The 265,878-nt window shown below is 40.2% G+C and overlaps 5 protein-coding genes across 15 annotated transcripts in view; 2 read left to right on the forward strand and 3 right to left on the reverse strand.

Moving 5' to 3' along the window:
* The window catches only part of tigara (TP53 induced glycolysis regulatory phosphatase a), a 27,790-nt gene extending 7,247 nt beyond the window's left edge, over positions 1 to 20,543 (forward strand). For 2 of the 3 annotated variants that reach the window (XM_072562531.1, XM_072562530.1), the window contains exons 3-6: positions 1,528 to 1,649; positions 4,174 to 4,251; positions 16,167 to 16,277; positions 18,937 to 20,543. In XM_072562531.1, coding sequence (XP_072418632.1) covers positions 1,528 to 1,649; positions 4,174 to 4,251; positions 16,167 to 16,277; positions 18,937 to 19,380 — 755 coding nt within the window. In that variant the 3' untranslated portion in view covers positions 19,381 to 20,543. The remainder of the gene's footprint in view (positions 1 to 1,527; positions 1,650 to 4,173; positions 4,252 to 16,166; positions 16,278 to 18,936) is intronic. The other variant, XM_072562532.1, reaches the window with a different exon arrangement.
* Positions 20,544 to 37,156: 16,613 nt separating this feature from the next.
* Positions 37,157 to 39,163, reverse strand: LOC140466604 (SCAN domain-containing protein 3-like). Its single transcript, XM_072562053.1, has 2 exons — positions 38,079 to 39,163; positions 37,157 to 37,370 (listed from the first exon to the last, which is right to left on the reverse strand). Exons 1-2 carry the CDS (start codon positions 39,161 to 39,163, stop codon positions 37,157 to 37,159), a joined length of 1,299 nt encoding a protein of 432 aa, XP_072418154.1.
* Positions 39,164 to 67,396: 28,233 nt separating this feature from the next.
* LOC140466635 (fibroblast growth factor 19-like) lies at positions 67,397 to 71,401 on the reverse strand. Its single transcript, XM_072562076.1, has 3 exons — positions 70,981 to 71,401; positions 70,176 to 70,279; positions 67,397 to 69,213 (listed from the first exon to the last, which is right to left on the reverse strand). Exons 1-3 carry the CDS (start codon positions 71,312 to 71,314, stop codon positions 68,920 to 68,922), a joined length of 732 nt encoding a protein of 243 aa, XP_072418177.1. The 5' UTR covers positions 71,315 to 71,401; the 3' UTR covers positions 67,397 to 68,919.
* A 28,091-nt stretch (positions 71,402 to 99,492) lies between these two features.
* On the reverse strand, positions 99,493 to 167,265 carry ferry3 (FERRY endosomal RAB5 effector complex subunit 3). Of its 8 annotated transcripts, none has more exons than XM_072562538.1 (15): positions 167,204 to 167,250; positions 164,449 to 164,587; positions 154,696 to 154,901; positions 151,845 to 151,990; positions 150,990 to 151,171; positions 148,437 to 148,536; positions 147,862 to 147,983; positions 142,868 to 142,965; positions 142,556 to 142,753; positions 141,761 to 141,889; positions 141,121 to 141,195; positions 133,918 to 134,120; positions 131,776 to 131,833; positions 129,333 to 129,400; positions 109,951 to 111,775 (listed from the first exon to the last, which is right to left on the reverse strand). In XM_072562538.1, exons 3-15 carry the CDS (start codon positions 154,889 to 154,891, stop codon positions 111,530 to 111,532), a joined length of 1,821 nt encoding a protein of 606 aa, XP_072418639.1. In that variant the 5' UTR covers positions 154,892 to 154,901; positions 164,449 to 164,587; positions 167,204 to 167,250; the 3' UTR covers positions 109,951 to 111,529. The 8 variants fall into 8 exon arrangements, with proteins under 8 accessions (XP_072418640.1, XP_072418639.1, XP_072418637.1 ...); XM_072562541.1 differs by lacking the exons at positions 109,951 to 111,775; positions 164,449 to 164,587; positions 167,204 to 167,250 and adding exons at positions 113,746 to 113,909; positions 117,020 to 117,145; positions 156,360 to 159,014; XM_072562540.1 differs by lacking the exons at positions 109,951 to 111,775; positions 164,449 to 164,587; positions 167,204 to 167,250 and adding exons at positions 113,746 to 114,484; positions 117,020 to 117,145; positions 156,360 to 159,012.
* A 193-nt stretch (positions 167,266 to 167,458) lies between these two features.
* rad51ap1 (RAD51 associated protein 1) lies at positions 167,459 to 228,120 on the forward strand. Of its 2 annotated transcripts, XM_072562533.1 has the most exons (8): positions 167,459 to 167,571; positions 175,552 to 175,598; positions 176,399 to 176,540; positions 177,255 to 177,334; positions 181,509 to 181,679; positions 221,728 to 221,877; positions 223,187 to 223,321; positions 226,899 to 228,120. In XM_072562533.1, exons 1-8 carry the CDS (start codon positions 167,555 to 167,557, stop codon positions 227,024 to 227,026), a joined length of 870 nt encoding a protein of 289 aa, XP_072418634.1. In that variant the 5' UTR covers positions 167,459 to 167,554; the 3' UTR covers positions 227,027 to 228,120. The 2 variants fall into 2 exon arrangements, with proteins under 2 accessions (XP_072418634.1, XP_072418635.1); XM_072562534.1 differs by lacking the exon at positions 223,187 to 223,321.
* Positions 228,121 to 265,878: the final 37,758 nt, after the last annotated feature.

The following is a 265,878-nucleotide window of genomic DNA, read 5'->3' on the forward strand; positions in this document are numbered from 1 at the left end:
TGAAGTATGAAAATAGGGAGATTTTGCTGGAGTTATACAAGGCTCTAGTCAGATTATTAGGAGAAAGTGAGGACTGGAGATCAGAGCTGAAAAAAGTGTTGCTGGAAAAGCGCAGCAGGTCAGGCAGCTTCCAAGGAGTGGAGAATCGATGTTTCGGGCATCAGCCCTTCTTCAGGAAGTGGCTGAACACTAACTCCTCCTCCCACTCTGCCAAGGACATGCAAATCCTTGGCCTCCTCCATCGCCAGACTATGGCAACACGACGCCTGGAGGAAGAACGCCTCATCTTCTGCCTAGGAACCCTCCAACCACAAGGGATGAATGCAGATTTCTCCAGCTTCCTCATTTCCACTCTTTTCCCCCACCCCCCCACCTTATCTCAGTCCCAACCCTCTGACTCAGCACTGCCTTCTTGACCTGCAATCTTCTTCTCGACCTCTCCGCCCCCACCCCCTCTCTGGCCTATCACCCTCACCTTCACCTCCTTCCACCTATCACATTCCCAACTCTCCTCCTCCCTACTTTTTATCTTGGCCTGCTTGGCATACCTCCCTCATTCCTGAAAAAGGGCTTATGCCCGAAACGTCGATTCTCCTGCTCCTTGAATGCTGCCTGACCTGCTGCGTTTTTCCAGCAACACATTTTTCAGCACTAGTCAGATTATTGTGAACATTCTTTTTCTTTTATCTGAGGTGAGATATACTGACATTGCAAGCAGTTCAGAGAAGGTTCACTAGGCTGATAGCAGTAGGGAGGGACCTAGGAGCGGTTGAGTGGGCCTGTAGTCATTGGAATTTAGAAGAGTGAGTGTTTATTGAAATATATGATACTTTGGCATTCAATGTGTGGATGCTAAGAAATTGTTTCCTCTGGTGGGGGGAGTCCAAACCAAAGGACAATCTTGAATGAGGGCTTGCACACTTAAGACTAAGCTGAGGAGGAACCTCTGAGGATAGTGGATCTGTGGAATTATTTACTGGTTAGGGCTGTCAAGGCTGAGTCAGTAAACTTATTCAGGGCAGAGGCAGACAGATTTTTAACCAGTAAGAGAATCCAGGGCTATAGGAAAAAGGCAGGAAAGTAGAGTTGAGGATTATCAGGTCAACCATGATCTCGTTAAGTGGCAGAACAGACTTGATTAAGCTGAGTGATCTACTTCTGCTATTGCAGCTGATGGATTAAGCCATTGTCTGCAATTGTATGACTTGCTTTTAAATATTATACGATGTAAATTACTGTTGCTGACACAAGCTATTGTCATGGTCTTTGTAAGAGAGATTGTCAAGTTAGAAATATAGAAAACTTTAAAACTGTACTGTGCACATCAATTTGAGTTATATTTTAGAGAAGAATGTTAAGTCATCTTGTCTCTCAAGAAAGCAAAACTTGTTGTAAATGAGTGCCAATCCATGCAGGCATCAGCTGACCCTTTCATATTTTTAAAATTTAAACATTTTTACAGATGTATATCTTTAGTGTACAATATTTTAAAAAAAGTAACTCTAACATCTTTCTGTTCCTTATTAGGGCAGGGTGTGGATGAACCGTTGTCGGAGTTTGGCTCCAAGCAGGCTAAGGCAGCAGGCCAGGCTCTCAGCAAAATCAAATTCTCTCACGTGTTTTCAAGTGACTTACAGCGTGCTAAACAGGTGTGTTTTACTTTCTTTCCCTTCAGTGCTGATTCTGTGTCAAGAAGTTATTAATTTTACAGCCATTACTGTATTATAAATTAGATTAAAGTGCAATATGTTAGGAAATTAGCTAATTCCATAAGTTATTGAACTTTTAAATGTTAAAACTGCAGCTACTGTAAAAGCAGAGTTCCTTCAGCATCTGGAAATGGATGTGGAACCTTTTTCAGAACTTGAGAACAAGAAAAACTGTCATCAGCACAGAAGAAGCCTTTGGGCCCATAGAGTCTGTGCTGACCTATCTATGCTAATCCCACTTTTTGGCACTTGGCCCCCTGTCCTTGAATGATGTGGCATTTCACGTGCTCATCCTCATACTTTTTCCAGGTTTCCATACCCTCTGGGTGAACAAAATTTCCTCAAATTTCCAATAAACTTCCTGCCCTTCACCCTAAAATTATGCCCTTCGATATTGATTCTTCATCTAAAGAGAAGAGCAGCTACTTATCCACTTTGTCCATGCCCCCTCATAATCTTCTACCTCAATTCCGGTTCTTCCTCCGCCTTTTCTTCTCTCTTTAAAAAAAAACAGCCTGCATCAATTCAAAGTCTCATCAGTTAAAATCCCACACAAATTCCTGATGAATCTCCTCTGCATCCCCTTCAGTGCAATCATATGCTTCCTATAGCATGGTGATCAGAACTATATACAATGCTCCAGCTCGAACCAAAGGTTTGTACAGCTCCAACATAACCTCTCTCTTCCTATAATCTATGCCTTTTAAAAGGCAAGCATCCTGTATGCCTTCTTAACCACCCTATTTACCTGTTTGTTGTCTTCAGCACCCTACGATCCCTCTTCCTCTGAGTTTCTTAGTGTCCTTCTATTCATTGAGTACTCTCTTGTCTAGATACTTCTTCCAAAATACAAGCCTCATGTATTTCTGGGTTCAATTCTGTTTGCCACTGCCCACCTGACTAACCTATCCACCTCTTCCTATAACCTAAAATCATCTTCCTCACTGTTAAATCTTCATGTCATCCTCAGACTTAATTATCCTACACATACCACCCCAAAGCACATTCTTAACTGTTATATGTATGTTCATATCGTTTATATGTATATCTATCATAGGAGACCCAGCAGTGATCCCTTTGATACATCTCTGGATACCAGTCTCCAGTCACACGTGGCTTCTACCACCACCCTTTTGTCTCCTATCACTAAGCTAATTTTGGATCCATCTTGCTAAGATACCCCGAATCTTATGTGCTTTTGTCTTTATTACGTACTTGTCAAAGGTTTTGCTGAAATCCATAAAAACTACATCAACTGCGCCACACTTGCTGAAATTCATATAAACTACTGAACTGTTCCAAATAGTGATTTCTATTACGACATTGGGTAAACCCTCCTGCTTAATTTAGAACCAGCAACACAGAAAAGATTTATCCCATGCAGTAACCTGTAAAAATCGAGTGGCCAAGCACTACTTGAAGTAAAAATTAACAACTTTATTTCTTAAAGTATAACACTATTCTCTAGCCTATCTTTTACCTTCCCTTCTATAATGTTAATCCGATAAAATGCCCAATTAAGATTTATGAAACAACATTTCTTATCTCAAAGCCAGGTAGCTCTAGGTTCTTGTCTTCGTATCTTCCTGTGTCGTCTTTTCTCCTTGTTAGTAATTTCTGCATCACAAGTTACTGATCGAAAAGGTGCCTTTTTCAGGCAGTCTGTTTGCGCTGGGCTTGTCAGTTCTCCCCTTAACTGTTCAATTTCCCCCTGGTCTTATACCCCAGAGCATTGGATTGTGTAATTGGCTTTTAAGATTGTCAAGATACTCAATTCAAACTTGATTGGAAATGGATATTTTTATTGGGGTATAACTTAAACTGATTGGCCAAATTCAAATTTGTTTTTATCTCCAGGCAATGAACTACTCGAATTGTTCAACCCAGTGTTATACACACGGTTGCCTTATTGAGAACACTTGGTGCTGTCTCTGGTAGTTCTGCTTTTAACTCTCTTAAAGCTACACCCACTTCTTCATAACACTTTTTAAAGGCCAAATTTCATTCTGAAGTTGGGAAAATAGCTGTATTGTAGGGTTTCAGAATTGGAGAAGGTAGCAGAGAACCCACATCTTGTGGGCAGTTTAGATGCTAACAATGAATTCTGGTTTTGTCAAGCCCAAAATCTTGGGAGTTGAATAAAGTGCTGTTAATGCTTGTTGTACAAGTTCGAAAGCATATGGTTCAGAAGCCATTCATTGCTAATAGTAACACAAAGTAAATACTAGATAAGAACAGCTCCTGATGTTCATCGCCAGTTTTTGGAAAACTGAACGTGCCATCAAAAAGGAATTAGTTGTATTTTTATTTCTGGCAAAGCAATAGTTTTACTATATATAAAAACAAACTATTTTGAATACTCTTATATCAACATCAACAATGTAGTCTATGTACAAGTTGGTTTTACTTGCTAATAATCCATTGCATTTTTTATTGTTTGCAAACTTGATCCCATATGTTTCAGACTGCATCTGCTATTGTGTCAGAAAACATTTCGGGGCATAAACTTGAAATAATTTGTGATCCAAAGCTTCGAGAAAGAGTAAGTATTAAACATAAATACATATAAAATATTACTGTCTATCATTAACAATAAGTTTAAATATGTTGACAAGTGATCTCAAAAACATGGGATTATTTCAGTTTCACAAAGTATGCAATCTATTGAGTTATGTCCTGCTTAAGCTAAATGTATTTATGTAGCTGGCAGGTAAAGACACAACAAAGTGAAATAGTCCTGAGACACAAAAACAAAAGTTAAAACCTGCTTTGCAGCAGGACACAGTCTGCTGAAACTCTTATGACCTTGCTTTTTCTGTTTACTATTGCAATTCCCTTCCCTGTAACTTGATATTATTCCTTGGCATGTCATGCATCAAGGTGTGGAATCTATTCAATTGCTATGATATTTAGTTAGCTATTATGTGAGTCGTGAATCAACTTATGAAATAAAACTGCAGGAAATTCCTGCCAGGCCAGGTAGTATTGGTAAAAACAGGGAGAGTTAATATTTCAGATTGATGAATTTTTATCACAACTGGAAGAAATTGAAGATTTAACAGTTTATATAAGTGTTGGGTAAAGAGATAGAGGAAAGAACAAAAGGAAAGAATTATATTGAGTTGAAGGCAGGATTTATTAAATTACAAAGGCTTAATGCAAGTTGAAAAGGTTTAATAATGCAACAAAAACTAAAGGATAGCTGTAATTAATATAACCAAATGTTGAAAAGAATGGCAGCATTGCTTATAACTTGAAGTTATTGAAATCTGGATGTAAAATGCCCAATCCAAAAAATACGCTGCTCGAGGTTCTGATGAGTCTATTTGGAATGGAATGTGAGGCCAAGACCAGAATGCGAGAGAGATGGAGAAATCTAATGGTAAATGGCTGGACTGTATTTGAAGTTATTTATGTGACTCAGCTATGTTTAACTTTTCAAAGTATAAACTACAAAGAACAATACGCACAGGAAGAGGCTCTTCGACCCTCCAGGTTTGCACTAACACATTTTGCCCTTCCATACTAAAACTGTCTTCACTCACAGGGTCCTTATCCCTCTATTCCCTTCCTATTCATGTTTGAATGTTGCTATTGTGTCTGCTTCCACTACCACCTCTAGCAATGCATTCCAACCACTCGCCATCCTTTGTGGGAAAAACTTGCCTCACACATTGCTTTTAAACTTCCCTTCTTGCACCTTGAACCTGTAATTGATCCCTCCACCATGGGAAAAAGCTTCAGACTTTCCGTCTATCCATGCCATTCACAATCTCTTAAATTTCTATTGGGTTACCCCTCAACATCCTGTGTTCCAGTGGAAACAAACCCAGTCTATTCAACCTTTCTTCATAGCTAAAATTCTCCATACCAGGCAGCATACTGGTGAACTTTTCTGCACTCTCTCCAAAGCATCCACATGCTTCTGGTAGTGTGGTGACCAGAACTGTATGCAGTATTCCAAGTGTGGTCTAATTGCAGTTTTATAAAGCTGCAGCATAATTTATCTATCCTTTTTATAAGGTGTCTTGCAGAAGTTGCTGTGGCAGGGTTGTGTTGTTGTGGTCGATGTTGTGCTGGAGGCTGGGTAATTTGCTGCAAATGATGGTGTGTTTAAGGTTTGGTGGGTGCTTGAAGGCAAGAAGTGGAGGCATGGATGACCTTAGTGAGATGTTCATTGTCATCGATGACATGATGAATGCTGTGAAGAACGTGGTGTAGTTTCTGCACTACAGGGAAGTGCTGGATGACAAAGGGTACTGGATCAATCGTATCCTGTATCTGTCTTCTGAGGAGCTTGCAGTTTTTCGCTGTGACACATTGGAACTGGAAATCAATGAGTTGAACAGTGTATTCCATTCTCATGAGGGTGTCTTTCAGTGTCTGTTACATTCCTCCTCTGTGAGCAGATCCTGTGTACACATGTTTAGGGTAGAATCTAGAGAAGTGCAGCATTGTTAGGTTATCTGTGGGCTTACAGTAGAGTGAGGTACTGAGGTTCTGTCTGTGATGGAGATGTGTGTCCTTCACTTTTCAGTTGCTAACACTCCACTCAGACCTTCTGACACCCCTGATCACCCACACCACCTTCACCATCCCCTAATCTCCATGCCTGTGACCATGTGCTTCCCTCCACCTACCCAACAAAAGAGCAGTGCCCCAAAAGCTTCCAATTTCAAACAAACCTGTTGGACTACATCCTGATGTCATGTGACTTCTGACTGTATTCACCCCACTCCAACACCAGCTCCTCCGCATCATACTTTAAAGACCTTGATTCTTCACTGTTCTAAATTCTACAGAAAACAGTCCTAATTTGTCATCACCTTTCCCTTTGCGGCAATTACCTGTTTAAATTTAATTGTCTGATTGCAACAACTCTCCTCAACTTTTCTCCTGAAGTCTAGGTATCATTCTTGTAAACCTAGGTTGTACTCCCTCCAAGGTCAGTATATCCTTCCTAATGTAAGTAGATCTGCTCCTGAAGTACTCCAAGTGATGTCGAACTAAAATTTTGTATAGCTGCAGCATAAGTACTTTGAGGCTAATAACACCTCAGGTTATTGAGAACATAAGGAAATTATATTGAATTTTAAAAGCAAATGCCTTTAGGAAAATCTCCATTCCATGTATGTTATTGGTAGATTTGGGGTTTCAATTTGTAACTGAGTTAGAGGGAAGGTAGCAGAAGGAACCCTTATAGAGTGCTAGGTATCATTAGAAAGTATTTAATAAGGTGCTGCACCCTTTTGGTTCTGGGATATCAAAGTGCAATTTAAATGAACTCAATCAAGATACCTAAGTTGTGATGGTGGGGCCTATGGACTCTGAGAACATTGCCAATACTTTACAAGGATCAGTAAAGTTTAATTTAAGTTGATCAGTGAAAAATGAAGTTCAGATAGACAGATATTTGTATCTAAAGTAAAAAATGGAATGTATGTGAACTTCATGAGTGAGGTTGACCTAATTAGGACAGCAAATTAAAAATAGACATTGATTCCTATCACAGAATAACAACTATTGGCTAGCAGAGTTGTTGCAATCAGACAATTGCATTTAAACAGGTAATTGCTGCAAAGGGAAAGGTGATGCATTTTTCAAGTTTGACATTGGTTGGTCTGGAAAGCTCTCTCTCTTTGATCCTATCTTGTAATCTTTAAATTATCCGATTGTAAATTGGGCTATTTTGGAACTTAGCAAAATTTGTCAGAAGCTGTCGGTCTTATGACCTTAGTTCTTTAATGCCACTTCTCCACCCCTCTCCCAAACCCTTGTTCAAATTTTAATTTGAATGAAAGTCACTGTGTTCTACATTTCTTATTACTTAATGAAATCTGAGTCAGAATATAATTATTGTACAGGCTAGTTTTAAAGTTAGAAGGTTATAACCATTCATTGTTATAAACCAAGTCTACCTCTGTCATGGCCTACTTCTACTCTTGCATCAGTGTATCTGCTTCTGGAATTCTCATCTGTGCTTTTTATTACCATTTTAAACTCAACTATTTTAATGGTTTATGGATTGTTCCTCTCATCCTCTACCCTCTAAACTATGGCTCAATTGAAGCTCTGCAGTTTACATCACAATCACTTCTTATCCCCTCCCAGTTGAGCTACATCTCAAATTTAGAATTCTCATCTTTGTATTCAAATTCCTCCACAAACCTGCCCCTCTCTATCTGTGTTAACTTCCTCCACCTTTCAATCAGCCAAAACACTGCATTAGGTTAGTTCTGGCATGGTACATTCATAATTTTCATTGCATCCCCCTTGGTTGTCATATCTTTAGTTATCGCGTCTTTAGTTATTTAAGTCCTAAACTCTGGAATTCTCCCTCTAAACCTTTCCACATTTATATTAGAAACATGGAAAATAGGTGCAGGAGTGGACATTTGGCCCTTTGAGCATGCAGCACCATTCAATATGATCATGGCTGATCATGTATTCTCAGTATCCCATTCCTGCTTTCTCTCCTTTCCCCTTGAGTCCTTTAGCTGCAAAGCCCAGCTTCCTCGTGAATATATTTAATGAACTGGTGCCAACAGCTTCCTGTGCTAGAGAATTGCACAAGTTCACAACTTTGAGTGAAGAAATGCTGCGTCATCTCAGTCCTGACTGACTTACCCCTATTCTCAAATTGTGACACCTTTTTCTGGCCATCCTGACATTGGGAACAGACTTTCCACATCTCGCCTGTCCAGTCTCATTGGATTTTATGTTTCTGAGATTTGTCCTCATTCTTCTAAATTCCAGTGGATACAAGCCCAGTCAACCCAATCTTTCCTCATATGTCAGTCCTGCCATGCCAGGTATCCGTCTGGTGAACCTTCGCTGGACTCCCTCAATGGAAAGAATATACTTTTTCAGACTAGGAGACCAAAACTATACACACTACTCAAGGTGTGGCCTCACCAAGGCCAAGTATAACTGCAGCAAGACATCCTTACTCAGTTACTCGAACTCTCTCTCGCTATGAAAGCCAGCAAGCCATTAGGTTTCCTCATTGCATGGTGCACGTGGATGCCAACCTTCAGTGACTGTTCCACATGACACCCAGGTCTCTCTGCACCTCACCTTTTTCTAAACTGCCATTCTTGTTTTTGTGACCAAAGTGGATAACCTCCCATTTATCCACATTATACTACATTTGCTGAGTATTGCGCACTCAGCCAGTGTGTCTAAGTCACACTGCAGCCTGTGAGCATCCTGCTCACAGCACATACTGTCACCTGCAAATTTGTAGATATGACATTCAGTTCCTTCATCCAAATCTTTAATGTATATTGTGTACAGCTGGGGTCACAGCTCTCAACCCTGCAGCATCCCCCTTGTCACTGCCTGCCACTCTGAAAACGACTCATTTATTCCAACTCTCTGCTTCCTGTCTGCCCACCAGTTCTCTACCCATGTCAATACGTTACCTTTGATACTGTGAGCTTTAATTTTGCTTACTAATCTCTTGTGTGGAACCTTGTCAAAAGCCTTTTGAAAGTGCAGATGCACAACGTGTACTGATTCACCCTTGTTCACTGTACTGGTCGCATCCTCAAAACACTCCAGAAAATTTGCTGAGCATGATTTTCCTTTAGTGAATCCATGCTGATTTGAACTGATTTTCGTCACTGCTTTCTGAATGCTCTGTTATTACATCCTTAATGATTGACTCCTGCATTTTCCTTACCACTGGCATTTTTTTAAAGATTAGTGTTAGATTATCTACCCTCCAGTCCACTGGAACTGTTCCAGCATTTACAGAGTGCTGGAAAATGATCACCAACGCGTCCACTATTTCTAGAACCACTTCCTTAAGTACTCTGGAATGCAGAACATCAGGCCCTGGGGACTTATCTGATTTTAATCTCATCAATTTCTCCAATACCATTTCCTCAGTTCCTCCTTCATGCTTGAGCCTCTGTTCCATTGTATTTCCGGAAGATGATTATTTTTGTCCTCCATAGTGAAGACAGATCAAAAATATTTGTGCAGCTGGTCTGCAGTCTTTGTTGTCCAGTATGAATTTATCTGATTCTGGTGTAGGGGACCTACATTTATCATCGCCAGATTTTTTTTTTCTCCTCACACATCTATAGATGTTTTTGCAATCAGTTTTTATGCTTTCTGCTAGCTTACTTTCCAAACTAAACACTTTGTCTTCCTCTGAATGTTAAAATTTTCCCAGTCCTCGTGTTTGCTGCTTTTTCTGGTAATTTCATATGCCGCCTCCTTTAGCTTTAACGCTGTTCCTGATTGCCCTTGTTAGTCATAGTCAAGTCACCTTCCCAGTTTGTTTCTTACACCAGACAGGGGTGTACAGTTTTAAAGTTCATCCATGTGTTCTTTTAAATGTCTGCCATTGCCCCCTCAACCCCTTTAAGTATGCTTGGCCAGTTTATCCTAGCCAATGCATGCCTCATACTATCAAAGTCCGCTTTCTTTAAGTTCAGGAACCTAGTTTCTGTTTTAATAGTGTTACACTCCATCTTGAAGAATTCTACCATAAATGGGATAACAAGAGTCCAGAGACAGTATGTTCCTGTTAGGGTGAAAGGCAAGACTGGTAGGTGTAGGGAATGCTGGATGACGAGAGAAATTGAGGTTTTGATCAAGGGGAGAAAAGGAAGCATATGCCAAGTATAGACAGCAGAGATAGAGTGAATCCTTGCAGTATAAATGCAATAGGAGGAAAATCAGGAGGGCAAAAAGGAGACGTGAGATAGCTTTGGCAAATAGGGTTAGGAAGAATCCTAAGGGATTATATAGATAAGTTAAGGGAAACTAGGGAGAGAGGTTGCCTTGCTGATCTTTGGCCCTATGTGTGGAACGTCAGGAGATGGAGATACTATACAAGTGCTTACTGTGGAGAAGAATGTGGAAGATATAGAACGTGGGAAAGTAGATGGTGGCACCTTGACAAAATGTCCACATTGCAGAGGAAGAGATGCTGGATGTCTTAAAATGCATAAAAGTGGATAAATCCACATGACCTGATTAAGTGTACCATAGAGCTCTATGGGAAGCTAGGGAAGTGATGGCTGGGCCCCTTGCTGAGATATTTCTCTCATCGATAGAGGTTGGCTTACGTGGTGCCACTATTTAAGAAAGGTAGTAGGGAAAAGCCAGGGAACTATAGATTGGTGAACCTGACATCGCTGGTGGGCAAGTTGGTGGAGGGCATTCTGAGGGACAGGATTTAGATGCATTTTGGAAAGGCATGGACTGATTTAGGGATAGGCAGTATGGCTTTGTGTGTGGGAAATCATGTCTCTCCAACTTGATTGAATTTTTTTGAAGAAGTAACAAAGAGGATTGGTGAGGGCAGAGCGCTGGACATGATCTATATGGACTTTGGTAATGTGTTTGACAAGGTTCCTCATGGTAGACTGGTTAGCAAGTTTAGATCACATGGAATACAGGGAGAACAAGCCATTTGGATACAGAACTGGCTCGAAGGTAGAAGACGGAGTGATGGTGGAGGGTTGCTTTTCAGACTGGAGGCCTGTGATTAGTGGAATGCCACAAGGATTGGTGCTGGGTTCACTGCTTTTCATTGTTTTTATAAATGATTGGGACGTGAACATAGGAGGTATAGTTAGTAAGTTTACAGATGACACCAAAATTGGAGACATAGTGGACAGTGAAGAAGGTTACAATGGGATCTTGATCAGGTGGGCCAGTGGACCAAGGAGTGGCAGATGAAGTTTAATTTAGATAAATGTGAGGTGTTGCATTTTGGAAAAGCAAATCTTAGCAGGATGTATACACGTAATGGTAAGATTCTGGGAATGTTACTGAACAAAGAGCCTTGGAGTGCAAGTTCATAGTTCTTTTGAAAGTGGAGTCGTAGGTAGATAGGATAGTGAAGAAAGCATTTTGTATGCTATCCTGTATTGATCCGAGCATTGAGTACAGAAGTTGGGACGTCATGTACAGAATATTGGTTAGCCCACTTTTGAAATATTGCATGCAATTCTGGTCTATAGGAAGGGTGTTCTGAAATTTGAAACAGTTCAGAAAAGATTTACAAAGCTGTTGCCAGGATTGGAGGGTTTGAGTTATGCGGAGAGGTTGAACAGGCTGGGGTGTTTTCCCTGGAGCATCGGAGGCTGAGGGGTGACCTTTATCGAGGTTTATAAAATCATGAGGCATGGATAGTGTAAGTAGACAGTCTTTTCCCTAGGTTGGGGAAAGTCCAGAACTAGAAGGCATAGGTTTCAGGTGAGAGGGGAAAAATTTAATAAGGACCTAAGGGCCAACATTTTTCACAAGGTGGTGCGCGTGTATGGAATGAGCTGCCAGAGGAAGTGGCGGAGGCTATTACAATGACAACATTTAAAAGGCATCTGGATGGGTATATGAATAGGAAGGCTTTAAGGGATATGGGCCAAGTGCTGACAAATGGGGCTAGATTAATGTAGGATAAAGGATGGCACAGTGGTTAGCACTGCTGCCTCACAGCGCCAGGGTCCCAGATTTGATTCCAGCCTTGGGTGACTGCCAGTGTGGGAGTTTGCACATTCTCCTCGTGGCTGCTCTGGTTTCCTCCCACAGTCCAAAGATGTATAGGTCAGGTGAATTGGCCATGTTAAATTGCCCATAGTGTTAGGTGCATTAGTCAGAGGGAAATGAGTGGGTGGGTTACTCTTTGGAGGGTTGGTGTGGACTGGTTGGGCCGAAGGGCCTGTTTCCACACTGTAGGAAATCTAATCTAATCTAAAATCTGCTCAGCATGGACAAGTTGGAACAAAGAGTCCATTTCTAAGCTGTATATCTCTATGACTCTGACTCTATTATCGTCACTCTTCCTTAAAGGATCTCACACCACAATGTTGCTAATTAATCCTCTAATTATCCAATACCCTTGCTCGCTAGTTGGTTTCTCAACATATTTGTTAAGGAAACCATCCCTCAAACATTCCAGGAAATCCTCCTCCATTGCATTGCTACCAGTTCAGTTCGTCCAGTCAGTATGTAGATTTGAAGTCACCCATAATAACTGCTGTAACCTTTACTGCATGCAACTCTGTTTGATATACTCCCTAACATCACAACTACTGTTTGGTGGTCTGTACACAACTCACACTAACTGCAGCTCCATTCATACTGATTCTACATCGTCCAGTCTAATGTCCTCCTTATCCACCTCCCTTTACTTTCTGTCTGTCTTTCCTAAAAATTGAATAACCCATTGAGTTCCCATCCTTGGTCACCCTGGAGCCAGGTCTGTGTGATTGCAATTACATCATATCCATTAATCACGGTTTGCACAGGTAATTCATCCACCTTATTACAAATGTTCCTCACATTGAAATAGTCTTCAGGCTCTTTTGTTTTGACATTTATTGCCTTTCTAGAATCCTAACTCCCTAAATTCAGCTTGACCTCATCCCATTTTTACCTATACCGTTGGTGTATATGCAGCATGAAAGCTGGCTGTTCGCCAACACTGTCTTCCTACTCTTTCTCTGCCTGTTGGTCACCCATTCCCTATCTTCCTCAGTAATTTTAATTTGTGGTGTGGCCAACTTACTGAATGTGCTAACCACGAATCCCTCAGCCTCTTGGATGCTGCAAAGTGTTTTCAAATGCAACTCCAGAGCTGTCAACTGGATTGTCAGGAGCTGTAGCTGGCCAGCATGTGAAGAGTCAGGGACTTGGGAATAGTCCCTGAATTCCCACATCTCACAGGAAGAACATGACTCTGGTCTGGTATCTCCTGCCATAACATAACCCTCAAGTCAATAACAGTTAACAAGAGAAAATAAGAGAAGAGAAACGACTTATAAGTCACTCACTCACCTGCTGCCTGTGATTTCATAATTGAGCTTTCTTCTACTTCTCCATTATCGTCATGTCTTCCACAGCTGCAGTAGTTTGCTCCTCCTCTGACTGCCTCACCTTGTTGCTGCTTGACCTTCTCACTTAAGCCCTTAAACCTCCAGGAGCACTTCCTCGATAAAGTTTCCCTCCTCAAATGGCCTTGCCTTGTCTTTTATTTGCTCCTGGGTAGTGACTGAGACAACTCCTTCTAATATCCTTCTCAGCAATGCCTCGGTTGAATGCCTTGTTTGGATGCCCTCGCACAGTTCACTGACATCAGTTCTGTGTTCCCCAACTCGGTCGCAGTGATTGTGATAACTCCCAGATTCTGTCTCAGTAGCGCCCTTAGTTCTTCTCTTTTGAGGTTCTTTTAAAACCTAGTTCTTTAACCAAGCTTTTGGTTATTTGACCTCCTCCTCTTCCATGGCTCATTGTTAAAATGAGTCTTTTACTATACTCTGAAATGTCTTGGGATGTTTTTCTCCATCAAAGTTTATAAAATAAAATGAAATTGGTTGTTCTTAACCCTTGATGGGATGAAGTAGGGCAGTTCGGAAGACTTTGAAGGGTATTTTCTGTTTAGGTGATATTTTATATAATGAAATCATATTGATTTTATCTACAATATTTCTGAGCTATGAAATGCAGTTTTCAATAAATAAACATCTGTTGTTTGATCCATTTTAAACTGAGTTTATATTTGCTGATATTAATACGTTTAACAAAGAGCACACTCCTTTTGCTGCAAGTAAAAAAACGCAAAGCCTGAAACTAATTTCAAATTGGAAGAAGTCTTTTACTTTGTAGTTGCCTTTTAATTGCACTGCAATATAATAATGTAGTTTTCGAATGATTCATAATGTTATGTAGTCTGCTGCAATCTATTAAAATATACAGAAGCTTAAAAGCTCTTTGGAGTTTTTCAACAGTAATGTGTGATTTTCGTGCTGAAAATCAAAATGTAGTAGCCATTTAAGTTTACACTTAACCAGGTGAAAATCTGCTCAACTTTGTTTCTGACAGTGTATTGTACATTGCACTTTGTAAATTTATTTTAAACAAATGCAATTGGCATTCCTAACATTGTACAACAGATAAGTAACTTTTGAGAAACCCTGATGAGGTATCTATTGAATATATTTCTATTAATTCAGTTTTTGATCATGAGTCCATGAGTATTTCTTTTACTGGTTTTGTTTGTGATTGGCACACCTGCCTCTATACCATTGACAATAGGCCACAGAATAGTAATTTAAACACTTGACTTTAATTTGCTGACTAAATTATTTTTTAACAATAGTAAAACTATATATAGCAAAGTTTTTTTTGATCATACAGACAACAGCTTGTATAGAATTGCAGTGAGTTTATGCAGATTTTCTGTGGTAAGACTGGGTTTTTCTTTGAATGCTCAGGAACTTGCAGTTTATGGGTAGTGTATTTTTGTTTATTGAATGCCATTTAATCTCCATGGTATTGCACAAAAAATTAACTGAGTATAATGTTTGAGTAAAGTGAGAGCAATGTTAGGGTATGGGAGGCCATTGAGACCTATAGACATTGTTCAGTCCCTATTTTAAAGTCCTAGATTCTGTCCTTTTTTTAAAATATGATGTGCAAAGCTTAATACACTTGGGAAGTAATTAAGTAGAGTTGGTTCCAGTATAGGTGTATATTGTCAATACAGCCTGAAGATTGAGGAGGTTGAAAGTGAAGCACTGGAGAGCTATTAGAATCATGGCATGTTAACAGCAGAGAAGGAGCTGTTTTTGTCTGTGCTGGCTCTCCACAAGAGCAACTTAGTGAGTCTCACTGTGCCACCAGTCACCCATCAAAGTTAGTTTTTTTGAGGGACATACTGAATCTGCCTGGACCACACTCTGGCACTGATTTCTAGATTCTTAATACCAAATTTCTAAAAGGGGTCCGATAAGGTAGTTTGAGTGGTGCTGAATAAGATGAGTGCATAGTGTAGATCTAGTACACTAGCATGGATAGAGGATTGGCTATCTAATAGAGAGTTGGGATAAGGGAGTTATTTTGATGATGGCAAGCTGTAACTAGTGGAAAGATGACACAAAAATGATGAAAGGCAAGTGATGAGGATGACACAATGTCAACATAGAAATATATACAGGTTAAGTGAGTGGGCAAAAATTTGGCTGAATTCATTTTTAATATGTATTAATTGATTTAGTATTCATTTATGGTATAATACAACTTGAATAGCTTACCAGTATTTCCTAATGTGATTTTGTTCTGCAATGCCACTTTTCAATATTTCCCTGCCTCTTGCTGGTTCTGCAATTGTCATTAGTTCCTACACTGGATTTAAAGGTGGTACTCTCCCACAGTGCTTTGTTGCTCAGTTGGGAGGATGTGATTTTAGGATATTAGTGTACGTAGTAGTTCACATTACTGTGGACAAATTAATTAATAATGGGAAAGACCTAATTGAAAAAAATGAGGCTACGTACTTACAAAAGCGAACGTGTGAAAAGAAGTAATTAATTTAGATATCCTGTTTCTTCAAAAAAAAGTGCAACATTCAATTGTTGATAGAATAGTGCATTCTAAGTTTTTCAATTTTACATTACAGCAACATATTTGAAACTTTAATTTTATTCTTGTTCCTAGAAGTATGGAATTGTTGAAGGAAAACCACTAAGTGAATTAAAAACATTGGCAAAAGCTGCAGGGCAGAGATGCCCTGCTTTTACTCCTCCAGGAGCAGAGACTGTGGACGAAGTAAGTCATTGAATGATGGACGGATGTGACGGATCCCTAATCCCCACAGATTCAGATTAGAATTTTGATCAAATTCAAGTAGGCTTTGCACCTAAAATTTATTCAAAATTATTTTAAGTTTGTTTACCCATTACCCATTCATTGAAACTTTAACCGTCTTCTTGTGTAAATGTAAAAAAAATTCTAAGGCAGTTATTAAGAGGAACAATGACTTCTCAATTTCCTGGCTGATATACGTTCCCTTAACTTACATCAGAAAAATGGATTTTATGGTCATATCTCATTGCAATATTCCTTGAACAGCAGTGCAAATTGTTTTGTTTCTCTATGGTTTATGGCAGTAATTACATTTCAATGTTGCAAAAACTTTGAGAAATCCGGTGGTCCTAACATTATTATACAATTTAAGTTCTAGATGTATGTACGCCTCAGCCTGAATTTCAGTTTCATAAGAAATGAGAGAGGTTTTGGCTTTTCATATAAGATTGCAAATTAACAAAATCTCCAGTGGGAGACTTACTGGTATTACGTTTGTTGATTTTCATATGACTTCAAACCTAGCACTTTATGCTGTGCTTGTGAGAAAATTTAAAGCTATTGGATTGCATGGTCTTTCTCATGTAGCAAAATTATTTTTTTATAAACACATTTTACAAAAGTGGCTGAAAGATTATGGATGATGTCAATGTATTTCAGCCCTGGTCAGGGTGGATTGTACGAATGAGCAATGAGCACAATGGGTAAGGCTTCTTATTCTGATTTTATAGGTCATAGTGAGCAGGATTAAATGACAGTGTTGAATTTCAATAGCCGTTCTTGAAAACTGATACCTCAAATCAGAGGGTTCTCCATTCCTTTTACAACATTTGCATGTTATGTTTTTGCAGGGCTCAATAATTGGAAATCAGTGTTACATTACATAGGATTTTCTACCTTTTAAATATGCTAGCATTCTGTTTTTCAAACTGATATGAAAAAAATCCCAATTCTGCTAACCAGTAACCCAAGCTACTGAGTTGAATATATGTTCACAGATGTGTGTAGTTCAAATTTAACTTGATAGACTGCTATCAATATAGTTATATGCCTGATATCCTCTTGAAATAAATAACCGAAAAATTGAAAGACATATATATAGACTTAGAGATGTACAGCACGGAACAGAGCCTTTGGTCTAACTCGTCCATGCCAACCAGATGATAATAATTAATCTAGTGGCATTTCCCAGCAGTTGGCCCATATCTGTCTTAAACCATTCCTATTCATATACCCATCCAGATGCTTTTTCAATGTTGTAATTGTACCAACCTCGACCACTTCCTCTGGCAGCTCAATCCATACGTGCATCAGTCTCTGCATGAAAAAGTTGCCCCTTATGTCCCTTTTAAATCTTTCCACTCTGATCTTAAACCTATACCCTTCGGTTTTGGACTCCCTTACCATGGGGAAAAGACCTTGGTGTTCACACTATCTATGCCCCTCATGATTTATTAAACCTCTAAGGTCACACCTCAGTCTCTGACGCTCCAGGGAAAATAGCAGCAGCCTATTTGTCCTCTCCCCATAGCTCAAACCCTTCAACCTTGGCAACATCCTTGCAAATCTTTTCTTTAACCCTTTCAAGTTTCACAACATCTTGCCTATATCAGGGAGACCAGGATTGAATGCAGTATTCCAAAAGTGGTCTAACCAATGTCCTACAGCCGCAATATGACCTTCCACCTCCTATATTTGATGCACTGACCAATAAAGGCAAGCATACCAAACACCACCTTCACTACCCTGTCTACTTCACAGCATCCTTGTTTTACAACACTCCCCAGGACTTTACCATTAAGTGTATAACTCCTGCTATGATTTGCCTTTCCAAAATGCAGTACGTCACATTTATCTAAATTAAATTCCATCTGACACTCCTCAGCCAATCTGATCAAGGTCCCATTGTATTCTGAGGTAACCTTTGCTGCCTGCTACCCCCCCAATTTTGGTGTCATTTGCCAACTTAGTAACTATACCTCCTATACTCCAATCCAAATCATTTTATATAAATGACAAAGAGCCATGGATCCAGCAACAATCCTTGTGGTACATTGCTGGTCACAGGCCTCCGATCTGAAAAGCATCCCTCAACCAGCATCCTCGGTGTCCTACTTGCAAGCCAGTTCTGTATCCAAATGGCTAGTTCTCAGTGTATTCCATGTGATCTCATCTTGTTAATCAGTGTACCACACAGAAGCTTGTGGAATACCTTACTGAAGTCATGTAGACAATGTCCACCACTCTACCTTCATCAGTCCTCTTCACCATTTCTTCAAAAACTCAATCAAGTTAGTGAGAGACAATTTCCCATGCACAAAGCCATGTTGACAATCCCAAATAGTCCTAGTCTTTCCACATATGTATAAATCCTGTGTCTCAGAATCCCCTCAAAGAACTTGACCACCACTGATATCAGGCTCACCGGTCTTTGGTTCCCTGGCTGTTCCTTACCACCAAAATATATTTTGATTATTGCCTCACTGCTGCAATTGTTAACAGACATAGCCTCCATTTTTGGATTTACCAAAGCAGTAATGGTGAGTTTTTCTTTCGCAGGTGACGACCAATAGTAGGAAATGTTTCTCCCTATATATTGAATGATGTTCTGTTTGTTTTGCAGGTTCAGGTTCGGGCAAAGGAATTCTTCAATTATTTATGTAACCGCGTTGTGCAACATGCAAAAAAAGCTAACACTGTACCAGATCATATTGAAACCATAGCTGAATATTCTGGAGACGTGCACAGTTCACTCAAAGATCTCAACAGTGTGGACTCCAGCAGCTGTGATATAAATAATAGCATTTCAGATAAGGTTGAAGATCTGATCACCACTGTACTCGTAGTGAGTCATGGTGGATTTATGCTACAGTGGGTTGGCTATTTTATCAAGGATCTGAGATGTCCTTTGCCACCATCCTTTGACCAATCCAAGGCCTTTTCAGTCTGTCCAAATGCAGGAATAAGCAGTTTTGTTGTTACTTTTGATCAGATTGCTGACTGTTCTCCTCAGATAGTTTGTGATTATCTGTATGACTGTAGCCACCTTGTTGACATTGGTGTTTGACAGGATGTATTTTTAGTCTGAGCCCACAGTGATGATTGATTTTTTTTGTCAGGCATTTTAGTTGTGAAAATATTTGCCAATATACAGATTCGGTTGGATTAAATCCATATTAACTTGTTTAGGACAAATGCAAAATAGTGCAGATGCTGGAAATCTGAAATAAAAGCACAATGCTGGCCACAGTCAACAGGTCAGGCAGCACCGTGAACAGTGAACAAAGATCTTCCAGACTGAATTATCTTTTTATCCTCAGACCCAGAACTTTTTAAAAAAAAAAGCAGATTCTAAGCAAGTACATAGACAGAAATTTGAGTGTAGAGAAGAACAAAGCTAAGCGTTTTGAGAGGGCGGATGGTAGGAAAAGTTAAATGCCTTAAGGCATCATTGTGCAAGACAAAAGGAGGTGGTATGGGTCAAGTAAAGAAACAAGAAGCTAGCAGTAATGTAACTGTGAGTCACAGAATTGTTATTAGCTGCAATTCGAAAGTAAGCTTGCATTTCCAATTTCTCCAGTTCTGGTAAAAGGTTGTCGGGATAAAATGTTAACTTTTCCAGTCTGCACAGATGCTTCCTGCCCTGCTTAATATTTTCAGTATTTCTCTTATTTTAGTTTTTTTATAGATTTTTACTCTAGTATATTAAAATAGTGCAAAGAACTTTTTAATTTATTTTAGAAAATAAACTTTTGATATTTTCTTTCTTATTGCATGGATAAAAAATTCTCCATCTCATTTAGTGATTATAAATATTGTATCATCATATTGTCCCTTAATTTCCTGACTGGGGGAGTGTATCCTATAATTGTTTAAAGACTACGGCTATTGGTTAACTCTTGTGATAAATTCCTCACAGTGGATGAGTCCTATACGCAAACACTGTAGTTATTGTGTGCAATGTTTAAAAACTAGTTGTATGTAAGACTGTATGCTGGTGACATTACAAAGTATATTATTAATAGATTTTAAGCACCTTGAGAAGGGCTGTCAGCACTGATTGATGCAGCTATATGTTCACATTTTCAATCTATTTACCTTGTGCTATGTTAAATTAAAATGAATATGTTCGTTTTACATGAATGATTAAACTGAGATTGATCGATAAAATTTCAGACAATTATGTATGTTACAATTGAGAGAAGAATAAAATACAATGTCATGTCACAATTTCATTTTCTTTTACCTTGTGTATCTAAGTTGGAAACTTGCAGGGAAGTGGAACTAATTCTGTCCACATGGATTTAAATTAATTTGACAGAGGCGAGTACTAGCAGGAAATATTAAGAATAAACCTCTGTGCACAGAGGGCTAGGAGAGATAAATAGGAATGTAATAGTGTAGTTCAGAAATAGGGATGAAACCGATCAAATGCTAAGGAGTCTAAGATAAGTTTGGAACATTATATGTTCATATTTGTAGTCTGATAAATTTGGGTTTCTGAGCTGCAGTCACAATTACTACATGGAGCTTTGATATAGGGACAGTAACAGAAGACCTGACTCAAAGATGTAGAGGATTAGGTGCTTGTGATTCAGATGTCTAATAATTTCAACACCGTTCTGCAATTGTTTTATAACTGAATAATTACAACAGTTTTAAGTGGGAGATCTGAACCAGGCACCTTTTAAACATTTGGACTGGAGTCAAGCAAGGCTTGATAGCTCCAACACTGTTTACAATTCACTTGACAATGGATATTTGCTTCATCAAACATCAAAAGCCTTTTGGGGTCCCTATAAAACACTGCCTTGCTAGAAGGGCTTTCACCTCTGTGCCAAAACTAAACTGACCACCTTACCAATAATTGACTGACAGTTTGCAGATGGCAGCAGTGTTGTTGACAACACTGCTTCATACTTGCAAACACTCTCAATTTCTTCAGTTCTGTATAAAATAAACCTGGCTTGGACTTTAATGTTACTAAAACAAAAGTCATATACCCCACATCACATAATATATTGAAGGGGACACTCTGGAATATGTTGAAGACTTCACATACCTTTAAAAACACTACGGTTTGTGAGGAAATCTAAGATCAGATTGGCTATACCAGCTCAACATTCTATAAACTACTGCAGTATGTGTTTAACAATAAAGACTTTCTCAAGTTGAATTTGTTCGTTGCATCCAGAAGGGATTCTTGAAACAGTATATAAAATAGTCCAATTTGGGAAGTGGCCATTTTAGACCTTGTACTTGGAAATGAGCCTGGCCGGATGATCAAAATTTCAATGGGGGGATCATTTTGGGAACAGTGATCATAATTCTGCAAGTTTTAAGATATTTATGGAAAAAGATCCTTGGGTGATAGTACTAAATTGGGAGAGGGCTAATTACAATAGTATTAGGTAGGAACAAGAAAAATTGAAGTGGGGCAGTTGTTTGACAGTAAATTCACATCTGACATATGGGCGACTTCTAAAAGCCAGTTGACTAGAAATCGGCCAGTGATCCTATAAGGGTGAAAGATAAGGATAGCAAGATTTGCGAGCCTTTGATGATAGATGTTATAAGTTCAGTTAAAAATAATGAAGCATATGTAAATTTTAGGAAACAAAAATCAAACAGGACTCTAGTATGAAGGAAGCAGAAAATAACTCAAATTAATTAAGCTGCCGAGAAAATGCCATTACATATCCTTGGTAACTAGGATTAAAGAGAATGCCATGGCATTTTACGTGTAAACTAACAGCAAGAGGGTAACTAGGAAAAGGGTAAGTCCAAGTAAGACATAGGTGGGAATTTTGTGTGGAGACAGAGGAAGTGGGGGACATCTTTAATGAGTACTTCGCATCAGTATTCATTAAGAAGAAAGCCATGGATGATGATAAATTTAGTGAGAGGTTTGTTGATATGTTGACGTTCAGAGGTGGGTAGAGCTGGGTGGCTTGAAATCATTAAGGTAGATAAGTACTCCTGGCCTGATTGGATCTATTCCAGAATACTGAAGGAGGCACAGGAAGCGATTGAAGTGTCTTTGACAGAGATCATTATATCCTCTTTAACTTATTGGCAAGGTCCCTTTGTTCAAGAAGTGCAGCCGGGATAATCCAGGAAATTTTAGGCTGTTGAGCCTTACATCATTGGTAGGGAAATTTTTGGAAATTATTCTTAGGGACAGGATCTACTTGCATTTGGAGAAGGATAGGCTTATTAAGGATAGTCTGTATGGCTTTATGCAAGTGAAGTCTTGTCTCATAAACTTGGACTTCTTTGAGGAAGTGATAATGATGATTGATGAGGGTAAAACAGTGAATGTTGCCTACTTGTTGGATTTTACTAATGCATTTGACATAGGCTGGTCCAGAAGATCAATTGCATAGAATCCATGGTTAGTTGGCAAGATGGATACAAAATTGGTTTGGCCATAGAAGATAGAGAGTAGTTGGGAGGGTGCTTTTCTGACTAGAGACCTGAGCGCAGTGGTGTTCTGCACTGGGACCTCTGTAAAATATAAATGACTTGGATAAAAATGTCAGTGGTCTTATTAGTCACTTTGCAGTTGACACAACAAATTAAGCTGTAGTTAGTAAGGAAGGATATCAAAAGATGCAGCTGGGCATACATCAGGTGGAAAGTTGGGTGGAGAAATGGCAGATGAAATTTAATTGAGACAAATGTGAGGTGATGCATTTTGGGAGGTCAAATGCAAGAGGAATGTATAGTATAAATGGCAGGACCCTTAGCAGCATTGATATACAGACGGATCCTGGAGTCCAAGTCAGGTTAACAAGTGGATAAAGTGGTAAAGAAGGTATATGGCATGTTTGTCTTCATTGGTTGAGGCATTGTGTATAAAAGTTGACAATTGGGAAAAATGTGAGGTGCATTTTGAGAGGTTAAGTGCAACAGGAACGTATAGTGTTACATTTGTATAAGACCTTTTGGTCAGGACATATTTGGAATACTGTGTGTGGTCCTGGTCATCACATTATAGGAAGGATGTGAAGGCTTTGGAGAGGATGCAGAAGGGGTTTACCAGGAAGTTGCCCAGACTGGAGTGTATTCTTTAAAAGGAGGGGTTGGACAAACTTGATTGTTTTCACTAGAGTGTCGGTGGCTAAGGGGTAACCTGATAGGAATTAAAATTATGAAAGGCATGGATAAGGTGGATAGTCATCATCTTTTTACCCAAAGTGAAAATATCAAAGAGAAAGTAAGCTCTTCTTTTTCACTTTCTAATAAGAGAAGTACCAGGAATGGCAGTGCAGGGAGAGGAATGTTCCTCCTACATGATATTTGAGGTGAAGGACAACATTAGTGTCCCGTCCAAGTACATCTGCAGGAAGTGCACCCAACTCTTGCTCCTCTAAGACTGCGTTAGGGAACTGGAGTGGGAGCTAGATGAATTTCAGATCATTCAGGAGGCAGAATCTGTGATAGATAAGAATTACATGGAAGTAGTTACTCTTGGGCACGAAGAAAGCTAGATAACTGTTAGAAGGGGGTAAAAACAGTCAGTGCAGGGATCCCTGTGGCTGTTCCCCTGAAAAACAAGTATACCATTTTGGATACTGTTGGAGGAGATGACTTACTAGGGGCGTGAATTGGGATGCAGGTCTGTGGCACAGCATCTGTCCCTGTTGCACAGAAGGGAAGGGGGAAAGACGCAGAGTGTTAGTCATTGGAGACTCAATGGTTAGAGGGTCAGATAGAAGGTTTGTTGGGAACGAAAGAGACTCGCAGTTGGTGTGTTGCCTCCCAGGTGCCAGGGTCCGTGATGTCTCAGATCGTGTCTTTGGGGTCCTGAAGGGAGAGGGTGACCAGCTCCAAGTCGTGGTCCACAAAGGTACCAACGGCATAGGTAGAAAGAGGGATAGGGATGTAAGGTAGGAGTTCAGGGAGCTATTGTGGAAGCTGAGAACTAGAACAAAGAGCTGTTATTTCTGGTTTGTTACCCATGCCACGTGGTAGCGAGGCAAGGAACAGGGAGAGATATTAGCTAAACACATGGCTGCAAAGGCGGTGTGGGGAAGGTTGGTTTTAGGTATATCGATAATTGGGGCTCATTCTGGGGAAGGTGGGATCTTGACAAACAGGACGGTCTTCACTTGAACTAGAGGGGTACTAATATCCTGGGTGGGAAATTTGCTAATGCTATTTGGGTGGGTTTAAAATAGCTCACAGAGGGATGGGAGTCTATGGTGTAGTTCCGATGCACAGGATGATGTGAGTAGGGAGGACATGGACAGGGTTTCATGGTCACAGGAGTGTGCTGGCAGACAGCAAGCTGGTTTGAAGTGTGTCTACTTCAATGCCAGGAGTATTTAGAGTAAAGTAGGTGAGCTTGCAGCATGGATAGGTACCTGGGACTTTGATGTTGTGGCCATTTTGGAGATATGGATAGAGCAGGATCAGGAATGGATGTTGCAGGTTCCAGGGTTTAGATCTTTCATTAAGATCAGGGAAGGTGGTAAAAGAGGAAGAGGTGTGGCTTTGTTTTGTCATGGACAACATAACGATGGCTGAAAGAATTTCTGACGAGGACTTGCCTGTTACGGTGGTATGGGTTGAGGTTAGAAACAGCAGAAGAGAGGTCACACTGCTGGGAGTTTTTTCTAGGCCTCCGCAAAGTTCCAGGGATGTGGAGGAAAGGATTGGCAAAACTATTCTGGGTAGGAGTTAAAGGAACAGGGTAGTCATTATGGGGGACTTTAACTTCCCCAACATTGACTGGACAAGTCTAGTCCATCAGATGGATCAGCTTTTGTCCAATGTGTGCCGGAAGGGAGCTTTTGTCCAATGTGTGTCAAAGGCCCGACAAGAGGGGATGCCACACTGGATCTGGTGCTCGGTAATGAGCGAGGCCAGGTGTTTAATTTAGTGGTAGGTGAGCACTTTGGAGAGAGTGACCATAATTTGGTTACGTTTAGTTTAGCAATGGAAAGGGATAGGTACATGCCACAGGGCAAGAGTCATAGATGGGGGAAGGACAAACATAATGTGATTAGGCAAGGCTTAGGCGGAATAGAATGGGGTGGCAAAATGCAGGTGATAGTGACAATTGAAATGTGGAGCTGGTTTAAGGAGGTAAAAAGGAACAGCTACTGTGTGTCCTTGATAGATATTCATGAATTGGAGACGGCGGTGTTGGACTGGGGTGTTCAAAGTTAAAAATCACACAACACCAGATTATAGCCCAACAGGTTTATCTGGAAGCACTGGCTTTCAGAGTGCTGCTCCTTCATCAGGTGATGGTGGAGAATAAGATTGTAAGACACACAATTTATAGCAAAAGTTTACAGTGTGATGTAACTGAAATTATGCAACAAACAATCCGGGTCTTTTTCAATATATAATTTCAGTTCAAAGTCTGTGAGACGATTTCTAGCTTGGGTGCTTGTTGTTGTGGTTCTGTTCGCCGAACTGGGAATTTGTGTTGCAGACGTTTCGTCCCCTGTCTAGGTGACATCCTCAGTGCTTGGGAGCCTCCTGTGAAGCGCTTCTGTGATGTTTCCTCCTGTATCTATAGTGGTTTGAATCTGCCGCTTCCGGTTGTCAGTTCCAGCTGTCCGCTGCAGTGATCGGTATATTGGCTCCAGGTCGATGTGCTTATTGATTGAATCTGTGGATGAGTGCCATGCCTCTAGGAATTCCCTGGCTGTTCTCTGTTTGGCTTGTCCTATAATAGTAGTGTTGTCCCAGTCGAATTCATGTTGCTTGTCATCTACGTGTGTGGCTACTAAGGATAGCTGGTCATGTCGTTTCGTGGCAAGTTGGTGTTCATGGATGCGGATCGTTAGCTGTCTTCCTGTTTGTCCTATGTAGTGTTTTGTGCAGTCCTTGCATGGGACTTTGTACACTACATTGGTTTTGCTCATGCTGGGTATTGGGTTCTTCGTTCTGATGAGTTGTTGTCTGAGAGTGGCTGTTGGTTTGTGTGCTGCTATGAGTCCTAGTGGTCGCAGTAGTCTGGCTGTCAGTTCAGAAATGTTTTTGATGTATGGTAGTGTGGCTAGTCCTTTGGGTTGCAGCATGTCCTCATTCCGTTGTCTTTCCCTTAGGCATCTGTTGATGAAATTGCGCGGGTATCCGTTTTTGGCGAATACATTGTATAGGTGTTCTTCTTCCTCTTTTTATAGTTCTGGTGTACTGCAGTGTGTTGTGGCCCTTTTGGTTAGTGTCTTGATGCAACTTCTTTTGTGTGTATTGGGGTGGTTGCTTTCGTAGTTTAGGACTTGGTCTGTGTGTGTGGCTTTCCTGTAAACCTTTGTGGTGAATTCTCCGTTCGGTGTTCTCTGTACCATCACGTCTAGGAATGGGAGTTGGTTGTCCTTTTCTTCCTCTCTAGTGAATCGGATTCCTGTGAGTGTGGCGTTGATGATCTGGTGTGTGTTCTCTATTTCTGTGTTTTTAATGATTACAAAGGTGTCATCCACATATCTGACCCAGAGTTTGGGTTGAATTTGCGGTAAGACTGTTTGTTCTAATCTTAGCGTTACCGCTTCTGCTATGAGTCCAGAGATGGGTGAGCCCATGGGTGTGCTGTTGATTCGTTCATATATTTGGTTGCTGAATGTGAAGCGTGTTGTGAGGCACAGATCCAGTAGTTTGAGTATGCCGTCTTTGTTGAGGGAGGAAGTGATAAGCTAAAGGACCCGTGTTTTATGAGGTACTAAGTGAATATTTCTCATCTGTTTTCACTCAGGAAAAGGAGAATATTGTAGTGAAGACTACAGTTAGTAAGGAAGAGGTGTTATCAATTCTAGAAGGTGTGAAAGTAGATATATCCACTGGGCCAGATGGGATTTAACCAGAGGATTCTCTGGGAAGCTAGGGAGTAGATGACAGAGCCATTGGCCTTGTTCTTTGAGTCGTCATTGTCTACAGGTTTGGTACCACAGGACTGGAGGATTGCAAGTGTTACGCCCTTGTTCAAGAAGGGCAGTAGAGATGACCCAGGTAATTATAGACCAGTAAGCCTTACATCTGTTGTACTAAAACTTTTGGAAAGGATTATAGGAGATAAGATTTATAACCATCTAACAAGCAACAATTTGATTGAAGATAATCAACATGGTTTCATCAAGGACAGATTGTGTCTCACAAACCTCATAGATTTTTTTGAGCAAGGATGTGGATGAGAGTAGGGCAATTGACGTTGTATACATGGACTTCAGTAAAGCCTTTGACAAGGTTCCATATAGTAGGCTTTTGGAGAAAATGCAGAGGCATGGGATTGAGGGTGATTTAGCAAACTGGCTTTCTGTAAGAAGGCACCGAGTGGTGGTTGATGGAAAATACTAAGCCTGAAGTCCAGTTATAGTGGTGTGCCACAAGGATCTGTTTGGGACCACTGCTGTTGTCATTTTTATAAATGACTTGGAATTAGGCATAGGTGGATGGGTTAATAAGTTTGCAGATGACACAAAAGTAAGTGGAGTGGTGAACAGTGTGGAAGAATATTGCAGGTTGCAGGGGGACTTGGATAAACTGCAGAATTGGGCTGAGAGGTGGCAAATGGAGTTCAATGCAGATAAACGTGAGGTGTTTCACTTTGGGAAGAATAACAGGAAGGCGGGATATTGGGTCAATAGAAAGTTTCTTGGTAGTATGGATGTGCAGAGGGATTTTGATGTCCATGTACATAGATCCCTGAAAATTGCCATCCAGGTTGATAGTGCTGTTAAGAAGGCATATAGTGTGTTCGACTTTATTTATAGAAGGATTGAGTTCCAGAGCTGTGATGTCATGCTGCAACTGTACAAACTCTTATGCGGCCTCACTTGGAATATTATGTGCAGTTCTGGTCGCCCCATTACAGGAAGGATGTGGAAGCATTGGAAAAGGTGCAGAGGACATTTACCAGGATGTTGCCTGGTCTGGAGGGAAGGTCTTATGAGGAAAGGCTGAGAGACTTGGGTCGGTTCTCACTGGAGAGAAGAAGGCTAAGAGGGGATTGAATAGAGACATTAAATGATGATCAGAGGATTAGATAGGGTGGACATTGAGAGTCTTTTTCCTAGAATGATGATGACGGCTTCTACAAGGGGGCATAGCTGCAAATTGAGAGGTGATAGTTTTAAGACAGACGTCAGAGGCAGGTTCTTTACTCAGAGAGTGGTAATGGCATGGAATGCCCTGTCTGCCCATGTAGTTAACTCAGCCACATTAGGGGCATTTAAACAGTCCTTGGATAAGCATATGGATGATGATGGGATAGCGTAAGAAGATGGGCTTAGATTAGTTCACAGGTGAGCACAACATTGCTGTATTGTTCTATGTTCTAATACTGGGAGGGCATAGGTTTAAGGTGAGGGGGAAGTGTTTAAGCAAATGTGTGAAGAAAGTTTATTTTTATGGAGAATGTAGTAGATATCTGGGATGTGCTGCTGGGGAGGTAGTAGAAGCAGATCTGATAGCAAACTTTAAGAGGCATTTAGACAGACATATGAACATGCAGTGAATAGAGGGATATGGGCCATGTGGAGGCAGATGGGATTAGTTAGAATAGTGTCATTTTTGGCACAGACATGATGAGCCAAAGGGCCTGCTGTACAGTTCTATTTTCTAACTCAACAAAAATGATTGGGTACAGAGCAATTTTCATTATAACACTCCTCTGGTGCCGTAAGACCTGGTCTGTGTATCAGGGACACAGGGAGGTGGAGAAATTCCACCAGCAACATTTTCTGCTACATTTTCTGGGTTCAGTGGGAGGACTGAGTGTGAGTATAAACTATTGTCCTTCTTGAAGCCAGTTGTTGCAAGTCAGGCAGGACTGTTGGAAAGCATTTCCAATGGATTGGACTCTGCTCCCAATTCTCAATTCCCTAAAGTTCAGGATAAGATTTTAAAAAATCCTTCAGAGATATTCTGAAGCTCTCCTTGAAGTGCAGCAGCATTGACATTAATGACTGGGAGGAACTTTCTACCCGTTGTTTAAATTGCCAACGACTCACCCATCAAGCTGCATCATGCTTTCAAGTGCAAATGCTCTAATATTGAAAGAGAGTGGCAGCAGAGAAGGAAAGAAAGGGAAGCAAATGTTGCGCTTCAGGCACCATGTACCCAAAGACCTACAGGTCGAGAATCAACCCGTTCAGTCACATGAAAACCCATAGATAAAACTGGTGACTCTGATTAGAATTCATCCTTGAATTGAGGGACAGTCACAGTAAATTTAGTGAGAGCTGAACTGTCCATCTGTATAATAGATTAGATTACTTACAGTGTGGAAACAGGCCCTTTGGCCCAACAAGTCCACACCAACCCGCCGATGCACACCCACCCAGACGCATTCCCCTACATTTATTCCTGCACCTAACACTACAGGCAATTTAGCACGGCCAATTCATCTAACCTACACATTTTTGGACTGTGGGAAGAAACTGGAGCACTTGGAGGAAACCCACGCAAACACTGGGAGAACATGCAAACTCCACACAGTCAGTCGCCTGGGGTGGGAATTGGACCCAGTTCTCTGGCGTTGTGAGGCAGCAGTGCTAACCACCGTGCTGCCCATAAATAAGAGCAATAAAAGAACTCCATTAGCAATACTTTACTCACATACTCTGTTTTCAGTGGGAGGACCGTCAAGCAAATGCTAATGTCCTTCTGAAAGCCAGCATTCTACAGGTGTCCAGGCAAAATCAACTTTGATCAATTGGATGCTGTGTCCATCAAAGCAAAATGCAGTTCCCCTGCTATACCCTCTTTTCTCAACTCTCCAAATAAGGAACATCCCAAGGACAAAGGAAACTATTGAAAGATTCTTTGAAGCTTTCTGTAAAGTAGTAAAGCCCTGACATTAATGATTGCAAGGAGCTTGACACCAATCGTTCTTTTGAAAGTTGTAGTGATTTATTGACTTTAGAGGATGTATGAATAGATGGTGCAAAGTCTATTGATCTGTGTAACTGGTAGCAGTTGAGTTCTGTTCAGTTGCCTAAATGTTTGGAAGTTCTAACTTCCTATTAGAAAAGGCCTAGTCTTCATTCGTCTTGAGAAGGCAGCTGCCTTGTGGTCTGCTTCCCTGCCTCCAAGCATTCATTATTATACTTTATTTCCAAGAGCTGGTAGGTGACCCAGTGGCAATGGCTTGGCTTAATGATTCTAACCTGGTTTCCAAGATGTCAGGATGATCACCTCTCTCTATTGTCACTTTAGCTGAAAGTTACCTTTTAGCTACCACATGCTGAGATCCAATTGCTCGCCATCACCAGATACTTGAATAGAAGAGAGAATATATAGGGCACAGCAGACTCTGTGCTACTCATCAGGAATGTGAAAATCACCTTAGTCCCTGATTTTTAAGAATGTCTTTTCTGTAGAAATGACAAAAACAGAAAGCACACAACTGTGTCTCAGGCAATATTGTTCCTGCTAATTCTACAATATGCTATAATATTATGCCTGCTAATTTGATAATATTCAATAATATTCTATAATATTATACCTCCTAATTCAATAACATTTGACAATATTCTGTAATATTATACCTGCTAATTCAATAATATTCTATATATTATGCCTGCCAATTCTATAATATTCTTAAAAGCCCTATTTCTTATAGTTCATATTTTTATTCTGCATAAGAATATGAACTTTTCTTCTCCATTTGTATTCTTCCTTGCATTTTATTGATTTATAAATGTATACATTATTATAAAATTTTAAACATTCTTTACTACTTGCTGGTATTTTCCATGCCAGTCTTTTTCACAGTCTCTGATAACTTTTTGAACCCTTTTTGCCTTCTCTCTCTAAAGGCTCTGTATGCTACTAATTTGCTTTTATGTTAATAAACCTAAATTTTACAATATAACTGGACTTTAAGCAATCCATACACAAGCAGTCACCTTTAAAGTCTGTGACTTATTGGTTGCTTACATTGAACTGGAGGCACTCAGGCTGCTCTGAAATAGCTGTGTTCTTCTCTACAATCTAAATATATCCTTCTACCTGTCTCAGTTTACCATTTATAACCATTAATTGTGTTGATGTCTCATAAGGCATGAGTGGCAGGAAAATTAAAATCAGCTAAATTTATATTGTAGAACAATAATTCCATTCATTGTTTGATAAAATGTTTCCTTTGTATTTTGTTTACAGTATGTTATACATAATGTAAAATAAAGCTAAAAGTTTGTTCAGTAGTTTCATTTCTACAGGTGATTTGGTCTTGATTTTAATCTTAACTGATTTACATGTTTTTGTTCACTATATAGAACATAGAACAGTGCAGCACAGTACAGGCCCTTTGGCACTTGATGTTGTGCCAACCTTTTATCCTACTCTAAGATCAAATTAATCTGCATACTCTTCATGTATGAACAACTTAGTAGAGCAGAGGCTATATTCTGAAGAGCAGATTTTATATTGTCTCTCAGTTATAATTTCTGTTGAAGGGTTACAATTGAAGCATTTATTTATTTTCCCTTTCCAGATCCTTTCTAGCATTCTGTAGTGTTTTTTTTAAAACATGCCTTGTTTTAAGTTAATAAACTGAGTTTTATTGCCATTATTTAGGGAATCAGTGTTGACTGTTTTTGCAATGCATTTAATACTCAACATTTGTTCACAGTAGAAATGATATTGTTGCTAACAATAATTAGGCATTTTGCATGGCACAGTGGGAATGTGAACACTAGATGGTAGCACAGTCCAGCAACTGACAACTCCAGCCAGAATAAAATTTTGTGGTCCTCTTGTAACCATCTTCTTTTATAAAGATGAGGAAGGGGCATTAGAGTTCATTTTCAATTCCAGTATCTACCGTTAAACAATTTCCCCAATTCTTCTATCACAAATATAGCAGAGCAGATTTGGTGGTTCCAATGACAACAATATTTTCAGTCACTGGATTTTGTGATCTGACTTGCAACTTGTAATTTGTTTTCAGGTCTGCAGCAAAAGTTATTGCTATTCCACTGACAGCAAACTCCAAGCCACTATATTGCTTCTTGACATCCACATCGACAAGCTTCCTAAATTAGTAAAAGTATCCCTTCTAATTTCTTAATTTTCAACCAATGTCCTTTCGAGTTCCTTCACAGTAATGAACCAAAATAAACCTGCATCAGTTTTGACAATCCCCTTCATAATCTTGAAAAGTTCAGCTAGGAACACAGTAGGCCATTCAGCCCCTTGAACTTCCTCCAATGTTCTAGATCATGATTGATTATCTACCTCACTGCCATATTCCTGTGCTATTTCCATATTCCTTGATGTCGTTTAGTGTTTGAAATCTAATAATTTCTGTTTTGAACTTACTCAAACACAGAAATGAAATTTTTCCTCAGGAGTGAGTCCAGAGCCTCACAGCACCAGAGACTTGGGTTCAATTCCCCCCTCAGGCAACTGTCTGTGTGGAGTTTGCACATTCTCCCTGTGTCTGCGTGGGTTTCCTCCAGGTGCTCCAGTTTCCTCCCACAATCCAAAAATGTGCAGGTTAGGTGAATTGGCCATGCTAAATTGCCCGTAGTGTTAGGTGAAGGGGTAAATGTAGGGTAATGAGTCTGGGTGGGTTGCACTTCGGAGGGTTGATGTGGGCTTGTTGGGCCAAAGGGCCTGTTTCCACACTGTAAATAGTCTTTATGGCAATGATACAATATCTTTAGGTTCATCATCCATCTCTTGGCAAACTGGGATCTATTAAGGCAACTATGCAGCTGCCAACAGATTTGTATTGTAAATATTATAACAATGATAATTGCAGATTGATGACAGTCATAGGATTGTTCAGACATTCCAAATTCTTCATGGATAATTAGTCATTTTTTGAACAACAGTCACTTTTGTTGTGTAGGTATGCGCAACTGCCAATTTGTGCACTGCAAACTCTCATAGTTAGCAAGTGAAATAAATCACTGGTAAACTTGTGACATTGGATCAGGAGGCATGTCAGCCAGTAAACTTCTAGAAAATTTCCTGGTCTTCTTTGACTAGCATCATGGGCTCTTTAAAATCCACCTCATCTGGGCAGACTGGGCCTTGTGTTAATATCTGATTCAAATAACAGCATTTCCACAAATGGAGAATTCTCTTGGAAATGCCTAGACAATATGGTGAAGCTCCAATGTGGGGCTTGTAAGTTAAAACTGTCAATATCTAATCTATCTTTCAGACAAAATGTGCTGAAAGATAAAAAGAGAACCTGCAGAGAATACCCAAGAACAAAGACCTGGCATATACCAATGTGACTTTTTTTTGACTGGCCGTTGATGGTTTGTTCAACATTTATTGCCCAACCTACTTGTTCTTGAGGACATGGTGGTTACCCTTTCATGTCAAGTCTATTAGGTTCGATTAATGATAAACAAGCAGCAGGTTTACCTTCATCACAGATTTCAGAGAAAGGGCTTCACCAATGGTTTAGTGATGTTTTGCAGCCAGTTAACAACGAAATTGTTGCTAATGCTTCATTTTGAACTTGCAGTCTCAACTTCCTCAGGTGTGTTAATAATCTAATGCTGGTACAGATTGCACAATGCACTGAGGAGATGTAGAAATCAAAGCTTCAGAATGAGCATATTCCACAAGAATGCTAGGAAACTACTTTGTTTATCAAATTATCAATTCTATTTTCTGTATTGTTATTTATAACCTAAATGAAAAGCTGACATAGGTCATCTCCAACAGTTGCCAGGGACAACTATTTATCTAAATCTCTGTATCAAACTATTTCAATGTTCTTGTGCATTTCTGTATTTAATTTAAATGTCTCTATCCGGATCCATATAAATTTAGGCAGTCAAGTCGACCTTAATCTATATATGTGGAAGGTTTTCTACGTATCTCTATCTCTCTTCTTTGTACAGTATTTAAAAATTGCATACCTTCTCTTACGGAGACCTGTTTGCTCTGTTATTAGAGAGGCTATGGCCGCGTGGTATTGTCACTAGGTTATTAATCCAGCAGGGTAAAAACAATAACTGCAGATGCTGAAAACCAAATACTGGATTAGTGGTGCTGGAAGAGCACAGCAGTTCAGGCAGCATCCAACGAGCAGCGAAATCGACGTTTCGGGCAAAAGCCCTTCATCAGGAATAAAGGCAGTGAGCCTGAAGCGTGGAGAGATAAGCTAGAGGAGGGTGGGGGTGGGGAGAGAGTAGCATAGAGTACAATGGGTGAGTGGGGGAGGAGATGAAGGTGATAGGTCAAGGAGGAGAGGGTGGAGTGGATAGGTCGAAAAGGAGATAGGCAGGTCGGACAAGTCCGGACAAGTCAAGGAGATAGTGCTGAGCTGGAAGTTTGAAACTAGGATGAGGTGGGGGAAGGGGAAATGAGGAAGCTGTTGAAGTCCACATTGATGCCCTGGGGTTGAAGTATTCCAAGGCGGAAGATGAGGCGTTTTTCCTCCAGGCGTCTGGTGGTGAGGGAGCGGCGGTGAAGGAGGCCCAGGACCTCCATGTCCTCGGCAGAGTGGGAGGGGGAGTTGAAATGTTGGGCCACGGGGCGGTGTGGTTGATTGGTGCGGGTGTCCCAGAGATGTTCCCTAAAGCGCTCTGCTAGGAGGCGCCCAGTCTCCCTAATGTAGAGGAGACCATATCGGGAGCAACGGATACAATAAATGATATTAATCCAGCAGCTCATTTAAAAGTCTGGAGGCCCAGATTCAAAATGCACCATGACACATGATGGAATTTAAATTCAGTAAAGAATCTGGAATTAAGGATTTAGTGATGACCATTGTCAATTATTAGGAAAAACCACCCATCTAGTTCACTAATGTCTTTTAGAGAAGGAAATCTGTTATCCTCACCTGGTATGGCCGAAATGTGACTCCAGAACCACAGCAATGTGGTTGACTCTTAATTGTCCTCTGGACAATTAGGGATGGGCAATAAAAGCTGGTTCAGCCAGAGAAGTCCATATTGCATGATTGAATAAAACAAAATCAAACAGAGCAATCATTTTCCTATGGCCTATGAGGAAGTCACAAGTATCCACATTAGTACTAATAGACAATATTCAATAGTATTTCCTTTCCCCATCAGATCTTCCTGTGGTACAGTAGGCAAATGCAACTTTAGTTGCACTATTAATTGTCTATGGTTAGGGTACTACATTCAATTGATGGGTATTAATCGGGACTATCATATAATATGGGACTGACTATCTGTCTGTATATGATGGGAGGTAGACTATATGCAATACGTGTCTCTAAAAAAACTGTAAAGCAACTTCTTTTATTCATTCATACGATGAGGATGTCACTGGTGAGACCAGCATTCATTGTCCATCCTCAATTACCCAGAGCACAGTTTAATAGTCAACCATTGACCAGGAACTGATAAGGACTGCCCTGACCCAGATGGTAATCTTGGTCCAGGGTGGCTTGTGGTTCTGAGAATAGCAGATGTGAGCTGGGGCTGGAGGCAGTCCTGAAAGATGCCATGGGGTGAGGTAGATTATTAATGCAGCAGGTTTGATAAGATACCATGAGAGAACTTGTTCAGCCTCACAGCAAAAAGCCCTCCAGAAATCTCAATGCAACTCTGGATTTAGCTAAAAATGTAAGACTCAGTCTCACATATTGTTAAGTTTGAAGGGCTCGATTCGAAATTGAACTTAATTGTTTGGGCATATCCATAAACAAGTGAGAAAATTTTATTTACAGCCACTGTGATTTAAAAAACTTACATTTGCCATTTAGGATTTTAATTAAGCTGCTCCTTCTACTGTATCTCAACGAGAACATGTACTGTAATGTGAATATGTTGATCATAATTTAGTATTTTAAGATCAGCTGGAAAAGTCTTCCACCATGTGGTTATAAATGGTACTGCCAATGGTGAGTCAGAAATCGTGCAAAGTTACAGTAACTGTCTGGGAAGTAACAGTGATTATGTACAGATATCATAAGATTAAATTGAATAAGTTGGTGATAGTGCAGTAAAAATAACAAATGCAACTGAAACAGCATTAGCTAAGAAGATCTTGGTGCAACCTTAGAACACCAGTTTCATTAATGGGACACAACAGTGTACAGTATTTAGTTTTACAAGATCAGTATAAATTGAAGTGGTACTGGGTAACTGCAACTTTGGTGAATTTATATACATATGGGCATTAGAATTTTAAATGAAATAAAATGCAAGAATTTAGTTTGAACAAACTGGGTTTGTTCCACTTAAGCAGCAAAGGGTGTGAGTTATTAGTTCAAAGCAACACAAAAGGGGGCCATTCAACCCTTGCAAACTCATAGAAAGAGCTATCCAATTAGTACCTCACCTATGAATCCTAGCTTTTATTTAAATACTTACACAATTTCCTTTTGAATGTTATTAATGTGTCTGGTTCCATCACTCTTTCAGGCTGTATGCTCTTGACCATAATAACTTGCTTTTTCTCTCATCTCACCTCTTATTCTTATGCCCTAGAGCAGTGTTTCTCAATCTTTCCGTATTCAACGCCCCCTTCTTATCCTTGAAATCATGCAATGCCCCCAAATCACCAAAGTCTATTTTTGCACATATAACTGCAAGACACTGCAATGCTGAAAACGGAAAACCTTTGTGAAATATGTTTTATATGCAACAAAAACTAAATGTTATCATTTATTACTGTGCTTATTGTCCACCTATTTTTGGCTCACTCTGTATAAAATTTCGTCTGTGATAGCAAAATAGTCAATATGATCCTTGTGGTTCATGTTGTCTTGCTAAATCATATACATCTGGTTCAATTTTTGTCAAAAGCAATCTCAGGGTCACCGCACTGAACAACATCCATGCGATTGCGGGTCTTATCTTGTATTCTAGTGACGGCACTGAATCCTTTCTCAACCAAAAAAGAGGTAGGAAATGGTCGTGCAAACTACTTCGCCTCTTCGCTTAATAGCGGGAAATGACATCGGGTGGCATCTTGAATCCAAAAAAAGAGCCCACCCATTTGCGAAAACCGAATTTCATTGCAGTGTCATTTTGGAGCTCGATCATTTCTTCCTGAAGGTGAATGTCCATATCTTCTGTACATGAGATAAAGGGGTCAGTCAGCCACAGAGATCTCCACCTCGATAAGATCAGCAAATCATAGGTTCGTATCATGCTGCAGTACATGAACGTGAGTGGAGTAGATAAGTAATTGATCATCAGTACCATCCTCCGCGATATGGTTTAAACTCGGGAACTAGTAAAACTCACAATGACTGACATTCCGATGAAAGAGATTAAGTTGTACAATAAAAGATGTAACAGCATTCCTTGCTTTTATGAAACTCACATTATCTCCTTGTATCTGCATGATCAGCGAATTACACTTATCGAAAATAGTCGTGTTTTACGGTTTCGGCTTTCATACAAAGGTTTTCATTATTTCTGTGTAGGAATTCATAGAACATAGAACATAGAAGAATACAGCGCAGTACAGGCCCTTCGGCCCTCGATGTTGCGCTGACCCAAGCCCACCTAACCTACACTAACCCACTATCCTCCATATACCTATCCAATGCCCGCTTAAATACCCATAAAGAAGGAGAGTCCACCACTGCTACTGGCAGGGCATTCTATGAACTTACGACTCGCTGAGTGAAGAACCTACCCCTAACATCAGTCCTATATCTACCCCCCCTTAATTTAAAGCTATGCCCCCTTGTAATAGCTGACTCCATACATGGAAAAAGGTTCTCACTGTCAACCCTATCTAACCCCCTAATCATCTTTTACACCTCTATCAAGTCACCCCTAAACCTTCTTTTCTCCAATGAAAACAACCCCAAGTGCCTCAGCCTTTCCTCATAGGATCTTCCTACCATACCAGGCAACATCCTTGTTAAATTCAATGATAGAATCAAACAGTTCATGGAAACGATTGAGGCATTTTCCTTTCAAGAGCCATCTCACTTCTGTGTGTATCAGCGATTGCAGAAATTCATCTTCATTGTCTTTACAGAGTTGGCAGAGAAGTCGTTCATTCAGAGCATGTCTCTTTATATAATTTACGCCATGTATCACCACTTGTAGAGAATGGTTGAGGGCTTCACTAAGTTTCTTTGCAACCAGATGCTGCCGATAGATAATGCAGTGTACTGTGAAAACATGTGGCACTTCTCTCTTTAATAATGCGTCAAATCCCCGATGTTGGCCAGTTATAGCACACGCGCCATCTGTAGCACAAGCAACAATGTTTTTGAGGGTAACAGACTTTTTATCAAAATAATCCTTGACACAGTCGAAGATAGTCTTACCTTTGGTATCTGTCGGTAGATCCAGAGCAAAAAGTAGTTCTTCTCGTATTTCATTTTTGTCGATGAAACGTACATACCTCAAAAGTAAAGCTTGATTTCTGCATATAGTACTTTCATAAATTTGTAAGACGATTTCTTTCAATATCAAAAGGAAACATAATTTATCCTCAACATTTGAAGCCATTTCATCGATGCGCCTTCTCATGGAATTGTTGCTAAGAGGAATACGCTTGATAGTCATTGATGGTTCCTGATGTAGCACAGTTGATAATACTTCGGCAATAGCTGGAGGCACCAACGATTCACCCACGGAATGAGGTTTACCACATTTTGCAATTAGCTTCGCTATGTTGTATGATGCCACAAGGCCATCCACATTTGTGGCTCCCATCTTTGAAAAAACTGTGGAAATCATTGGTCGTTGATTGAATTTATTCTTTAGTGTTTGAAAATATGCCAAATCTTTGTCCTTTTTGTCACTGTGTTTTTTTTCCAAATGTTTAATAAGATGGGAAGGCTTCATGGCCTCATTGGAAAAACTTTGTTCACAAAGCAAGCACAGTGGTAACTGCTTATTAGATGGAGATTGAATAAAGCCATATCTCAAATAGTCCATGCTATGCTGCCTGCACTTTTTCTTACTCGTTGAGGCCATTTTTACACTGTCGTTCAAATACCCTGATGGAATCATGGGTATTACCTTATCACGATAATTTTAAGACGCTCAGACAAGCGGCAAAATTTGATTGGCTAATTAGCTGTAATGTGCATTCATTCTGCCACCCGGTAGAACAGTTGAAAAGCTGGTGTTTCGTCTTCCTAGAAACGACACGAGTTAGGTGATATTGATCTCGGCAGTAGAATCAGTGCCAACTGCGAACAAGTTCAAATGGTTCGCCATTCACAGAGAAGACGATCAATAATAACACAGCAACCAATCAGACTGCACGCCTCCATGGGTGCAGGGAAAATAACAGACTCGTGTTATGCAATTATCCGTCTGCACACAGCGATGTCCTTCAAGGACACAGCAGTCTTCCAAGTGATTGGTAAGCTCTCTACAAAGTCGTTCAGTGCCCCCTTTGACTTCAATGCCCACCGACGGAAGGCAAACGCACCTCAGGGGGCGTTTCTGCCCCCGTGGAGAAACCCTGCCCTAGAGTAACCAATCATGAATTTGAACACTTCTATCAAAACATCCCTTAACATTCTCTGTTTTAATGAGAACGACCTCACTTCCTGTAGATTTTTAACATACACATAGTCTTCCTTCCTTGATGACAATCTAGTTGATTTGCCTTCTATTCATTCGAAAACCATGACATTTTTCTTAAAGGGAAATGTTTTAAGCTGGCCAGAATATTCCAGCTGAGACCTAACCAGTGCTTTATAATGTCCTTGCTTTCATATTCTATTCCTTGAAGCATAAGATCAAGGACTCTCCTCAAGTAGTCCTGTCACCTTCAAAGATTTGTGCATGTATACCATGAGATCTTCTTGCAATTGCATACATTGTATTGCCTCTCCTTGACCTTCCAACCAAAATTCATTGCTTCACACCTCTTCATGTTAAATTTAAACTGCCAATTTCCTACCTGGGTCTGTAGGTGAGAACATTGTAGATATCCTAACTTCAACCTACTCAATATTCCTTTAGATTAGAAAATTGTACTTCTCACTCTGCTATTTAGGGGAGGGAATGAATGAAATACAGATCAGTTTGCTATCATTTGTCATCAGGAAATTGCAAGAACCTCTACTTAAAGGAAGGGTGACTGAGCATCTCAACAGCTGATCAAAGATAGACAACAAAGGTCTACAAACATTCAATTATTCTTGAAGAACCTGATTGATTTTTTGACACAGTGACTAAAGTAGTGGACAGAGGATTATTTATAGGTATTTTTACATGGACTTTAAAATGGCATTTGACGCAGCCCCTCATTGGGCAAATGCTGTCAGGACATTGGCTAACTGAAAGGGAAGAAGATGTAAATTGATAATTATCTGTTCTTTTATTCATCCACAGGATGAGGGCATCGCTGGCTAGGCTAGCTTTTATTGTCCACCCCAGAGGGCAATTAAGAATTGACCAAATTGCTGTGAGTCTGCAGTTGCATATAGTCCAAACCAGGAAAGAATGGCAGTTTCCTTCCCTAAAGAATACTAGTGAACAAAATGGCTTTGTTTTCCTGACAATCAAGAATTGTTTCATGGTCACCATCAGACTCTTAATTCCAGATTTTTAAAAATGGAATAAAAATGCTGTCGTCTATCATGGCAGGATTCAAACCCAGGTCTCCTGTGTTTCTGGATTAGCAATCCAGTAATAATACCACTAGGCCATCACCCCTTCATGACCTCTATCTGGCAGTTTGTGTCTCGTGTCCGTCAAGTTTTTGTGTTGAAGTCTCAACTATACACTCAATGATGGAATAGGGAGCTGCGTGCCCACATTTGCTGTTGAAACAATGTTAAATGATATTGTCAGCAATGTCGATGGAAGCAAGAAATTATAGTGAATGGATAAAGCTGTGGGAGATGGATTTTAACATAGACAGTTGTGAGGTTTTCCACTTTGTACCTATAAAGCACTTTCTAGTTAGTTAAAATGTAGAAACAGTGAAAGTCAATAGCGACTTGAGGATTCAGGTACACAGATCATTAAGATATCATGACCAAGTGAGAAAAGATTAGCAAAAAGGCTCCTGGAATGCTGGCCTTTAGTTGAGAAGAAAAAGTGATGGTCAAGCTCTAGTTAGGTCACATTCGATATATATGAGCAGTTCTGAGTACTGCACTTTATGTAGGATATATTGGCCTTGGAGGGGATGTAGTTCGGATTTACTTTTGACAGAAAGGGGTAATTTGTAATTTTTAAGATGTTAGGAGGAAGAGATAGACCATCGGAAATAGAATTAGGGGTAGGCTGTTCACCCCCTTGAGCCTGATCCATTCAATAGGACCATGGCTAACCCAATACTCATCACACCTGCTTTCCTGTCTTCCACATGTAAACCTTGATTCCCCTACTTGTCAGGAATCTACCTCCACCATAACAATACACAAGGACTCTCCCACCACAGTTCTCTGCAGCAATGCGTTGCAAAACTTTCACCACCATCAGAGAAGTAATTCCTTCTCATCTCAGTCTTAAATTGGCACTCAATTGTTCTGAGACTTTGCCCTATGGTTCAAGACTCTCCCACTAGGGGAAAAAATCCTTTCAGCATTTACCTTGTCAAACCCCTTAAGAATCCAATATGTCTCAGTGAGATCACCTCTCATTCTTCTAAACTGCAATGATTAGAGTCCTAACCTCTTCAGGCTTTGCTCATAAGACAATCCCTCCATACCAAAGGTCAGCCTAGTGAACTTTCACTCCACTGCCTCCACTGAAATGATATCTTCCCTTAAATAAGGGAACCAAAGCAGACAGTAGATATGGCTGTATCGTACCTTATACAGTTGCAGTAACACTTTCCCACACTTATGCTCTCACCCCCTTGAAATAAGAGCCAATCTTCCATTAGCCTTCCTGATTACCTGCTCCACCTGTGTGCTTTGTGTTTCCTGTACAAATACCCTCAAGTCCCTTTGTGTTGTAGCTTTCTGCAGTTTTTCTTTCATTTAAATAATACCGTTCTTTTGTTCTCCTTTCCAAGATTAACAACTTCCAATTTTCCTACATTATAATCCATTTGCCAAAGTTTTGTCCATAACCAATCAATGTGGGCGGCACGGTGGCACAGTGGTTAGCACTGCTGCCTCACAGCGCCACAGACCCGGGTTCAATTCCCGCCTTGGGCAACTGTCTGTGTGGAGTTTGCACATTCTCCCCGTGTCTGCGTGGGTTTCCTCCGGGTGCTCCGGTTTCCTCCCACACTCCAAAGATGTGCAGGTCAGGTGAATTGGCCATGCTAAATTGCCCGGAGTGTTAGGTAAAGGGGTAGATGTAGGGGTATGGGTGGGTTACGCTTCGGCGGGGCGGTGTGGACTTGTTGGGCAGAAGGGCCTGTTTCCACACTGTAAGTAATCTAATCTAATCTAAACCTCTCTGTAAACTGTTACCATCCTCCTCACAATTTGCCTTTCCACTGAGATAGAATAAATAAAAATAAATTATTTATGGAACAAAGGAAAATACAGCACAGGAACAGGCCTTTTGGCCCTCCAAGCCCACGGTACCATATTTTTGTCCTTCCATGCTAAAATTACAGGATCCGTATCCCTCTATTCCCTTCCTATTCATGTATTTGTCTGGGTGCATCTTGAATGTTGCTATTGTATTTGCTTCTGCCACCTCCTCTGACTCACCATCCTTTGTGTAAAAAACCTGTCTGTCACATCTCTTAAACTCTTCCTTACTATTCCAAAAAGCATCCTTCCACCACTACCTTCTGTCTCCTATGACTGAGCCAGTTCTATTTCCATTTTGCCAGCTCACTCCCGATGCCATGTGATTTAATCTTTTGTACAAGTCTGCCATGAAGGACCTTGTCAAAGGCTTTACTGAAGTCCATGTAGACAAAATCAACTGCTTTTCCCTCATCAATCATCTTCGTCACCTCCTCAAAGAACTTTGATCAAATTAGTGAGGCATGATCTCCCCCAACACAAAACCATGCTGTCTATCACTAATAAGTCCATTTGCTTCGAAATGCGAATGGAACTTTTCCCTGAGAATCTTTTCCAATAGTTTCTCTACCACCGATGTGAGACTCAGAGCCCTGTAATTTCCCAGTTTATCCCTGCTAACCTTCTTGAGCAGTGGGACAACACTGGCTGTTCTCTTGTCCTCTGGGACCTCACCCATGGTCAAAGAGGATACTAAGATGTTTGTCAATGTTCCAGCAATCTGTTCCCTTGCCTTGATCAATATTCTGGGATAGATCCCATCAGGACCCAGGGAATTATCTACCTTAATACTTTTTAACACGGACAACACCTCTTCCTTTTTAATAACAACTTGGCTTAGAAACTCGACACTCCCTTTTCTGAGATCATCCTCCACCAATTCCATCTCTTTGGCAAATACTGACAAAAATTATTCATTTAGAATCTCACCTATTTTTTCTGGCTCCACACATAGATTCCCTCCTTTGTCCTTGAGTGGGCTAACTCTTTCCCTGTCTACCCTCTTGCTTTTTATACATGTATAAAAAGCTTTGGGATTCTCCTTAATCCTGTTTGCTAATGATTTTTCATGACCCCTTTTAGAAGTTCTTTCTTACTTTCCTTATATGCGTCAAGGGCTTCATCAGTTCCCACACTCTGAGACCTTATGGATGTTTCCTTTTTCTTTCTGACCAAGGTCATAACATCCTTGGTCATCCAAGGTTCACGTAACTTGCCATACCTATCCTTCATTCTCGCAGGAAAGTGCCACTCCTGAACGCTTTTCAATTGTTGTTTGAAATACTCCAGCGTGTCCAATTTATCCTCAAACAGCTGCCTCCAATCAAAATTCCCCAGTTCCTGTCAAATATTATTGTAGTTCGCCTTCCCTCAATTTAACTCCTTCACCCGAAGACTGCTATTAACCCTTTCCATGACTATCTTAAAACTCATCGTATTATGGTCACTATTCCTGAAAAGCTCCCCCACCCAAACTTCACTACCCTGGCCAGGCAGACTTCCCAAAACCAGCTCCAGTATAGCCCCTTCCCTGATTGGACTGTAGATATTTTGTGTCAAGAGTCCCTCCTGAATGGTCCTTACAAATTCTGCCCCATCTAAGCCCCTAGCACGTAGTGAGTCCCAGTCAATATGAGAGAAGTTAAAATCACTCACCACAACAACCCTGCTGTTTTTACATCTTCCCAAAATATGTCTATATATTCTCTCCTCTATCTCCCACTGGCTGTTGGGAGGTCTGTAGTACACCCCCAGCATTGTGATTTCATCTTTCCTACTCCTGAGTTGTACCCATATTGCCTCACTGCACGAGTCCTCTGATGTTCCTCCCTCAGTACAAATGTGAGAAACTCCTTTACCAGTAACACAACTTGCCCCACCCCTTTTATCTCCCTGTATATCACACCAGAAGCATCTAAATCCAGGGACATTCAGCTGCCAGTCCTGTCTCTCTTTCAGTCAAGTTATACTGCTGTAAGGTTCATACCTTCTTTTTCTGTATTTTTCATTGTGAATGAAATGGGAAAAGAGCTGGTTTAAAAGCCAATGATTGTTGAAGGATTACTGTACTGTTCAAAAGCAAGTTACCTGACACTCATAAGTGCCCTTTACACAGCTATTGGTTTAAGAAGTGGAGAAATTTTAGATACAGACATGTTAGATCCAGTGCCTATGAACAAGTGGAGCTTTGGTCAGGAACACACAGCTGATTGGTCTGTGAACTAATGATCAGTTATTGATGTCAAAAAGATACCTGCATCTCAATACTGTATATATGTGATTGATTCCCAGATAGCTGAGCAAATTAACGCAGGAATGTTCAGGCCGAAGCCAGCAGACCATTGCTCTGCAGCAAAAAATCATTTAAAGACTGAAGATAGCCAATTTAATTCCTCTCACCCTGTTGCTGTTTGCAGTAATTTCTAATCAAGAGGACAAGAACCAGTCACCCTGTGCTCCTGCAAAGCAGCATTCTAGTCAGCAAAAGGATCATCTCAGCAAACCCTGTGAACAGGGACCACTGATTTGCCTTCTTAATCTTTTCCTCCACCCATAACATCCACTTCTTTTGTGTCTGTCTGTATATGTGTGAAAAAGGAATGTTTATAATGGGTTAGAGTTGTTAACTAGTAGATTTGTATGTTGGACTGTTAATAATTGTTTTTCTGTAGTTTGAATCTATTTATTTGTAATGAATAGTAATTCTTGATAAATGCAGAAACCTGATCCATGCTTTCTATTAACCTGAGGCTAAAAAGACATGCAAATTGGGTGTTCTGTGTATTTTTATAAAACCTTTAACTTCTGTGACATCACCAGGAATAGTGGAGCTTAATTTCCAATACACTCCCCAATGAGGCATTATGTTACTTACAGAGTCTCAAAATAGGGCAAAAAAACTAAAAGTTAGAACCAAACTTTCCAGGGTGAAACCAGAAACACAGTTAATGCAAGGGATAATCGAATTTTAAAACTCCCTTTTGGATGTAGGTTTGCTCGCTGAGCTTGAAGGTTCATTTCTAGATGTTTCGTCACCATACTAGGTAATATCTTCAGTGGGCATCGGGCAAAGAACTGCTGAAAATTCCTGCTTTCTACTTACATGTTTGGGTTTAAAACTCTCTCTTTCGCAAAAAGAAATTGATGCTAGGTCATTTGTTAATTGTGAAACTGAAATTGATAGGTTTTGTTAACCAACAGCATGAAGGGTCATGGGGCAAAGACAGATATACAGAATCCATTTTTGGATCAGTCACAATTTTTGTGAATGGCACAATTGGTTTGAGGATTCACTGGCCTGCTCCTATTCCCATGTCCCTTGAGACTGCTCTTACATCTAACAATGTTTAGAAGACTTTGGTCAGAACATTCACAATTTTTACCCTTACTTCCCTCAGCATCTTAGAATGGGTCTCAAATAGATGGGGTAACATCCAATGCTTGCTGACCCATTAAGTACTTCAACCACTACTGCCTTTACAGTGATGCTGGCAGCAACCTCCACTTCATTGAAACTAGATCTAGGTATTCATTTAGAAATTCGGCTTTGTCCTCTATTCCATCCTTTATTTGGCTACTTTTTTAGAAACATAGGAACATAGGTTGGCTATTTAGACCCAAGAGCCTGTTCTGCCATACAAAGAGATATGGGTTAACTGTGACCTAACTCCATTTACTTGCCTTTGGCACATATCCCTTCATACTTTACTCAATAAAAGTTTATTTATAGTAGCTTTAGAAGATCTAGCATCAACTAGCCATTTGTGAAAGGGAGTTCTAAACTTTTTATCATTTTGTGTAGAAATGCTTCCTAATATCTCACCTAAATGGTCTGACTCTAATTTTCAAACTATGTCCCCTAATTCTAGAATTCTCAACCAGTGAAAATAGTTTGTCTTTATCTGCCCTGTCTTTTCGTGTGAATATCATGAAGACTTTGATCGGATCACCCCTTAACTTCCTAAAATTTTATTGAATTTAATTTATTATCAGGTGTTTCGAGACACAGCGAAAAGCTTTGCCTTGTGAGCAATACCGGTAGATCTCATAGTTAACTAGCATTGATAAGTAAATAATAGGTAAACAGAGGCAAAAACAAAAACATAGGTACAAGCAAATCTTAAGGGTTTATGAGTCCATTCAGTAATCTAGCAACAGTAGGATAGAAACTGTTTCAAAACCGGCGTGTGTTCAGGCTTCTGTACCTTCTCTCTGATGGTAGAGGTTGTAGATTGATATTGCCAAGGTGGGATGGAGCTTTGAGAATGCTGGTGGCCTTTCATTGAGTCATAGAGTCATAGAGATGTACAACATGGAAACAAATCCTTCAGTCCAACCCGTCCATGCTGACCAGATATCCCAAACCAATCTAGTCCCACCTGCCAGCACCCGGCCCATATCCCTCCCAAATCCTTCCTATTCATATACCCATCTAAATGCCTCTTAAATGTTGCAATTGTACCAGCCTCCATCACTTCCTCTGGCAGCTCATTCCATACATGTACCACCCTCTGTGTGAAAACGTTGCCCCTTAGGTCTCTTTTATATCTTTCCCCTCTCATCCTAAACCTATGCCCTCTAGTTCTGAACTCCCCCACCCCAGGGAAAGACTTTGCCTATTTACCCTATCCATGCCCCTCATAATTTTGTAAACCTCTATAAGGTCACCCCTCAGCTTCTGACGCTCCAGGGAAAACAGCCCCAGCCTGTTCAGCCTCTCCCTGGTAGCTCAAATCCTCCAGTCCTGGCAACATCCTTGTAAATCTTTTCTGAACCCTTTCAAGTTTCACAACATCTTTCCGATAGGAAGGAGACCAGAATTGCATGCAATATTCCAACAGTGGCCTAACCAATGTCCTGTACAGCCACAACATGACCTCCCAATTCCCGTACTCAACACTCTGACCAATAAAGGAAAACATACCAAATACCTTCTTCACTCTCCTATCTACCTCGGGCCTGGTAGATGGATTCCATAGATGGGAGGTTGGCCTTTGTGATTGTCCAGGCCAAGTTCACCACTCTCTGTAACCGTCTCCGATCTTGAATGGTACAGTTGCCATACCAAGTAGTGATACATCCAAACAGAATGCTCTTGATGGTGCACCTATAAAAATTGGCAAGGGTATTCGCCGTCATGCCAAATTTCCTCAACTGCCCGAGGAAGAAGAGACGTTATTGGGCCTTTGTAACCAGTGCGTCCACACAGAGAATCCAAGAAAGCTTATTGTGGATGACCATTTCCTGGAGCTTGACACTCTCCACTTATTTCACCTCTGTGCTGGTAATGTGCTATTAATGTTAAGGGGGAATGAGTAACATCCCGCCGAAAGTCATTAATGAGTTCATTGATTTTGCCAACATTGAGAGCTGGGTTGTTCTCAGTGCACCATTTTACCAAGTCTTCCACCTCCCATCTGTAGTCTGTTTCATTGCCATCTGAGATTCAACCGATTGTGGTGATGTCATCAGTGAATTTGTAAATGGCATTAGTCAGGTATTTGGCGATGCGGTCATGGGTATACAGTGAATACAGTAGGCGGCTGAATGTGCATCCCCAGGGAGCTCCAGTGCTGCGTGTTAGTGAGGATGAAATATTGTCCCCAGTCTTCACTGATAGTGACCTGTGGGTCAGGAAGCTGAGGATCTAGTTGCAGAGAGTGGGGCTTAGTCCGAGATCATTAAGTTTAGTAATCAGTCACGAGGGGATAATAGTGTTGAAGACTGAACTGTAGTCAATGAGTAGGATTCTTACGTAGCTCTTCTTGGTGTCAAGATGTTCTAAGGAGGAGTGAAGGGCAAATGATATGGTATCTGACATGGATTAGAGAGAACAGTCCTAATTTGTAATCTCTCTTTATAACTTAATCCCCTAAATCCAGATATAAATCTTGTAAACCTATGTTGTACTTCCTCCAAGGCCAGTGTATCCTTCCTAGTATTTGCATTTGTAAAAGTATTTGAATTTTATTTTATGTTACTTGCTAATTCATTCTCAAATACTCTCTTTGGCCCACCAGATAGCCTCCTATTTCAAGGACTACAATCTCCCTTGTACTTTGATTTAGCTGGTTCCTTACTATGTTATGAACCTGATATTTGTCATTTTCTCCTTCCATTTTAACCTTTACATCTTCAGTCATTTGGGGAGCTATAGTTTTGGCTGCCCTTCCTTTACCTTCCTTCATGACGCTATAAAGACTGAGAGAAAGTGAGGATTACAGATGCTGGAGTTCAGTGTCAAAACATGTGGTGCTGGAAAAGCACAGCAAGTCAGGCAGCATCCGAGGAGCAGGAGAGTCGATGTTTCAGGCATAAGCCCTTCATCAGGAATGTGAGGTGGGAGAGGGCTGAGAAATAATTGGGGAGTGGGGGAAGGTGGCTGGGAAGGCGATAGGTAGACGCAGGAGGGCAGGTGATAGTGATAGGTCAGAGAGGACAGTTCATCAACTTCACGCACACCTTCCCCTCTGACCTTAAGTTCACCTGGACCATCTCGGACACTTTCCTCCCCTTCCCAGACCTCTCCATCTCCATGTCTGGTGACCGACTCAACACAGATATCTACTTCAAACTCACTAACTCCTACAGCTACCTGGACTACACCTCCTCCCAGCAAACTCCCTCACCTACTCCTGTAACAACACTATCCCTTACTCCCACTTCCTTCACCTCCACTGTATCTGCTCCCAGGAGGAGCAATTCCACTCCAGGACATCCCAGATAGCCTCCTATTTCAAGGACTACAATCTCCCCTCCCACATGATCAGCAATGCCCTCCAGTGCATCACCTCCACTTCTGGCAACTCCGCCCATGAACCCTGCCCCACCAACCGCAACAACAACAGGACCCCCAGTCCTCACCTTCTACTCCACTAATCTCCGGATACAGCGCCTCATCCTCAGCCATTTTCACAACCTACAACGAGACCCTACCACCAGAGATATATTTCCCTCCCCAACCCTTTCAGCATTCTGCAGAGACCATTCATAGAGGCAGAGATGTACATTACGGAAACAGACCCTTCAGTTCAACTCGTCCATGCCGACCAAATATCCTAACCTAATCTAGTCCCATTTGCCAGCACTTGGTCCATATCCCTCTAAACCCTTCCTATTCATATACCCTTTTAAATGCTGCAATTGTACCAGCTTCCACCACTTCCTCTGGCAACTCATTCCATACACACACCACCTTCTGAGTGAAAATGTTGCCCCTTAGGTCTCTTTTATATCTTTCACATAAATCCCTAAACCTATGCCCCCTAGTTCTGGACTCTCCCACCCCAGGGAAAAGACCTTGTCTATTTACCCTATCCATGCCCCTCATGATTTTGTAAATCTCTCCTCACTTATGTGAGGAATAAGAGAATGGTCAAAGAAAGAGTAGGCTTGATCAGGGATAGCATATGGAATTTGTGTGTGGAGTCTGAGGAGGTAGGGGAAGCCCTAAATGAGTTTTTTGCTTCTGTCTTTACAAAAGAATCGAACTTTGTAGTGAATGAAACCTTTGAAGAGCAGGTGTGCATGCTGGAATGGATAGAGATAGAGGAAGCTGATGTGCTGGAAATTTTGTCAAACATTAAGATTGACAAGTCGCCAGGCCCGGACCAGATTTGTCCTCGGCTGCTTTGGGAAACGAGAAATGTGATTGCTTTGCCACTTGCGAAGATCTTTGCATCCTCGCTCTCCACTGGAGTCGTACCTGAGGACTGGAGAGAGGCAAATGTAATTCCTCTCTTCAAGAAAGGAAATAGGGAAATCCACAGCAATTACAGACCAGTAAGTCTCATGTCTGTCGTCTGCAAGGTGTTAGAAAGGATTCTGAGGGATAGGATTTATGACCATCTGGAAGAGCATGGCTTGATTAAATGCGGTCAACACGGCTTTGTGAGAGGCAGGTTATGCCTCACAAACCTTATCGAGTTCTTTGAGGATGTGACTAGAAAAGTTGATGAGGGTCGAGCTGTGGATGTGGTGTATATGGACTTCAGCAAGGCATTTAATAAGGTTCCCCATGGTAGGCTCATTCAGAAGGTCAGGAGGAATGGGATTCAGGGGAACATAGCTGTCTGGATACTGAATTGGCTGGCCAACAGAAGACAGCGAGTGGTAATAGAAAGAAAATATTCTGCTTGGAAGTCTGTGGTGAGTGGTGTTCCACAGGGCTCTGTCATTGGGCCTCTATTGTTTGTAATTTTTATTAATGACTTGGATGAGGGGATTGAAGGATGGGTCAGCAAGTTTGCAGATGACACAAAGGTTGGAGGTATCGTTGACAGTATAGAGGGCTGTTGTAGGCTGCAGCGGGACATTGACAGGATGCAGAGGTGGGGGCTGAGAGGTGGCAGATGGAGTTCAACCTGGATAAATGTGAGGTGATGCATTTTGGAAGCTCGAATTTGAAAGCCGAGTACAGGATTAAGGATAGGATTCTTGGCAGTGTGGAGGAACAGAGGGATCTTGGGGTGCAGGTACATTGATCCCTTAAATTGGCCACCCAAGTGGACAGCGTTGTTAAGAAAGCATATGGTGTTTTGGCTTTCATTAACAGGGGGATTGAGTTTAAGAGTCGTGAGATCTTGTTGCAGCTCTATAAAACTTTGGTTAGACTGCACTTGGAGTACTGTGTCCAGTTCTGGTCGCCCTATTATAAGAAAGATGTGGATGCTTTGGAGTGGGTTCAGAGGAGGTTTACCAGGATGCTGCCTGGACTGGAGGGCTTGTCTTATGAGGAGAGATTGACTGAGCTCGGACATTTTTCATTGGAGAAGACGAGGAGAAGAAGGGACCTGGTTGAGGTATACAAGGTAGTGAGAGGCATAGATAGAGTCGATAGCCAGAGACTATTTCCCAGGGCAGAAATGACTAACACGAGGAGTCATAGTTTTAAGCTGGTTGGAGGAAAGTATAGAGGGGATGTCAGAGGCGGGTTCTTTACACAGAGAGTTGTGAGAGCATGGAATGCATTGCCAGCAGCAGTTTTGGAGGCAGGGTCATTGGGGACATTTAAGACACTCCTCGACATGCATATGGTCACAGAAATTTGAGGGTGCATACATGAGCATCAGTGGTCGGCACAACATCGTGGGCTGAAGGGCCTGTTCTGTGCTGTACTGTTCCATGTTCTATGTTCTAGGTCACCTCTCAGCCTCCGATGGTCCAGGGAAAACAGCCCCAGCCTGTTCAGCCTCTCCCTGTAGCTCAAATCCTCCAACCCTGGCAACATCCTTGTAAATCTTTTCGGAACCCTTTCAAGTTTCGCAACATTCTTCCAATAGGAAGGAGACCAGAATTGCATGCAATATTCCAAAAGTGGCCTAACCAATGTCCTGTATAGCAGCACATGACCTCCCAATTCCCCCCACCAACCCACCCCGTCTCCTGGCACCTTCCCTTGATGCCACAACAGGTAGAAAACCTACACACTCATATGTCCTCCCTCAACTTCGTCCAAGACCCCAAAGGATCCTTCCACATCCAGCAGAGATTTTCTTCCACCTCCAAACACCTCATCTACTGTGTCTGTTGCTCTTGATGTGGTCTCCTCTACATTGGGGAGACAGGACGCCAACTCATGGAATGTTTCAGGGAACATCTCTGGGACACACGCACCAAACAACCTCATCACTCTGTGGCTGATCACTTCAACTCCCCTACCACTCCGCCAAGGACATGCAAGTCCTGGGCCTCCTCCACCGACAAATCCAAGCCACCTGACAACTGGAGGAAGAACACATCAACTTCTACCTTGGGACCCACCAAACACCTGGAATCAATGTCAATTTCACCAGTTTTCTCATCTCCCCTAACCCCAGGTAAAAACAGTGACTGCAGATGCTGGAAACCAGATTCTGGATTAGAATGGTGCTGGAAAAGCACAGTAGTTCAGCCTGCATCCGAGGAGCAGGAAAATCGACATTTCAGGCAAAAGCCCTTCGTCAGGAATACAGGCAGAGTGCCTGAAGGGTGGAGAGATAAATGAGAGGAGGGTGGGGGTGGGAAGAAAGTAGCATAGAGTACAATTGGTGAATGGGGGTGGGGATGAAGGTGATAGGTGTGGGAGGAGGGTGGGGGGAGTTAGCAAAGAGTACAATGGGTGGATGGATGTGGGATGAAGGTGATAGGTTAGAGAGGAGGGTGGAGTGGATAGGTGGAAAGGAAGATAGGCAGGTAGGACGAGTCATGTGAATAGTGCTGAGCTGGAAGGTTGGAACTGGGGTGAGGTGGGGGAAGGGAAAATGAGGAAACTGGTGAAGTCCACACTGATGCCCTGGGGTTGAAGTGTCAGCAATGCGCCGCACCTAACCACTCTACAGTCTGCCTTGACTCATCTGAGAACCACACTCTCTCAGAATTGCAAAGTACCCCTTCTGTACTATATCCTCAGGAGAATTCATACTCTCAACAAACAGTGTTTCAACTCCGTCTCAAACATCAAAAACTGTAAGTACAACAAACTTTTATCCTTTGCTCCCGATTTAGTCTCCTCTATATTGGGGAGACTGGACTCCTCCTAGCAGAGCGCGTTAGGGAACATCTCTGGGACACCCGCACCAATCAAACACACCGCCCTGTGGCCCAACATTTCAACTCCCCCTCCCACTCTGCCGAGGACGTGGAGGTCCTGGGCCTCCTTCACCGCCATTCCCTCACCACCCGATGCCTGGAGGAAGAACGCCTCATCTTCTGCCTCAGAATACTTCAACCCCAGGGCATCAATGTGGACTTCACCAGTTTCCTCATTTCCCCTTCCCCCACCTCACCCCAGTTCCAAACTTCCAGCTCAGCACTATTCCCATGACTCGTCCTACCTACCTATCTTCCTTTCCACCTATCCACTCCATCCTCCTCTCTAACCTATCACCTTCATCCCACCCCATCCACCCATTGTACTCTTTGCTACCTTCCCCCACCCTCCTCCCACACCTATCACCTTCATCCCCACCCCCCTTCACCTATTGTACTCTATGATACTTTCTCCCCACCCCCACCCTCCTCTCATTTATCTCTCCACCCTTCAGGCACTCTGCCTGTATTCCTGACGAAGGGCTTTTGCCTGAAATGTCGATTTTCCTGCTCCTCGGATGCTGCCTGAACTACTGTGCTTTCCCAGCCCCATTCTAATCCAGAATCCCCTAACCCCACCTTATTCCAGATATAACCCTCCAACTGGGCACCACCCTCTTAAACTGTCCTTCTTGTCCATCTTCCTTTCCACCTATCCACTGAACCCTTCCTTCCGACCTATCACTATCATCCCCTCCTGCATCTACCTATCGCTTTCCCAGCTCCCCCCCACCCTATGTAGGCTTATGCCTGAAATGTCAACTCTCTTGATCCTCGGATGCTGCTTGGCCTGCTGTGCTTTTCCAGTGCCAAACATTTTGACATTATAATTCAGTTATCCCCTATTTGAAGGCATTCTATTAGTTGAAAGAAGTAATTAAAATATCTATGTTATTATCCTCATTTTGTCTTAGCATTTAAACTGCTCCTCATTCTTTTCTCAGTTCCCTTCTTTTCTGTGTTGTTATTGAGATTTATTTTCTTGATTTGAGATCTCTTGATTTCAGACTTCTCTCTGTCCTTTTGATTGTACTTTTAACTTTTACCTGTTTCTGTGTGTTATCACGTAAAGGGCCCTGGTTTCTCATACTTAGCTTTCATTTTCATTTGTAGAACCTGCTTTCATTTCTTATTTCATTGGTGCATTGATGCTTATCTAGATGATTCTTCTTAAATATTTCTTATGCATATCCATAAAATTGATCTAGTGAAGTGTGGAAAAATCCATCCTTGTCAATTTGCTAAGGCTCTCATTTTCTAGAATTTGGCCATATGCCAGATATTTATGTGGACTTGGATCCGCAATGTTGCAGAATCTGACTTTTTTTTTCAGATTTGATCATTCTGCACTTTCAGCCAACATCCCTGTGTGTTATCTGGGGTATTCATAATGCTGCAATGTTTTGTCACTCTTGGCCCATTTTGCATAGACTCACATGCATACTGTTGCACATCATTTTACTTTTGTTTATCTCTGTATTTATTCAAGGCTGTGACTTTTACATGATTCTGACTTTTGGCACTTAGACTATTACAATCAATATGTTCTATTGTCAGAATGGCTGATATCTCTAATTTTGTTTCATGTTTCTTTTGGTTACATTTTTTCCACCATTTTACTTGGTCACCCGTTAGCAATGTCTTTGTTGTATAACTGTTACCTAGTTCTGTATTCCTTACTTTTGATTGGCAATATTTTTAAATTGTTGATTCTGCAAGAAGGTTGTCTATGACTTATAGTTCAAGTAAATATTCCACTCTGTCATTCATTGATCCCAATTGGGTAAACAGCTGCTCCAGATTTTGTTCCAAAGCTGATCAAATAAAGGCTCCTGGTGTTCATGGTCCAAAGACGAGGAGAAAGAAGCAACTAAAGCAACCTAACAAAATAAAACAAATCAGACATAAGTCTATGATTAGAATCAAGGTGAAAGAAATCACTTTGAACCTTCAATATTAGGATGCAAATAGTAACAAAGATAAAACAAATGTCTGTACCTGTAGCACTCGTATTGGGTGTTTCTTTGATTCACTCATGGGACTTGGGTATTGCTGGCTGGACAGCATTTACGACTCTGCCCTAGTTGCCCTTGTGAAGGTGGTGATGAGCTATCTTTTTGAACTGCCATCCATATGTTGTTGATTGACCCACAATGCCCTGAAGGAGGCAATTCCAGGATGTTGACCCAACAACACCAAAGGAACAGCAATATATTGTTGAGTCAGGATGGTGAGTGGCTTAGAGGGCAACTTGCAGGTGGTGGTGTTCCCATGTATCTGCTGTCCTTATCCTTCTAGACGGGTGGTCGTGAGTTTGGATCTAAGGATGTCTGGTGAATTTCTGCAGTGTATCTTGTAGACAGTACGCATAGCTGCTATTGAGCATTGGTGGTGATGGGAATGGATATGCGTGGATGTGGTGCCAATCAAATAGGCTGTTTTCTCCAGGATGGTCTCAAGTTTCTTGATTGATGTTGGAGTTGCACTCAGCCAGACAAGTAGGAAGAATAATCCATTACATTCCTGACTTGTGTCTTCAAGATTATGGGCAGGCTTTGGGGAGTCAGGAAGTGAGTTCTCACTGCAGTATTTCCAAGCCTCTGATCTGCTGTTGTAGCTACTGTATTATATGGCTAGTCCAGTTGAGCTTCTGGCCAATGATAACTCCCAGGATTCAGGGATGTTAACACCACTGAATGTCAAGGAGTGGACTTTAGATTGCTTGTTATTAGAAATGGTCATTGGTTGGCATTTGTGTGGCGTAAATGTTACTTTCCAGTTTTCATCCCAAGCCTGGGTATTGCACAGGTCCTGCTGCATTTGGACACGAACTGCTTCAGCATGAAGAGTCATGAATATTGCTGAACATTGTGTAATCATCAGTGAACGTCCCCACTTATTAATAATCAATAATCGATTAATCAAAATTAAATCCAGAATTGATGAAAAGTCAGTTTGGGAGTGATGAACTGGAACCACATGTAACGGTACTACAATTGAGTGACAAAAACTGCAAAGACATGTGGGAAAAGTTGGCCAGAACTGATTGAAGGGGAGCCAAGCAAACAAGATGGTGGAGCAGCAACAGCCGGGCCTTTTGGGGGTAACTTGGGAAACACAGCGCAGAAGAGGAAATACACTGAGAGGAGGATGAGGCAACCATGGCTTACAAAATAAAAACAAAAGAAGAAGCATACAATGAGGTGAAGATTAGTGGGAAGCCAGAGAATTGGGAAGTCATTAAAAAAAGAAGATAACTAAAAAAACAATAAAGGGGGGGAAGATGAAATATGAGAGGAAATCAGCTGGTGATATACAAGAAGAGTTTTTTTTCAGAAATATGCAAGGTACAAGAGAGGCAAGAATGGACATTGGACAACTGAAAACGAGGCTGGAGAAGTAGTACTGGGGAACAATGAAATGGTGGAGGAACTGAATGAGTATTTTGCATCAGTTTTTACAGTGGAAGTCACCAGCAGCATACCAGAACTTTAAAAGAGTCAGGGGGCAAAGCTGATGGCAATCACAAAGAAGAATGTACTCAGGAAGGTGGAAAGTCTGAAGGTGGAGAAATCACAGGATCAGATGGACCACAACACAGGGCTCTGAAGAGGGTAGTTGAGGAAATTGTGGAGGCATTGTTGTTGACCTTTGAGAAGTCAGGGAGGGTCCCATATTAAGGATGAGATTGCGGAGTATTTGGAAACGCAGGGTAGAGTAGGGTTGAGTCAACACGGCCTTGTTAAGGGAACGTCATGCCTGACAAATCTGTTAGAATTCCTTCAGGGGTTAATGTGCAAGTTACACAAGGAGACCCAGTGCATGCAATCTATTTCGATTTCCAAAAAGCCTTTGACAAGGTGTTGCACAGGAGGCTGCTAAATGAGATAAGAGCCCATGATGTCAGGGGCAAGGTAATGACATGGATAGAGGATTGGCTGAATGGCAGAAGTCTGAGTGTAGGGATAAAGGGTCTTTTTCAGGATAGCAGCCAGTGACGCGGGAACCACAACAGTTCACATTAAACATTAAAGAACTGGATGGAGGAATTGAGGGTATTGTTGCTAAGTTTTCAGATGACACAAATATAGGTGGAGGTTCTGGTAGTGTAAAGGAAGCAGGGAGGCTGCAGAAGGACTTGAACAGGCTAGGAGTGTAGGCAAAGAAGTGGCAGCTGGAATACAACGCGGAAAGGTTTGAGGTTATGCACTTGGTGGAAAGAGTAGAGGCATAGACAATTTTCTAAATGGGGATTTTCTAAATCTGAAACACAAAATTTGGGATTCGTTTAAGGTTAACATGCAAGTTTAGTGTTTCAGTTAGGAAGACATATGCAATGTTAGCATCCATTTTGAGACGGCCAGAACACAAGAGCAGGGATGTACTGCTAAGGCTCTGGTCAGACCACATTTGGAATATTGTGTGCAGTTCTGGGTCCTGTATGTAAGGAAGGAAGTGCTGGTGTTGGAGGGAGTCCAGAGGAGGTTTACAAGAATGATCCTGGGAATGAAGGGTTTGTCATGTGAGGAGCAGTTGAGGACTCTGGGTCTGTACTTCGAGTTTAGAAGGCTAAAAGGGATCTGATTGAAATTGACAGAATCCTGAGAAGTTTGGATAGAGTGGATGTGAAGAAGATATTTCTACCTGTAGGAGAGACTAGGACCTGAGGGCACAGCCTTAGAATGAAGGCACGACCCTTTAGAACTGAAATGAGCAGAATTTCTTTAGTCAGAGAGTGATTAATCTGTGGAACTTATTGTCATAGCAGGCTGTGGAGGCCACGTCACTGAGCGTATTTAAGACAGAGATAAGTTCTTGATTAGAAAGGGATCAAGGGTTAAGGAGAGAAGGCAGGAGAATGGGGTTGAGGAACATATCAGCCATGATTGAATTGAATGGCAGAGCAGATTCGATGGCCCGAATGGTCTAATTCTGCTGCAATACCTTATGGTCTTATGGTCACTTCTGACCCTAAGATGGAAGGAAAGTCTTGGATGAAGCATCTGAAGTTGGGCCTAAGAGACTACCCTAAGGAACTGCAGAGCTCAGCAAGTCTGGCAGCAGCTGAAACCATCCTGTTAGGTATGGATTCCTGGCACCCATTTTTCCAATTGATCCAACAACAATCAAGCTAGTCTAAGGTATTGTCACCTTGAATTGTTGCACCGTTATAAAGCAAAGTCCATCTGTCTGACACATTTCCTGCACCAGGTCATTTTAATTATTCATTCATGGGACAAAGGTGTCGTTGGCTGGACAAGAATCCCGAGTTGCCCTTGAGAAGGTGTTGGTTAATTGCACTAGATAACTATTTGACTAGATTGGAAGTGCTGACCTTAGGCATTTGTACTGCAAGTGCTGAGGAGACAAGTCATGGTTTGGTCAGCAGATGCATTCAATTTCTGGATTAGTGGTGCTGGAAGAGCACAGCAGTTCAGGGCAGCATTCAATTTCAAAGTTCTAGTTGCTGAGCTGTCTTAGACTCTCATGACTAACCAATGCCTTTAGCAGCAAGAAGGGCTGCTCGCAAGAATGTTTCCTCATGTTAGTTTGTGATTTCCAAGGGCAGCTGCTATGTATCTGGTGGTGTGTTCTCTCACTGTAAATCAGTGAAGTCTACAGGATGGGCTCTGGCATGCGGTTTGGAATTCAAAGGGATCTATGCAGGTCACTTGCTGTAGTTTCTGTCTTCTTTGGTCTGCTGCATGACAGGAAGAATGTGCAAAGTTGACACAGAGGAGGATAAGCTGCTTAAAGTAACATGAGGAGAAGTGGCAGGAGGTCAGGTCCAACTAATATTTTCAGGGAATAATTTTATAACCTTAACCTCAGTGAAGATGAGACACGAGATGTCTCCATTTCACTCATGAGGTGCTCACTTACATTTTTCCCACTATTTCATATCAGGTTAACAGGGTCATCGCTCCCAGTTTTATTTGTCCCTCCATCTTTAAGTTTTACATTCAAGGCATCCTCTATCTCTGTAACCACTGATTTAAAGAAAACTCTAAGATATTGACTGTAAAGGCAAGTGGAATTGTTTGCTTTTGATACTTTATTTATTTGGTATTACTTCTTTATTAATATTAATTTGCTTATTTCATCAATATCACTAGACTTCTCATTAGACAATAGACAATAGACAATAGGTGTAGGAGTAGGCCATTCTGCCCTTGGAGCCATTCAATATGATCATGGCTGATCACCTTAATCAGTATCCTGTTCCTGCCTTATCTCCATAACCCTTGATTCCACCATCCTTGAGAGCTCTATCCAACTCTTTCTTAAATGAATCCAGAGACTGGGCCTCCACTGCCCTCTGGGGCAGAGCATTCCACACAGCCACCACTCTCTGGGTGAAGAAGTTTCTCCTCATTTCTGTCCTAAATGGTCTACCCTGTATTTTTAAGCTGTGTCCTCTAGTTTGACACTCACCCATTAGCAGAAACATGTTTCCTGCCTCCAGAGCATCCAATCCTTTAATAATCTGATATGTCTCAATCAGATCCCCTCTCAGTCTTCTAAAGTCAAGGGTATATAAGCCCGGACGCTCCAGTCTTTCAGCGTAAGGTAGTCCCGCCATTCCAGGAATTGACCTCGTGAACCTACGCTACACTCCCTCAATAGCCAGAATGTCTTTCCTCAAATTTGGAGACCAGAACTGCACACAGTACTCTAGGTGTGGTCTCACCAGGCCCCTGTACAGCTGCAGAAGAACCTGTTTGCTTCTATACTCAATCCCTCTTGTCATGAAGGCCAGCATGCTATTAGCCTTCTTCACTACCTGCTGTACCTGCATGCTTACCTTCATTAACTGGTGTACAAGAACCCCCAGATCTCTTTGTACTGCCCCTTTACCTAAATTGATTCCATTTAGGTAGCAATCATTCTTATTTCCAGGATGTTTTGGGGCTTCTTTTGTGAAGACAGATGGCACAGTGGCACAGTGGTTAGCACTGCTGCCTCACAGCGCTGGAGACCCGGGTTCAATTCCCGCCTCAGGCGACTGACTGTGTCTCCCCGTGTCTGCGTGGGTTTTCTCCGGGTGCTCCGGTTTCCTCCCACAGTCCAAAGATGTGCAGGTCAGGTGAATTGGCCATGCTAAATTGCCTGTAGTGTTAGGTAAGGGGTAGATGTAGATGTAGGGGTATGGGTGGGTTACGCTTCGGCGGGGCGGTGTGGACTTGTTGGGCCAAAGGGCCTGTTTCCACACTGTAAGTAATCTAATCAAGTCAACAAGATCAGGACTGATCTTTGACCTCAATTTCACATTCTAGCACTATCCCCATTTTTAAAATTCCTCCAATATTAATAAACTATCAATTTATGTCTGGATTATGCACAACAAGTGATTAACACAGCTCTCTGGGGAGGAGAAATGCAAAGGTTTCTAATTCTTTGAGAATTGGCATTTGTCTTTTGACATTTTTCCTTCTTACATGAACCTCTTTCATTTAAAATTTGTCTTCTGTCGAATACAACATGGGAATATATAAACTACACCCACGGAGGCTTTCTGTTTCTTATTGATTATTAGCTCCACTCAAACTTATTCTACATTTTAATTTTTTTTGTTTAAAGGTCCTTTCTCTCTACTGCTTTTCTTTCATCTTTTATTGTCAAGGCTACATTTGTCCCACCCAACCCTTTTCCATTAACAGAAATTGCTGGAAAATCTCAGCAGGTCTGGCAGCAACTGTGGAGAGAAATCAGAGTTAACATTTCGGATCCAGTGACCCTTGCACAGAGGCTCTTCAGAACCACCTTTTTTCCATTTTGCTTACCTTTTCTCAAAGTATTGTGGAACACTTAGTTCCTGGGCTTGGTCACTCTGTAATCAGGTCTTTATAATGCCTAATAGATCAATCCTATTTTTAATATCTGCACTATTAGTTAATTTATTTTGCAACAAATACTTTGCACATTCAGATATTATGCCTTTAGCTTTAACTTATTTTCAATTCTCTCCGATGTCACCTTCATCATTAATGCCTTGTTACTTTTAGTAACTTCTTGGTCATTTCCTAATCCACTCTGCTTATTTTTACTGATATTACTACACCACCCCACAACTTTCTCATTTCTCATCTGCTTTCATGCTTGCTCTCTCCTGAATCCTGCAACCTCTGTACGACTTTATTTGTTTGAAACCCCATCAACAATTCTAATACTAGAATATGCTATTCTAGTCAGCTACTACTACTAAATTGAAAGAACTACTACAGGAGTAGAAGTCATTTGACTACAACAAGGTAGCCCATACAATGTGGTGCAAACGCATTTATCCAACATTTCCCTTTTTATAATAAAGTAACATCCTCTAACATTTGCTGAATAAGTATCCAATATATACATTGGCTGTAAAGAGACAGTATCATTCATCAACAAAACTGATATTTCTACTCTGTCCCATCTTCATTAGTCACCACACATGCATTTTGCCAACTTTAATCTCTAAAATATTCAGGTATTTTAAGGTTATGCATTCCGAGTTGTTGTTGCCATCTGCTATCTGCCCATACCTGAGGTGTTTCTCCTTCCCCTTGGGAATGCTCATATCATGGCAAGTGCCTGGTCAGAGCAAGATTCCTACTTTTCAGATTCAATGTCTCTGCCGAGTTGCCGAATTCCATAGCATGTTGAGCTGTTGTTGCTTGTTTTTTTGATTCTAGTGAAAACTACTTCTTGCTCTCTGCCACAATGCCACTGCACATCCGCAGCAGTGAATTTACATAGCTCACACTGTGATGACAAATTAAATAAGAATTTTGCTAGGTAGTGCACAAATCTAACAAATCATTACACTGTTTTTAGAACAGTTGGATGCTGTATTTCTGCTGCAGCTCTCCCCTTGTCAGGATCCATGCAGAGTCCTTTTGCTGTCAGTACATGTCCTAAGTACTTGACCTCAAGTATCATTAATTGCATCTTTTCCTTTCTGCTTTTTCTCCTTTGTCAGAAGATGTGCTTTCATAACAGGATCTTTTCTGCCTAAAATAGTAGTATTTTTAATGAGATTACCTTTCACTTGCCAACATCTCAGGATTCATTCAGATGAATGAGTGCTGTCACTTAATAACCTTCTCAGGGGGTCTTCCTCACTCCCTGAGATCTAACATTAACACACACCATCCAGAGGTAACATTACCATTATTTTAACATTTTTTATTCAAAGCCTTCAAGATTCTTCTATCAAAGTTTTCTGCTCCTCAGCAGGGTTTAATACAGGTCAATGCAGCTTGTAACACTTCTGCCCTAACACAAATAATAGGGTTTCTACTCATAATTGTTCTGGTTTTTTATTCATTTCTGTAGGGATTTCATACTTCTGTTACTGAGAGTTGGAAAATCTAATTCTGTCTCAAATCTTCTTCATTCCCAGAGCAGCATGGAGTAGAAAATTCAGACATTCAGACTTCGAAGTTGCAGTCTGTGGTTTAATTCTTCCTTTTCCTTTGCAATAGCTGGTTCTTGCACAGCTCAGGAAATTCAATCTCATATTAGTGACATCATGCTTTAATGTGTTTAATGGCTATGCCTCTAAAGTGAAAGCAGAGTTCAGAGTTAGAAGTCACATGACCACAGCATGGCAGCCTGTATACTATGTACAAATCCATTTCTCCAAACAAGCCCTGGATAACTGCACAAAAACCAAAGGAACTGCAGATGCTGTAAATCGGAAACAAAAACGAAGGTGTTGGAAAAGCTCAGCAGGGTTGGCAGCATCTGTGAAGAGTTAATGTTTCAGGTCTGGTGACCCTTCCTATTTTTTATTTACCAAATCGATTCAACTTCAAGTATGTAATATAATTACCGTTTTAAACTTTTTAAACTATTTGATCCAGTTTGCATTATGGCAATTTAAAGCAAATATTGACATACATCTTATCCATATCTACAATACTACTCTGTGTTCTTATTCCCATTACACTTCACAGACCATTGTTTTCTCCAACTCTGCTCTTCACTTCACCCATTTCAGTGCTCCACTCTGAAACTAACTCTTCCCCATTTCAGCATTTGTACATTTGGTATTTTCTGGTCTCTTTCCATAATTACCTTAAACTGAGTAATATATTGTGATCATGATTAGTTAGATTACTTCTTACTATAATATACTAGACTTTATTTTCCAGAAGCAGACATTTTCATTCCTGAACTGGAGACACATTGATTCAAAACATTTTTCTGTACCCATATCAGAATGTTTTCTTCCTGCTCTTTAGCATAATTTGTTCCAGTTTATTAGGAGATAACAAGTGTATTGTTGATGGGAATATAAGAAAACATGTTCTTTTCCCTGGGGTGGGGGAGTCCAAAACTCAAGGGCATACACTTAAGGTGAGAGGGGAAAGATTCAAAAGGGATCTGACAGACAACTTTTTCAGGCACAAGAGTGGTGTGTGTATAGAATGAGCTGCCAGAGGAGGTGGTGGAGGCTGGCACAATTACAACATATAAAAGACATCTGGATGGGTATATGAACAGGAGGGGGTTAGAGGGAAATGGGCCAGATGCTGACAATTAAGTCAGAATATCTGTTCGGCATGGACAAATTGCCCGAAGCATCTGTTTCTATGCTGCACATCTCTATGACTCGATAACTCGATAACTCTTTTCTTTTCCCCTCTAAGGATCCTTCAGGATGTTACAAGTCCTCAATAAAGTGTCAGCTATGCTTCATTTGTAGCACTTTAATCTCTCAGGTTGTTTGTGTCTCACTCCAGAGACCTGAGCATACAATGCAGGTTGTCAGTCAATTGCTGCATTGAGGGAGTGCTGGATTGTTAGGAATGTCAACTTCTGGATGAGGTAGTACACCAATATTCCACCTATTCTCTAAAGTTGTAAAAAATCCCAGGGTACCATTTTGAAAAAAAAGGAGTTCACTTTAGTGTTTATTAATACCTGACTCAACATCACTATCAATACATTTTATCTGATCATTAACACATTGCTCTTGTTGCGTCTTGATGTTAGGATATTGATTGTTGTAATTCTTACATTACAAAAGTAGTTGCACTTCAAAAGTACTTAAGTTGGTTCAGTAGATGGGAATCTTTTGCATTTCCCTGAAAAAAGTTTGGGAAAATTGATTAAATTAGACAGCAAAGGCTCTTAGAGGATTGGGCATATTTCCAATTAAAACTTTTGAGTTACCAAGCCAATAGTTCACATAAGTTAAAAGGAAGCCCTGGTACGTTATCATTCCAGGGTCTGGTCTTTTTAATTTAAATACTGCATTTTTCAACAGGGCCATGTGACCATAAGGATTAATTATTCAGGTGGCTAAGGTGCCCAGACCAAATGCTCAATATTCCAGACAAGATAGATAGCTCCAAGTTGAAGCTGTTTGGAGTCAGAGAGACGTGTTCGGAGAGTGCATGGATAATTGTACAGAAAAAACCCTCACTGAATCAAATCTGTCAGCACAATTTGTGTTGACTGTGCCTTATAGAAGAAGAGGACTGATCATGTTTTTCTCATGGCAAAATATTTATGTTTTCATGCATTACCTATATTGTCACAAAGAATTATGTTTTGTAATGCATTGTTGGTGACATTTAAGTTTAAGTAAGTTAATAAACTATCATGATTTAGTCCAGTGACCAAATTCTTTATTTAGCTGAAATGAAAGTTAAATAAGGTTAAGCCACCTTTAGTGGAATGCTTTCTGAGGTCTTAAAAGGTTCTATACAAATGCAAATCTTCCTTTAATAAGACTGATAATATAACAATCATTATGTGCTTCAGTTATTGAGTAGTATGTAAAAAGATGTATTTGTTTACATTTGGGCATTCTATCTCCCAAATTGCTTAACCTTTGGAGTTCTGTTCACCTGGACACCAATTTGTGGTAATTTATTCACTTTTTCTTCCTCCTGCATTTGATGCTTTAATGCTTTGCAGAATACCTCCTTTTCATGCTATTTCCCGGTCTTTGTTCTCTCAACTCAGAATGATGCAAACTTGAGTGGATCATCATTCGGATGTTACATTATACTGAAGCTACCTCAGCCCTTTCAATTAGAATATTCTCAAAACAGATCCTCATCAGCAATTCAAGTCAAAGACGTTCATATGCTTTGAACGGCAAAGGCACATGAAGGGTGCAGCAGTGGGGAGAGCCCCAGTTGTCAAGGTTGCTTTACCACTGGAACTTGATCTACCTTCTGTCAAGGGCAATGTGTCTGCTGATTTGAACAGCAATCCCACAGAGATCCCACACAAGGCTTCTACTAAAAGGAATTCAACATTCGCAGCTAGATAGGATAGTGAGGAAGATGTTTGGTATGCTTTCCTTTATTGAGTACAGGAGTTGGGAGGTCATGTTGCAGCTGTACAGGACTTTGGTTAGGTCACTTATGGAATGTTGCATGCAATTCTGGTCTCCTGCCTATTGGAAGGATGCTGTGATACTTGAAAGGGATCAGAAAAGATTTACAAGGATGTTGCCAGGGTTGGAGGATTTGAGATTTGGGAGAGGTTAAAGAGGCTAGGGCTGTTTTCCCTGGAGCATCAGAGGCAGAGGGGTGACCTTATAGAGGTCTATAAAGTCATGAGGGGCATGGATAAGGTAAATAGAAAAGGTCTTTTCCCTATGATAGGTGAGTCCAGAGCTTGAGGGCATAGGTTTAGGGTGAGAGGGAGAAGATATAAAAGAGACCTAAGGGGCAACTTTTTCACACAAAGGGTGGTACGTGTATGGAATGAGCTGCCAGAGGAAGTGGTGGAGGCTAGTACAATTGGAACATTTAAAAGGCATCTGGATGGGTATATGAATAGGAAGGGTTTAGAGGGATATGGGCCGGATGCTGGCAGGTGGGACCAGATTGGGTTGGGATATCTGGTCGGCATGGACAAGTTGGATCGAAGGGTCTGTTTCTGTGTGTACATCTCTATGACTATGACCCACACACACAATTTCCTGGGTGGACAACCTATACCTTAGCGAGTGATTGCCAATTTGGAGATCGTTATGAAAGATCCCACAGTGCTATTCACAGAGCAAGGAGTTCTCCTAATGTGCTGGTTAGCTATCAACCAACATTTACAACTGCATTGGCAAGTTCAAAATCAATATAGGCACAGTGCGCATGGTCTCTCACCAGCCTATATGTGACAGTAAAGGCTTTCTTTCTTCAATAACAATATCTCTTTTCATATAAAAAATAAATACAAGAAAACTGACTCCAGTAGCTGGTCAAACTATATTATGAACTGAAGCTACTAATTTTGCCAAGTGTGAGTGTAAAATAACAATAACCATTTCCATTGTCAAAAATGACAGAAGACACATCACAATTCATTACATCAGTTTTGGAAATACAATTTATAACCTTGAACAGAACCAATCAAAGATTAGCAACTAAATGAAAGTGGAAAGATATCTTTATCCTGACTCCAAAGCACTCTAGCCTTCCCGCTTATCTCAACTATGCCACTTATGGTAAGAAAATTGTGACACCATCCTTGTTTATTTTGGCATGATGATTAGCAAACAGATCTTTGCGAAATATACCAGTAAAAATCCAGTCACTGGCACCAAAGATTTAGTAAATATAATGTTACATTTAAAGGAATTTTAAAAGGAAATTTACTGTAAAAATCTGCTTCAGCTTATATACCTCAAGTTTTGCTAACGTCATTCCTCAGTAATGCTGGACAGTTCCAACTTGACAAACATACAAAATAAGTTATATCCCTTCCAACCCTTTCCTGTAAAATTTACAACATCCTTAACATCAGGAGATTAGAACTGAATGATACTCTGTATGATGTAATAAATTACCCCACAAAATTACACACCCATTAATTATACCAAGTTAAGTGAATTACACTGCAAGCTGCCAGTCTTGATTCTCTTGGTCTCAAACTGCAACTGTGTACGTATCAAACCTATCTGTTGCACACTAATTATATTAGGACAGAGGGACATTTAGAATTTTTGTCTCAAGGAAATCAATGACAACATGGAAACTTACGGAACTTGATGAGGATATACTTAATTGATATTTATCCAAGTACAGTAATCAAATTGTAAAAATGATAATCTGACCAATTAATCATCTCTCAGAATAGGAAATCATAAATGATTATTAAATAATTATTCAAATAAATCCAAAACATCATCAAGGAACAAAGTGCCATTTATTTTCTACTTCTGTTATATTATCTAAGTTGTACAAATTGCCACTAGAAAACATATTTATAAAATGTATTGGCATATAAATATAAATATTGGGAGCAATAATTTAAATAAATAGATAATTCAGAGCAGGCAGTACAATTTCACAGACAAGATTAATTTCATGTATATGGCCAAGGAGTGATTCAAGTTTTTTACATAAAAGTGAAATAGAAAGCATTTACACTGCCTTCTGCTCTTTATATATAAAGTTTGTGTGTGTGATTTCCTTTCCAAGGAAATGAGCACTGAGAAGTATCATTCATGGAGTTTACAACACAGAAAGGGGCTATTCATCATGTCTGGATTTAGAAGAGAAAGCTCTGGCTTCATCAGTCTCCTTAACCTCTTTAAAGGTAATGACAATTCAAGTGGACTGCAGTAGGTCCTAAATATGGTGAACGTAAACTCCAGAATGGTGTTTGACAAAAGCAATACACAAAAGACAACTAGTTAAATTCGAATTTTAAGTTTTGGAAGTGGGCAAGGAACTGGTTAAAGAGTAACAAAGTAACCAGGAATGGTTAGGGGTGTTACATCAGGGTGTGTGAAATACTAAACTCATTGCTCCAGGCTTCAAAGTTGGGAGCGATACTATTTCTAATTTATATTAATGGCCTGGAATCAGGCAAAGTAACCAAATGTGAGGCTAATTCCAAAATTTGTAGGTTGGAGTAATCACTGGAATGAAGTATATAAATAAGCAATGGAAAGCCAAATGAGCTTTAATGCAGAGAATGCCTTTGGGATGTGGCAGACAAGAATAGGTGAAACTCATAATCCATAAATGGTGTTAAAATAAATCTAAAAATGGCTAGGGGTCTTCGTGGACTGCACTGGATGTTCACCATGCTCATCCAATACAGAGAAACCATCAGAAAAACTGGCAGAATGCAAAACCAGTAGGATGCATGTCAGAGAATGTATTGGTTATATTGTCCCATGCTTCAGTACTGCATTCTGCACTGATTGTTGAGATATGTAAAAGGCAAAGCAATAGAGAAGGTGCACATTCAAATACTGGGTTAGAGATAAAAGTACAGAAAGCTTTTGTCATGAAAAGAAATCATCTCATGGTAAAGGAATTGGAAGGATATGTCTAGAATATCAACTAAAATAAAGTAGCCAGTATAAATTATGGTCATGGAGTACTGGTTCAACCTGGAGAAGGCAAACTCAGAACTGATGCCAGGGTTATTTTCTTTATATTAGAAGTGGTGATTATGGAATAGACTCCAAAGAAGAATAATGAAAGTTAGATGTCTCTGGATCTAACCATTGCAAAACAAAACGTTCGAGTCATTTAGGTTGAATGAGCTGAGTGACCCTTACATCATGACCATGTGACTAGTCCCATCAGTGGATCATCAACTGGTTTATCTGCTCTAACTCCCTTTGTTGGACTACACAGTTATGAATAGATAGGTTGAATCTGATCCTGGTGAGAGTACTTTTGGGCCAATGTTGTTGATCACAGTCATTGGATTCTAAAGTCAGTATAACATGAGTCTGCAGCATTATCCTCGGCCAACTCTAGAGAGTTTGGGACTCGCTAGTTGTCCGGCTCTCATCCCGAAGGGGTCTGTGTCATTGGTCTCTCGTTCGGGGTTCCTCCGGCTGTGTGTCGTGGTTGGCAACTCATTTTCCCGTGGCAAGAACATTGAGAGCGGAGGCAGCTCTCTGTTCGGAATGAATGGACGCTTGTCTAGGCTCAGGCTTAACACCTTCTTGTGCCTTGGGGAGTGGTACACATTGTAAAATGTCTGTAACTGTTCCTCTTTGAAATTGCAATCATCTTCACGGTAGGTTGTCTATCGAAAAAAGGAAAAGAGTTTCGAATCAAAAATCTTACACACACGTTTAACCCGAGCGAGATCATTACCTCTATTCACCTCGCCTTAAATTCAGGATCAATAGGCAATGCTGTTTAGGAATGAAGTCAGAGATTCATCCAGCATAGAAACATACAGCTAACCAACAAACACCCAACTACAATAATCCTATTCACCTGCACTTGGCCCATAGCTTTCCATGCCTTGGCATTTTAAATACTGACTCAGATGTTTCTTAAATGTTGGGTCAGTAACTGCCTCCATGTCTACACTGACCAACAAACACCAAACTACAGCAATCCTATTTTTTCTGCACTTGATCCTTAGACTTCTATGCCCTGGCATTTTAAGTACTCATCCAAATGGTAAAGTCCAATGATATGCAGGTTAAGTGGATCAGCCATGCTGAATTGCCCACTGTGTCCAGGGATGTGCAGGTTAGGTTGATTAGCTATGAGAAATACAGCGGTACAGGGATAGAGTAGAGGGATAGGTCTGAATGGGAAGCTCTTTGGAGGATCAGGATGACTCTGTGGGCCAAATGGCTTGCTTCTGCTCTGTAGGAATTCTATGAAATGTTGATAGGTGTTTGGGGATGAAGTCATAGAGTCGTACAGCATAGAAACAGGCCTTCAGCCCAGTATACCTACGCTGACCAACAAACACCAAGCTACACTCTACTGACCCATAGCTTTCCAGTGCTCATCCAGATGTTTCTTAAAGGTTGGGACAGTGTCTGCCTCCAGCGCCTTCCATGTTTCTAGCACTGAGTGATCTTTTTTCCCTTTGTTCTGCTCTAAACCGCTTGCTTCCCACTTTAAACTTATAACCTCTGGTGTTAGACACGTCTGCCACAAGGTAGAGAGATGTTTCTGTTTTGAAGAAACGTGTTCAGTAGAGCAGCCTTGCTACTTTTGAGTAACCAGATATGCAATACTCACTGATCCGAAAATGCTGCCTTCAGTGTCCATGCAGAGGTACCGTCCAGTCCTCACTCCCCGGATCACCACGTGTCCTGGTTCCACTGCTTTGATCTCCAGCAGAGCTGTAACCCACAAACACACAGCGCCCACCCCCCCAAAAAGGTTAGACAGTGTCACCAACCCGCCACACATTCCCCAGGCCGCTGGTTGGTTTCGCAAAAACACACGAAGGGAGGTAAACTCTTGAAACGGGACTGGGCTCAGGGAAAGGGGGGTCTGATTGGTAAGCTCCTTCAAAGAGCTTGCACGCTCACGATGGGCCGAACTGCCTCTTTCTGCGCTGCGTGGTGAAAGCACAAAGGGAGCCCAGTAACAGAGTGGCCAGGACCCAACTTTGGTCCGGTAACATTCCTGCAAGAGAGTCCACGCCACGCTATCATCCACCAGCGATTCATCGCTTTTCTGGGTCAGAGGTTCAAAAAGGAATCGGTCGAACGATCCGTTCAAACCGTTTGCGGTTGTTAGAATCGTTCGGTAGAGTGACAGAACTGGGATAACGCAGATTCACCTTTAACATGCTTTGGGCTAAATGACATCATTGAAAGTTAGGAGCTGAAATTGAACTAACGTTTGGAAATGCCATCGGTTTTTTTAAAGAGAGACCAGAAATTTGATGGTGTCCTGCTGTTATAACCATCAAATAATTCCAAACACCATGATATTGCATCATCATGTGATGAAAATAGAGTGAAAGTTAGGAAAAAGAGAGAATTTTTTTCTGTCAGGGTTTGCTGCATGCAGATTTGAGAGCAGTGAGACTTACTGTAAAAGTTCTGGGAGTTGGAGCTGTCAATGTGTCCATCAGGGTTGATCTGTAAGTGCCTGCTGTTCCCCTCCATGTACAGGTGCTTCAGTCGGATCTGCTGACCCCAGTCCCGCTCCAGCTGAGCTCCTGAATCCGTCCTCACCAGAGGAGTTGACCTGACCAGTGAAGCCCCGAGGGAGACGGCGAGGTAGACGGCGATGCAGTTGATAATGTTGGTGCCCATTCCTACCCCGGGGGCTGGAGCTGGGAGCTTCTCCTGAAAACCAGCGGGATCGCTCTTCCGTTTCTGAACCCATTGCGCTGCTTTTAAACTCAATGGAGCAAATGACATCAGAATCACCTTAAAGCGCCGGCAGGGAGCCAGTGGTGTGACAGCTCCTGGATTTCTGCACTAGATCCCGAGGAAAACTGGTGTGGGGAGGGGGAGGGGGAGGGGGCATATACAGTTGGAATCAATGATGGAGATACGTGCAGTGCCTTTTACACACACACATACACACACACACCAAACAGGATAGACGGCAGAGTTCGAAATGCGAACTTTACTCCAACTATTTCACAGCACGAGACTGATTTCCCTCGTTAACTCGCTTCACTGGAAAGTGATTTGTCATCCTCAACCTGAGGAGATGTCCTTTATTCACCACACTCCCTCTCCATTTCTGTTCCCTTGCTTTTTATTATTAACATGATGGCCTCTGTGTGTCCGTGTGTATCTCCCCATCATACCTTTGCGATCATTTTCATCTCAGTCAGAACTTAAACATTGCTCCTTACAAATATGAGATCTTCTCTCCCCTACCCACCCAGCAGACCCCCTTCCCCAGTTACAATCACATTCGCTGTTTCTACCGAGATTGCAATCATTTTCACAAGTCCCCGGGGCGGCAAGATTTGCGGTTGTTCATAGAATAACAGAAACTATTGTAAAAAAAAAACTGCTGAATTTGATCAACGGGCAGCACTTGGGCATGAAGGGTTTTTATTTTGAAAAGATGACGAAAGCCGAGTGCAAATTAATTTTTCAAAGTTCAGTTGATGACCTGAACTGTGGTCACCTGTGGTCAGGCGCTGTACAGTTGGTTGATGTTCAGTTAAGGGTCTGATTAGGGTTGTTTGTCAAGGTTTCCGGAGCAAAATTCGCGTCCTCAATTTCCTGTTAAATTTACGCTTCGTAAAAATCGAAACCAAAGGAATTATTGCCACACCAAGGGCGCGCTTCATATTTCCCTTCAGCTCCCAACACGTGTTCAGATCCTTCCCAACTCTCCCATCTCTTGCCTGACATTCTACACGTGAATCCCAAGTAATATCCGGTCATTTCCAGAAACCTGATAAGAGGGGCAGAGATTCCGAGAAAGTAGCTGGACCAACAGTTTAATGAGGTCTTCAGCCGTGAAATTGACATTGACCCGAATGCATTCCCGCCCACGTAACTCGCATAGAATTGGCATTGTCCTCATTCACACCGTTGATAATTGAGCATTTTGTCAGCTTCTCAGGGTGCCTTCTGGTGGTCACATGCGTTTTGCTGCGCATTATTTGAGATGGTTGTCACATTAAAATCCAGGAAACTAAGCAGATCGTCGTGTTTCGTGACCGGGTCAAACCTTCCCAGACACAATCCCAAACCGATTCACCCAGCGTCTTTTATTTCAAGTTTGTGAGTCAAGATTCACAATTAACACTGTTCGCGGTACGTTTGGTTTTAGCCCAGCTATAGCAGGACATCACCTTTTAGCAGGACTATCGCCAATTACTCGAGCGTTTTGAAAACTGAGCAAGCCTCGCTGTTGCTCTGAGAGGCAATCTGCCCCTAAATCAAGTGGTTACTGTACAATTCCAGGGACACACATCTGTCAAAACTCCACAAGGGGGCAGGCATCGACCTTTGTATTGGACAACTCCACTAGCCTTCCGAGAAGCTCAAATCCTCCACATTTTCTGTGAAATACCTACATTTCTATTCCACAACTCACCCCAACCGATATTGGTATGAGGATTTTAAAATAAATGTTATTGCACAGAAATCTATTTAGGTAAATTAGAGTGGCGGGACTGTACTTGCAAATAGCCTTACGGGAACACGATGTTGTGGGAATAGCAGAGAGCTGGCTCAGACGAGGACAGGTCCGGGCAAGAAGTATCACTAATGCAATATGCCTAATCCTAACGAGAGAAATGAGGTGGGGTGGAAATATTGGTTAAGGAGAATATTACAGTATTGGAGAGAAATTATTTCCCAGAGGAATCAAGCACATTTGGTTAAAGTGAATGAACCATTGAGGTACCCTTAGAGTTTGCCTGGTGTTCTACAGGTCACTAATTAGGAGGAAAGATACAAAGAGCAAAACAAGCCAGGAAATTACGAAGAGGTACAAGAACTGCAGGGTACTTTAGTAATAGAAGAACATTCAATCATCTTAACACGGATTGGGACTTTGAGGGGGAACAAGGGGAAAATGTATTTGGAAAGTGTCCCGGAGAATTTTCTTGATTGAACAGTTTCGAAGAAGGAGATTTCTGAGGAGTAATAGTGACCAGTGGATCAGGTTTCAGCAAAAAAACAAAATATTGTAGGGTTTAAAATAGTTACACAAAAAATCAAAGTGCAACTTAGAGTAGAAATCCTTAATATTGAAGATGACGGCCTAGTAATATTATTGTTAGACTACTAATTCAGAGACCCAGGGAATGTTCTGGTGTCCGGGGTCTGAATTCCACCGTGACAGATGGTGGATATAACAATAAAAATCTGGAATTAAGGATCTAATGATGACTATGAATCTATTGTTAATTGTTGGAAAACCCCATCTGGTTCACTGTTCTCATTTAGGGCTGAAAACTGCCATCCTTGCCTGGTCTGGCTGAAATGTGACTTCAGATCCACAGCAATGTGTTGACTCATAACTGCCTTCAGGGCAATTAGAGATGGGCAATAAATGCTGGCCAGGCCAGAGATGCCCACAACTTGTGAATGATTAAAAAAAAAGAATCAATTTAAATGGATAAAGAACTGATTTGTCCCAGGCAAACTGGAAACAAAGATCAGCAGACCAAACAGGACTACTTGTGTGCCAGATAGCATTGGGAGCAAGAGATAGACAGAGCTAAGTGATTCCACAAGCAATGGATCAGATCTAAACTCTGCAATCCTGCCACATCCAGTCACGAATGGTGATGGATGATTAAACAACTCACTGGAGGAAGAGGATCCACAATTATCCCCATCTTCAATGATGGAAGAGCCCAGCACATCAGTGCAAACGGTAAGGCACTTTCTCAGCAATCTTCAGCCAGAAGCGCTGAGTGGATGCTCCATCCTGGCCTCCTCCAGTGGTCCCAGCAATACAGGTACCAGTCTTCAGCCAATTCAATTGACTCCATGTTATATCAAGAAACAGTTGGAGACACTAGATATTGTAAAGGCCATAGGCCCTGACAACATTCCAGTAATAATACAGAAGACTTGTGCTCTAGAACTTGCTGCTCCCCTAACCAAGTGTTCCAGTACAGTTAAAACACTGGTATCTACCTGACAATGTGGAAAATTGCCCAAGTGTGTCCTGTACATAAAATGCAGGATAAATCCAACCCAGTCAAGTACTACCCCATCAGTCTACTCTCGATCATCAGTAAAGTGATGGAAGGTGTCATCACCAGTGCTATCAAGCAGCTCCTGCTCAGCAATAACCTGAGCCCAGTTTGGGTTCCACCAGAGTCATTCAGCTCCAAATCTCATTGCAGCCAAACGTGGTCCAAACATGAACAAAAGAGATTAATTCAAATGATGAGGTGAGAGATAATTGTGAGGTGCTGCACTTTGGGAACGCAAATCTTAGCAGGACTTATGCACTTAATGGTAAGGTCCTAGGGAGTATTGCTGAACAAAGAGACCGTGGAGTGTAGGTTCATAGCTCCTTGAAAGTGAGTCGCAGGTAGATAGGAAAATGAAGGTGCATTTGGTATGCTTTCCTCTATTGGTCAGTATTGAGTACAGGAGCTGGAAGGTCATGTTGTGGCTGTACAGGACATTGGTTCAGCCACTGTTGGAATATTGCGTGCAATTCTGGTCTCCTTCCTATCGGAAGGATGCTGTGAAACTTGAAAGAGTTCAGAAAAGATTTACAAGGATCTTGCCAGGGTTGGAGTATATGAGCTATAAGGACAGGTTGTATTGACTGGAGCTGTTTTCCCTGGAGTATAGGAAGCTGAGGAGTGACATTATAGAGGTTTATAAAATCATGAGGGACATGGACAAGGTCTTTTCCCTGGGGTCGGGGAGTCCAGAACTAGAGGGCATAGGTTTAGAGTGAGAGGGGAAAAATATAAAAGAGACCTAAGGGGCAACATTTTCATGCAGAGGGTGGTACGTGTATGGAATGAGATGCCAGAGGAGGTGGTGGAGGCTAGTACAATTGCAACATTTAAAAGCATCTAGATGGGTAAATGAATAGGAAGGGTTTAGAGGGATATGGGCCAGATGCTGGCAGGTGGGACTGGATTGGTTGGAATGTCTGGTCGGCATGGACAAGTTGGACTGAAAGGTCTGTTTCCATACTCTACATCTCAATGACTCTGGCTCTGAAAGACAGTTACTGACATCAAAGCTGCATTCGACTGAGTGTGGCTTCAAGAATCCCTGGCAAAACTGGAATTAGTGGGTATCGGGGCAAACTGTTCAGGGTTGGAGACATACCTGGCACACAGGAAGATGGTCATGGTTGTTGGAGGTCAGTCATCTCAGCTCCAGGATGTCGTTGCAGGGTAGTGCCCTAGGCCCAAACATCTTCAGTTGCTTCATCAATGACTTTCCCTCCATCATAAGGTCAGAAGTGGGGATGTTCGCACAATGTTCAGCACCGTTCGCAATTCCTCAGATACTAAAGCTGTCCATGTCCAAATGCAACAAGATCTGGACAACATCAAAGCTTGGACTGACCAAGTGGCAAGTAACATTTGCATCACACAAATGCCAGTCTATGGCCATCACGAATAAGAGAAAACCTAACCATAGCCCCTTGGCATTCAACAGTGTTACTATCACTGTATCGCCCACTATCAACACCCGCTTGATTTGCACTGCATCTACAAGGATTCACTCTCTGCGCCACTGATGTTCAGTAGCAGCAGTAAGTACTACCTACAAGATGCACCACAGAAATTCACCAAAGATCCTCAGGCAGCAACTTCCAAACTCACAAACACTTCCATCTAGAAGGGCAAGGGCAGCAGATATATGAGAACACCACCATCTTCAAGTTCCCATCCAAGCCACTCCCCATTCTGACTTGAAAACATAGCACTGTTCCTTCACTGTTGCTGGGTAAAAATCCGGGAATTCTCTCTCTAATAGCATTATGGATCAACCCACAGCAGGTGGACTGCAGCGTTGAAGAAGGCAGCTTATCACCACCTTCTCAAGGGCAACTAAGGATGGGCAATAAATGCTGGCCAGCCAGCAATGCTCACATCCCACAAATGAATTTTAAAAACAGACCAAACAAATGGAATGATAAGCAGTCTTAGAAAGATGTTGGGTAAAGTTGAGGTACAACCCCATGAGAGGACAATGAAAGCCAAAGCTTGCTGTATGATGAAAAAGGTGGAGAGTAAGGTGGAGCAGAAAAAGGCTTGATCAACACTACAGATGAACTCTAGGCTGAATATGTAGAATGTGCAGAGGCTAATAAAAGAGTACACAATCTGGCAGCTGACATAAAAGGGAATCCAAAAGGCTTCTATTCACATGTAAATGGAAAAAAGGTAGTAAGAGGAGGAATGAATGAATTAGGGCCACAATGGGGATCTAAACATGAAGCCAGTTTGGCTTTGGTAATAAATAAATATACTGCAATTGTTCTTATCAAGAAAGAAGATGCTACCAAAATCAGAATGAAAGGGAGGAAAAAGTTGAGAGATTGAATTGGTTGAATTGATAAAAGAAAGGTATTAGAAAGGGATTAGAAAAATTATATTTAAATGTTTAAAGGTCATCAGGTAAAAGTGTGACAGAACCAAGGATGCTGAAGGAAGACAGTGGAAATTGTAGACGTACTGGCCATAGACAGACAGATAGTCACATCAACATTAAGCAGGAAAAAGGAAGGAAACTCCTTTTTCAATACACAAGAAAGGGAAGCACTAGAAGGATTTAAAAAAAAGATAAAAGCATTGTTACCTGCAGACAAATGAAGCTTGACAGTCATTTTAAATCAAAGAGACTCCATTGAGAAAGTGAACACACTGCTTGCAGACACCAACACTTACCAACAAGTGGTGATGGACTAGTTAACCGAATTACAGCCCTACTAAAAAAATCTTCAGAAATCTGGAAAGATAAATGAGACCCACTTCCAAAAAATGAAACCAAACGGATCCAACATACCATATTTCTACAGATTACCCAAAATTCACAAACCATGAGCCCCCCTCAGACCCATAGTCTCGCTCCCCGGAACACCAACTTAGAGATTAGCCAAGGAGCTACACCAAAGACTAAAACACTTAGTAGAAGACTCAAGCCACTCCATCCACTCCACCCAAGAATTCCTGAAGACCATCCAAGACACCGAGATAGAAGAGGATGAAATAATGGTCTCCTTTGACATAACAGCCCTGTTCACTTCCATCAACATCAACCTGGCCAAGGAAACACTGACTACACTATTAGAAGAACCAAAGAGACATACACCAACCACCACCAACTTCATCAGCAAGGACAATGTCATCAAGCTAGTAGACCTAAGCCTTATCACCCACTTTACCTTCAACAACAAAACCTACAGACAAACCAACAGAACACCCACGGGATCTCCGATATCAGGGTTCTTAGCAGAGGCAGTAGTGCAGAGACTCAAACAAACAGCCCTGCCAACCACCCAACCCAAACTTTGGGTATGCTATGTGGATGACACCTTTGTCATCACTAAACAAAACAAATCAGAGGAAACCTTCAAGACCATCAATAATACCTGTACTGGCATAAAATTCACTAAAGAGGAGGAAACAACAACAAACTGCCATTCCTAGATGTCATAGCAGAGCGACCAGCCAATGAGGAACTTCAAACCAGCGTCTACAGAAAAACAACACATACAGACCAAATACTGAACTACAGAAGCAAATACCTACAAGCAAAGCTACATTAGAACATTATTTCAATGAGCCACCACACACATGCATCACAGAGGAGCTAAAGAGCAGAGGAAAATCACTGATATAGTCTATTCAGAAAGAACAGGTAACCAATGAACAACAGTCCGCTGATTTCTCAGCAACAAACCCAAACAAGCAGACAAAACATGTCCAGAAACCCTAGCCACTCTCCCCTACATCAAAGACATCTCGGAAATAACTGCCAGACTAAACAGACCCCTTGGCATCATGGTAGCCCACAAACCCACCAACACACTAAAACAGCATCCAAAGAACTTGACTTACAGAGAACAAGAAAACCTAATGTAATTTAGAAAATACCTTTCAAGAACTGTAATAAACGCTACATTGGACAAACAGGCAGAAAACTAGCTACCAGGATACATGAACATCACCTAACCATAAAAAGACATGACCCACTCTCACTACAACACTACATACAGATGAGGAAGGACACCACTTCAACTGGGATAACACATCCATCCAAGGACAAGCCGAACAATGACACACATGAGAATTCCTAGCAGCATGACATTCCAACTGAACTCTAAGAACAAACACATTGACTTGGATCCCATTTATCACCCCCTGAGAAAAAGAATAAGAAATGACATCACCACAGGAAATGGCATCACCACAGGAAATGACATCATCAACCCAAGGAAATCTAAGCACATAAATAAAAAGCGGGCCACATCACCAGTGCTTTACCGTAGGCTCTCTAATGATGTTACCTGATATGGTGACAAAACGTCTGAAAATGAAGCTTCCAGCTCAGTGTGCAAACTCACATCCAGTACTGGCCATAATTCTCCACTGCTTTTTAGATGTGGGGGTGTTGCCAGATGATGGGAGAATCAAAGAATCACAGACGTGTTACAGTTTGGAAGGAAGCCAATCGACCCACCTTTCCTGCACTGGCTCTCCAGATGAGCATCATGAATTAGTGTAATTCTTCTGTCTTTTCCTGCACATTGTTTCATTTAAATAAATATCGATTGCCCTCTTAAATGCCTCAATTGAACCATCTTGCATCATACTTTCAGGCATTGCTTTCCAGAGCAGAATCACTCATTGTGCAAAAATATTTTTCCTTACATCACATTTGGTTCTTTTGTAAATCATTTAAAATTGTGTCCTCTTATTCTTGATCCTTTTATCAACAGGAACAGGTTCTCCCTATCTAATCTTTCCGCACCTTCATGAATTTGAAAACTTCCATCAGACCTCCCCTTAGCTTCCTGCTCTCCAAGGCGAACAGTCTGAGTCTCTCCAATCTATCCAAACTGAAGTGTCTTATCCCTGGAACCATTGTTGTAAATCTGTTCTATTTCCAATGCATTCGCATCTTTTGACAGTGTGGGTCTAGAGCTGCGCACAACATTCCAGCCGACTCTAAAAAATGCATCGTCATCATCTCCGTGCTTTTGTGCTCAAGGCCCCTTTTAGTAAAACTCAGGTTACTGTATGCTTTATTAGCTGCTCTCCACTTGTCCTATAACCTTCAATGATCTGTTTACATATATGCCTGGGTCCTCCTGTTTTTACTTCTTATTTTATCTTGTCTGTCCACGTTCTTCCTAACAATATGCATCATCTCCTGCTTCTCCATATTGAACCTCATCTGCCACCCATCCAGCCCCTCCAGCAATTTGTCTTTGTCCTTTTGAATTTCTACACTATCTCAGTTAACAATGCTCCATGTTTCACATCATCCGCAAACTCTGAAATTGTCCCCTGCACACCACTATCTAGACCATTAATCTGTAACAGGAAAAGCAAGGATCCTACCACTGAACTCTGGGGAACTCCACTGCAAACATTCCTCCATCCTGCAAAACATCCATTGACCATTACTCTTTGTTTCCTATTACATGATGTTGTACTCATGTTGCTACTGTCCCTCTTAGCCCATGAATTATAACTGTTCCCAGAAGTCTGTTGTGTAACATTGTATCAATTGCCTTTTGGAAATGTATGTATGCCACATCAACAGTATTATCCTCACTGATCTATTCTGTTACTACTTCAAAAAACTCCCAACAAGTTAGTCAAACATGATTTTCACTTTAGAAATCCATACTGAGAACACCACTGACTAAAAGGTAAGGGTAAGATCACCATAGCCCCTCTGTCACATGAGGGAGACAACTGATGGTGAGTTTAATCTGAGGGTCACCACACCTCAGATGATGGGGCGAGGTTGACAAGGAAGAACCTTCAGGTTGACCTCAGCCAGTGCAGGAACTGAACTACACTGTTGTCGTCACTCTGCATTGGAAACCAGCGTCCAACCAACTTATCTTATTTCATGTGTTTACTAATTATATCCTGAATAATTGTTTAAAGAGGCTTCCCCACAACTGAAGTTAAACTAACTGGTCTGTAATTGCTGGGCCTATCCTTGCAACATTTTTTGAACAAGGACGTAATGTTTGCAATTCTCCAGTCTTTTGGCACTTCCCCTAAGTCTAGGGAAAACTGAAAGATTCTTTTCAGTGACCTGCAGTTTCCACTGTCACTTCCTCCTTATACAAGAGTGGAAGGATAAACCTAGCAACTACAGTTTAATCTCAGTGATGGGAAAGCTTATTCTAGGCATCACATTTGAGGAAGGATGGAAAGATTTTAAAAAGGTTGCAGAAAGGATTTACCAAACTGAGAGGTTTAAATAGAGTCATAGAGGTGTACAGCATAGGAACAACTTGTCCATGCTGACCAAATATCTTAAATTAATATACTTCCACTTGCCAACATTTGGCCCATATCCCTCTAAACCTTTCCTATTCATATGCCCATCCAGGTGCTTTTTAAATGCTGTAATTGTACCAGTCTCCACCACCTCCTCTGGCAGCTCATTCCAAACACACACCACCCTCTATGCCTTAAGTCCCTTTTAAATCGTTCCCCTCTCACCTTAAACCTATGCCTCTAGTTCTGGACTCATCCACCTCAGGAAAAAGACCATGGTTATTCACCCTATTCATGCCCCTCATAGAGTCATAGAGATATATAGCATGGAAACACACCCTTCGGTCCAACCCGTCCACCCCAACCAGATATCCCAACCCAATCTAGACCGACTTGCCAGCACCCGGCCCATATCCCTCCAAACCCTTCCTATTCATATACTCATCCAAATGCCTCTTAAATGTTGCAATTGTACCAGCCTCCACCACATCCCCTGGCAGCTCATTCCATACACCTACCACCCTCTGCGTGAAAAAGTTGCCTCTTAGGTCTCTTTTATATCTTTCCCCTCTCACCCTAAACCTATGCCCTCTAGTTCTGGACTTTCCCACCCCAGGGAAAAGACTTTGTCTATTTATCCTATCCATGCCCCTCATAATTTTGTAAACCTCTATAAGGTCACCCCTCAGCCTCCGATGCTTCAGGGAAAACAGCCCCAGCCTGTTCAGCCTCTCCCTGTAGCTCAAATCCTCCAACCCTGGCAACATCCGTGTAAATCTTTTCTGAACCCTTTCAAGTTTCACAACATCTTTCCGATAGGAAGGAGACCAGAATTGCATGCAATATTCCAATAGTGGCCTAACCAATGACCTGTACAGCTGCAACATGACCTCCCAACTCCTGTACTCAATACTCTGGCCAATAAAGGAAAGCATACCAAACGCCTTCTTCACTATCCTATCTACCTGCGACTCCACTTTCATGGAGCTATGAACCTGCACTCCAAGGTCTCTTTGTTCAGCAACACTCCCTAGGACCTTACCATTAAGTGTATAAGTCCTGTTAAGATTTGCTTTCCCAAAATACAGCACCTCGTATTTATCTGAATTAAACTCCATTTGCCACTTCTCAGCCCATTGGCCCATCTAGTCTAGATCCTGTTGTAATCTGAGGTAACCCTCTTCGCTGTCCACTACACTTCCAATTTTGGTGTCAATCTGCAAACTTACTAACTGTACCTCTTATGCTCGCATCCAAATCATTTATGTAAATGACAAAAAGTAGAGGGCCCAGCACTGATCCTTGTGGTCACAGGCCTCCAGTCTGAAAAACAACCCTCCACCACCACCCTATGTCTTCTACCTTTGAGCCAGTTCTGTATCCAAATGGCTAGTTCTCCCTATATTCCATGAGATCTAACCTTGCTAATCAGTCTCCCATGGGGAACCTTGTCGAATGCCTTACTGAAGTCCATATAGATCACATCTGCTCTGCCCTCATCAATCGTCTTTGTTACTTCTTCAAATGATTTTAGAAAATTCTATACAGTCACCCCTCAGCCTCTGACCCTCCAGAGAAAACTGCCCTAGCCTATTCAGCCTCTCCTTATAGCTCAAACCTGGCAACATCTGTGTAAATCTTTTCGGAACCTTTTCAACTTTAACAACATTGAATTGAATCCAGTATTCCAAATGTGGCCTAACCAATGATGTGTACAGCCACAACATGGCTTCCCAATTCCTATACTCAATGTACTGACCAATAATAGCAAGTGCACCAAATGCCTTCTTCACTATCCTGCACTCCAAGGTCTCTTTGCTCAGCAACACTTCCTAAGACCTTATCATTAAGTGCATACGTCCTGCCCCAATTTGTCTTTCCAAAATGCAGCACCTCATACTTACCTACATTAAACTCCATCTGCCACCCTTCAGCCCATAGGCCCATTTGAGCAAGATCCCATTGTACTCTGAGATAACTTGCTTCACTGTCCTGTACATCACCTGTTTTGGTATCACCTGCAAACTTACTAACCATTCCTCCTATATTCACATCCAAATCATTTATGTAAATTACAAAAAGTAGTAGACACAGCACCGATCTGTGTGGCACAATGCTGCTCACAGGTCTCCAGTCCAAAAAACAACCCTCCATTGACAAACTGTCTCCTGCTTTCAAGCTAATTTTGTTTCCAAATAACTAACTCTCCATGGAAGATTCCATGTGATCTAACCTTGCTAACGAGTCTTCCATGCAGATCTTGTCGAATGCCTTACTGAGTGCATATAGACAATGTCTACTGCTCTGCCTTCATCAATCCTCTTTGTCACTTCTTCAAAAGACTCAATAGAGTTAGTGAGACATGACTTCCTCTGCACAAAGCCATATTGATTATCCCTAATCAGTCCTTGCCTTTCCAAATACATGTAAATCCTGTCCCTCTGAATCCCCTCCAACAACCTACCCACCACTGACATGAGGCTCACCAGTCTATAGTTCCCTGACCTCTCCTTACCTTTCTTAAATAATGGCACCACATTAGCCACCCTCTAGTTCACCAGGAGCTCACCTGTGGCTATTGATGATAAAAATAGCTCAGCAAGGAACCCAGCAATCACTTTCCTAGCTTCCTGTAAAGTTCTGGAATATACCTGATCAGGTCCTGGGGACTGTATCCACCTTTTAAGTGTTTGAAGACATCCAGGACCTCCTCTTCTGTAATATGGACATTTTCCAAGATATCACTATTTACTTCTCCAAGTTTTCTAGCTTCCATAATTCTTCCCACAAAATACTTGTTTAATATCTTACTCATCTCCTATGGTTCCACACATATATGGCTGCGTTGATCTTCAAGGGGCCTTATTCTCTCCCTAGTTACTCTTTTGCTCTTAATGTATTTGTTGAATCTCTTTGGATTCTCCTTAACCCTATTTGCCAAAGCTATCTCATGTCCCCTTTTTGCCCTCCTGATTTCCCTCCCTACTGCCCTTGTACTCTTCTAGGGATTCACTCCATCCCAGCTGTCTATACATGACAACTGCCTCCTTTTACTTGACAAACTGACAATTTCTCTCGTCAGCCAGTATTCCCTACAGCTACCAGCCTTACCCTTTACACTAGCGGGACCGTACTGTCTCTGGGCTCTCACTATCTCATTCTTGAAGGCCTCCCACTTTCCAAACATCCCTTTACCCGTGAATAGGCTCTCCCAATCAACTATTGAAAGTCCTTGCCTATTACTGTCAAAATTGGCCTTACTCCAATTTAGAACGTTAACTTTTGGATGAGGTTTATCCCTTTCCATAACTCTTTTTAAATGAGGTATACAAAATTGTTAGGGCTTTAGATGAGGAGCCCAGAATGAATGCTTGCCAGTGGCAGAAGGGTTGAAAACCAAATGTACAGATTTAAATAGATTGCCAATAAATTGGCAAGAAACAAAGGTGAAATTAAGCCAATATGTTTACACAACAAGTGATGATGATCTAGAATGCAATGCCTGAAAGTGGCATGGAAACAGATTCAAGCATGTCTGCAATTAGTTTTGGATAAGGGCATCTGAAGAGCAAGAATTTGCAAGATTATAGGGAAAGGGCAGGGACTGAGAAGCTCTTGCGGTGAGCAAATGATTTCCTTCTGTGGTGTATCCAATCTATGATTTTCAAATTGCATATGAACATGCTAAAAATGATCACTTGAAGACTCAAGAATGTTTAGGCTTTGGTGTCTCAAATTTTCAAGTTTTCACCTTTGTACATTAAATATGAATGAAGTTTCTGTGTATCACCTATAAGATTCTTGTCATTTTAAAAAAACTCTTGAATGAGATCTCGGGGTCATGAGCAAGCATTTGTTGCTCATGTTCAAATGAAAACAGCATTTAAAAATATTACTGCAATGATAACAACTTGCAGGACGAATATATACCAAAAAACATTTTGAACATGAATAAAACTGGACTGTTTCACCATCTTTTGCTAGAGTGCCCCTTAATGTTTAAAGATTAGATTAGATTAGATTAGATTACTTACAGTGTGGAAACAGGCCCTTCGGCCCAACAAGTCCACACCGCCCCGCCGAAGCGTAACCCACCCATACATCTACATTTACCCCTTACCGAACACTACGGGCAATTCAGCATGACCAATTCACCTGACCCTGCACATCTTTTTGGACTGTGGGAGGAAACCGGAGCACCCGGAGGAAACCCACGCAGACACGGGGAGAACGTGCAAACTCCACACAGTCAGTCGCCTGAGGCGGGAATTGAACCCGGGTCTCAGGCGCTGTGAGGCAGCAGTGCTAACCACTGTGCCACCGTGCCGCCCACATAATGAAAGACATAATGATAAAAAGTGAAGTAAGGAATGTGTTGCTGCTAAGGGATGTGCCAATGTGGATGGCATCTAAAAGCTGTCACTTCTTGTGTTAGAAAAGTTCAAGAAGCCATATTGCTTTGTAAATGTCAAGACATTCCCCATGCACAAAGAGGCCAACAAAACTGCTTGGATGACCTCTACACCTTTTAAGATGTGGATCAGGAAACTGGACAAAATGAACCAATGGAAGGAAGGTTATCATCCTGATGACCCTGAAGATTGTGATGAATGTTTGCTTGCTCACTAACTAAATCAGCAAGGCAGTGGAGGTGCTCCAGGATATCACACTGCAACACAAAAACACAGAAGGCATCTTTGAATGAATTGATGACATGGCTGATTCATAGAAGACAGCACTCTAAGGAGAAAAAGGATTGCTGAGTTTTTAACAGAGCTAACTCCCAAATATTTTCAAAGTGCCTTGGTGCAAAAGGTCATTATAAACTGCAAACAAATTGAAAAATAGACATTTTTTTACAAAGTTACTACATCATTCTATTTTATCTTTATTGGACATACAGTATGTTTTTCAGCAAATTGATATATATAGAGGCTATTGTGAAGTTTCAATTCACTCATATTTATACATTGGCCCCTGTGATCCAACTTGACATTGAATAAATGAGTTTTAAAGGATTGTCTTAAAAGATTTAGGGAGGAATACCATTTCTCATTCCTCTCCAAAATTCCCTTTACCTCGACACAAAAAAAAAATCAAAGATCTGCAGATGTTGGAAATCAGAAATTAATCAATATCGCTTCCAATTTCCATCCCACTCTCACTTTCACCTTGTCCGTCTCTAACTCCTCCCTTCTTCTCCTTGACACCTCTATTTCCATCTTTGGGGATAGGCTGGCCACCATGATCCACTATAAACCCACTGAGTCCCACAGCTACCTCAAATATACATCCTCCCACCCTGCTTTCTGTAAAAACTTTATTTAATTCTCCCAATTCCTCTGTCTCTGTCGCATGTTTCGATAATGTCAAGTTCAACAAGGGGGCCACTGAAATGTCCACATTTTTCCCAGCCAAGAATTCCTCATCACCATGGTTGACAGGGCCCTCAGCTGTGTCCAACCCATCTCCTGCAGTTTGGCCCTCATCCCCTCTCTTCCTTTCCACAGCAGCAATCACATCCAGAGGATCATTAGTGCCATTTCCGTCACCTCCAGTGGGATGCCACCATTAGACACACATTCCCCTCCCCTCCCTTGTCAGCCTTCTACAGTGTCCATTCCCTTTGGGATGCTTTGGTTCACTCTGCCTCCACTTGCAACACCTCCCCACAGCCCGATGTCACTGCCTGTTTACTTCCTCCCTTCTCAGCATCAAGTGCCCAAACACAACTTCCAGGTGAAACAGCTCTTTACTTGTATTTCGCTCAATTTGGTCTACTATATTCAAAATGTGGTCTTCTCTATATTTGGGAGACTAAGTGTAGACTGGATGACCGCTTTGTAAAATACCTATGTTCTGTCCGCAAAAATGACCCTGAGATTCAGGTTGCCTGCCAGTGTTTCCTGGCTGACATCCCTGTCTCAGGCTTACTGCAGTGCTCAAGCATAGCCCAGCACAAACTGAAAGAACAACATCTAATTTTCCACTTGGGAACTGTAATCTTCTAGACTCGATATCAAGTTTAACAGTTTGAAGGTCTGAAAACCTTCTCACATGTCCTTACCCCTATCCCCACACACCAGGCTTTGTCATCACATGAGCTGTTAATACAGCCATCCCATTGTCAGCTACGAAAGATCCCCATTAGCAACTATTCATTCTGCCAGGCTGACCTTTACCCATCCCTTTGTTTTCCCAACTACTTTTCTCTCTCTCACGGTTCCATCTCCACTAAAGTTTACTCCTTCCCCCTACCCTCACCTCTTCTCCAGCATTTATACCAAGCTTTTCCAAGCTATAATTAGTTCTGAAGATGGGACACTGGACACAAAACATTAACTCTGCTTTCTCTCCACAGATGCTGCCAAACCTGCTGAGCTTTTCCAGCAATTTATGATTTTGTACCCTTTACTTCTATTCTCTGTATCCTACCACTCAACAAATTTCCAACCCATACCACAAGGTCGCTTCTAGTTTTTGTTAATGACATATGAACATAAGAACCTGGATCACGAGTAGGTCTGAAACCTGCTCTGTCATTTAATAAGATCATGATTGATCTTTTATATCATTCTGCATTCCCACCCTACATCCATTTCAATTGATAATGTTAATATCCAATCTCTAATTAGTACCAGGATACGGATTAATGTAGCAGGGAAGTGGGGTGTGGAATAAGGCAGCACGCGGTTTGGAAATATTAACCCAATCAACCAGTTGTCAGCCTATCATTGGCTGAAAGTGATTGGTGACCAGGTGCCAGGAGTCATTTAGGTGGAAGGGAGCTATTGGTTGGCACCAAGAGAAGGTTCTCCAATATGATGGTAAGTCACATGGAGGGGAATTCAGATGAGTCTTGCAGAAGGAGGGGATGGGGACGGGGACGGGGACGGGGACGGGGACGGGGACGGGGACGGGGGAAATCTACCTTGTGTTTCCTCCCTTGGTCCCACAGGAAGTTCTAAAACTCACCTTAAGAGGTCTATTCTGGTTCCACATCCATTATTCACTGACTTCTACCCGGCTGGAAAGCAACAAAGCTTCTCCCCAAAGGCCGCAGTTTAAATTACAAGTTGAGGTCTGATCATGTCATTACACTCCAACCTACATAGAAATGTATGAATTAGGAGCAGAGATGTCCTTAAAGGACACTGCTGGCTTTAGGAATGCTATTTTACTGTTGCTATGGAGAACAAATTAAAATAGAAAATAAAACTGGATCCAGGTGGGCCATTGCAGGTAAGCCACCAAGTTGATTCTAATTGTCTCTCTCCCTGATTTCAGCTGGGCAGTTTAAGGTTAAAATCATTTTGTACATATATAAATTTTAATTATGACCAGTGAGATCACTGTGAAATATAGAAGCATTTTTTAAAGTATCATTACCACTAATGCAAGATACAGGAGAATAATATGGCATAAGATTAAGGAGGTTATGCAAATGGTGATGAGGACTTCAGGACATGATGATAACAATGTGCACAAATTTAAATGTGGAGCAGTGTCATCTGATATATTTTGGAGTAAAGGAATGGGATTATACTGTCAGTGGAAAACCATTAATGGTAGAATAGGAAGGACAGCATCTGGGGATTGATATATATTAATGCATAATAAGAGAAGGGCAAGTAGTAAATTCTGTAAAAAGGTTAAAAGCATTTTATTTAAACAAGGGGGATTCGGATACTAGAGTAAAAATGTAATGTGTGGGGCTCATGGGCACAGTGGTTGCACCCTTAACCCTGCATCCAAAGGCCCACGTTCAGGTTCCATCTACTCCAGATGTGTTATAACATATCTGAACAGGTTGATTAAAAATATTTACAACCCTCAACCATTTACGAGGGACTAGTGTCTCGAAAGACATTGAATGGCTGTGCAGAATCTGGACTCAGGAATTGGGGGTGGAGATCTTGTCAGAAGTATGGGAGGATATTTGGGAGAATGTAAGGAAGATTTCAATTGTAATAGAACGCAGGCTATGCAACTGAAGATTCTCCACAGGGTCTATTTGGCTCCAGAATGGCTTGTGAAATTTAAAAAAGGAACATCTCCTCTGTGTTCCAAATATAAAATAGATATTGGTATTCTTGCTCATTGCTTGTGGTTATGCCACAAGCTTTGTAGGTATTGGGGTGCTATAGAGAGTATTTTACAGGGGATCTTGGGAACTGAGGTCAAGGTAGATCAGGTGTCCCTCCTCTTAGGCCTGCCAAATTTGCCCTGTTTAGATGTGCATGGGAAGGAATAGTTTAATATTCTTTCGTATTCTGTGAGGAAGAACATTCTGATGCGCTGGATATCGGAAAATCCCCCAGGACTTTCGGGATGGTGTAGGTTAGTTATGGAACATATCCCTCTAGACATCCTCACAAGTATGGTGCACCAGAAAATGGAATGTTTTTATAGGACATGGTGGCCCTTTTTGAACTATATGGACACAGACTTGTCAGCTATATTGATTAGGGCCTTTGTGGAGCAGTGAGGGCCACCCCACTGTCTGTCAGACCAGGGGCCCCTGGGATGGAGAATCCTGAATAATTATGGGTATGCCAACTGACGGTCCTGGTGATGGGGAGCTTTGGTGGGGTTGCGCAGAGTGATATAATTTTATTTAACTTTGTTCAATCTAATTTAGTTTAGTTTATTTTGTTTAATTATTTAAGTTGTAGTATGGACAGGTTTTCTTTAATTTGTTTGAAGTAGAGTCATAGTTCATTTATTGTTATTGTTGTTATACTATAAGATTGTCATACTATTTTATAGTAATTTTATAATTTTGCAAAAAATTCAAAACCTTTTTCAATAAAAATAATACTTAAAAAAATGGAAAAACTCTGTGATTTAGAGGGCTCTTGTAGGAAGGTAATAATGTCCCTTCTCCAGGCCAGAAGGCCTGGGCTCAAGAGCCACTTTCTCCAGAGGTGTATATCATAACTTGGTCAAACAAGCTGATTAAATGAAAAACCAAAGACGTAATGCTGAATTTGCACAAAGCATTGGTTAGGCTACATTTAGAACTCAATAGTTTCGGACACCCCATTATAGAAAAGACAAAACAATAAAGGATACATTCATAGATTCATCAGGGTGATGCAACAGTCTGAAACTACAGTTATGAGGACAAACTTTAAAATGCTGACATTGCAGTGCAAAATTAAGAGATGTAGTGAAGCTTTGCAAAAACAAAATGAAGTTTCCTAAGGTGAAGACAGAAAGACTATTTTCTCTGGTCAAGCAGACAGTGAGAGGTCATCAATTTAAAACTGTCTCTAAGAGACTGAGAAGAGAGATTAAAGAATTTCTCTGCAAAGTAAGTTGTTTTTGACCCAAGGAATTTTTGAGGTATAAATTACTGAACTTTTGTTTTAGAAAATTGAAAAGTATTTTAAAAAACAGGGTACAAGAATATGGAAAGAGGAGGGCAAGGAGAAGACATGGATGCAATTTACATGAATGGCCTCCATGTAATCTTAAAACAATGATCACATGGATCTGTGCCAATGTATCATTATTATTAGCAATGCAGTTGTTTTAAACATTAAACAGATCATGTAAATGTAGAAATTATTGTTGAATATCATCACAAATCGATTTTAGCACTTTCAGAGTCAGGCCCTGGATTCAAGCTCCACTAATGGAATATAATCGAGTTGAATGCAGTTGCTAATATGAAGATTAGATGCTTAGCCTAACAATATTCAATACTAAATAAAAGTAATTGACGACTTGTTATAATGGATGAGATCTATAACTAATGAAATGCAGAATTGAAGGGAATGGCAGGTAATCTTCATTTCATGTATTTGTGTTTGGATTAGTTGCACATTTAGAAATTTTACTTTGAGGGTCAGACTTGCCATTCAGCACAGTAACCCTGACAATGGTTTCCAGAGTTTTTGTGCTTCACCTTCAGATGCTTCCATCCTCCATATGGCAGACAACTATACATGACATTATCATTACATTACAGGATGGAGTTATCTGAGCAATACACTGCATTGATCCACACATAACTAACCTCTCTTCAAAACTTTCAGAATTTATTTGTAGTTTTCATACATTTTATATACTTTCTTAATCTTTAAAGGATTTGTCTGTCTTCTTGCCTACCAGTGTACTTTTTGCATGAGTTCAATATCATTTAGCACTTTGCATTGCTGTATCAAATTCCAATTATTCCATGAATTTATAGTCTACTAAATTAAGATGGAGGAAAGTCAAATAATACTGAATTCCAGGTAAAACAGAATTGGTATTTCCTTAAAACCAATCTAAGTTTTAATTTCAGTGCCACATAAATATATTGTGCATAATGCATTCATATAATGAAACAAGTATAAGATTATAATCTTCAACAATTTTAGTTGACTTCTAAACTGTACATTCTTTGCCAGACTCCAACAGCCAACAGATTTTAAGACATACATTGTTGTGAAACTAATATTAATATAGGTATTCATTGTTACGTCAGACTGGAATTTCCAACACTGTTAAGGCACAGAAAAACTCCAAATGCATCAGCAAGGAAATATCTCTTTCCCAGAAAAGCAATGTACTTTATCACACTTTTGGCTATATTATTAATCTTCAAAGAGTTAGAACCACCTAATTTGCAGCACAGGAGACCTTTCAACCCTCTAGGGATGGGTTCACCTAGAGAGTAGAGTGTGGTTGGAGATCACAGCTGGCTGTGTATAGCACATTTGTGCTTATACTTGTTCTTCAGCTAGAGCCACCTGGTCAGATTCAATTCCCTGCCTTCTTTTCTCATATTGTTACCTTGATAATACTTGTTAATTGTGTTTCTACATGATCAATAAATTCTCTCTCAGCCCTGCACTACCCAACCACAGCAAATTGAAAATGTGATGCATTTGCAGAAGATGCAGTGCCAACTCTATCTCCTGATCCAGGTTTCTTGCCACATCCTCGCTTGCATGGGTTTCACATTGGAATATTGAAGGCAAACAGTGGTTTTGCTGCAGATCTGAAAGGCCATTTATGACTGAAGATGGCATGAAGATTTTGTTCAAGGCTGGAGAGAGTCTGGAGACCTGCTGCTTCCTTGGATCTTCAGCGCGTTTCTGTTATTCCACAGATCTTCAGGGAATCACTGCCAGTTTTGAATAAAATAGAACAGAATCCCCACAGTATGGAAACAGGCAATTCAGGCCATTGAGTCCACACCGACCCTCTGAAAAGCATCCTATCCAGACCCTATCTCTGTAACCCTGCATTTCCCATGGCTAATCCACTGAACCTGCACTATGGACAATTTAGCATGGTCAATCCGCCTAACCTGCACATCTTTGGACTATGGGAGGAAACTGGTGCACCCACAGGAAACCCACACAGACACGGCCGCCCCCAAAATTGGAATATCCCTTCATTTGGAAATCTCAGGAAATCCTTTGAAAGTATGATCTGGCAAGATCTAATGTAACAAGTTGTCCACTTTTATTTTCTCTGCATCCAGAAACAAAGTGATTCCTAGTTCCTGTTGAAACCCCTATTAGAATCATCTCCTTAAAACACCTAGCTACTGTCATAAACATAATTTCTCACTCCCAAAAACATTTTTGTTAAATTACAGCAACTCTACCAAGGCTCATTTTTATTGTTTATTACCATTTGCCCTGAGAATGTAGGACTCTAGTTCTTTTTGAACTGTTTAATTCCTAGTAAATTTTATTGAACCTTTGCTGCATCCTGGGTATCCAAGCATGTTCTAATCAATATCTCACAAAAATCAATACCTTGAGACCACCTATGTGAAAAGCTCAGAATCAAAATAGTATTATGTATAATGATGATGATAAATAGGAAAGTATCAATGAAATCAGTTAGTTCAGCTGTCCTCAATCCTTACACATAGTGTTGAAACTCTCAGTATAGAGATAAAAATGATATTGTAGATTTGTGTACCTATAAAACAGAAAGAGTAACTGTAATAATTAAATGAACACTTGGCAACAATTTAAGCTAATGTATATGTTATTCATCAGTTATCCCGTAAAGACACTATTTCCAGGCAAACATAATTCACATTGTGGTCCATGGTTTACTTGCAATCATGTATTTCCACCCTCTGAATCAATTAATATAATGAGATGCGTGTTTGTATTAAATATACTGGAAATAGATTCCTGCCATTTACTGTAAATTATTTCTTCATAGGACTACTGAATTCAGAACAGATTATTACCTTATGAAGGATACTGGAACACTTAATCGTTTCTGATATAAAAAGAGAATATATGTAGTCACAAAGGTGTATAAAATGTTATTATCATGTGGAATTTGGATTTTAAAGTAGAGGTAAACAAGATTTGTGGTTTTAGTTCTGTGAAGGAAACTGTTTTTCAAGACATCAGAAAATCATTTCAAACAGTGAGCTGCAGATATCGTTTACAAGAAGGCATGTGATTCAAATAAATGCCCTTCAGGTAAAATCAAAGTAAGGTTGCCATAGCCCTTTTTGACCATACTGAGGGTCACCACATTTCATGCAAAGAGAGGTTGAAAAGGAAGGACCTTCATGCTAACATCAGCTAATGTGAAAACTAAACCCATGCTGCTGGCATTACTCTGAGTGAACCAACCCTCAGGAAACTCAATGCCTTGTCTCTTCCTGTTAAGTGTTACATTATGTTAGTTTCAAAGGGATGGATTTGGTTGCAGGTTTCATTTTCAAATATTTTAGCCAATCCCTGGTTGGGGCTACAGGTTAGCAACAAAATCTGAACCTCTGAGGTCAGGAAGGAGATGAAGAAAGTTAACATGCTAGCAGTTAGGTTTGAAAAATGACGAGCTGTGAAAACTTTTGCTGAGTCAAAGCTGACAGACCACAGCAGACATCTTATTTAAGTCAAGAAAGATAACCCACTAATATGGAGAAACATGACATGATCTTTTATTTTGTATCATTGCACACATATACAAGATGTCGGCAGCAAGGTAAGGAATGCTCAACACCCTGTCTGCTTCTGATTTCCAGGAATGCTGCATTTTTTTGTGCATTTATTATTTTTAGCATTAATACTAATCTTACCTCCATTTGGCGCCTTTGGTGGAGGAGGGATATTTTGGGTGCAGTGGTGGCGAACTGTGACCAATTACTACTCTAGATAATTAAGCTGACTGAATTGAATTCAGTCAGATATTGTTGAATATATTCAGATGTATGAAATAATACATTTTATGATTTGTATTAAGCCTCATCTTATGAAGTATTTGCTCAACCATCTTTACAGGGATTAACAAATAGAATAGACATTGATAGATCGTTAATAGGAATATTAGTGTTACAGACCTTGGTTAAATTATGGCACACACAGATTAAAGACAACCACCAGTGTCCAAATGTGTATGCTTCATCCCATATTATTGCAATGTACATGGTGAGAACACAGAAGGCATTATGGATGCAGCATTGGCAATGCTGTTTCTGCAACAGACATCCCAGCAAAAAGCAGTAAGATAAAGGTAACGTTGCCATAATCCTACTGGATCATAGGGCTGTGCTTTCTTTAGAGCGAGGTGATTGGTGACGATTTAACCTGACAGTTGTCACATGTCAGGTGAGGACACCTTCATAGTAATCTCAGCCAGTATGGGAATTGAACCTGTCTTGTTGGCTTCACTCTGTATTGCAAACCAGCTGTCCAGTCAACTGAGCTAACTGACCCCCTAAAGCAATGACGACTGGACAATGCACACCCCTGAGTTGCTTTCTGTCTTCACCTGACATTGTTCCACAAAAGAAATATTGGCATAGCTGAGAGGCTAGACAGTGATGTGTAATCTGAGTTATCTTAGAAAAAGCTTAATGTTAGAGTTACAGAGAGATCTTTCAAGAGAGAAATTATCACATTGCGCCAATGTCAAATGCATGGTATATACAATAGGATATACAACAGTTTAAGTCTATATTAGTGATTTTAAAATAATTTGGAGTTCAATTCATTAATTTAGTACCCAATTTTCAGTGAAAATTTATGGATTTTGTTGACTTTGGAATGGTTACTGGGAAACAAGAAAATAAAACCTATATTTGTTTTCATACCAACTAAGAACAGAAACAGCATGAAGTATAAAAGACTATAACTGGTCCAGCATGAATGAACAAAACACTTGTGTCGATGCAAATTGCAATCTATTCTCACTAACCTTTGTCTGCTCAGAGCCCAGTTAGTGCACTCAAGTTAAAAAACATTGAAGCTGGGGTTTCAGATATCAGTGTGGTTTTCACAAATGTAGTTTCTCAAAATAAAGTTGAATCCACTTTTTAAAAAATTCACAACCTTCCCAATTCTAGCTAAGATCCATAATTATAAATAATGAAAAGATGTTAGGCATTAATGAACGGCAGGATTTCAATAATCCGTGTTGACATATTCATTTGCCAACTGTTTCCTTTCTCTCCTGTCAGAAAAAGTCCTATTTACAAATGGTAGCAATTGTTGAGTAGACATATATAATAAAGCAATACAATCCATGATCTGTACTATCAAAGCACTGTTTCATAATCTATATTATATTCAATAATTTGTACTGCAAAATCTTAAGTTTATAATTTATGCAATTAAAATCCCATTCAACAATTTGTATTATACATTTCTAATCAATAAGCTATATTATGAAAATTCCATTCTATATAGTGGTCTTAGGATCTTGCCAAAATCATTTAGGGTGAATGACCAAATGTCACAATAAGCAATAGAAAAAATGTATATATCCTTTAGGACATATGCTCTAGCCAGCTCTTGTACCTTCCATTTAATTAACTCCAACTCCATTACCATTTTTATGACCACAGTGATCTGAACCAATAGTAAATATACTGCATTAAGTATTGCATACATAGCACGTCTCAAAGTTCTGACATTCTCTAATTTAAAAACAGCTTTTGATGTTAATTAAGTTATTCATGTTACACTGTTGTCTTTGCACTGTGCCATCATCCAACCTAGACCCATCAATCTATATTTAACATAAATGATACAGCAGTTTGATTCAAACATTAATCATTGTTTAGATTCTCCAACAGAGCTACTCTGTTTTAAAACAGTTAATGAATGCAAAAACATAGAGCTTCTAGTAGCCATTATTTTGTAACAGCAACTGGAAAAAAGAGGACCCTTAAGTATTTCAAAGCACAGTATGTAACATTAAGTGACTGCACTCTATGTAAGTTAGATAAACAAGGGATATCACATGCTTCCCTGTGACATATTAACATTCAAAAATACTTTTAAATTACACAAATTATTTGCAATATTTGACAAAGTCTTTGTAAGAGAATAATTGGAAGTAATTCTTTGGTAAATATGTCTTAAAGGAAATAAAACAAAGTAAAAATGAAATATATCTTAGATAACAACAAACATCAATGTTTATATATTTGCCCTGGAAAAAAAAACCAAGAACCGATTATTTGAAAGATTTCTTTGAGATAAATGATATTTTTACTAAAGTGCAATACTTTTTGCATTTAGTTTTGTATTTTAAACGAGGAAGTTCTAACCATCTAACCGTCTACACATGAGCCTATTTCACACATACCTAAACATTAACAACAAACATTGTTATGTAAGAGTTCATGACTGCATTTCCAAATATGAAAATTAGGCTCATAATATCCGTAGTAACCAATAAGTAATACTAATTTTTTTGTCCTCTTCATAATCTTATTAAAATGTGTCACTAGCATATTGGAAGTGTTTTTTTTTTCTTTTATGCATTGCTTAATGCTTTTTTTTATTCATAAGTATTAGGGTTACTGCATGACGAGGTTTCCCTGAATTTAGATTCATCCTGGAAAATAGCTTCCACAGGGAGATTAAAATACAGACATGCATCTTTTAAATTGATTATATGCCAATGGTCTCATAAGCTATTTGTAAGATATCAGTAATACAGAACATGTTGAATTATTCATATCTAATTATTTATTATAAGAAATGTTGAAATGCCATAATTATTTAGTACTGGCAAAAATTATGTCCAATTTTATCTATAAATAGTTTAGATTGGATTATACAATAGTACAGTTTTTGTATGTTAGTAATTTTGAGTTATTCTTGCGTATATGTGAAGGCAAAATATGATATTTAATTTCATTAAGTAACTGCACGTAGACTTTATGAAAATTGTGCCTTCCAGCTATTTCCTTCATATAAAAATGACATAACTTTTAACAGTTACACATTTAGTATTCATTGTGATTACTGATTTGATATAGGAAATTAAAGATCAGTTTATTTTTAAGTTAATTTGATTAAAAATGCTACAAGTTTATTTCAAATGTAATTTCAAGTCCTTCAAGTGGTATTACAGCTACATCATCATATTTCAACAAATTACATCTCATTTTACAGAGGAGGATTGCTAAAAAAAGGATACATTGAGGTATTACAGGCAAGTCAGTCTAACTTCAGTGATGGGAAAGTTACTTGAGATAAAACTGAGGGTCAGAATATGTCTGCACTTTGAGAGACACGTTAATCAGGGATACTCAGCAAGGATTTATTAAGAGAAGGGTCATGTTTGACAATTTGATCAAATTCTTTGAGGAATTATTTGGGAGTGCTGATGAGGGTAATGCATTTGATGCTACATGGACTTTAGCAAGGCTTCTGATAAAGTCCCTCATGGCAGTCTAGTCAAGAAAGAAAGAGCCCGTGTGTTCAAATAGCACATTGGATCCAAACTGGCTCAGAGGAAGGAAAATGGGGATGATGGTCGAATGTTTCTGTGACTAGTAGTCTGTTTCCACTGGGATTCTGCAAGGCTCAGTGCTGAATGCCTCACATTAGTGATTCAGACCTAAATGTAGGGAGTCTGATCGAGAGGTTTGTGGATGGCATAAAAATAGGTAGGATGATAATCGGAAGGAAGGTAGCCATAAACTGGTCAGGTGGGTACTGTAGTGCCAAATAAAATTAAATGTGAAAAGTCTTGAAATTGGAGGTGATTGCCTAGTGGTATTACTGCTGAACTGTTAGTCCAGAGACCCAGGTAATGTTCTGGGGACTTGCATTTGAATCCCACCACACCAGATGATGGAATTTGAATTAAATTTTTCTTTAAAAATATGGAATTAAGAGTCTAATGATGACCATGAATCCATTGTCGATTGTCAGGAAAAGCCCATCTGGTTAACTAATGTCCTTAAAGGAACAAATTTGTCATCCTTATCTGGTCTTGCCTATATGTGATTCCAGACCAACAGCAACGTGGTTGACTCTTAACTGCCCTCAGGGCAATTAGGGATGGTCAAGAAATGCTGCCTAGCCAGCGATGCCCTCATCCTGTGAATGAATAAATAATAAATACAATTCTGAAGGTAGCAGGACAGGTCAATAAGGTCAGTTAAGAAGTCAAAAACAAAACTTGCCTTTATATTAGGCGAAAATGAGTACTGCAGATGCCATAGATTAGAGTCAAGTTTAGACTGGTGCTGGAAAAACACAGCTGAGGAGCAGGAAAATATCGATATTTTGGGCATAAGCCCAGAGCCTCACTACTGATGAAGTGCTCTTGCCGAAAACATTGATTTTCCTGCTCCTCAGATGCTGCCTGACCTGCTGTGCTTTTCCAGAACCACTCTAATCTTGCCTTTATTGTATTCTATGCCAAAGCATAGAATTCAAAGGGAGTGAATTTATTCTGGAACTGTGTAAACCACTTGTCAGGAGTATGGCATGCAAGTGGAATATTGCATGCCGTTCTGGTTACCGTATTATAGGAAGAATATGATTGAACTAGAGAGGGTGCAGAGCAGATTTACCAGGATGCTGCAAGGCCAAGTTAGAGATGCTGAAAAATGTGTTGCTGGAAAAGTGCAGCAGGTCAGGCAGCATCCAAGGAGTAGGAGAATCGACGTTTCGAGCATAAGCCCTTCTTTGCTTGTGAGAGACATAGGGTGGATAATAAAGTATCTTTTTCATTAGTAGTTGAGTCAATAACCAGGGGGCATACGTGGTAAAAGGGAGAAGGCTAAGAGGGCAGTTCAGGAAAAAAAAGTTCTTTCCATCCAGAATATTAGATATTCCAAGAATCTCTACAACGTGGAAACAGACCCTTTAGCCCAACAAGTCTACACTGACCTTCCAAAGTGTCACCCACCCAGATTCATTCCTCTGCCCAAACACTCTACATTCCCCTCCAACTAATGTACTACATTCCTGAACACAATTTAGCAACAATTTAGCATGACCAATTTGCCTAACCCACACATTTTTGGACTGAGAAAAGCATTGTACCCGGAGGAAACCCACACAGACACAGGGGGAGAATGTGCAAACTCCACACAGTCACCCGAGGCTGGAATCAAACCTGGGTTCCTGGCACTATGAGGCAGCAGTGCTGATCACTAAGCCATCATGCCACCCCTGCAAGACTCTGGAAGTCACTGTGAAAAGCTTGTTGAGACAGAAGCTTGCAAAACATTTCAGAAGTTTTTATATATTCACTTGCTTGTTCTGATTTTTGAGGCTATGGGCCAACGTCTGGAAAATGAGATAATCTTAGTCATACCATTGTTGACTAGTGAGGACACAATAAATGGCTGAATGGCTTCCTTCCATGCTGTAAATAACTGAGGCTTACAGAATGTCCAGACTTTAATATAGTGTAATTTTATTAAGAAATTCCTAATGGTATGCTGAAATTACAAACACAATCGTCTGAGTTGTCAATGAGATACATATTTAAATGTGTCATTTAACCTTTTACCTTAAAGGTCAGTTTTGCCTTTGAATAGAAAGCATTTAACAAAGGCTTACAAACATATATGCAGAGTAAGCAGCCATAGCAAGTTTAAATGTTTCCGCAAAATGTTGGGTAGAACGCAGCAGAATATTTGAACATGTTAATCCAATATTTTTGAACAGATTATGATTTCATAATAGAATCATAAGTGAAATATTCAGATGATCTAGTTTACTAAGACAATATTGGAACACATATAAATAAAATAACTTAGAATATTTGTGTGAGATTAAAGGAAAGTTCATCATTTCCTTTACTTACCAATTTATTCCCATTTAGAATAGAAAAATACAGCGCAGTACAGGCCCTTCGGCCCTCGATGTTGCGCCGACCGAAGCCTACCTAACCTACACTAGCCCAATAACCTCCATATGCTTGTCCAATGCCCGCTTAAATGACCATAAAGAGGGAGAGTCCACCACTGCTACTGGCAGGGCATTCCATGAGCTCACAACCCACTGAGTAAAAGATCTACCCCTGACATCTGTCCTATACCTACCACCCCTTAATTTAAAGCTGTGTCCCCTAGTAACAGCTGACTCCATACGTGGAAAAAGGTTCTCACTGTCAACCCTATCTAAACCCCTAATCATCTCGTACACCTCTATAAAATCTCCCCTAAACCTTCTTTTCTCCAATGAGAAAAGTCCCAAGTGCCTCAGCCTTTCCTCATACGATCTTCCTACTATGCCAGGCAACATCCTGGTAAACCTCCTCTGCACTCGTTCCAATTTCATTACTAAAATTGGATAAAAAGGTTCCAGAATCTCTTCCAGACCTTTAGCAAAGGTCTATAATTCAAACAGAACACAGAACTAATCAAAAATGTAAGTGCAACTAGGTGTGAATAATTGGGGGAGTGGCTAGTGGTTCTTCAAAAGCTGACATAGGAACTTAAAATGTGAACATCTGCATCAGTAGCGAAAATAGGCCACTTGGCCCCTGAGCCAGCTCGATCAGTCAATGAGATCATGACTGATTTGATTACTCCCACATTTCTGTCTATCCCAAATAACCTTTCATCCCTTGCTATCAATTTGAAGGCGTAACCCCTGTGCTAAAATCTTTATTACTTACCGAGTCATTCACGATCCTGAAGAATTGCCCAAGGAGACAGAAGGACTCTTTAATCTACACAGAGTGATGATCCTAAATAGCTGATTATACTGTACATTCTATGTTTATAATGACATTTCATTGACAAGAAGATGATTACGAGCTGCCAAATATGTCTTAATACAACAGAAAATACATATACCAGTACAGGATTGATTTAATATAACACATTAACTTATTACATACAATTATTAATTCAAAACCCATTTACCTAATACAATGAATTAATCTAACGCCAAACGTTATTATGTTGCATTGATAACCTCAATACAGTGGCACCTAATCACATCAAACACAATAACCCAATAAAATATGCATATTCACCTAAAGCAACACACACTAGATTAAATTTATGAATGTAAAACACCCAATACATTAATTTATTATCACATTTACCCAATTTTTAGGTCTCTCTCTATTCTGTGGTGTTACATGATTTTGATTTTATCATCATTGGGTTAAAATGTTCTAAATACAGTATCTCAAATACCATGATCTACCGTGATGTCTGAGTAGTTATGATGTAAATAAAGTATAATAGTGATGTGTGTAACCCCTGTATTACATTTCTATTACTTGCTATTCATTTTTACTTTTAATCTAGGAGATGTGTTGATGTTTTTACCTGGATTTTATTTTGAGGGATGTTGTTGTCTCGAAGCTTTGCTCAGTCAGGGTTTACTCTGGTTGTGTGAACCTCTTGATTATCCAGAATGTTTGATCAAACAACACACTCCTGGTGCCACAGGCACTAGTTAATAAAACGTTGACTGTACAACATATCGATTGTTGTATAACATGCAAGGTATTAAAAACAATGCTAAGCTACAACCCAAAAATTAATCTACTGGAGTGCTAATATTCAGATTGAAAGTTTCATAAGGACATGTGAGTGCACTTGTAGTTAGTACCTGAAATGGTTAACTGATATCACAGGATAGGCTTCACCAATCAAGATATGTTATTCTTGAGTGCACTTAACTGTCTTGTTGTTCTGTGAACCAGTTCTGGTTTCTCTGTCATGAACCAAAATGCTTCATAGAACAGATAATATGGAGTCAGCTATTCAGCCCATAAAGGTTGCTCTACCATTCAGTGAGATCATGTCTGATATATGTCTATTTACTTGATGCATGGATGCCTTGCTATCTGCATTCCCTTGATTTTTATTAGGCTCCAGATATCTATCGATTTCTGACTTGAGCATTAGATTAGATTACTTACAGTGTGGAAACAGGCCCTTCGGCCCAACAAGTCCACACCGCCCCGCCGAAGCGCAACTCACCCATACTCCTACATTTACCCCTTACCTAACACTACGGGCAATTTAGCATGGCCAATTCACCTGCCCTGCACATCTTTGGACTGTGGGAGGAAACCGGAGCGCCCGGAGGAAACCCACGCAGACACGGGGAGAATGTGCAAACTCCACACAGTCAGTCGCCTGAGGCGGGAATTGAACCCAGGTCTCTGGTGCTGTGAGGCAGCAGTGCTAACCACTGTGCCACCGTGCCGCCCTAGATTGAGCTTCTATCGTCTTCTGAGTTACAGAATTCCAAAGATTTACCACCCTTTGATGAAGAACCTCCTCCCGATTTCAGTTTGAAATGGCATGTCTCTCACCTAGAAATTATGTCTCCTGTTTTAAACTCACCAGCCAGGAGAGACATCTCATTTACATCCTCCTACTCACACTCTTGAAGAATATGTAACTTTCAATGGTTGCCCTCATTCTTCAAAACTAGTAAATATAAATTAGTAAAAAATCAGGAATGACAGATGTGTTAAGCTTAATATCAGTCAGAGAAAATGCTGGAGACTATAATAAAGGATGTGATAACAGTGGACTTTGAAAACAATTATAATACCAGGCAGAGTCAACATGGACTTATGAAGGAAATCATGTTAAAAAAACTTGTTGTAGGTTTTTGAGGATGTAGCCAGCATGGTCAAGGAAAACCAGTTGACTCAGTATACTTAAATGTTCAGAAAGCTTTTGATAGGTTCCTGCACAAGAGGTTAGCAAAAAAAAAGCACATGTGAATGGGGGTATTATAATAATATGGATTAAGAACTGATTAATGGTTGTTACACACAGTAGAAATAAATGAATAATTTCTAGGTTTACAAGCTATGACTAGTGGGGCACTGCAAAGATCAGCGTTTGGGCCCCAGCTGTTGACAATCTACACCAACGATTTGGATGTGGGGACCAATTGTAATATTTCCAAGTTTTAAGATGGCACAAAACTAGATGGATGTGTGAAATGTGAGGTGGACGCAAAGGGGATTTGGAGAGGATAAGTAAATGAGTAAAATTTGGCAGATGGAATACAATGTGGAAAAATGTAAGGTTACCAAGTTTGGTTCATAAATCAGAAGTACAGTGTATTTCTTAGATGGTGAAAGGCTGGTAAGTTTTCAACTTTAAGAGGCAATGGTGTCCTTGTTCATGAGTCACTGAAAGTTAATGTGCAAGTATAGCTAGCAATTATGAAGGTAAATGGTATATTGGCCTTTCTCTCAAAAGGATTTGAATATAGTAGTAAAGGTTTCTTACTGCAATTGCATACAGCCTCCGTGAGACCACACACAAAGTACTGTGTGTAGTTTTGGTCTGCTTACCTATGTAAAGATTCACTTGACATTAATACTCTAATTTTTTTTCTTCAGTGCACAGACCTCAGAGGTCTATTCATGGCAGAGATTTACCAAATCAAAGGTCAAAGTATCTGTATGCTGATTGATGTGTGCAGAACCTTCGAGCAGCTGTGCTGCTCAGAGGAAATATTACTTGTCATAGAGGACAAGCAACAAAAGTACATTAAACTAATTACTAGGACAGAGGCATTGACTTATTAGGAAAGATTTAAGTAGACTAGGCCTTTGATCTCTGAAGGTTCGGATGAGAGATGATCTCATTCAAATGTATGAGGGCTTGGCAGAGTAGATAGAGATGTTTCCTGCTTGCTGGTGGGTGGGGGGGGGGGGAGTTCCACAACCACTGGACAAAGTTTCAGACTAAGGAGCAGGTCATTTAGGGCTGAGATGACGAGAAATCTTTGAAATTCTCTATCCTAGTTGGCATGAGAAGCTGAGTTGTTGAGTATGTTCAAGGTTTTCAAAGTTTGGTAGAAGATTTGTAGCTCGGGTGCTCGTTGTTGTGGTTCTGTTCGCCGAGCTGGGAATTTGTCTTGCAAACGTTTCGTCCCCTGTCTAGGTGACATCCTCAGTGCTTGGGAGCCTCCTGTGAAGCGCTTCTGTGCTGTTTCCTCCGGCATTTATAGTGGCCTATCTCTGCCGCTTCCGGTTGTCAGTTCGAGCTGTCCACTGTAGTGGCCGGTATATTGGGTCCAGGTTGATGTGTTTGTTGATATAGTCTGTGGATGAGTGCCATCGACCTGGACCCAATATACCGGCCACTACAGTGGACAGCTCGAACTGACAACCGGAAGCGGCAGAGACAGGCCACTATAAATGCCGGAGGAAACAGCACAGAAGCGCTTCACAGGAGGCTCCCAAGCACTGAGGATGTCACCTAGACAGGGGACGAAACGTTTGCAAGACAAATTCCCAGCTCGGCGAACAGAACCACAACAATGTTTAAGGTTGATAGATCTAGGACAGATGTCACAGGTAGTTTCTTTACTCAGTAGTAGAGGTGTGGAACGCACTGCCTGCAACAGTAGTAGACTTACCAACTTTATGGGCATTTAAATGGTTATTGGATAAACATATGGATGAAAATGGAATAGTGTAGGATATATAGGCTTCAGATTGGTTCCACAGGTCAGTGCAACATTAAGGACTGAAGGGCCTGTATTGCGCTGTAATGTTCTATGTTCTATTGAGATAAACAAATTTCAGCATATTAAAAACATCAAGAGATGTTTTTAATGCAGGCTTAGTGCAGGAAAATTGTGCTGATGTCAAAGATCAGCTAATAATATAATTGAATGACAGAGTGGAATCAAAGGACAAGACAAACTGTTAGTTCTTAAACCATTCTGTATTGGTAGGTGTGCCATATCCACATTATAGAGACCAAGGGGTTGTATACTCAAATAATATTAGAGATACAAGGTGGTTGCTGATTCAAACAAGACAAGAAGTTTATTTCAAGTCAGCGTTCAGGGGTCGCAATGCACAGCGAGTCTGTCGCCCTGACTGTATTTTGGATTAGACATTTCTATACCTACAATCATATTGGTTACTTGGCTATTCCAATTATCACAGAGTTGCAGGCAGTACAAATGATTACAATACTTCACAATTTCTTGTGAGACAAACAAGTCTTCAGTGACATATTGACAGAGTTTTGCAAAATCAATCAATGCTTCCTCCATACAGTAAACTGCACTCTTCACTGTTGTATTCCCCTCTACATTCCAGCATGCTGCTTTCAATTCCCACAATTAAAGACCCCAGTTTCCCCCTTGCACCAGTCATCCCTAATAATCTCCCTTGACTCTTAGTGATTAATTGCCAAGATTGACAGTGGCCCGCCACCTTGTGTGACTTAGTTAGACAGTCCGGAACAATGAGTGACCAGCTCTCTGACTGATATCAACACAGCTCTCTGACTGGTTGCACTGGACCTACAGGACTGACCAAGGTCCAAATCCTGAACTGTACAAATAGGGACTTGCTGAACCTCACTGCCCTGAATGGCTGACTAACTGTGCTTAAGCCCTTGAAGTGAAGTGTCTCTGTTTGGTTTATTGAGCCATGAATCTTTGCCTGAAGGGTGTCTCCTTAGACTTGACTGAGGACAACTCCATGGAAACTTTGAGACATGACATTCTCGTTCCTGAACATGCAGTGTGTTTGGCACAAATGCAGCTGGCATATGATGCAAGTGTAGCACTGACAAAGCACAGTGCCATAAAACATGTCTATACCTTGACTGAGGATTCCTGACAACCATGACAAGTTGCCTAGATTTGTATCAGCACTGAAAGACAAGTCAAGACATAAGTACTATGAGCCTTTTGTTTCAGGAAGTTGATATGTGTTGAAACTCTTCTCTGTGAGGTGCATGCAACTGCTGCCCATAGTGTGCCCTGAACTGTTGGTGCCAGGTGTCCAGGATGGAGGTTTGGAGAAGCAAGCAGCAAGCTTGCTTCTGACTTTATGTTGGGAATTGTCAGCAGCTAGTTTCTATTCAGTGGGTGGGAAAATAGAAACTTTTATATTAATGAGGTGAGATTAGGTAATAATTAAATAGTTAATAAACAATAATCCATGCTAATAAGTCTGTTGCTACTCAATAGTGAGAATCTCACCTCTGAGTCCAAGGGCTTAGTTGGAAAGGTTCTTGCTCGACATCTCACTTGATTTTCCTACATTTGCTCACCATAATGCACATTGTCCGGGGACTGAGAAGATGCTGCCCTGTGGGATAAGGCCTCCACATTCTGGACAAGCACAACTACTTTACTGGAAGGATGGGGACTCGTGCATTCATAATCTTGAGTCCTGGGGCTTGCTTTCTTTTTCAGGATTTGAGATCGTTTAACCTCAATGTTGTGGTGAAAAACAGCAGAAAATTCTTGCTATACTTGCAGTTCAATTTTTTTGCTTTTCATGAAAACGTTTTGTTTGGATTATCTCTCTCAATTGAGAGCTTTGTGGATGTCTGTAAGCGATACCACTGAGGTCCTGGTAGAACCAGGTCAGCAAATATATTGGTTCTGAGTGTCATAAATTAGCAATTTTCAGCTACACAGGAATTTCTGCAGGAAGAACAGAGTCAGGGTGGGGTAGAACTTGAAGAACAATCTTTGATACTCAAAGTGGAATAACCTTCATTTTGTGCAGGCGTGACATAAAATCAGCAACTGTTTAGGATAGAACTGTCAAATGTGTTCTAAAGAATTGTTCCTAAATCTCATCTCAATGGCAGCAGGTTCATCTTCTCTCACACCTGTATCTCAAGAGTATGCTGCTCAGATTAGATAGTATGGAGTTATGAATTATCCTAGGATAATGAATGCCATATAGTGGAGAATATTTCTGATTGACTGGAATTATTGCAAATGAAAAGAGTTTGGAAATTGATAAAGCTACTAAACTATTCAATTACAGATATCAGCACCTTAGATCCTGGAGAGAATATTGAATTCCCCAAAGTAAAATTTTAAAGAGGTTGCCATTTGCAACCTCTTTGTGATGATACAAAACAAAATGAGGTAGGAATTGGGCCAAACAATGTAGTCAACCTTGCCTTCCAGCACAGAATCATACAGAGCAGAAGAAGCCCTTCATCCCAAAAATAAACCCACTTTCCTCACTTGGATCATAGTCTTGAATATTATGACATTCCAAGTGCACATCCACATACATTTTAAAGGTTCTGATTTTTTTCTGTCTCTGCTAACCTCCTGAGCAATGCTATCCAAAGTTCCATCAGCCTCAAATCCCCTTTAAACCTCTTGCCTTTCTCTTTAAAATTATGCCCCCTCATTATCGACCCTTCAACAAAGGGCAAAAGCTGCTTTCTATCTACCATAACCATGCACCTCATGGTTGTATCAGGTATCCCTATCAGGTACCCCTCAGCCTTCTTTGCTCTAGGAAACCAACCCAAGCATATTCAGCTTCTGTTCATAACTAAAATGTTCCATCCTAGGCAACAACCTGGTGACTCTTCTCTCTACCCTCTCCAGTACGATCACGTCCTTTCTATAGGGAGGTGACCGGAACTGCACAGAGTACTTCAGCTGTCACCTAACCAAAGTTTTGTACAGTTCCAACATAACCTTCCTGCTCTTATAGAATATGCCATGACTGGGAAAGCAGTGCCCCATTTTCATTCTTGACCACATTATTAACCTATTCCGCCACCTTCTGCGATCAGTGGACAAGCACCTCAAGGTCACTCTGCTCCTCTGGGTTTCATTGTGTCCTGCCATCCAGAGTACTCTCTTGTCTTGTTACTTCTTTCAAAGTGAATTATTTCACACTTTTCAATAACATATCACATGCAAAGCCTTTTGCTGCTGCTTTGCTCACTCCTATATAATTCTTCTGTCACGCCCAACATCTGCTCTCCTTCCCATTGCTTCCAAGCAAATGCAGGAGATGCAACATCTGCCCTTTTACATCCTCCCCCCTCCTATTGTTCAGGGTCATAAACAGATGAAATGGTAATCTTATATTTGCTTTCAGTTGGTATGATAATTTGCTAAATGATGTTATCTCTTATATATTGAGGAAACCAGGTGTGAATTTGATTGAACATCTGTAGCATTTTCCAGTTCAGGCACTGGACGGAATTTTGCCAGAGACAGAGGAGTGTACAAATTGCACAATGTTTATCACCTGCATTAGATATTCTGTGTCAGACATCTTAAGAATGTTGGTGACCTGCCTGGAAGCTGCAGGCAGTCAAACAAAAATACAGATTCTCATTTATATAACACTTTTCACAACTATCAGATGTCTCAAGGTATTTTACAATCAACTAAGTAATTTCTGAGCTCTAATCATTCTAGAACTGAGGAAGCTTACCAGCTAGCTTGCAGACAGCAGATTTTCATAAATAATGACATCCAAACCATTTGTTAATTTTTTTGTGATATTAATTGCAAGATAATTTGGACAGGACACCAGAAATAACTCTTTGGCACTTCTAAAACAAAAATCATGCACATCCATTTGAACAAACAAGTGGGGTCGTGATTTCATATCATGTCCAAAAGATACCACCTTCAGCAATTTAGCAGCCTACCTCAGTTGCTGAGTGTCGACCTAGATATTTATGCTTAAATCCAAATTCTAGAGTGGGATTTGGACCCAGAATCTTACATGTCAGAGGTGACCGTGTAACCAGCATCTACAGTCATTGTTTTTATCTAGTGTAACCAAAACAGCCAGCTGATACCTAAATAAGTTAATTAAGGAGCCACTTGATATGCATTTCGCTGAACATCTGGAATTTTTATTTCCAGAACTCTGGAAATGAATCAAAGGTGTCATATTGTGGTGTCTCCAAGCTGTAGCTCATTTCAGAATTTCAATTTATTTGCCGGTAACAATTCACAAAGAGGATCTAGTCCCAGGTAGCCAGTAGCTCCATGCAGCCACTTTATAACCACTGTCTCAACTTATGCTTGCCCTAAATTAAAGGAAAAATTAATTGACATTGATTTTATTTCTGTCCCATTTATGTATTGTTGAATACTTCCAGCATTTTCTATTTATATTTCAGATTTCCAGCATGACTCCCTGCTGGAGGCTTCCTGCCTTCATTCCTGAAGGGCTTTTGCCCGAAACGTCGATTTTCCTGCTCCTCGGATGCTGCCTGATCTGCTGTGCTTTTCTAGCACCACTCTAATCTTGACTCAGAATTTTGTCTTGTTTTAAATGGTAGCCAATTTCCCCTCATTGAAGGCTGTCTCTATGGCAGCACTGACATTCCTGTGGATAACCAGGCATTTCCCATACTGCAACAGTGGTCAGTGGCCTTATCCATGAGCTATGTTGAATCAACCTCCTACACCAGAACCCAGCAGCTGTCCCTGATAGGACAGGCCTCCCAAAGTTATTTTCCTAATTAATTCCCTGTTAGTTGGCTTGCCACAGTCATATCTAATTTCCCAACCTGGAATTCATCCTGACACCAGGAATACAATCCAAATGGAAAGATTAATTGACATTGATTTTATTTCTGTCCCTTTATGTATTGTTGAATACTTACAGCATTTTCTATTTATATTTCAGATTTCCAGTATGACTCAGAATTTTGCCTTGTTTTAAATAAGCTCCTTGGAAAGGTGTGTTAAAACATTCCTTTACTTTTGATTTGAAACTTTGCAATTTTAATATTAAAAGATTGATTATTGGAATGCCAGCAAATTGACAGGAAAATCATGGGGATTGATTTCCCAATGTGCCCTCTTGGGTGAATGTGGCTCTGAATTTGCAGCAGACATGTGGAAGATTGTTCCTGGATAGTGCTTTAAACATTCCTTCAATGGTATCATTCAAGGTTTCGCAGTCTCCTACTTTGCTGGCACAAAGTTATTGCAAAGTTAAAAATCACACAACACCCAGGTTATAGTCCAACAGGTTAAATTGGAAGCGCACTAGCTTTCGGAGCGACACTCCTTCATCAGGTGATAGTCCTGATGAAGGAGTGTCGCTCCGAAAGCTAGTGCGCTGCCAATTAAATCTGTTGGACTATAACCTAGTGTTGTGTGATTTTTAACTTTGTACACCCCAGTCCAACACCGGCATCTCCAAATCATAAAGTTATTGCAGTAATGTATGTGCATGTCTCACCTGCAAAATGAGTATTCATAACATCACAAGGTTAGCTTATTATCACAGACTGCAAAGAGAAACTAAAAATAATTCTGTATTATAATTATGGAGGAAGTGACAAGGAGGAACTGAAGGAAATCAATTATCAGTAGGGAAATGATTTTGGGGCAACTGATGTGATTAAAATAATTATTTTTAGTTTCTCTTGGGTATTTAAGGTGTTGCAAAGCAACCAATAATGTACATCTGAAATGTAGTTACCTGTGTTTTATAAGCAAGGAGCCTTTTAAAAGAAATGACACATAAACAGATAGTCGAGTTTAATGGAACTGTTAACATTTGTAACATTTATCAGCAAAGTTTGAACTCTCCAGCTATTCTTCAAATTGTGCCATGAATTGCGAGGGAGAATGCAGGATCGTGATTTAATTTCCCATCCAATGTTCACACTAATGTTTTGAAGTCAGAGTTACTTAATTAAAGATGTGGCCCCTTTAACTTTGTTGCATGGTGGCACATTTAGTAAATTAATGAAACTGATGGTCTGGGGACATTTGGGTTTCTGCTCAGCCACAAAGTTTTATAACCTCTCTGTACGGTGGGAAAGTATAGACTAGAACATTCACCTCATCTGACAGACAGTACGTCTCACATTATTGTACTCATTCTGTTAGCTAAGATCCAAGTGAAACATGAAATGACTCACTTTTTTTTGTGCGATGTGAATTATGACATTAAGTGATTATCTTTCAATCAAAATATATGTTAAAAAGACCAAATTAATTGGTCGAAAGCCACTGAATTGTGCATTTCAAAATGAAAGCAAAATTGAGAAAACAGTTTTGTATATATTGTCAGTTATTTTATAAATAATAAGTCATAAGATTATGCTCTCACTGTCTTTTGGCATATTAGTCTAAAACAGGGGAAGCTATAAAGGGGGAAGAAAGAGATGGCAAACCAATTAAATATCTATTTGGAATCTGTCTTTGCAAAGGAGGAGACAATGTCCAAAAAAAAGTGCTGGGGAACATGGGGGTCTAGTGACAAGGAGGAACTGAAGGAAATCAATTATCAGTAGGGAAATGATTTTGGGGTAACTGATGTGATTAAAGCTGATAAGTCCCCAGGGCCTGATTATCTACGTCTGCCTGTACTTAAGAAAATGCCCAAGAAATAATGGATATATTGGTGGTCACTCTTAAAGATTCTATAGACTCTGGAACAGTTCCTATGGATTGAAGGGTAGCTATTGTAACCCCATTTTTTAAAGCAAGGGAGTGGAGAGGAAACAAGGAATTATACACTGGTCAGACTGACATTAGCATTTTTCCTTACTACCATAATTCATTATAAAATATTTAATAGCAGAACACTAAGAAAATAGCAACAAGATCCATGTGCATTTGTGATAGGCAAATCTACTGAAATTTTGAGATGTAAATAGTAAAGGTGATAATGGATGTTGCTTATCTGGACTTCCACAAGACTTTTGGTAAGTTCCCACGGTGGCACAGTGATTAGCACTGCTGCCTCACAGCGCCAGAGACCCGGGTTCAATTCCCACCTCAGGCGACTCTCTGTGTGGAGTTTGCACATTCTCCCAGTGTCTGCGTGGGTTTGCTCCGGTTTCCTCCCACACTCCAAAGATGTGCAGGCCAGTTGAATTAGCCATGCTAAATTGCCCATAGTGGTAGGTGTAGGGGTATGGGTGGGTTGCGCTTCGGTGGGGTGGTGTGACTTGTTGGGCCGAATGGCCTGTTTCCACACTGTAAGTAATCTAATAAGAGAATAGCATGTAAAATTAAGTGTATGGAATTGGGATAGTGGACTGATACAGAAAGAGAACGGAGTGTGGTGCTGGATTAGTGTGGTCTTCACCAGATTCCTCATTTCCCCTCCTGCTACCTTTTCACAGTTCCAACCTTCCAACTCAGCACTGCCCTCATGACCTGTCCATCTTCCTTCCCAGCTATCTGCTCCACCCTCCTCTCCAACCTATCACCATTACTCCCACCTCCATCTACCTTGCCCCCAGCCCCACCTCCTGAGGCTCCCAGCCTTATTCCTGATGAAGGGCTCTTGCTCGAAACGTCAATTCTCCTGCTCCTCGGCTGCTGCCTGACCTGCTGTAATTTTCCAGCACCATACTCTTAACTGATCTCCAGCATCTGCAGTCCTCACTTTCTCCACAGATAGAGAACTGGTTGGTAGCCTGGCCACAAACAGTTAGAATAAATGGGATTTTTATCCCCCCCAAAGTGGCAACCAGTGACTGGTTGAGTACTGCAGAGATCAGAGCTTGGATCGTAGCTCGTCACAATATATATTAATAATTTAGATGAAGGAACTAAATGTAATATCTTTAATTTGCAGATGATACATGATTTGGTGGGAGGATAGACTATGGGGAAGATGCAGAGATATTTCAGTGTGAATAGGACAAGTTGAGTGTGTCCAAATGATGGCAGATGAAGTACAGCAGTGTGAGGTTATCCACTTTGATTGCAAAAACAGGAAGGCAGATTGTTACTAAAATGGTGAAAGATTTTAGATTACAGTGTGGAAACAGGCCCTTTGGTCCAACAAGTCCACACCGACCCGACGAAGCGCAACCCACCCATACCCCTACATTTACCCCTTACCTAACACTATGGGCAATTTAGCATGGCCAATTCACCCGACCTTCACATCTTTGGACTGTGGGAGGAAACCGGAGCACCCGGAGGAAACCCATGCAGACACAGGGAAAACGTGCAAACTCCACACAGTCAGTCGCCTAAGGCAGGAATTGAACCCGGGTCTCTGGCGCTGTGAGGCAGCAGTGCTAACCACTGTGCCACGGTGCCACGTGGGGAAAGGTGCAATGACATTTTAGGTGTCCTCATACAACAGTCGTTAAAATTAAATGTGTAGGTGCAGATGGTGAAAAAGGCAAATAGTATGTTGGATATCAAAGCAAGAGGATGAGTACAAGATCAGGGATGCCTTGCTGCAATTGTAAAGGGCCTTGGTGAGATCACACTGGAAGTTTGTTACAATTTTGCCTCCTTATCAGAGGTAGGATGCTCAGACTGTAGATGGAGTACAACAAAGGCTTAATGATTTCTGGGATAGCAGGACTGACATATATGAAGGGAAACAGGACTGGACCAAATTTACTGGACTGGAAACAGGACTACATTTACTAGATTTTAGAACGATACTTGGCATGGGGGGTTAAAATATTATAGACACCCATAAGATTCACACAGAACTAGTCAGGGTAAATGCAGGAAGGATGTTTCCAATGACTCTGCTCTAGAATCAAAGGTCATTTGTTAAGGATGACAGGTAGCCTGTTTAAGACTGAGATGAGGAGGAATTTCTTCACCCAGAATGATAAACCTGTGAAATTCTCTGCTACAGAAAGTGATAGAGTTCAAAACATTGAATGTTTTCAAAAAGGAGTTGGATATACTTGTTAGGCATAAAGGGATCAAAGGATATACGGAGAAAGTGAGAACAGGATACGGAGTTGGATATTTAGCCATGATCAAATTGAAGGATAAGCAGGTTCAAATGGGCTAATCCTGCTCCGATTTCTAGGGCTCTGAGAATCATTGAACAGACTAAGGTCCTCCCACACAATTTTCTATGGCTGCACATAGGTGATCAAACATTAACATATACCCTCAATAGAATATTACTATACTGAAACAGTTCAGATGACCACAGGAAAATGACAGTAAAATTAAGATTTCCTTCATGTAACAGTATTTTACACCTTTATTTATTAGTAAGTTCACAAAAGTGCTGAACAGTGTGGAGGAAATAGTCTTCAAAGTTATTACTCAAATGAGCTTGGTAGATTTCAGTGTACATAGCTGCTTGGATATCATAGTATTTAATGTGTTGCAGAAAAGCGCTTGTTCCTGTAAATAAAGGGAACAATTTGCACTCATTGTCATGAGAACGTACTCTGATACTTGAACTTCACTGCTCTGTGATCATTACAAAAATTAAAGACTTAATCAAATTACTCAGTGCCCCAGCTTACTCAGGTGATGGAGTCTGGTTAATAGAAAACGGACCAGGTTTCTTTAACAAGAAACAACTAGTTATTACAAAGAGATAAGTTCTACCTACATGAAAACAAAATATGAATTATCATCTTATAATTGTGCTAGCTTAAGCTCTAACCAATCTTAAATCCTATACATACATATGGACAAACAAACCGATGTTATGATAGGAGGGAGAAATACTGGGGAACACAGTTCATTTGCGCCAGTTCACAGGATTTGATGAGGTTTCCCTTTTTTCTTCTTCCAATCCTGAGTTTTTATGGTTACTACATTAATCGTTCAGTCTTGTAGTCACTCCTTTGAGGCACCAGTTTATAGCAAATGTTGAGAGAGATTAGTCATCTTTCATTGCAGGGGCAGATAGAGAGATGGGGTGTCTTGCAATCTTGATACCTTCTGCTTTTGTGTTGTTCACTAAGAAGCTATCCACAAATAAACTTATTTTTAATATTTTTAAAACTCCTTGGTTTACAGTAATATCCTTTCCCCATTTTGGTCCACAATCCAAAATAAAGAAAAACAAAATGATGGAGGTCTTTACAGCAGACACTACTTTCAACAAAATACTCACAATGAATAAGATGTGTTCTTAGTTTCTAAAATTTTCAAAACTGAATTGATTGCATCATTATTTAGAATTGAGAATTTAAAAACAAAAGCTGTAATTGAGACATGTGAAGACTCTTGGATTTTTCTTTCAAGTCTCTCAAATTTATTTCTCATGCAAATTATTTGTACTTCTAAATTCAAAATTCCGAGTAGTGCACCTGGTAGAGTTTCTATAATTATAACTGATGTAATGCCAGAGAATGATAAACCTCATGTGATTTAACTCCATCAACAGATACACACAATGGATTCATTAACAATCTGGAATAAAACAAATCCATTGATTTTTTTTTAAAATGCAGCATGTTAACTTCTTCAAATATACTCAATATATAATAGAGAAGCAGACCATTCTGTACTAACTGACCCTGGAAATAACTATTGAAGGTACATAGTTCTTTGAAAATTGTCACAGGTTGACAAGGTGGTACAGATGTTTCGCACACTTGCCTTCATTGCTCAGACCACTGAGTACAGGAGTTGTGACGTCATGTTGGGGTTGTACAGGACATTGGTGAAGCCACTTTTGGAGTAGTGTGTAGTTGTAGTCATCCTACTCTAGGAAGGATATTATTAAATTAGAGAGAGTGCAGAAAAGATTTACAAGGATATTACTGTCTCTGGAGCGTTTGTGTTACAAGGAGAGCCTGGATAGGCTGGAAAATTTTTCAGGGTGGTAAAAACAATGACTGCAGATGCTGGAAACCAGATTCTGGATTAAAGTGGTGCTGGAAAAGCACAGCAGTTCAGGCAGCATCCAACATTTTTCACTGCAGAGTAGGAGGTTGAGGGGTGATGAATAACCAAAGGTCTTTTCCCCAGGGTAGAGGAGTTCAAAACTGGAGGGCATAATTTTAAGGTGAGAGGAGAAAGGTTCCTTTTTAAATCTGAGGGGCAACTTTTTCACAGAGGGTGTTTGTATGTGGAATGAACTGCCAGAGGAAATGGTATATGAAGGTACAGTTTTCAACTTCAAAAGTCATTTGGACAGGCACATTAATATGAAAAGGTTTATAAGGATGGGCCGAAAGCAGGCAAAAGAAACTAGTTTTAGTTTGGGAAACTTGGTTGGTATGGACAGGTTGGACTGAAGGGTCAGGTTTATATGCTGTATGACTCTAATAAATATTAAACCCTAACTTAGCATCATTTAAAAGAGGCATCTAATTCTCCAAATTAAAGCCCAGTAAAACATTAATGTTTCCTTTCTATCACATGATAAATATGTAAAAAGTAATGAAAAATAGATTGTGATGTAAGAAATATTTATTTGACTGACATGGAAATGAGCAATGATGCTTCAAATTAATATCGACTGCTTCATTATTCATGCTATCTTTCAAACATTACTTTCCAATCATAACTTTTAATTTTTGATATGGTCTGTGCAGAGTCGAATCACATACTGTACCATCTCTCTCCCCTAAGCAGTTATCTCCAAACATCCCATAAATCATGATTTACATTCGCAGACTAGAGCACCATGCCAACAGTTGAAATTTGTACTTTAATTGAAATAAATCTGCGCTAATCCCTTCATGATAAAATGTTTCTTTATACCATTATTACTAGATTTTAACATTACTTTAGTATATACATGTCTGTAATAACAACATTTTTTTGAGTCATGGAGCTAAGAACGGTTAGAATGAATACTTCAATGATGAGAAAAAGCAGATTGATACAACCAGCTGTCGTGATGATAATGAAGGATGTGTGGCAATATTGTTATAGTAGTTTTATAATTAAATACCAATGTCTATAAAAATATGAAAATTATCAGCACCATAAGCAATTTCACAAATTTAAATTATTCTTGGGCTGACAGCATCAATTCAGATATACAGATGACGAATGCATAAAAACTGAAATTATTTTTATATTTTCTCAACATGATATTCATTATTGTCTGGAAAGGTCTGAAGATGCGACTGTTCAAAAGCAGTGTGTGTTTATACTGAATACTTTTCTGCTACTTTAGTGAAAGAGTTAAACTTGTTTAAAATAAATAGGGCATCATCCACTAACTTTGTTGAAATTACTGAAAGAGGAATTTGATGCAAGTTCATTAAATTTGCTTACAAATAACATTGCTTGGTAATTCCTCAGGAGTTTCCTTACTAAAGGAGTCAAATGTCATCATTATAACATGTCACCAATTACAGTAACGGTACAAATAGTATACAAGTTGATTGTTATTTCAACTTAAAATACAATTTTAACTGCTTAATGTTTTATTGAAGTCAGCAAACATTTTGTTCACTCATTCCATGGGAAACAACACACAAATCTTTATTTTAAAAAAATATACTGCCCAAAAGGCACAGAAAAGTGACCTGCCAGCATACCTCATTCACTGTTCACTGAATACTTGTGTTAGCTCATCGTCTGGAGGTCAGTGTCAAGGTAGAAGAAACTCTAAAAATTTGAGGTAGCATATTGCTCAACTGGTAGAACATTTCGTCTGAAATACTCTGTTAATACAAAATTACAATTTAAGTTGCATAGTACAGAGCACTCATTAAAAGTGATAAGCATACTCAGACTGCTGTTATGTTGCACTATGGCCGAGAGTCTGGTGATTTCAGAGCGTGAAGGGCAGATAGCAAGGTCTTTCCAATAACTGTTGGCTGAAATGTACACTCTACTTGCCAGAGATAAGCTTTGCACAAGCCTAAATATACAAGTGCAGATGCTACTCTTGGTTAGTTAAAACTTATTAACTTCAACAGGAATGCATTCTTTCCTTAAGTGCTCAGGATATTCAATGCACCACAGCATTTTCTTTAAAGTACAGTTTAATACTGTAGTGGAGTATACTGCATCTGATGAGGAGTTCAAGCAATCATGGGAGTATATCTGAGGAAGTGCAGTAAATTGACAGAGAACTGTTTTCAGGCAAAATTCAGATTGTTAAATTTAATTTTCCCCATAAACTAGACTTCTCAATTTAATATATTTCACACTCCTTTCTCACTTACATGCTATCCACCAGCAATAACATGTAAAAGCACATTTAAGATGCCACATGTATGCCAACATCACAAGCTATACCTCGCCATTACAAATTTAGACCTTTGCACAGCACTGGAATTTGTCAAACATTGTGTTAGACGATAGAACATTTCTACAAATAAATACTGGAATAAATTGAAGCCAGTGTCTCCATTCCCTACTACAAATGTATTCCCCTAGCCATCTCTATCTTTGTCCATGGTCACTAACTGCAGCTGAACTAGACCACCGGCAAACTTGTTGTCCTATATACTCCCAAGCTGAGATCCTGAGCTCGTACCCTCTCCATCAACAAAGCTTTCTAATATTCCCCATCTCTGCACGTCACTAGATTACTGATCTCTGAACTACTCCACCACCAAATCTTTAAAAGCTTTTTGCTTCTTTAACTCAAGTGTCTTATGCAAGCCCAATTTCTATTGGCTCTCTGTAGATGGCCTTCTTCTCAGATGTCAAGGCCATGAGCTCCAAAAAAGTCACTACAATTAGTAATCTCTCTCAAGACCTACCTAACTCTTTGACCAATGTTTTGGTCATCTGTCCTAGATCTTAATTGCATAAGTCAATGGTCATGTCTGTCTGATGATAATTCTGTGAACTGTGTTGGACATTTTACAATACTAAAAGGTGCTACATAAACACAGGATGTTATTCTAAGAATTTATAGTACAGCATTGCTCTCATTATTTCCCAAATAGATGTTTTTTTTGTTTTCTAATTGAACTGCACACCAAACTGCAGAAGGTGCTTTGACCTCACTGGATATTTCTGGGATTTTCCCAGCAGCACTCCAACTGCAAACGCCAAGCCTGTTTACTTTTGGAATTATCCCATTCTTTTGGTGACAAACTAGCTTTGATATTATAAGTGTCAGACTTGGATAAGCAACAATGTCAGCTGTACATTTCAAGCATATTAGCATTTCCTGTCATTTTTACTTGATGTGATGCACCTTATCTCATCCATCTCTACTGCAATAAAGAGATAGCTTTAGTGGTTTTAAAGTTTAAGAACAAACATTTACTTTTGCTGACTCCATTAGTCATTTTTGGAATCCCATTTAAAATCCTACCCTTCTGCTGTGATCTGGCAATTTCTGAATTCTGAATTTATGTTGTGTAACACACAGGGGATCCTCTCTCCAGTCACCGCATCCAACTCTGCCCAGAATCCATCACCGAACTTCCCGTGTGCTGTTGGCCCCTTCCCAAGGATATCTAGCTGGCACTAGAATGAGGGAGCTCTGAAAGTTATTGTTGGTAACTCTGTTTACCATTGTTACAAAGTTACTTTCGCTAAAATATATGGAATCACACAGCTCCAAGTAACTTGTTTACATAGTACATATCTAGCCTAACATAACTTTTTGATGATTACACAGCTCAATAATTCAAAAATATGTTTTCATAGAATCCCTACTGTGTGGATACAGGCCTTCTGGCTCAACAAGTCCACATCGACCCTCCGAGTCATCCCACCCAAACCAATTTCCCTACCCTATTACTCTACATTTACCCCTGACTAATGCACCTAACCTGCACATCCCTGAATACAATGGACAACTTAACGTGGCCAATTCACCCTAACCTGCACATCTTTGGATTGTGGGAGGAAACCAGAGCACCCAGAGGAAACCCAAGCAAACACAGGGAGAATCGATTTCTGATGAAAGGCTTTTAAGCACCAATTGCATTATGAAATCTTGCAAATAGAAAAAAGATAAGCAATTGCATGAGGCCAACCTCAAATACCAGACCATGGTGTCTTCACTACTGCTAATAGCAAAATAACACAAGTTAATTTCAAATGTTCTGCAGTTCTCCTAGACGTCCTTCCTAGTTATCTTCATTTATTGCAGTCTAGAAAATGAAAACGTAAAATATTGCAAGTGCTGGAAATACAAAAACAATAACAGAAAAAAAGTGTAAATACTCAGAAGATCAGGATGCATCTGTGGCAAAAATGTCATTTGCTTCTCCAGATTTTAAGAGCATTGCTGATTTTTGTTTCAAAAGTTACTCAAAGTAGATAAATTAGTGCCTGTAAAAGACAACTCGGGGCTCAGACAGCACTTTGCTCCCTTATTTAAAATTCAATGGGATTAAAGGTGAAATGTGCAATAGTGCAGTTTTTTTTAACTACTTGATCATGGAGAGTTTTTAAAAAGTATTAGTTTATACTGAATTCACTCTCACTGACAGTGGGACATTGCCACATTCTTTTCCCCTCAGTAATAATTGGAGTATGTCAAGACAGAATTAAAAAATTATTTTCAATAGCTGGACGTGTACATATGTAGAATAATTTCAAATCTGAAAATTGAAACAGAAATGGCACATGCTGAGTTATCAATTGATAGGTATTGATGGAAAGAATGATGTTAAAGATATCAAGGCTGAATGATAACTCCAGACTGTATACCAAAAAGCTAAAATGTTCTGTAAGCAAAATCAAGTTCACGTAGTTATTAATTAACCAAAGTTCCATTTTTCTTGTGCAAATGGCAGAAAATCTATGACTTTGTAAAACCAATTAATAGCAACAAACCTGAAAAAGTTTTTTTCTTTGAGGGAATAACATAAAACCGATATACTGTTAAAATAATAACATAAATAGTGCAAAGGCAATGCTAGGAATTTAGGGGCGAGGATGAAGGTAGTTCCTCAAGCCAAAGTTTAATAAAAAGCTGCAGAACCCAGAGATTCTAATGCAAATATATGGGTTAAGCAACTAGACATCTAACATTTAGGTCCTTTGTGTTTCGTATCTCAGTGGTTCTTATTAACTTGACTATACATTGAAGTCTTTCCTTGGTTCACGAGGAGGAGTGAATGAAAAAGTGTTAACTACATTTTTAGCCTAGTTAACAATTATATGAATAGTTATTTTTTTACCTAAGCAGTTGATTTTAAGTATCTAATCAGAATGGAGGGACAGCCATGACCCATAGCTTGAAATTTTGGCATCACTGGAGAAATTCAGGGCCCTACATGTGACCCCAAAGACCATGTTCAAAGGAAATGTCCTGAGCTGCTCAAACTTGTGTGGAGGATTTCTCAGCTTGTGGACACTTGACTATAGAGCGTATGGGTGACTGAATATTTCCTGGATCACAGATTCTGCAAAGTAATCACATTACAGACCAAGAGTTAAAACAGTAAATGGGCGGCCAGCCAGGAAGATAGGGAGGGCAGCCAATGCAGGAAACCTGAGTACAGTACTGTCAAACTTTTATTCAACAATGAATACCAGTGAGGATGATACCTCTTACGAGTACGGTAGGAGGAAAGAGCCTGGCACTGTGAGGCAGGGTACTGCTAACCTTAGGAATGCAATTGTAAAACAAGACAATTGTCATGGGACAAGCAGGCAGTTAATGAGATGAAGAAAGACAGACTGAAGCTTTTTTTCTTGAACTCAACAGGATAGAATCACCAAAGTTACAATATCAGGTCTCTTTTTTTTCAGCAAAACTCAAGGGTTCAAGGTTTGGAGGTATGTGCATATTTGTATTACACGTGATTCATAATGTTGGGGAGCTGTAAGGGCATATAGCCACAAATATCACTACACCATCATAGTTTGAGCCCCAAGATGCTCCCACTAGAAGAGGAGACTAGGACATGAAAGCACAGCCTCAGAGTGAAGGGATCAACCTTTAGATGTGAGATGAGAAGGAATTTCTTCAGCCAGAAGCGGTGAATCTGTGGAACTCACTGCTGCAGAAAGATGTGAAGGTCAAATTATTGAGTGCCTTTAAACAACAAGAATCTATTTACCTTTGTTATAAGAGGATCATGGGTTACAGGAAGACAGGAAATGCAGTGAGAAAAATATCAGCCATGATTGAATGATGGAGCAGATTCGATAGGTCAAATGGCCTAATTCTGCTCATATACCTTATGATCGAAGAAGAGGAGGAGCATTTTGAACAAGGAAATATCACAGATCTACAAAGTAGCATTCCTCTAATTTTTTTTTCAGGCTGCACAGGCCTCCAAGTTCCATACATGGCAGCAATTTCTGGATTGGAAGTCATTGCCACAAATGGCATAAAAACAACAATAGCACAAAACCTTGAAGGTGTTGAGCACATACAGTTTAGAGAAAATGTTGCTAGAAAGTGAGATTATTATAAGACAAAGCTACTTGGAGTTAAGAAACATTGAATTGCTACTTGGTCTTTTTTCAAGCCCATCAAACATGGTAAGCAGATAAACAAGCGTAGAATTCTATGGTGTCCAACTGACTGACCTCGTTACTATCAATACAGATACAGAGCACAGCTTCAAAATCTGCAGATAACAAGAAACTTGGAAATGCAGCAAACAGCAAGGAAGATCACAATAAGCTTCATGAGCACAGATTGGTGGAAGAGGAAGACAAATGACATTCAATGCAGAAATGTTTGAAGTGATACATACTTATAGGAAGAATGAGAACAGCGAAAACAAGCTAAAATGGTACAATTTTAAAGAGAATGCAAGAACAGAGACATCTTGGAGTGTTTGTACACAAATTACTGTTGGTGTCAGAACAGGTTAATAAAGCAATTTAATAAAGAATATGGAATCCTGTCTGAGCGTTATAAATAAAAGCACACCGTATACAAGACAAGCTGTTCTAAGCCTATCTAAAATGCTAGTTCAACTGCAGTACCAGTACACTTCAGGAAAGAACGTAAGGTTTTGGATAGGACAGAAATTTTCATGAATGTTTATAGGAATGTGGGATTACAGTTATGTGTATTGACTGAAGAAATTGGGTTTGCTCCCCTCAGGGCAGAGAAGGTTCAAGAGAAGATTTACTATAGACATTTAAAGCATTAAAAGTTTAGAAAGAGTAAATATAGGGAAACTGCTTCTAATAGCTGAAGGATCATTAACCACGGAGCACAGGTGTAAGGTATTTTGCAAAAGCACCAAAGACATGAGGAAAAAGATTAATTAGTAATTAGGACTTGGAATGCAGTGACTGATAGGGTGGTGGCTACGGATCAATGGCAACTTTCAAAAGAAAATTGAGAAATACTTGAACACAAATACAAGAACAGAAATAAGCCACTGAATGGCAGAACAGTCTTGAATAATTAAATGAGATTATAAATGATCTGCAATCTAACCTGTACATACCTGTCTTGCCTCAGGTTCCCAATACTTTTAAGTAACAAAAGTAGATTTCAAATTTTAAAGTAACATTGTTAAAGCATCAATTGTCTCTGTGGAAGACAGTTCCAAATTTCTACCACCGTTTGTGTGTAAATGTGTTTCCTAATTTGAGGGACTTGGGAAAAGGTAGAAGGCAGTGGCTATGGACTAACTGAATTGCAGTTCAAAAGATTTGATATAAACTTGATTGGTCTAATGCCAGTTTCTGCACTGTACTATTTGATGAAAGGGGAAAATATGCTAGTATGGTAACCTTTGATTGCCTGACGCCTTTGTTTCCTAAATGTGAGAAAGGCTTGGCTGTCAAGTTTTGTCCTGAATTCCTTGAGTGTTCCATACTCTGCTTGTTTCATTAGATTTTCCTGCTAATGTTAACAATAATGCATATTTAAACAGCAGTAGAATTCAGACCAGGAACTTAATCTGTGCAAATATTAGCTGGCATGAAGTGTTTTTCTCTGCTATTTAAACAATGATATTAACCTCTTGAAATAAGTTGACAAAGGAATCTTATACAGATATGTTAAGTTCTTCTAAGCCAAGATTCAGGTTGCAATTAAAAGCTATGATCGACTTTCTCCTAGGTTTAATTTTCCATTATAATTATGTGTAAATGTGTGTTGGGTGACATGACTATGGTTATGTAAATACAAACATAGCTTCAGTGTAAAGAATAGTAGAGTATATGCTAACAGATGAATTTTAGTTGAAGATTCTACAATTATGTAGATGAAATCATAGTTCATTTTACCACTGCAATTTCTTTTGAAAGGGTATGTTGCCCTGCTATACCTTTTTCAAATTTTTCTAGGTTCTCTCTGGCATGCACCTCTCAAAGCAAAAATCTCTCAGCCACTGACCAAGTGGTAGGTTACTACAGCTATATAGACACGCTATCTGAATCGCGCTCCCCATTTGTGCCTCTTGTGGATGCAGTCTGTCTACTTGAGATCAGGAATGCAGCTCAGCTGGAGCCCTTAAATGACCAAGTGGAGCATCAACCAGGAGATAGTGAGGACTGCAGATGCTGAATAGTCCTGATGAAGGGTCCTGCCTGAAACGTCGACTCTCCTGCACCTCAGGTGCTACCTGATGTGCTGTGCTTTTTCCAACCCCTCACTTTATTGGCAAGTGACGCATCAGATTGATTGAACCTTTCAGGACTCTGGTCATCAATTCTCTTTAGACATCTAGATCAGATTTTCCAAACACAGGTCCTTACCATATTTGGTTTTATATCAGTTTCATTCCAAGATGTATTTTCTACAAAGTAATTAATTTTTTGATATTTTACACACTTTCTCAAGTAAAGTATGGCAGCAATCCATGATGTTACAAATCATTAATTCTGCTGATACAGTTGAAAAGAAACAAAAAAAAATGTAGACTGGTATAGGTCTTAGTTATTATAAAGCAAAATGGTTCCAAAATTGCAGGAGGATCAAGGACATTTTTATCCAGGATTATGGCTTTGTTTATCATAGCAAATGTTAATAGTTTAAGATCCAAATTTGAATCAAATAATTTATTCATGAATAAAGTTATCAAAAATCAATTTTTATGTCCCCCTTTTCTACATGCCTGCGGACATGTCACTACCTTGGACTTTCCATTACTTAGTGCAACAGGAAGTAATGCTGAATAAGTTTATAAAAGAATAATTTTTGTGTCATTACTTTCCAAAGCCCAGCCGCAACTTGTATATGACTGAATGGATAAGCTAACTCCGAGTGGATTTACTATTTTTCCAAACTTGTGCGTTATTGCTTTGGCAATACTTGTGTAGATTTTCAGCCAAGCATATTACTAGTAGCCAACAGGAACTGACTAAGCACTTTGTGACTGAACATTTAATTCTCAAACAGCTCCTTTACTTGTTTAGACTCAATATTTCCAGCTGAGGTTACTGCTGAAAAAGAAGTCATGCACTTTTTGTGTGGTGAACTAGCAACTTCCAACCAGAAAATAAATACAAGGTAGACAGAAAGAGTCTAAATCTGGACAAACACCACATGCAAATTGTTCAGCCATTGACAATACAGTACTTTGAACCCATTTGGTTTGGATGAGATTATCAAGTCTCTTAGTGATTTCACTTCATTCTGAGCTTCTATTGTCTGATGGATCACTTCTGGAGGTATTTCAACTCAAGACAGATGATCATAATTTTGTCAGAGCACTGACAGCAGCATGTTTGAGCCCTTGCCAAGTGGAAAGTTGGTACCAGGATCTCATAAATGAAACTGCTTTAGCATGCCATTGTAAACAGCATTTCTCATTATAAGGTACGCAAGTGCACTGTGTCTATGTATGATACTGGACTCTTCCCATTAAGCTTCCATTCCACTCTGGAGTTACAGGTCACTGCTTGCCTAGTTCTAAGGCAGTCACACGGTACGGAGCCCTGTATAAAAAGAGCTTATACTCATATCCGGTCTCTATATGACAATTTTGTGGCACTGCCATCCAGTTTTAGCTTTTTTCATTAACCAACTGATGGAAATTTAACTTTGCTGCAATGAAAGAAACTACCCATTAGAGTTTGTGTCCGTCAGCTACTTTTGCTGATTTACAAATCCAGCACTGTTTACTTGTTAACTACTGCATAATCCAAGGCCCTCATGTAAAGAAGGCGGTTTGAAAAATTGGTACATCAGAAGTCACTGACTATTGACACTTCTTTGCTTGTCACAGACCTACCAATTTTATCCTGGATCCTCTACCTGTCCACTTCTCTCATCTACTCCAACCTCTCGGCCTTGCAAAGCACAGCCTTCTACTCTCTCCGCTCGAACCCCAACCTCACCATTAAACCAGCGGCTGGGGGGGTTCGTGGTAGTTTGGCGCACCAACCTCTACACCACTGAAGCCAGATGCCAACTCACAAACACCTCCTCCTACTGCTCCCTCACTCACGCCTTCGCCTTCTATTATCAAGCCATCATCTTCCAGACCATCCACAACTTTATCATCTCAGGGGATCTCCCATCCATAGTCTCCAACCTTAGTCTCGGAACGCCGCACCACCCAGTTCTACCTCTTAGCCAAGATCCACAACCCTGACTGTCCTAGCCGACCCATCGTTTCTGTCTGCTCCTGCCCCAAACTTATTTCAACATGGTCCTGTCCCTCTTGGTCTAGGAACTCCTCACATACATTCAGAACACCGCCATGCCCTCCACATGCTCCATGACTCCTGTTTCCCTGGCCCCCAATGCTTCATCATCACCATGCACATCCTGTTCCTGCACATGTCCATCTACCATGGCGAAGGCCTCCAAGCCTTCCATTTTGTCCTCCCGTCAACGGAACCAGTACCCCTCCACTGACACACCTATTCGATTGGCAGAACTGGTCCGGACCCTTAACTTCTCCTTTGAATCCTCCCCCTTCCTTCAGACCAAAGAGATAGCCAATTTCACCACATGGACCTCAACTATGCCTGCCTCTTTGTAGGATGTGGAACAGTCCATCTTCCTCTGTTACATTAGCTTCATCCCCCACCTTTTACTCCGTTACATTGACGATTGTGTCGGCGCCACCTCATGCTCCCATGAGGAGGCTGAACTCATCAAATTCACCAACACTTTCTACCTTGACCTTAAGTTCTCTCATCTACTCCAACCTCTCAGCCTTGCAAAGCACAGACTTGCAAAGCACAGCCTTCTACTCTCTCCGCTCGAACCCCAACCTCACCATTAAACCAGTGGCTGGGGTGGGGAATTAGTGGTATACTATCGCAAACCTACTGACTCCCACAGCTCCCTTGACTACACCTCTCCCACCAGCGCACCCTGCACCACCCCCCCACACAAAAAAAAAAACACAATACCTTACTCCCAATTCCTCCGCCTCTGCTGTATCTGCTTCCAAGAGGAGCAATTCCACCCCAGGACATCCCAGATGGCCTCCTATTTCAAGGACTGCAATTTCCCCTCCTACTTGGTCGACAATGCCCTCAAGCACATCTCCTTCACTTCCCACACTTCCGCCCTTGAATACCATCCCTCCAACCACAACAAGGATAGAACCACGCTGGTCCTCACGTTCCACTCTACTAATCTCTGGATACAGTGCATTGCCCTCCGCCAAAGATATATTTCCTTCCTCACACCTATCTGCATTCCACAAAGACCATTCCTTTTGTGACTCCCTCATTAGGTTTCCCCCACCCCCACACTGAACCACCATCCACTCCCGGCACCTTCCCTTGCCGTATCAAGAGGTATAAAACCTGCGCCCACACCTTACCCCTCACCTCCATTCATGGTCCCAATAGGATCTTTTCACATCCGGCAGAGATTTTTCTGCACATCCAAACAGCTCAGCTACTGTGTCCACTGCTCTTGATGTGGTCTCCTCTACACTGGGGAGGCAGGACACCAACTCGCAGAATATTTCAGGGGACATCTCTGGGACTCACACAACAACCCCACTGCTCTGTGGCCGATCACTTCAACTCCCCCTCCCTCTCTGCCAAGGACATGCAAGTCCTGGGCCTCCTCCACCGCCAAATCCAAGTCAGCCAACAACTGGAAGACGACGACCTCATCTTCCACCTTGGGACCCTTCAACCACCCGCTGTCAATGTCGACTTCACCAGCTTCTCCTCTCCCCCCACCCCAAGCCAGATCCAACCTTCCAACTAGGCTCCGCACTCACGAACTGTCCTATCTATTCATCTTCCTTCCCACCTATCTGCTCCACCTCCCCTCTGATCTATCACTATCACTCTGTTATGAAGTTGAAGGCATGTAATGTACCTTTGAGAGAGAGTGAAAGTTGTTTTGCACTAAGAGCTTACAAGCACCTGTGATTGACCTGCAGTCTCAGAGTGTACTGGAAAATTGAAAATATGTACATTTGGCTGTGAAACAAATACATGAGTTTTGGTTGCTATGTTTTCACAACAGTTCAAAATTACCCAGTTTAAATTATGCCCCAAGAACCTAAAACCCAAACGAATTTGAACTTAATGTTTTGACAATTTAGAGCTAGTTGGTGACAACATTCAACTACTTTGATGATCTGATGTTTGGGGTATAAAGAAGCAGGTATTTTGAGAGTTAGCCAGAGAGAGTAACCAACTGCCATTGTAAGAATACCAGTCAGTAAAACACTATCAAAAGGTACTTTTTCGATATGAAACATCTTTTCAGCAAAAGACCGAAGATGACCCAGGGAGACCTACAGTCAGAGGAAAGAGGACACAGGAGACGACTGCTGCTGTCTGGTTTTGAAAACTAAATTGATGTAATTTTAATACGGGTAGTTATTGGAACAGTATATTGCGATAGAGTTGGAAGTACATAATAAACCTTTAAGAGAAAGGAGGCTTAGAGTTTTAAATAGTTGTTGTTTTAATGTTCACTTTTAGAGTTAAAGAATAAATTGATTTTTTTCTTTGAAAAGAAGAAGTTGGGAGTTCTCGTTCACTCATACTTTAACAGATTATGAGGAGAGGTGAGCTTTTCTGTACGCTTGGCTTAATTAGCAGAAGGATTCACTGCCATGTTGTGACACACCCCATAACTGCATCTTCCTATTGCATTCCCAGCTACCTTCCCCCCCAGCTTCTCCATTGAAGAATTCACAGAATCATAGAATCCTTACAATGTAGAAGAGGCCATTCAGCCGATCAGATCTGCACTGACCCTCTGAAGAGCACCCCACCCAGACCTACATCCCGCACCTTATCTCCAGGAGCCTGCATTTCCCATGGATAATCCCTGCACATCCCTGGATCCTATGGGGCAATTTAGCATGACCAATCCACCAAATCTGCACATCCTTGGACTGTGGGAAGAAACCAGTACAACTGACAGAAACCCAAGACACAGGGAGAACATGCAAACTGCACACAGTCACCCAAGGCTGGAATCAAACCCAGATGCCTGCATTGTGAGGCAGCCCCAACAATTTCAGAAAGCCCATTAATACTGAAAAGATTATATCCAAATTTAATTCTGAAAATATTCACAATTTTGACATCAATAGCATGATAGATATCTTCAATATGTGGCCTTCCATCCAAACTCTAAATTTAAGACAGATACAAAACTGTGAAGGTCAAGTTTGTTTCACAGATGCTGACTTACCCGAGAGATTAGGAGAAAGAGAGGACTGCAGATGCAGGAGATCAGAGCTTAAAAATGTGTTGCTGGAAAAGTGCAGCAGGTCAGGCAGCATCAAAGAAACAGGAGAATCGACGTTTCAGGAAGAAGGGCTTATTCTCCTGTTCCTTTGATGCTGCCTGACCTGCTGCACTTTTCCAGTAACACATTTTTACCTGAGAGATTGCAGCAATTTCCATGTCTAAGTCAGGTACCTACTATTGTTTTTGCAACACGTTAATACTGAGGCTAAATTTCTCTTTTACTCTACCAAACATATTATTGCAACTGGTAACCTGAGTCCGGACAAATTAGTATAGGTATACATAAAGCAAACACTTATTTTGGAACATTTGCTGCTGTACCTGTGGCACAAGGAACTGAACTGTGCGAGAAGTTCCCCCATCCCAGGATGCCATTTCCATCATAAAACCTGAAGGAACAATAAAAAGCAAAAAGTTTGATTTTTTTTTAAAATCAGAGTTTTATCAGTTTGAACTTTTTACCTCCTCATCTAACCTTTCAATTTTCAAGATAATCTATATTCAAAATGTTACTCAAATGTTCCTCTTTATTCTTGCTGTAAATTTCCAGCAATTTTGTTTTCATAGTAAATAATGCTGTATCAGCAGTGACATTTTTTTTAAAACATTAAATTGCTTGTTCAGGAAATTTCTAATGATGATCCCAAACTGCTTGTCCGAGTGGATAATTCATAATTTATTCATTTTTTTCTTGCTACCAAACCTTTTCTCATGCTGCCAAGTATTTCCCCAAGACTTTATGGATATGTGTCCCAAGAAACAAGTATGAAAGCACAGATGTAGAGCAAGTATTCATCTTTTCTAAATGTTGGACTTTAGTAACATCTGTAGTTGTCCATGTCATTCCTTTTTAAAATCTTGCAATCACAGCCACTCACTACTAAAGCATAAACTTTCCAAATACAAATTGAAGTTTAGATTAGATCTTGAAGAATTTATAAGAGAATCTAGAATTAAGATAACTTTGTGATTTAGAGATGTCGGTGTTGGACTGGGGTGTACAAAGTTAAAGATCACACAACACCAGGTTTTAGTCCAACAGGTTTAATTGGAAACACCAGCTTTTGGAGCACTGCTCCTTCATTAGATGATTGATGGAGCAGTGCTCTGAAAGCTAATGCTTCCAATTAAACCTGTTTGACTATAACCTGGTGTTGTGAGATTTTTAACTTCAGATAATTTCAAGATGGAATTTCTTTTTTTGTTTACTATTATACAAAATTTATGGAATGTTAAACAATTAAAAAAATAAGCACAAACTGGCTTTGAAAATGTAGACCTGGATTTTCCAATGGCCAGATATTTGTTTCTGCAGTCTTAGTGGGAGCTGCGTTTCAGGACCTCATGAAATCCTGACCAAGCAGTCTGAGGGAGTTGCCAATGGAGTGAAGATTCCAACAGGCAATCCCCTTGTGTCAGGTAGCTCTAAAAATATCCATTTAAATCAGTGACTTCAGGAGGGTTCTGCTGTAGTTAATTCCTCGTTAATTATTAAAGTGACCCCCAACTTTACATTCATACCCCAATTACACCTTCCCTCAGCTACTGTTCCCACAGCAACATCACGTCCCCCTCCAATCATCTAGCCTCTGAACCTGACACTCACTTTACCCCATCAGACACAACACTGGGACCTGAACATTCTACACCCTCCCAACAAAACACCTGCCTCTAAGTCTCCACCTCCTCACCCACTTCCATATCTAAACACTCTTCTTATCCTTGCTGGACTCTATACACCTGTCCATTTAGCTGGTACTCTACCACTTTGCATCCTAACTCCAAAATTACCTCAGATATATCATTTCACTGAGAAAGTGGCAGTCTGTGCTGCTGGACGTGTAAGGGGGTTATCATTTGACTTCCACCAACTAGCCTGCATTAAGAGGACCTGTCAGATTTAAGAGAAGGTGTGCAATTTTGAAGGAGCTGTAATTGGAACCTTCTGCAAGAAATGTGGAGATATTTCTTACCAGAAAAAAGAAAGAGCAGAGTGGCAAACTGCCTGATGTTGCAAGTCCTCAGAATATTTGGCCCATGGTTTTTAACTTTATTTAAATATTTAAATAAAGCCAAAATTAACTGATCACTTTCAGGTTTGTTTCATACATAAATGTCACAACAGGATCCATTTAAATTCATGTATTATTAATCAAATCTATTATAAAGAAATCACCAAAAGTGTTTGCATTTACAAGATGAAAACTTAAAAACTAAGCTCTGCAAAATAATCCAGCAATTCAGCTTGACAAGACAAATTCAGTCACTGTGTGTAGAGAGAATTTACAATCCTGGTACATGCTATTAATTACGTTACAAATCAGTGAGTTTAAAGAAAACAAGACTCTTAATTTTACAAATAGAAACTGTGCTCCATGGGTTTTAGCTATGCTGGAAATATGTTTACAGCAAAAGCAAATTTTAAATTTTCACAAACAATTTCTGCCCTGGGGTCAGGCTTTAATAATTTTAATTCAACATTCTACAAATTATTCTTGATTATTATAAGAGAGAGTTGGGCAGTGGGATGCGAATAGTTTACTAGAATGGAGGAAAGAGGACATCTTTATTCAATATCACAACCAGAAAATGAAGTCATGGCTCAGCAGAATAAACCTCTGAGCTTTTGGTAAGCAAAATCTATTTCTATCTAGATACTCTGATAAACTGCCATGATTGATAAATATTAAAACCATTAATTCTCTCCCAAAATTTAACATGTTAAGCAAAGGAAGTTAATTGTAAGCCCTAAAGATTTACTAACCTTTTATACACTTAAAGACAAGCTCTGCTCTTTTCAGGCACCAAGGTATAGTCATCTCCTGTTAAAATACATAAAACATTACTCAAATTTCCACATGACTGATAATATTCACAATGGATTTCAAAAATAAATTGCCATAAACAAACCCATGAACTAATTCCCAGTTGGATCTCAATACGTTTTATGATAAGAAAATAAGTAAATGCAATATCATCTAGCATTTAGTACTTTTCTTGATTTTATCATTTGCAAATTACGTCATAATTTTTATTCCTTTCACATTTTAGTTTGTCTGATCAATCTGCACAGTATCCCTGGCGATCTGAAATGGTTCTTACGGGCTTTATGCATTTTCACTGCAAGTGTTAAACACTTTAAAATCGCTAACACTCTGGCATATTTCCTCAATGGATGAAGCTGCTAAAATAATTTGACTTTTTAGGAAATTCCCAAGAATTTATGAGGTGATCATTGTCAGTTTGTGCAACACTATTCGTGACTGATAGCTGTGGATCTGACAACTAAAGTAAAACATATAATTCAATAACAGAAAACTGAAAACATAACTTTATGCTTTAGCCAAACTACATAACTGTCTACGATATTAAATTGGCCATCTACATTTCTGCAGAAAGTTTGTTTTAATTTAAATTTTACACTGATAAGACACAAAAATCAGTATCTTTTTTCTCAATTCATGTTAAACTAATTGCAATTGAATTTCAATGCTTAAAAAAATAACTTTGTGGTTACACTTTAGTTGTATCCAAAACTTTAAAACAGAATCAATGACTAATACAATTCTTTCATTTAACTATTTGACTATGTATAGAATAAAAGTTGGGAGTTGACAATAATCTTCGAGACTGTAATTTAACAGAATATTTAGATTCGCAAGTGAGAGAAATTGCGCGATTTGTGACACGAGAAAAAAACCAAACCTCACTTGTACAGCTATGAAAAATGTAAATAACAAATAGTGCATACTTTAACTCTCTGAGCCAAACTATCAGATTATTTTTTTCTCCAATATAAGCAGATGGTTTTACAAGGTTGCTTCGTAAAATAACTTCTAATGAATGATGATGTTCTTCTTGAAGTTAGTCATTCAGCACATCAATTTAAACAAAAATAGGTACTTTGACACTGGGTCTCTGGTGCGCAGTGGGAAATGAGGTAAAATAATATGAAACAGATTAAAAAGGTGAAGGAATGTTTTGACATTGTGCAATATTGCTGCTGGATCTGATAACACTTTGCTGGCAGTCCAGCTTTCCAGCATCCAACACATTGATTTAGAATCCACAATAGAATTATTTCTGATTAATTTTTACTGTTTATTCTTAGTTACCAATTAAACTTTAGTTAAAATATAATGAATTAAATACACTTAAGAATGGAAGTGGATGTTTAAAAATTTAATTAGAAGCAACGTCCTGTTCACAATGAAATGCATGAGTTGGTCAGTAAATGAACTCCTATATTGTGAACGCAGTCTCAGATGATTCAATATTGCTGTCAATCAGATCTTGGTTAGAGACATAAAAAAACTGCAGTTACTGGAATCCAAGGTAGACAAGCAGGAGGCTTGTTGTGTTCTTGCAGCCTCTCTCGTCTACCTCATTCAGATCTTGGCCACTACAAAACAACTGACCACATTATCTAAGATGATATAGTATTGGCTGCAAGATTTGTATTGCATCTTTAAAAATACATCTTGCCAATAAATAAGCAGCACTAAATATGGTTATAAAATGTGTAACCCACATCAACGTGATCCCTGCACTGAAATAATAATGAGGAAGAAAAGTAGCAGCATATAAAAGTGGGGAAATGCTTGTCATCATATGAACAGACAGAAGCCTTGAAATTATACTGCAATACTTTCATGACAGCTTTTCACTTTATCTTATTTCATCAGTCGTGTTTATTTGCATTTTATTGCTACTTATAAAGTTTTAGCTTTAACACATACTCTACTTGAGACAGTATGAGTTTAACAAACTTATTGCACAATAAGGAGACTGTATTTTACTTGCAAATGCCTAGAGGCAAGATTCCTATTTGCAATAAGATCCATAATATATGCTTTTTCACTAAGATATTCCTACATCTGTTTTGTTTGAATATTTAGCTATTTACCTCAGACATATCATGCACCAATAAAAGTGGGATAGTTATTGTAGTAATATCATGAGTGCAGCAGACTTTCAGAATGTTCCGCAAGCCCATAATTGCAGGATCACGTGCTGTAATATTGCTTGATCTCACATTGTCGTCCACGCACAAGTGAAAGACAACATGAACTTCAGAAAGATTAGAATGTCTTGTGGTGTAAAATTCTCCTGTAAAGGAAAAAAGTTAAAATCTTACAGTAAAATCGTACTTGTTTAATTATGTGTCTCACAAATCATAAGAAAAAGCACACAGAGTCACAGAGCTGTACAGTATGAAAAGAGCACCTTCGGTCCAAATCGTTCATGCTGACCATTTATCCTAAATAAATCTAGTCCCATTTGCCAACATTTGTCCCATATTCCTCTAAACCCTTCCTATTCATACCCATCCAGATGCCTTCTAAATGTTGTAATTGTACCAGCCTCTATCACTTCCTGTGGCAGCTCATTCCATTCATACAACACACCCTCCATGAAAAAGTTGTCCCTTAGGTCTTTTTTAAAATCTTTCCACTCTCACCTTGTGCACTCTAATTTTAGACTTCCTCACCTTGGGAAAAGACTTTGCCCATATACTTTATTCACACTCCTTGTGATTTTGTAAACCTCCATAAGGTCACCCTTCAGGCGCTGATGCTGGAGGGAAAATAGCCCTAGTCGATTCAGCCAGTTCCTATAGCTCACACACATCTACAGAAATAATTTGGAAAAAATATCTGAACTGACAACAAGACAGACTTTTGGAAAATAGAAATTGGAACAGCAAATTTAGATCTTTGACCATGTTCCAGCATTTGATAAAATTATAGTGAATCTATGATACAGTCCATATGTTTACCTTTGTTCCAGATCCCTGTACTTTTCTTGTAGTTAACAAAAACATAAATTTCAGATGCAAGTGTAAGAACTGATCCAGCATCAATTTCTAATTCCAAAAGTTACATTGCTGATCACCTTTGGCATATAGCAGTGATAGTGGCCACAGTATTCACCGCATGACACAAGTTAATAAGATCAATGCAGTGAAAGTAGGCAAGTCCCCTGGGCTGGATGGGATTTAACCAAGGATTCTCTGGGAAGCTAGGGAGGAGCTAGCAGAGCCGTTGGCTTTGATATTTGAGTCGTCCTTGTCTACAGGTTTAGCACCTAAGGACTGGGGAATTGCAAATGTTGTGCCATTGTTCAAGAAGGGCAGCAGAGATGACTCAGGTAATTATAAACCAGTGAGCCTTACTTCTATTGTAGGAAAGGTTTTGGAAAGGATTATAAGTGATAAGATTTATAATCATCTAGCAAGCAACAATTTGATTTCAGATAGTCAACAGGGTTTCGTCAAGGGCAGGCCATGTCTCTCAAAACCTCAGTTTTTTGATAAGGTGACCAAGCATATAGATGAGGGTAGGGCAGTTGACGTGGTATACATGGACTTCAGTAAAGCTTTTAATAAGGTTCCACGTGGTAGGCTGATGGAGAAAATGCAGAGGCATGGAATAGAGGGTGATTTAGCAGTTTCGATTAGACACTGGTTTTCTGGAAGAAGGCAGCAAGTGGTGGTTGATGGAAAATATTCAGATTGGAGTCCAGTTACTAGTGGTGTGCCACAAGGATCTGTTTTGGGACCACTGCTGTTTGTCATTTTTATAAATGACTTAGACGCAGGCACAGGTGGATGGATTAGTCAATTTGCAGACAACAATAAAGTCGGTGGAGTAGTGGACAGTTTGGAAGAATGTTACAGGTAGCAGGGGGCCTTGGACAAACTGCAGAATTGGGCTGAGAGGTGGCAAGTGGAGTTCAATGCAGCTAAATGTGAGGTGAAGAATAACAGGAAGGCAGAGCACTGGGTCAATGGAAAGATTCTTGGTAGTGTGGATGGGCAGAGGGATCTTGGAGTCCATGTGCATAGATCCCTGAAAATTGCCTCCCAGGTGGATAGTGCTGTGAAGAAGGCATATGGTGTATTAGAGGAGTTGAGTTCCGGAACCGCAATATCATGCTGCAACTATACAAAACGCTGGTGCGGCTACACTTGGAATATTGTGTACAGTTCTGGTCGCCCCATTTACAGGAAGGATGTGGAAGCATTGGAAAAGGTGTAGAGGAGATTTACCAGGATGTTGCCTGGTCTAGAGGGAAGGTCTTATGAGGAAAGGCTGAGAGACTTGGGTCTGTTCTTATTGGAAAGAAGGCAGCCAAGGGGGGGATTTGATAGAGACATACAAGATGATCAGAGGATTAGATAGGGTAGACAGTGAAATACTTTTTCCTAGGATGATGACATCAGCTTGTAAGAGAGGACATAACTACAAATTGAGGGGTGATAGATTTAAGACCGATGTCAGAGGAAAGTTCTTTACACAGAGAGAGGCAAGGGCATGGAATGCCCTACCTGCTAATGTAGTCAACTGCCACATTAGGGAGATTTAAATAATCATTAGATAAGCACATGGTTGATTTTTAGATAGGGTAGGGGGACGGGCTGAGAACAGTTCACAGGTCGGCGCAACATCGAGGGCCAAAGGGTCTGTTCTGCGCTGTATTGTCTGTCGTATGTTCTATAATCTTCTGAAAATAGGTTTGAGGGTTTAAATTATCAGTAGCTGGCCAGAACAAAGAATCCTAGTTTTGCAATTGAGTTGTTCCACAAGCAAGCCTCTTTTTATTTTTCCCAAATTAATATATTGAGAAAATCAGGGAGTGAAAATAATGACAAATCTGACATTATATTTCATGTTCTGAATCTTGCCTAAATTATGGTTTGTTACCTGCAATTTCTGAACAAAGTATGGCTCAAAACCATCATCCTGCAATTCCCCTATTTTGTCAAGATGAAGGTAAAACACATATGGTTAATGCTGCACTATGCCAATTGTCAAAGTTACACATTTCAAATCTCAGTGACAGCTAAGTAGCCCTTTCCCATGATGCACACATCTGTTGTGAAAACAACCAATTACCAGCTAATATAAATGAAGGTTTTTTTTAAGTCAGTATCCCATGTCACTAGGGCGGCACAGTGGCTCAGTGGTTAGCACTGCTACCTCACAGATTTCTGCCTTGGGTGTCTGTCTGTGTGGAGTTTGCACATTCTCCCAGTGTCTGTGTGGGTTTCTTCCGGGTGCTCTGGTTTCCTCCCACAGTCCAAAGATCAGGGAAATTGGTCATGCTAAATTGCCCTTAGTGTTAGGTGCATGAGTCAGGGGTAAATATAGGATAGGGGAATGGGTGTGGGTGTGTTACTCTTCGGAAGGTCGGTGTGGACTTGTTGGGCCAAATGGCCCATTTCCATAATGTAGGGAATCTAATCTAATTTCCCAAGAAAACTTGGAGCAAAATCGGTCTGTTGTTCTGAAGGATGGCCCTGCTTTCACTGCTCTTCACAGAGCAATCATCAGAAAACGTCCCTACTTCTCACCTTGGAATGAAGAGAAGCTCATTGATGAGCTGCTGAAGATGGGCCTAGGACACTACTCTGAGGATTGTCTGCAGAGATTCCCTCGAACTGACATGACCAACCTCCAATATCATGACCATCTTCCTTTGACTCCAACCAGAGAGCTTTCCACTGACTCCAGTTTTGCTACTGTCCCTCAGTGCTACACTTGGTTAAATGCAGATAGGTCTCCTGTAGGATGTTTGGACGTGCATCCAGCACATTGCATTGACCTGTTTGACAGGCTGAGGTCTGTCTTCTTTGTTTGGTTTCCCTCAGTCCTCCAGCTGTCTCCAGGGTATTAACCTCAGCCTTTTCCTTATCCAATGTGTGACAACTTCCAAACTTAGCTTCCCTGAGTTTATTAGTCTGTGTGTAAACTCAATCAGAATTGCTGTACACTGTACTGTCTGTTCCCCAATGAGTCTGAATTTGAAAGGGTATTTTTGAACTCCTTGAAAAGTACCTCATGAAAGTTTTTCAGTGGCCTTAATTTTACGTGCTCAAGTTCATTGATCAAAAGTGACCTGTTTAAGCAATTCATAACCTAGGTATGCCTGGTCAGGTATTTTCTTGAGAATATGGAATTTTTGACTACACACCACTGACACTAACTAGACTAGATTCCCTATAGTGTGGAAACAGGCCCTTCGGCCCAACTAGTCCACACCAACCCTCCGAGGAGTAACCCACCCAGATCCACTCCCTATATTTACCCCTAATGCACCTCACTCTATGGGCAATTTAACATGACCAATTCACCTAACCTGCACATCTTTGGACTGTGGGAGGAAACCGGAGCACCTGGAAGAAACCCACGCAGACGTGGGGAGAACATGCAAACTCCACACAGACAGGCAGGAACCAAACTTGGACTCCTGGCACTGTGAGGTAGCAGTTCTAACCACTGAGCCACTGTGCCACCCCGAGTATAACAGTTAAACAGTGCCTATTTTAGCCTCATACTCAGTGGCATTCTCCTCAGGTAAAAAAAGTAAATTTTGAGAGCTTTATCTGCCAGACTGCTCTGCAACACCAATGCCCAGCTACAGGTCCCAAACAATGGACTAGTCACTTTGATTGCTATGCTACTCTTTCAAAAGAGTTAAAAATTGTGCCTACCTCTTCCTTATCAAACTTTGGGTTTAGACGCAGTAACTTTAATACTTCAACCCTTTGGTTTGAGTTCAGTGTTGTTCCTCACCAGACTTGCTTTCAGAGTCCCTTCTCAGCTTGAACTCAATCTAAATTCTGTTTTCTCTTTTGTTTTCTTTCTTGAAATTCCCTTTATTTGCTCCCGTTTCCTTTTTTTCCCTTTTTCTTTTTCCTGGCATTCATGTTCCTCACAGGTTGTGTCCCAAATTTGTTAGGACCAGGTAAGGTGGAATGACTGGCTCCCTGGTTTTTAATCTTCTCTTGGCCAAGCAGTTACAGTGAGCAAAGGTGTCATTGGATTCGAAGCATTAACTCTGTTTCTCTCCCTACAGATGCTGTCAGACCTGCTGAACTTCTCCAGAACTTTGGTTTTGTTTCAGACTTACAGCACCTGCAGTTTTTTGTTTTAGTCTATTATGAAACAGATTTAATTTTTTTTTTGCATGCAACTATCACATTTCAAATTAGACTTCATTCACCAGATCAAAACAAACAATAGGCAATTCCACAGTTTTCCTTGAGTAAAAGATAGTGGAATTTTATTACTTATTAAACCCAAGGAACATTAAAACAAAATGGGGTATCAGACACACAGTTTTACAGTATCAGACACAGTAATACAGTTTTGAAAAAAGGGTGGGGGCAGTGTGGTATCTATACAGACAGGAAAGTAAAGAAAGTTCCAGTTTTTGGTTTTGAGATATTCCTAAGTTGTGAGAGTGAAACCCATGTCCCATGTAGCTGTTGCTCTCCTCCTTCAGGAGTGGTAGTATGCTTGCAGAAAGCTTTTGATTTTTCAGTGAATGGTAATTTTATCAAAAATTTTTTTTTTCACTGCTGCTGGTTTGAGATTGAAAAAAGAGAGGGAGAGGAGTGTTTTCAGTCCATAATTCATTCTCGCTCTCATTCCTTTATTTCTCAAATGTCATGTTGATAAGCAGTCCTTTTGTAAATTTGGTGTCTGCATCATTGTTTATTCCAAACTGGACAGTTGTAAACAATTTTTCATCTCTCAATATGTGAGGTTATTATGCAAGTGTGAGCAATAACAGGAGATTTTAATTTCTTTTAGTGTCACTAACTGTCAGTTGCTCTAGATTAAAATAATAGTTCTGATGTAGTGAGTTCATATAATTGATGCAAGTTGCTTCAGCTTGTCAGGGCTGATCTGAGCATGCATTTTCGGTCAGTGGTGTCCTTTCTAAAAGTCATTTTTAGTCTATGAAAGTCTCAGGTATTAAATTCAAATTATGAAAGTTGTATATTGATATTTAATTTTCACTATGAACATAACAATCTCTAAATATATTCGAAAAGATTCTGTTCCACTGTGTTTTGAGGAAGAGAATTCTAAAGATTCCAGAGCCAATTCCAGTTGGTTTTAACAACTGCCATGAAATTTTTTTTGCTTTTAGGCATTGGCCATTCACATCAATTTCTAAATTTTCTGCTTAAATTCTTAATTTCAATCTCCGCTCCTCACGTCATCATACATGGACAAGGATCAACATTAAATCTAGGTCAGACTAAAGATTGCACCACATTGCTTTGTATGCCAAAATCTAGCGCACATACAGAAGTAATTGCTGGAAAAGTACAGAGATTTTAACAATGAGTTTAGACTGGTTGTTTAGGAGAAAGTGAGGACCACAGATGCTGGAGAGTCACAGTTGATAGAGTGCGATACTGGAAAAAGCACAGCAAGTCAGACAGCATCGGAGGAGCAAGAGAGTCATTCTTTCAGGCATAACCAAAGAAGTCCCGAAGAACAGTTATGACCGAAATGTTGACTCTCTTGGTCCTCGGATGCTGCCTGACCTGCTGTGCATTTTCCAGCACAATTCTTTTCCCCCCTAGATATCCTGTGGAAATTGTTCATTTGAGTGAACTCGTACAACTTAATTGGTTATGCATAACACTTAGAATTTTGCTAATACACAAAATTATAACAGATTTGATGAATAAACTATGATGTTAAATAAAAATGGTGGCAACTTGACTAATTAGGTGGATACTTATATAATTTGCTGCTGGCAGCTAACTCTGGTCAGGTGACTGGCAACATTCAAAGGCATAACTTCAAATTAATTGGTCACAGATTGATAGGTCAGATCTTAAGGAAAAAGGAAAGTGTATTCAATATAAATTATTTTCCTACCTGCAGTAGTATTACAAAAAAACAGAAGAGCATCATTCACTTTTGACTATCGAATAGTTTGATTGTTGTACAATGTCCATGGTTATAACAGCTACTAAGTAGCTACAACAGGATCAGCAATTCCAAATGAACTGGTGGATTAAAAAGAAAGTCCACTGGCACTTAAATCCTTGCTATTTGCACTGCTAACGAACGGAATGATTCAAGGATTGCATTGTAACAACTTACCACTATCTCTGGATTGGAGAACCTGAGTCACTAAATCTAAAAACTACAGTTGCCAAGAGCAGCATAGATTCTGAGGTAATAACACAGTTATTATTTTTATCACATCTCTCTCTCACATCAGACGTGGAGTGTTAAAATTGAATATAAAAGATTACTACACTTACTCCATATTTACAATTTGCAATTCCACTAACCTGGTAAAATATTTGATGGATTTCTTTCTGCAATCTTTGACTTATCTTCACTTCCCCCATTTCCATTTGGTAACTCTTAGCAGAAAATAGATTCTGGCATTAAATTATTTTACTACTCACAGAAGTGTTTTTTTTAAAATTTACTTTCTATATAAGACAAGGTTTATAAGCATCAGACGACACATATTCAAACAATTGCTGTAAGTTCTACAAGTGAAAACATTGCAATTGTAATTTAAAAAAGAATTAGATGAGTCCACATAAAATAGGTTAAGCAGGTCAGAACCAGCATCGGCAACCTGATATTAGCAGAAAATTCTTCAGATCAAAATATTGTTGGTGACATTTTGATGGGGGTATGGGTGGGACAGAATACTTCAAAACATTTGCAAGACTAAAGTACTAATTACAAGGAACCACAAAATTTCTTTGAGTGCAGAAATATTTCACGTCACAATAACAAATTACGTCAGAAAAAAAAGAAAGTAGAACTTAAAGGCAAATCTAAAGTTTGGGGAATAAAAGGTCCCTTAACATTGAGATACTGTTTGACACACTTCATTCCTTTGAGAAACGAACCATAGTCAAATTAGAAACACAATAAAAGTGCTTAAATGATAAAGAGCACTTCTAAATTTACCAGCTCTTTCCTTCGTCTTCTTGTTACGCTGAGCACTTGCATAAAGTACAACTTGCTGGACAATCTCAAGTTGTTGTTCTACTCTCGGAAAATGGAAATCCGTACACTCTTGGCAAACTGTTGCAAAATCTAACATAGTTAAAAAAAACAAAAACAACTGAAAAATGTTATTTATTTTCCCAAGATCGGTACTAACATCCACCAATCCCGCATAATTTGCCTACTGATGTAACAAGTCTACAGCAGATGCCACATCCCCAGCTCTGCATTCATCCCTGGAACATTTGGACAACAAGGACACCTATGTCAGGTCACCAGCTCCACCTTCAACACCATTATCTTTAAGATGTTCTTTAAATCTAACTCTTTCAACCATGCTTCTAGCCATCTGCCATTAAAACTCCTTGCGTGGTTTTTGAATAGTTTACTTGATAACACTCCTGTCAAACATTTTGGGACATTTTGTTCCATCAAATACATGATATGAATACAAGTTATTATGGGTGTATCTCTTACAATTGCAGAGTCATGAAACTGACAACCTGAAAACTTATCGGTCTTATGCTCTTAGCAGCCACCAGGTCAAACTTTTGGGAAACCTGTCCTGGACATTGTTACCTTAAGCACCCACTATAGGAAGTGCATATTCCCAAGTATGTTTATACATTTATTAATAAGTTTACAATAAACTTGTTTTTTTTTGTGTTAACTGAGTCAAAAAGCAAGTAAACCAAAGTAATCTTGCCAATTGTTAGAAATAAGAAACATGGAAGTTTGCAAATTGCTTTGTAGTACCTCGTTTGATGCCGCTATAGGAATTGATTCGATTATCGACAAGTAAGACAACGCCAGAGAGAGAGGTGGAGTACAGCGAAAGGGCAGTTTGTAGCCTTTGAAGTTTAACTCCACTTTGTTGATTCCGCTTATGTTTACAGAAATCAAGAACGTCAGCTCGCATTAGCCGTAGGTTATGCATAGTTTTCAACTGGGCACCTGTAAAAGGTGCAAGTACAGTTATTTTAGTGGCCAGGCTAAACAGATAAATAGCTTTCAATATCAAAATGTCACCAAACTTCAGATTAAATAAACGGTGAAATAATACCCTACCTAGGTGTATCGTAAAGCTTTCTTCCAACAGAGGTCGTTCTTCAATCATTCGTTCATTTGCTACAGTGGACTGACTTTGTTTTACTTTGATTTCCTCACTTCCAAAGGCAAGAAGGAAATAACAATTTGAAAATATTAACTGCACTTAAAATCAAATTGAATTTCTGCTATTTATTTTCTCCTCACATTGGTTGTTAAATGGAAAAATAGTCCAGTTTTCTTTACTTACGATTTTAACCAAATTACTCAAGCACTGTGACAAACAATTAGAAAGTATGTGAAAAGGTACTGATAAATAAAGCCACAATTTTCAAAACATGTGCAATTCATGTGTTTCGGTTAGAAGGGTCAAAATGCATGTTATACTCAAAACGAAATGAACTTTTGCATGTTACAAAGTCTGGGGCATGCACAACCATTGTACTGTGCCAGTTACAATGGTTAATGAAGCAGAGAGAAAAGGAAGCAATGTACAAAATGCCCAGGGAGAAAACAAAATGACGTTTGGCTGAAATTCTTCTCCCAATAATCTGAAAGCGAGCCAGTCTGTTTTCAATCTTGGCATCAACAATCAATCCTGAAATTGGCTTCCGACCTCATAATTGTGCCATTTCTCTTTCTAACCTCGATAAAGTCACTTTACTTCTTAGCTCATCTGCCACTGAAACCCTCATTCATGCATTCTAGACCTGACCAGTCCACTGGCCTCCATAAACAGGAGGCCATTCAAAATGTTGCTGGCTGTGTCTCATTTGGGGGTGATGACTTTTCAGAGGGTGGGGTGGGATGCTGAAGGTGAGGAGGAGGAGACTAGTGTTTGAAGAGAACTAAGAAATCCCAACAAGCAGCTGTGCATAGGTTGTCTTATGTTTCTGTAATTGGAGGGGAGTCATGGTTCAACATTGTAAGAATATTAATTTCCATCTCTTCAGCTAAGGTGATAAATAACTATTTTTCTTTCTGACAGAAGTACTACTTCTGGAATACCTAATGTGAAATAGCTGAGTCACACAGAAAGCTCTCTAACTATAATTACTTATGTCACTTATAGAATTTGAACCACATGATAAATGGAAGAACAAGGTGGAAATGTGGTCTCAGGCCACTTTGTTAACCAACGGAAAGCAAAATTTTTTTTGTCTTATTCTTTACCAGAAATGACAAAGATTAGATGCAAGCTATTTTGAGAACCGAACGCAAGTGGCTTGGATACCGAAGGAGGATCATGCTTTGTTACGATTGATGGACAAGATTTACAAGATAGATACATTTTTGAAGGCCTGCTAAGAATAGTTCACCTTTGATAAATTCAAAAAGACTGTCAGTCTATGGATTTTGAGAAGGTTTGTAAATGATTAAAAAAAAACTAATTTAGAAATTTTCAAATTTGTGCTTGCATTCCAAATTATTAGATTGTGTGCCAATTTCACAGATGGATAGAGTTTTGAGTCCAACAGGGGTTAAATTTTATAGTAAAGATTCTTGAACGAGTCACTTCTGTCCTAAGATGTTAGGGAAAACAATCATTTCTAGGTACCTTCCTGTCATAAATTGTAAATTCTGTTGTGACACAGAGAATGGAGGGCTCTAGGATCACTGACTTACAACATCGCCAGGGGAGATGCCTCTATGAAAAGGAAGTTGCTGAAAGTAGTTCTAAAAGCTAGATAATATATTTGCATATTAAGATAAAGCACCAGATTGTGATAGCAGTTATACTTGGGAATGATTCATAGGTGCTTTTGGCGTGAGTCAAGGTATCATTATGCAAGTGATCATACCCAAAAACCAGAAATCAAATATTTGAAGTGACTCATGATACAAATGGTGCTGATGATGAATGTGATGACAATGAATGGCATTAAAATACTTGCTGAAAACTTAAGCTCAGCTACAATTATCCTATATGGCAATTCATTTGCCTGTGCTGTGTTAAGTAGTGGTTGCACTACTCAATTGCATGTAGAGTCAACTGTCTAAAGGGTTGCTTTGAAAGTCAACTAAACATGAAGGTATAAGTATGAAACGGTTACCTGCTAGGGACAATAATACATCATTCACATCTTTTAAGAAAAGCCTACCCATGTGAAATACCAAGAATATTATTTTATTTCATCAGCATTCATGTGGTCCTGAATGACATACCATTATCATAAGTAAATGTTTGAAAGAAGCAAAGATGAATCATACAGCATGGAAACAGATCTTTCAGACCAACCAGTCCATGTTGACTATAATCCAAAACTAAACTAGTCCCACCTGTGTGTGCTTGGCCCATATCCCTCCAAATATTTCTTATTCATGTACTTATCCAAATGTCTTTTAAATGTTGTAACTGTACCCACATCTACCACTACCTCTGGAAGTAAATTTCACTGCGTAAACAAATTGTCCTGTTCGCCTCTCACCTTAAAAATATGCCCCCTAGTCTTGAAATGCCCCACCCTAGGGAAAAGACACCAGCCATTTACCTTATCTATACGCATTATGATTTTGTAAATCTCTATAAGGTCACCCCACAACTTTCTATGCTCCAGTGAAAAGTCCCAGTCAATCCAACTTCTCCTTATAACTCAAATCCTCCATTCCCAGCAACATAAATCTCTTCAGAACCCTCTCCAGCTTAATAATATCCTTTCAGGGTGACCAGAACTGGACACAGTACTCCAGAAAAGGCTTTACCTCAAATAACATTCCAATTCATATACTCAAAAGGTATGAGCAATGAAAGCATGCGATGGATAACAAATTAATTGAATAACAAAGCATTTGTCTGTTGTTAAGACATACATTTATTAAGATCGAGACTTAATTGCATTCTGTTGGAGAAACCAAGTTTTTCTCATCTAGTGTTACTGATCTGGAGACAAGTGTCTGCCTAACAAGATGACGTCTATCTGAAATTTGCATAAACAATTTGCCCACCATTCATGATGAAAACTAAAATTACTGTTAAGGATGCTAAAATCATGGATAAGGAATTCTAAGCTCTTGTTGAACAAATTATGCCTCAATGACGTGTGCCAAATATTTAAAGCTACGATCACATCTAGTCTCATCAGCCCTGGAATTTAATTAAGTGCTGGCTATAGAACTGGAACTTTGGGACAAGGATTTAAAGTGTTTATTTATATTTTGTAGACTGCTATCTTCAGCCTACCTGCCATAATAAACACCAGGAACAAGAGACAATAGTGGAAAAGGTAATGTGTCCTTGCGCCAATCTTGGAATACCAACTTAATTTTAATAGAGGGGAGAAATTAGCAAATGACAAGTTTAGGGACATTTAAGAGAACTGAAGTACAATGATTAAGTACACTGCTGCAGAGACTCCATTCAGCGATGCTTGTGTGGAAGAAAGCATGCAATAGTTGATGAAATGTCACACAATATATATTGGAAAATCAACCAAATTGCAAATCATACATGGCTCCAGCATAGACAGTACATATCAAAAGTGCTTTGCAAGTGCTAGGTAGATATAGCCTATACCATTAGGTAAATGGTCATAATCCAAAATTGCCTTCCTTGCTATGATGTCACGCAGGCCTACAGGCCGCCACTCTGAATAGGTTACATGCAAGCAGGGAAGTGTAAGGAAAGCTGAAGCAGCAGAAAAAATTTGGACAGCTTCAAGACATTACATAAGACCATCTGGGGAAAGAACTCAGTTCTTGTAATCTGGTTTATCATAAGTCATGGGCACAGGGACTGGAGGGGTCTGGCAAAAAAAAACTTATACGATGTGATAGGAAACCTTTAGTAATATGTGAGATCAAGCCTATCTTGGAGAACAGGGGACTTAAATTAAGATTATTTTTCCTCACTTAAATCTGAAATAGCAAGGAATTGTTTGATTTATTTCTTTAACTTTTTAAACTCCCATTGCTTACAGAAGTAGGAGGAGATGTGATCCCAAAACCCCCTTTTCTTTAAAGTTTCAGTCTGAGAAATAAACCCACAGCAAAATCTCCTGAGATTAAATCAAAGGTATATTTTATTTAACAAAACATTCAAAACACAGGGATATTGCTTCACTTCTTTCACACACAGACATAAAAGAAAAAGAAAGCAGAGGAAGTTTAATCTTATAAATTTTCTTTTAAACAACAATCAAGGATTTTGGTATCTGTTTGTGACTTAAAGCCCAGTAGTTAATGTCCAAATGGCAGTTGGCTGATCTTGTAGCCACTTTTTTTCCCCCAGGGAGCTGGGATGTAAATGGATGTTAATCAAAAGTACAGCAAAAGCAGAGAGAGCACAAGAGACAATATCATTCCCATTCCCATTAAAGTAATCTGACATTACTGTAAAATAATGGTCCCTTTAGGAAAATGCTGGAGATAATGGAGAGCAGCCAATACACACTAGAGCACACATTAAAGGAACAGTTTTCCCCAGAAAGGGTTTTGGGTTAGGAAGGGAGAAGTGGAGGCTGGTGTCTGCCCAGAACTAAAATCTTTTAAAAAATTGTGAATTTAAAAAAAACTGACTCCTTTCCTATTTTAGAAAGTGAAGTAGACACAGTCCAACATTTCTAAATTTCTTTCATTCTGGCCTCTTGCATATTTCCAGGCATAACTGCCCTCCATTGCTGGCCATGACTTCAGTTGCCTAGGCCCCAAGCTCTGGGATTCCTTCCATGAACCTCTCTGCATCTTTACCTTTCTTTGATCCTTTTAAGACATTCTTTATATTGTACTTCTTTCACAAGACTTTTGATCATATGACCTAAGGTCTCCTTTCCTTGCTTGACATTGTACATTTTAAAGAAAATGTCCTGGGAAGCACCTTGACACCTTTCATTATGCTAAAGGTGCAATGTAAATATAAGCTGTTGCTCAGTTATGGATATAGTAGAATTGTCTCAATGCCCCAAATTAGTAAATAACAAAAATGCTTTTCTTTGACTAGGCAAGTGCATTTAAAATTGTATCTTTTATGACAGCAATTTAAACATCACTGACCAAAAACAAATTCATAAATACCCTACCTGACTGCACTGTTGTTCGGATTTTGCATGTCCTGATGTAGTTTTATTACCCACTCTTGATACTCTTGTTTTTGAATAGCCATTAATTGTTTCAGCTCATGGGCCCACTTGTTCTCCAACACCTGATCACAAAAATGTTATCCACGTTATAGAATTAAAATAACATATCTTTTAACCTTTTCTTGGATTTGAGGCAGTGCTTTAACATGACCGGACATCTTTCTACATTCTAATGGAGATGTTCAGATATTTAACTTATGCAGTATCTTATTTAATCTGTAGAAATCCTTGTACAGAACAGGACCCTAACTTGCAATCAGTGGAATTTTAGTTTTTTTCAAACTTTTAAGTTGCCATGGTTTGAGATTCAGTGAAAGATTGCCCATTTTTCCCGAATAATCTTTCAACTCATAAGATCACTTTCTCCTCCAGTATATGCAAAAATAGACACATTTTATGTAAAGGGAGTTTTATTTTCCTATTGTAATTCTGTAACATCAGCTGAGAACATTTCCTTGTATTACTAAGTTACAGGGTTAAAAATTCTACTTTGAGTGAAACTTTGGTTGCAATACCTGTTGGGATTCAAAATGCTGAGCAGCAACAGAGTTTACATCTTGATCTGTAAGGCTTTTCCCTAGTTCTTGCATTACTTTATCCATTTCCACAGACTGCCTGAAAGAAATTAAACTCATATGTAATTTTCCTCAAACAGGAATAAAACACTAACCATTTTAAAGCATGGAAAAAAAAACAATACAATGTACCAAAATATAGATTAAGTTTCTATTCTGCATTAGCCATCTTCAAGTAAAAATGTCTCAAAATTAATTCTCATTTGGAGTGGCATGGTGGCTCAGTAGTTAGCACTGCTGCCTCACAGCGCCAGGGACCCGGGTTTAATTCCAGCCTCAGGCAACTATCTGAGTGGAGTTTGCACATCCTCCCAGTGTCTGCATGGGTTTCCTCCTGGTGCTCCAGTTTCCTCCCACAATCTAAAGATGTGTAGGTTAGGTGCTTTACTCAGTGCTAAACAGAGGGTAGGGGGAATGAGTCTGGGCGGGTTACCCTCCAGAGGGTTGGTGTGAACATGCTGGGCCGAAGGGCCTGTTTCCACACTAGAGTCAGCTGAGAACATTTCCTTGTCTTCCTAGGTCACAAGATTAAAAGTTCTACTTCTTGAGTGAAACTTTGATTGCAATGCAATGGGATTCAAAATGCTGAGCAGCAACTGAGTTTACATCTTGATCTGTAAGGCTTTTCCCTAGTTCTTGCATTACTTTATCCATTTCCACACACAGGGATTCTATGATTTATTGATGATAAGCAGTACATAGACTCTGAAATGGTTGTGTTAAAAATCAGTCACATTATTTTAGAGTGTGGACACCATACACCCAGCAGAACTGGACTGGAGATGAGGGGAGATCTCCAAGTCCGCCAACAGTAAAGCCAGTTGGAGATATAGTTGCATCCAAAACTAAGACTACCCACTGTGGTTAGTTTAGATCCCCATATTTGTGAATGCAGTAACTCTCAGTCAACTATGTTAAGTTTTAATCAACACTCGATATTTAAATAATCAAAACAGTTTCCAAAAATAACTCAACATAAGTGATTATAATCCTATCAACAGAAAATCAATCCTTGTCTGGATTTCCACTGTTATTAAATTTTGTCATGTTTCAACATTATTCAGAGTTTCTGAAATAAGAATGGCATTCCCTCCATGCGATGCTGCGAGTAGTAAGCCATTCACCCTGTGAATCTTTTCCTTCATTGAATGAGATCAGATCTAATCTGATGATCCTCAATCACTTTCCTGCCATAGAGTTATAGAGATGTACAGCAAGGAAACAGACCCTTCGGTCCAACCCGTCCATGTTGACCAGATATCACAACCCAATCTAGTCCAATCTTCCAGTACCTGGCCCATATCCCTCCAAACCCTTCCTATTCACATACCCATCCAAATGCCTCTTATCTCCATAACCCTCAATTTCCTTGCTGATTAAAAACCTGCCTCTCCCAGCCTTAATATTTAACCAACAATTTCAATAACCTTTTGGGAGTAAAAAGAATTCCACAGATTCATTACCCCCTCTGAGAGAATTCCTCCTCATCTGTTTTAAATGGATGTTCCCTTACTCTGAGATTATGTCTTATGGTTCTAGACAGTCCCAAAGGGCAAACAACCTTGCTGCATCCACTTTGTCAAGTTCCCTAAAAATCTAAAATGTCTCAACAAGACCTCCTTTTATTCTCCTAAATTACAATGCGTATAAGCCCAATGTACATAACACCACCTCATTAGAAAGTCTTTCCATATCTGGAATCAACTTTGTAAACCTTCTCTGAGCTGTCTCAAATGCCAGTATATATCTTTCCTTATACAAGGAGATCAAAACTGCACACAGTATTCCAGGTATGGTCAACTAGGGACTGGCATAATTTTAGCAGGGCCTCAATATTTCTAATCTCTATGGAATAAAGACCAACAGTCAATTAACCTCCCCTAATACCTGCTGAGCTTGGATGCTAACTTTTGTGAGGACCTCAAATCCCTCTGTACTGCACCTTTAATCAACGAATAACCTGAATATATCCTACCATCTGTTATTCTCAAGACTTGTGCTATCCACAGAGATAGTATATTCACATGCCAGATAGTAACATACATTGTAAATAATTGAGGGCCTAACACTGATCCCTGTGGCATTCCTTCTGTTGCAAACTACCATTTTCAAGATGTCTCCTTTATCTCAAGTCTCTATTTTCTATTAGTTAGCCAAACCACTAACCATATATTACCCCAACATCCTTTGCCTCTTATCAAGTTGCATTATGCTCAATGACTTATTGAACATCTATTACAAATGCAATATATATTACATCTACTTGTTCCATTTAATCTATTCTACTTGTTACCTCTTCAAAGAGCTGTAATAAATTGTTAGGCATGATTTCCCCATCATGAAGCCATGCTGATTTTGCTTATGTATTTCTTAATGATCTACTCCAACATTTATAATAGCTGCCATTTTCCCAATAACAGATGTCTCGGTGATGGTTGGGAAAAAACTGCATTTTCTGTGGATCCATTTAACTGTATGTAGGTAATTACAAACCTTTCCTGCAGTTTTTTCAATTCCATGTCTCTTTCACTAATAAGTTCTGAGACTCTGACAAAATAATTATGTTCCAAATTCAGTAAAGCTTCAGAGGCTGGAGAATGGATCAAATCATGATAAACATCAGCAAAATCTTCATCCCAACTAGGTTCTTCAGGCTTAGAGTATTCTAATGTTGTCTACAACATGATAAAAAACAATTAAGAAATTATAGCCTTATATATCATTACTTGTACAAAATAACAGTATTAAGAAAAAAGTAATGACCACATGGGTAAAAAGTATGAGAAATTGCTTCAAAAGATGTTTCCTCTGTACCCATGTTACTATTCTTAAAAGTATATATTATATATTTACTCTCGCTAAAAAGTGATTTAATCAATGTCATGTAATGTAACCGAGTCTCATGATCTATTCTGTCACAGCTGTTAATTCTTTTATTCCGAAAGGAAAGGAAGAAAAAAAACCAAGTTTAAAAAAAAAGCATGATAACAAAACATTCCAATAAAAATAAACAAAAAAATATAAGTTTAAGAGTGTGCCAATGAGCTGCATTGAAACCCATTAACTGACTCAATGATCTCCAGTGCCACAACACAATGTATTTCATGATGGAGCAACTGTGCATTGATATTATGTTAAATGCTGAACCTTACTAATTAAAGTCAAAACTGTTCATACAGGGATCTTATTGACAGTTTTGTACTGTCCCTGCAAGTAATATTTATCTGCAGGTGACAAATTATTCCTGTACCAAATAAGAATTTTTTTTACACTATGAATTGAGAGATTTTACCTTTGGACACATCAGATATCTACAAAGCTATAGACTCAAATTTTTGAAATACGTACCTCTTGATAAGCTTTAGCCCAAGTATTAACAAGCTGTTCAGCATGTATGTCACTCGTTTTTAGTTTCTCTAAAACAGCTTCTGCTTCTTCATCATAGGTTTTCTTAGTTTCTTCGTTAACAAACTGATCAAGAGAATTTTTTAAGTCTGTAAGATAGTTAAATCAAAGTGTTGAAAATAATATTTCTCCTTCTATCTGAATAACAACAAATGAATTTAATTGATGAAAGAGGCAATCAAATTTAATCTATTCTTTACTGACATATCAAATTTGTCAAAAAAAGATACAGAACGGTTCAGATTTAAAACTACATCAGAGAGTTTAAGATTTACTTTTTTTTATTATCATAATGAGACACTTTACAGTGCGGAATAGGATATATTTCATTTAAATGCACTCAAATCATTTCGAACAGCTTAATACAGAAGTGTTCCTCAAATCTGCAAACTGCCTCAATTCCAACTTTAGAAAAGTTTGTCCCTCATGCACGAATACACCATTCTCCCATTTCCCACACCAACTCATCCTGTAACTGCCCCAAAAGAGAACTGGCTAAAATAATGCTAAAATAACATTAAATTAAAGCCTGTTTGACAAAATGAGGTAAGATCAGTATCAAACAGATTTTACTATATAAGGGATAGATGAGAATTTAATCATAATCAGCCTGTGATGCACCTGAATGTGGATAAATGTGAGGTTATTCACTTTGATAGTAAACACACGAAGACATTTTTATCTGAATCATGACAGATTGGGAAAGGGAGTGTAATGAGACTGGAGTGTTATTGAATATCAGCCACTAATAGTAAGCATATTGGTACAGCAGCTGGTGATGAAGGCGAATGGAATGTTGGCCCTCATAATGAGAACATTCGAGTACAGGGAGCAGTGATGTTTTGCTGCGGTTGTACAGGGCCTTCGTGAAAATGCCTTGAGTATTATGCGCAATTTTAGTTTGCTTATCGGAGGCTGGATGTTCTGGCTTTGAAGGGGAGTGCTATGAAGGTTTACCAGCTTCCAAGGATGGTAGGACTGAAGACTGTTTTAAGCTCCGGTGAATTCCAATGAGGGGGGAATCTCAGAAAACTATAAAATTCAAATTAGGATTAGACAGGGTAAATGCACAAAGAATGTTCCAGATGACTGGGGCATCCAGAATCAAGAGTAACAGGCTAAGGATACAGAGTAGTCTACTCAGGACTGAGATAAGGAGAAATTTCTTATTCAAAGAGTGACGATCCCTTGAGATGCTTGACCACAGAAAGTGATTAAGACCAAAACACTGACGCATTATTAATAAATAATTAACCTTTAATAATACCAGTTCACACTTGCACAAAATCTGGATGTAGGTTTGCTCGCTAAGCTGTAAGATTCATTTTCAGAAGTTTCATCACCATACTAGGTAACATCATCAGTGAGCCTCCGGATGAAGACTAGTGGTATGGCGCGCTTTCCATTTATGTGTTGATGTTTCCTCAGGTTGGTGATGTCATTTCCAGTTGTTTTTCTCATGGGGTGGTAAATGGCACCCAAGTCAATGTGTTTGTTGATAAAGCTCTGGTTGGAATGCCATGTTTCTAGGAATTCTCATGCATGTCTCTGTTTGGCGTGCCCGAGGATGGATATATTGTCCCAGTCGAAGTGGTGTCCTTCCTCATCTGTATGTAAAGATACTAGTGAGAGTGGGTCATGTCTTTTTTGTGGTTAGTTGATGTTCATTTATCCTAGTGAGTAGTTTTTTGTTTGTTTGTTCAATGTAGTATTTGTTACAGTTCTTGCAAAGGTTTTCATTTGTAAATATATTAAAAAAACCCTTGCAAGAACTGTAACAAACACTACACTGGACAAACAGGCAGAAAACTAGCCACCAGGATACATGAACATCAACTAGCCACAAAAAGACATGACCCACTCTCACTAGTATCTTTACATACAGATGAGGAAGGACACCACTTCGAATGGGACAACATATCCATCCTAGGACACTCCAAAGAGACATGAGAGAATTCCTAGAAGCATGGCATTCCAACCGAAACTCTATTAACAAACACATTGACTTGGGTGCCATTTACCACCCCCTGAGAAAAAGAACAGGAAATGGCATCACCACAGGAAATGGAATCACCGATCCAAGGAAACCTAAACACATAAGTAAAACGTGGGCCATACCACCATTGCTTCATCCAGAGGCTCACTGATGATGCTGCCTAATATGGTGACGAAACGAACAAACCTACATGCAGAACGTCAAACTGAGCTACTTGCACAAAATATATGTCAGTGTAAAGTACAGAGGATTACTTTTGGTATTGAACTTCAGTAGAGATAATACAACTTGCATTCTGAAGACACAGATAACCAGCCTATTTCTCCAAGTACTTGGTGGAGAGTGCTGTGTATGTGGGATGGATTGCCAGCCAAAGTGATTAGATTAGATTAGATTAGATTACTTACAGTGTGGAAACAGGCCCTTCGGCCCAACAAGTCCACACCGCCCCGCCAAAGCGCAACCCACCCATACCCCTACATTTACCCCTTACCTCACACTACGGGCAATTTAGCATGGCCAATTCACCTGACCTGCACATCTTTGGACTGTGGGAGGAAACCGGAGCACCCAGAGGAAACCCACGCAGACACGGGGAGAACAGTGATTGGAATAAGAATGCTCAGGAGGTCAGAGTTAGAGAAAAGCAGATACTTTGGAGGGTTGCAAGCCTGGAAGAGATTATAGAGATTGGGAGGAACAAGGCCAGAGTGGGTTTTGACTGGATATCATTGCAGATCAGCAAGGCCAGATATGATAGGTGAATAGAAAATACCTGCAATTTGAGACATAACTCACCATTGTCAATAAAATAAGGAAGATTATGTAAGAGCATTAGACGGCCATGTAAATCATTAATACTTCCTTGCATAGGAATCTGGATGGGTGCAGTCAGCACACATGACTGATGTCCTGTCTTGAAATTAAAGATAAATGTTTTTTCCGATGGTCGCACATTTGCAGAATTTTCTTTAATTCTTGTGCTCCTTAACATCACTCCAGTTCTGAAACAAATAATAACACTGTATTTCATGAAAAGGTTATAAAACAGTAGATTACTGCAAAAGCAAAAATTGCAGGAGAAACATTGTATGTCTGCACCAGTGGAGAAAACGCACAGTTAACGTTTCAAGTCCAAATGACCCTTCTTCAGTAGATTATTGCACTTGTTTGCTCTGCAATGGATTATAATCCTTGTAGATTCAGAGCCGCACAATTTAAGGCACAAGGGATGCCATTCAGTGCACTGCTTATCCAATGTCTTTGCCTTTGCAAATGTTGTCCTGTACAATCCAAAAAGCAGTTTCTAGGGTTTTATACAATACAGGAGGATCCTTGTTTATTACCAATCTGCATTGTTGTGTATTAATAAACTTTGTGCAGATTATTTTAAAATTAATGAGGCCAGATCATTTTGTATTGTTTATAAAGGGACATCAAATAAAAAGAATTTTTTTGCCATTTATAATACGAATTGTAAATTACAATCTAAAGATATTGAAAATCTTCAGTTGACTAGAAGGACAGTAGGAATGTTCATATTTAAACACTTTGTTTAAAGTCAATTCAAAGGCCTGGATGTCCCTTGTAGATGCAACAGTCAAGGGGGCACAACAATGGCTCTTCTTCCTCAGGCAGCTTAGGAAATTTGGTATGTCCATAAGGATCCTCACCAACTTTTACTGAAAGCATTCTATCTGGGTGCATAATAGTCTGGTATGGCAACTGCTCTGCCCAGAACTGTAAGAAACTATAGAAGGGGGGTGTAGGTTTGCTCGCTGAGCTGTAGGTTTGATATCCAGACGTTTCATTACCTGGCTAGGTAACATCATCAGTGGCGAGTTCCAAGTGAAGCGAAGCTGTTGTCTCCTGCTTTCTATTTATATCTTTCTCCTGGAAACCACCATTTCGACTGGGACAACACATCTATCCTGGGACAGGCTAAGCAAAGACATGCCAGAGAATTCCTGGAGGCCTAGCACTCCAACCACAACGCCATAAACAAAACCATCTATCAACCCCTCAGAAAACGAACAGGAAATGACATCATCACAAACCCCATCCAGGAGAAAGATATAAATAGAAAGCAGGAGACAACAGCTTCGCTTCACTTGGAGGTCGCCACTGATGATGTTACCTAGCCAGGTAATGAAACGTCTGGATATCAAACCTACAGCTCAGCGAGCAAACTGACACCCTAAACCTCAACCTGAGCTACAAACCTTCACAAACCTTGCAAAAAACTATAGAAGATTGTGTGCACAGCCCAGACTATCACGGAAACCAGCCGTCCATCTATGGACTCCACTTACACTTCTCATTGCCACCTCAAAGACCCCTCCCATCCCGGTAATGCTCTCTTCCAACCTCTTCCGTTAGGCAAAGATATAAAAGCTTGAACACACGCACCAATAGGTTCAAGAATAACTTATTTTCTACTGTTGTTAGACTCATAAATGGACCTCTTTAACTTCAGATAATGTTGATCTTGCTAATGTCGATCTTGCTTTGTGCACCTCTTGTGCAGCTGTAACCTTGTACGCCTTGCTCGAAGCACCGGGTGATCTGTGTGCTTATTTGCTTTGGTCTGCCTGTACCGCTTGCAAAACAAAACCCTTCAACGTACATTGGTACATGTGACTGCAATAAAATAAAATCAAGGCATAAATTTTTATTTAGGAAAAAGGAAGAATGCATTTGCAATGTTGACAACTTGTTACACTTGTCAAGATGGGAGAAAGATGACTTTTACTCATAATGTATTACTTCATTGGCTCCTTGACTTACATTTATATAGTCCTTTTTATGACCTCTGAACCCATCAAAGGACTTAATAGCTATTAAGTACTTGTAAAATTTAGGGAATTCTAATATAGGGAAACAAGGCAATCTAATCTGTGTAGATTAAGGTTAAAAATCACACAAAACCAAGTTATAGTCCAACAGGTTTATTTGAAAGTATGAGCTTTGAGTGCTGCTTCTTCATCAGGTGGTTGACAATAACCTGGTGTTGTGTGATTTTTAACTTTGTACACCTCAGTCCAACACCGGCACCTCCAAATTATGTGTAGAGTAACATAGCCATTCTCAACGGGGGCCGTATGGCACCCTTGGGGACCTTGGCACATTTGAAGGAAGCTACAGACTGAAAATTAAGAGAAAGGAAGCCCTAGGGGTTTATGGGGCCCCTGGCAACTGAACCAATGAACTACCCAACAGCCTTCATTGGAGTCAACGGTTTCCCTCCTATTTACAATATCTTTCTATTTATAGTAGAATCCAGTTGAAGTGCAAGTTGAGGCAGAACCTCGCGAGTTTGACTGATCTTCAAAGTGATACAACTGCACATCATCAGTTTAGTCAGTTTCAAAAAGCTTTTTGGATCAAAAGTGATCTGCCGAATAAATTTACAACCCTGTGAAATAAAAACCCAAACATTTTTTTAATGTCTTTCCCTTAACATATTTGTTTGAGAGCAGATTCTGCAAGGTAGTTTCCTTGACAAAATCCAGGAACAGAACTGATGTCGCAACAGGAGGTGACCTCAGACTGTCATTGTCTAATTTGGAGCCCAACATCATGAAATGTGCAGAAAAGCACCAAGCTCAAAGATCACATTAGGCCTGATGGATGTTTAATTTCATACAGTCTTTTTTTAAGTTTTGTCCAGTATGTCAGTATGTTAAAGTTTTCTTGCCATTCAATAATAAATGATTTTGTGTCTATCTGTTTGTGTTGTATCCTTGTTTGAAAGGGGGGGGCCCTGGAACCTAAGAAGAGCTCCTAGGGGGGCTGTGGCCAAAACACGGTTGAGAATCACTGGAGTGGCACTGCACACACAAATGTGATGATAATCTTTTTTTCATTTGGTGGTGGAATTCGTTTTGACCAAGATATTTGAGATAGCTCTGCTCCTTATCTTCAAAATACATTTCCATAATCAAAATGAAAGGGCATGGAGAAAAACATGCACCTCACTGGCCTGTGTATAAACTTTAATATACCATGATTCTGTATTTCCCCCAGCTCATAGCAGCATACTCTCTTTACAAGCTCTCCTCTCATAGCAGAGGCACTTTATCCTCATGATGTGCTAGTCTTATTTCAAATATGTATCTAATGTTGGTGCTTTAGATATTTTTTAATCAATCTGTTCAAATATGCTATGAGACACACCTGAAGTAGGTGAGACTAGAAATCAAACCTTTGGACTCGTGGATAGGGATACTACTACAATGCCAAGAAAATTATTGTTTGTGGTTTATATTGTGATTCCATGTTGGCTGTGCAAATTACAGTGAGACTAAGAATTCAGTTTGATGGCCTATGCAGACAGAACTGGCCATGAAATCAGTGACTGGAGCATAACAACTTTCTGGAACTATCCTTTGGGGCTTAGGTTGACAGTTGCTGGTCAAAAACTCATAATTCAACAGACAATTTGCTTTCTTATGGGATAAAAGTGTATATATCTGCATAAACTATCTATGCTGATGTCTGAAGATTAAACAACCGTTTCAAAATCGGTACATTGTGTTTACAAATTGCTCAGAAGTATCCACTACATACAAAGTTGACTCCCACAACTTATAACTATTACAAAAAAAATTTCAAAATAGTTTGAAACATCAGGATTTCAATTTCAAAATTTCCTTAATTGTAAATATTATGATAAAAATACAAACCAAAAACAATACACCCTCCATTCCAAAAGTGAACTTCCCTTTGATGTCTTTCCAGCATTCTATGTTTTTTTTAAAGAAAAGAGTTCCAAAATGGCATGGATATCACAATCCCAATAGAGATAAACACTCTGTGCAAAATATTTCCAAACAAATATTTCACAACTTTTCAAAAAGTGACTATGCCTTAAAGTGAACATCCTTCTGGAGTATACAGTAAATGCATATGAATTTCATGAGCGGCTATTGTAAAGATGCATAAATCCATGTACCACTATCCATCTACTTGTTAATTTATGATCAAAAGCTTTTTACCAATTTTGTGCCAATTCCTGGAGGGACCTACAACTTTTAAAAACAAAATTAGAAATTCCAGTTAGTTAATATCTGAAAGAATAACATTTCATGATTTATGTTTTACACTGTAACAAAAGGTGAAAGGCACTATTGACTAAATAGTATCTTTTTGGAAACATATTTTAAACATCAAAATAGAATATTTAATCACATTTTATCACAAACAAAAACCACTTCACACACATACTACATACAAAACAGAATTTTCCCCTTTCTGATGAAGCATGAGCAATGGTGACAAATTTGGAAAACACATGGAGTATGAAAAAAATCTGAACCTCGACACTGCTAAACCAATTCTGCAATTTTTCCCTTAAGACTGAAATTGAGGCTTCTGAATTTTGCCATTGAATGGATACCTTATCTCCATGGATTTGCAGCTCATTAACATCCCACCTTGCCATTTTTATAATCCAGTTCCAATTCACCTCTCTTTCACCAAGAAACCAAATAGTGCATACTCCCACATGTAATTATATCAGGTACCTTACGATTTCTGCTCTCCGATTGCTTGTTCTGACCATTATCCAATTGTGTCTTCAGCAGATGTTCCTGCAAATTCAGTGACACTATTCTCCTCAACCTTTCATCCATGCCAGTTGCTACTGACAAACCACCATCAATCATGTCAGCTCTCAGACCAAGTCACACACCAATTTCAATAGTTTACTCTGGAATTCAGGAACACCTGGGATTTATGCTTCTGATATTTTGCTCTGTGCTTGGGGATACACATGTATCAATGCAGGATATATCTTATAGTTCTTAGCTCACCTTGCACTTATATGGAGACTGCCAGCCTCTGCGTATTTTACATTGCTTTCTTCATGCATTTTCATAACTTCAGCATTGATTTACAAAATATGAGCCTTCACGTGGTTTGCAGTACTTTTTAACATAGAAACAAGCTGCTTGTGCAGTTGAGAGAGTACTAATCAGTTAAGGGAGTGGGTATGTCACTGTGCTACATTAACATCACAGCTGTAGTATGCATCAGCAGCTTACACAGTAAACACCTTGCATTTGCTTTAAGCAAATAGCTATCTGTGGAAGTCAAAGGGAAGCAGTACTTAGTGGAATCAATGGGGACATTGCAAGGAAGTACCACTACAGTTAATCAAGGGGGTTGGCTACATTCAGTCAGGTTCTTGGCCTTGCAGATTCGGGAAATAGAGTTGTTACATCTGGGGATCAAGCCTAAGTCAATCAGCAGGTAAAGTGCAAGCAGTCTGGGAATTGAAAGTGCATTAGTGTAACGGCTGAACTGTGCTCACTTGGGACTTTGAGCGATTGTATCTAGGTCCCTTCAGTAACGCACAAGTGCTTTATGTCTATTCATTCATAACTTCTTTACTAACCCGCTCACAAATGAACACTGCATTACCATTTCATTCAATCATAACTCCCTACTATAACAGTTTCATTCATTCATAAAACTGTGGTTCTGTAGTATAGATAAGATAGACCAAATATAAAACAACCCTTTCTAATCAAAGCAGCCCTTTCAAACCCATTACTGCATTTTCACACCTTATCAGCCCTTGCTATGAGCAGTGTTTAACCTCTGAATAAGCGTAGCATACAGAACAATATCGTTCCCACCATCAAGTCTTCACCAACTATCTTCTGGACCTGAACAGTTTCATGTACTTGGTAAAATACCTTTTCACTGGGTCATTATCCCTTTTTAAAAAAACTGTCAAAACAGCGCTGAAGTGAAATCGCATGAACGAATGAAACTCACACCAGCAAATAGTAAACAAATCTCACAACCCAGCTGTGGTAAACAAACAAACATATCCTTTATTCTTTTATTAAGTACAGGTACAATTTCTAACTTATTTAGAGCATAAACGCTTGGTATTTTTAACCAATATTTACTAACTTAAAAGCCAAAAGGACTAATACCTCTTAATTATGCTAGCAGACCAGACAGACACTCTTAATCTCATCAAAAGTAACAGCCAGCACTTAGCACATGTTTTTACCCATGCCAGTCCCCCAGGACAGAAACTCCTCAAACCTTTGTGTACTATAACCTGTGTTTTTTTAAAATAAGACAATGTAACACCACAGCAATGGAATTTTAATATTTGGAAGAACCGTGTATAAAGAACTGTATTTTGGGATTCTATTGCCGCTTCGAACTTGTGCCGTCAATCCCACACTGCTGTCCTGCCAAGTCAGTCCAAGGAGTGTCCCACGATCAGTCCTAGGGGTTTACTCAATGGGAACTTATCAGGGAGCAGTACATGGAGTCCTGGAGGAAGTGGGCATTTCAATCCTGGGAATGGAGCTCATTGCACAGGGTTGCTGAAAGAACGATGACAGTGATAAAGGGAAATTTTAAATGCAGATGAAAGCCTTTCCACTGCATCCTCAGAGTAGAGTGGCTTCCTTCTGAATTGTTTGTGGAGCTAGATACCACTAGTGCCTTCCTGAGAGAGAGAAGTAGTTACCAAAAAGGGATAAAGTTTTATGGGTTGGATGGCCATTCAGGCCTGGCTGGCTCCACAAGCAGTCGTGCTCTTCTCCAGCCAGTTCTAGAATTTTCTCTTTGCAGAGAGCGAAAAGCCTGATGTTAGCCACCACTCAATTACACTCGGTCTTGTGTTTCTTGTCCTATTTATGGACTAGCTTTTCCTACAAAGGTAGAACCTCATAGATAACAGGAGTGGTTTGGGTCTTCTGGGAGGGAGCAGGGTTCTTGCAGGTCATGATCACTGTAGCTTCTGCATGAGAGAGTGTGCAGGGCCAAGAGAAGTAAATTTCCAAAAGTCTTGCTGTCTAGAGGTAAAGTGGGCACATTAATTGTAATATAAAAGGACTCAAATGAAATGGGGGAAGCTGAGGGTTTATGGGACTACAGGAAAAACAATGCAAAAAGAGAACAGGGTGGCTGGGGGAATATCTTGCATTCTGGAGGTGGAGCCTACAAATTTGTCTCACAAACAAAAAAATGGAACTTTGCCACGTTGGATCAAAAATCATCTGTGTAGTAACTACACAAAATGGCTAACACCACACATAAATTGAGTGCTGTAAGTTACTGGAGAAAGTGAGGACTGCAGATGCTGGAGACCAGAGTTGAAAAGTGTGGCACTAGAAAAGCATAGCAAGTCAGGCAACATCTGAGGAGCAGGAGTATCAATTTTTTGGGCATAAGCCCTTCATAAGGAATATAGTAAGTTTATGCTATCATCTTCACGGTCAGAGTAAAGCTGCAAATTCATTAGGTCAATGCTTGGCGATTGTAACTTCTTTCATCCTTGAGATATCGGAGGAGGGTGTTCATCGTCTACTTAGATGTGACTTGACCAGGTCTGACATACAATATATTGCAATACATTGTTTGACCATGTAAATAAAGATATAGTTACACAAGTGTAAGATGCACTCTCAGTTTTTTTCTTCCTTCCAGCACAACCCAACTGCAGTCCTAACTTCCAGGTAGTGGGAGCCTGCTCTGTAGTTGGCCAGGCTATCTTAGAGGTGTTTATGTAAGTACTTTGGGCCTATGAGCGCAGCTCTGCTGAGAGTGTCCTTTCCGGATTCAGGCTCACTCCACTGTTTGAACCTCTGCAGAATCTCATACAGGCCAGCTGGCACCACCCAGTCTTTCTCAGAGGAAGGAGCACCTGTATTTAGGTTAAGGTCCCTTGTCGCCCACTTGCCTTGTTAGTGATATTGAGCCCTTATAACTAAGGAGATGTAGTGCAGATTCCTGCCTACACCTAGCAGGCAGTGTTGGCTAGGCCTTGGTCACTATGACAGTCACCACCTTGTCCATGGAAACAATCAGACATATGTGTATTGCAGCCAGCACGGCACTGATAGCATTGGTGGACTCTTTTCTCCCTTAGCCAGCTTACAGCATGCCTTTGATGTTCCAGCCTGCTGCTCCTATGTCTGTCAGTGCATTTTCACATCCATCAATGGCCACGTCTATTGGATCATCTTTTGCCCAAAACGCAGCAAGTACTTGCTCTCCAGCTGTTGTCTGGGTGCTAGCTCCTAGGACAACTCTGCCCGGGCATGGAGACCTGCTCACCAGATTGTGATCTGGAGTCTAATCTTGAAAGGATATCCACTGAGGGTATTCTTTCAGAACAGGTGGAAGATGCAGATAAAAGCTTCTGAGAGTGGAGTGGCTTCCTTCTGAATTGTTTGTGGAGCTAGATACCACTAGTGCCTTCGCAAGAGAGAGAATTAGTTGTCAAAGAAGGATGGGTTGGATGGCCATTGAGGCCTCCTGGCTCCACAAGCAGTCGTGCTCATCTCCAGCCAGTTCTAGAATTTTCTCTTTGTAGAAAGCAAGAAGCCTGATGGTCTTGTGTTTCTTGTCCTATTTATGGACTGGGTTTTCCTACAGAGACAAGGGACGATCGACTATGATAAAAGTAGATGGAAGAGAGATTAGTGGTCACACATGAACAGAAAAGGTGGTTAGCTGATCTAGTGAATAGGAAGTGCAGAGTTTGAGGGGATGAGGTAGGCAAGAGCCTTTGAAGGTAATTGATGCATGCAATTTCACGACTTGCATTCCGTGAGTATTGATGAGTGCTTGAGTGCATGATAGCAGATTGAAGACAGTGGCACTTACCCTTGTGGAGCGCAGAAGATCATTAACCTTATTTCGACAATGCTGCACTTCACCACTGCAATTATTTGCTTTGATATCAGTGTTTAATTTACTGTGACTTTTCTTTCATGATTAAATTTTCACCTTGAAAATTTACCCAAGGAATTTTCCATTCACTGCTTCTACTTTACTATATTGAATTTTTGTTTCCCCTCGAGTTTGATCAGTATTCTGAAGCAAGATCACAGACCCGAAATTAGTTGTTTCTCTCTCCACAGCTAATGTCAGGCCTGCTAAATATTTCCAGCCTTTATTTTTATTTCAGATTTTCAGTAACTGTAATATTTTACATTCTTTTAAAAAACTTCACGTAAGGCAGGATAACAGTTCAACAGACTACAGTTTTTTTTAAAAACAAAGAGACACTCTGAAACATTCATCAGAATAAATGTGCACTGAAAGGAGGAATACACAGAAATGGTGTAAGAGATTTTGTCTCTAGTAATCATGAGACCCAGGTAATTTTTCATGTTCCAGGACAGATTGTAGAATTTGAATACATTAAAATTTGAAATTGTTAATTCCATTGTCAATTGTCCTAAGAAAATATCCATCTGGTTCACTAATAATCTTTAAGGAAAGAAATCTGGCATCCTTACCTGGTCTGGCTTACATACACACTGGAATGTGTCTGACTCCTAACTGCCCTTTGAACTGGCTTAACAAGCCACTCGATTGTATCAAATCATTAAAAAATCTCCAAAAAAAATTGAAATCGCACAGACCACCTGGCATTGAATTAAGCTTGGGAAATTACAATAGTAAATTCAACCCTGCTGACCCTCCTTACCATCATCTGGGCATTTTTGAGAACTCTCTCATAGACTAGCCAAGCAGCAGTCTGACACAGTCAAAATCCTTTGAACATACCTTGATGACAATGTCTTAGACACAACCTCCACGCTGTGTATGTTCTGTCCTACCAGTATTGGCAGTAGAAATGGTGCCACAGTGACATGCCCTGGGATTCCTCAATGTTGGTTCTGGACTCCATGAAGTCTCATCACATCTGGTGAAACATGGGTAAGGATATCCCTTGTTGATTACAGATAAACAACCAGACTCAGAATTCCTCCACATGGAATTTAGGAGAAAGCACTGAAGGTAGTAAGGATGCTAAATGTGCTCCGGTAGGGGACTTCAATGTCCATTGCTAAGAGTGGTTCAGCACCAACATTACTTACCAAACTGGTCTAGTCCTAAAAGACATAGACTATGTTAGTAACTGGTAATCAGGGAAATAAGAGGGAAAAACATATTTGACTTCATCCTTACCAATCTGCCTGTTACAGATCTATCTATCCATGAAACAATTCGTAGGAGTAACCATTGCACCATCCTTGTGGAGGTGAAGTCTCGTCTTCACACTGAGAATACCCTTCATCATGTTGTGTGGCACTATCAGTATGCAAATGGGATAGACCTCACACAGATCTGTGCATCTGAGGTGCTTTCAGCCATCAGCAGCAACAGAACTGTATTCAAACACAATCTGCAAATTCATAGTCCAGCACATCGCCCATGCTACTATTACCATAGTGCCAGGGGATCGATCCTGGTTCAATCAAGAATGTACAATGGCATGCCAGGAGCATCACCAGGCGTACCTGGAAACAGGCGTCCATTGTTAAAGATACAAAACAGGACTACATGAAAGGCTTATACCTGAAACGTCGATTCCCCTGCTCCTCAGACGCTGTCTGACCTGCTGTGCTTTTCCGGTACCAGACTCTTGACTCTGATCTCCAGCATCTGTAGTCCTCACTTTCTCCTAGGACTACATGTCTGCCAAACTGCATAAGCAGTAAGTAATAGACAGGACAAATTGATTCTACTATCAACAGATCAGTTCTAAACTCTTCAGTCATGCAACATCCAATTGTGAATGGTGGTGGACAATTTAAAAAAAAACTCACTAGAGAAGCTGGTGTCACAAGCATCCCGATCATCAACAATGGAGAGCCCATAGCATTAGTGAAAAAGACAAGACTTAAGAATTTGGAACAATCTTCACTCAGAAATGCCAAATGGATGATCCAGCTTAGCCTTCTCCTGAGGTCCCCAGCGTCACAGCCTTCAGCCACCTTAATTCACTCCATGCGATATTAAGAAATAGCTGAAAGCAAGAGATACTGCAAAGGCTATGGACCCTGACAATGTTTCCTCAATAGAACTGAACTTGCCACATTCCAAGCCATAACCCTTAAGTATAGCTGGAATACTGTTCCTTACATACTGCATTCCAAACCTTTGACTGCTTTTGTTTAGGACAACAGCAAGAGGTACGTGGAAACACACTCACCTGTAAACTTCCTTCCAAACCACTCATCATCCTGACTTGAAAATATATCATTGTTCCTTTACTGTCGTGGGGTCAAAATCCTGGAACTTCCTAACAGCATTTTGGGAGTATCTACACCAAATGAACTGCAGCAGTTCACCACCACCTTCAAGAGCAGCTAGGGGTGGATTATAAACCCTGGCCTGGACAGCAATGCCCACATTCCATTAGTGAATTTTAAAAAAACTCCATTCAGACTTTTTTTCTAGCTGTTTCATGTAAATTTATTATTGCAGTTGATAGTGCATCCAGAATACCTTGACATAAAACAAAGAACTGTGGATACTGGAAATCTGAAACATAAACAGAAACTCTGAAGTTCTGCTGAATTCAAAGTGTTAACTCTGTTTTCTCTTCATAGATGCTGCCAGATGTGCTAAATTTCTCCAATAATTTTTGTTTATGCAGAATACCTTTTTGTTGTAATTTCAATGCCATTATTTTCAGCTATCTAAGGTATGAAATTTACCATTGAGGTAAGGTCCTAAAATAATGAGGGTTATTTGTTAAAATCTGGCTATGTTAAAATTAGAACAGAATAAATAATTGTGGGTTCAGAAGAGCACTTACAAAAACCTACATCCGACCAGGTCGATAAGGAAATTACAATCACAAATTCATAAGTGCCACAGTTCCACACAAATGACTGGCCTGACAACACCAAATTTTTATCTTATTTATTCACCTTTAAAGTACTTTTTTAACATGCTGTTTGATAGTTTGGCTGAGTTACCAGCATTCAGAGAATTTTACAAAATTCTTGCTCGCTGACTTTTTTTCCTGACTTCTATCCAAATTAACATATTTGAAAACAAGAAGGATCTAATTGTGTAGATGCTGACCAATATTCCATACTTTTAGAGTTGAGCAGTCTTCAAGCAAGATGCTGTTTGTACTACAGGCTCAGGAAAAATGGTGTAGAAAAGACTAAATGACAGTGACTCCAGCAACTTGGATTCTATAAATGCCTTCCATAGTTGCTCTAAGCAAACATATTTATAACGCTTGGGGTGGGCGGTGAAGAGAGAGAAAACTGCAACTTAACAGAGGTGTCAGAAGTAATAAATGCTTTACTGAAAGAGAAAATGGAAGAACTTTAGCATTTAATCCATTCAACAATGAACATCAACTAATAACAAACAAAGCGCAGACATAATGTGGTAAATACAATTGAAATAAAAAGACAACTCTTCAAATATTACACATTATATTCTTCTCCTTGAAATACCGAGCAAAAGGCTTTTGGACTTCACAGAAGCGATAATTAATAAATCTGACCAATACCTGCAGCCAATGCCTTCTGCAAACAGGAACCAGCTACAACCCAAACCTCTTTTCTAAAAGATAAAGGCTTCAATATCAAACAGCTGATTCGGCGGAATGGCATCTGAGTATTTACGGAGTGATAGAAAGCTCTGTTGTTTAAATGTCCATGAGCCTCAGTATTTTTTTAAAAACTTGATTTGCCTTTTATTCTGTAATTACTCAAGGTTTCTAATTTACAGTTGTGGCGAATGTGCGGCTGGGAGCTGACGTTTGTTGGCGGGTGATTTATTTCTCATTTTGCTCCAAGATCTCTGTTATTGTTGTTGTTGTGCTGGTGCTGGTGCTGGTACTGGTGCTGGTGGGAGAGCGATGGCCAGGCCGGTGAGGTTAGTGAATTTAACTGGGAACGCTGGAGGAGATGGGCAGGGATCTGGAGGGGGCACCTGGTGGCGGGTGATGTGGGAATTGGTGGAAGTGGGTGAGACCTGATAGTGCCATGGTCACATCTTGACATATTCAGAAACAGTGAAGATTGGTCTTTTATAGGACAATCATAGAATTTAGTACATGGTGTGCAGGACTGCAGAGATTATATTTTAAAATTCCTCAATCTGTGCTGGCATTTCAGCTGTTAGACTAATCCAAAATGTCAAATCTGGATGCACTTCTGGGTTTGACAGGAGTTAAATTTGAGGATAAACACACTCAGTCAGAAGAAATGTCAGAAGCATTATAAAACAAAAATAATTGGAAAGTAATGCTTTCCATCAGTTTTTGTGGTGCAAATAGGGCAATCGGCCATTCAAAAGAAAATGGAAATCCTAGTGTCATTAAAGATCATCAAGATGCAGGTGTGAATAAAGAATTTGAATGAGGGGAAAGGAGGGCAGAAATGCTTTTGATGAATTCTAGAAGCTTAGTGAATTTGGGAATTATAATAAACAAATTTACCCTGTTTTACAAGGATGTTACCAAGATTGGAGGGTTTGAGCCATAGGGAGAGACTGAGTAGGCTAGGACTGTTTTCCCTGGAGTGTTGGAAGCTGAGGGGTGACCTTATAGAGGTTTATAAAATCATGAGGGCCATGAATAGGGTAAATAAGCAAGGTCTTTCCCCTGGGGTGGGGAAGTCTAAAACTGGAGGGCATACGTTTATGGTAAGATGGGAAAGATTTAAAATTGTAAGGGACAACCTTTCCATGCAGAGGGTGGTGCATGTATGGAATGAGCTGCCAGAGGAAGTGGTGGAGGCTGGTACAATTATATCATTTAAAAGGCATCTGGGAGGGTATATGAATAGGAGTGTTTTATAGGGACATGGGAGATGCTGGCAAATGGGACTAGATTAATTTAGGGTATCTGGTTGGACTGAAGAGTCTGTTTCTGTGCTGTACATCACGATGATTCTGATTCTAAGTGAGTAGGGTTTAGTCAAATGATGTTTCAGGTGTGATTCAAAATACCATTACACCATGTATTATCCCAAAAAGTACAATAAAGTATTCAAACATTCAGAAGCAGAATCAGCAGATATGGATCAAAGAGAGGGCTTTTTATTGGTCACAGGAAGTTTTAATCAACTGGGAGAAAGTGAAGACTGTGGATGCTGGAGATCAGAGTCAAAAAGTGTGCTGCTGGAAAAGCACAACCAGTCAGGCAGCATCCGAGAGGCAAGATAGTTGACATTTCGAGCATAAGCTTTTTATCAGGGATGTGCGGGAGACCCAAGGGGGCTGAGACATAAATGGGTCTGGGGGGAAGCTAACTGGGAATGCAATAGGGATATGCATATGGGGGTGATGTGATCTCCCTTACACTGGGGACACAGGACGCCAACTTGCAGAACATTTCAGAGAACATCTCTGGGACAAACACACTAAATAACCCCGCCGCCCTGTGCCAAACACTTCAACTCACCCTCCCACTCTGCAATTCCTGGTCCTCTTCTACTGCCAGATTCTAGCCATCTGACACCCGGACGAAGAACACCTCAACTTCCACCTTGGGACCCTCCAACCATATGGGATCAATACTGATTTCACCAGTTTTCTCACCTCACCTCCCATTTCCTTCACTTTATCCAAGATCCAACCCTCTAACTCGGCACTGCCCTCTTGAATTGTCCTATCTGTCCATTTTCTTTCCCACCTGTTCATTCCACCCTCCCCTCTGATCTATCACGATCACCTCCCCACGTTCATCTATCTATCGCATTCCTAGCTACCTTCCCCCCCAGCCCCAATCCCCTACCCATTTATCTTTCAGCCCCCTTGGGCCTCTGCCACATTCCTGATGAAGAGCTTATTCTCAAAATGTTGACTCTCCTGCTCCTCGGGTGCTGTCTGACCTGTGCTTTTCCAGCAGCACACTCTTTGATACAGGAAGTTTCACCCCAATGATGAATGTATTAGTGGCAAAATCTTTCAGTTGGTCAGTATTAGACAGCGTAGGCATACAGGTGTGGGATAAAGAAAAAAATAGCTTTTGTAGATTTGGCAACCAGATTGAATCAATCAACTATAATACATAGTAAAAACATAAAAATAATTATGATAATGTAATGAAAATGGGGCAGGGTCTGGACTTTTACCAATAGTTAAGTATCTGATAATGGGTGTAATAATGAATTTAGAGATATGAAGAAATATGAACTTAATAGTTCTGAATATGGCAGCAGGAAGCCCTTTTACCAACAAGCTGTGTGAAAGGAACAATGCAGTAAGAGACAAAATGATTCATAGCTTATGGTTTGATTGATCTGACAAAGTTTTATCATCTCCACTAGCATGGCTGGCAATGTTAAGAATTCACTGCAGATGGTTGTTAAAAAATGTCCAAATCTTTTAGTAATTGTTACAAATCCTTAAATCCTATCAATTATAAGTGATCAGCACCCAACTTGGAAAGAAACTACAATTAATTTTACTGTTTTGAGCGTCTGAAGGCACGACATGCAGGCAGTCAGGCTTTCATTAAAGCCAAAGACTCAAAGAATTTAGCGAGCTATAAGACGTGGTGTAAGGCCATTGGAAACCAGATTAGGTCATGGAATTGTGGGTTCCATGAGAGGGGCATAAAGAGTGGAGATGTCAGGAAAGGTTATTGGTTAAGTATGTGTGCATGTAGTTGGGTGGGTTGGGCAGCGCTTGAGTGGAGCATCTGGGTCACAGGGGAGATGGATTCTTAAGTGTGAGTGAGTCTATAGGTACAAGCTGTGGGTAAATATAAGATCAAAAAAATTAGGAATAGTAATAGGCCATTCAACTCCCCAAGCCTGCCTTGCCATGCAATTGAATTGTGGCTGATCCAATATTCCTCATGTCCACTTTTCTGCCCTTTCCCTGTAATCCTTGATTCTCCTACTGATCAAGAATGTATCTACCTCATCCTTAAATATACATAAGAATTTTGCCTCCACAACTTTCTGTGGCAAGGAGTTCCAAAGACTTTCAACCCTCTGAGCAAAGAAATTCCTCCTCATCTTGGTCTTAAATTGGTATCCCTTTACTCTGAGCCTTTGATCCAAGACTCTGCAATGAGGGGAAATATCCTCTCAGCATTTACCTGGCAAACCTCTTAAGAATCCAATATGTTTCAATGGTATCAGCTCTCATTCTTCTAAACTTCAGTGAGTGGAGTCCCAACCTGTTCAGACTTTCCGTATTGGGGATCATACTAGTGAATCTTCACTGAACTGCCTCCAATGAAATGATACCTTCTTAAAGACAGAGACCAAAACTCCTCACAGTAGTATAAGAGTCATTACTCACCAGGACCTACTACAGTTTCAGTAAGACTTCCCTGTTCTTATGTTTCAACCCCATTGAAATAAGGGCCAACATTCCATACGTCTTCTTGATTATCTGCTGCACCTGTATTCCACTTCCCACTTTGCCTCATCCACTTAGCTTCTGCATACGGAATCACTACAGTCCTTTATGATAATATGACTGCAACTACATTGGAGAACAGAAATGGTTCCCTTCAAATTTTGACGGGGGTGTTGAGCAAAGCTTTGTGATAGCCAACGTGGTATTTAAGTTATCTACCATCTGTTATGATTATTCAATATAACTTAGATGGAAACCTGTCTCATCTCTGTGCCAAACCTAAACTGACCACCATGAACATATGTTGATCTGCAGTTTGTCAGTAACTGCAACATTGATGTGCATTCTGTATCAGATTATCCATAGAAGAGACTTGACATTTACTTGAATGTTGCCAAAATAAAACTCATACCACACACATTGACCACCTCCTATATAAGGTGAAGGAGAGATTCTGAAATGTTGATCACTTCTCATACCTTGGCAGCCATATCTCTCAAAATGCCACCATTCACAAGGAGATCCATGACTGGATCTTTTATGCCAGCTCAGCTTTGTAAAAGAACTACAATAGCAAATGTTTGATGGCAAAAATCTCCACAAGTCAAGAGAGGTTCCCAGTACACAGTAGTTGTCACTACACTGCTGTATTGCAATGATATTAGACTAAATATCAGTAAGATACAAAAGCACTAGGGAAATTTGATTTGCAATTCCTCCATCTGATCCTTTAAATTCAATAACAGGTCAGTCAATCAAATCCAGTGACATTGAAGCCAGGTTTATAAGTACTCAGATGACAAGAACTCAGAAGGCTTTAGTGGTATTATTGCTAGACCAATAATCCAGAAATACAACTAATTTTCTGGAGACCCAGGTTTGAATCCCAACACAACAGATGGCGAAATTTGAATTCAATAAAGCATGTCTGGAATTAAGAATCTACTCATGACCATGAAATCATTACCCATCTGGCTCACCAATGTTTAATCAATAGGTATGAAGTCTCAATGAAAAAATGAACCCATCGACCAAGGCACCAGAAAAGACAATGGCAGAAACAGGCCTGTCCATCCTGCAGACCTGCTGGAAGCTAGTGCCAAAATTATCTTGTCTCACAGACTTGTCAAGCAACAACCACATGGTGGTACACCATGGAAATAGCATTTGCAGATAATATCCTGGACATGATTATCACCATCCCTGGATATGTCCTGTCTAATTGGCAGGACAGACCCAGCAGTACTGGAGGCATAATGGTGAACAGTTGGGAGGGAGTTGCCCTCGGAGTCTGTAACATTTTCTCTGGACCCCATGAAGTCTCATGGCTTCAGGTTAAACTTGTAAAGGAAACATTCTGCCAATTAACATGTATTATTCTTCATTGGCTCATGAATCAGTTCTTCTCCATATTGAACAGTACTTGGAGGAACCACAGAGAGTGGCAAGGATGCAAAATGTATTCTGGGTAGGGGAGTTCAATGTCTACCACCAAGTGTGGCTTGGCAGCAGCAGTACTGATTGAACTTTTCGAGTCATAAAGCACATGGCTGTTAGACTGGGTCTCAGCAGTGAGGGAGCCAACAAGAAGGAAAAACATATTTGACCTCATCCTTATCAATCTGCTGGCTGCAGGTGCATCTGTTCATGACAGTATTAGTAAAAGTGATCAGCGCATAGTCCTTGTGGAGATGAAGTCCTGCCTTCACATTGAAACTACCCTACATCGTGTTGTGTGGCACAACTACTGTGCTAAATGGGACAAACATTTATATCACTGACATCTTCCTGACGATGTGGAAAATTGCCCAGGTATGTATGTTCAGAAAAAGCAGGACAAATTCAACCTGGCCACTTACTGCCACATTGATATACACTCAAACATTAGTAAAGTGATGGAAAGTATCATTAATAGTGCAATGAAGCAGCACCTGCTCAGCAAACATCTGCTCAGAGATGCTCAGTTTGGGTTCCTCCAGAGCCACTCAGCTCCTGACCCCATTACAGCCTTGGTTCAAACATAGACTAAAGAGCTGAATTTCAGAGGTGAGGTGAGAGTGCTTTTGACATCAAGACCACATTCGATTAAGTGTCAAGGAACCCTAGCAAAACTGGAATTAATAGATATTGAGGGCAAATTCTCCACTTGTTGGAATCATACCTGGCACACAGGAAGATGGTTGTGGTTGCTGGAGGATAGTCATCTCAGCTCCAGGATATTTCTTCAGGAGTTGCTGAGGCTCAACCATCTTCAACTGTTCATCAATGACTTTCATTCCATCTCAAGATTAGAATTGAGGATGTTTAGCACCATTCATGATTCAGATACTGAAGCAGTCCATGTTCAAATGCAACAAGATTTGAATAATATCCTGGCCTAGGCTAACAAGTAGCAAATAAGATTTGTGCCACACAGATATCAGGCAATGACTATCTCCAATAAGAGAGTATCCAACCATCGCCCCTTGACACTGAATGGTGTTACTATCACTGGATCCCCCACTGTCAACATCTTTGGAGTTGCCACTGACCAGAAATTCAACTGGACTCACTATATAAATACAGTGGCTACAAGAGCAGGTCAGAGGCTAGAATAAACAATGAGTAACTCCTGACTCCACAAAACCTGCCCAACATCTATAAGGCACAAGTCAGGAGTGTGATGGATATGCCCTGCTTGCCTGAATGCGTGCAGCTCCAACAACACTTGGGAAGCTTGACATCATCCAGCATAAAGCAGCCTGCTTGATTGGCACCACATGCACTGTCTCCACCACAACGCTCAGTAGCCACAGCATATACTATTTACACAATGGTCTGCAGAAATTCACCAAAGATCCTTAGACTGTACCTTCCACACCCACAATCAGTTCCATCTAGAAGTACAAAGTGGACAGATACATGAGAAAACCACCATCTGCAAATTCCTTTCCAAGCCACCAACTATTCTAACTTGAAAATACACTGCAGTTTCTTTGTTGTTACTTTGTCAAAACCCTGGATCTCTCTTCCCTAATGGCATTGTAGATCTATCTACAGCACGTATATTACATCAGTTCAAAAAGGCAGATCAGTAGCACCTTCTCAAGGACAAGTAGGGATGGGCGATAAATGCTGCCCTGCTAGTGATGCCCTTGGACCACAACAGAATTTTTAAAAGTTTATTTAAGAATTGAGAGTGCCGGACTAGTGACTTATTGTTAGGGAGTACAAACATCAATGAAACAGTCCCCAACAAATCCAAAGTAGTGAAGAAACTGACCCATCTGATCCAGATTTCTACAACCAACCTTCTCACCCTTTATGTCAGCTCTTTCATCTTTAAACTAGAAGGTTGGTTGTAGAAATCCAAAAAAAAATCCATGTTTCCTTTTCCTAAACTAAAACTTGAGTATCTCATTGGGGTCAAAAGATGATATGGCATTAATGTCTATCAATGTGACAATGTTATGGCTTTTAGAGGTATATTTTGTCCTGGTACTTTTTGAAGAGAAATTTTGAGCCATAGGTACTGAGCTTCCTCCTCCAAGCCAATAAAGTAAACAGCTAGTAAGGCCTTGGGTTCTTTTTTTTTAAGTTGGAACAATAGAAACAGCATGAATGGGTAGAGTAAGACCCCCCCACAGAACCAGGGTTTTAATTTTACTTTCAGTAGTTGTTGGGTTTTGAAGTTGGCTGTAGAAGCTGTTACATTTCTCTTTGTTAATAGCTAAAAGCTTGGGTTCTCTTTCTGCTGCCAGAATCACATATGAGACAATCTGTTTTACTGACTTTGCCTTTGCCAAGGGTGTGTTAGTAGAATGTTACAAGATTGGAACAGGTACTGTTTAGTAGTTAAATAATCTATTACTCCGTTAAGTTTTCCAATAAAGATAAGTTATTACAATTCTTTTTATTTATAATTTAACTGTGGGTAAGAATGAAGTGTGTTTTGCTTAAAGCTGAGTAGTGTGATCAATTGAATTACATCTGGAGCACAGCACCTTATACTTGCCTTTAAATAAGAAAAACGTTAGGATCTAGGCTATATATTTACGTGGGGTTTGGTCTGGTCCATAACATCTGATATATGTACACAAGAAATAGGTGCAGGACTAGGCTATTCAGCTCCTCAAGCCTGCCCTACCATTCAACATGATCATGCTGATTTGCCCCAGGTCTCACCTCCTCTTTTATGTCAGCTCCTGAAGCCCTCAATGTCTTGATATTTCAAAATGAGTCTATCTCCTCTTTAAATACTCCACAACTCTGCAGCAGAGAATTCTAGACAGTAACTACTCTTAGAGAAGAAATTCCCTCACATATATTTTAAATGAGTATCCCCTTAGACTGTAACTAGTTCAAGATACCCCACTAGTGGGAAAAATCTTCTCAACTTTTATCCTGTCAAGGCACCGTATTTTTATAGATTTTTGAAATGTAATTCTTTTTAGATAAGTATTATTTTGAAATACTCTTCAAAGGATATTTCTGATTTTAAAAAATGTGATATTTTCTGTTATAAGGTTGTGACATATATTTCTTTTCTGCTATTAGGACCAAGAAAGTTGTAGATTATTCACAGGGTGGAGATTTTGATGATGGTGAGTTTGACGTAAAGTTCAAAGAGTGTATTGTTTTCTGTGAAATATAGTAATCTTGGTGCATAATGAAGTAACTCATTCATGTGCTAGTTTGCACTCTTGCAGTCAAACTGCCTGATGTAATCTTGTTTTCATGCTGTTTTCCCCTTTTTTTCACCTCTTCAATTCCAATTTAAGTATAATTCAACCAGCTTTTATTCCACATGTGGCAAAGTATTCCATACTTTACACATGAGCATTTTGTTTTAATCTCTTCCTTTTTCTTGTCAAATCCTGTGTTTTTAACCTATTTTGTCCTGATTTACTGACTTGTAGAAGTAGATTTTCACCAACCATATAAAACTGTGGCGTAATTTTGAATAATTGGATTCGACTTATCACCCCTTAACCTTTCCTGTTTCAGCAAACACAGATCTCAATTTAACTTTAATATGTGTCTTAAAAGTTGGTATATTTTAAGAAATAAAGCCAAGCCATTTTTCTAACCATCTGTGAAGTCTCACATCAATTCCATTTTAGAATTAGAAATTGATGCTTTACTATCTGTTTAGTTTTGCTGAATCATCATTTCTTGACTAACTCATCTGATTTTGTAACTTGTTGAATTAGCCCCAGCTCAGATTATCTTTAGCCTATAATAAAGGTTCCTGGTTTTATAAGTTTCTCTTTAACTACAGTTAATATTGAATGAAATAATCCATTAACCTGTGAGCTATGCAAGGTAATAATTTTCTTAAGTCAATTATTGCATGTAACTAGAACAATAAATGTTCTTAAATTTTATACATTTTTCCTTACAGATGAAGATTTTGCATATGTACCAGCTCCTCCAAGTAAAAAATCACGTCTAATAACTAAGGATCAGAAACAAAAAAAAGGAAAGAGAAATAACATTTCTGGCAGTCAAGATGCAAAAACTGAAAAGGAACGACCTAAAGAAAGGTGAATAAATTCTTAGGATTACTGATCAGTTTATAATTTTGCAGACTATTCCAAGTAAATAAATGTGAACAAATGGAAGTATTTTTCTTTCTTAAGAGCTGTATGTCAATTTGTCTGTTGTAACTCTATTTACTAAAAAATACTATCCTTTGGAAGACAAAAGCTAATGTGTTATCACTTAAGTGGAAAATCACTTACTGCTGGCCAGGATAGGAGTCTTTATCTGTACACTCAGCTGATAGCGTCAGTTTGTTTTTCCTCAGTGTCACAATTTCAGAGAAGTGCAATATTTGTCTTTTAATGAGTGGTTAATTCTTGGCGGGTTTTATATCATGGTTTTGATATTATAATAATGTTCCTTTATTCCCTGAATTCAATTCTTAAAGACTTTAGTATACTCTTATAGAGAGTTTCAACCACTTGGTCTTTGCAGCAAAATTTGAACTATTCATATTAATTCTGGAAACTTGCCAGCAAAAACAAAGCAATGGAAAACTGCACCGTTAAATGGAATGAGGTAGAAATGATAAATACCATTAATCTTTATCATTATTTAAACGTAAAGATTTAGAGAGATTTTTTCTTTGTATTATTAAATAGTTATTGATAACTTATATGCCTGTGTGTACTTTTCCTTCCACTTTTGCTGTTAATGCTGTTTGCATTGGAATTTTAATAATTTCAACTCACTCGTCAGATTGCTTCATAATATAGGTTGCCACTTGATGAAAAACTTTATCAAAGAAATCTGGAAGCTGCGTTAGTCCTATCAGTGCAAGAGCCAACCAGTGAAGGTGAGTTTTTTTTAAACAAAAGCTCTAGTAAATAACAATTCTTACCCCAGTTAAATTGTTATCTCAAAATGTTTTATTATGTCTACTATTGGCTGAAGTAGAAAATATTTTTTCACATGACTAGTAATTTGTGCTTAGTACTTCTATTTTGTAGATTACCAATATTTTATAGGTGAAAATATCGTTAGGACTGACACTCCCAATTTTGTTTTTGATGTATAAGACATTTTGTAACTTGGATGCTCAGGTTGGTGGACTCACTCTTTTTTGGTATATTGAGCATGCTCACTAAATTATTTTCAGGATTGTGTAATTAAACAGAATTGATCCTTCATTTCTACTCTGGCCATGGCCTGCCATCACCCAGCAAAGGTTGCTTTTCAGGGCTGGAACAAATGGCTAATAAGTTTTGTGTGCTAGAACAAAGCCATGGCTATACCGAGAGACAACTATACTGGGTGATGACTGCCTGTAGAAGAAGCCCATCCGCATGCAGGTTAGAAAATAAAAGTAAATGTACCAAAAAGAGCTATTTGAACTTGAACCTTTGTTGCCTAGCAAATGCTGGGGCAGCAGATGCAACTATTTGTGCCAAATTCCAAAAATTGCATTAGGCAAGTGGAGGGAATTACAGTGGTTTCTCAATATGCTACATTTGCTTATCTGAGTACATGTCTGAAACCAGTAAAGAAAGCTGTAAGGGACAGGTTAGATTTTGCTTTTGTAAATAGGGTAGGTATGATATTTTGAGATTGCAGACTATTGTAAGATCATTTATATACTGGAATACACTGAATGTGGCAAATACCATATACAGGAAGAAAGTGATGACTGGAGATGCTGGAGAGTCAGGATTGAAAAGCATGGCGCTGGAAAAAGCACAGCAGGTCAGGCAACAGCTGAGGAGCAGGAGAGTCCACGTTGTGGGCATAATCCCTTCTTCAGGAATGTGGAGTGGGAAGGGGGCTGGGATATAAATAGGGAGGTGGGGGTAGGGCTAGGGGAATCTGGGAAATCTCTCCCCCTCCCCCACCTCATCCCAGATGCAACCCTCCAACTTGACACCGCTTTCTTGGCCTGTCCTATGTGTCCATCTTCCTTCCCACCTATCTACTCCACCTTCCTCACAAACCTATCACAGTCACCTCTTACCTGCATCCACCTATCGCCATCCCACCTATCTTTCCCTCAGCCCCACCCCCTATTTATCTCCAGCCCCCTTCCCCTCCTCATTCATGATGAAGAGCTTATGCCACATTCAATGTACATGCAAGTTATTAATCCCTCAAGCAGTTGCCATAAAGAACTGGGAGCTATGGGAATATAAGATCAAATTGTACATTTTGTTTTAGATATAAGCTGCCATTTCAACTTCTTTAGAAAGTTGCATTAGAAGCTTTCTGAAACTATCTCTTTCATCGAAGGAGTGAGCCACGGTCAAATGTTGTCACCAATTCTACTTGATATTTTCATCACTAACATACTATGTGGAATCCTTGATGTACTTATGTCTATCAGTCTCTGGATTAGTGGTGCTGGAAGAGCACAGCAGTTCAGGCAGCATCCAAGGAGCTTCGAAATTGACGTTTTGGGCAAAAGCCCATTCCTGATGAAGGGCTTTTGCCCGAAACATCGATTTCGAAGCTCCTTGGATGCTGACTCAACTGCTGTGCTCTTCCAGCACCACTAATCCAGAATCTGGTTTCCAGCATCTGCAGTCATTGTTTTTACCTTTATGTCTATCAGTTGTCAGCATTTCTCTTAGTATGACACACTTCTTGTAAATAGTGATGCTAATGGATTCATCTGGAATTCAAAGTCTTGTTGCATAGCTTTCCTTTATTGTTAGCTCTTCGGCTGTGAGCATTGCTCACACAACTGGGGTGCACAGTGGCTCAGTGGTTAGCCCTGCTGCCTCACATCACCAGGTCCCAGGTTCGATTCCAGCCTTGGGCGACTGACTGTGTGGAGTTTGCACATTCTCCCTGTGTCTGTGTGGGTTTCCTCTGGGTGCTCCGGTTTCCTCCCAAAGTCCAAAGATGTGCTGGTCAGGTGAATTGGCCATGCTAAATTGCCCATAGTGTTAGGTGCATTAGCCAGAGGGAAATGGGACTGGGTGGGTTTCTCTTTGGAGGGTCAGTGTGGACTTGTTGGGCTGAAAGGCCTGTTTCCACACTGGAAATCTCTAATCAAATCTCTTAAAAAAACGAATCCTTGCCCTCCCACCTCAAATTCCTCTCCAGCCCTGATGAGATGCAGTCTTTGGGACCCATGCTGTCGTTTGCAGAAAACAGGTCCTATCTCTGTAACTTTACTGTCCCAATTATATTTAAGCTTCTTTTACTCCCACCGTTTGAATGACTTCTTACACCATGATGCTGCAGCCCATTTGCTCATCCTTTCTGCAGTCACTGCTTTTCTTCATTCAAGCTGCAAGAGTGCTGATCCTATACATATTTGCAAGAGCTGAGGCTACTTCATTGCTACGTCCACACATGTCACCCTTCCTCGCAGTCCCAAACTCCTGTCACTAATCATGAGTAAAATCAGAAGTAACTAGCCTAAGGGGTGTTGTACCTATGAGAGCAAAGTTTGCAGGGATCTTGTCCCCTCCCTGTTATAAGCTATGTCCGAAGCTCCGACTTTCCCTCATCATCCTGAGGTTGAAGTAGCTTGACTTGCTGTAAATGTAGTTCCTATGGAGCATACTAGTGTCCTAGCTACTCAATCAAGTAGCTGTAATATATGACTTGCCTTGTCACCTTTATTTTGATTTATTTAAGTAATGAGATGTTAGGTTTAAAATTATAACTCTACTAAAGGATTTAAGCCCTTCCTGATGAAGGGATTATGACCGAAATGACGACTCTCCTGCTCATCGAATGCTGCTTGATAGGCTGTGCTTTTCCAGCACCACACTTTTCGACTCTGATCTCCAGCATCTGTGGTCCTTGCTTTCTCATAAATCTCAAAATGCACCAACCAATGATCTTCCTGTTCTCCTATTTAACATCTTTGAACAATTACCAGCTATTAAAAATTCATAAAAGGCATCAAAAGCCATGTCTTCTTCCCTTTCCGTGCTGAAATTTCAACAAATTCTCAAGTTATACTTTGAAGCACACTGTTATAAGAGTCATAGAATCATACAGCACAGAAACAGACCCTTCGGTCAACCTGTCTATGCCAACCAGAATCCCAAACTAATCTCACTTGCCTGCTTATGGCTCATATCCCTCCAAACATTTCTTTTTATGTACTTATCTAAATGTCTTTTAAACATTGTAACAATATCCATATCCCCCACTTCCTCTGGAAATTCATTTCACACAAGAACAAAAGAAATTGCCCCATTGTCTTTTTCCTCTCATCTTAAAAATATGCCTCCTAGTCTTGAGAAATCACCCACCCTAGGAAAAGGTGCCTGCCATTCACCTTATCTATACCCCTCAAGATTTTAGAAACCACTATTAGGGCACCTCTCAACCTCCTACACTCCAGCGAAAAAAGGTCCTTGGCTCAATCTGTGCTCCTATTACATGAAACAAGCAGAAGAAAATTATCAATTATGTGTGCTGTATGAAGGCAGACCCTTGATGCATAGTAGTCTTTCTATATCTTTCCCTGCGATTCTGTTTATTTGGCATCCTGTAATTTTGTTTATTTGGCACTAGAGTTTTTCCAATTTTCAAGCCATCCTACATGGATGTTATCTTCTTTTCACTTCTTTATCGTTGAAGTTTTTCTCTATGACATTTCTTACAAATTCTTTTTCTTAAAATGACTTTCTGCTTTTTTTCTAATTGTAATTGACAAATTTCTTTGTTGAAGCAAATAGCAGAATCTTAAAAATCTCTAAAAGGGATTCCTGGTTGGGCTCTCAGGCAGAATCACAAATTGTTCATTTTTTTAAAATATGATTGACTAAGGAACTGTGTTATTGTAGCTTTGTTATTTTCTTTGTGTGACTCAGTAGCTGTCATGTTCTGCTGGTGACTGCTGCAGTTTACTTTGTTAAAAATATGATTGTGACATTTGAAGTGCAGGAATTTGGCAGAGAGAAAATGCAGTGTTAATGTACAATAAATTCTGGGTTACTAATCCTATATTTTCTTTATGCTATTCAGAACAATAACTGTAGAGGTCCATAGATCGATGTTTTCTATACCCTTAGATAAGATTACTGCTGAAAATGAAGGTTCCTCAGTTCGATCTAGACCAAAGCGAGCAGCAACAGGAGCTGCATCACAACCAAAGCAAATTCTACTTGATGATAGAGGTAGCGATGGTGATGGTGATGGTGAAGGTGAAGAGGATTCTGCAGGTGAACTGGACTACATAGCGGGTGAGTAATTGACAAAAATGGCAAAATCATTACAGCTTGGATAAGTGAATGCTATTATTTAATGCAGAACAACTGCTAATGTACAACTATTTACTCTTTCAGTGCATTTGTAGTAATGCTTTGTAACAAAAGTAATTTTGTGCTTTACTCATATTTAATTGAATATTGAGTTTCATGCATCATAGGCTTGGAGTACAATGTTTACACATTAATTGAATAAAGAATACATTTTGAAATTTGTAATTAATATGAAGAAAATATAAAGTTCACCAGTTTTATCTTGACATATATGAAAAAGTTAATAGAATTCACTTTGCGAAAGGGATACATTATTAGTGCACAATATGAGATGCATACTATGCATTTAATGGTGACTTTTGTTCTTGGTAGTTTTCCAAATCCAATTCCAAGTAAACTATTTATTTTAGATGTGGGATAAGCATATTAATGGTTAAGTACATTTCAAAGTACAAGATGAGACAAGGTGACTTGCTCAAAAAGTCTATCCCTTCCAGAGGATCATTTGCAGCTTATATTATTGTGAACTAGTTGTGGAATGTAACTCATCACAGACATAAGCTCTCTAAGTAAAGCTGTGTTATTTGAGTCCTAAGACAACAACATTTCTCCTAAAGTACAACCGACGTTACTCAATTCTAAGCAGTTACATTTAACTTGAACCATATTGTAATCCAATTAATATTTAGTTATCTCCAAAATAAATTTTAGACTATTCAGTCCAAGATTTAAACAGATTCTACTTTTCATCTACTTTTTATTTGGATTAAGTAATGCAGAATTAGCTGATTCACTATACTGGCAAATGCATGGCGGTCAAGAGTGTGGTGCTGGAAAAGCACAGCAGGTCAGGCAGCATCTGAGGAGCATCATTTCCTGCTGAAGGGCTTTGGTCCGAAACGTCGATTTTCCTGCTTCTCGGATGCTGCCTGACCTGCTGTGCTTTTCCGCCATCACACTCTTGACTCTAATCTCCAGCATCTGCTTTACTCACTTTCGCCTAAATACAAAGATATATTTGACTGAAGGGTCTGTTTCCATGCTGTATGTATTGCTGACTCAATAACTGCATCCATGTTTATGAGATCAAACAAAACTGGACTTGCTGGACCTAACAAAACTGGACTTGCTGGACCTAACAAAACTGGACTTGCTGGACCTAACATACATGTTGACTTAAGGGGAACAAGTATTCTTCAATACTTGGCAGCAGAAATTGTACCATGGGATTTCAGTTCTAGCAAATTTCTGGAAACAATGAAAGTACATTTTCTTCATTGTACATCCTCATAAATTATTTGGGCTGAGGCACAAAAGAGAAGATCTCTAATTTTGCTGGTGATAGAAAATCAGGGACATTGTTCGCCTGTGCGGAAGAATTTAGAATGGCACGAGCAGGCTGGTAGATTAGGCCAGTAGGTTGTAGTTGCATCTCTGGGTAGAGAAACCTGATCTGTTAAATTTCAGAGAAATTAACAATAATGGAAAGAGTTCATAAATGGTAGCTTTTCGTTGAGTGGAGGACTCAGAAGTTCTCTGGTGCAAATATTTAGATTTACGAACATGAGAGTGCGATGAAAGTGAACTTTAATGTGTATTTTGAACTGATTACATTAACTAAGGCTGTTTTGGGAATCATATTAAAAAATGGATATCAGAATGGTGAAGAAATGCAGCAAAGATCACAGAAGCATTACCTGTGAATTGATAGTCTAGTTTTGATAAAAGGATTAAAAAAAAACTTTTTCATTGGAACAAGGAAAGTTCAGAGGAATGCAATGTTAATTTGAAAACTATAAATTGGAGAGGATAAATAGTGAAGGATTGTTTCCATTAGTTGCATCAGTAACAAGAGAGCATAGTTTTGAGATTATTATGCGAAGAATATTTGTTTCATACAGACAGTTATGAGAATATGAGATGCTTCGTCTCAAATGGGTATTGACACAGTGTGTAATCAAGAAACATTTAAAATACAAAAGAAGCATGATGAGGTGGAGGGGTGGGTGTTGAAAGTAAGTAGGAAATCAATTATTGGGTCCTATTGAGGACTTAGCAACAGAATAGGAGCAATGATTCACTAATGTCCTTCAAGGAAAAAAAATCTGCCATCCTTGACTGATCAGGCCTACAGGTGGCTCCAGACCCGTATCAATGGACTCCTGACTGATAAATGCTTTCTGAAATGGCCTGGTAGCCACTCAGTTGTTTCAACCATTAGAAAGTCTCAAAAAGAAATGAAACCAGAAGGAACAACTGGCATTAACTAAGGCAAACACAACCCTGTTGACCCTGCAAAATCCTACTAACTAATATCTAAGAGCTAGTACCAAAATTGGGATAACGATGCATCTTTTCATGACATTATTGATAAGCATGATCACCACCCTCATAACATTGGAAATGCCTTACATTGTGTTGTGTGACACTTTTTATGGATCACGTCAGACCCCCTCAAAACCTAGTTGTTTTAAGCAGGTGTAACATGGATATTCCAGGAGTGATGCAGCTGGTCAAATCACTTGGTTTTAAACAAAACAATTTATTTACAAGATTACAAAATGAAACACATTCGATGAAAACAGAAGAGATCAGAATACCGAGTAACTTAATCTATCCAAAAACCCAACAGACCATCCCAACTTACTGATGCTGTTCCAATATTTGCAACAATCCCTATAAACGCCCCTTGACACAAAAGGTAAAATCAAACACAGACTCTTACATGGGAGAAGTCACAGAGAGAGTACCAGCCTGGATCTGCATCTTTGATTCTAGCAGCTTCGAAACTCTACTGCTTGCTAACCAAACCAAACCAGAGAAAAGCTGAGCTGGGAGAATTGGCCAGGCCTCTTTCATCGTGCAAGTGATTTTTTTTAAACTTAAAAGCCTTTTTCCTGAGGCAGTATCTGTTAGCTATAATCAAACTGGCCCTAAAACCTTCAACCCCAGACTTTTCAGAGTTTGTGTTACTTATGACTTCTCTGAAAACAAAAGCCAAGGACAGCATAACCTTGTTAAAGTAGCAGCATTGTCACAGACTAATACCATGCTAATTGGGATAAACTTTGGACAAAGCTAGCAACTCAAGACAGGGCATCCATAAGGCACCATGACCCTCAGCAGCAGCAGAATCATATTCTAACACTATCTGCAACCTCCTGGCCCTCATAGCCTCACTCTGCCATTACATTCAAGCCAGGGGATCAATTTTGGTTCAATGAGAAATGCTGGAGAGCATGGTAGGAGCAACACCAGTCATAACCAGAAATGAGGTGTCAACCTGGTCAACTACACAACATGGCTACATGTGTGTCAAACAGCATTTGCAACAAGTGATAAAACTAAGCAATCCCACAGCCAACAGGTCTAAACTCTGCAGTCCTATCTAATCCAGTCATGAATGGTGGTGAATTTAAACAATTAATTAATAATAACTAAGGAAGAGACTCCATAAATATCCACACTTCAATAATGGGGGATCACAACACATCAGTGCTAAAACTAAGACTGAGGCTTTATCTACAACCTTCAGCCAGAAGTGTTGAATGGGTGATCCATCTCGAGGTGCCCTTCAGAGGTGCCCAGCATTACAGATGCCACTCTTCGGCCAATTCCATTCACTATAGATGATAACAAAGAAGCAGTGGACACTGCAAACACTCTGTACCCTGACAGCATTGTGGAAGTAATACTGAAGACTAGTTTTCTGGATCTTGCTGTGCCCCTCGCCAAGATGTTCCAGTATAGCTCCAACACTAGCATCTACCCAACCATGTGGTAAATTGCGCAGGTATGTCCTGTACGCACATCGTAGGACAAATTGAACCCAGTCAGTTATCACCCTTTAGTCTACTCTTGATCATCCGTAAAGTGGTGGAAGGTGTCATCAACAACACTATCAAGCAGCAACCTGCTCAGTGAAGTCCATTTTGAGTTCTGCCAGGGCCACTCAGCTCCTGACCTCACTACAGACTTTGTTCAAACATGGAGAAAACAGCTGAATTTCATTCCTGATGCTCCTTCCATCTAGGATCATTGTAATTTAACTGAAACCCTGACAATCTTCAACATTGCTGATCCGTTTGGCGTTGATTATATGCCAAAATCAGATTGACCAAACCTGACTCTTCCTCTGTCTTTAGTAAAACTGCTTCAATTTCTCTCCTTTTTATCGTGATTGATATCAAACATATAACAGAAGCATCATTTTCCTATTGGTTAGGATGTCTGGGAGCTAATCCTTCTTAGTGTAGGTATATTTAATCAACCTGTTCACCTCTGTAGCAGGTGGGATTTGAACATGGACCTCTGCTCCCAAAGTAAGAACACTATCACTATCTTGCAAGATTCCATCCTCCTTTTGTATATTTCACAACCAGTTAAGCCAGGTAAAATCAGTTAAAAAATGTAGATTTCTTCCATGCAAGTTAACAATCCAGAAAAAAGATCAGTTCACAGTGGTTCTAAATATATCTCCTGCTGTTTGGAAAAGCAATGGCACTCTAGCCCCAAAATAGGCAAATGTTTGAATGATCCATTTATCTCTTCAATGGGAACTCTTCATAGTAACAATGGACAGGTTCCTACACTGTTGTATTAGGTAATCAATCTCATGATTTCATCAGGTATGGCAGGTAATGAAATTTTACCTGCACCATTATCCCATGGTAGCAGTCAAATGATGTTGAATCCCTCATGCTGAGCTATTGTTTGAATTTAACTCCTACGTATTTGAGCTGAGGTTTGACTTTTATTTGCAGCACCGTGTACTGGGATTTGAGGCTCTTTTTCATATTTCATAACATCCAGTTGGAGGAGATTCCAATCTGACAAAGGTGTTGTTCCAGGAGACACCAGATAACAATTGCGGTTTACCATGAAAGTCTAAACTATTGATGCTCATACATGTTTGGAGAATTGATCTTCTAGCTCTGCACCATGTATTGAGGTTCTTGACTTTTTCCAGCTGAATGTCAATGGCTATTTCCTCTGCTTTGTGAAGGGTTTTAGTTAAGGAGGTAGTGATTGGTATTGATGTTGCTGGAGTTATTGGACTTGGTGGTCCTGTGATTTCTACCCATGACCCTCAATATAGGGTCTGCTAGTGTCAACTGCTCCAACAGCATGATGAAAATTAGCAGGAGGAGATCACAGCTTAAAGGAAGGAGTGCTAGAAATGTGAAATGGCAATTGTCATCAGCACTGAGAGCACTCTGTGACAGAAGTGCTTCAAATAACAATTCTTCAATGACCATGACTTGAATTCTTCATTTTAACTGGTCAAAGCCTTCCCAGTCTCTGATTTTGGTGGGTAGCTGATATGTAAAGAAATGTGTTCTTGGCTGGAAATCCAGTGCTTAGAGCTAAAGCTGTTTGTAATCAGCTTTTTAATGATGCCAATTTTTTAAATACTTAGCGAGCAGAATGAAAGACGTTCCCCACTCTTCTTCTGTGCAGCTTTGGAGAGAGGCAACAGATGGCCAAATCATGTAGGAGTGGCACCCTGACCTCAGTCTCTGAGATCTTCACATTTTACTCACCCCCAATTCTGTCTCCAGTCCCAGTTTCAGAGTGGCTTTGCTCACACCATGGCTCAGAGTGGCTTTGCTCACATCATGGCTCAGAGTGACTTTGCTCACACCATGGCTCAGAGTGACTTTGCTCACACAATCATTCACTCTTCACTTCATTATTTTGCAGCTGGGTTCTTTGCTGCCTTTCTGAGCCAATCACACAGCTGAAAAGGTGGGAGTCCTTCCCACCGCGAGGATCTTCTGGCTTCCATGCCTTTGGCAACATATTTAAAGCCTAGCTGTACATCACTTGAGACGCTGCAAGCTATAAACTGCCCTAACACAGTGGTGTTCAATCCCCAACATTCAACGCATGGCTCAGAAGAAAGCAAACTCACTCCCCAGTCTTCAGACAGGGACCTGGAAGTACCAGTGGATGGAAATGGGGACTGTCATTTTTCCATACCACTAGACCCAGCAGGCCTGGACACAAATTGCAGCCCAACACAGTGCTGTGTGCCAAGTAGTGGCTGCCAAGCAGTACAGGAAGAATGTTTGTGATTTTCTGTACTCTGCAATAGTGTGGCTACCTCATACATATCATGTCAACACTCACTCTAACTCTGCCACTGGCCATGCATTTCAGCAAGGCTCATGGATTATGACTTCCAATATTGCATGCATCCTGGCCACTAAGTGGCTCTTGTTAACTCATCTTCCCAAAGTACTAATCGCCTGCCCTCTGCGCTTCTTAGTGACTTGCTGTGACCGCATCACAACCACTCCTGCTCATGCATGACCACTCACTGATTAATCTAACTGTAATTCCTGGAGTGCTTGCACTTGACCTACAGGGTTGATTGTGTCCCAACTTCCAGACTGCAAGGACACGTCCCTGGACCGTGTTAGGAGCATGTGCCTGTCTGGCCAACCCCAGGACTGAAATTAGATGAACTTCTTAACTGAAAGTCAGGGGCTGCTGCTACAGATTGTAGTCCCTCTTCGCCCAACTGCTCCATTTTTTTGACTTTTGCATATGGCCATTTACTTGAAGCACATGGACTGCATTTGCTGTGTAAATTGCTGGTGCATGCTGCTGATCTAACATTGACATAACATGGTGCTACACAGTGACGCATCCACCCTCTATCTACTTGATGGTTTGAGTGTTCAGTGCTCCCCACTGTGACAAATTGCCTGCAAGCCAAGAGCCATAAGATGCACCCTGTGAAGGTGGCCTTGGAGGGAGTGCATAAAAAGTTTACAAGACTGATTCCTAAACTTCACGGATTAGGTTATGAGGTGGAATTATACAAATTAGGAATATTTTCTTTTGCATTTAGAAGGTATGGGGTTGATTTGATAAAAGTCTTAAAGATATTAATAGAAAAGATAGGGTGGATAAAGATAAACCATTTCCACTGCTGGGAATTCTAGAACTGGGGGTATAGTGTAAGAATTAGGACCATACCATTTAAGAGAGATGTTAGGAAACACTTCTACACACAAAGGGTAATAGAAGTTTGGAACTCTCTTCCTCAATCAGCAGTGAATGCTAGATCACTTGTTAGCTTTAAATTTGAGATAGGTAAGTTTTTGTTATGCAAAGGTATTAAGGGATATAGACCAAAATCAGGTTTATGGAGTTCAGCTGCAGATCAGGCATGATCTCATTGAATGGCTCAAGGGGCTGAATGACCTCCCAAGTTCCTGTAAAATGCATGAAATACGTATGTGTCTCTAAATGCAGAGCGATGTGGCAGAATTATGCAAAGCCATGGGTGTTCCTGAGCTCCTAAGTGTTGAATGGCTAAAATGATGTCTAAGCTGGTCCAAAATCAGGAGCATAGTGATATATCAGTTTGCTGCTGCTGACCCTTTGTGGACAAGGATTGAGGAAAATGGTGGTCATGGAGCATGATGGGCAGAACAAGCTGCAGTCATCAGCAAACCACCCTGATTTATACTTAGGGAATGTGCGCCACCTAGTTTGTTGATTCAAAATCACAAGCTTTCAGAGTGCTGTTCTTTCATCACTTCACCTGATGAAGGAGCAATGCTTCAAAAACTTGGGATTTTAAATAAACCTGTTGGACTATAAACTGATGTTGCGTGATTTCTGACTTTGTTCACCCCAGTCCAACACCAGCATCTCCACATCATAGTTTATTGATGAAAGAGGAAATTTAGAAGTGGCATATAAATATTTTGAGTGGGGTTTTAATGAGCTGTAAATAATGAGAAAGAAGGTTATAAAATCTCGAGATTTATGCTTTGAGGGGACAATTGGAAAAACGTTTCTTGACGTTGAGAACTTGATTTTGCAATTCTAGTTGTATTTCCCACCTTTCTCACTATTACTCAGGCCACACCAGGGAGGGAAAAATTCTGTCCTAAATGTATGTTTTGTGATAGAAATACTGTGGAATTTTATGTCTAAACTTTATCTCTAGTAATTCTTATTTAAAGTGATGTATGCAATCCTACAGATTACGGGATGAAAATTCTATTTTTAAGAGAGTGGATAGTTCATGCTGTTCTGAACAGGGCAATGCAGACAAAAAGACCAGGAGGGAGTGATAGGCCATACTCTTAAACTTTTAATAGAGTTTAATCTAACAATTACAGGAAAGAGACGAGGCATATTGTAACAAACAAGTACAGAGAGCCAAATATATTTCTATTTTCCATCCCCAAAGTCGGCTGTAATAGTATATGAGTTTCTTTTTAAAGATTTACTCTTTCAATTCCATTTGTACCTGACTACTATACGTGTAACTTATATAAAGAAATGAGCCAGAAAGATCTTTGAGTTTTATTGTAAGACACACTCAGATAACATATAAAACTTATTAAGAAGGTGTAACTTATCTTGAATCCTGCAGCACACACAGTCTTACGCGCATACTCACACATTAATATGTATTTTGCCTCATCTCTGTTTTAACTGGGCAACTCCTCGTTTTTAAACAAGGATCTTATTCTTGATTCTCCACTAAGAGGAAATATCCTCTCTACATCTGCCTGTCAAGACCCCTCAGGATCTTGTTTGTTTCAGTTAAGTTGCTGCTTACTCTTCCAAAGACAAAACTGAATGGATACTCAGAAACAAAATCAGAAATTGCTCGAAAAACTCAGCAGGTCAGGCAGCATTTGTGGAGTGGAAGCAGAGTTAACATTTCATGTCTGGTGCCCCTACTTCAAAATTGCAAATTTTTTTTTGTCCAATGGTTACTTGAATCGTTTGTGCAACGTTTCCTCAAGTTGACATTCCCGTTCCAGATGTTAGTCTGGTATACTTCACTGAACTGCTTCCAACATATTCACATTAATAAGATAACCAAAATAGTACACAGTACTTCAGATATGATTTCACAAGTGCCTTCTATAACTGAAGCAAATGCTCCTTACTATTGAGTTCAATTACCCTAGCAATAAATGATAACATTTTATTAGTTTTTCTAATTAATTGCCATGTCTGCACACTAACCTTTTGTGATTTGTGCACTAGGACACTCAGATCCCTCTGCAATCTCTCACCATTTTGTTAATTTCCTCCTTTTTCATACTTCCTGCTGAAATGGAATTTTACTTTGGCCTACATTATGCTGTATTTCCAGGTAGACTCATAGAGCTGTACAGCACGGAAACAGACCCTTCAGTCAGACTCGTCCATGCAGATCAGATATCTCAACCCAATCTGGTCCCACCTGCTAGCACTCGGCCCACATCCCTCCAAACCCTCCCTGTTCATATAGCCATCCAGTTGCCTTTTAAATGTTGCAATCGTACTAGCCTCCACCACTTCCTCTGGCAGCTCATTCCACATACACACCACTCTCTACATGAAACAGTTGCCCCTTGGGTCTCTCTTATATTTTTCCCCTCTCACCCTAAACCTATGCACTCTAGTTCTGGACTCCCCCAACCCAGGGAAGAGACTTTGTCTCTTTATCCTATCCATGCCCCTTATGGTTTTATAAACCTCTATAAGGTCACCCCTCAGCCTCTGACACTCCAGGAAAAACAGCCCCAGCCTGTTCAGCCTCTCCCTATAGCTCAAATCCTCCAACCCTGGCAGCATCCTTGTAAATCTTTTCTAAACCCTTTCAGGTTTCACAACATCTTTCCAATAGGAAGGAGACCAGAATTGCACACAATATTCCAACTGTGGCCTAACCAATGTCCTTTACAGCCGCAACATGACCTCCTAACTCCTGAACTCAATACTCTGACCAGTAAAGGAAAGCATACCAAACGCATTCTTCATTATCTTATCTACCTGCGACTCCACTTTCACGGAGCTATGAACCTGCACTCCAAGGTCTCTTTGTAGCGAAGATCTCCAATGAATTAGTTGAACATGATTCCCCTTTGCAAAAACAGATGTTTCTGTCATGTATTGCTGTTTTGTGGCACACAATGGGGGTTATGTATGTGAGGTTCCGTCTAAGTTATCATGATGCCATTGAAACAGATAGGGAAATTTTCTGTACCCTTTTATATATTTTATTTGATCTCGGGCAGCTTCTGCAGATGAGATGTTGCATATTGCTGTTAGGTTTTTTTTAAAGAAATTTGAAACAGTGGCAAGTAAGAACGTTTGCAGGGGAACTGCCTAGAGTGTCTCCTGTTATTCCACTTCAGAGATTTTTAGAACTTGGCCTCATTTGTTGGACAGGTGACCTCTGTAGCCATTTCAAGAGTGCTCTGGGTCTCTCAAAAGTTTTTTTTTCTTTCAAACTAAATTCCTAGATATGAAATCATTAAATGGAATGAATTATTTATAATTCATACATTCCAACTTCATGAAAATATTTCTGACCACATTGCATAACTTCAGCAATTATTCCTTAATTAAAATGTGTTTCCCCATACCCCTGTTTATCAACAACTTTTCTGAAGAAAGAACTCAAGTGAACTATCGAAACTTTAGGATAATGTGCTGTCTGTTGAGACTTGGGACTCAGAAGTAAAAGTAAAGTTGTTTAGTCCCAGAGGACCACAGAACTGTTCTCTTATTTAGAGAGAGAAAGACAATTGGTGGTGAGTTTAACCTGAAGGTCACCACGCCTCAGGTGATGGACAATTTGAGAAGGTAACCTCAGCCGGTGCAGGAATTGAACTCGCATTGTTGGTGTCACTCTTCATTGCAAACCAGCTGTGCAGCTAACTGACTCGTAGAAGGTACTACATAGCGGTTTTGTTAAAGCTGATAAATTTCTTCTTGAATAATTGAAGTACAGGTAGTTCTTGTATAACACAATGGTTGTGTTCTTGTGCAACCCTGCATTATAGAAAAATCGCGCTTTAGAAACAACGCTTAAAGTGTTGGCAATGCAACCAATATGCACTTTAAACAGTCGCATTTTAGAAAGTGTCCTCAATTCATCAATCGTTTTACAGTGAATTTGCCTTAACGAAATGTACGTTATAGCAGAACAACCTGCATAATTGATTTACTTCTGGCTAATAACTTTACATCACTTCCTGAGTACAGAGAATATTAATTGTTTTTTTTTAATATTTAACAGCACTACAGAGGCTGAGAAATTCAAGGAATTTAAATGTTGTAGGCAAAATTAGCTATTTAAATGCATTTCCTGCCATTTAACAGTGGTATCTCTGACAATTATAGCTAAAATTATACCTATGTTGTTTTAATTCATGACTTCTAATCAGGAACTAGTTGCCATAATATAACTTATTAAAAAAAGATATTGGGTCAGATTTTTGCTGTTGACCTAATATCATAAATCTGTTCACATTACATGTATTTGATCCCTGTATAGCATCAGAATTAATTTAGTGTGAAAGTTAGTTTCTAAATATGTTAATAGTTTTCATTCTAAGGATGATTGCATTGCACATTGTTTTGGGATGAGAAAAGTAAATAGTTTTTGACCCTATCCAGTTCAAATCTTAATTGTATGTCATGACTTATTTGGTAAAGTTGACTTAATTTGTTAAATCTTGCTTATTTTTAATGATAATTACTATCTAACATCTTGGAAAAGCATTAAGCATAAGTTTAAGTAAAGATACAATCAATTCTGAGCATGTGTGTCAGCACGTACTAGGTGTTTACACAGAGTGAGAGGAAGGTCATTGAAGTGTTGTTGGAATTGAACCTTGCCATGAACTCAGCCAGTTGACTCAAATATTTTATTAGTGTCAGTCAAAGCTACAGCCAACCTTTTGTGAATATTCTAGTAATTACAATATTTTAGCAGTTGACCAGTATGTTACTTAAAAGTCTGATTCAATATTAATTTCTTGCCTCTATACATTCATCAAACCACATAGCAGTTGAAAAATAGTTAATGTTATAATATGCATTTGTGTTTGGATCTCTGGAAATTAGTTTAGAACATAGAACATAGAACATAGAAGAATACAGCGCAGTACAGGCCCTTCGGCCCTCGATGTTGCGCCGATCAAAGCCCACCTAACCTACACTAACCCACTATCCTCCATATACCTATCCAATGCCCGCTTAAATACCCATAAAGAGGGAGAGTCCACCACTGCTACTGGCAGGGCATTCCATGAACTTACGACTCGCTGAGTGAAGAACCTACCCCTAACATCAGTCCTATATCTACCCCCCCTTAATTTAAAGCTATGCCCCCTTGTAATAGCTGACTCCATACGTGGAAAAAGGTTCTCACTGTCAACCCTATCTAACCCCCTAATCATCTTGTACACCTCTATCAAGTCACCCCTAAACCTTCTTTTCTCCAATGAAAACAACCCCAAGTGCCTCAGCCTTTCCTCATAGGATCTTCCTACCATACCAGGCAACATCCTGGTAAACTTCCTCTGCACCCGTTCCAGTGCCTCCACATCCTTCCTATAGTATGGCGACCAAAACTGCACACAATATTCCAGATGCGGCCGCACCAGAGTCTTATACAACTGCAGCATGACCTCAGGACTCCGGAACTCAATTCCTCTACCAATAAAAGCCAATACGCCATATGCCTTCTTCACTGCACTATTTACCTGGGTGGCAACTTTCAGAGATCTGTGTACATAGACACCAAGATCCCTCTGCTCTTCCACACTATCAAGTATCCGACCATTAGCCCAGTACCCCATCTTTTTGTTACTCTTACCAAAGTGAATCACCTCACACTTAGCTACATTGAACTCCATTTGCCACCTTTCTGCCCAGCTCTGCAGCTTCTCTATATCCCGCTGTAACCTGCCACATCCTTCCTCACTGTCTACAACTCCTCCGACTTTCGTATCATCCGCAAACTTGCTCACCCAACCTTCTAACCCTTCCTCCAGGTCATTTATAAAAATGACAAACAGCAATGGTCCCAAAACAGATCCTTGCGGAACACCGCTAGTGACGGCACTCCAAGATGAACCTTTGCCATCAACTACTACCCTCTGTCTTCTTCCAGCCAGCCAATTCCTAATCCAAACCTCCAACTCACCCTCAATGCCATATCTCTGTATTTTCTGCAGTAGCCTACCATGGGGGACCTTATCAAACGCCTTACTAAAATCCATATATACCACATCTACCGCTTTCCCCTCATCTACCTCCTTAGTCACCTTCTCAAAGAATTCAATAAGGTTTGTGAGGCACGACCTGCCCTTCACAAAACCATGCTGACTATCCTTGATCACATTATTCTTATCCAGATGTGCATAAATCCTATCCCTTACAATTCTCTCTAAGACTTTGCCCACAACAGAAGTGAGACTCACTGGCCTATAGTTACTAGGATTATCCCTATTCCCCTTCTTGAACAAGGGAACCACGTTTGCTAGCCTCCAGTCCTCCGGCACTACTCCTGTAGACAAAGAGGACACAAAAATCAAGGCCAATGGCTCTGCAATCTCCTCCCTTGCTTCCCAGAGAATCCTAGGATAAATGCCATCAGGCCCAGGGGACTTATCTATTTTCACCCTTGCCAGAATTTCCAACACCTCTTCTCTACATATCTCAAAGCCATCCATTCTACTTATTCGTGCCTCAGTATTCATATCGACAACAATGTCCTGTTCCTGAGTGAATACTGATGAAAAGTATTCATTCAGTGCCTCCCCAATCTCTTCGGCCTCCACACGCAACTTCCCATTACTATCCTTGATTGGACCTATTCCTACCCTAGTCATTCTTTTATTCCTAACATATCTATAGAAAGCCTTAGGGTTTTCCCTAATCCTACTAACTAAGGACCTTTCATGTCCCCTCCTTGCTGCTCTTAGCTCTCTCTTCAGGTCCTTCCGGGCTACCTTATAACTCTCAATCGCCCCTATTGAACCTTCACGCCTCATCTTTACAAAGGCCGCCCTCTTCCATTTAACAAGGGATTCCAATTCCTTATTAAACCACGGCTCCCTCACATGACCCTTTCCTCCCTGCCTGATAGGTACGTACTTATCAAGGACACTCAATAGTTGCTCCTTGAACAAGTTCCACATATCAATTACGCTCTTGCCTTGGAATCTACTTTTCCAATCCACACATCCTAAGTCATGCCTCACCGCATCATAATTTCCCTGCCCCCAGCTATAACTCTTGCCCTGTAGTACACACTTATCCCTCTCCATCACTAGAGTAAAAATCACCGAATTGTGGTCACTGTCCTCAAAGTGCTCACCTACCTCTAGTTCTAATACCTGGCCTGGTTCGTTACCCAGAACCAAATCCAGTATGGCCTCACCTCTTGTTGGCTTATCTACATATTGTGTCAGGAAACTCTCCTGCACACATTGGACAAACACTGACCCATCTAATGAACTCGAGCTATAGCTTTCCCAATCAATATCAGGAAAATTAAAGTCCCCTTTAAAGTTCTTTAAATGTCTAAAAGTTTGTTCCCTTTGTTGCTAAATCTTAGAATCCCTACAGTGTGGAAACAGACCATTTGGCCCAACAGGTCCACACCGACCCTCCAAAGAGTAACCTACCCAGACCCATTCCTCTACCCTAATACTCTACATTTACCCCTGCCTAAGCCCCCTAACTTACACATCCCTGAACACTATGGGCAATTTAGTATGACCAATTCACCTGATCTGCACATCTTTGGATTGTGGGAGGAAACTGGAGCACCCAGAGGAAACCCAGGCAAACATGGGGAGAATGCACAACTCCATAGAGTCGCCCAAGACTGGAATCGAACCCGGTTCTCTGGTGCTGTGAGGCAGCAGTACTCACCACTGAGCCAACATGCCACCTAAATGTTTGTTGATGTCACTGTCACCAAATGATAATGAGATATGTCACTAGTGGTATTGGTTGAGGAATAAATAGTAGCCAGGATACTGGGAAAGCTTCCTTGTTCTTCTTTAAAATTAGGCCATGGAATCTTTTACATCTTCTCAAGAAACACGTGCAGCTCCTCGGTTTAGCTTATCCAAAAGATGGCACCTCGAACACTGCAGCATTTTTTTTAGTGTTCCAGTGAAGTGTCAGTTTGAATTATTTGTTCAAGTTTCACAACCCAGTGACATTTATGTTGTGTGATTGTGTTGTCAATGAGCTAAGGCTATTCAGTTTTATCTTCAGCTGTGTTACATTTGGTACCAATACATGAAAATTTCCTTTGAATGAAAAATAACTTTGGGGGAAATTTTCAACACAAAAGTCAATAGTGAGAAAAGGACAGATTATTCCTCAGGAACACAAATATTGCTTTAGATGTGTCTCAATTTATAGTTGCAGTCTTTTGTAACTAAATATATGTCCCTAAACCTAAATTTATGAAATTACAATGATTGGTTTATTATAATTAAGTAAACTAGAGATTTTTTTTTCTTTAGTTTACTTAAATGTCTAAAATATTTATCTTGTTGGAAATTTGTAAAATGTTTTACAGTGTATATTGCCAGTGCCGAAATGGCTGACACCTATGTATGTTCACATGGTACCAGTGACGTCAACAAAAATGATCTCTTCTGAAGTACTTTGACACTTATGTAGGCATTTTCATTGCAGCATTCAGTTGGCATTTCTACCTCTGGCTGCAGGATGAAGTAATAGGCCCTTAAGCAGATTTGGTCCATTTGAGCCATTTCCTTCCATGGATTGGAGTTGCTTGTCTCATTGACCACAGATTTTATAGTCTGCCCTACTACATAAAAATGAGACATTATTACCAATGTCTTTACAGCCTGAGAATGCTATGGCTTTATTCCAAGTACAGTAGCAAATTATCAGCAGTCGTACTGAAATATTTTTAACAATCATCTCAGCAGGTAATCAAATGTTAATTGATTTCAGTGAGCTGATACTTGGGAGTTTGACTCAGCCCTGCAATGTGATTACACAGGAACCTCGATTATCCGAAGGTCATGGGCAGGGACTATTTCATTCGATTAATCGAATTCCGGATAATTGAATGCCAGATAACATAGTTTAGCCAAGCATTGGGACTTTGCAATCTTGCCAGATAATCCGATATTTGGATAATCAAATGCCGGATAATTGAGGTTCCTCTGTATCTTGATTCCAGACAACTTCCATTCCATTACATTGCAATTGTTTAAGCTGTGCACAGTTAGTGCACAACTGGGCAGTATGGTGGCTCAGTGGTTACTACTGCTGCCTCATAGTGTCAGGGACTCAGATTCAATTCCACCCTCGGATGACTGTCTGTATAGAATTTTCACATTCTCTCTGTGTTTGCATGGGTTTCCTCAAGCTGCTCCAGTTTTATCCCACAATCTGAACATATGCAGCCTAGGTGAATTAGCCATGCTAAATTTCTCATAGTGTCTGGGGATATGCAGGTTAGATGGATTAGTCGTGGGAAATACAGATTTATAAGCATCGGGTAGAGTAAGTGAGTCTGGGTGGCATGCTCTTCAGAACTTCGGTGTGGACTAGATGGGCCAAATGGCCTGATTCCACACTGTAGGGATTCTATGATTTTATGAACATACAGAAGCATTGGTTCAAATCCCAGAAGTTCATCTTGACATGGCTGCAAGTGTTGTTTAAAAATAACAATATCAAGGTTTTAATCACACCAACAGTAATATTTCAGCAGTTTGATTTGCTTAATGCCTAATACAACCCTGGTAATTCATTTACTACATAAAAGTATAACAGATTTGGTGGAATATTAATGCACATCTATTTCTATGTTGTAGATTTCTGTGTGTGTGTGTGTGTGTGTGTGTATATATAATATATATATATTTAACTTCTTCCAAAAGTAAAGATAGGGTTAATTGAGCTTGGTTAAATTGCAAAATGAGCTTGCTCAGTTGGTTAGAGTTCAAAACTAATATTTTAGGTGGATAGAAGCCAAGTGAATCTTGGCAGCATTGTGGCAATCAAAATGTTCAATATTTCAAATAAATGTCTGATTTCACAGAATTCACACTTGAATCTGACATCCATTACCACACCAAGTAAAGTATATTGGACTGAGCTGTTGACCCTCATTGTACCTGAAGACATTTTTGTCAATGGTGAATTAAACATTGTGAGCCCATACTCTACTTACCATATTTAAAAAAAGGTGCAGGATGCTGAACAAAATATTGCAGCATTCTGTGCTTCACTATAACATGGCAAACAAATTTCAATGCATTTTGGCAGGAAGAAACTGGAGACCACATTCTGCTTGGATAATAAGTGTCTGAATGGAGTGGGGGAACAACTGTAGATACTAAAAATACTGAGGCAGGTTAATAAGTGTTTTTAAAAATGCAAATTGAGCACCGGTTTCAGTTCCATAGGGTTAGAATTGGAATTGTGGGAAATTATATTAATAATTGTATCAAACCTTGCTTGGATCGCAATTAGGTGCTGTACATGGTTCTGGACTGCAAATAATCAAAAGAATAAAATCGTTTTGGTGCCAGAACAGACACAGTTTACAAGTGTGAAACAGAACTGAGAGGGGAATGTAAATCATCAGGAATGTCTGAACAGGATGGGAATCTGTTCTTTGGAAAAGCAAAGCTGAGAGGTGATCTAACAGAGATACTTAAGGTAAATAAAGACTTTGATGGGGAAACTGTTGGGAAACATTTTCACTTGAGTAGGAGACTATAGTTGGGGGCCACAAATATAAGTTGTTACAAATTTCAATCAATAGGGAATTTAGGAAAAGCTTATTTACCTAGAGAGTGAAAATAATGTGGAACATACTACAGCCAGGAGTAGTTGAGATAACATCACAGATTATTTCAAGGGGAGATAAATAAGAATGAGGGAGAAAGGAATGCTAAAATATACTGAGAAGATTAGATGACATAGAATGTGGGGAAACTTGTGTAGTATTAACATCAAAATTGATTATTTGGGCTGAATGGCCTGTACTATTTGCTCAGTGTAAGTAGGCACAAGTATTCCAAAGATCCTAAAGCACTTATCAAATAATCAGGATAGTTCTTGAAGAATTATGAGGGGTAGGTTATATTCATTATGTTTAATATAGTTTCTGAAGAGAGATAAAAATTCCACCACTTTAATGGATAAAAACATCAGAATTCTTACCATGGTGTATTCTAGATTCTTCGAAGGCATTTGTTAAATTTAAATGTGTGGAGTGACAATGTTGTGCAGAATGGTTTGAAATATGATTGATATGGTGGTTAGGGTTAATTAGAGAAAGGTTTGATGATGAAATCTGGTGATCAGTGCTGGGTCTGATTGTATTCTGTATAATTAAATATGAAACATAGACTTTGGAGTGGAAACAATGAGAATAAAATTTATTTATTACACAATAGGGATTTGGTAAACATTGATGCATCCTTTAAGTTTTAAAGAGGATGGAGCTGCATTGCTGGGATTGTTGCAAAATGCAAGATGCAGTTTAATACAGAGAAGTATAAGTTGGGAGGAAAACAAGAAAAGGCAGGCACTAAAGGATGTTAATGAACTGGGGTCCTAGGAATTAAAATGTACAGTCCCTATGTTTATTAAGGCACAACAAAGGTTGAAAGCACTGAGTAGTTTGGAAACAGAGTTCAGGAGCATGGAATAATGATGCATTTCTACTGTACAATTTAGTGCACATTTTGTATTTTTGAGCACACATTATTTCAAAGGACATTAATCCATAGAAAGAACTAGTGTAGAATCACTAGGGGTGAGATGCAAGGAGGCACTTGATATACTAGTAATAACTGGATTGAAGCAGGGAAAAGGACATTGATTTAAATTAGTCAATACAGGAGAATTGAGGTTCAGAGAAATGTATTTGCGCAGAATTGTTTGGACATGGAATGCTTTGTGTGAGGAATAGAGTCATAGGGTCATAGAGATGTACAGAATGGAAACAGACCCTTTGGTCTAACCCGTCCATGCCAACCAGTTATCCCAACCCAATCTAGTCCCACCTGCCAGCACCTGGCCCATATCCCTCCAAACCCTTCCTATGCATATACCCATAGTTGAGATGGAGATTTTATCTTTTAAGTCAAGAGTTCATAAATCTTTAAATCAAAATGAATGCAAAGCTATAAGAAGGGAATAAAGTAGTATAATTTTTAATTGCTCTAACAATTCAGTGTAGACAGAATAGGGCTGCCTTTTGTGTTTAACATACTATGTTTAGCTATAATAGGAACATATAGGTATTTCCAGTGGGAGTTCAAAATATTAAGGCAACAATCATGATGATGCATATGTAGGAGCTTCACTTAATGTTCTCAAGGTTAAAATGGTAAATCATTTATTAAGAAAAAGCAGCGGGTTGGTCAGCTTAGCTTTTTCATGTCATTACACATCATTCCCATCCATAAGTCAAAGTACCAGGTTGCATTTTCAACATCGCCAAACATTCAGAAGTGCTAGTAGCTAGCATTTGCGACAGTGACACATCATTTGCTTATCTGTTATTAGGCAAAGTATGTAACAATGTCCACAGAAACCATTGGCTGACAATCAATAATAATGTATACAGTTATCTGATTTGAACAATAAATGCTATCTTTGACCTATTTGCTCAGTGCGTCTTACACAAGAGGGAAAAGTCCAAAATAAAGTCATTGTTTTTGATGAGTTTAATCACCTCACACTCCTTCTCTAAGTTAATTAAAAGAGGTATTTAGATAGATCACTTTACTTATTTAAAATATTTATGCTATTGATAGATTCATGCTTTCTGTATTATTCATTTTATTTCCATAGTATTGAACATTCATTCAATCCCAGCAAGTATTCAAAGTCAATTGCCTGCTTTTTTAAATTGTACATTTTTAAGTAATGCAAACATGCTGAAGTAGAATATGCTTATATCCATGTTATATCCATTGCCTTAAATATGAATATTTTTGAACCTATTCCCAATATGGGACATGTGCAGTTATACCATTTGTTGCATTAATGTGGAGCAGTTTCAGGTATGCCTCAACGTTAGAAGTATTTCATGCACGATGTCCAGATTTACTCAAAATATAACACACGATAGTGCATTCATCTGCCATTTTGTCCATTGTATAAGTAACGTACATGACGTCAAACCATTGAAACAATTGAATGATAAGAAAATAGTTTTGAGAAGAATTGTTTACCCAGGTAAATAGTGCAGTGAAGAAGGCATATGGCGTACTGGTTTTATTGGTAGAGGAATTGAGTTCCGGAGTCCTGAGGTCATGCTGCAGTTGTATAAGACTCTGGTGCGGCCGCATCTGGAATATTGTGTGCAGTTTTGGTCGCCATACTATAGGAAGGATGTGGAGGCACTGGAACGGGTGCAGAGGAAGTTTACCAGGATGTTGCCTGGTATGGTAGGAAGATCCTATGAGGAAAGGCTGAGGCACTTGGGGTTGTTTTCATTGGAGAAAAGAAGGTTTAGGGGTGACTTGATAGAGGTGTACAAGATGATTAGGGGGTTAGATAGGGTTGACAGTGAGAACCTTTTTCCACGTATGGAGTCAGCTATTACAAGGGGGCATAGCTTTAAATTAAGGGGGGGTAGATATAGGACTGATGTTAGGGGTAGGTTCTTCACTCAGCGAGTCGTAAGTTCATGGAATGCCCTGCCAGTAGCAGTGGTGGACTCTCCCTCTTTATGGGTATTTAAGCGGGCATTGGATAGGTATATAGAGGATAGTGGGTTAGTGTAGGTTAGGTGGGCTTTGATCGGCGCAACATCGAGGGCCGAAGGGCCTGTACTGCGCTGTATTCTTCTATGTTCTATGTTCTATAATTGTAGCTCAGGTTGAGTTTTTGGTTGTAGGTTTGCTTGCTAAGCTGGAAGGTTCATTTTCACACATTTCGTCACCATACTAGGTAACATCTTTAGTGAGCCTCCGAATGAAGCACTGGTGGTGTAGTCTGCTTTCTATTTATATGTTTGAGTTTCCTAGGGTTGGTGATGTCATTTCCTATGGTGATGTCATTTCCTGTCTTTTTTCTCAGAGGGTGGTAAATGGGATCCAAGTCAATGTGTTTGTTGGTAGAGTTCCAGTTGGAATGCCATGCTTATAGGAATTCTCGTGATTTTCTTTGTTTGGCTTGTCTTAGGATGGATGTGATGTCTCAGTCAAAGTGGTGTTCCTCCTCATCCGTATGAAAGGATACTAATGACTAGCCACTAGTCATTTTGTGGCTAGTTTTCTGCCTGTTTGTCCAATGTAGTGTTTGTTACAGTTCATTGTAAAACCTACATCCAGAATGATAAGAGAGTCTACATATGTTACAGATTGAAGGAAACTTCCATTTATTTATTTTATTGCACATTTTCTTCCAGCTTCCTTTCCTGAAAGCATTGAATCTTGTATTGGTGCAGTCCTATGATAGCTGGGTATTCCCACTTCCTTGCCCAAGTGGGCATTCTTTGTGAAAACCTCAAGAATAAATGTTGGCACTTTGCAGCAGAGATTTCAAAGCAATCAAGAATAGAAACAAATGCTGATTTTCCCTTTCCCATCAGTGAGCTAAAGTGAATCACTATGTCTCTGTAGGCTGAAAGCAGAGTATAGGTGCTCTGTAGCACCAACTGCTCTCTCTCCTCGATGTCATCAACTCCAAAGCAAATGCCCAACTGAGAAATTGCCTCCCTTTTCAGATGGATCTAAATGATTCATTTATATTTTTCTTTTAAAGTCGGGAGTCAGGAGTGACCAAGTAATGATTCAGTTATTTTCCACATCACCGAAGTATATTTACTGGACAGGCATCTTGTTGCTGTTTGTGGAGCCTCACTGCTGCCGAGTCTGGTGACAAACCATTTTGGGATATTCACTCATTTGGTTTAAAAACCATTTTGGGATATTCTGACATGAAAACTGCTAGATAAATGTAAAATTTTGTTTCGTAAACCTGATACAACTTGGAAATATAATAAAAGGAAAAGGAATGTTTATATGGGAAAATTCATAATGTTTGAATTATTTAAAGTGCAGCTACGTAGATTAAAATGATAGCTAACTTACACAAGATTTTGCCAACTGGCCAGAAATTAGGTGAATGAATAGTTAACAATCAATGATTAAAAAAGTAATGTTGTCCAGGACACTGAAAATGGTTGTCAGATCTTTAAAAACAGGAAGAATCTTGGTTTAACAGGTCATCCAAAGGGTGATTGCTTTAATAATGCAGCACTCCTTTGATACACTACATGCACAGGTCCTAAAGTGGTGCTGAAAGCCACAACCTTCTGATGCTATAGGAATTTCTGATTGTTACAGTTGAGTTACACTCTCGGTTTTGTTTTCCCATGCTTCCAAATGCAAATGAAGCATCAGCATTGTGGTCATTTTAATCACCTTATAGTTAAACTCTAGGTAATTCATTTGGTCCGTTCCACTTACCATGGATTAGAATTCCATCAGTTTTCCAGAGCAATTCAAAGTAAATTGTGCAAAAGATTGCGGAATTTCATGTGCAAATCATGTTCAGCACAGCTGAAGTTTGTGAGAATAATTTCATGCTAGTTAAAAGGCACTGTCCTGGAGTCTGCTGTGTTCACAACACTGGTCATGCCCCAAAATGAATTTATCACCGTGGCTAATTGTGCTTCTTCTGGGCTTTTAAAACCTATTAAAATTAGGCAGCATTCCTTCATTACTGTATAAAAGCATGTGCTTCAATTGATAAACTTGAATTTTCAGGCTCAAGGACTCTGACAGGCAACTTTTACGGTGGCACAGTGGTTAGCACTGCTGCCTCACAGTGCCAGAGATCCGGGTTCAATTCCCGCCTCAGGCTCTCTGTGTGGAGTTTGCACGTTCTCCCCGTGTCTGCGTGGGTTTCCTCCGGGTGCTCCGGTTTCCTCCCACACTCCAAAGATGTGCAGGTCAGGTGAATTGGCCATGCTAAATTGCCCGTTGTGTTAGGTAAGGGGTAGATGTAGGGGTATGGGTGGGTTGCGCTTCGGCGGGTGCGGTGTGGACTTGTTGGGCCGAAGGGCCTGTTTCCACACTGTAAAGTAATCTAATCTAATCTAATATTTAAAAAATATCAAATTTACTAACAAACTGACTACACCAGTGAAACTAACAAATGGTTCGCTATAGTTTTAGAGTCATTTTAATTATTCAAGGTTTGTGTAAAGATTTGTAGCTTGGTTGCCAGTTGGGTAGTTGTGGGTATGTTCACCGAGCTGAGAAGTTGATTTGCAGACGTTCCGTCCCATGTCTTGGTGACAAAGACTATATAGGACAAACAGGTAGACAACTAGCAATCCGCATTCATGAACACCAACTAACCACTAAACACCGCGACCAGCTGTCCCTAGTAGTCATGCACACAGATGACAGGACCACAAATTTGACTGGGACAACACTACTATAATAGGACAAGCTAAACAGAGGACAGCCAGAGAATTTCTAGAAGCATGGCACTCATCCATGGGCTCCATCAATAAACACATTGACCAAGACCCGATATACCAACCACGACAACGAACAACTGGAACCGGCAATTGAAAGCAACAGGAACGTAACCAAATAAATTCTAGAAGACACAGTTTACAGTGATGTTTCACAGGAGGTTTCAAAGCACTGAAGATGTCACCTAGACAGGGGACGAAACGTCTGCAAATCAATTTCCCAGCTCGGTGAACATACTCACAACTACGGCATCAGTTTAATTATTTCAAAGCAAGTTTCTCAAACAGGTGTATTATTAAAATGCTAATTTTTCATGATAAATCAATTTCAACTGTACTAATGAAACTATATTAGGTGACCACTTTTTTAATATTGCAAGTAATAGTTTTCACTGTAAAGGAGATTACAGTTTCAAATGCTGCCTGCAGTGTTTAAGAACTATCTTAAGACGGTGATTATGCAAATGAGTTTGAGATCAGGAGCTTGAACCCGAACATTGTTTTGAAAAATTAGCACAATTTGTGCAGAAATTGCAGATTCTGGCTAAAAATGAAACTCTTTCCCAATCTTTAGGCTTCCATTGGACCTTAAACATCCCATATGTGGCCCTCTCTAGCCTTCTGGCCTCTGTGTTATCTAGCTGGATTCATCTGTTGTAATCCAGTTTTCTTCCTGATAACCAACTTGAGCTCCTGCCAGCTAATTGCAATTCCTTGCTTGTATTTGTGCTTATGCAAGAATTAAAATACTTTTCACCTGAGCTATTCTCTGCAATATGTCCAGAGTTTATCAGATTCTAGTTCACACAATCTTGTAAAATAGCAGGCAAAGATGTTGTCTATCTAAACTGGTTAGCCTTCAAAGCCAAGGTTGTAATAATAAACAATATCAAACCAACCAAATTATCTTGTCATAAACACACACCATATCTGCATTTTCATTTTCTAGACTTCTTTTTCCTAATCTTAAATGAAATTCACACACACACACACACATATATATTACATCTCCAAGAAGCAAGGTACTTCGCAACCAAATAATTATTTTTGAAGTTCAGCTGTACAGGCAAATGGAACAAATCATTTGCAGACACAATTGCCCACAAAGACCAAGTGCAATTACATAGTTTATCTACAGTATTTTAAAGATTTTTGTTGAGGGAAGAATGTTGGTCAGTACATTAGAACTCTACTTTTAGTCTTCTGACAGATTTCATACCTGAATAGAGCGGGAATGTAATGCCTTAATTTAAATGTTTCATCTTAAAGATATGGTACACATTCAGCATTGCATTCATAGATTCTGAAAATTAGTTGATTCGCAATCTTCTAAAGGTGACATTGTTGCTACTGACTCAAGATATTACCCGAACAAATAACAGTACTAAATTTAGAAGCAGTTAAAGATTAGTTTGTTATACTTGATAATTCTAGAGGTAACTTCCAATGTAGATTGCCGAAACATTCATTTGGGAAATTTACTGGGATGGTCAAGGTGAATACTTTATTACAGGCTTTGAAACCATATATTTAGTTGATAAGAGATAAAATAAAGATTTCCTAGAAAAAAGTAATCTGTATTCTTGAAACTTTGTGTAGCACAAAGTATTTAACAAAGACTGTTAAATTCACTGATCTGGTATCTTCTTTTACATATTAGAAGATTATCCATTTTGAACTGGGGCGTGGATTTATAGTCACCCCAGGCTGAGGGATGAATGTTTTCTTTGTAATTTTGTTCTGAATATACTATGTGAAAGTGAACTTCACATACTTTAAAACCAGTCTGTTGTGATTGTGAAATGTAACTATCCACAATTTGGAACTGACTTAACAGCTCTCACCTAGAAAAATCATTGACTTGGTGTAAGATGCAGGTAGAAAAAAACCTACTGTGGTTTAGAAATAAAGATGATTTTCTAAAGTTTCTTTTAGGACAGAAAGAATGATCCTTTGTCTTGTTTTGCTAATGCTACCTGATCTAAAAAGTTAATATAGTAAGATAAAACAACAGAAGTGTTCCTGTTCCTTGCACTGATCCCTTTCACCTTGATCAATGCTGATTTTTTAAAAAAATGGAATTTAAATAGGAAATCATTTTAATATCAATCTACTGCCTAATTATCTTAGTGATTGCAATACTAGTGATTTTAACCAGGGAAAGCTTGCAATAACTGTATTCTTCACTAATAGCTCTTTAGACCATAAGACATAGGAGTGGAAGGCCATTTGGCCCATTGAGTCCATTCCACCACTTAACCATGGCTGATGGGCATTTCAACTCCATTTACCCGTACTCTCCCCATAGCCCTTAATTCCTTGTGAGAGCAAGAATTTATTATTCTCTGCCTTGAAGCATTTAATGTCCTGGCCTCCACTGCGCTCCATAGCAATGAATTCCACAGGCCCACCACTCTCTGACTGAAGAAATGTCTCCTCATTTCCATTCTAAATTGACCCCCTCTAATTCTAAGGCTGTGCACCTGGGTCCTAGTCTCCCCGCCTAATGGAAATAACTTCCCACCGTCCACCCTTTCTAAGCCATGCATTATCTTGTAAGTTTCTATTAGATCTTCCCTCAACCTTCTAAACTCTAATGAATACAATCCTAGGCTCCTCAGCCATTCATCATATGTTAGGTCTATCATTCCAGGCATCATCCATGTGAATCTCTGCTGACATACTCCAGTGCCAGTATGTCCTTCCTGAGGTGTGGGGCTCAAAATGGGGCCTAACTAGAGCTTTATAAAGTCTCAGAAGCCCATTGCTATTTTGAGTTTCAAACCTTTTGAGATAAATGACAACATTACATTTGCTTTCTTAATCATGGACCCAACCTTTAGAGAATCCTGGACTAGCACTCCCAGATCCTGTTGTACTTTCGCTTTATGAATTTTCTCACTGTTTAGAAAATAGTCCATGCCTGTATTCCTTTTCTGCAAAGCGCAAGGCCTGTATTTTCTCACGTTGAATTTCCTCAGCAATTTCCTGGACCACTCTCCTAAACTGTCTAAATCTTTCCTCAGCCTCCCCACCTCCTCAGAACTACCTGTTTGTCTGCCTAACTTTGTATCATTGGCGAACTTCGCCAGAATGCCCCAGTTCCTTCATCCAGATCATTGATATATAAAGTGAACAGCTGCAGCCCTAACACTGAACCCTGCAGGACACTACGTGTCACCAGACAAGCCTATTAACAAATATATATCTGACCTGCTTATGACTGTTATGTTTAACTGAAAGTTAGAAGCATTAAATGAACCATATTATTGTTAATATTATTAAATGAACCATAACCATATTATGCAAGTTATTGTTAACTCTGCATAACAGAGACAGATTTCAACAGATTCCAAAAAAAAAGAACCACTTTAAGCATAAATTCTGTGAGAAGTTTTGCTGTTGGTATTCTGTGTGGACATTTTGATTCGGCAATAAAATACTGAGTCCCAGCTACAAAGCTTAAATACTCGTTCCATTAACAAATAAAGTTCTGGCTTAAACACTGGCAAAGTTTTCAGACACAGTCTTATCAAGAGAGTGGACTAGCATAATATAGCATATTACTTGTATTACCCTGAGTCCCGACGTAGTAGATCGATTATTTCTCCAAATCATGGAGGAAGAATTGCAGGAACCACATTTTCAATTAACGTGGTATGTATTCAAAACTGGCATGAAGAAGTTTGTATCTCGTCAATGTATAGTCATGGCTCATCCACCAGCATCAGATCTAAAAAAATTGTTGTCCCTAGCTATATGAACCAAATGGAGTAATCAGGCTCACCATCGAGTCTCAGGCTCACCATGTGTAAGCTGCGTCTTGCTTTACTTAAAAACAGTTATGGAGAAAATGAGAACTGCAGATGCTTGAAATCAGAGTCTAAAAGTGTGGTGCTGGAAAAGCACAGCCGATGAGGCAGCATCCGAGGAGCAGGTGAGTCAATCTTTCGAGCATAAGCTCTTCATCATGAATGTGGGGGATCCCAAGGGGGCTGAGAGGAAATGGGAGGAGGGTGGGGCTGTGAGGAAGGTAGCTAGGATAGCGATAGGTGGATGAGGTAGGGGGTGATGGTAATAGGTCGGAGTGGAGGGTGGAACGTATAGGTGGTAAGGAAGATAATAGAACAGTTCAAGAGGGCGGAGCTGAGTTAGAGGGTTGGATCTGGGATGAGGTGAGGAGAGAAGAGATAAGGAAACGTTGAAATCAACATTGATTCTGTGTGGAGGATGATGCATTGTATCCAGAGGTTGGTGGGGTGGAAGGTGAGGACTTGGGGGGGGGGGGGAAGCGGGGAGGGGCTGTCCATGTTGCATTTGGAGGGGTGGGCTTTTAAGGGCGGTGCGGGAAGTGGAAGAGATGCGCTAGAGGGCATTGTTGGCCACATGGGAGGGTAAATTGTGGTCCTTTAAGTAGGAGGCCATCTAGGATGTGCTGGAGTGTCCTCCTGGGGAGACAGGACGCCAGCTTGCAGAAGTTTCAGAGAACATCTCTGGGATACATGCACTGAACAACCCCACTGCCCTGTCGCTGAATACTTCAACTCCCCCTCCCATTCCACCAAGGACATGGAAGTCCTGGTCCTTTTCTACCGCCAAATCCTAGCCATTGGACGACTGGAGGAAGAACACCTCATCTTCCACCTCGGGACCCTGTAACCACACAGAATCAATGTCGATTTCACCAGTTTCCTCGTCTACCTTCCCCCCACCTTACCTCAGATTCAACCCTGCAACCCAGCACCGCCCTCTTGAACTGTCCTACCTGTCAATCTTCCTTCCTACCTATCTGCTCCACCTCCACTCCAACCTTTTGCCATCATTCCCCACCTTCATCCAACTATCGCATTCCTATATACCTTCCCATCCCTCCCCCCCCAGCTGCACCCCCTCCCATTTATCTCTCAGCCTGCAAGGGGACCCCCATATTCCTGATGAAGAGCCTATGGTCGAAACATCGACTCTCCTGCGCCTCAGATGCTGCCTGACTGGCTTAAAAACAGTTATCAGATTTTTAGGATTAACAAAAGTCTATTGGAAATTAAAAGCTACCAAACCAAATACTTGATGCACTATTCAACTGAATAGATAACTGGCTGGATTAAGAATAAGTTGCAGGGGTAAAAATACATGCTCTATTTTCCATTCCATTAAATTTAATATTAGACGAGACAGATGACAAATAGTTGAACCACTACGAACATTTTTGTGCCCAGATTGAAATTTGAATTTTATTCCCAGTAGAAACATTGTAAGTTGTGATATGGAATAAAAATAGCTGAAGAACTATATTATTCTTTTTCCCAGCAGAATGGTCATGTTACTGGCATCTACCGATAGTTTCATTCATTTTTGTTTTACAATTTATGTTTTCTCTGGAGATATATAAAATATGCTGAAATGGTATTTTATTTATAATGGCAACATAAATTTTGAAGTCTAGCCTTTTTTGCATATATGCTGTACCGGAGCAATTCATATCATGTGTGAATTTATTTATTTGACACTAAAGGATCATGTATAAATTTCGTTATGAATATATTGCTTCTATAAATGACTTTATGCTACACTTAAGTTCTTGGATTGCCTCCTCACTGTGCCTGCTACAGGACCACCCAAACAGATTGTGCTGACCATAAATGCAAAGTGGGTCAAAGACAAGCAGAAGTTTTCCTTGTGTGTGGGCTGTATGGCTGAAGACTTCTTGCACTGCCAGTTAACCGATGGTTCAAATGGATTCAATGATAACTCTCAAAAAGAAATTGGATGAATACTTGAGGTGTAAAAAAGTGCTAAGGAGAAAGAGCAGGATTGAACTAATTGGATCACACTTCAAAGAGAAGTCACAGGTCCAGTGACATCAATGGACTCTTCTGTGCTACGCATTCTAAAACTGGTTTTCAGTTGCTGAGTTGGGCTCCTATGAGCACTAAAATAGTTAATTGAATTCAGCAAGAATCTCAGAAATCTAGTATACTTGTGCCAGCTCTAGCACTTCAACTGCTATTATCTACTCTAATCCTATTTTCCTATCTTTTCTCGGCATCCTTTACATTTTTCTTTAAATGTTCAGACCAATTTCTTCTTTAAATCATTACAGACAAATTGAATATCCACTTGTAGTAAAGTATTCAATTTTCTACTAATATTTGAACTCAATTCTTGTCATATGCTATTTTGTGGACAGCCAATGTCTATGCATCTATATTGATGAATTCACTCCTTTCTGTCTTAAACCCTTCCATTATTTTGAATAGCTACAGTAGATCCCCCTTTCTGTGCCGATTTGGGAAAAAAAGCCCAAATGCTGAGCTTAACTTTGTGGGTTTTGCAACATATTTTATTGCAATCAATTCTCAAAGAAGCTAACTAATTTTTAAATATTCAAAGTTTTTTTTATTTATCTACCGCTTTTCTATCAGCCAACTCACTCAACTCACATCTATTGGAACCATTTACCAGCTAGTCCTGCCTAGCTTGTTGCCTCTGCTGGTACATCACTCAATCCTGCTAAGATGAGGTTACTCCTGCTCATTGTCCTTATCCTTCTCAGAAGACTGCTGTTCTTCTCTCAATGTTTCAGTGCCCATCCCATACCCTCTTTCCCTACTCCAGTTGTGCAAGCACAGTGTGCAAGGAATATGCAGCACACTCCACCTGAACGGTACTGTACTACAAGAACCCTCTCAGACCAATCCAAGAATTGTTGTGAATCTTTGAAATTCTTTACCCTAGACAATTTAGGATACTCACTTGTTGAGTGCATCAAAGTTGTGAGTGATAGATTTTCAAAAATTCTTTGGGCGGCACGGTGGCACAGTGCTTAGCACTGCTGCCTCACAACGCCAGAGACCCGGGTTCAATTCCCAACTCGGGCGACTGACTGTGTGGAGTGTGGCGTGGGTTTCCTCCGGGTGCTCCGGTTTCCTCCCACAGTCCAAAGATGTGCAGGTCAGGTGAATTGGCCATGCTAAATTGCCCGTAGTGTTAGGTAAAGGGATAAATGTAGGGGATTGGGTGGGTTGCGGGTCGGTGTGGACTTGTTGGGCTGAAGGGCCTGTTTCCACACTGTAAGTAATCTAATCTAATCTTTGGGTACCAAGGGATGTGGGGATCAGGTGGGAAAAGTGAAGGTGAGGTTGACAATCCGCCATCATTTTATTAAATAATAGAGCAGCTTGAGGAGCCATTTGGCTTACTACGCCTCTCATTACTCATGTTCTTGTATCCTTTAACTAAATCTTTTCCTTTAGGGTATAAAAAATAGAATCATAGAGATGTACATCCTGGAAACAGATCCTTCGGTCCAACTCGTCCATGCCCACCAGATATCCTAAGGTAATCTAGTCCCATTTACCAGCATTTCACCTATAATCCCTCTAAACCCTTCCTCTTCATATACCCATCCAGTTGCCTTTTAAGTGTTGTAATTGCACCAGCCTCCACCCCATTCTCTGGCACCTTATTCTTTTCATGCACCATCCTCTGCATGAAAAAGTTTGCCCTAGGTCCCTTTTAAATCGTTTCCCTCTAATCTTAAACCTATGCCTTCTAGTTTTGGACTCCCCTACCCTGGGAAAGGTCCTTGGCTAGTCAACCTAGACATGCACCTCCTGATTTTATAAACCTCAATAAGATTATTCCTCAGCCTCCGATGCTCAAGGGAAAATAGCCCCAGCCTTTCAGCCTCTCCCTACAGCTCAAAACCTCCAGTCCTGGCAACATCCAGGTTAATCTTTTCTGAACCCATTCAAGTTGAATGTAGTATTCCAAAAGTGGCCTAACCAATGTTCTGGACACCGCAACATGACATCCCAACTCCTATACTCAATGTACTGACCAATAAAGGCAAGCATATCAAATGCTGCCTTCAGTACTCTGTCTGCCTGTGACTCCACCTTCAAGTAACTATGAACCTGCACCCCAAGGTCTCTTTGATCAGCGACACTCCTCAGGACTCTACCTTTAATTGTATACATCCTGCACTGATTTGCATTACTAAAAGGCAACACCTCACATTTATCTAAGTTAAATTCCACCTGCCACTCCTTAACCATTCGGCCCGTCTGATCAAAGTCCCTTTGTACTTTGCCTTTCTAAATACATGTAAATCCTGTCCCTCAGAATCCCTGCCAACAACTTGTCCACCACTGATGTCAGGCTCACCAGTCTATAGTTCCCTTGCTATTCCTTACCATCTTTCTTAAATAATGGCACTAAATCAGCAATTCTCCAGTCTTTCAGCACCTCACCTGTGGCGATGGATGATACAAATATCACAGCAAGGTTCCCAGAAATCACTTCCCTAGCTTCCCACAAATTTCTAGGATACATTTAGAACATGGAACAGCAGACCTTTCACCATAACTCTTTTATATGACGTTAGTCTTGTTGCCTTTTGGCATATGACAAGATCATGTGATGTGACAACGCAGTGTGTGTATACCATAAGCTTTATCTAAACGAATAAACTGTTTCAGAAAACTGTGTGGGCAGCATAACAGCTGCAAATTTTATAGCGTCCGGATTTGTGGTCTGGAAATATTCAAACAGGAAATAGCCATACAAGAATAAATTGAATTTTAGAACACACTTAAAGCAATTTGGCATGGCTTTCTTTACGGCTTTTTATTTCCAGAAATTGTATCCTTCACAGTCTAGCAGTATTGTGACATTCTCTGGGCAGCATTATATGGTTAAGGTGGACTGTTCAATCAGATTATAAGACAGTCTTGCAGCCCCAGCAGTACCAAAGTACAATAGTGGGTGCTGCCAAAACCGCAAGTAGCCCCAGGATGAAAGCCCCAGTGGATGAAGTTTGGACCCAGGTAAATCAGGCCAATTGGACAGGGAGAGTTTGAGTTCTTGGGCAAGGCAGGGTAAAGTGATGGGCCGAAAGTGCAAGGATGGAGGAAGGAAAAGGGGAGGGACAAAGTGTATCTCTAAAGATAGTTTCCAATTTTCTTCCTCCCCTTTTAAAAACTTCGTAATAAATGAGCTGCCCACTCCACTCCTGCTTGCTTGTGCATGTCAACTGTTTTATGATGTAGCATAATATTGGGGTCAATTGACCATGTTAAATTATTATTTATTTAAATATTATAAATATGACAGGCTGCTGGTTTTGGCAGTACTCAGTCCCCTCTATAATGTGGATCGGCTTGGGAATGAGTGGCAAGGTTATGGGCTAGCTACCTGACCTATTTTGTGTGTCACCGCACTGAAAACATGTCCTATATAAATGTTTTTACATCATGGTGTTGACATTTACAAAATTGCATTGAAAACGTGAATTTCAGTTTTTCTTTATCTGAAAGTTATTGTTGGAACTTCTACTGCTATACACAAATAATTTGAACATGATAGGAAGGTAATGACATTTACTGAAAATATCAACTTAGTGTCATGACCAACCCAGGAAAATACACTAAACTACCGGAAATCAGAGGGAGGATCGATTGTGGGGAATGTCACATTAAGAGAATAAGCAGATGGTGTACTTGAACTGTGAAGTAGCATGTGTCCAGAATTCAGTAGCATGAGTGTAGCTGTTTCTGAGTGAAGGTGGTTATTGAATCACTAAAGTAGATCCATTCATTGAGTTATTCTGTACATTTATTTATTGTAGTCGTCAAATAAATTAAATATACTTATATTTGATCATTCCTTCAGTGATTGGTGATTGACAGTTGTTTGGAGCACAGTCTCTTTGCATAAACACACACATGATCTGTGTACTGCAGCTTGGGAACAAAGTTTGAGATGGTTTAGGTTCTTGAATTTGAATAATTTCCTACTTGTACTGTGGAGCATCCCCACTTCAGAGGGGATGTTCATGAAGGTAGGATGAATGTTGTGGTAAGTAAGTTGGAGAAGAGCATTGGTGCTTAGTCTCCACTAGTGGCCTTATTGATTTCTAACTGCCAGATAGACTTTTCAACCTCACAATGAACTGGGTTATGATGAGGTGGTGGGGGATAATATGTTTTAGGATATGATTTGAGTAGACTGAAGTTGAGAACCAGGCTTCAGTTAAGGTTGACTGGGTCTTAGTTGAAGAAATCCACAAAGTGCTCCACCTAATGAGTGCTGACTGCCTGTTTGACTTTGATCTATGTCACTCTGTTTTTAACTCTATGTGAGATGGATTCTGGTTGCTTGGACTGCAGATAATTTTTGCTATATTGAAGAATCCATGCATATTATGGCTGTTGGTGAGTTGCTGAATTTTCTGTGCTCTTTCCATCCATCATCTGTTTGCGAAGTTATAGTTTTGTTGTTGGACCTTTTGTTGTTGCAGATTTGTTTTCCTTCCCTTGAAGTTTGGTGAAGGCTCCAGGTTAGTTACACTTGCATTTTAGTTGGTCTGGGATCTCCTAGTTGTTCTTCTCGTACCCCTGGTAAGAAACCAGTATTATCTTTACTGGTGTTGATTATGACGATTTGAAGGGCATTCTGGATATTCTGTGCTTCCTGCTTGGTAGCATGGTCAGGTTTACTATGAAGTACTGAGTGAGTCAGTTTTCTTCGCAAAATTGTCAAGTATATGAACATTTTCTTTCTTGCAGCTGCTTTTCTGCTACTTCTGCCTTTTTTTTAGCCAGGCTGATGAAAGTAGTAGACCAAATGAGGCAATAGTTGCTCCAACAGTTAACAGCTCCTGTCAAAATGTGAATGATTGAACATCCTGAGGTCCCTCACTTGGACCATGATGTAGTCAAACAGATGTCCATATCTGAAGCGAGTGTGCTGTCATGGATTTTAGATTTGCCTCTGATGAAATAGTGTGTCTCGTTTGACCAGACCATGCTGTCGGCATTACCATTAGTGCAAATTTGTATTGAGGCTTGGCATTGGAGTGAGGATGTTGGTTATGGGATGAGAAGGTTTTTCTGGAACGCATTTAAAGAGTTCACTATGTAGATAACCAGGGCATGGAAGAGGGTTTCACCAGCTGATAGACTGGGATGTAGTAGAGATGGACCATGTTATGGAGGTGGAAGAAGTTGGTCTTTGTGATTGAGAGAGAATGTAGTTTCTTTCATAATTAAAGTTAATTTTGAATCTTATGTGTTTTTGTCCATAAGACAATACAATGTGTCTGACAGATTGGGTTGTATCACTCTATTTCTTCTTTTAGCTACTCCAGCAGCAGCTACTGCTTGATGTTTCATTGATGTATACTGAAAACTTGCATTGATGTTGAGATTTTTATAAAGAGAATTTTAAAAATCTGATAATTATTTAAAATGCTTGTGGTAAATTTTGAAAGCTTTTGCAAATGATCACTAATGAAAAGTTGACAAGTGTGTTTCTTAGAGAATGGATTGGCAGAAATTGGCACTCATAATTGGGCAAGATTTAAAATGTGATCTCTTGACAGAGATGGTCCATATTAATAAAATTGTTGAGCTGATCAAAATTCTGAAAGATTTATTTTCTTTTACACTATTGACCCAATTATAAGATCTTCTGAATCAATTTGAATTGGATATGCCATGATCTTTCAGAGTCAAGGTTACAGTGGTGGTGGAAAAGCACAGCAAGTCAGGCAGTATCCGAGGAGCAGGAAAAATCGACATTTCGGGCAAAAACCCTTCATCAGGAATTCATATTTAACTGACCAAACTGGAATTTTTCATTTTGGACTGTAATTTTTCAACCTAACCCTCCTGGCATGCCAAACACTTGTCAAGATCACCTCGAGTACAACTGCCAGAATTGTGGCACATTGGGTTTAGGAGTGGAAAATGTCACATGTTTTCATTTTTTTTATATCCCAGCCTTTAGGAATTACCTAAAGAGCTCCTGTGCAGTAGTTTGAGATGTTAATAAAGCAGTCTTGAAATTTGTACAAGGTTACAAATGGAACGAATTGTCTGCAACCATCTGATAATGGGAAGGCTTTGTCAAGAGCTAATTGGACTGAATGTTTTTGAATTTGAGCTTTTGAACCAAAATGTTGTCCATCCTGAATTGGATAATGTGTAACACAATGTGTGTGTCCATCTGTTTACATGGTAATTGTGAAACAGTAAGTGCTAAAAGAAGATAAGTAAGAGTCTTGAGGTTTGGGTGGGGGTTGTGGAGGTGAGGAGGTGAAGTTGGTTGCTGGAGACTAGAAATGTTGAAATTAATTGTTTAAAAAAATGTCTTTATTTTATTAGCCCACATTTGACCCATGCTCTCAGCTGTAAGAACACCACACTTGGGCCTTCATTTCTGGAGCAAAGAAGGGAAAATCAGTATAACCTCTTATTCTTTGCCTACTGCTGGAAATTACATGTGTGGAATGACAGGATAGATTTAGACACCCTGTGAGATCAAATCCCTTACTAACCAAATTTGTAAACAAAAGATTGACTTTTGTGCAAGTTGTTATCCCTTGTGTATCTCTGTTGCAAGTCAGATATTTCAGAAGAGATAAGGCAAAGATGTTAAAGTATGTTTTGTATTATAAATTGAAAAACAGTCATTTGTTAAATGTATTTACTGTCTAGTAACCAGGATACAATTGTTCAGGGATGTCTACTGATACATTTGCTTTCTTAAAAACTGTAATCTGATTGTGGTAGTTCAAAATCTAGACCTTAAATTTTTAAAGTTAAAAGATTTTATTCTCCTTGTAATTGATCAAATTTCCATCTCATAAACTTGCAATTAAATATTTTGCAAATAGCAAGTTTTCTTGTTGGAAACTTCATAACTTCTGTAAGGAATGATTCTATTCAATTGGATTGCCTATGCTACACACATTTTGGGATAATTCCTAGGACTCAAGTGTGAATGTAGAGATTCAGCAGTGTCAGTACCTGGGATTTGTATTGAAAATACATTAGCTGTGAATGTTTAGTGATTTATTTTCCATTTCTGAAAATACTGAGAAATGGTAGCTCCTTGTGTCTCACGTTAGAGATTAGATTAGATTAGATTAGATTACTTACAGTGTGGAAACAAGCCCTTCGGCCCAACAAGTCCACACCGATCCGCCGAAGCGCAACCCACCCATACCCCTACATTTACCCCTTACCTAACACTACGGGCAATTTAGCATGGCCAATTCACCTGACCTGCACATCTTTGGACTGTGGGAGGAAACCGGAGCACCCGGAGGAAACCCACGCAGACACGGGGAGAATGTGCAAACTCCACACAGTCAGTCGCCTGAGGCGGGAATTGAACACAGGTCTCTGGCGCTGTGAGGCAGCAGAGTAAAATACCTGCTTGGATATCACAAGCTTTTAATGACTTCAGGATGTCCCCTAGTCCTTTACAGTCAATGAAGTACTTTGGGGTGTGTCTCTGCGGTAGGAATCATGGCAACCAATTTGTACATGTGGAGTCCTCAGAACAGCAATGCGGTTTCTGCTTTGTTTTGGAGATGTTGCTCAAAATTGTGGTGCACATGAGAACAATCCGACTGTTCTTTGACAAGTGCCAAGTGTTCAAAATGTTATTTTAAAATTCCATCCAAAAGATGCAGCTCTCACAATGCAGCACTTCCTCAATTCTTCCCAAAATGTCCTGATTTCTTTTGGATTGATTGTGTTTCTTGGAGAATGGATTGGCAGAAATTGGGCAAGATTTGCCCAATCATTTCACTGAGGTGAGAAATTTGCCTCTGAACAAAGTTGTTCTTGATAACAGGTATCAGAAATGAATGATAATGGTCAGTTGGGGGCAGCATCAAAAGCAAATATTGTACAGTGTTGTACATTTTCTAGCAAGGATTGCTGGAAAGCATTTGGAAATCCTGACAGTTTTACCTTCTCATGCCCGCTAGTTTATCTAAGCTCTGCAATTCTCTCCTTAAACGTGCCCGTGTCTCTAATTCAATTACCACATTTTAAAATACTTTTTAAAATAATGACCCCTTTGATCAAGCTTTGTTAATAAGAATCCAGAGAAAGTATATTCCTGTCAGGGTGAAAGGGAAGGCTGGAAGGTATAGGGAATGCTGGATGACTAAAGAAATTGAGGGTTTGGTTAAGAAAAAGAAGGAAGCATATGTCAGGTATAGACAGGATAGATCGAGTAAATTCTTAGAAGAGTATAAAGGAAGTAGGAGTATACTTTAGAGGGAAATCAGGAGGGCAAAACGGGGACATGAGATAGCTTTAGCAAATAGAAGTAAGGAGAATCCAAAGGGTTTTTACAAATATATTAAGGACAAAAGGGTAACTAAGGAGAGAATAGGGCGCCTCAAAGATCAGCAAGGTGGCCTTTCTGTGGAGCCACAGAAAATGGGGGAGATACTAAATGAATATTTTGCATCAGTATTTACTGTGGAAAAGGATATGGAAGATATAAACTGTAGGGAAATAGATGGTGACATCTTACAAAATGTCCAAATTACAGAGGAGAAAGTGCTGGATGTCTTGAAACGGTTAAAGGTGGATAAATCCCCAGGACCTGATCAGGTGTACCCGAGAACTCTGTGGGAAGCTAGAGAAATGAGCGTTGGGCCTCTTGCTGAGATATTTGTATCATCGATAGTCACAGGTGAGGTGCCGGAAGACTGGAGGTTGGCAAACGTGGTGCCACTGTTTAAGAAGGGCAATAAAGACAAGCCAGGGAACTATAGACTGGTGAGCCTGACCTCAGTGGTGGGCAAGTTGTTGGAGGGAATCCTGAGGGACAGGATGCACATGCATTTAGAAAGGCAAGGACTGATTCGGGATAGTCAACATGGCTTTGTGCATAGGAAATCATGTCTCACAAACTTGATTGAGTTTTTTGAAGAAGTAACAAAGAGGATTGATGAGGGCAGAGCAGGAGATGTGATCTATATGGACTTCAGTAGGGCGTTCGACAAGGTTCCTCATGGGAGACTGATGAGCAAGGTTAGATCTCATGAAATAAAGGGAGAACTAGCCATTTGGATACAGAACTGGCTCAAAGGTAGAAGACAGAGGGTGGAGAGTTGTTTTTCAGACTGGAGGCCTGTGACCAGAGGAGTGCCACAAGAATCAGTGCTGGGTCCTCTACTTTTTGTCAGTTACATAAATGATTTGGATACGAGCATAAGAGGTACAATTAGTAAGTTTGCAGATGACACCAAAATTGGAGGTGTAGTGGACAGCGAAGAGGGTTACTTCAGATTACAACAGGATCTGGACCAGATAGACTAATGGGTTGAGAAGTGGCAAATGGAGTTTAATTCAGATAAATACGAGGTGCTGCATTTTGGGAAAGCAAATCTTAGCAAGACTTATACATGTAATGGTAAGGTCCTAGGGAGTGTTGCTGAACAAAGAGACCTTGAAGTGCAGGTTCATAGTTGAAAGTTCATAATTGAAAGTGGAGTCGCAGATAGATAGGATAGTGAAGAAGGCGTTTGGTATGCTTTCCTTTATTGGTCAGAGTATTGAGTACAGGAGTTGGGAGGTCATGTTGCGGCTGTACAGGACATTGGTTAGGCCACTGTTGGAATATTGTCTCCTTCCTATTGGAAAGATATTGTGAAACTTGAAAGGGTTCAGAAACGATTTACAAGGATGTTGCCACGGTTGGAGGATTTGAGCTACAGGGAGAGGCTGAACAGGCTGGGGCTGTTTTACCTGGAGCGTCGGAGGCTGAGGGGTGATCTTATAGAGGTTTACAAAATTATGAGGAGCATGGATAAGATAAATAGACAAAGTCTTTTCCCTGGGATTGGGGATTCCAGAACTAGAGGACATAGATTAGATTACTTACAGTGTGGAAATAGGCCCTTCGGCCCGACAAGACCACACTGCTCCACCGAAGCGCAACTCACCCATACCCCTACATTTACCCCTTACCTAACACTACGGGCAATTTAGCATGGCCAATTCACCTGACCTGCACATCTTTGGACTGTGGGAGGAAACCGGAGCACCCGGAGGAAACCCACGCAGACACGGGGAGAACGTGCAAACTCCACACAATCGGTCGCCTGAGGCGGGAATTGAACCCAGGTCTGTGGCGTTGTGAGGCAGCAGTGCTAACCACTGTGCCACCGTGCTGCCCGGGTTTAGGGTGAGAGGGGAAAGATATAAAAGACACCTAAGGGGCAACCTTTTCACGCAGAGGGTGGTACGTTATGGAATGAGCTGCCAGAGGACGTGGTGGAGGCTGGTACAATTGCAACATTTATGAGGCATTTGGATGGGTATATGAATAGGAAGGGTTTGGAGGGATATGGGCCAGGTGCTGGCAGGTGGGACTAGATTGGGTTGGAATATCTAGTCGGTTGGACCGAAGGGTCTGTTTCCATGCTGTACATCTCTATGACTCTATGACTCTAAATGCAGAAAGGATGTGGATAGATATGTGGTAAATGCATTTCATTCCTGGCAAATTTAAGGGAAAATGAACTTGAGGTATGTGTATCATTCAAAACTTATATTCACTGGAGTAAAGTAACAGAGAGATTTAAAAGTGGAAATACAGGGACCTTTAAATGTAAGATTTAATACAAAAAGATAAGTGGAAGAAGAAATGATGGAATGCATTGACTTGGCTTCAGTAGTCATGTTGAAAAGGGAATTAGGTAAACATTTGACAAAATGGTAAAGCACGTGATGAAAGAGCAGGGAACTGAGGTTAGAACAGACCGTTCTGATGTACAGGAACAATATATCAAATGACCTCATTCTCAACTAAAATGTCACGTGTTAATAGTATGCGAAAAGGTTGAGAATAAAACTGGAATAATTAAGTATTATTTTGGGAATTTGCTTTTTTGGTTGTTTCATATCTGGATTTTCAACTGCATTTGTTTTGCAGCTGAAGAATCAGAAAGCGGTGAAAATAGTACAGATGAGGATGAGGAATTTACTTTTAAAAATATGTCAAATAAAAAGAAGAAAAAGGATAAAATTAAAACACAAAGCAAAAAGGAGAAAAAATCTTCAAAACTCAACAACATTCCTACAGGTAGGTTCTACTGACCATTGCAAATAATTGTGTTTAACAAAACTTGTGCTGTAAATTATAGAGCAAGGTCATTGTGAATTCTGTAATGCAGTTAACAGTGGAATGATTATGGAATATTTGTATATCAGTAATAATTAACAGGCTTCCAACATGAAGTGCAACATTGTTCTTGAAGCTATCAGAGATATCCCATTTATTTGTAGCACTCTGTTTAATTGATTCAATGACATTTAGCATAAATGAAGCAAAGTTTATTTGTTAAAAGTCAATTTCTTTAAAAAAAAAATTCAGACTTGATGTATTAGTTTCCTGTCAAAACTATTGAGATTTTAAAAACTCTTCACTTTTAACTGAAACAATTGAATTATGTTTTAGGGTTAAGTAAAATCATATTTATTTAAAAAAAGCAAATTTGTTGAACAACTTATTGCAAAGTTAATAGTTTAGAAGTTAGCAATAAATCCTTAAAAACTGCATCCTGATATTTGGAACAGCAGAAGTACAAATAAATCCCACATTTATTCTGATTCTAGAGTGTGCCACTTATGCTATATGGGCCAAAGAAGACCATGTACTCAATTAGTTCATTCCATCTCAGCTATATTTGTAATTAAGTGCAAATTACTGAGTTAAGTAATGGCTAAAAGTATAGATAAAAGGAGACTGGTATAACCACAATTAAAAGGGATAATTTGACAGATTTCTTCAAACATATTTTATGTATGTTATTTGTTGCACTTAAATATTTGAGCATATTTAAGGAGTAGGGAACAAATTGTAAACCTGCTGAATAAAAGTAAATCTCTGAATGTGTTAGAAAACTTGTCAGATTTGATGTCTTCCAAAGTACTCCCAAGAAAAGTCATATGATCTTGATTTAGAAGTCCTAGTGAGATGCAAAATACTTTACAAATAAGAAGTAAGGATGCTTAAAGACAAATGGTAGATTTAAGAGTATAAAAGGAAGCTTGAAAGGAAACCCCTTGATTGTTGAGAAATGTGTACTGGAGAAGAGAGGACTAATTTGAATTTTTAACATCTATTCTTCAACGTCCATCTCTCTTATTAGAGTTTTGATATACTGCAACAAAGTGGTTTGGATCAAGTTCACTTTTGCTGCTCTTCTACGTAGCGTTACCGAATTCAGTCAAGTCATTGTGGGTATATTCTGAATGGACCAGCTACTACTATAAACTGACAGAAAGCAACAGTTTTTAGTGCTGTTTTATGCACTTCTGTGATCTAATCATAAAATGTCAAAGGATAACAACAAAAGGGAACAGTGGAACTTATAATATTTTAACATTAGCTCCTGTAGCTGCAGCTCCAGTAAAAAGCAAGCCTTTATTATTGGAAGAGATGCCAGCTTCTCCACCACCTTCTAAATCATTACATGAATCAAACCTTTCCACTGGAATGAAAAAACCAAAGTGGACTCCACCAGGTATGTGTCTGTTATCCAATAAACAGATTATCCTTTCTAAATTACATCACAAAACACATGTTTAATGAGATCAATTTTGAATCCATTTAACTTTAACTTTTATTTAAGATTTCAATAACTTTGACAGCCTCAAGGGAAATAAGTAATGTTAAGAATTTTCAAATGAAAATATTGACTCCCAAACAAAAATTCAAAATTGGTGAAATTAGAATAATTCCATACAATTAACTTTTATTTTGGTATTGCAATGATGAGAATAATTTAATTTCCAATAGATTAATAGAATGGTTACAGGGTAGAATGAGGCCATTTTGTCCTGTCATGTCCAAGTCATGTCTCTGCATGGACAACTTTGTTAGCCGCACTCGCCAACCATTTCCCTACAACCTGCAAAATTTTTCTGCTGTGATGTCTAATTTCCTTTATAAGGTCACAATGGGTTCTGCCTCCGCTACACTTTCAGGTAGTACATTCTAGCTCCAAACTACAAGGTGCACAAAACATTTTCCTCATCACATTTTCTTTTGCCAGTCATCTTAAATTGGTGTCTTCTTCATCAAAACCTTTTGCCATGCAAACACAATACCCAGTTTCTCCTCATCTGCTGTCTAAACTTGTCATAATTAGAATACCTCTATCAAACTGCTTCCCAACTTTCTCGAAATAAAACAGCTGGAGCTTCTCCATTTTATCCACATAACTTAAACTCCTTTCCTTGAGAATTATTCTTATGAGCTTTTTCTGTTACTTTCCAATGCTTTCACTTTAACTTTTTATAAAACTTATGAGCACACAGATAAAGAACCAAGAACTAGACCATTTTGTCCCCTCAAGTTGGATCTGCCATTAAGCAAAGTCATGACTGATTCGATCAATATACATTCTCACCTACCACCATTATATTTTTACCCCTGACTTATCAAGAATCTATCTACCTCTATTTTTAAAATATTCAAGAACTCTGCTTCCATGGCCTTTTGAGGAAGAGAGTTGAAAGACTTGCCAGTCTGTGTGAGAAAAAAATTCTCTCATCTCTGTCTTAAATGGGTGACCCCTTATATTTAAATGGTGGCTTATGATTCTAGATACTCTCACAAGCAGAAATATCCTTATTACATGTACCCTGTCAAGACTCCTCAGGATCTCGTATGTTTCAGTCAACTCTTTGCTTACTCACCTAAGCTCCAGAAGATATAAATCTAGCCTGTCCAAGGAAAGGAGGTTCTCACAAGGCATTTCAGCAATTAATCTACTTAATTTTTTCTGAACTGCTTCCAATGTATTTACAACTGTCCTAAATAAAAAGATCAATACTGTATGTTGTAATACACATTTGGTCTCACCAATAATCTGAAGCATAACCTCCCTGCTCTTGTATTCAGTTCTCCTTGCAACAACATTCTATTAACTTTCCTGATTCCTAGCTGTACCTGCATACTAACCTTTTGTGATTCATTCACTAGGACACAGATTCCTTTGCATCTCAGAGCTCTGCAATCTCTCACTATTTTGATATTCTGCCTTTTATTGTTCATGCTGAAATGAACAATTTTACGTTCTACCACATTTTATTCAATGTGCCAGATCTTTGCTCACTCATTTTACTTATTTATATTCCTTTGTATTTCCTTTTATCCTCTTCACAACTGAATTTCCTACCTGTCTTTGTGTCATCATCAAATGTATCAACCCTACCTTTTGTTCCCTCATTCATATCATTTCTATAAATTGTAAAATATTGAGTTGCCAGCACTGATGCCTTGTAGTATAGTGCTCATTAATCTTGCTAACTAGTAAATGACTCATTTATGACTACTTTCTGTTTCCTGTTAACTTGCCAAACCTCTATCCATGCCAATATTATTACCCTGACATCATTATCTTTTATTTTTTCAGAATAACCTTTAATGTGGCACTTTACCCAATGAATTCTGGAAATCCAAATACAGTGCATTTACTGGTTCTGCATGATCCACAGCATGTTACTTCCTCAAAGAACTCCGATAACCTCAACATGTTGGACATTTGCAAAACTTCATGCTCCTGTCCTCCTTACCTCTGGGTTCCCATATCTGTCTCACTTGGAGTCACACACCTCTGTCCCTGAACATTGACTGAATCAAAAACCCTGTCCTAAGTAATAGATTGCCTCCTGATACAAAAAATCCAGATATCTCCCCATCCCAGACATATCTTAGCATTTGTGTAGTTCAGCCTCTAATTCACATTTTTTGAGCTGGAGCTGCTCAAACTTCAATACTTATTGTTGACGTATTAGCCCTGGATTATGTCGGCATCCAGGAGCTCCCACATACTGTAGCTCTGACACATCACCTATTTTTAATGTGTTCTAAATAACTAATTTATTCCATTATACGTTTACCTTTTTGTATATTTTATTAACCTTACCACTAGTTGCTACACTATTTTGAAAGTTATAATAAAAATAAAGTTTAGTCACTTACGAAATTATTATCAAATAACTAGCTTCTTCTCCTGTAGCAGAATAAGAAACGACTCCTGGAAGCTGAACAACTTAATAAAGCAAAACAAAGGAGAACCTCCTTTCCTTCCTGTTCAATTCCCAGCACTCTACTGTAAGTCACAGTTGAGTGCTAAGTTGTACTAAATTGGCTAGTTTTATGTTCGTAACACAAGGGGCCAAAGCTGATACAGTTACAGAACAAGTTTCAGCAGCTGCTTTAATTACAAAACCTAGTTGCTCATCCACTAAAAACCTTGCTTAAAGTTGGGGATTTCTGAATTTAAATGATAGCTTTAATGTTAACTACAAACAAAATTAGATTTGCAAAAATAAAATGATTGTTACTGACTGCCAGTTAAATAAATGTGACACTGCCACATTATGAAACCTTGCAGCAAGAGTTTCTCTTTAGCTCATTCTGAGAAGCTAGAAAATAAAATCAAAAATTCTATAACATTATTGTTGCTAGGAATGTAATATGTTTAGTTTGCTTTATAATTGTGGGCAGAGGAATTTATAATGGAAGAAGTTGACAGTCTATGTAAGAATATCTTCTATAGCGATATGTGGGTAGAGATTAAATAAGAGAAATGCAATGGTTGTATTGTATAGTTTGTATGAGAGTCATGCAACCCTTTTGGAAGAAAAAAATGCATTTTCTTGGTATCTCAGAAGATTATCCTATTTGTATTCAGTAATCCTTTCCTGTAATCTTTCTCACTGCAAGAACTAACAGGTCTTTACTTATCTCTCTGAAGTTCTAATCTGCTGATTTAAACAGTTCAAAGTTGCTTAAGTGTCCCACGAATACTGAATGCTAGATTAGTGGTAAACTCTTTTCAGCATAATTTCATTGAATGTAGGACTGACTGATCCAATGAGGCACATTGCATATTTTGTTTTTGTCTGTGTACTATGCTAAGCAAAGGTGGAAGTCATGAATCTCAAAGTCAAAAATACTATTAAATAGTATTTTGTTACATTCTGTTTTAAAATTAGAAAGCCTAAGGATTGAAATACTCTTATCAGTTTGTTTCCAACCATTTCTGTTATTACAGTTTAAAACAAGAAAACTTTGATCTTCTCTTACAGCTCCTAAAGAAAGCAGTGGTAACTCACGGGAACAAATTTCTGTTAGAAGTCCATGTCAAGGCCTTCGGTTAGGCTTGTCTCGATTAGCCAGAGTGAAACCTTTGCACCCAACTATTGACAATGATTGAATGTGATTTAAAACTGTTTTCAAGACGGATGAAATTTTATCTCTGTTATTGTATTAATATCAGTTTTATTCTTTGTATTATCATAAGATTTGCATTTCTTTAAGAAGGTATATTTCTTTAGAACCTGTTAACAATCTTGGCAGAAACAATGACTGGAGGAAATGTTTCTTCATCATATTGACAACGTTATTTCCCAAAGAGCCCAGGAAATTGTTTTCCATATTTCTGTCAATTGACATTGACAATTTGATAATGTTTGTAAATCCACTATCTAAACTTGAAATATCTTGTTTCTGATAGTTTTATAGACAGAAATCAGTGCTTGGGGCACTGGACCTTTATCTGTATGATTCAGGCTAAAATTCAGGTGAACAGGATATAAATTTCTGCTCATAAGGGCTATGCATTAAATCTGACCAGCTTTAACTTAGGTCCACAATGTGAGACCATGACAGAAAAGTTCTTTATTTCTGCAACACTTACTTACTGAGGCCATCGGATGGCCCAAGGTAAATTGGGTGATAATGTTATCTGTGCACTCAAACATATTAATTATAAACACATTTGCAATATTAGGTGTACATAGTAAATCTTCTTTTACCAATGCAGTGGGCTATGTGAGGTAACATTGGTTTTGAGTTGGAATTTCTATCCATGTAGTTTGTTTTAGCCTGAAAGCTGCTCTTGACAAGCATCACATAGCCTGTCAATATTTTATGTCATTGTACCTTCTCTTTTTAAGGAATTTGAATGCCTAGAGAAATACTGTTGTTGCCTCATAATTGGTAGATATTGTAACATTGTTCTTAATAAGCAGATACAATTCAATAACATCAGAAGTCCTTTCATGCCTGAACCAAATTTACTATTAACTTTTTCACCATGTCCTTAAGATTTGATGTACATTTAAGGCAACTTAAAAGTTGGAATGCTAATAACTTTTGTAAGTTTAAAATAAACATCTATTTGTAATAAATGTAAGGTGTATAATTTTTTTTTAATGTTGCACAAACACCTGAATCCATAGCACCCCTAATATATCTGAGCTATGTCTAAACTATTTTGCAAATAAAGAATTACTTTTATCGGTCTCAGGACCATGTCTTTCTATTTTGTGTTTTTTTTTAAATTAAGTCCTGAAATGAGAGAGAATTGTTCTAAATCCATGTTTGAAAGGATGGTTTGAAAGTAAGTAACCTGAAGCCCATGGAGAGCATTTATTTGTACAATTTCTTGAGCAAGCAGTAATTGGAGTGATTATAGACAAATTGGAGCCAAATGTTCTTTCTAAAGATGCAACTGAATAGCAGTAAGTAGTTGATTGGTCTATGGACTAGTGACTAGTTATTGATAATAAGAGACCTTTGCTAACAGTCATGTGATTGAATCTCTGGTAACCATGGAACGTTTGGATTGGGAGTAAGTTATAGAGAAGAGTTTTGATCTCCAACACCTCAGGTGCTGCCTCTCTGTTCTGGAAAGTTAAATCTCACTTCAAATTTGAAAAAAAATGTTAATCTTACCTTTAGCAAGTTAATGTAAGTTGTGACTTTTGATAAATGAGACCCATTTTACAAGTGAACCAGCCGCCCTTACCTTCTGCAAACCAGTGGAAACATTCAGAAAAGGGAAGCCAGGAAGAATCTTTCGGATGAGCAAGAACCAGCTCAAGAGAATTTGTAGACAAAGGCTACTGAATTATCTTTCCAGTTTTTACCCTCTGTCCATGAGTTTTTTTTTCCATGTGTGTATGTATGTGTAAGAAGGAGTTCATGGCAGGATAGAATTTTAATCAGTAGTGTTATATGATGAGAGTATATAACTGCTTACCTGTACTTGTATTACTTGTAATGAATAGTAAAGCTTGCTAATGCAAAAACCTTGTCTATACTTCTTTCAAACTGGGATTGAAAATTAGGTATATTGGGAAGTTTTATGTCCTTATTTTAAAGTCTTCAACTTTTGTAATGAATCTGGGTTGATTTCTGGCATGCTACCCCAATGAGTCATGACATAATAGATTTTTTTTTTCCTCCCCGATCATAATTCATTAAATGTTACGTTAGCAAATAAAACAACAAACAGCAAATGAGGTGAATGACCAGATGCCTTGTCTTTGGTTATCACAGGAAAGAATGTTAGCTCGGTAATTTGTCGAACTTTCTCTTCGAATAGTGCCAAAGAATCTGTTACCTTTACCTGAAGAGAAGTGGTGCTTCAGTTCAACATCTCATTGGAAAGTCAGTGCCTCTAACAATCATGTACTGTATCAGCATTACACTGAAATGTGAAAGTACAATTCACATTAATTGGGGAATGGTAAAATAATCTTCCTTCCCCACTGTAAAAAAGAACTTGGAATTTTGATTAGCAGCTAAAGAAGACAGGCAGGTTAACATTTCAATGTCACCATTACTTCACCTTTCCACGATTTGGAGATGCTGGTGTTGGACTGGGGTGTACAAAGTTAAAAATCACACAACACCAGATTATAGTCCAACAGGTTTATTTGGAAGCACTAGCTTTTGGAGCACTGCCCCTTCATTAGGTGATTGTGGAGAAAAAGATTGTAAGACACAGAATTTACAGCAAAAGTTTACAGTGTGATGGAACTGAAATTATAGATCGAAAAAGACCTGGATTGTTTGTTAAGTCGCTCATCTGTTAGAATGACCATGTTGGTTTCAGTTCTTCCATATATAAATTGCAAAACCTTTTTTTAAAAGTTACATTCTCAAGTGCACTTTAACAATTGGTGTCATGTTGGCCCAGATAAGGTATTGAAGGTGTTATCTCCCTGTGAGGATGTCTGTGCCACAATGGTCAGACTGATTCTTATCTTTAAATAATACAGATTTACGGAATCTTACATGAATTCATGCAGTTTCTGAGCAAAGTAAAATGTAATTCTGCAAGTACAAATTCACCCCACAAACTTTTATGTGTATGTGTACATGTGTGTGTGTGGGGGGGGGGGGAGTGGGGGGGCTATAAGTGTCTGTGGGAGGATGTGAGTGAGTGTGAGTGTAAAGGGGTTTAAGTCTGTGAGAGGGTGTGTGGGAGTGTATGAGAGAGGGTCTGAGTGTGTATGTGTGTCTTGTCATGGTAGATGCTGCAAGACGTGTCAGAATGTTGACACGGATACCATCATTATGCTTGGGGATACCTCCCACCATGTACACGGTAGGTACTTATGCAACTCAGCCAACGCTATCTATCTCATACACTGCAGGCAAGGATGCCCTGAGGCATGGTACATTGGCAAGGTGGCACAGTGGTTAGCACTGCTGCCTCACAGCGCCAGAGACTCGGGTTCAATTCCCGACCCAGGCGACTGACTGTGTGGAGTCTGCACATTCTCCCCGTGTCTACGAGGGTTTCCTCCGGGCGCTCCGGTTTCCTCCCACAGTCCAAAGATGTGCAGGTCAGGTGAATTGGCCATGCTAAATTGCCCATAGTGTTAGGTAAAGGGGTAAATGTACAGGCATGGGTGGGTTACGCTTCAGCAGGTCGGTGTGGACTTGTTGGGCCGAAGGGCCTGTTTCCACACTAAGTAATCTAATCTAAGACCAAACAGAGGCTACGGCAACGGATGAATGGACACCGCAGGACAATGACAGAAATTATTGAGTGTTCCCTCCCAGTCTGAGAACACTTCAGTGGTCTGGGACATTAAACCTCAGGCCTTCGGGTTACCGTACTCCAAGGTGGACTTCGGGACAGGCAACAATGTAAAGTGGTCAAGCAGAGGCTGATGGACAGGTTCAGTACCCCTGGGAGTGGTCTCAACCGGGACCTTGGATTCATGTCACATTACAGGTGACTCCATTGCACTATACACACACAGACACACACAATCAGACCCTCTCTCATACACTCACACATACACCCTCTCACAGACTTAAACCCATTTACACTCACACTCACGCACATACACACATCCTCTCACAGAGACTCATAACCCCCCCCAACCCTCTTTCCCCACAGCCCCCCCCCCCCAACACATACACACACACACACACACATATTCATATGCACACATACACATACAAGTTTGTGGGGTGAATTTGTACTGGCAGAAATACATTTCACTTGCTCAAAAACTGCATGAATCCATGCAAGATTCTGTAAATCCATTTTTTAGATTAGAATCAGTCTGACCATTGTGGCATAGATAGCCTCACAGGGAGTTAACAGTTTCAATACTTTATCTGGGCCGACATGACACCAATTGTTAAAGAGCACTTGAGAATGTAACTTTTAAAAAAAGTTTTGTGATTTACAGATGAAAGAACTGAAACCAATGTGGTCACTCTAAAAGATGAGAGACTGAACAAACAATCTGGGTCTTTTTCAATATATAATTTCAGTTACATCACACTGTAAACTTTTGCTGTAAATTCTGTGTCTTACAGTCTTATTCTCCACAATCACCTGATGAAGGAGCAGCACTTTGAAAGCTTAGTGCTTCCAAATAAACCTGTTGGGCTATAACCTGGTGTTATGTGGTTTTTAAACTTCAACTTTCCAGCACTTATGATTTTCTATACCTCTAAGTGATTGAGTAATTTTGGTCAAAATAGTGAACAAAAGTGAACCAGATGGGTAAAGGCAGATAAATTCCCTGGCTCTGATGCTTTCATCCTAGAATCCTAAAAGAAGTAGCTACAGAGGTAGAGGATGCATTGGTTGTAATTTTACAAAAATTCCTAGATTCTGGAGTAGTACTAGAGGATTGGAAAACTGCCAGTGTGACACTCCTATTCTAAAAGGGAGGCAAAAAACAGATAACCATAATCAAGCAGAGATAGCATGGTGTTATGAAAGGGAAATCAACCTGATTAATTTATTTGAAGTTTTTGAGAAAACCAGAGTGTTTTAGAAGGGAACCAGTAAGTGTGTTATACTTGGATTTCCAGAAGATATTCAACAAGGTATCTCATAAAATCTTAAGTCATAAGAGACAACAGTGTTGCAGGCAGTATAGTGACAGGCATGAGCGGTAAATAGCGAGTGGGAGTCGGAGGGAGGAAGGGGTTCTTTTTCAGGGTGGCAACCTGTAACAATTGACGTTCCACAATGATCTGTAGCAGGACCACAACTGTTTACAATATATGAGATTTTGATAGGTTCAGTAAGTGGGCAAAAAGTTGGCAAATGGAGTATAATGTGGGAAAAATATTACGTTCATTTTTGAAGGGAAGACAGAAAAGGAGAAAAACTACAACACAAAGGGACTTGGTTGTTGTGGGGTGGATACTTATGCACAACACACAGACTAATGGAATGTTGGCCCTTATTTCAAGGGGTTGAGGTATAAAAGTAAGAAAGGCTTGCTGTAATTATACAAAGTACTGATTTAGATGCCTTATTTAAGGAAAGATTTCATTTCATTGGAGGTAGTTCAGGGAAGGTTCACTAGGATGATCCCTAGTGTGTAGGGATTGTCTCATGAGCAAAGGCTAAATAGGTTGGGACTCTACTCACTGAAGATTAGAAGAATGAGAAATAATCTCATTGAAATGTATGACCTTTGAGTATAGGAGTTGGGATGTCATATTGAGGTTGAATAGGACATTGTTCAGACCTCTTCTGGAGTACTATGTGCAGTTCTGGTTACTGTGTTATAGGAAGGATATTATTAAAATGGAGAGTGTTCAAAAAAAATTACCATGATGTTGCTGGGAATGGATGGTTTGAATTATAAAAATAGATTGGATAGTCTGGGACGTTTTTCATTGGGGCACAGGAAGTTGGGGGGTGACCTTATAGAGGTTTATAAAATCATGAAGGATAAAGGTCTTTTTACTAAGCCGGGGGAGTTCAAAACTAGGGGCATATGTTTAAGGTGCGAGGAGAAAGATTTAAGAAGGCTATGGGGGCAATGCCTTTACACCGAGAATGGTTAGTCTGTAGAATGAACTCCCAGAGGAAGTGGTTGGATGCAGGTATGTTTAAAAGACATTTGGATCAGTATATGAATACAAAAGGCCAAATGCAGGCAAGTGGGTCTAGTTTAGTTTGGGAACATAGTCAGCCGGGACAAGTCTAAGCCGGGGGAGTTCAAAACTAGGGGCATATGGTTAAGGTGCGAGGAGAAAGATTTAGGAAGGCTATGGGGGCAATGTCTTTACACCGAAAATGGTTAGTCTGTAGAATGAACTCCCAGAGGAAGTGGTGGATGCAGGTATGTTTAAAAGACATTTGGATCAGTATATGAATACGAAAGGCCAAATGCAGGCAAGTGGCTCTAGTTTAGTTTGGGAACGTAGTCAGCCGGGACAAGTCAGACCAAAGTGTCTGTTCCATGCTGTATGATTCTATGTCATATCAGTGTAAATGCTGAAAGGATGTTTCCCCTCATGGGAGAGTCTACGACCAGAGGGTGTAATCACAGAACAAAGGGGCATCAATTTCAGACTGAGATAAAGAGGAATTTCTTCTGAGGCTTAAGTTTTTATAACTGCTTACCACAGAGACCTGTGAGGGCAGAGTCTTTGGGCATGTTTAAGGCTGAGATAGATTCTTAATCAGTGGGTGAATCAAGGGCTACAGGGAAGGGGCAGGAAAATGGATATGAGGAGTGGCAGATCAGTCACTGCAGAAAGGCAGAGCAGGCTCAAGGGGCTAAAAGGTCAACTGCTGTTTCTATTTCTTATGATCTTTTGGTATTTACTATAACAGGCAATAGTAACATGGTCACCATTCGTCTAATTTTTTTTGTTTAATTCCATATTTTTATTGAATTTAACTTTCCCCATCTGGCATGGTGTGATTTTAACCTATGTCCTTGGACCAGTAGCCTGGGTTCTGGATTACTATTCCAGTACAAACCATTAAGTTCCACCACTTCTCCCACAAAGAAAGATGAAGTTGAGCTAGAAGATCTTGCTGGTTAGCAGAGCAGTGTTGAAAGGCCAAATCCTGCCCTCATATCTTATGTCAGGGCTTTCCTAAGTGTGGGTCCAGGCCTCAAGTGGAGTCGCCAACTAAAACTTTGGAGTTTTGAGCTCACAGGTTGCAAGGGTCGTCTTGAAGCCGCCAATGAAGTTAAAACAGTTCTGTTCCTGCTTTAACAGGCTCCCTCTCTTGGTTCAAACTAAGTATTGCAACAACTTTAAAGATTTGAAATGCGATCCCGGTGGGAAAATATTTAAGAAGCACTGTCTCATGGTCTTACATTAACCCAGTGCAAGCAGGTGGCTTAACTAAATAGCTTTAACTTAATCTTCATTATTCCAATTTTTTTTAATACTTTCATGCGATATGGGTGTTGTTGGCAAGTTCAATATTTGTTGCCCATCCTAATTACCCTTGAACTGAGAGGCTTGCTAGGCCAACTCTGTAGGCAATTAAGAGACAACCACTTGCTGTGGGACTGCAGTCATATGTAAAACAGACCAGGTAAGTATGGTAGATTTCCTTCCCTAAAGGATATCAGTGAACCAGATGTGTTCCTACAACAATCAATTACAGTCTCATTGTCATGATTTGGAGGTGCCAGTGTTGGACTGGGGTGTACAAAGTTAAAAATCACACAACACCAGGTTATAGTCCAACAGGTTTAATTGGAAGCACACTAGCTTTCGGAGCGACACTCCTTCATCAGGTGATTGTCTCATTGTCACTATTACTTGACTAGCTTTATATTCAAGATTTATTAATTGAATTTAAATTCTACCAGTTGCTGTGGTGGGATTTGAACCCAAATCTGGGTCTCTAGATTGCTAATCCAGTAACATTATCATTGTACCACCATTTCCCTTTATTTACCTCCTTGACATGGAGATTGAAAAGTTAGTGTATTTTTCCAAGCCTAGAAGATTGACCCAGTTGAAGTCATCAACATTATGAAGGATAACATTAATGTCAATAATGGTGGATTGTTTCTACTGGTGGGCAAGACAGTAACAAGGGAACATAAATTTAATGTAATCACAACGATAAAAAAATAGTTTTTACGTGGTAGATGATGAGATTACCATGAGATCCTGTTGCAAAAACAGTTAAAACAAAATCCCCCAAAATTTCCCCTAGGACTTTTTCACAATACAGGGAGTAATAAATAATGAGCATTGTTTATTATATGAAGAACTTGCATACTTGTCTGTACAGAAAGCAGCATGATTAATAAAGTGTTTACATGCAGAAAGACTCAGCTGTCTATTAAAGTAATATAATCGAAATTCACTCATAACTTCCTCAACACTTGTACAGCACTGACGTCAATAGAAAAACTACTTTATGCAACATCAGTATTTCAAAATGTTTCATCACTTGTCAAAAACACATCGTTAATACAAGATCCAGAAATAGTCAGCATTTAAAACCATTTACATTCAGGGCAAATGTATTCATGTCTACAGTGCTTATTGATCCAAAAAGACTTCTGTATAATGGAGGATGGATTTTTTTTTATTCATGTGGCGGTGCTGGGTGGCCAATATTTCTTTCCTGTCCCTAGTTGCGCTTGAGAAGGTGGTGGTGATCTGCCTCCTTGAACCACTGCAGTCCATATGCTGTAGGTAAACTCATAATGTTGTTCGGGAAGGAATTCTATGATTTTGACCTAGCGACAGTGAAGGAATGGGGATAAATTTCCAAGACCGAATGATAAGTGGCTTGGAGTAGAACTTGCAGATGGTGGTGTTCAAGTATCTGCTACCCTTATCCATCTCAATGGATGTAGTCATGGGTTGGGAGGTGGAGTTTAAGAGTCTTTGTTAAATTTCTGCAATGCATCTTATAAATAGTACTCACCGTTGAAACTAAGTGTTGGTGGTGGGGGGAATGGATGCTTGTGGATGTGGTGCCAATCAAGTGGGCTCTTTAGCCTGGATAGTGTCAGGCTTCTTGAGTAATTTTGGAGCTACACTTATCCAAGCAAGTGTGGAATATACCATTAGACTCCTGACTTGTGCCTTGCTGGCAAACAGGCTTTGAGGAGTCAGAGGGTGAGCTACTTAAGCAGTATTCTTAGCTTATGGCCTGCTCTTGTAGACTCTGTTTTTGTATGGTGAGTGCATTTGAGTTTCTGGTCAATGGTAACCACAAGATGTTGACAATGGGGAATTCAGTGATGGTAACACCATTGAATGTCAAAATAGGGTGGTTAGATTGTCTTTTATTGGAGATGATAACTTCTAGACATTTGTGCGGTGTGAATGTTACTTGCCATTATTCAGTCCAAGTGAGCTTCCTCTCTGAATTTGATCATATTAAATAAGCTGAAAAGCAGCCCATCTCCCCCTCACACACAAGCACCTGTTATCATCGCAATCCCTATTGACTCAAATAAACAGAATTCCACCAAACACTTCCTTTTTCTCTCTTGCACAGTGTCTGCAGCAAGTCACCCAGTAGCATTGATGCCTGTGAATCACAAGGATTCTGTTTGCAAGTCCTGCTGCAGGACTTGAACATAAACATGAAGACTGCGGGTGCCATCTTTTGGATGAGATATTTGGATGACGGCTTGTCTGCCTGCTCATAAAAGATCTTATTAATACTATTACACAAAGAAGAGTTTGAAAGTTCTTCCTGGTGTAAGGGCCAATATTTATCCCTCAATCAACATCATAAAAACATTGTCTGGTTGTTATCAGGTGTTGTTTGTGTGGTGTTTCTGTTCAGACCTTAGCTGCGGCGTTTCTTACAACTGTCACTAATTTCAAAAATACTACCTGAGCTGTAAAGAGACTCTAATGATTGTGAATGGTGCTAAATAAATCAAAGTCTTTTTCTTCCACTTTTACAGATACCTTCAAAATAAACACCAATGTTAAGGAATGTTAACTCTGATAAAGGTTACATTCCAAGAGATAGAAAATGGAGAGCTTCTTTTCTCCTTCACTGGGGTTTGGTTAACTCAGTTGGCTGGACAGCTAGTTTGCAATGCAGAGTGATACCAACAGCGGAGGTTCAATCACTGTACCAGTTGAGGGTACCATGAACCTGTGTCTTTTCAACCTTGCCTGAGGTGTGGTGATCCTCCAGTCAAAGCAATCGGCTCTCTCTCTAATGAGAGAGTAGCTCCACAGTTCTCTGGGACTATAGTGAATTTACCTTTACTGAACCAATTGGAGCAGTGAGACAGATCTGTCACAACTGAGGAATCTGAGCCTCCTGCTGTTTAGCCTTTCTGAGGAAGCCACCTGAGAAACATGGGCAAGGAAATTATTGTGGGGCAATGGGAGAAGATGTGCTATTTGTTTTATGATCATGAATTCCATTTTCTTGTGGTTTCTTGGTCCTTGTACCACAACTGATACAATATATTTAAGCATTATACATAATACCTGAAGCTGTTATGGTTAAGTTGAATGAGGCAATTTGCAAATCTGTTGAACTGTGATGGATGTGTGTCAAATGGCACTTCAGAACCCTGCCTTCAACTGCCCATATTGTGACCTTACAAACAGCAGGGTGGCTCAGTGGTTAGACTGCTGTCTCACAGCATAAGGGACCTGGGTTTGATTCCACTCTTGGGTGAATTTCTGCATGGAATTTGCACATTCTCTCCACGTCGGTGTGAGTTTCCTCCCAGGGTTCAAAGATGTGCATCTTAGGTAGGTTGGCCATTCTAAATTGCCCATAGTGTCCAGGGATATATGGGCTAAGTGGATTAGCCATGAGAAATGCAGGATTACAAGGAAGGGGTTGGTCTCGTTGGGATGCTCTTCAAAGGGACGGTGTGGAGTCTATGGGCCAAATAGCCTTCTTCCACCTGTAGGGATTCTATGGTTCTTACATGGCCTCCTGAAAAACAGAATTTTGACTTTCTGCTCACCACCTTGTTCACTTTCCTCCTCCTGTTTTGTAGCATCAATCCGGAGTCCTTTGCAAATTCCTTCATTATGTGATTATGCAGCAAATTAATGATTTGAAACCTCTGGTAGATGCTGCACATCTATAAAGTACCAGAAATGCACTTCATGATGTCAATATACTTTTGATGTTCTCAATCACATCATAGTGCTCAGATACAGCTTCCAGGGAAATGTATCAAAACCATAGGTGCAAAAGGTAGCTCTAGTACCTAAGATCAGTTTTCCATCTGATAGAAAATCCATGGCTCATGTCATTTGCTTCCCATCACATTGGAATGCAGGAGGAATGGAAGTTGGGCAGGATGATAGAAAATGCTCTGCCTTTGCTATTAGTTTCAATGGGGAGTACAACCTTATCCGGCTTAAACATGCCCTCACTTCAGAGAGTTTGTGGCTCGTGATTGAGAGAACATGCAAGCTAGAAACTACCTTATCTCCACACTTATGGATGACGTCATAGACAACAAGCCTAAAGTACCAGACATGAATCCTGAAGACTTTGCACACAATTTTTGGTCCTATTACATCAGCCCAGGAGTCCTTTTCTTAAAAATCATATTTCAAGAAAAACACTACATTCCACCTGGACTTACTGCACTTTTAGCTTTTCCTGCTCTGATGCATATCCAAGATGAACTGCTAGTGATATAAGATCTGCTTTGTTCAGTGAGGTGACCTTGCCATGGATGGTTCCTATGGATGCAAGATACTAAAATTTTCACAGTTCTGATTCTATATTGAACTCAGGGTCAATTTTGATTTCAAGAGGATGAAATGGTAATACGATTATCTGTTTGGGATTCTTACAGCCCTTGCATTGATTTTGCCACTTTTATATATCTTGTAAAATGAATACTTCAAGTGAAGTCCATTTTTTTCAAATCAATTAGATCAAATCTTATAGAGAAAAGTGATAAATGGAGACGAACACCATGAGACTATTTGCTTCTATGGAACAGCCATCATCAAGATCCCAGTTGGATAACATTATTGACTATCAAAAATACATTGAAATTAGACATCTTGCTAACAATGACTTCTGACCACATAGAAACTCTGACCATAAGGTGGCAGCACAGAGCTGCTTAGTTATTTAGGTATATGACTAATGAATCCACAATGTCACGGGGAATTGTTTGTAGGGAATATGTGACAGCAATTAGGGGGCTGTTTTACTGTTAAAACTATTTCAGACCCATAGTCTCGTTGCGCACATAACAGTCTCCTCCTCCTCATTAGAAACACGAACAGGGGCATTTATTGATCATAATTGGAAAGGGCAGAGAAACTAGGTAAGACACATTTTAAGAAGAAACAGACTTGTAAGGAAGATGTTATGAAGGGAAGATTGCTCCTGCTGCAGACGATGGGGGTCGATGTCACAGAGGACCTCCAGGAGGTGAAGGGCCAGTAAGCCTCACTCTTTGCCTTGGAGGTCTCCAAGATAATGTTCCAGTCCAGGGTCCGCTCCGTGGAGCAGGATGAGACGTGCTCACATTTCTTCTTCCAGAAGGTGCACGAAGAGAACTCTGTGCTCAGCAGCCTGAAGGAAGAAGATGGGTCGGTAACGTAATTTCAGGCTGACATCATGAGGATCAGCAAATCCTTCTATGCCAGTCTGTATGACTCAAAGCCTCTGACAGCGCGGCCTCCCAGTCGTTCCTGTCCTCTACCACGGAGGTCTTAGATGACAGAACACGGGATATGCTGGACCAGCCGTCATCTCTGGATGAGCTGACCAAGGCCCTCGAGTCCTTCAAAAAGAATAAAACTTCTGGAAGCAACAACTTACCAGTCGAGTTCTATTCTGCTCTATGAGACTTGATTGGCCAGGACCTGCTGGAGGCGTATGTCAGTATGCTTCTGGCAGGTACCATGAGCGAATCCATGAGGAAAGACATCATCACCCTCATCTGCAAGGGGGAGAGGAAGGAAATCAGAAATTGGAGACCAATCTCACTATTAAACGTAGACCACAAAATCTTGTCAAAGGTCATCGCCAACCAGGTCAGGTCTGCTCTGGGATCACTGATTCACCATGACCAAACCTGTGCTGTACCAGGCAGGAAGATCGCTGAGAGTCTCACACTCCTCAGGGATACGATCGCCTATGTGCAGGACAGGGGGGTGGACACCTGCCTCATCAGCCTGGACCAGGAGAAAGCCTTTGACAGGATATCGTATACGTATATGAGAGATGTCCTCTCCAAAATGGGCTTTGGGGAGGGAATCTGCAATTGGATCCGACAGCTCTACACCAACATTGTCAGTGCAGTCTCAATCAATGGGTGGGAATCAGACGGCTTCCCAGTCAGATCTGGAGTCAGGCAGGGTTGCCCCCTCTCTCCTGCCTTGTTTGTGTGCTGCAAAGAGCCATTTGCCGAGTCCATCAGGAGGGATGCGAGCCTGAGAGGTGTGACTATTCCTGGCAGCGGGGGCCTACAGGTTAAGGCCTCCCTGTACATGGATGACGTTGCCGTTTTTTGCTTGGATCTGCTGTCCATGCACAGACTCATGTGCACTTATGACCAGTTCGAACAGGCCTCGGAGGCCAAGGTAAACCGAGGTAAGAGCGAGGCCATGCTCTGCAGGAACTGGGCCGACCAATCCTCTATCCCCTTCACCGTCAGGACTGACCACCTGAAGGTGCTGGGTATTTGGTTTGGTGGGGGTGGGGCTTGCGCCAATTCTTGGGAGGAGTGTGTCAGGAGAGCAAAGCAGAAACTAGGCAGATGAGAGCAATGGTCGCTCTCCATCGCGGAGTTAAGTTTTAAACTGCCACTGTGTGTGAGGACAGTCTATATGTGGAACATTGCTGCACCTATTGTCTTTCTTGAGCCTCTCTTCTTTACTCCACTCCATTCAATTTCTACAAATCTCACCTCCCCTTCTCAAAATCTTCCTCTCCACGGATTCTCACATTTCCAATGTTGAAGGCTGTAAAATTGGGACATGGTTCAAGGCCAATATCAATAAATTGGTTGGTAGCTGTGGCCTGATCACAGGGGAGAACACACAGGTCTCAGCACTGAAGTGGGTAAGATAGTTGGCGTGAATTGATAGCTCCATGACATGAAGCACTATGCCAACAACACAAATCCAGGAGCCTGAAAAATCATTGGGATAACTAAAGTGGCAGTGGAATTGGAAAAAGCTGAGTATGAGGGGAGGGGAAGCAGGATGTCATTGCTTGACAACTAAAATCAACATCAGCTGGCAACAGCAAGGAGGGGTCCTGGGTGATGCAGAGAAGAGCATCTCGCAAGTTGGACAGGGAGGAAAGCCCTGCTGAAAACACTGGCCAGAGATGGTGTCTAAACTTTCACGATCAGAAAGAAGAACCAGGAGATTGGTGCACAATTTTGCTGCTAGGTTTAGACAAGATTGAAGTAGAACCTTTGAGGCAAGTAGGATAATTCAACTGTAAACAATAATGTTAAGGAATTGCAATAATACCCCATTTGTATATCACACCACTAAGTCGGTAGATAATGTGGCAAGTTTGGTAAGGTACAGTAAGAAAACGTGCTTGGCCTCATGGTAAACCTTCCAAAAGCCCCAAAGCAATTCAGATTTAGCCAAGGAAATATAAGATTCAGAATGGTTATAAGATTATTCCTCTTAACCTCAAAGGTTGTTCCAAATGCTACACGTATTTAAGTAAAGAGTTATTACATTTTTCCCCCGTGATCTATTTTGCTTTGATTTTTCTATGTTTGTGTATTCTATACCTTCCTGTCATACACTGGGTATTATTATACAAATAGTTGCCTTGTAATGTCCCCCATATGCTTTTGCTTTGGAGTTCATTTTCCCCTGTCCCAAATCTTTGCTACCTGGAATTAGTTTAAAGCCCTCTCTACAGCCTGATTTATTCAATAAGCCAAGATACCAGTCCCAGCATAGTTCAACTGAACAGTTCTCATCTACCACAAAACTGGTATCAGTGCCCCATGAACTGAAACCCATTCCAACCACACCCGTCTTTGAACCATGCATTTAATTCACTAACTGTACTTGCCCCATGCCACTTTTGCCCGTGGCTCTGGTAGTCATTCCGATATTATACCTTGGAGGTTCTGTATTTTGATTAGCCTCCTAACTGTTCAGATTCTTTCAGCAGAGCCTCCTTTCTTGTCCTGCCAAATTAATTACTAGCAATATGGACAACGACAGTAAATCCCTCCTCTTCCATACACCGAACTGAATTGTGACTTAGTGACATTAGTGAACCACAGCTGACACATTATGTGAAACTATTTCTTCTGTTGGTTTGTAGCCTGAGCCTCAGCCCAAATGAAGAAACCTTTGCAAGAATTAATACTCACAGGGATAACCTACAATTCCTGGGTTGTTTTTACATTGATGTTAATGCTGAGCAATTAAAACCTCACTCTTCTTTATGGCTGATGAAAGATCCAATTACGGGGGATGCAACCCAAATAATATATCGTCTTTGAAAAGAAATGCAGAAATATAATTAATTGCTTGATGGTCTTGATGGTTCATTTACTATAATGAATAACCCCAGCTAGTGTAATAGAAAGATTTCAACGTTCTGAGACAGATTTTCCTCACTGAAACCCCCACAGTCTATCTGGTACCCCTTACCAACAAAAGAATCCCAAACCTCATTGACTCCAATGTTGACTGCAATTTCTCCCTTTCTGCTTCCCCTTCACTATTCCACCTCACTTTCTGCTCCCATCCCCTCCATCACCAACTACAGTCTTTATTCCTCTCAACAGCACCATGGCCATTCCTTTTCACCCTACCCTTATTTCAATTTTAGTAGAAAGAGGAGCAGAACCCAGAGTTGTTTGAACCCAGCTCTGTCTCAGATTTCCTGCAACCACAATTCTGTTTTTATTTACCTATCTCAATTTCTTCTTTCCCCTACACTGACTCTTCCCTTCCTCTGTTTATCTCTCACTCATTTTCTCTTCCCTCCTTTTGCAACTACTCTTTCTGTTTCCATTTTCACCCTCATTTCATGCTCTTTCCCTTCTCTCACTCCCCCTTCCATCCTAATTCTCTTTCTTGCACCTCCCTGTTACACTATTCTTTTCTGCTCTCATTTCTCCCATCTACTTTCCTCCTACTTTTATCGCCTTCTTTACACTCCTCCAGGCCAAACCCTTCACCCCAACTTTCTCATTGATATTTCATTTTGATGGTGTGAGCAATGCCATAGAAAATTGTCAAAACTACAGAAAGAACTTGTACTCATGCAGTTTGTTACCACATCTAAGTAAAAACATATTTAGATAATTTTATGTTAAAATACATATTAAAATGCCATTTGTTAATGTACTTAAGTGATTATAACATACCTAACTGTTGCCATATTAAAACGACAACACTTTTCCCACGTTAATGACTTTCCCATTGTCTTAGGAATTTTTAGGTCTCATTTTTACAGATTCAGGTGTTCCTATAAGGACATAAACCTCTGTCATTTTCTTCCTTTACTATCCCAGTATCTGTACAGCAAAGGTAACAGGGAAATCTATTGCACTTGTTTCTGGGGAAGGGAAAAATGTTCCCTCAACAATTCTCTCTGGGAAGATATCTTGTCTGACATGAAGTTCTTTAATAAAATGTGGGATGGCACTCATTTCAGTAAGTTGTAAACCTATGTACTGAGCTCCCAAATGCACTGTACACCAAGTAATTTCAAAACTAATTCTAGGTTCATGGACTCAGTTACCTTGTTGACAGAGCTATTGTCCATTCCCATGGTTGTTACATTCTCTCTATCAGTGATCTTAATCACTCACTTGAAAAATTTTCTACCTCTGCTTCTAATTTCAGTCATTTTTTTCCCCACTAGCTGTCCATTATTTTACTGTTCTGCTACAACTCTGTCATCATTCTGTTTCAATACTTTCCTTGTTAGTTTCATTGACATACAGCTCTTCATTTTCTGGTCACCATACGAGGGGAGGAGTGAACTGACATAAAGCTATAGCCCATATTGGAACCAATGACACAGGTGCGAAAAGGGTTGAAGTCCTACTGGCAGAAGTGAGGAGCTACGAGAAAACCATAGCTTCAAAGATAATAATAATTGGATTAATCTCAATGCTATGGCTAGTGAGTACAAAAACAGGAAGAAAGTGCAAGTGAATGAATGAATGGCTGAAAATGTAATGGAAGAAGTTCTTCAGATGCTTGGGATACTTTGGACAGACTCTGGGCAGGAGGAGGCTGTAGCAGTGAAATGAATCGCACTTGAAGAGGCCAGGACCAATGCCCAATTGTGAGATAGTTTAGCAGTGCTTAAATTGGTTGGACAGGGTGGGAAGCAGAATGAAGCACGGAAGGAAAGACAGTGTACATAGAACACGGGGGGAACCAACAGCAACAGAATGAGAAATAGTGCAGAAAGATGTAGTTAGTTGAAGGGAGAGAGTAGAGCAGTTTGGTGTTGGGATTCTTTTGTAAACGTGAAGTGTTTTACTGATGTGGTTGATAGGTCCCAGACTAAAGTTGTCACATGGGATTGTTGTCATAGCTACAACAAAGATTTACCTTAAACATGCCCATGAATGGGAAGTAAACATTCTTGGTTACAAGTATCAGCAGTGATGGGGTGCGGGGATATCAATCAAGGAAGCCAGACAATAGACTTTGAATTCAAAGACTAAAATGAGTTTGGTTATTTGTTGCAAAGAACAAGAAATACGCAATTATTGTTGCTAATTGTTTACTGGATAGCTCCGGGTGGGGAAAGATAAAGGAGTAAATTTGAGATAATTTTACGTCTGTAAAAATGCTGGGAGCAAAGAGTAGGGTCCATCAATTTCCCTAATATAAGTTGGCTGGGGGAATAAAGCATTATAAGGTAAGGACGAGGCGGTAAATAGTTCCCAAAATGCGACCTTCATTAATACGTTTATAACTTACGAGGAAGAGACCTACGTTTGTTCTTGCTCTGGTGAAAGAAACTGCGCGCGTTTTGAGTATATTGGTGACCTAACTTATTGTGCTAATGATGCTTCCAAAAGTTAGTACTGCACCACAGACCTGTAGGAGCACGGTTCAAGCAGCGGCGGGATTCCAAAAGAACCCAACCGCTCGATGTATCCATTATCAACGGTATGACAAAAGCTCCGGTTTTGAGCACACCGATTGGTCCTCGCGGCCTCACGGTTTGAACCAATTGGAAAGGATGGCGCCGATGTCACAATGATTGCTCTGTCGCTATAGTTACGCCCCAACGTTGCCATGGGTGACGGTGTTGAAGGTTCGGAGCGGGACGCCTCGCTCCACATACACCAACATGAGTAACTTGTCACATGGCAGCAAGTAAGAACTTGTTTTAATGACTCTGATAATGTTGACATTTGCATTTCTTAAATTAAAATGTTAATTTTAGTGTGCCGTGCAAGACGGAAGAAGAGGAGCAGCTCTTCTTTGCACCTCAGGTTGAATTCAACAGCGTCCGGAGTAATTTTTGACAGGTGGAGGGACCGTGAGAAGTGTTCCGATTACACTAAGAGGGGAAGCTCAGCGCGGAGATTGTCCCATCCTGACTGCCCCCACAAACAAAGAGAGCTCTTGGTGACCACCTTCTCGCTGTACTCACACTATCCCTGGACTGCGGGATACCACCACAGGATAACAACCTTTTCTCTGCTTTCACGACAAAATACGGAGTTTTGCTTTTTGCAAGGCTAGAGTAGGGTCTTTCAAAAAATTCTGAGTAAATGGTTTTCACATCATTTCGGTATAAAGTCGTTTTACATTCAGGCATATTTTAATTTAACTTGTCAGTGCAGTTTGATTGGTTCATCGTATTTGAATCTCCCACGCTCAATATGAAATTTTACCTAACGAGCTATTAAAACTTTTGGGTGTTTATTTCGTTTTAAACTTGCAATAGAGAATTACGGCTGTGTCTCTCAGCTGCCTTCTATATTTACACAGCACAACAAGACATTAATCTTTTGATTTTTGCTTCCCTGAAGCAAATCATTTTTCAGAACAAAGTACGAATTATGTTAAATATGGCTGCTTGTCTTATGGATGTTGGCTCAGTAACCATGTAGATGGACTAGCAAATAGTAGGTGCAACAGAGGTACAATATAAATTGACTAAGTTCTTCAAAATTATTAAAATGTCTGTGGTTGAATGGATTGTGTAAAGCATGGTACTTTTGTTTGTTTTCTAAATGTTTAGAGTGATATCTCTAAACATTTATGTCAAGAAATAATTAATATGTTTACTTTAACTCTTTAAGGTACATTGAAAATTTTAATTTAATTGATATCAGCTTTTCTTGAATATATTTCTGGGAAGACCCTTTTGTGGTGCAGTAGTGGGTCTTCACCCCTTGCTTGAGTTCAGGTCGCAACTGCTCCAGAGGTGTGTAATAAGATCTCTGAACAGGTTGGTTAAAAAAAAGCTACATTGCTGGGACCAAGGGAAGAGAATTGAATGGTTTCCCTTATGTCCTCACTCTCATTAGACTGCCATTTCAGAGGAGATTCAAGATGGTGGCAGTCTGAACAGTCTGCTGTGTTGGGCTCAGTTGGCAAAAGTGAGGACTGCAGATGCTGGAAACCAGAGTTTAAATCAGAGTATTGCTAGAAAAGCACAGCAGGTCAGGCAGCATCTGAGGAGCAGGAAAATCGACATTTCAGGCAAAGCCCTTCATCAAAAATCCTCCCCGGCCCCTTAGTCACACCTGAGGAAAGTTTGTAGCATAAAGTAGGTAGAGCACCTAGAGCCCCTTTAAACTAAAATTTCAAAGCTTTGGGAGCTGAAATGAAGACATCAAAGAGAAACGGAGCAAAGGGAGCACAGTAGACAAGGCACTTCCCTACTATGCTGGCCACACCTGCAGCCGCTAGCTTGACTCCAGTGGCAATGCCCTTAAGTTCAGGGGAACAACAGCATTTACTCATGGAGTTCGCAAAACTCCATGAAAAAAATTGAGGGTACGATGGAGCCAATTACTGTCACGCTGACAAAGCATGAGCAGGAGATCCAGGCTTTGTATCAGCGCATAGAAGCGGTGGAACAGAGGAAGCTGCGACGTAGATCTCCGAGCACTGGGTCCAAGCCTTGGGAGGCCAGGTTTGGGCTCTGCAGGAACAAGTAGATGACCTCGAAAAGGTCAGAAAAAAATCTTATGGATTGTGAGCCTTCCGGAGGGTGAAGAGGGCAAAAACCTACTAACTTTCTCGAGAGGTGGCTTCCAGAGTCTCTGGGGCTGGAGATCGATTTGAGTCGGGTGAGTGTGGAGCGTGCCCACCAAACTGCGATGTGCAGGTCTGGGCCAGCCCAAACCCCACCTCCCCCAACACCCCCCTCCCCCCCGCCATTTAACTACCTCTGACATCTGTCTTATATCTATCACCCCTCAATTTAAAGCTCTGTCCCCTCGTGCTTGCCATTGCCATCCAAGGAGAAATATCTAACCCTCTGATTATCTTATTATGTCTCAATTAAGTCAACTCTCAACTATCTTCTTTTTAACAAAACTAGCTTCAAGTCCTTCATCCTTTCTTCATAAGACCTTCCCTCCATACTGGGCAATATTCTAGTAAATCTCCTCTGAACCTTTAACAAAGCTTCCACATCCTTCCTATAATGCAGTGACCAGACTGTACACAATACTCCAACTGTGGCCGCACCAGAGTTTTATACAGCTGTAGCATGACCTCATGGTTCCGAAACTCAATCCCTCTACTAATAAAAGCTAACACACCGTATGCCTTCTTAACAACCTTATCAACCTGGGTGGCAATTTTCAAGGATATATGTACCTGAACACTGAGATCTCTCTGCTCATCTACACTACCGAGAATCTTACAAGAGCCCAGTACTCTGCGTTCCTGTTACTCCTTCCAAAGGGAATCACCTCATACATTTTTGTATTAAACTCCATTTGCCACCTCTCAGCCCAGCTCTGTAGCTTATTTATGTCCCTCTGTAACCATCACTATCCATAAATCTACCGACCTTAGTGTCATCTGCAAATTTACTAACCCATCCTTCTCCAGCCATCGAGTCTGTACCAACACTCCAAAGAGCATCCCAGCCACCCAGGTCATTTTTTAAAATGACAGACAACAGTGGACCCAAAACAGATCCTTGCATTACACCACTTGTAACTGACTCCAAGATGAATATTTCCCATCAACCATCACCTTCTTTCAGCTAGCCAATTTCTGATCCAAACCACTAAATCACCCTCAATCCCATTCCTCCATATTTTGTGCAGAAACCTGTCGTGGGGAACTTTATCGAACGCCTTACTAAAATCCATACACACCACATCAATCACTTTACCCTCATCCACCAGTTTGGTCACCTTCTCAAAGAACTCAATAAGGTTTGTGAGGCACAACCTACCCTTCACTAAATCATGTTGACTACCCCTAATCAACTTATTCATCTCTAGATGATTATAAATCCTATCTCTTATAATCCTTTCCAACACTTTATCCTCAACCGAATTAAGGCTCACTGGTCTATAATTTCCAGGCTTGTCTCTATTCCCCTTCTTGAACAAGGGAACAACTATTTGTTATTCTTCAGTCTTGTGGCACTATCCCTGTAGACAATGACAACACAAAGATCAAAGCCAAAGGCTCAGCAATCTTCTCCCTGGCTTCGCAGAGAATCCTAGGATAAATTAATATTTGAAGAAAAGGCCTTCATGATTATTTAAAAATTATTGTCTCTTTGTGGTTAAACTCCCAGGTCTTGTATATTATTCATTGATCTATATTTTGTAGTTTCATTAAAACTCTACATTTTAATCACATTTGTACTGCGATTTAATTTATATGTAAAATGTGTCCCTGTGGACAGTAAGGTATCTCAGTGGTTAGCACTGCTGCTTCATAGTGCCAGGGATCCAGGTTCGATTCCAACCTCGGCTGACTGTCAGCCTGGAGTGTGCACATTCTTTCAGTGTCTGCATGGGTTTCCATCAGATGCTCCAATTTTCTCCCACAGTCCAAAGATGTGCACATTAGATGGATTAGTTATACTGATATTGTCCATTGTGCTCAGGGATGTGTTAGGCTAGGTGGAGTAGCCATAGTAAAAGAGGCGTTATAGGATATGGTGGGGGTACTTGGTCTGGCTGGGATGCTGTTTGGAGTGTTGGTACAGACTCGATGGCTGAATGGCCTCTTTCCACACTCTAGGGATTCTATGATTCTAAAAAAATATTAAAAATGCACAGAACCAGCAAATCATTTTAACTTGAATAAAATGTGTGAACATTAATTTACAGGAAATCACAATTGCAGAAGTTAGAAAAACTGAAAAAAGAAAGAAAAGTCCTGCCAGTCCTCTCGAAAGCAAGAGAACCCAAGACTTTATTAATTGGTCCGGTAAGGGAAAACACATTTGATATTCCACAACTTTGTTAAGATACAGATTCAGGTTAACAATGGAAGGTTTGCGATGTCACAATGATCTAGAGATGGAATCCTGAGCAACGAATGGATCACCTATGGTGTTGTAGCTTCCAATGGAGAATTCAAGGTGAAATTAGTGATACCTTGTTGTTTGTCTATTTTTCACTCAATGACAAAGAAATCAGATAAATAAGTTGCTTGTACACTGAATGCTACGTACAAGACCAATTTCACCCATTTTTCTAAGAAGAAGCATACATGCAGGACACCAGTAACCTCTATTCCGAACCCTGCTGGAGAATTTGGGGCCATCATTTCAATTATGATGACTAATATCTATTTGTGATTTTTGAGAAGATTTGTAGCTCAGGTTGTGGAACAGGTTGTATGTTTGCTCGCTGAGCTGGTAGGTTTGTTCTCAGACGTTTCATCACCATGCGAGGTAACATCATCAGTGAGCCTCCGTTGAAGCACTAGTGCTCTGTCCCACTTTATATCTATGTGTCTTGGTCTGTTACAGTGGGTGATATAATTTCCAGTTCTTTTTCTAGAGGTTGATACATGGAGTCCAAATCAATGTGTTTATTGTTGGAGTTCCGATTTGAATTCCAGGCCTCTAGAAATTCCCGTGTGTGTCTTTGATTAGCCTGTCCTAGGATGGATGTGTTGTCCCAGTCGAAGTGATGTCCTTCTTTGTCTGTGCGTAATGATACTAGTGATAGTTGGTGCTCGTGTATTCGGTGGCTAGTTTTCTCCCTGTCTGTCCGATGTAGTGTTTTTTGAAATCCTTGCAGGGTATTTTGTATATGACATTCGTTTTGCTGGCTGTTGGTATCAGGTCCTTTAGGTTCATTAGTAGCTGTTTCAGTGTGTTGGTAGGTTGGTGGGCTACTATAATGCCAAGGGGTCGGAGTAGTCTGGTCATCATTTCAGAAATGTCTTTGATGTATGGTAGTAAGGCTGGAGTCTCTGGGCATGTTGTGTCTTCTTGTTTGAGTTTGTTGTTTAAGAATCAGCAGACTGTGCTTATTGGGTACCCATTGTCCTTGAATATGTTGTATAGTATTTTTCTTTTGCTGCTCGTAGTTCCTCGGTGCTGTAGTGTGTTGTGGCCCATTTAAATAATGTCCTGATGCAGCTCTGTTTGTCCGTGTTGGGATGATTGCTCCTTTAGATTAGATTCCCTATAGTGTGGCAACAGGTCGTTCGGTCCAACAAGTCCACACCGACCCTCCGAAGAGTAACCCACCCAGACCCATTTCCCTCTGACTAATGCACCTCACACTATGGGAAATTTAGCATGACTGATTCACCTGACCTGCACATCTTTGGACTGTGGGAGGAAACCGGAGTTCCCGGAGGAAACATACGCAGACACCGGGAGAATGTGTAAACCTCACACAGACAGTCGCCTGAGGCTGGAATCAAACCAGAGTCCCTGGCAGTGTGAGGCAGCAGTGTTAACCACTGAGCCACCGTGCCACCCCTGTAGTTGAGTATCTGGTTTGTGTGTGTTGCTCTCCTGTAGATGCTGGTTTGCAGTTTTCCATTGACTGTTTGTTCCACTGTGACATAGAGGAAGGGGAGTCTCTTGTTGTTCTCTTCATTTTTGGTGAAATTTATGCCAGTAAGGATGTTGTTAATGATATTGTAGGTTTCTTCTAATTTGTTCCATTCCATGATGGCAAAGCTCAGTGAGCAAACTTACAACCTGATTAATACCCACCTTGCATGCAGTGGATGTGTGTTAGGGCCCTCACCGGGTCAAAGGGAATTGGGATGCAGGGGAAATGGGTCCATGGAAGTAAAATGGGGAGAGGCCACTTATGGTCGTTCATCTCATTGAATGGTGGCAGATCACCAGTAAAGGATGAAATGCCTATTCCTGGTTTTCTGTGTTCCTAAAATATGACATCAAGTCATATAAGTAACGAGCAGGACAGGTGAAAAAGGTAAGTTTTAACAAGTATCTTAAAGGTGGATGGACAGCTGGGAAATAGAGAGCCATATGGAATGAATGTCAGAGCTGGCGGACAGGGAAACTGAAGCATGACCACCAATGAAGTGAAGTGCACATTAGGTAGACAAGAGATCAGAAATGGTGGAATACAAAATTCATAATGTGTTGCAAGTCTAAAGAAGGTTCCAGGGAGGGGCGAATCCATGGAGACATTTGAAAACAAAGATAATTTTAAAATCAGGGATTTGCTGGATCCTTTATAGCTTGGCTTTGTCAAGGCCAATGGGTGAACTGGATGATGCAATATAGGACATCAAAAATGTATTCAATCATCATTTGCTTAAGAGCAGATATTCCATTAGCTGTAAGTTATGATCAGATTTATATTATAGATTAATTGTATAGCAGTCAAAATAATTAGAATTTTAAGTAGAAGATTTTAAACATAATAATCTATAACATTTTGGGTTGTTAATATTTTGCTTTCTTTTAAACTAGTTGAGAATTGTGAGTGCGAAGTTGCTATCTGCCCAATCATTATTCAATTAGAATAACTTTGATTTTCATTGGTGCAATGTATAATGAATGATCGATCTGTATTCTATAACCTGTATCTAATGTAACCTGTTTGATCTGACTACCAAAAGCTGAAATTGCTTCCATTTATTACTTGGTCCTTCAGTGGACCATTATGGTCCATTGAACCCGGATGCTCAATTTCTCCTCGAGAATGCCTGTGACCAGTCTCTGTGCCATCAAAGTATTCCTTCACTTGATTGTCCTGGCTCAGCTAATAAGCAAGTACATTTTGCTCAATGCAGCTATACAACAAATTTAAGTTTCACAAAGTGCTCAGATGAATTACGGTATATTACAATATATTTCTGATCTTTTGATCACTTTCCCTGGTTGTTTCCTTTGGCTGTTTGGGCATCATCTGGTTTGCCTAACTGCCTTACTGATAGGCCATTTGTATGGTTGCCTCGTTCCCTGTAGTTTAACTCTGGAATGACTTCAGAAAAATATGTTGATGATCTTTTTTATATCATAAATGTTATTAAAAACAATTCTTCAGTTTAAATCTCAAATGTTTTAATAGAAAGGATTAATTAGTTCATGTAAGCCCCTTCCAATGTGTCAATCAATTTATTAAACAGATGGCAAAACTTATGGTTGGCCAAAATACTCTGGTAACATTATTAAGATAATCATGGTAGGCTTGTTACAGAAAATTTCCAAGTCCTCCAAAATAATAATTCCAGAAGCACCTGACCAACTTCCAAAAACTTAACATCAACTTCTCAGGTTAGTTGATGGACCATTTGATGATACATACTATTGCCAGTGTCCATTCCTCCTTTTCTGATAATTTTCACTGTTTTAAACATTATGCTGGAGAATAGAAACTTCAATTGCCCAAGAAAAAAGGCTGGACAAAACATGTTCCAAATGTATTGAGATTATCCTTCTCATGTTAAATTAGGGGTAGGTTCTCCTGACTGTTCATTCAGCACTGATAGTTTTCATAAATCCTTAACCGTATTTATTTGGCAGTTCTCTAGCTGCTCTCCTATGTTTTGATTCATGAGTTTCTTACCTTTGTTTCTGATTTATCATTCAATTTTGAGCCAATTAAAAATATATATTAGTGAAGAAATAATGGGAATAAGCTTCAAGAAAATAATGATAGGTTGGTGGTTTGAATAGACACATGCCAGATGAAATTTGCTGCAGAAAAGGGTGAAGTGACACATTTTCAAGGAAGAATAGTGAATGGTCTGCTATGTGTGTGGTGTGTAAGCAAATGTTTGAAGGTGGAAGGACAGGTTCACAAAACAGTTAATAAATTGTATGACATCCTGGACTAACTATGTAGAAGCACGAAAAGCAGGATGATGTGAAAACCTACATAAAACACTATTTTCACCCCAGCTGGAACAACATAAGCCATTCTGATACCAGAATAAATTAAGGCACTGGATATAGTATCAAAGAGAATTTCTCAAATCATTCCAGGGATGATGGATTAAGTTAAATGGGTGCAAGGGACCAACTCAGGGCGGCACGGTGGCACAGTGGTTAGCACTGCTGCCTCACAGCGCCAGAGACCTGGGTTCAATTCCTGCCTCAGGTGACTGACTGTGTGGAGTTTGCACGTTCTCCCCGTGTCTGCATGGGTTTCCTCCGGGTTCTCCGGTTTCCTCCCACAGTCCAAAGATGTGCAGGCCAGGTGAATTGGCCATGCTAAATTGCCCGTAGTGTTAGGTAAGGGGTAAATGTAGGGGTATGGATGGGTTGCGCTTCAGCAGGGCGGTGTGGACTTGTTGGGCCGAAGGGCCTATTTCCACACTGTAAGTAACCTAATCTAAAAAAAACTCAAATTGTTGTCCTCAGATCAGAGAAAGTGAACAGAAGAATTCATAGAAGTGTTTAAAAGCATGAATGATTTAGACAAAGTAAAGAAAGATAAAGTTTTTCAATGACTGATTACAGGGGAGGGTACAGATTTAACATGGTTTGCAAAAGAATTGATATGTGAAACAATTATACACACAATGCTGATTAGGATTTTAATTAACGGTCTGATAGACTTCCTTCAAAGGGAAGTTGAGTAAATCCTTGAAAGAAAATAGTTCAGGAATATGGAAAAAGAGGATTGAAGTGGATCTATATAGATTGATCTTTCAAAGATGCTGTCACAGACTGGATGGGCCAAATGCCTCCTTCTGCACTATACTATTCTCTGATTCTATGTGACAGGAATTAAACGTGATGCTGAACAGGTACACACAAAACAAAACAAAATCTATTCAATCTTTTGCAGTTATGCTCTCAATGTAAGTTCTGTAGTCCTAAATGTACGGTTTTTTAAAAAAATGCAAAACCAATTTAAGGTTATAATGTAAAAACAATTTCTAACCTGTAACCTTGAGGGATAATAGTATATAATTACAATAAGATGGTAAGAATAGGGGCAGCACGATGGTTAGCACTACTGCCTCTCAGCACCAGGAACCCAGGTTTGATTCCACTCTCGGGCAACTGTTTGGAGTTTGCACATTCAGCCCATGTCTGTGTTTCCTCCGGGTGCTCCGGTTTCCTCCTACAACCCAAAGGATGTGCCAGTTAGATGAAATGGCCATGCCAAATTGCCCATAGTTTCCAAGGATGTGAGGTTAGGTGGATTAGCGATGGAAAATGCAGAGTTACAGGGATAGAGTTAGGAGGTGGATCTGGCTGGGATGCTCTTCAGAGGGGAGGTGTGAGCTTGATGGGTGCATGGCCTGCTTTCTCACTGTAGGGATTCTATGATTTAAATACTACCTATGTAATAATATAATCACTTTAAATATTTCCATAAGGATGATGTTATTCTGCTGAGTGCGGAGCATGATGGAGCAAAGTGGATAAGTAGGTTCTGATAGAAGACAGTGGTGGATTCTTCATCAGTAGTTTGTGGCAGGGGGTCCTCCACCATTTTGGTTTTAAAATTACTCCTGGGATTTTTTTTCATATAACCCCTACAGTATGGAAGCAGGCCACTTGGCCCATCAAGTCCACACTGACCTTCCAAAGAGCATCTCACCCAAACCCAACCCCACATTTGCCCATGGCTATGTATCTAACCAACACTGACACAGGGAGAATGTGCAAACTCCACACAGTCATCCGAGGGTGGAATCAAACCCACATCCCTCCTGTTCAGAGTCAGCAGTGCTAACTGCTGAGCCACCCAAGTTCTGAATATTCCATATGTAACCCAGCCACCAAATAAACACAACCATGTTTATAGCTCCTGTCACTTGATAAAAAGGTGGAAGTAAATTCCAGGTCTGTAGGATCCTGCAAGAGAAAATCAGATCAATCACTATAGATGATGCACATGTAAGCTGCTGTTTGACTTGTCTGTGTGAAAACGTTTAATTTGCATGCAGCCTACACCTTGTGTGAGTGATGTTACTGGAAGTCAGACCCAGGACAGTGAGATCAGACAGCAGCAGTTTGATTAGTCATGGTGCTAATCTCTGTAAATAGCTGCCATAGACATTCAACCAAATAAGAATGGAAAGGTGAACTCTTAGGTTAATTCTCGGTCCAATTTTACTACATAACAAACACCAAATACCATTGACTTTCATCTCAGCTCACCAGATTGAAACACAGCTCCAGGAGAGTGTGCAATACATGGCAGAGAGCAATATTCTGTCCAATGTCCCTAACAGATCTGGGGGGGGGTGGATGGATTTTTCACATGAGTGGCCTGAATTCTGCCATTTTGAGTTTGTGTTTATGAGTGAGCTTCATGGCGCCCAGTCAGCTAAAGGTCAGAGCAACTCCTCTCATGCAATTTTCCGCCTTTTGCCTTGTAGGTTATGCATCATTGCGGAACCACAGGGCAGCAGAGATAGAAATGCTCACTGTTGCTGGGACCTTGTGGAGTTCACACCACTAGAGTTATATACTTAAAGCTCAGCCGTATGCCATTTCAGATACTACAAGGCATAAACTGTTCCTGAAAATGTGCCTCTCCACTGTCAATATGGAATGCATGGTCCAGAAAGACAAGTTAATCGAATCCCTACATTGTGGAAACAGATCATTTGGTCCAACATTTCGACACCGACCCTCCAAAAAGTAACCCACCAAGACCCATTCCTCAACATTTATCCCTGACTAATGTACCTAACTTACATATACCCAAACACTATGGACAATTTAGCATGGCCAATTCACTTGACCTGCACATCTTTGGATTGTGGAAGGAAATCCACGCAGACACGGAGAGAATGTGCAAACTCCACACAGACTGAGGCTGGAATCAAACCCAGGTCTCTGGCACTGTTGGACAGCAGTACGAATCACTGAACCACTGTGCCACCCTCTCTTTGTTGATGGGGACCTAGAGGTGCTAGTGGATGGGAGGGTCATGCACCCAGAGGGAGAAGATAGCCGAGTAGTATTTTCAATGGACTAGTAATCAACCAGGTAATGCTCTGGGGAACCCAGGTTTGAATCTCAACACAGCAGATGGTGAAACTTAAATCTACAAGAAATCTTGGAATTATAAGTTTAATGATGACCATCTAACATTGGCAACTGTTGGAAAAATCCAGCTGGTTTATTAGGAAATGAAAACTGCTGTCCTTACCTGGGCTGGCTACGGGAGACTTCAGGCCCACAGCAATATGGTTGACTTTCAACTGTCCTCTGAAATAGCCTAGCAAGATACTCAGTTGTATCTAACTGCTAAAATGTTTCAGAAAAGGAATGAAACTTGATGTGCCACCTGTCAGTGACTAAGGGACTAGAAACAACAATGGTAAACCCAGTTTTGTTGATTCTGAGAAGTGCTCCTGGAGGGCTGGTGTCAAAGTTGGGAGTTGTATACCTTGCAATGTTCCAGACTCCACCATCTCATCCTTGGGTATGTCCTGTCCCACCGTGGGAGGGTGATGCAGTGGGAGAAAATTCTCCTGCAAGATATCAACATTGACTCTTGGCCTCAACATCACAGATGCCAGTCTTTATCACTCCACATGATACTCCACCAGGTGGGGGCAGTTTTTGAGGATAAATCTACATCTGACATCTGGGAGTCTTTTAAAGACTAGTCTTGCTGTTGTGTTTTGCATTACCAATGTGGTGTTTATGAGAATTATACTATTCCAACATCAAGCATATTTTTGTTCTGATGTCAATATAATGCTGAATCAGGGCATCTTAATGTTTGTCCAGGATTTAGAGCTGAGCACAGTGCAGCTTATTAGTGACTTTATAGAATTAATGTTACAAAATCACACTACTGGATCATATGTCAGCACACTTGTCCCTTACTTTGCCATAACTTAATTTTGTTAGCTAATTAAGTTGTAATAATTTTCGATAAGGAGGCAACAAGATTTTTATGGTCTGAGTTTTTAGTGCTGTTAACATTAGCAAATAAATATGAGATGTTAACATCTATTAGCAGAGAAACAAGAAGTTAAGAGGTTTGTTGAACAAATAACATGTCTGTTAAAATAATGAAAAATTGTATAAATGCACTGGTCATAAATACTCTTTTGGCCTTGTATATTTTCTTAAATCATGCAATGTTCAATTTTATATGGTCATGTACCTGTTGTGATAGTTGGGAATGTGTTAAAGGTGTCATGTAAATGCAAATTCCTGGTTTAACATCTTTTTCTCTAATTGTCTATCCTCATTTGCATCATGAATGTGAGAGTAATAACTTGTCTAGTTTTATCTTGGTTGTTAATATCATTTAATTTTTGTTTTTTGTGGCAAGTTTATGAACAGTGACATTGCAGCATTTGTTAAGTAATATCCCTATCACACACCTTTTCAGATGTTTCATGTTATTGTGCCAGACAGGAATATTTGAATTTGGCTAGTCTATCCTGCATTCATTTTATCTATTGATCTATTTTGACTCATTGTTCTTTCTTTGTCTCCTTCAATCAATTTTGTTTGCAAGCCATATTTATTGGAAAGTGATCATCAGAGCTTAAGTACATCAGAAAGGCAAAATGAAACCTGAAATAAATACTGTCTATTAAATTAATTTCACAAATTGACTTCAATACCTATTTGTTAAATGGGTTTTCACAAACCAATTTCACACCTTCGGCATTTATTCAAAACAACCAATTAACAATCTGCAATCATGTCAAACCACCCAGTTAATTTATTTTTATTTAAATTTCTCACACTAACCATATTTGGGCTCTTCTTAATGACAGGTCCAATTAGGGGCAGTTTGTGTGCTTATGCCCAGCCCCTTGTCACTTAACAAAGTCTTTCTGAATGCATTCAAGATTACATTGGACTGGTTTTGAATTCAGATCATTGAGGTGAAGGGTCATTGTGACACAATAGTAACCTTTGAACCAGGAGACCTAACTTCAAGGCACTACTTGCTCCAGAGATGTGTAATAACAGGAGACATTATCTGAAAGATCACTATCTAACCCACTGCGTTAAGCAATTCCAAAAATGCTGCAGGTTTATCTAGATGAATTTGAAGAGCAATAAATACTTAGAATTTTTTACAAACCATAATTACCTAAATGTATTGCTATACATCATGCTGCACTCAAAATACACTAGAGTTTCACCATGATCCTATCAGTAACAAACATAGGAGAAAAACAGTGATTAGAGTGGCATTTAGAAGGTGAGTAGCAGCAGTGAGCAAGGCTGCTAAAGTTGATGGAAGTGAGGACAGAGACCAAATTATGGTGGAGCAAGAAGTGAGGTTAGAGGTCATGGTGGGAGTGAAGTTGGGACCAGGCAGCAAGACTGCTGGACTGGGGATGAGTGATACTGATGGGTTGCAGGACAATTAGCGATAATGAAGCTGCAAAGGGTGGAGAGCGGCTGCGGGGTTGTGAAGGGGAGAATGTGAGAAGCTGCAAAGGAGGGATGTGAAAAGTTGCAAAGATGGAATAAGGGGATACAAAGGGCACAGAGGGACTGCATATAGGAGAGCGTTGTTTTAAACTTTTCAATAGACTAATACTTCACTAAGTGGGAGCCAAAAAAACCCTGAAAACACTGAGGTAATTAATTCTTGTAAATGAATATCGAGTCTCTAGCTTAAGGCTGCAGATGTTCAGGAGCTGCCATATGGGAGGAAAATGTGGTGGATGCTTTTATAAGGAATACTATGTCAATTGAAAATTTAATTTTAAAATTTTATTTCTTAAAGATTTGAATTTATTTATTTGAGGTATTTATCTTACCTCAAATTGAATCAAGTGCAGTTACTCTATTAGAGATAAAATGCTACTATTCAGCTGTGACTTCATCAACCTTCAGAAAGTGTGTTTAGGGTGGTGTGTATAGAAGCATGTGTCAGTTTTCTTAAAAATAACTCATTTTATTATGAATGTATGGTAAAAACAATGACTGCAGATGCTGGAAACCAGATTCTGGATTAGTGGTGCTGGAAGAGCACAGCAGTTCAGGCAGCACCCAAGGAGCTTCGAAATTGACATTTCGGGCAAAAGCCCTTCATCAGGAATAAAGGCAGTGAGCCTGAAGCGTGGAGATTAGGCTAGAGGAGGGTGGGGGTGAGGAGAAAGGAGCATAGAGTACAATGGGTGAGTGGGGGAGGGGATGAAGGTGATAGGTCAGGGAGGAGAGGGTGGAGTGGATAGGTGGAAAAGGAGATAGGCAGGTAGGACAAGTCATGGGGATAGTGCTGAGCTGGAAGTTTAGAACTAGGGTGAGGTGGGGGGGAAGGGGAAATGAGGAAACTGTTGAAGTCCACATTGATGCCCTGGGGTTGAAGTGTTCCGAGGCGGAAGATGAGGAGTTCTTCCTCCAGGCGTCTGGTGGTGAGGGAGCGGCGGTGAAGGAGGCCCAGGACCTCCATGTCCTCGGCAGAGTGGGAGGGGGAGGGGGAGTTGAAATGTTGGGCCATGGGGTGGTGTGGTTGATTGGTGCGGGTGTCCCGGAGATGTTCCCTAAAGCGCTCTGCTAGGAGGCGCCCAGTCTCCCCAGTGTAGAGGAGACCGCATCAGGAGCATCGGATACAATAAATGATATTAGTGGATGTACAAGTAAAACTTTGATGGATGTGGAAGGCTCCTTTAGGGCCTTGGATAGAGGTGAGGGAGGAGGTGTGGGCGCAGGTTTTACAGTTCCTGCGGTGGCAGGGGAAAGTGCCAGGATGGGAGGGTGGGTTGTTTGGGGGCGTGGACCTGAACAGGTAGTCACGGACGGAACAGTCTTTGCGGAATGCGGAAAGGGGTGGGGAGGGAAATATATCCCTGGTGGTGGGGTCTATTTGGAGGTGGCAGAAATGTCGGTGGATGATTTGGTTTATGCGAAGGTTGGTAGGGTGGAAGGTGAGCACCAGGGGCGTTCTGTCCTTGTTACGGTTGGAGGGGTGGGGTCTGAGGGTGGAGGTGCGGGATGTGGACGAGATGCGTTGGAGGGCATCTTTAACCACGTGGGAAGGGAAATTGCAGTCTCTAAAGAAGGAGGCCATCTGGTGTGTTCTGTGGTGGAACTGGTCCTCCTGGAAGCAGATATGGCAGAGGCGGAGGAATTGGGAATACGGGATGGCATTTTTGCAAGAGGTAGGGTGGGAAGAGGTGTAATCCAGGTAGCTGTGGGAGTCGGTGGGTTTGTAAAAAATGTCAGTGTCAAGTCGGTCGTCATTAAAGGAGATGGAGAGGTCCAGGAAGGGGAGGGAGGTGTCAGAGATGGTCCAGGTAAATTTAAGGTCAGGGCAGAATGTGTTGGTGAAGTTGATGAATTGCTCAATCTCCTTGCGGGAGCACGAGGTGGCGCCAATGCAGTCATCAATGTAGCGGAGGAAGAGGTGGGGAGTGGTGCCAGTGTAATTACGGAAGATCAACTGCTCAACGTAGCCAACAAAGAGACAGGCATAGCTGGGGCCCATACGTGTGCCCATGGCTACCCCTTTGGTCTGGAGGAAGTGAGAAGAATCAAAGGAGAAATTGTTAAGGGTGAGGACCAGTTCGGCCAAACGAATGAGAGTGTCGGTGGAAGGGTACTGTTGGGGACGTCTGGAGAGGAAAAAACGGAGGGCTTGGAGGCCCTGGTCATGGCGGATGGAGGTGTAGAGGGATTGGATATCCATGGTGAAGATGAGGCGTTGGGGGCCGAGGAAACGGAAGTCTTGGAGGAGGTGGAGGGCATGGGTGGTGTCTCGAACGTACGTGGGGAGTTCCTGAACTAGGGGTGGAAGAGGACAGTGTCGAGGTAGGTAGAGATGAGTTCAGTGGGGCAGGAGCATGCTGAGACAATGGGTCGGCCAGGGTGGTCAGGCTTGTGGATCTTGGGAAGGAGGTAGAATCGGGCAGTGTGGGGTTCCCAGACTATGAGGTTGGAAGCTGTGGGTGGGAGATCTCCTGAGGTGATGAGGTTCTGTATGGTCTGGGAGATGATGATTTGGTGATGGGGGGTGGGGTCATGGTCAAGGGGGCAGTAGGAAGAGGTGTCCTCGAGTTGACGTTTGGCTTCAGCGGTGTAGAGGTCAGTGCGCCAGACTACCACTGCACCCCCTTTATTCGCTGGCTTGATGGTGAGGTTGGGATTGGAGCAGAGGGATTGGAGGGCTGCGCGTTGTGAGGGTGAGAGGTTGGAGTGTGGGAGGGAGGTAGACAGGTTGAGGCGGTTAATGTCCCGGTGGCAGTTGGAAATGAAGAGGTCGAGGGCAGGTAATAGGCCAGCGTGGGGTGTCCAGGTGGATGCAGTGTGTTGGAGGTGGGCGAAGGCGTCCTTGGAAGGTGGGCGGGAGTCCTGATTGTGAAAGTAAGCGAAGGCATGGAAGAATTGTTTGACGCCACGACGTGTATTAAATTCATTGATGCGTGGACAGAGGGGGATGAAGGAGAGTCCTTTGCTGAGGACTGTCGTTCGTCCTCAGTGAGGGGTAGGTCTGGGGGGATGGTGAAAACTCGGCAGGGCTGGGAGCTGGGATCTGATGTGGGTGTAGAGCTGGGAGTGGGGGCGGAACCTGTAACTGGAGTGGGTGTGATGGTGGAGGGAATGGGGGTGGAGTCATGAGCAGGGGTAGTGTTCCCCTCGGGGTTCTGGGGGGAGGGGATAGTGACAGTGGGGTCTATGGGGGCATGTCAGCAGAATGCAGATGAGTGGCACTGGTGGGGCTGGAAGTGGTGGTGACCACGGCAGTAGGGGTGGCGGAAGTCATTGAGCATGTGGCATCAGCGATGATGTGAAGGGCGGAAGTGATGTCACGTGTGATGCATGAGGAATTGTGAGGGGTGGAAGTGGCCATGTTGGGGGTGGAAGTGACATCATCAATCAGCGTGGGGGTGGCAGCTGCATCAGCCGCATGGCTAATGGCGGAATAGATTCTGAGGCCAGGGGAATCTTCTGGAATGTTTGAGGAGTGCTGGTTATGGAGGCGGGTGGATAAAAGTTTGTTGTACTTACAGTTTTTGATGGAATTGAAATACTGTTTGTTGAGTGTATGAGTTCTCCTGAGGATGTAGTACAGAGTGGGTCCTTTGCAATTCTGAGAGAGTGTGGCCCTCAGCTGAGGCAGGGCTGACTGTAGAGAGGTTAGGTGCCGGTGCATTGCTGCAAGCGTGGAGCGGAGGATCTTGAAGGAGAACTGTTGCTGGTGTTTTTTGAATCTGTAGTCTATACTGTTTGTCCTGTTCGGGTCCGAACTCTGCAATGTATGTCTGTTGTCTTTGTGCCAGCTTAAGTGCTGTGCTGTCTGGGAAACTAATGCTTTCCTTGAATGTTGTGGCTTTAAGATTAATAGATATTTGAAAACATTGATGAGTTCTTCTAATTCTGCTTCTGCATGAGTCTAACAACACAAGTATAGAAGGTAATTCTACTATGTGACTATATCACCTAACCAAGGTGTTAGTGGGTTTGAAAAAAGGAGCCATTGAAAATCAAAAATTGGCCCTCAATACTTAAAATATAGACCTCAAGAAAAGCTGAAGAATAGGTCTGAAAACAATTATGTGATTCATCTTGACTGCCTCGATTACCTATAGATGATATGAGTAATTTGAGATGTGTGGTGTGTTAAAATCCCCACTATTAAAATAGTCGTCAAATAACACATTCAGGCTCTTGATGTCCACTCATGAATATCATTATTTCCAACTTTATCCATATAGTATTTGAATTTTGTTACTCATAGTTAGTGAATTCTATGCTCCCAGCAGGATACCATGCTAAAGCGTGTACAGTTTTGAGGCAGCGTTATATCCTTTGATTCCTTGGAACTCTTCTCATGTCAAAGACAGAATGGGATCACAAAATTAGACCAAATACTACTTATCTCAATGTAATTGTCTAAAATAATTTTAATTTTACACATGTTGGAATATTTTGTTATTCAGAATCTCAAAATTGACAACATCTACTGGTTATTTGCAGAAAATAACAAATGATACGCCAGTTCAGCATATCAGTACATGGTATTTTGAAAAAGATTGTCAACAAATCATAGAATCCTTACAGCATGGAAGCAGGCCATTTGGCCTATCAAGTCCACACTAACCCTCCAAAGATCGTCCCACCCAGACCCTCCCTATCCTCTTAATTCTGCATTTACCATGGCCAATCCATCTCACCTGCACATCTTTGGACTGTGGGAGGAAGCAAACACAGAAACAGGGAGAATATGGAAACTCCACACAGATAGTCGCTCGAGAGTGTAATTGAACTCAGGTCGCTGAAGCAGCAGTGCTAACCACTGAGACACACTTCTGCCATCTTTGAGTGATCCAGATGCAACATAGACACCTTTTTGAAGGAAGTTTAAAGATGGGCAATAAATGCTGACCGAGCTAGTGTCACCTGAAAAATATGAATTAATTTTTTTAAGAAGCTCTTATCAATCAAACTTTTTAAAAAATTCACAACCATTTCATAATTATAAATATCAAGAGTTTCAAATAAAGAAATGGAAAGAGAGACAAACTTATAATTAGAAACTAAACGACCACACTCGTAATTGTTGGTGCACCAGCGCTGTTATCTTTACATCACAATTTACAAAACATGTATGGGCAATCCTGAATATATGGTCTGGTACAGCGTCTCACCTATCGGGCTTAGGATATCATGGCCATGCTCCCAACAGTTTCATTGATTGTTAGCAAATCAATGAATTGTTTGGATTTATCATCCCCTTCCTGAAACTCTTCTAGTAATGAAAGGAGCTAGCAGCTGGTGTATGTGTTTCCATGTCCTTTCATCTCATTCTGTGGGGACGGGTAGGGGGCAGGGTGGAGTGAATGGGTTTGGGGGACCCGGGTGAGGGCGGACTGGGTTTGGGGGGGTCGGGGTGTAGGGCAGGGGCTCGCGCATGATGTGCTGCTGCCTAGACTCCTGAATGGGGAGCAGACTTACCAGAAAACTCCAAGCCCCAGAGGAAATCAATTAACCGAATAATCAATTATCCAAATGAAATAGAGCCCGCCCACCTCATTTAGATAATCAAGGTTTCTCTGTAGTAAGTTTGCAGATGACCCCAAAATTGGAGGTGTAGTGGGCAGCGACAAAGGTTACTTCAGATTACAACGCGATCTTGATCAGCTGGGCCAATGGGCTGAGAAGTGGCAGATGGAGTTTAATTTAGATAAATGTGAGGTGCTGCAATTTGGGCAAGCAAATCTTAGCAGGACTTATACACTTAATGGTAAGATCCTAGGGAATGTTACACCGCTCGACTGCACCCTGTTTATCAAGAAGGTACTGTTGGGATGCTGTGGGTTTGCTGTTGCGGATGTGTACTGCCTGCAGGATTTCCCTGGGGCAGGCTACTTCGATGTGACCTTCAGAAGCGTGAAGCAGTGCGAACAGCTCCTGAAGGTCTTCAAGGAGAAGGAAGGGGAGCCGCTGTTTTCCATCTTGTCAGCAACCCCATTGTGTGTGCTTCCTGCACAGAGGAATCGGGTTGTTACAATCCATATGTACAACCCTTACGTTCCAGCGGCTGATGTCCTGACCTTCCTGGGAAGGTACGTCCAAGTTGAGGGAGAAGCCACTGAAGTGATCGACCCCTTTGGGATCTGGACCAGTAAGCGGCAGGTCAGGGTAACTCTGAGGGCCGATGACAGTGGGAACATCCTCCACCCACCCTCGAGCTTCGCAATTGGAGGGAGCAGAGGCTACCTGACATATGCAGGGCAGCCAAAAGTGTGCCGAACCTGCGGGAAGTCGGGACACGTGGCGGCGGATTGCAAAGTGACCATCTGCAGGAACTGCAAACAGGAGGGTCACTTGACTAAGGACTGTCAGGAAGAAAAGAGCTGCAACCTGTGTGGAGAGGCGGGCCATATGTATAAGACCTGCCCAAGACGGGGGGGACCCCACTTACGCACAGATGGCGGGAGGTGGCAATGTGAGCCGTGGACCCCCAAAGACCAGTAAGGTCCACCCGGACAGCAGGGAAACGGAGTCTGGTGGCACCCAGAAAGAAGAACAGGCTGGAGTGGAGGAGGGGGCAGCCAGCGGAGAGACACAGCAGCTGATCCTAGCTCTAGCCGGGCAGATGGAAGAAATGGAGGAGGAGGAGGTAATCAAGCAGGCAGAGGAGTGGATACCTGTTAAAAACAGGAAGAGGAAATCTTGCCAGGCCCCCAAAGCCTCCCAGCAAAAGGGGAAAAGACAGCTGCACGAGGGAGGGACGGCCAGCTCTTCGGAGGGGGACGCAAAGAAGGCCATCACCACCAGAAGAAGAGACAGAGCGCCGTCGGTAAAGAGGAGGGCATTTCCTCCCAACCAGGAAACAACAGACCCCCTGAAGTCCACCCTCCACCCAGTGAGAACCAAGAGGTACCCACTGGCCCACAACTACAGGCAACCGAGATCTGTGATCCTCTGACAGTCCCACTGTCAGACACAGAACTGGACAGGGAGGACCCTTGCCTTGGCTCAATGACACCAGAGTGGGCAAATGACCCCAGTGAGGAGCTGGATAGCTACCTCAGCCCAGCAAAGGTCCAGCAGTTTGTGCTTACCATGGGGATGTAGACAAGCTACCCCAGAGACAGGACAGTCAAATGGACAATGGTAACCCCATAAACTGGGAGTTAAAGAAGTTTAAATTTGCTTTCATATAACAGGGCACCCACTCTTTAGGTGGGTTCCGCTGAAGCCACAGCCAAATACCAAGAGACTGGATAGTTAATAAATGTAACTGT

The sequence above is a fragment of the Chiloscyllium punctatum genome, chromosome 44 (assembly GCF_047496795.1).
Source record: "Chiloscyllium punctatum isolate Juve2018m chromosome 44, sChiPun1.3, whole genome shotgun sequence".
NCBI lineage: Eukaryota > Metazoa > Chordata > Chondrichthyes > Orectolobiformes > Hemiscylliidae > Chiloscyllium > Chiloscyllium punctatum.

What these genes read in the sequence shown, in the direction of transcription:
- LOC140466604 (XM_072562053.1), bottom strand. Translation starts at nt 39,163, where the DNA reads ATGGCCTCAACGAGTAAGAAAAAGTGCAGGCAGCATAGCATGGACTAT. An exon ending in TTTAACAAGGATGTTGCCTG is followed by an intron (nt 37,371 to 38,078) that starts GTATGGTAGGAA and finishes CATGTACTGCAG; the next exon opens with CATGATACGAACCTATGATT.
- LOC140466635 (XM_072562076.1), bottom strand. Translation starts at nt 71,314, where the DNA reads ATGTCATTTGCTCCATTGAGTTTAAAAGCAGCGCAATGGGTTCAGAAA. An exon ending in CAACTCCCAGAACTTTTACA is followed by an intron (nt 70,280 to 70,980) that starts GTAAGTCTCACT and finishes TGTGGGTTACAG; the next exon opens with CTCTGCTGGAGATCAAAGCA. An exon ending in AAGGCAGCATTTTCGGATCA is followed by an intron (nt 69,214 to 70,175) that starts GTGAGTATTGCA and finishes TTTTTTCGATAG; the next exon opens with ACAACCTACCGTGAAGATGA.
- ferry3 (XM_072562536.1), bottom strand. Translation starts at nt 154,891, where the DNA reads ATGTTAAGGAGCACAAGAATTAAAGAAAATTCTGCAAATGTGCGACCA. An exon ending in CCGAACAACAGTGCAGTCAG is followed by an intron (nt 142,966 to 147,861) that starts GTAGGGTATTTA and finishes TGCCTTTGGAAG; the next exon opens with TGAGGAAATCAAAGTAAAAC. An exon ending in CTATAGCGGCATCAAACGAG is followed by an intron (nt 141,890 to 142,555) that starts GTACTACAAAGC and finishes TAACTATGTTAG; the next exon opens with ATTTTGCAACAGTTTGCCAA.
- rad51ap1 (XM_072562533.1), top strand. An exon ending in GCAAGAGCCAACCAGTGAAG is followed by an intron (nt 177,335 to 181,508) that starts GTGAGTTTTTTT and finishes CTATACCCTTAG; the next exon opens with ATAAGATTACTGCTGAAAAT. An exon ending in ACCAAAGTGGACTCCACCAG is followed by an intron (nt 223,322 to 226,898) that starts GTATGTGTCTGT and finishes CTTCTCTTACAG; the next exon opens with CTCCTAAAGAAAGCAGTGGT.